The 233507-nt window shown below is 37.1% G+C and overlaps 3 protein-coding genes across 4 annotated transcripts; all 3 read right to left on the bottom strand.

The window, feature by feature from the left end:
• Positions 1 to 3024: 3024 nt before the first annotated feature.
• Positions 3025 to 4404, bottom strand: wol (Dolichyl-phosphate beta-glucosyltransferase wollknaeuel). Its single transcript, XM_089251062.1, has one exon. The coding sequence runs from the start codon at positions 4297 to 4299 to the stop codon at positions 3301 to 3303; it is 999 nt and encodes a 332-aa protein (XP_089107188.1). The 5' UTR covers positions 4300 to 4404; the 3' UTR covers positions 3025 to 3300.
• Positions 4405 to 13962: 9558 nt separating this feature from the next.
• Positions 13963 to 43749, bottom strand: LOC149068577 (uncharacterized). 2 transcript variants are annotated; one of them, XR_016195125.1, is made up of 6 exons: positions 43580 to 43749; positions 29772 to 30034; positions 28278 to 28343; positions 24470 to 24723; positions 15691 to 15830; positions 15284 to 15405 (listed from the first exon to the last, which is right to left on the bottom strand). XR_016195125.1 is itself a non-coding variant. In XM_089250764.1 (5 exons), exons 1-5 carry the CDS (start codon positions 43645 to 43647, stop codon positions 15759 to 15761), a joined length of 723 nt encoding a protein of 240 aa, XP_089106890.1. In that variant the 5' UTR covers positions 43648 to 43749; the 3' UTR covers positions 13963 to 15758. The 2 variants fall into 2 exon arrangements, 1 of the variants encoding a protein (XP_089106890.1); XM_089250764.1 differs by having other exon boundaries at positions 13963 to 15830.
• Positions 43750 to 48834: 5085 nt separating this feature from the next.
• LOC149068576 (uncharacterized) lies at positions 48835 to 182068 on the bottom strand. Its single transcript, XM_089250712.1, has 5 exons — positions 181895 to 182068; positions 147500 to 149260; positions 82919 to 83007; positions 58215 to 58410; positions 48835 to 54753 (listed from the first exon to the last, which is right to left on the bottom strand). Exons 2-5 carry the CDS (start codon positions 148656 to 148658, stop codon positions 54446 to 54448), a joined length of 1752 nt encoding a protein of 583 aa, XP_089106838.1. The 5' UTR covers positions 148659 to 149260; positions 181895 to 182068; the 3' UTR covers positions 48835 to 54445.
• Between the last annotated feature and the right edge of the window lie 51439 nt (positions 182069 to 233507).

The following is a 233507-nucleotide window of genomic DNA, read 5'->3' as shown; positions in this document are numbered from 1 at the left end:
TTTTGTATTGAAATGTGATCTCCATTGTGAAAAACCCCAAATAGCGTTCGAACGGCTACTGTAGCATGAAAATCACTGGCGGTAGATAGACTAAAAGTGAGGACAACCAATAAGGACAGAGAAGCAGCATAAAATAAAGCATTTTATTGTGTTTCACAAATTTTCCACATGACCTTGTGGAGGACTAATTAGGCTGGGATCTCAGCCGAAGAAACGGTGTGACGAATGAAACGAACATTAATGCTCTGGCTCACGGCAAAGTCCTTTTTCCTTGCCTAGCTCCGGGGATTTTCGTGCTACAGGTACCATTCCAACGCTATTTAGTGTTTTTCAGTATGGAGATCGCATTCCAATACAAAAAACTTGGTGTTGCCATTTGATATTTTCGAAATTTTCTCACTGTAACCGTAACTGTTAGAGTGACACTGTTGTTTTCCATATCATTCTTGAGCGCATACCTCAAAATACCTTATGCCAAAATTTCATTCAGTTTCTGTGAATGGTATGATAGTTAGGGGCCCATATGTCGGGATAGTTTTTTTATAATCACCCCGTATATACATTGTGGAGCCATAAGTCTGCCTATGCCTTGAGAGCAAGTGATTGTGTCAGTGAATATCCAAACGGGCATGTGATCATGTGAGTGAACAAAAGAGTATACAAGCACATAAGGGATCAAAAGAGTGACCAAGAGCGCAAAGAACCTGTTTGTAGTGACCTAGAGAGCGAGGGACAAGGCCAGTGACCGACCAAAAGAACCTAGAAAGTGTCTGGGCATGAGAGTGTCCTGGAGATTAAGAACTGGGTCAGTGAGTGACAAAAACAGTGTAAGCATGTAAATGACCAAAAGAGTGAGGGACTATGTCAGTAAGCGAGCAAAAAAGTGAAGTAGAGATCAAGAGACCAGGTTGGTGAGTGACCAAGAAAGTGTGCAAGAATGCAAGTAACCTACAGAGAAATACTATGTCAGTGAGTGACTTAGAGAGCAAAGGATTAGGTCAGTGAGTGACCAAAATAATGATTCAGAGAGTGCAACAGCATAGGAGTTGACCTAGAGATCAGGTTATTGAGCAAAAAAAACATTGTGGAAGCCTGTGAATGACCAACTGAGTCACTTTGCCACCAAGACAGTAAGCAACCAAAACAGTGACCTAGAAAGTGCAAGCAATGCAAGTGACCAAGAAAGTGTGCAAGCATGTGAGTAACCTAGAGAGGAAAGGATTAGTTCAGTGAGCAATGCAAATAAAGACTCTGGGGTGAAACAGCATAGGAGTTAACCTAGAGATCAAGGAGGACCAGGTTATTGAGCGACCAAAACATTGCTTAAGCGTGTGAATGACCAACAGTGACCTAGAATGTGTACAAGCATGTAAGTGACCATAAGTGACATATATGTCTATATTATTTATGTAACAGAAGTTGGTGACATTTTTGTGACTAAAATCTGTTACGATTTTGGGTCAAGTTTTCATTTAACACTTGCATACGTCGGGTCCCATTTGATCCATCGGGACCAAGTTATGTGTATGTATAATATACATATATCACCAATGCTCCCAACACACAGGGTCAGGGTACCGGGGCATTACACATATACCTTGAAAGTTAAAAGGTTTCGTTTCCAGGGGCTCTTGATGGACCTCATTATTTTCTTGCTGATTTAAAATTGAAAAATTTCCAACAGCGGAAGCTCAAGATATATACAGTCTGGGGCCCCCATAAAAATCTGCGAATTCGGTTCCAACCGAATGGTTATTGCGTGGGGGAGCTGGATTTTATTCGTTGGCAAAATGAATATTTGCTGTGGCCCTCACGGGGGATGCCCGATAAGCTTCCGAGTTGGGGACCCCGTTTCATTTTGGGGGCCCTGGGTTTTATTCTTTGGTAAAATGAATACGAATGAAAAATTTTCGGGCACTCCAGTGGGGGATGTCCGACAAGCTTCTAAGTCAGGGACCCCATGTGCGAACTGACAGAGGGAAAGCCAGAGATATATCCAGTCTGGGTCCTCGCTACTGGATGTGGGGGGCCCTGGATTTTATTTGTTGTAAAATTAAAAATTTTGTGGCCCCCCTTAAAGTAGGGATGTCCAAGCCTCCAGGTCAGGGGCCCCATATGAATCTCATATATTTTTATTGTTTAACATTGTAAAATTTGAAACATCGGTAGCCCGAGATAAAGCCAGTCTGGGACCCCACTAAAAGTATGCGAATTGGGTCCCTGGATTGTATTCCAGGGTTGATAAAATGAATACAAATTAAAATTTTTCATGGTACTCGCAGCGAGGATGTAGGACAAGCTTCCAAGTCAGGGGGGGGGGGGCATGTAGAAATTGACAGGATTAATTTTGGTGCCCTAGATGAATCTCATTGTTTTCTGTTGTTTAACATTGTGGAATTTGCAACAGCTGAAGCCCGAGATAAATCCAGTCTGGATCCCCCACTAAAAATCTGCGTATTGGACCCCCACTACTGGATGTGGGCCCTGGATTTTATTTGTTGTAAAATTAATAAAAATATAACATTTTCATGGCCCCTCACAGGAGGGATGTCCGACAAGCCTCCAGGTCGAGCGCCATGAAAAAGTTGACAGGTTCCATTTCGGGTTCCCCTGGTTGAATCTCACTGATTTTTCTTGTTTAACATTATAAAATTTGCAACATTGGTAGCACGACATCAATCCAGTCTATGGTCCCACTAAAATTCAGTGAATTGGAGTTTGGGGACCCCCATGGAGAAGTTTTCTGGGGGTACTTCATGAATTACATGTTTTTTTGCTCTATTATTGTAAAATTCGCTTCTTCAGTAAGCTGGTGCTTTCACATGTCCCTTTCCATAGCACTCTGATGAAGTGGGACGAAATAAAAAAGATATGTTGTGAAGAGGAAAAGGGGGTGGGGGGTTGGGCGGCAGGGCCTCCCTAGTATATTATATTTACGGGACTGCAAATTTGAATCAATAAAATTAGATGAATAGGGATAGTGCAGCAAAACCCATAAGTATGCCTCTGTCCACAACCTAAGGGTTAAACAGTAAAAAAATACTTTATTTATATGGGACACATGTATTATAATGCCTTGCATCTCATCAGCTGAAGAAGTTTAATTTGTTCAAGGAATACACATATTTCAATGTCTTTTTCTTTCAGACACACATGATTCAAGTTGTTCCCAAGAGATATTGTGGAATAATGCGTGCAGAGAAAATAACAAAAACAAAAGGTATACAAAAAGTGTATGTGTGTATACAAGTTACAAATTCATTCCCCATCTACGCCAATTTATAAAAAAGTTCCTAAAAATTATTTAAATTTCTTCTCTTCAACATTTATCTTCCATATTCCCATCTGATATCTAAGCCAGATCAATAGCAGATCTTTCCCCATCTGGATCCAACTCCAAAACGGGACCAACTTTGATCCTTCGATTTCAGTCCAGTTGACGGCAACTTCACTGACTCTCATGCCTAGTTGGCTGGCAATGTAAAGCAATTCGACGTCGAATGCCCATCTCTCGATGTGTAGGGCAGCGAACAACTTGCGGGCAGATTGTCTAGTGAACAGTTTGAAACCACATTGGGTATCTCGAACATCTCTAACACCGAACAGCCACACCAGGGTGTGGAAACCGCGCATCAGGAAAGTGCGAAACGCCGAGCGAGTGGCGATAGCATCTTTCTCGAGGTGTGCCCTGGATCCCACCACGACGCAGTCTTCGGTGGCCCCGTGCTGTTCGAGGATGCCCCTCATCTCCACCTCCAGCTTCTCGATGTCGCCGAACTTGGTGGCACCATCGGCGTCGGCGAACAGCAACCACTTGCCGCGCGCGCTCAACATGCCGAGGCGGACCGCGCCGCCCTTGCCGCGGTTCTCTATCAGCGACAGGACCCGCAACTTGTCGCATCCGAGCCGCTTGGTGTACTCGTGGCCCACGTCGGTGGTGCGGTCGGAGCTGCCGTCGCTAACCAGGATGATCTCGTAGGAATAATCCGGCAGGGACAGGGTTCTGGCCTCCAGGAAGTCCACGCACTCGTCCAACATGCTGGGAAGTCGCTCCTCCTCGTTGTAGGCCGGAATTATCACTGAGAGGTCTATCGACGGATCTTCGTACAGCGACGGGAAAGCGACCGGTGACGGGGCTTCGTCGCCGTCGCACTTCACGTCTAGAAAGTATTTCTCTTCCTCGTGGCGGCCTATCGGAGCCCTCCTCCGGTTGAATTTCACGTATAAATACAAGAATAATAACACGCCCACCATCTGCAGAGAGACGGAGAGGCAAATTTTGGTGTCGGAATCCATCATTTCAAAGTTTGTTTACACCAGAGGTAACCATACGATACAATACAATAATTATACAGGGCTTTCGGCTACTACGACCATGGAGGTAACCATGACGTGGCCGCCATCTTCTACTGCGTCTTCGTTTATACAGAACTTTGTGTGTCTATGGATCCTCTTATGCGTGGACAGTATCAGATTTGCTGACCATATTCAATCTTGGAAAATACGGTAAACACAGGATTACCAGATTCAGAAACAGGAAGAAGGACGCCTGCGCACGCTCTTCTAATTTTTCAACAGATGGTGCCACTATAAAAAAAAAAACAACCCGCTATAGCTCAACTAAACCACTGTCTTTTTACCAAAGCCGCTTGAAAGGTATGCTCTCTTAATGCAGCTTTGCTTTTTACTCTTCTGAATAGAAAAGCAGTACCAAAGCTGGTTAAAGAGTGAAACTAGCACTGCTTTGAGCAGTACCACCTCAAGTGGATTGGGTGAGGGGTCCTCATGATAATGACACCTAATAATAATAATGTGATCGCGTATTCCCAAGGGATCAGCATGATCCGTCCAGGGAATTTGTTAGTGTTAGGTTAGTAAACATCCATGCCCGAACCCAGACCTGCACAGTGAGAAGCTAGTTCCCTAACCACTCGACTGCTCTGAAGACGGCCCTTTGGAAATAGTAACACAACTCTCAAGGGACGTCACAGAGGAGATTCAAGTTCTGCGCATGCGCTTTGAGTAATTTTCCATTCCGTTTCTTGATCCCTTACGTCTTGTCTCCCTCAAGGGCGTCTTAATAGCAGAGCGCGCCCAACCGAGCCAGAAATACCTGCTACCCAATTTGTTGTTAGAAAAAAGTTTGACGACATCTCATGTTCATGAGGCTCTCGGGTGGGCCAATACATTATGGGGGATAATGCACTGCCCTCTCTCCCCCACTTCAGAGTATGACTTTTGCTGTTAGTGAGCAAACAATGGTTATCTCAATAATGATGATGCGATTCTCTTCTTTCAGAGTTATCCAGGAGAAAGATGGGACATAGTAGAATAGCATCTGACCCGCTTGGAGGCAATTTGCGTATTTTTGTATTCTGGGAATTTCGGCGGCAATTGCTAAATGTGTGGGGAAAAACAATCAAGAGATATATGCTCTAGAGTGAAAAAAAAAAAGTATTTTCTAGATAATTCTTTAATAGCAATTATTATGTTCTGGAGTCATTCTAGAAACCTGAAAAGGAGGACAAAAAGACGAATTTTCTAAAACGTAGGACGTTTTGATATGCATCAAAAAAGAAAGTCTGGTAACCCTAGGTACATAGTGTTACTGAACGTGGATAGATATATTGCCAGTCTCCAGCATAAACTGTCAATTACGTATTACCAGAAGAGGACAAAAACATTCAGCAGAAATTGAAGGGCTGTACTAATAATTGCAGTGCACTAAATTGAAATTGTTTTTGTCACTCACAATGCATGCACAAACTCTAGGCATGGCCGACTGGATATCGAGTTGACCATGCTCACACATTCCAGGCCATTTTTTTTATTACTCGCTCTATATCCCATTCTCACATGCTTACACATTATTTTGGTCGATCATTATGCTTGCATAAACCTGGTCCCTCATTCTATGGATTGCTTGCACACTGTTGTGGTCTAGTCACTGACACACTCAAAAGTTTGTTTTTTTTTAGTCATTCACGTGCTTGCAAGCTCTTTAGTTCTGTTTTGGCTGCTCACTAACGTGATACCTTGCTCACATGCTTACAAACTGTGTGGGTCACTGTTTTGCCCACTCACATAGTTGCAAACTCTACAGATCACTTGTTTCATAACTCACTGACCTAGCCACTCTAGAACTCTTTGAAATAACCTTTATAGATGCCCCTGAAGACCTTCACTATCTAGCAGAGGTGGATTCAGGGCCGAAGTGTGCCTTCTAGGGGGGCTCCTTGTATTGTGCAAAATGAGAGTAAATTTTGTTTGTGAGATCCCTTCATTCGGTTTGGGGCCAAGGGTAGTGCCTCAGTTGTTCCAGCATAGCCCTGGATGGTTTTACCACCTGTGAGCTATACAAACTTTGCCGCTCTTCACCCATTCTAATATTTTTCTTGACCATTCTTTTCTCAAATTCTCTGTCCTGAGCTGTCTCTGTAAGCACCCCCCCCCCCCTCCAATACAATTGTGGATCCAGCATTCTGCAGCAGGACCACATAGGCTGAGATGTTTGGTGGGGGTCCCCCCAAGCCAGACTTTTTACGAGCTCCTCTTAGTGAATTTATAGTGTGAAAAATAAAACATATGATGGAAATTTTTGCAAGCATCAACTCCTAAACTTATGGGGGAGCCACATGATATCGAGTATGCACAGTCTTTTTTTTGGGAGGGGGCACATAAGGATTTTCTTCTGAGAAATTTCAAGTTTTATTAAAACCTTACAAAAACATTTTAAATTATTAGAAATTGCAGGGTTCCCATTCAAAAAATTAGAAAAAGTAGTACGTACCCTTACCCTAGACAACCATAATTATACATTAGCATAATAAAAAAAAAACCATCACTTTTTTTTAATTTTTAAAACATTTAAAAAAAACGCACTATTTCAGTATCCTATAAGATTTTTTGACTCGAGCTAAAGCAAAATGATAGAAATGACTTGGTTACAAAAACAATTTGTAACATGTTACAGAGCCTTTGAAAGCAAGTGACCAAGCAAATTGTCAAGAGGTCAGGGTTTAAGCTGGATAAAAAATTCCTTTCACAAAAAAGCGAAAATGAGGGGAAAAGCTTTAGCAAAATGCTACAATAACAATGCTAAGGGGCCATTCAAGTATTACATCAGCAGATTTTTAGCCATTTTTGACCCCTCCACCCCTTGTAGGCAAAATTTCGTCAGCAGCTTAGAATACTTCATACCTTCAAAAAGGGTGGTTGATGATGTCAGCAACCTTCAAGCCCCTCCCGCCTTGTCATCAAAAGTCCACAAATCCGAAATCCCCTCCCCCCGATGCTGACGTAATACTTGAATGACCCCTAATGTAATGATTGATGGTTGGATGTCTACTCGTTGTGTACCTCATGTACGCATTTTTGCGAAAGTGGCGGCTACTTTTTTCGCATTCTGCGATTTTCTTTCACATTTTGCGAAAAATGTGACCGTAGCTTAAACCCTGCAAGAGGTGAGATTTTGCTTCAGGATAACACAATAGTGCACTCTGCCAAAACAACAAAGAATACTCTGCGTGATTTCCACTGGGAAATGGATCATCTGCCTAACAGTCTGGATCTATCGCTGTACTACGTGTTTGGTCCATTAAAGATGGTCCTGAAAGGTCAACGTTTCACCTGCAATCAAGAGTGGTTCCATCATCAGCCTTTGTCCTTCTTCATGGAAGGTATCAAAAAACTTTTACCATGTTGGGACATTTGCCTGAACAATAAGATTGAGATTATCTGTAGGCTCTCTCAAAGCCTCATTACTATGCTTCTCGATATTGCTGTAGTGTTTATTCTCCAATGAAGTATCTGAAATTTTTCAGACACCAGTCTGTTTCACTTGAACGACCCTTATATATTTTAATTTCTCTTTTACAAAAATATTTTTAATACTAAATATTTTTTCTACTGTTTCGAGCCCCCCTCAAGTCAGCAATACTCTGCCCCAATGTGCCTCTGATCAACCCACACTAGAACAGGGCTGGAAAAATTACAAAAAAAAATCTAGGTGCAAGAAAAAACTTTTGACACCAAAATATTGTTTACTAGAAGGAATACATTATATATATATTATGACATCTATATTTACATGGTTCGTACTCTCCTAACGAAAAAAAAATTCAAGGACTATTCAAGCACTTTTCAAGGTAAAACTTAAAAATTCAAGGACTTTTTTTACAAAAGCATATTTTTAACATGAATAGGCGCATATTTAATTTTGATTAAAACTTTCAGAGATTACATTTCTACCTACTTTATTTCACATCATCTGTAATGAATAAAGGAGGCCACATACACATATATATCATACAAAACATATGACACATTGAATAACACAGTTCGTGCCTGTCAATTTCCTCATTGAAACGTAGTTTAGTCTCTAAATATTGCAATTAATTTCCTTTTAAAGACTAAAAAAAAGAACTCTTCTAAAGATAGAAAAAGATTAAATTATTTCTTTCATTAATTCTGAATTTATTTCTTTCATTAATTCTGAATTTATTTATTTCATTAATGCTGGAATAATTTCTTTCATTAATTCTGGAATTTTTTCATCAATTCTGGAATTATTTCTTTCAACAATTCTGGAATAATTTTTCATAACTTTTGGAATAATTGCTTTCATCAATTCTGGATTTGTTTCTTTCGCTAATGCTGAATTCTTTTATTGATTCTAAAATTATTTCATTAATTTTGGAATTATATTTCATTAATTCTGTAATTCTTTCATTAATTCTGTAATTCTTTCATTAATTTTAATTCTTTCTTTCATTAATTCTGTAATTCTTTCTTTCATTAATTCTGTAATTCTTTCTTTCATTAATTTTAATTCTTTCATTAATTCTGGAACTATCTCTTTCATTAATTCTTTCTTTCATTAATTCTGTAATTCTTTCATTAATTTTAATTCTTTCTTTCCGCTGTGGTGGTCGAGTGGTTATAGTGACGGACTCGCGATGCGAGGATCCGGGTTCGAACCCCACAGTGGTGGTCGGCTGAAGTTGGTTTTCTGTGGTTCCCAACTTCAAGGCGCGAATGCGAGCCGATCTCCCTGTTAAAAAGTCTCGCCACAGAGAGCAACAGTCCTACAACGATAAATCATTCAACCATAACACTTCACTCATAGTTAGGAAAAAAAAAAAAAAACTGGTGGCAGATGGCAGCACTACACATAACAAACATTACACAGAAACAAACTTTACGTCAGGTTGCACTACACGTACATTCCCGCATGTACCGATTCGTTGGGGGGTTTCGTGGGGGGGGGTGCATTTGGAGTGTAGCAGTAGTGGGTAGGGCCTCCAAAAAATGGCTCGGGGATCCATGATGTTCTTAAGTCAGCCACCTCGTTGGGCAATTTGCCTGTTGTGGTGTTGTATTTGTATTAATTCTGTAATTCTTTCATTAATTCTGTAATTCTTTCATTAATTCTGGAACTATCTCTTTCATTAATTTTGGAATCATATCATCGATACTGAAATTATTTCTTTCATTTATTGTTTTAAACTCCTTTAAACAACTATGGATGCAATTAGAAAATAACAGAGATGCGCCGACATTCAACGCGTCACGTGATCTTCCAAGTAATTATGTAGACCACTGACGTCATACCAGCGCCGGCACTAGAACGCGGGAGGGGGGGGGGGCAACTGCCCCGGGTGGCAATTTTTAGGTGAACACCGTTATAAAATTATCGAATTCCGAATTGGTGGGGGCGACAAGACAATACAAAAATCCTAGTTATGGCCCTGCGTCATACTCCCTCCAGTAATATAAGCTCAATGGATTTCAGCGCCGATTCACCCATTGAAGTACAGCTTGCATTTGGCGACATTTTTGTCTGGCACACTCAGCAACCAATCTTGATAGAAGGGATTTTTCAGCCACACAAGTAATTAAAAGTACACACACTTGTTACTCATTTTTTGTTTTCTTTCTTTAAAGAACCTTATACAACCTTAGACAGCATGGGCGGAGATACGGGGGGTTGTGAAGTTGACTGATCTAATGTATATATGCATATATGAATTGACATCATCATCGTGTCCCCCCCCCCCCAGACTTCCCAGTCAATCTCCGCCTATAGTTGACAGTAATCAGAGGAAGCTTCGCTCACTTACGGACCGAAAGGCTGAAATTATTTCGGCAAAAATTATGACACTTTTTATTAAGATATTGATTTCTCAAGTCCTCCAGAAAAAATACCTTGTACAAAAGTTTAATGACTTCCAACGACTCCAAATACGTCTACATACGATCACAGGATACATGCTACCATAAAGCCGGGTTTTCCTAGAAATGGGTTGTTGCAATACCTTCTAGAACAGAAGGACTTCTACTTGGTTGGTTGTTGGGGGGTCAGAGTGTGCTGACTGAGCTGAAGAAAAAAACAACGATCGGAAGTTCATTTTGAACTCTAGCTTTTATTCCATAAAAGTTGCAAGGAAAAAAAACAAGATCATTAACGATCATAAAAGAAATAAATAAATAAAACGGCCGACAAATAACAACCGGCAATCTCAGGGAGAAAAAAACAATCCCGACATAGACGCGGAAAAAAACCAGCCTACAGTACAAAGCCGAGCTCCCGTGAGGGTGAGAGCATGCCGTCAGCGATTTACATATTGCGTCGGGCCGAGCGGTTCCACGTGCACAGAGAATAAAAAGGGAAAAAACATTCCAACATAGGTTTATAGGTTTTTGGCGCCGCATGAACCGAACTGTATCATTTTGCGTCGACAGAAACGTTTTACATAATCACACTAGGCGTTTGTGTATTCCTACCGTGGCGCATCAGCTCTCTCACGGACCTGGCATCAACTACTCTGTCATCTGCATGCTCCGGTTTGAAGGGAAGTGAAAGAAAACAAAAATGAAGAGAAGATCGGTGAAACGAGTGGCGCACAACGCATTTGACTCCTCCAGAAACAGTCGGCCAATCACGCCCGACGTAAAACACTGCCGTGTGAGGCTTGTTGCGCTCTCTAGGATCTAGGTTTTCTTATTATTGGTGAGTGGACGGCGTGTCACGCTGGGCGATTCACTTTGCACGCGGCACAAAAAACCTGCTCCTACGAAAACTCGGCTTTATAATAATGGGGAAAAACGTGCTTTAAATCCAATTATCCAGGGTTATTGGCTACTAAGGCTTTTTCCCTGTGCTTTGCACTTTTTTAAGGACATCACTTACGAAGTAAAAAAAAAAAGTGGCGAAAACTATTTGGGAAAACACAAATTTTTCAAGGACTCTCACAGAATTCTTCAAAAAAAATTCTTTTTCAAGGACTCTTATTTATTTTCAAGGCCTTGAAAATGAACTTTTTTTTTTCAAGGACTTTTCAAGGTTTTCAAGGACCGTACGAACCATGATTTATTATGGGCATTTTGCCTGTTGTGGCCTTGCATTTGTATTAAGGTCCAAAATAATACTTCAACTTTTCAGGGCATAATGGCCCTCTTTCATGTTGATGCATATGCTGCTTTAAATTCCAAATATTTTGTGCTGCTCTCAGCCTGCAATTTAGTAACTACACAAAGAAAATTTTAGGTACCAATACCAATTTTTTTGTCATCATAGTGACCTGGCACACACCTAGGATTTATCCAAGCCTGCACTAAAGATGTCTGTAGTATAGTATTGCTTTGATTAACGTTCCAAAATTTCTGAGTTCTGAAATGACAACAGCCACATGTGCTTATCCTCATCACAGTCAATTACCCATGTTTATAACAGATGACGCCAAAATATTGACAAGAGCAACAATTTTTCCAACCGAAAATTACTGCCTACATTTTTCTGTCTGTCCACCGAACCCACTATTTTAGTTCAGGAGATATGTATATATCATGGCTAGTCATGTCATACACGCTGTAGTTGTAAAATGAAAAAAAAAGTCATACAGACTGCTCAACAATTGTTGCTAGCTGTTCGTAATCAAATATATCTCAATTCTCGAACATCTATGTGTCTCTAATGCACATGCGTTCTCAGAATGGACACCTACAGTATGGTGAGCGCTAGACGTCAGTTTCTCTCAGATATCTTTTTAAAAGCAGGGGTGGGGGGAATGGCAGAGCCCCAGGTTTACAATTATAGACAGTATCATTGAACACAGGTTTCGCTGTATAATCTTTGTTTTCCTTAATCACATTGGATAAGGAGGGGCCATTCAAGTACCATGTCAGCATTGATGGGCGGGGGGGGGGGGGGGTTCCGGAGCTGACTTTTGATAGGGGGGGGGGAAGCAGGAACGATTCTTATGTCATCAACCCACACTTTATAAAAACATGAATTATTCTTAATGGCATTTTAACTCAGTGTGCCAAAAATGAGAAAAACCTTTCCCTAGTTTGAAGGCACCTGTACGAGCATTCTCCTATTGATAAGGCCTCTATAGAGCCATGTTAGTGATATCTAAATGATTAGCAGATCCTTCAAGTGTTCTGGAAATGTGTCCCAGTCGCTTACGTGTTCTGGAAATGTGTCTGGGTCCCTCAAGTGTTCTGGAAATGTGTCTGGGTCCCTCAAGTGTTCTAGAAAAAGCACTTCTTCATCTGATCCACTATAACTAGATTGATCAAGTCCTCAAATGTTGTGACCTTAACTTTTGCTAACCACCGTTCAAGATACTTTTTCAACTCGAAATAGAAGTCACACTATGAACTCTGAGTTCTTCCGATGCTCTACAAAAAGTTGTCGAAATCTGTCTGCATGTAGCTTAACTCTCTTCAACAGCAATTTCTTGACATACCGATAGTCCTTGAACTTGTCGTCAGGCTCCCTGGCACAGATCCTAGCCACCTCCTTCGGTAAGCTGTTGATGAGATACAAAATCCACAATTCTTCCGGAATCTGGCGCAATCTCATGTGTCGTTTGAACAGGACCAAAAACAATGAAATTTCATCTGATGATTCAAAATGCAGAACTGATACTTAAAATTCCCAATTTATCACAGTAGGTTGAATAGAAGCTTGATAATTGATTGCTTCTATCTTCAATTTCTCGAGTTCGAACTGCATTTCTGCTCACCAGTTCCTCTTTGGCTTCTTTTTATCAAATTCTTCCTTCAGTATTGCCTTGTTGAATTTTCTTCTACGAGGGTCTGTAGCAGTCCTTTTGTAAAGACCTAGTCATATCCTTTACTGGAAGTAATAAATTTAAGTAAATAAGTTTCTTTAGCTCTATCACATTCATCTTTGGTTTAATAGGTTCGCCCATCTCTTCGGTAAGGTGCCAAAAAGTTTGCCTTTTTTATATTTTGCCAGATAAGCCATTTTCCTCTCTTGATTACCTATTTAGAATACCCATTTAGCTAAACATGCTCATCCGTCTGTTTTAAACATTGGGTGCCAATGTAACAGTCAGTGGGGGAGTATATGGAGCGGTGAACATGGGAAAATTCCTTTATTCTACTTCAATACAGAGCATCTCTACTATAACATGTGAAACTGACAACCCTTCACCATGAAAGTTAAAATCAAACTCTTTAGAATGTCTTTGTCTCTCAATATAGAAACTTAATCCTCACATCTCATGAATACAAGTACTGCTGTACGTCCTTGTCAACAGGTTGCCTGTTACAAAAGCAATATTTTAGGTTTTTGACATGACAGTTTAAACCGCCAGAAACTGTCACGTGACAAAAAACCTGCCAACCCTGGCTTTAGATTGAGAATATCATACCTCATCCATTACAGCTTTTGAAAAATAAAAATCTGCTCTCTATACAGAGAAAAAGGAATCCCCCTTTGTGTGTTATTCAATGGAATGGTCCCATCCTTTTTTTTGCTTTTCTTGTAAAGTTGGGAATTTAGAATGTACAAGGTTTTGATTATAAGGTGATAATATATTTCTGCAAATCTTGTTCTACACATGTATGCATTCCTGTACACAAGATATAGTTCTTGTAAGAATGATATTCTAATGTCTATATATTAACTGACCCCACAACTGATTTTTTCACATGTATTTTTTTTATTATGTATATATAATGCATATATATATATGTACAGATATTAATATTTTCTTGTTAATGTACAGTAATATTGATGTAATAACCAAGGCCGGGATGTTGTTGACCTAAAAAATTCTGAAAAATGACCATAAAAAAATGGCCCAAAAACTCGAAAAATGCCCTATAATTCCTTAAAAACTAAAAGAAAAATTCCCAAGAATGCTGTAAAAATAACAAAATGATTTTTTTAAAAACTGAAATAGAAATTATTGAAAATCATAATCATTCTCAACATTAGGTTTCATCAAAAATTACCAATGAAATTTTTCAAATAAATAATTCATAATTTACGAGTGGGTTAGGAAATCTACAAGAAAAAAAAATAGAAAATTTCTGAAAAGGTAAACTTTCCTCAACATCAACAGATGCTACTGGTGATATGTGGGTGGGTGGGGGGGGGGGGAGAGGAGGAGAAAGGAGGTATGATTCATTCACAGTGCTAATTTTTCTTCAATTTCAAAACTTTTAGACATTCCCATAAAAACATCAAAAAATTTTCAGCAGGCAATAAATCTGCTTCCCCCCCCCCCTGTATTTTTTTAAATTTCGTGATAGCAAATTGGCCTAGCACACTGACTTTACTGATAGTATCAATAAGCTCCATACTTTTCTATAAGACTGAATACTGAAGATTGATCTAATGCACGTCATCAGTTCTTCAATATTCCCAAGGCAAAATAAAGCTTACAAAATCTTACTGCATGCAGCATTCTTACAAATCATAATCATTCAACATGAATTTGCAGATTTCAAAATTTGCTCTGTAGTACTTGCAAGTACCAACTATACCAGTTCCCTTTTGTATGATGAAAATTCCTCTCTCAACATCCCATATACATAGGTGCCAATTTGCATACTTGAAAAATCTGTAGTTTATCACGTGGTGACATACTTCGCATCAAAGGGAACATGTCACACAAATAAAAGGGGGGGGGAGGGGAGAGAACGGATGACCATACGTAAATCCTTTTTTTGCAGTCCTGATTTTTTTAGCAATAATTGGCTACTTAGCTTTCTTTTGGCACCATATTTGGCAACAATTACCAATTTTTCGTACTTGAAATTCTGAGATTTCCCATATTTTTCCTGAGAAAAGGTGGTCAGCCAGCAAGGACTGAAGAATATTTTGTTTAGGGATTTTCCATTCAAACGAAGCACAATTAGGGGACTTTTAGGGAATCTTTCAATGAAGTTATAAAAAAATCAGAAGAATCTGATTTCCGACCGGAAGATTTTAATAAGCCTGAAAAATCAGATGCATTGGCACCAATGCATATATAGGATCAGAATTTCTTGAATTCTCTCACTTTCATTTATTGTTTGGTCAAGCGTGGCCATCTCTTGAAATTTTTACTGAATTTACTTGGAATTGATTCTAAACTTTGTCATCTATAAAAGAAAAGACAAGTTGAGTGATGAAAGTAATGCATATTTTTTCTTTAAAAAAATTTTTACTTTAAAATTTTTTTTTCAAAATGAAAAGAAAAGTGAAAAATATCCTAAAACCCAAAACAATACTTTCAAACTATTGAAAAATGCAAATGTCATCAACATCCGGGCCCTAATAATAACTCTCATATCAGGTAATGGCTAAAATTGACAACTATCTAGTGCCATGAATGGTTTGAAAGAAAGTCCAGAGGTTTACAGTGCTTCAATTCACATTGAACTTACCGCCAACAAAAACTTATGCAGCATTTGATTAGCAAAGCTCCAGTTGTAAAAACCTGGCAGTCCATGAGTCAATAAACCGATGGATTTAAACTGCTTGTATTGTCATTCATTCTTCTCACCAGATCTGCATTTGGAATCGGCTAAGAGAAAAGGGGGGGGGAAAATACATCAAACAACACATTATCACTATATACAGTGAAACCACCCAATCTGCCAAACAAAAGGGGGGGGGGGGTTGGCGAAAGACGAGCTCAAGTAAAACATGAAACACCATAGCAACTCAGTTCATTTTCGAGTTATGGTGGTTAGCAGAAATATAAGTCAAATAGGGAAAAACATAAATTCGTGAAGTTCTTGAAAGACCTACAAGCGAACTAAGCACATATTTGAAAAGAGAAGAAATCCTATAAGGTGACACCATTTCCACCAGAATATCTGGATTTGGTGAGCTACAAGTGTTGAAAGATTGGTGAAGTGCAATATTAAGTTTTCACCAAAACCTGTAACTGCCAATTCTGCAAACAACCTTCTGGCTACAATAGGTCAAATTTACCAAAAACTTTTCCATTCCACCAGTTTTTGAAAGAGCCAACAAAAAACTGCATCAGTGTTCCAGTTCAGGAGAAATTCAGCCCTTTGTTTGCTCATCACTGAAATTGGCATTCATCAACGTAGACATTCGGAATTGGAAGTTACAAATTTTGATGCCAACTTGGTTTTGCACTTCACTAATCACTCAACACTTGTAGCTCACCATCAAATCCAGATAATCTGATGAAAATGATGTCACCTAATAGGATTTTTTCTGCTCTTGCCAAATGTGTGTTTAATTTGCATGTAGGTCTTTAATAAAAATAACCAAAATCAGAGAGAAATGAAGTAAAGCACAATTATTAGTCAAATGTAGAGCTTGACAAATAAAAAAAACCTGATATCCAGATAAAATTACTGTCATCTTATAGGTTTTTTTTTGTAAAATCAAATTATTGCCAAAATCTAACAGCATATTCTGTCTACGGTGACGAACGCCAATTTCAGTGATGCAAACCAGTGATGTTCTCAACCTTTTTCAGGCCATATGGCCCCTGTTGAACAATATTTTCATCTTGTGGTCCCCCAATCTTATTCAGGGCCCCTACTCTCATCCCAGATCCTTTCTACCTATAGAATTTGATCAAAACTAAATTTGTGATGAACATAAATTTTATAAATAAGATAAATTTCTAGAACCCTGGGCCAAGCACAGATCTAGAAAGTGGGTGATCATCCTCCCAAGAGCCGAATTTTATGGGAAAAATAGATCTGTAATATATAGGATGATCTAATGCACCAACTGTACAATCAACCCTCCCCATGCATCAACATGGGTCCGTGCCTACTCTGGGCTAGATTTCAAAGAGCTTCCTTATTGTGAGTGTTTCATGTATGGCCATCTCAACATCATAGCTCCTCGAACAGTGATGTTCGTGGGTCCCATACATAGCTGGAAGTACCCGCTTACATTCGAAATCATGGTACCAGATCTCATCCTGTGCCCCCTCCTCGATATGAGACCCGGATCATTAAGACATGGGCCTGTAGGTTAAGATGGCCCTCGTTCTATGGACAGTTCTGCTGGATTATGAAAGTAGTATTTTCTCCTACCATATTTTAATTGAAATCTCTAATCTTTTATAGCTCCCTATGGCCCCCTTAGAATATCCCAGGGTCACAAGGGGGCCGTATGACCCCAGGTTGAGAGCCCCTGATATAAACAAAGGGCAGAATTTCTTCTGAACTACAGCATAGATAATGGTTTGCTGTAGGCTCTTTTGAAAGCTGGTACAATAGACAAGTTCGTGGTGAATTAGACCAACTGTAGCTATACTCTGTTCGCTCTAACTTGGGTCCTGATGTAAATAAACCACTGTACCAATTTTTGATATCACTCCGCATCCTTCATCTCTATTGGTTCTAATTTTACCCGCCCCTTCATTACGTGTTCCGAACACGTGCGTTTTTTTCTCAAACGTGAGATTGTAAATTCGTTATGAAGAATTTTCCTGGAAATTTTTTTTTCACTGTTCTCCAAATTTTGTTGAAATAAAAACTGTTGATAACACTAATTAAAATAGAAAGAGTATATATCTCCCAAAAAAAAATTTGACAAGGTATTCTGTTGTTATCATGGCACACTCCTCAAGAGCTGGGATGGCAGGGCTCCAGCCCGGACATTGCCTGCGACAATTCTTGTCATTTTTTATATTTTTTTACTAAAAGTTTACTGTATAGAAGGGCTGTTGAAAGGTTGGTCTGAGGGCCCGCCAGGGATCACAGCCGGGGATGAGGGGCCATGGTCGTTAAAAAAGTTTGTGCGAGTTGTTTATTATTTTACGGCAGATAATGAGAAAAAAAAAATCCTCATTTTTTTCTTATTACTTTTTTTCCTTCAGAATTTTACAATTTTATTTCTGAGCTAATTTACACGGTATGATTTTCCTGGACCAGATATGCTACCAATTATAACGTGAAACAAATTATGAACAACTTACCGTTGTGTTGCCGCTTTTTATTTTTCTTGCGGGTCTGTATAATTAAATATTTCATAATAATCCACGGGCTGTAGAAGTTCCAATTTGATGAGAGAGTCATCCACAATATTTACTTCAATCCGTTGTTGATATCCTGTTTCTTGTCAAGAGAATTTCGGTTTTTTTATCCGTGCATAGGTTGCAAGCCATGACCCCAACATCCAGCAGCAGGAGCCCCTGGACTGGGATCTTTAATGGGCTCCCAGGCCAGGCTTTCTCACCGGATCTATAGTGTCAGTTATAATGAGGCTAACTGAATCAAAAATGAGCATTACTCTTTCGAACCAGAGTTTCAAAACGTTACCTTCATGTCTACATGATAATCCTCAGACTTCTTCGGCTCGCCGCATTAGACGAAACCAATATTACTTCCTCCCAACAAGCTGCTCAAGCAGAAGTGAGAATTCCTTTGAAATGCGTACATTCACCACGAACGATAAGTGACCCCCCCCCGACTCCCCCCCCCCATTTAGTGTACGTCAAAGTGTGTGGGTGAGAAAAAAAAATCTTGTTGACAGAAACTTTGTTTATAGGAGTCCAGAGCAGCTGCAAAGAAATGCATTTTCAAATGGCTCTGCCAAACAAGATAGACACGCATATTTCATTTATGTCATCCAATGATAAAAAAGAAAGCTCTTTTTCTTGCAAGACCTCTTGAAGAAGCGTATACAAGTGCATATCAAATCTGTTTGCGAATAGGAATAATAATAATAAAATGAAATTTCCGTTTAAAAAGGGGACGGTAATGTTTGAGTGAGAAAGGCGTATCCTGTCAACACCCACCCTGAAGACATAGCAGCAAAAACGCTTTGACCGATCTTTAAAAAATATTTTTTCCAGCCTTCCAGATAACTTTGCAATAATATGGAATAAATATTAAAAAAAAATAAAAATTATGAGGTATTTTATGGTATGAGGGGCAAACGACAAAGGACTATATTTTTGGCGGTGTTGCACAGTAAGAAAAGGTGAAATGTTCTTCAACCAATCATTTTAGGCATCACACACATGCTTTTATTTACATCAGGACCCAAAATAGAACGAACAGAGTATAGAAGGGTGTTTACAGTATTGGCAGTTACAGAATTTTAAGATAATTGAATTTTGCACTTCAACAATCTTTTAGCGCTTGTAGCTCATCATTAAATCCATATATTCTCATGAAAAATGGTGTCAGCTTATAGGATTTTTTCCTGCTCTTTCCAAATATGTGCTTAGTTTGCATGTAGGCATTTCAGGAACTTTGCAAATTTAGGTTTTTTCTTCTCTCTTCTGAGATTTGATAAATTTTTTTTTATCCACCATAACTCAAAATCGGTGACAGAGTTCAGAGATGCCGCTTACACATTATAGCACATCAAATACACAAAATTTTGGGAAAGGATGCATACTTTCAGAGTTCTGAGGGAAAAAAAGTATGGAGGAGAAAAACCTTCATACTCCAATTTTTTTCTTTTCTACCTCAATATCTACCATGATTGTGTTATGCTGTCGTGACCTTGAAAAGAAGTTCCACCACTTTTAAGTAAAAAGCAAGTGTATATTGGCATAAAATATATAAGCCAGCTGGTAATCATGAATGGCTGACAATCAGTGTTTCTCAGCCTCTTCCCACTCATGGTCCCCTTTAAAATATGTATTTTCTTCTCATGCCCCTTGCCTTAGAGCAGTCTTAATACAAGGGTTCATCTGGGCTTCATAGTAATGAGCTTTGGTGATATGGTTCTCGAAATCCCCGAAGCAGAATGTGCCGAAATCTGCGACGTATGTTGCAGAACAATTTGGAAGAAAAAAGAAAAAGTGCAAAAAACACTATTATATGTATGGGGATTTTTACTGCAGAACATTTCCAGCCAAGGGCTTGTCACAGAACAGTGCTAAACATTCAGCTTTGGGGCTCGAAATAAAGTGTATAAGTACGTAGGCAGGTACAATAGACTCTTTGCTAATCTGGCACATATCGGACCAGGGTGGGCCGGATTACCAAAATCAACAGATTACTGAAGGTTCTCAACAGCTGGCTGATGCGAAGATATATTTAGGAAAGAGAAAATTCAACTGCCCTTGCAGGGGAAATCAAACCCACATCCTCTCACTTGCCAGGTGAGTGCTCCAGACTACAAAAAACAATGAGAATATCTCAACTTTCCTTAGCGCTCATGAGCTATGGCCCAAATTAGGTCACTCATTCATGTACGGTCCCATTCAGTGCACACAGGCTCTTAAAAAAGATTGTTGCCTTTACAGTCTAGTGCAGGGGTCGGCAACATGCGGCTCATTGGATGTGAAGCTGCAGCTCTTTAGTTCCATACGCAAATATTATTTATTTTATCAAAACAAAAAACATTTAAAAATTGTTCTGAATCGATTAACGAGGATTAGGCACCGATTCTATCTCTCAGCCACTTGTACTCGCTTTTCACCGCACCCCTTCCCTGTGACATGCGTCGTCACTGTCGTCAGTCCATCGGAAGCTCTCGAATGACGCCGTCATCGGATGTTTCTATGTAGGTTTTAATTCGCTTTCGACGCAAGACAATTTGGCATCTTCACCAGTGCTTTGGCTGTGACGTATAGTTTGTTTCAAGTAAAAGAGTTAGAAGCGAATTATCTTCTCAAAGTTATGTATGTACATATATATATATAATAATAATTAAAAAATTGAAGTAAAGGTAGGTAACATAATAAGTATTATATTTTTAAAATACATATTATACATATTTTTTGATAAAATGTTTTTTGATAAATTATATTTCATTATGCCCAGCTTCTCATATGTGGGTCTTTAAAATGTGGCAAATTGTAATTTTTGACTCTTCAGACTCAAAAGGTTGCCGACCCCTGGTCTAGTGCGTTCAACCGGCAAGTGAGAGGATGTGGGTTTGATTCCCCGCAATAGGGCAGTTGAATTTTCTTTTTCCTAAATATATCTTGCATCAGCCAGCTGTTAAAAACCGTCCTACTGGAAGTTGATTAAAAAAAGCCCATTTGAATAATATAAATTTCTGGGTACAGACATACAGTGGCAAGTTTTCCTCTTCAAGGTTCATATTTAATTTAGCAAAAAACTTTCCAGACTTTTCCAGTCAAATTTTCAGCGTGTGAGTGGCACAGTGGTAAGATGCTCGGCTTGCGCTATGAAGGTTACCATCAAGGTAAACAGGTTTGAATTAGAGTAAAGAACATCGGAAACAAGTTCTTTACCTACCAAGCCTGGGGTGACCACAGATAGCAGTTTTCATTTCCCACCCAACTTCTCTGGTTGGAAATTGCAGCATGGCAATATATGACAGGAATTGGTGTGCAGTAATCAAATTTTCAAAAATTACGGGTAATTTTTTGATAGAAAATTACCTGTATTATATAATTAACAATAATTACTATCAAAATAGCATCAAAATTGTAGATTGCTGATTATTACATTTTTTTTGTACACACATTTATGCTTTTCAAATATACCTGATGAAAAATAGAACACAACCAAGGAATGCAAGATTTTTCTTTTATGCAGTATCATCTTAATGGCTGGAAATTTCAGAATTTCAAATTACCTTGAAAATTTCTCCAACATCCCTGAATCAATATAGGATGAGTGGAATATCACTAATTTCAATGTATCCACAAGATTTAAGCCTTCATTCACGGTTTTTTTCTTTTGTTTTCACAATTCTTTGCAGGTGGCTGACACTCACGTTATCGCTAGAACCAAAAAAGTTTAGTACAATCTTGGGATTTGTTTACAAAACTTCCATGATTTCAAATGCTTGACGTTGATTTTGAATAGCATGTTGCTCAAATTGAACATTTTACTGCAAAGCCGATACCATGCTTTATATAGGGATAATTTTTTGACTGCAAATTCTCACTGAGGATGCAGTATTTTATATGCTCATTCTAGACTGAAAACACTTTTTTCTACCATTCACCATCTTTGAATAAAAAAAACCCATGTGGAAAATCGTAATATACATATGCTTCATTTGGTGTTGATTACTGAAATCAACATACAAAATTACTACAACAGAGCTTTCCTGATACTTTTAACGCATGGCTTTATGCACAGTTACAATATGTTTTCGGGAACATTTTGTATGTAGTTATGATATAAGGTCACAGCAACACTCTTCCACACAAACTTCTCATTTTTCTCAATCTCATTTCTTTCAAATGAGAAAAAATTCTCATTTTTTTCCTTGGCAGTTTCTTTGCCTTTCATTACAAGATTTATGATTTATTTTCATCACAATTTAAGTTCTTGATTTCCCTTAAAGAGGGAAAAACTCCCCAGCTCCATTGTCAGAAAATATCTGGTTTTAGAACAAAATGGGCTATTTTCCTTGATTTCCCTATTTTATTAAAATTTTTCCCCCCTGAAAATTCCAGGTTTCTGACCCGCACGAACCCTACTTTTATATGCTGTAAGAACATTTACCTAAAAACGTCAGATTATTGGACAGGTCGGATTACAACACAACTGGATTATTAAGTATCTACTATACTTCTAGTCAGCATTAGAACAAATTTCTCAAGGCCCATGATTTTGTTAGGACGGCCTTGCTCCCCCCCCCCCCATTCTCATTCAGGAGAGGCCCTTCTTAACAAAAAAAAAAACCTTTTTCTCAGCAAATTTATAGTGAAGAAATGGTTTTTTTGAAATAAGGTCGATCTCTGGACCGTTCTACACGTGGAAGTTCTGTACTTATCTGAAATTAACATCTTTCTTATTTACTACTTATTCTTGAAAACCATAGCACCAGCTATCATGTAGGCCTCTTATGGATACAAGGGCCCCGGGATATGGCTGGATGAGCCTCCAAATATTTAGATGGCCCTGGTTCTATTGACAGTCTTGCTCAGTTTTAAAGTACTCATGTTTTTGCCCACCATATTTCACTTAAAAACTTTAGTTTTCCACATCTTTCTATATCCCCTCCCTTTCGCACTTGTCATGGCTCCATAGGCGGAGATAGACTTGGAAGTCTGGGGGGGGGGGCAAGGTCATTATTGCTGGGGGGGGGGCAAGATGATGATGATGTCAATTCGTATATACATATATGCATGGCAGATCAGTCAACTCCACCTTTGACGCTGGGCAATGCCGTCCCATGCTCCCCCATATCTCCGCCCATGCACGGCTTCCCTTTTGTTTGATTCCCACCTGTGGGGCCCATTTATTTGTGATTTGACATTACATTACACACATACAATTAGGACACCATTTTTCGGGAAAAGGAACGAGAAATGGATCTTGGACCATGCGATCTGTGCAATTGAACAGGGCCAAGCACTCCAGGAGGGGCACCAAATCTAAGTTGAAAGGACAAGAAAAAAGTTCAGTTGAAAAAAAACCACGTTGTTTGGGATGCCAGAAATAGGTCTAGAAGACACTAGAAGTTTTTTCCTCTCAGCCACCCCATAAAGCAGCGGTTCTCAACCGATGCTCCGTGGCCAATCTAGCAAAATAAAAGAGTAAATTTGAAAAAAATGTATTATGTTTAGATAATAAAAATAAATCAGCAACTTTGATAAATTAACAAAAAAAAGGCCCACCAGTCTAAAGGAAATATATATAGTAGGATAAAAATACAAGAGAAATGAAGATAAAAAATGAAAAGGTAGTGAAAAAGTATCTTTTGAATGACAAAAGTGCTAGTGCTGTTCACTCGTTCTTTCAAATATATATATATACAAAAAAAAAAGGATTATTTTAAGAAAAAGGGGGAAAAAATGAATTTTATGAGAGTGAAATAGAACCTATGCAGTGGGTCGTCATCAGGGGGAATGCCTACACTTTTCGAACCATGCATGGGGTTCACCCAATGACGATCCACTCCATAGGTTCTATTTCACTCTCATAAAATTCAATTTTTTTCCTTTTTTTTTTTTTAAATAAGTCTTTTGTACATACATATCTCTGCCATAGAAATTATTCACCAAAAAGGGCTTCACGAGTCAAAAAAGGTTGAGAACCACTGCTGTAAAGCAACTGTTTTTTTTTCTGGGTGAATTCTTTAGGAATAATCCCCCTCCAAGTCGTCAAAATTCCAAATGCATAAAATTTTTTCGCGAGTCTGGAAGATGGAGTAGAAATTCAGGAGACTTGACATTTATGTCACTGTAAAATGCTAAAAAAATATGATTTAGTTTGAAAAGACTGAAAAAAATTGGTTAATTGAAAAATAAAGTAACAAATACTTCTGCTAACATACCGCCAAAATGCCAGGTGCAGCATTGCAACACATAAATTTTCTCTGATAGTATTTCAACTGTAATACATTGATATTTTCCAGGTAAAAAATTTTTAATTCCAGTTTGTGATTCATTTTGGTCAATTCATCTACCAAGCGCTCACGATGCTCTGCTTCCTTTTGAGCAGCCTCCAGTGCTTGGATTGCTTCAGTTCGGGACATCATATGGATTGCTTCCAAATCTCTAATACCACGTTTCCTTTTCTTTTCGATACCTATCAATTGTATTTAAATAATTAGTGTGAAACATAATACATAATGTATATTTTTTACAGTATAACTTAGGTTCATGAGCATAATCAGTTTCGCAAACATGCTTAGACAGTTGGATCATGTTATATTGAACTCCAAGAGACCGGGCAAATCACCTTGTTATAACAAAATTTCATTATAAAAGAATTCCAGGTTTTCGCATTGTTCCTACGTAAAATTATCTGGGGGGGGGGGGGGGAGAAGAGGGATTAGAAAAGTATTCTTTAAAACAAGATTTTCTATAATGGTATGCATTTAAACAGGATTTGACTGTAATTCAAAACTCATATCGCTCACCAAGGGTCAATACACATTTATCGATGTACTTACAGTCGAATTTACTTTTTGTAACAATACTTGTTACCTGGAGCAGAGTTCTGGTGTTGGGCCTTAAATTCAACACAATCGGTCACATGATTGCAGATCGTGGGCAATCGGTATTGCTGCTGTATTGAATTATGATTTGAATTAACAGCCTAAATACCTTCTTTCACTAGTGGAGAGTCTCAGACTTCCACCAGAGAAATATGACCTTTGTCTTGATCAGGTCCAGATCACAGCATTATTGGGTGGACCTGGCCAGTTTACCCAATGATGTTGGTTGCCATTCTAACATGTAAAATTTTTTTATGCAGTTGACGCTTGTTATAATGACTCCCCCCCCCCTCCATTATAGTAATCATTCCATTACAATGGTGGGAAAAGTCTCAAATGTTTTCATAAAAAGACTGGTATATGTTTTCCTTCTGATATAACAACCTTCCAATATAATACCGGTTTTCCGTGGAATGATAGGGTTGTTATAACGAGCCTTGTCTGTATGTGGTGACTATGCAAATTTTTTTGTTTGAATGCGACGAAACTTTATTCTTTCAGAGACTGTGATTCTGTAATCAGTTGCTCCGAAAATTTCTTAAATTGAGATTGTTTAAAACGGCTCATGATTGAATTTCTCTTATTTATAGGAACCTACTTTGTAACACATAACCTGTCCTTCTAATCTTAATCTTTAGTGCCTCAGCACTAACTTAGTCCCCGGCTGGTCTGGATGTTTTAGTAAATTAATAAGTCCTTGTCTAAGCATCATGCAGATGTTCTTTTCAAATTCATCTTTTTATGATGGTCGGTTGATGCATGGAACTGTCTGTACTCATGGTGACTCGTCTAGATGAGTGGACAAAGTGATATCCTGGGACGTGTGTAGTAACTGATCCAGTGAATTACAGAATCCAACGATCATAGAACTCGCTCTTTCCAAACACTCGATTAACTATAATGGACTAACCACATCATGAAAGTTACGATGGTCTTCCTCCCGCCCACCTGCCTTCATCGAGATCAGTCACTACTTTGCGAAATAAACTATGGTCATCTTCACACTGCCGTTGCTCGCTGGAGTAACTTTGGTTCATGAGCATAGTGATTATGCTCATTTACAAATATATTCAACAGCCACATATTTACTTTTGCCTTCCAACATGTGATTGATTTCCATTTTTGTTCTGCTCATTTTGCTTTTTGGCTAGGAAAGTTACCCACATAATGCAGGGGTTCTCAAACTATGCACTGCCAATCTTTATCAGGGGGCTGGGGAACGGCAGCCCGACAGAGGTTTTCAAAGAGAACCTGAGAAAGTTCTCTGTAAAACTGCTTTGGGGAGTCATAAATAAGCATTGATTAGAGGGAAAGGGAACAGAAATTAGAAAAGTTAGAGAATGGTTCATACTCTATGAAAGTAAAAAAATTCAAGGACTATTCAAGCACTTTTCCAGGCAAAATTTTAAAATTCAAAGACATTTAGACAGTGTTTAATAAAAATCAGGATAAAAAAAATTACTTGGATTTTTTAAATTTATATTCAACATTTACTCATTTTTAATTTCGATTTTGAGCGAGAAATGCAAATTCATTAAAGATATAGCATTTTTTAAAACCATTATAATAATTCCCATTTTAATTTGTAGTCAATGTAAGTTCTAAAGGGGTGGTCTTGCTTTAAAAGCCTTTGTAGTTTAGTATGCAAATGACATTTAAGCAGAAATCATTTCATGTTTGAAACAGTATGGAAATTTGCCTTCGATAAAAAAAAGTCGAAAGCATGTAATTATATATCTATATGACCTATATTTCCTGGGACATTCCCATATTTTCATGTAGTTTTTGGTCATCCCAACTTTTTATGAAAATGCCCCATTATTTTCAACAAAGCCTATTGAAATTTTTATTCTTTGGGAAAATAATTGTAATACTTAATTTTAGTAATCCTATGAAAAAATTGTATTATGATATAATTATGACTTTAAAATTGTCATGTTAACGTTTCTCCCCCCCCCCATAGAATTCATTTAAATCTATCGCTTCAATGCAATGGTACTTCATTTTCTGCCTTTTGTGTTTCTTTGGCTATAATTGGCAAGTCTGTGTACCTTTGGCATAATTTTTGGTGACAATTAGCGATTTTCCAGTATTTTTATCGAGGAAATATGGTCAGCCCACATATATTCAATTGGCATTCATTAATTCAATAGCTTAAAATATTTTGAAGCAATATCTTAAGCACAATACTTGCTGCTAGATTTTAGGCAACTTCTTTTCAAGCGCAGAAATACTTGAAGTACATGTGACCCATATATCCTGTTTTGAACATTGTCTCTCGTAATCATTGTATCACTGTTGCTCAATGCATTTTTGCCCAGTGGAATATGGTTTAGAGGGGGATTTAGTTGAAGGGTGACAAAAATTGATGAAAGAAATTCACACAAAAAAATATTTTCAAGCACTTACAAGCATTTGAAAATAACTTATTTTTTTCAAGGACTGCAATGATTTTTCAAGGACTTTTAAAGACTTGAAAATGAACTTTTTTTTCAAGGACTGCACAAACCCTGTAGACAGTAGTGTGAAGTTAAATATAAAGTAAACTAATCAGCCCCAGGCTCTAGTTGTTCCTGGCAGGTTCAATTTTTTTCTTTTCTAGAGCAAACATGCACTTGGAAAGTTGGTGTTTGAACCTATATGTGAAAAGAATATACAACAGTACTCTGACATTCTTCCATTAGTATTGCTAGCTGTTGGAAAGAGCATTAGAATATCACGTGAGCTGCAAGAACACGAGTTAAAGATTCCATATCACTTAAGAAAAACCGATCATTAACAAGTCAAGACAAAAGGATTCTAGAAGAAAATCATGGTTACCATGCAAAGGAGACTAGTGTTGAAGGCTTGAAATCTGTCACTCAATGCGAACCCCCACCCCCTTTTGTAGATGTTAAACTTTCATAATTCATGACAAAGGAAAGATACAGAAGCAAATTATCAGACAATTTTATAGTTTACTTGGACGAATCGCAATGATCCCTCAGGCACAACAAAAGTGAACCATGTATGTTGTTTGTGTACGTTCGTATATGTGTCGTGCTGTATTTAATTTGTGTTTTTATGTATTGTATGTGCGTGTATGTTAATAAAATTTCAGTTTCAGTTTTCAAATTCCAGTTATATTGAGGATTTCACTTACCTGTGCTGCTAGTGCTTGGCTCATTCACGGCCACCTTAGTTGTTTCCTTCTTGGACTTTCTAAGAACTAAACGATAAAAATTCAAACTCCTTTAAAAAATCCATTATCTATATATATAAAATTGATTTTCTGTCTGTGTGTGTATATTCTCCATAAAAAATCTACAATTTTAGATAGATCGTTGCCAAACTTTGCATATATACCAAATGAAACCTGACTTAAACGACAGGCTTACTTTAAAAGTTTGTCAGACCTGGGCTAATGGGCGAAAAATTGTCGGGCAACATTGGTTTCTTGGCCTCAACAATCACTTTAGGAATGTTTACTTTGGTTACCGTGGTTCCCCAGTAATGCGTTTCAGATTTCTTTACAATGGTTTGTCACTTCTTTAATCCTGTTAGTATATATATATAATAGTTTATGCCTTTATAATGGTTTGCCACTTTTTCAATCCTCTCAGTAATGAGAGCTTTTCGAATAGACGTCAGAATCAGGCAAAGGATGATCTCCATAGAAATCAGTGTTAAAATAGTCGATTTTCCTGTAGAAATGCGGAAAATTCAGTGGGATTTGCCACCACATCAATAATTTTAAAAATTGAATTCTCGATTTTTGAAATATTGAGTTTACTTAGAGATATGAAGCCCAAAAAATGAAATATGAAGTAATTAGCAAGACCTACTTTTGAGCTGGATATCCACGCAATAACATTGATTTCCAACTTTTTATTTATACCTTCTCAAGCATGAATATTAAGTTCCCTGTATTGTCTTTTAATATTCAACTGCATAAATTCATAGTTAAGGTTGTTTTAAAAGTAATGATGGGCCCGTAAAGTACATCAAAAAAATTCCACAGCTTTAATATAAGCATTTTGGAAGCTGAAACAGGCAGATGACTAAGAAGTTCAAGGGGGGAGGGGGAATCGAAATATCTGGCGCCCCTTGAAAAAGTGAAAAAATATTTCCATTTCAACATTTCTTTAAATCTAGATTTATTTATTTCATGAGTCGCGCAGGAAGTCACCATATTGGTTAACGTGGACACAGTTTGTATGTCCCTCAAAGAAACATGGAGATATTACATGATCCAAAAGCCCCATTGTAGAAAACCCGGGCAGCGCCAGGTTTATATATATAGCTATATAAATAACCAATAACATTCAACTTCTATACCTAAAATGGAAAATAATTAGCCTCAGAAACTATTTTAAAATAATAAAGTTGATATTTACACGTGATTGTATTGATAGCGAAAATCATGTTTAAGGTTACTTTATTCACTCTGCTTTATGGATGTATTTGCCACCAAAATAAATACTTTATATAGTTTGATTTAGATGGATTGCACTGATCCCTCGGGCGCAACAAAAGTGGACCATGTATGTTGTTTGTATATGTTTGTATGTGTCGCGCTGTATTTAATTTGTTTTTATGTATTGTATGTGTGTATATATGTTAATAAAATTTCAGTTATACTGCGGATTTCACTTACCAGTGATGCTAGTGCTTGGCTCATTCACGACCTCCTCAGTTGTTTCTTTCTTCAACTTTCTAAGAACAGTCTTCTCCAAATCAGGGAAATCAAATACAGTGGGGACAGCATCCGTTTTTAGCCGGGCACGTTCCAACTTTCGCTGACGAAAGCAATCTTCAGTGAAGTGTTTAGAACAAATTCTGGATCTATCAGTGGCCTTGAAGCCTCTTCTTCGAAGACTTCTTTCCCACACCCGCCTTCTTTTAGCATCTTTTGGAAAACTAAAGAATCAACAAATATGAATCCCTTATAATTTATTTTAAGAAGAAAACAAGAAAAGGTTAACATTCAAAAGTCCTGCCATCGGTAATTTGTTTTCTTCAGATTTCTGAGTGCAGCTAAGATTCAGTAAGCAAGGTTGTGGCAATTTAATTCTTTTTGTTGCCAATAGATTTCCTTGACGTTTTGACTTTAAAAAAAATTTCATTGTAAACAAGAATTCAAGCCAACGTGCTATCATTATTTTTGTGTCATTTTCAATTCTTATTATCACTAGTGTTACAGGCCTTGCCAGGAACATTGTGTTTCAAACCTGTTGGTGCTTGTCTTGAGCTTTACATAAGAAATTTCACTTTCTAAATCAATTTTTGGGTGCTCAGACAGGGAGCAATTTTGATTGGGGGAGTGAAAATTTTTGCCTACAGTGGCGCCTATTCTCCTAAATGACTTTAGATCTTTAACCTTGTATTGTCCGAATTCAGATTCCAACTGATTTTCATTAATTTCTCCTTCTGATTTTTTAGTTGAGATAGCGAGAAATTAAAGAAAAAAAATTTCCTTATGCGTTTTCTTGAATGTTCCCAATTGGGAACATTGGCCAGATGTGACTAAACATATTTTTCGCAGTGAAGCCATCTGTACAGGATGATACAATATTCGTCACCATTTAATAAATTTATTTTAAAAATTAAAGAATACATATACATATAGAATTTTAAAAATGATGGAAATAAATTTCTCTCGAATATACTCAAAAGGCAAGTATATCTGGATTATAATAAAGAACTTATAAACTGAAATGCTGGTCTAAAATTCACAAAAGAATACATACATACAGGTTTAGGTTTATGTATGGATCCCATGGTAAGTTAAAAGATTTAAAAATATAAAGATAAAATATTATTTGCAACTCTCTGGTACCTAAAGGCACAGGCTCCGATGACTGCTTACCCTAGCATATATTTCCATTTTATATGGGAAACCATTGTTTGAGCAAATCATCCAAATTTTAAATCCAAAGCGAATCGGTTTTCCCCACATAAACATTGTAAGAAAATGTACTATGTAGTTGTAATTGTGTTAAGGTGTGGGTGGCTGCAGACACCCATACTTTTGCAGTGTTTTGTTTTTTGTTCTTGTTTTCAGTTAACAACTCTATTGATAATGGAGTTGGTTGGTCCTAACTGCAGGATCATTTACTATTCTTGTGTGATGTCATGACTTGGTCCTGACGACCTTGACCATGACACCAGGGATCGTTCCCTCCGTTTTTCTATGACATCACCTGAAACCAAAGCCTGGGATTGGTTGGCTCTCTTGGCTGCCAGACCTGTTGTGCCATGGTTTTTCCGCTATATAAGGAAGGTGTGCAGCTGCGTTGATAGTTCTCTGTTCACGCACTGTTGCTGGTTACCGTGGCCCGGTGTGTCACAACATCTTACTTGAATGATGACCGTAATACGGTACCATTGATGCTTAGTTTACCATGGAGCAACCCAAACTGAATGTGAAATTTTCATTTACTTCATCATAGATAGCCAACTTATCACCGGGTTGTAAAAAAGAGTTACCCATCAAATGGAAGTTCTTTTTTTTGTCTCTAAATTTATTTCTTGGCATAACAGTGGGGACGATCAGTACTGCTGTGTCTTCTGAAAGTACCCCAGTATTCTTTTTCACTTGGTATTCCGTGATACCCACTTAGCAAAAGCAATCCCAAAAACTTTGCAATTTCTTTCCACTCAATTTTCAAATTCGATCCATGTTGTGCGACATAAGTATTTCTCATCTCAGCCAAGTAACTGAGGTACTCTTGCGATAAAAATTTGAAAAAAACATCAATCTAAAAAACATTAATAGGCTTGCACTCAGCTTAGGAAACTTATGACTGATTGCTTCAGTAGGTTTGCTTCTTATATTTTGGTCAAATGCAGTACTTTTTTCACACTTCTCTCTCTCTCTCGGTTGCATGAATTTCAGTCTTTTGACACTTGACGTTTTCTTATTTTCTGACTCAGTAATCTGATCTTTGGAAGACAATTTTGATGCAGAAGGCATGTTGATAGGATCTGCAAATTCCCCCACAAATGAACTATGTGGTGATTTTAAAACACTTAGATATCCACAAACATCTGCAGGAATGACCGGGCCAAGCATGTTGTCATTAATGTCTTCCTCATCTGTAACCCACTCATTTTCATCAGGGAGTAGCTGGCACATTTCGAATTCCTCATCAGCAAGATGCAATATATCAGAATCAAACTCAGTCAAATAAGCTACTAGTATAACAAAAACGATGGTAAACTGAGAACTGAAAGACCAACATACCAACAAAATCACTCAAAACATAGTGGGAAGGCAGAGGCGGCAAGGTCAGTCACAGAAAAAAAGGGGGTGCTGCATGTAAACATGGGAATGTGAAAAAAATTTGATACTTTTCCTTCCTTTTTTGAGACATGCCAGAGAGGGAAAAAGCAATAAATTGTTTTTTGGAATGCCACTCCTCTGCACTGCACTTAAAATAGTCAGTAGTGGCCAATGTTCCCAATTGGGAACAATCATAAGAAACGTTTCATGGAATTCGAACAAAAAAAATTTTTTTTTGTCTCGTTGAGCATTTCTTATCATTCTTGGCAATATTCTAGAATTAAAAAAAATTTAGATGCATGTATGTTTACAAAAACTATTTTAATAATTAAAACATAAACTTAGATATTTTGCTCTGAAAATGGGTGATTTTAGAATAATAAATTGATATGATAAAAGCTGAACAGCGAATAATTTTTGTCTTTTCGAAATTAAGTTCAGAACTTTATATGTTCAGGGAAAAAAATCAGCTATTTTCGTGAAATAAAATATTTTTTTTTGAATTAATCAAAAGTATGTTACCAATTGGGAACATTGTCTGTTAAAAGGTTAAAAAAAGACTTGATGAAAAAAAAAATTAGTTTTTCATTTGCTTCATTGAAAAATTCCTCAAAATGATAAGTGAGAAAAATAAAAAAATAAATCTCCATTTATATATGTGCCTCTTGCAATTTCACAGTGATTGGGTTTGTACAAGTCATTTGAGAGAAGATAAAGAAAGTGTGTGCAGGTTTTCATTACCATTTTTGTATATTGCTCTCAAGCTCTTCATCTGGAAGCATGTTCAGATCAGACTCTTTTATTAAAGGACAATCTTGCCGTGACTATCCCCTCCTCGCTATTGGTAATTCTTGGTACAGCTCCTAGATATACCTTTCACAAGTGCCTCAGTTCTGAGGATATGGTATTCATGAAATGTTCATTCTGTTCTGACGGGTCACCAAGAGCTTTGATTAAGGTGTCTTCTGAAGAAATTAGGCACAAACATATTGTGGAGAGACCATAGAATCTATGAAGTACTCAAGAACTATTGCCTTTTCCTTTGGTGCCTTAAGGCCTTAAGTAGAGTTTGTGTGCCTAGAAATGCCCTGTTATCTAGGCACCTTGGCCAGAGCTACTAGCTTGTGTATAGAGCAGCGTCAAAAACTAGGAAAAGGTGGAAAACTGCTCTGAGCTTTTGAGCCCTAAAAATCTGAAGATAAAACATAAAAGGGGTTCTGTTTTATCCCAAGATAAAAGGTGGGTGAAATAAAAAACCTATAATCTTGGATCAATAATGCTCTGAAATGCAAAGAATGATAAAGGAAGTTTACAGTCATCTATATTTGCTCGTTGTAGAGTAACAGCCCTACAACAGTACAATTATACATTTAGTACATTCACTACGAGTTGAGGAAAACACTCAGTTTAAAAAATTCATTGCAGATGACAGCACTACACATAACAAGCATTATACAGAAACAAACTTCACGGAAAGTTCACTATACATATACACACATTTCAACATGTGCAAATTCGTTAAGAAGTTCTGCAGAGGAATATGGATGAGGTGCATATCTGGTTTAATAGTAGGCTATGTTATTTTTCAAATTAAATCAATTACTTTTCAATTGTTTAATTATTTTAATTTAAAAATTTAAATTATATTTTATGTTTCGTGTACGTATACAAATGCAAACACAGAAAAACACTGGGAAATTGCTGTAAAAGATGGTAGGGAAAAAATTTAGATTAAAATATACAAAATAACAGTAGAGTAAAATAAAAATATATTCTTTCTCTCCAAAAGCCCCAAAGCAGAATATTTTGCGATGTTCTGCAACGAGCCCTCAGCGGACTGAAAATGTTCTGGGGTAAAAATTCACATATACATAATAGCGTTTTTCTACACACTTTTCTTAAAATTCTTACAGATTGTTCTGCAACAGCACTGGTTGTTCTGTGACGTACATCGCACATTTCGGCATATTCTGCTTTGGGGTCCAAAAGTAATCCAAGATGTGATAGTACAGAAAAATCTTCATACTTCTTTTTAATCATTTTCATCATGTCACTCTTATCGTAAGCACATATACATCAATACTACTCAATCATACATGTAGTTCCAAAACGTTTCTCTTATAGAATTTCTAACAAATTGGTGCATTCCGGAAAGTTATTTTTATATTATGCATGACCACAACGTATATCTATGATGTCATAGTTACGCATGGTTTGTGTTCGAGAACTTTTGTTATGTTTTCTATATTAGAAGCAAAACTGGTATATGCCTGCAGTTTCCTGTTATGCAAATACCATGGTGAAAGCCTGCCTGCTCTCTGCGGGAAAACTTTTCAAACGAAAGATCGCTTAGCATTTGTACCTCTAAATCTGGAAAAAAAACTCACTTATTAACCCCCACTGCGCCGCTGGTAGGGTACAAACCTGGATCATTATAATACGAGTCCATCATGTCCACACAATCACACAGTAGGATGTAACCAAACTATCACATGCTACTACATTGCAGAGGCACACAAGCAAAGGGTGCCATGAATCCAGAAAGGTTTGGGAACCACTGTTTAGGAATTTCAAACGAATTTGTGTGCGCTGGAAGTTTTCATATGTATCTGTAACAGGGTTTAAGCTACAGTAGCATTTTTCGCAAAATGGAAAAAGAAAATCTTAGAATGCAAAAGTGGTTGCCACTTTCGCAAAAATGCGTACAGGAGGTACGAAACGAGTAGACATTCAATCATCAATCATTACATTAGCATTTTGCTAAAGTTTTTCTCCCTATTTTCACTTTTTTTTCGAAAGGAACTTTTTATCTAGCTTAAACCCTGTCTGTAATGTATTTAAGTATGCCTGAGACACGTTCTTAATGCCACTGCTTACCTTCTAAATTGAAGTGAAAGTGGCAGGTGTATGAATCAAAATAATTTCTATGTTTGATTATCTACTGGCTTCCTTTGAAGAAACTTTATAGGGGAGTTCTGCTCGAAGTTGAAAAACATAAGCAGGCATTGTGCACAGTATACGTATACTTAGTTTTAGTGAAATAAATTCATGGGATGTGTTTTATAACAAATTAGAGAAGAATGAAAATATATCGAGTGATGAAAGGTAGATTAGAGCAGGGGTTCTCAAACTTTTCCATCCACGGCACCCTTTACCCTAATCAACGCTTATCCACGGCTCCCCAAAACAATATAACAAAGAATCTCTTTGTAAAACCTTCAGGTTGTTCTGCGGTACCCTCGACAAAGGCTGGCAGCACACAGTTTGAGAACCCCTGGAGTAGGCAGTTCTTGGTTTTTTCCCCAGTTGTTTGATCAGAGGGCCTTTAGGTAAGTGCTGGTAAACTGCACAATGACAAAGTCTATATTAGTAATTATCTTTAGTATTAAGCTCTCGGATAAGTGCTAATTGAAAAACACTTGATAATCTTTTAAGAGTAGACTTAAGAGTAGTACATTTCACTGGCACTTTTTGTTTTTCTGAAATAGTACATGTATGTATCTTCAGTTATTTTTAAACTTCCCACGTGATACATGGGCAATTCCAGGCCTGGTCCAGGTGCCCCAAAGTGCAAAAGGGACTTCATAAAGGTGAGAACGAGTTAAAATTTTGGAGAGTAAACTGTTAGGCAGGCATTTCTAAACAGGTAGGGGGTCCTCAGAAAATTCCCTGTGATGCTCATAAGACGGCCCTGAATAGACCATCAGTGTGTTCTGAGAAATAAAAAAACAAATAACGTCTGGAATTCAGCTTTAAAAAGTGATGAGCATATATAGTGTGTATATATTATTTTATTTCTGAAATATTCACAGATTCTCAAAGTATACGTCACACTCGTGGCTCATTTCCAGCCTTTTCGAGCGTCACAATGCATTGCTGTACTGATGTGTGCTCATTCAGTTCTTTGAAGTGGTTCTTTTTCATATTAGGCCAGGGGTTCTCAAACTGTGTGCTGTGGCACCCTTTTAACTTTTGTCAGAGGCGCCACAGAATGGTGACCTGACAAAGGTTTTTCGAAAATATTTTTTGTTAAACTGCTCTAGAGAGCCAGCAGAGCTCACGGATAAGCATTGAATAGGAGAAAGGGACACCTTAAGAAGAAAATGTTGGGTAAACCCGTGTGCTAGACTATTCTGGGCAGCAGTGGATAAACAATGACGAAGTTGGGGGCATTGGAGCCAAAAGTTTGAGAAATACTGGATTAATTTGAAGGGGAACATGCGTGCTATGAGTTGACAAACACACCGGCTATAACTTTACTAAGGAGTAATTTTACACATTCAGCACACTACTGTATTTACATAATGATGAGACAGTGATTCAAAGAAAAGAGAAACTATACCATGAAAAAAGATAATTTTGAGAAAGTCAGATTTTAACACAATTATGTATTATCAACATATAATATAGTACAATATATTATTGTACAAATATAGATGACTAGGCTAAACTGAAAACACAATAAATTTATTTTGAATTTTTAAATGGAAAAATTTCAAGTTCTTTCTACTAATGCATGTAATTTCAAGTTCTTGCACCTAAAGCAGGAACAGAAAATGGCGCCTTTCCGAATTTGGCTCCCCCAATGACCAAAACCTGGCTACGCCACTGCTCACCACTATAAAATTAGATGATTTTATAACAGTGTTTTTGTTCCCACCTAAAATTTGCTGTATGGAGGTTTTGGCCCCTTAAACGATACAATGTTTTGCTTGCCAAACATCGCTAACGTGGTAAAAATCAGGATGGCCATCAAAGATAGTAATGCAGACAAAGCAATACGAATGCAAAAACAGTTACAAGAATATCCCAAGGAAGATTTCTGCAACAATAAAAGCAGGGTTGTTTGGTTTAACCAAGTGGTTTTTTTCAAAAAATCAAATAAAAGTTGCCTAAATATAATTTTTTTCCTTGAAAAATATCATATTGGTTCATTATTAGCCAAAATGTTTCATTTTTACCACATTTTATATCCTAGGGGTACATTCTGATGGTATATCTTTAAATGACATAAGATTTTATAAGTGGTTTTTTTCAAAAAGTCTCATAAAAGTGGCCAGAATACATATATATATTTTTCATATGAAGTATCTTAGTTATTTAAAGTTATATATAAAAGCCAAAATTTCTCATTCTTACAACATTTTCTAACCTTTGAGACACCAGCTGTCCTTAAAGGACAAAGACTAGTGTACTAGTAGTTATATTACCTCACATACATTTTCATTTTCTTTCCCATAAGAAGTAGCACATCTCCTACTGTATATCTCCCAGTCTTAATATTCAATAGTTGTTTTTTTATACTTTCACATACACACTGTTAAGCCCAGTTAATCAAGGTTCTACTGTATAGTAGTAACAGATTTACAGTGGCGTCGGAGCCGGGGGTGCTCGAGCACCCACGGAAGTTTGTAAAACAGGTCCGAGCACCCACAGAATTGATTCAGAAATCGAAATTTCCTACATAGAACTCAAGACAAGCACCCACAGGTTCGAAACACTTCTGACGCCCCTGCAGATTTATGAAAAATAATCAGTTATATACAGGGTGATTATAATTTAAGATTTGATTCCAAAACTATACAATAAGTACTGATCAGAATGACTTGAAAATTTGCATGGATACTCCTGAAGCAATGGACGTTTCTTTCGCAAAAGAAAAAAAGTGCAAAATGTGCAAGTAGATGATGCTGTACTTGGCCAGCAGTATAAATCTATTTTGTGCAACCACATCATTTCGGCACTTCCACAGCATCAGTGTGTGAATAGAACTGCTATCAAGATGCACATTGCAATACCAGCAAAGCAGCTGCTGAAGACCCATTTTGACAGGATGCACCTTAACCCTTGCAACTTCTGGCTGTGGGGGTACCTCAAAATGTTATAAACAGTGGTCAGATTGCAAACTTCTGGTGAATTGCAATCTCCAGCACATCCCCTATATGTTAGAAGTTCCTTAGGAATATTAACGGGAGGGGGGGGGGCGCATGTTTGGTTTAATAAAGCTGAATTGCAAGCACATCCACATTATGACCATGGCATACTCCGATTCTGTTGTCGAACAAGAATTTTTGTGCTTTCAACCTCATAGCCAGAACACGCGGTGGACAACATATTTAACATTTCTTAAGTAAGTTGTTATTTGTTCAATCACTTCGGTTTTTGTGATGTCTCCATGAATTATGAAATCGTGAAATGCTATAATTAAGGTATCATTCTGCCATGACTGGCTATCGTTTCCATTCTGCGAGCAAATTTCCCACATGTTGGATGATGTGTCATTAATTTTACATTTTTAAGTATTTTTTCCCCTTTATCAAATAAAATTGAATTTTTTCAGGAATATTCATGTCAATTTTCAAGTCATTCTGACAATTGTTCTTTTTTAACAGTGTTTTGAAATCAGAACCTTAGTTATAATCACTCTGTATATCGTAAATCATTGCTAATTAATCTGCATTATTTATGCTTCATTAAATACATTATATTCACCTAATTTTTATTACTTTTTGCAAAATAGCTTCCTAATTAAGTATACTGAAAGTAACTGGAGAAAAACCTTCATATATTATATGATTAATAATAACATTAAAAGAGTTTTCAAACACACAGTAATCCATTGAGTTAAGCAAAAAATAATTAAATGGCAAAAGCTGGTTTTTGTTAAAATGTAACAAATATTTATTGATTAATTATCATGGGAATAGTGTTAATTACATTAATAAACATTTTATTTTAGTTAATTATTACAAGTTTGAATGATTTTTCAGAAATTTCATTGTTTTTAATGTTAATACCATTTAAAACAAAAAAAAAACCAGTTTAAACCAAAAAAACCCAGTCTTTTGGTTTTTTTCCAAAAAAACCGTTTTTTTTACCAACCCTGCATAAAAGGAAGTGTTGGCCACAGAGAATTAAAAGATCCATTACAATTTGGATCGGGAGTAGGCCTACCTGTTCCGGCAAACCTAATAGCAGCTAAACTTTTGGCTATTTTTTTCCCCCAATGGTGCTTGGGTATCTTGGTGCTTTGGCTCTTTCAGAATTTTTCAGTGGCGACCAGAATGCTTTCCAAGCCAACCTGCCGCTACCCTTATCTTTCTAAAGTCTTTTTTGTCACCAGTGTCTTATAGATGAATATTCTTCCATCTCGGTGGTTCTCAACTATTTTTGATTTGCAGAGATCCATTTCTATAAAATATTTCTATGGTGGAGTCCTGTATATAGGCCTATTTTTTTATTCATTCATGAAAGTTACTTTTTATTATTTAAAAACATTTATATATTTCTTAAAATTTGTTTTAATTTTCCTCGAGAGGCTGTTGCCGTTAATTGATTTCTGGTGTTAGTTTTTTTTTTTTAATTTTCAGGTATTTTGTTTATTCAGTTTTGTTTTTCTTGGCAAGTGAAAAAAATCCTGAATCATCGAAAGGCCAGAAACCTGGGTATAATTGGATACTGTCAATTTGGCAGCAACCTCACTTTTGTACTCTTAACTGTGTTTTTAACACTGATGAAAACTGCTTCAGCAGTACATTTTGGATGAGAAACTAAGGTAATTTATAGGTGACAAAAACATTTTTTTTTTGTCTGATCGAAGAATGTTTATTCATGAAAAAAAAAACCCCAGGAAAATTCACAATAACGAGGCTTATGACATTGGTGGTAATATGAATTGAAAATTACACTAAAATACAAAATAATAGCATGCCAATGAAAAATTTTCAATAAACTAAAGCGCTAAGGCAGCTATAATCTTGTAAGCAAGGTTGCAGTCAAATTGAGTTGTTTTCCGTCCTCATCAAATGATTTACCGTGGCACTTTGGCTCATTTTAAACATTTTTCAATTCTTTTTTGTCATCATTTTGGTTAGCTCTCTTGGGTTATCACGCTCTTTACTTAAATATACATCCTTGGCTTGTTATTTTCCTGCATTTTCACATACACGAATATTCCCTCATCCAGAGGTCTCTTCAACCTTTTTCTAGTTGTCAGTATCGTCTGCACTCATAATCAAAAGAAGAGCACTGTTAAAACAAGTTTGATATACGTATGCATGAAATCGGGATGATTTCGATCCTTGAATACAATTTGTACAAGGTGGTTAATTATGATGTTGATCAACTGCTAGCGAGAACAAAATCGGACATGAGCACATTGAGCACTCTGGGTGCTCACCAGCAACAGGTTGAAGATGCCTGCTCTCTAACAAAAAAAACCACTCTAGTTTTTTAACTTATGAAGTGGGGCTCGTACCAGCAAAAGAAAGCCTAGTTTCTTGTGTAAAATTGTTTCTATCAGCCATTGATAAAGTATTCGGCATTGATTTTTGCATCACTTTTTTTTAATATTGCGTGTTTTTTTTTTTTATCAGCCATCTTCAAATTACATATTGTTGAAGTTGTTTGACAAACAAAAAAAAATTCTGCGTCACCATAGGACCAGAACCTATGGTGATAGGACACCCTAAATTTGACAGCAACCTCGCTTATGGAATCTTAGCCAAATTTTTTTAATGCCGATTACAGTTCGAAACTGTTTCAGCGGCACACTTCGGATGAGAAATTATAGTAATCTGATTAAAAAAAGTTTTTTTTGTCTAATTGAGGAATGTTTAATCCTTAAAAAAAATTTGAAAAATTCACGATAACGAGACCTTAGTGACACAAGTCAAAAATAATGCTAAAATAGATAACATGTTGGCTTGAAAAACATTATTGTCACCATTGAAAAGTTTGAAGGAGCGAATTGGCCATGATTCTGTGAGCCAAGTTGGTGAGTTCACCTTGGTTCAGTTCCTTAGAAATTTTTCATTAGCAACCGGATTAGTTCTCAAGTAAACGTGCTATCCTTGATACCATTTATGATTCTTTTTATTTTTGTCACCATCTTATTCCTCTCAATACCGTTAGTTCATCCTTAACTGGCATGTTGGGGTCATCTTGGCCCCAGACATTAATCTTGCTACCCCTTGAGAAAGAAATGCATCTGTACCTTTCAAGATAAGTGTTTACACATGTATGACAAATTTGTTTTCTACTTTTCACCCCTCTATATCACTGATAAAAGTTCTCGCAGGATCAAAATGACCCCACCCCACCACACGCGTAAGGGTTTTTATTGTCTGATGGCTAGAATGTTCAGATTCAAATGGTTTTTCCGAAGAGCAACAGTTTTCTCAATAATAGTTTCAAATTAATCACGGGACATCGGATATCTGAGGTTGAGCATGAAGATAGAGCTGCTAGTGAATTGTATGCAAGATCTGTGTGAACATGTTTTGTTGTTTGCAAGGACCATGTTTCCGATTTCGAATAAGACTAATTTTGGTGCTTGTGATAATATCGTAAATATTTTAATTTGTAAATCTTATTTTCTGAGTATACTTTAATTGTATCTGTTCATTATTCAATCATAAAAATTCAATATATTTTAAAAACATTTGTATCATGTATCCCTCAAGTGTTTTCGAATGCGTCTTAGGCCGGTATTACACTATAAAAGTTTGATAAAATCCCTTTTATAAAACTCAAAAAATTCAACCAATAAAGCTCATAGGTTGCATTCGAACAAATGCAACCGATAATCTTATTGGTTGAACCTTTCAAGTTTTATAAAAGGACTTTCAGGAAACTTTCATAGTGTAATACTGGCCTAAGTAAAAGATAATTTTGAGAAAATAATTAAAGAAATTTGAAAAAAAAAAATTAGTCTTTATTGATAGATGAATCTGGAGTGCCATATGAAAAACCTGAACTTTTTCTGTTGATTTTTTAAATGCATTAATACTTGCTGGGGCCAAAATGGCACCACGATCCCAGTTAAGGGTTAAATATGCACCCGATTCCTTAATTGTTTTTCATGGGCAAATGTTCACTTATCTGAATAGAGGAAACGCTTTGGTTTTCAACAGCAAAAAGCCTAGTTTCTTGGCCAAAATGCACGAAAGTAACCTGCGTATTCAAATGAATGTTTCGTTTCATAGTACCCTGATAACTTTTTTTGGCATGTCACAATAGTGCTACTACTCTGTATTTTTAAGCTGTGTTTCGATTTTGCCGCTTATATGTAGGTCTAAAAAAAGTAATTTTCATCCCAAGTCCGCAGTGAAATCAAGTTACTGTACATATCTCAGAAATTGTGGATCATCTTCGGATGTCCAATTTTGATGGCCGTTATTCTATTGCCGCAATTCCAGGTCTTTGCATTGTTTCTGTCAACTTAACTGGACCCCAAAGCAGAATGTGCAGAAATCTGCGACGTACGTCGCAGAACAATTTGGAAGAATTTTAAGAAAAAGTACGAAAAACACTATTACATGTATGGGATTTTTACCGCAGAAGGAACAGCTTTGGTATAAGGGACATGCAAAATTGGTTTTGTTCTGGTGATAAGTTGCCATTGTAGGCGCACTCTAGTTCGGTGTTGTTCTGCTGGGTTGTCACTGTTCTGAAAAATTCTGCCAGGCGCCGTTAGTTGCTGTAGCGTGTCTTTTCAAACAGCCATTTTGTCATTTGTGCTTGTTCAGAGTGTTTGGATTACATTTTCGTCACTGGTCAGGTTGTATTGGTTTTTTTTCCTTCATTTAAACAATGCCCGGGTTTTATTTAAACCCTGATCGATTTATTATTTAAACAACGGTCCGGGTTTTATTTAAACCCTGATTGATTTATTTTTTAAACAATCCAGAGCTTATTTTTGTTTATACCATTTGTTTTTATTTTTTTTCCTGGCGCATGTAGTCTCTGGCGGCTTTTTCTCGGACCGTCGGACATATTTGGCGTCCGGGAAAAAAAAAAATCGCCAACCTGTCCTTATACCAAAGCTGTTCCGAAATGTGTTCCTTAAAACGAGATTCGACTGTATTAAGAGATTTTCTGTTATCCGTCATAGCCCCGGTGACCGTTAATCGAAGTTTTACTGTATTTAAATGTCGAGGTTTTTTTATTTTTTCTGCGTTTTTTTTGTCAGCCATCTTCAATTTCTACCATGTTGAAGTTGATTGGCAAACACAAAGTAATTCTAGGTCGCCAAATTGAGGTAAAACTTTGGCACATTCGGATATCATATCGTCAATTCGGTAGCTGTAAAAAAAAAACAATGAAAAAAAACGAGTTTTGATGGACTCAAGCACGTTATATTGAAAACCCACGTTAGTTACGTCAATGATTATACGCACATATGAAACGTCACTGGTGATCCTTTGATTTGCTTTTCGGTACAGCCATTTACACAACATGACGCCATTGCAAAAACGTTTACAGAAACAATGACAACGATCAAAGCTTAATACCACTCCAACAACGACTTCTAACGATTTTGAACCGCTTTAGTTTCCTAATCTAGAGCCGCGGTCACGGTCAGTAATGGTGAATGTTGCCAGATCCTTAAAAAATTTCCCAGCCATAATCGTTTCAAAAACAGACTGACCATATTTGCTTGAGCAAAATACGTGTAAGAAAACTTTGAAATATGGGACATAGCCAATTACCGCCAAGAATGATGCAAAAAGTGAGCATAGTTTCCAACTAATGCTAAATTCACAGAAAAGTCGCCAATCGAGGGAAATGAAGCAGGGCCGTCTATTCTACCGTAGAATAGAAACGGCCCTGAATGAAGTGCCTCTTCAAATTGGTAGCGAATCAAATAAAAGTACGACAAATGTGTTATAAATATTCTTATTTGTGGTCGTAATTATCGTACTGTAATTTTTGAGTTGGCCACTGTGGTGGCCGAGTGGTCATAGTGACGGACTCACGTCGCGAGGTCTCGGGTTCCAGGGCCGCAACTAGGGGGAGGGAGCAGGCATCTCGTGCCCCGGGCGCTAGACCCGATGGAGCGCAAATTTCATTCTGAAACCTCTCCTTCAACATTACAAGGGGACGTCAAAATGCGCGCTTGCCCCGGGTGACCAAGCATCTACTTGCGGCAGGGCCGTCTTAAGAGCATCATGGGCCCCCGGGCCAAGTGGTTTTTCTGAGGCCCTACCAGGTGAATTCTAGAAAATTTCAAACAAATCTCATTTTTGTGAGGCCCCTCTTCTCCTGAGGCCCCCGGGCCGTGCCCGGGTGGGCCCATGCGTTAAGACGGCACTGAGTTGCGGCCCTGTCGGGTTCGAACCCCACCGTCGCCACAGTGGTGGTCGGCTGAAGTTGGTTTTCTGTGGTTCCAAACTTCAAGGCGTGAATGTGAGCCGGTCTCGATACAGAGAGCAACATTATGATTTTTATTATGATTCTGAAATATAGATGGAAGCACTGAAAAATCAAACACAACATCACGTACGCTCTCGCAGACTGTTAGGTACACACAGTTACACTTCCGGCACAATCACTAGGTAGTAAATCGCCATAGACGGTGATAGACCTGAGTTGTGCTCGCTTGAAAGAAAGATTTTCTGTGAAAGATAGCAAACATATAAGTGGTCTTGTGAATTGTGATTTTTAATATTTGAAATTATGCTTGTTTGTAAATTGTTTATTGGAGAAAACTTGTATGTGTACATTGTTGTATATTATAGTGTTGGAAAAAATATTAAAAACTTTTTTTCTCTAATTTTTATTTAATTTCTTCCATTGAAAGTTCTTTTGGAGCAGTTAATTCGAGGAAATATTCACTGCAACGAATTTTTGAAGTGAAAGCCTTGACCAAAATGCAAAACATAATATTAGAAATGTCTGTTGCTGTTTTTTTTAAATAGTTCCTCTTTAGCTTTTAAAAAAAGGATTTTTCTTGCACGAAAGTAAGCATTCATTTTTATAAAAAAATTTCCGATGAATAATGCATAATTATTGGCCGAAAAGTGAAAAAGAAGGGAGTGTAAGATCGTGCGGGTGAAATACTTAACAAACATTCATGTTTTCAAAAATTTCCCGGTCTTAGAGGGCTATTGAATTGATAACCAAATCTTGAGAATGGAATAACAATATAATTACATTTTCAGCACTGATGTGGGGAGGGGAGGGACTTAATTAGCTCGAACAAAACACTCGATGCTACGAGTTTTAGTGACGTTTTTCGCTTCGAGATGATGACGAAAACGAAAGTAATGACGAAATTTACGCTTATGGAATTCAGTTTCCCAAAGTTTTTTCCACCATCCATCCCCCTTTTTGAAAACATTTTTTCTTCTTATCGCCCACCAACTCAAGATTAAAAAATTCCATGTTCCATTGTTTCTGCCATTTGTTTGTTGATTGATACGAGTCGAAGACCCCCCCCCCCCCCCCCACACACACACACACTTTTAAGTGTTTTTCTTTTTGGAATCTGAAAACCTGTGGATTACGATATTCACGTTGTGATGTATCGACGATATGATATTCACACACACACAGTTGCGAATGATTTCTGAAATTTATGAGAGGGAGAAGGTCTAGATCAGGGGTGGCCCCTCTCACTGTCCAAGGGCCAACATAATGGTCACCTACAGTGTCTTGGGCAGCACCAGGGACTACACTTTGGTGTATAAGCCGCACCAGTAAAATTATCCAGAAAACTCGCAGATTGCGAGTCGCTAGCTGCCGCGAAATTAAACGAATTTGATCAATGACGGCATTAATCAAAATTTTTTTTGGCGTGAAGGAGGAAGAAAAATTCCATAAAAAACTAAGATTTTTCGCGAGATGAAGAAACTGGCTTTGCAACGTGAAAAAGAAAAAAAAAATTCTCCAAATTTAATTTGGAGTTAAATTTCAGCAGGACAATGCGACACCCCACACGTCTATAATTGCTACAAAGTGGCTCCAGGAACACTCTTCTGACTTTAGACACTTCCGCTGGCCACCTAAATCCCCAGACATGAACATTATTGAACATATCTGGGATGCCTTGCAACGTGCTGTTCAGAAGAGATCTCCATCCCCTCTTAATCCTACGCATTTATGGACAGCCCTGCAGGATTCATGGTGTCAATTACCTCCAGCACTACTTCAGACATTAGTCGAGTCCATGTCACGTCGTGTTGCGGCACTTCTGCGGGCTCGCGGGGGCCCTACACGATATTAGGCAGGTGAACCAGTTTTTTTGGCTCTTCAGTGTATATAGAAAGCGTTCCAAAAAAGCCAGTCGTTGTGGTGACAATGACAACTCAGTGATGGTATCAAGATAAAATGGACTAGCTTCGCATGGATCACGCAGAGCACCTGTAGAACCCGAGGCGAGTAGATGTGATCCAGGGCCTGGCCTAGCCACGGTAGAGGGCTCACTGGAGCCTCCAAGACGAAGGAAGGAGGTATGTGGCCCAGCACTTGGGCTAGCCACAGAGACACGAAAGGCTCAACCGAGCCACAAAGCCGAGAAGCGTAGACATGGTTAGGACCCGACTAGGCCACGGTAAACAACAAAGGGCTCACTACAAAGTCATAGACTTGTGAATATTGTGAATTCTGCTATTCGTAATTTTTGTAACTTTTTGAATTCGCAACTTTTTTATGCTTTTTATTTTAATGCATGTAATACATTTAATAAAGCACCCGATACTTCCCATCCCCTCATCCGGCAATGGCTAAAATTGACAATTGTCGACAGAGCCTGGGCGGTGCACTCGCATCATTACCCGGCGCTTCTGTATGTTTATGAGACTATATACATCGCAAATCTGGTCCCGTGTATTCTTTTAAACTGAGTTGCATTCAGAGACGGATTAAGGTCGGCTGAGGCCCTGAGCGCAAAATAAAATTTTGGTCCCTTAAACCAGAAAAAAATATAAAGTTGGAGTTTTGCGGGGCTTTTTCAAGAAGTCGGGGCCCAGGGAGCATGCCCGGTGAGTCCGCAGTTTAATTCGCCTCTGGTTACTTTCTTGGAATAGAATATCGGTATTTTGGTTTGAGAAAACGGTATTTAGTGTACTTCAACGTGGAATGCCACTAACTTGCTATGCCGAAATTTTACAGATGACTGCTTCTCTGTTTTCGACACAAAAGATCATCGTGTCTGGGCGTGGAACTCTCTTGTTCAACGGTCACAATACGAACTCGATCATCCCATATGACACATTTTTGCTCTTTGGAATTATTGGGGCCTGCGTAGCCTGGCCGATTGTAATTTGGAGGTGTCATTTGAGTTGGCATCCACTTCGAAAAAGTTTCGTCTCTATGAGGAGAACACCAAATATGCATTTTCAGCTATAAATACAGAGGCCACAAAAAGGCAACTCGCTCAACTAGATGGCGGAAAGAATGGCGTAAAAATGCCCATAACAAACTTTTAAGACCAATACGTGTGTACCAAAAACCAGTGTGATGAGAGCATGGCTAATTACTATCGTCACTAAAATAATGAATGCAAATAATCTGTTAATCAGGTCTGCTGGGGAAAATGAAGGCTTAAATAATGATAAGAAAATTAATTTAATGAACAGTAATTTTACAAAATCACCTCGAGGGCAGCATGTGGCCCGCAGACGGTTAGATCGATCTTTAAGTGAGAGAAGGAAAACTGTTTTGGACAATTGCACTGCTCAATCAAAAATCACAAATCATCTGGCAATCAGAAATATGCATTCTCCACTTAATTCGGGATTATTCTCAATACAAAAACTTTGCATAGGAAATTGCAGATCAAAACATTTTATGAGTTTGTAGATGATGGACCTTGACATCCGCTCAAGTCGATATGTTTTTCGATCCCCGTTTACCAAATTTTAATAAGTGATAATTATAATAACTGATTTTAGCTGCTACATTGTTCTGGAATTGGCATCACTGTAGAATTTCTTGACCATGTTCGAAGCCTGATTTACGGAAACAGTTCACGATCATCCGTTATGAAACCGTTTCCCAAATTTGCTTATCATTCTTATGCTACCAAAGAAATATACTTTCATTAACACATTATAATTTGTACTTTCCAATACTTTCCACGCTCTTAATGATGACAAGATTAAAATTTTGAATGTTACACCTTGATTTATAGGTTGAAAAGCATAACATCGGTATTAAGTAGTGCAAATTCCTGCTGAACAATGTTAAAATGGGTAATAAATTATCAAAAAAAAAAAAAAAAAAAAGAGTAGGGAAAAAGAACGGAATTTTCAAATTTTCATTAATCTTCAAAGATTTGTTGTTTAACAACTTGATCGAGAAAAGCAGGCTGTGTGGCTTCTTATAGGAAATTTTCCAAACTAAATTTGCTCATACAAAAATCATGCTTTCTTTCCGCCAACTTCGAATTATCCAAAACATTTGAAAATAAATTCGAATTAAACAAGAAATTTTAACATTACATTAGATAGGAAAGTCAAGGTGAGTTCGTAAAAGTTCGAATTAATCAAGTTCTACTGTATATATGAGAGAAAAAGAAAACAGGCACGAATGCACACACACGCAGGAAGTCTAAATTTGTTGCTAAAAGCCTGTACGTGAAGAGGTTAAAACATAGTGTTCCCGACTGTGTCTAGAAGCAAACGAGAATAAACTAGAACAAAGGAAACTCTTTGTCGATATGAATTTCATTTTATTGAAACATCAAAGGCACTCACACAAAACTCACAACCACAGCAAGAGATCAGAAGGATGGAAGAAATACGAATGATCGATAGGGGGTTTTAAAATGAGACGAATAACCACGAATCAGCGTCGTCTTTGCTTAAGAAAATAAAAAACAAGCTCCATCCATTATGCTGTGAGGGTAATATAGTAAATACACCGCTTGGTAAATGCTGAGAAAAATTTCGTGTCATAATTTTTCGAAGAAATGAAACGTGAGTTTTTTAACGGCACAGAGAAGATGAACATAAAGATGACATGACGCATGAAGACAGACGAAGACATGACGCATGTTTCCTGCCTTCACCATAAGCACAGTGGCGTATTCATAGGAGGGCTTAGATGGAAAAGGCTACAGTCCGAGTGGCAAGTTCAGAAGTGCGGCAAATATGAGTTATGATTGGTCAAGAAAATTAATAGAATTGTGGAGAAGTGCGGCAAAATTTGTATAACCCTCAATAAATCCGCCTTTGCCCAGACATCTACAGGCTAGGCCAATTAGTGACCGAGAAAGGGACCTAGAGTTTGCAAGCACGTGAGTGAGCTAAAGAGTGACTTAGAGCGTGAGCCAGCATGTGAATGAATGATCAAAGGAATGACCGAGAACATGTGTAAACGTGTAAATGATCAAAAGAGTGACCCAGAAAGGAACCATGCCAGTGGGCAACCAAAAGAGAGGGACCTAGCTAGAGCGTGTTCAAGCATGTGAGTGACCAAGACAGTGTGCAAGCATGCGAATGACTAAAAGAGTGGCTTATAGAGTGTGTGAGCATGGGAGTGACCAAAAGTGTGACTCAAAAACACAAATGTACTTGCAGGAGTGGAGGAAGGCCAAGCGGAATATAGCACAGGGTGGCGAATTCGAGGAAAGAGCAGTCAAGAAAATTAGACTAGAATGGAAGAAGGGTGGCAAAACTCGAGCAGCCCACAAAACCATAGATGCGCTTCTGCATAAGGATCATCCTGTGAAGAAATAATCACATGCCCCTCCGCGAATATACTGTATAATTAACGTTTGCTCTAATTTTTCTTGTTTTATTTAGATTTTCATGGACATTTTCACAACTGGAGAGCAGCTGCCTTATTCCATAATCGCAATTGAATCTGTTCATTCCCATTTTCACGGGTGTGATCACATTATCCCTGAGAGCACCTGAACACTTTCTTTCTTTCAACAGCACACCAACAGAGGCGGATTTATGTATGGTTTGGCCATTCGTGTGGTCCACGAATATTGCCGCCCATCTCCCATTCTTATCTCATTTTCGTAACAGCTCATTTCTCGAATTCGCCTCTCCCAGCCCTATATCTACGCATGTATCTCTAAGTGACTCTTTGGCCACTCACATGCTTGTGTTCTCTTTTGGTCGCTCACGTGTTCACACTCTCCAGGTTACGCGCTTGGTCATTCACTAACCTGGTCCCTCGTTCTCGAAGTCACTCTTTCGGTGATTCACATACTTTTACTCTGTTTTGGTAACTCACATGCTCACCTACTCTCTAGGTCCCTCTTTTGGTCCTCACATGTATGCTCAAGTTCTAAATCACTCCCATACTCACACACTTTCTAGGTGGTCACTCTTTTGATCACTCATTGACCTGATCCCTCGCTATCTAGGTAATTCACGTTCTTGTACACTCTTTTGTTCACTCACATGCCTGCAAATTCTGTAGGTTTGGTCACTCACTGACCTAGTCCTTCACTCTCTAGGCAGAGGGGAAATTTATAATTTTACTATTTGCGGGCCTAACAAATTTTGCGACCACTCATTTACAAAATTTGCCGCTTGTTCAACTTGCCGTCTTTGGCAATAGACCGCTATATATAAGCCCACCCTGTAAATGCACCACTGCACTTCATCTCTGATCATATCGCACACAGCAATTTACTACCGATAGATGTTGGGTCGGAAATCTTTCCTCTCTAGAGAAAGTCATGTTATACTTCTGCCCTCGCCATAAGCGCGGCGAGGACTCTCGGCCAAGGTATATTGAGAAGGTGCCATCTATCGGTGGTGTCCGGAGAGATCGAATTAACTGACCTGACGCTAGGCTTCATAGTTGTAGGCGATCTGATAACACCGAGACCAGAGTGATCAAAATTCTTAGATGAATCATTGGTCACTTGGTGCCCGGAATTACTGTTCGCAAAGAAACAAGGTTAATAGTGGGGAAAATTGACCACTCCCTCATAAGAATGCTCCTAAGGCAGGGATCTTAAATCTTTCAGACAGTGAGTCAGATTGAAACTTCCCGCGAAGCCTCCGGGCCACCAGGTGATGGGATTTAGTGGCATGTTAATGGAAGGGGCCAACTGGGCCCTCAGTTAAACAGGGACAAAAATAATTGAAGACTTTTATTTGTTCTAAAATTATTTCTTTTAATAATTATCAATTTCGATTAGTTCTGAAATAACTTTTTTCACTAATCCTGAAAAAGTTATTAATTACTGATTAAATTTTGAGATTGGTTTTAGTCTGATAAAACCAGTTTTATAAATGATTAATTATTTATTTCGGTAATTATGAAATCATTTTCATTCCCATTTTCATTGAAATCATTTCTTTCAATAATTATGCAATTATTCTTTTATTGTTTCAGGAATAATTTATAACAGAAATTACGAAATTATTTGTTTCAAAAATTCAAAAATCATTTTTTTCAGTGGTTCTGAATTTTCATTAATTCTGAGTTTCCATCACAAATTTTTTCCGGAATCATTCCTTTCATTTCTTAAGAATTATTTTTTTTTCCTCGAAGAATTCCAAAATCATTCATTATTTTTAGAATAAATCGTTTCTTTCAATGTTTTCAACCATTTTCTGAAGATGATCGGCGGGCCACGACAAAACTCCAAGGGTCAAATGTGGTCCGCGGGCTATGCGTTGAAGACCCCCCTCCCCTACCCCCGTCTTAGGGTCATAACAATCTGGCTCGACGGTGGTGACGACGGTTGGTCAGCTTATCCAATGCCTTTCCGGTGCCTCCGCACTTATAACAGTAAAGCAAACACTGGTTATGTGTTTCTCAGCAGTTGCCAATCAGAGTACAGTTACTGGGAATCAGAAAACACAAATATGAGAGAGGGGACTCAAAACGCATGAGAAGTAATTTCTAGAGAGAAAGTTACTCCCATATGGTGCGTGTAAGTGATTACCTTCAACAACACAATGCACAGATATTTCCCAAGGATGCCATTTGACGCTAAATAACGCTGAGGATAGTCACTTTTACACGCATCAAGGTGTGGTAGGTGACGAAAATAACGCCCCCTTCTCTCCTCTAAAAATTATTTCTCGTTATTTTTGTGGGTCCCTTCCTTACTTATATATATTTATAAGGTCGAGTTACAATCGTTATCAACATAGATATATTTCCATAAAGATTTTAAAATATTTGCGTAAAACGTATATAATATATTAAAAATTACACTCGAAGGATAACACATGTACAATATATATAATGTCACGGCGAAAGAAATGTAGATAAAAATTTGCGTCACACGGTTACATACGGGGTTTTGTTTTTTGATTCTTTTTTTTTCTTCTTGAATTAAGAGCTCTTCATTCGATAGATGTCTCTGAGCATAGTGTTTGATACGTACTGTACTACATTCGGTGAAAACGAAAGCCATTTTCACGCCAGTATAAAGTACAAAATATCATGGTTTACAACTAGTCACGTGATTCGATGCATCATCGTTTTGAATAGAGCTACAGCTCATTTTAACGAGTCTGAATCCTATTTGCATGGTCTGAGTTGTTTGGAAAATCTCTAGATATGACTCATTTTGCTCTGTATAAACACTAACACGATGAAAATGTGTCAGTTCAGTTTTAAAATTTATTTCATGCAAGAATGAACATTTTCAACAAAAAAAAATCTCATCTTACTGTTGACACTTTCACTGCAAACCGACATTCAAGTTGGCGGAATTGCCGCCAATCTACGTCAACGGGACCCTGATATTCTTTATAGTCACCGCCTGTTCCTGATATATCAGGCTCGGTTGGGTAATTTCTTTCCTCTTGAACAATTTAAATGGGTTATGAACAGAACATCCTGCTTCAGATCTGACAGACTCTGGTCGTCAGATCATTGAAATACTCATCGTCAAGTAGGAAATAGCTCGATATGTGTGGCGATACATAATCGTTCTGCCCCAGATTTCACAGACCCTGGTCGGATCATTTTCCTCCCTTGATGAAATAAGTAAAGGTCAAAAGTCTATGTGTGATATGGTTGACATATGGTGCTCTGCTGCAAATCCGACAGAAACTGATGAGGTTATTTCTTTCCCCAAGCCAAATAAGAAGAGGTCAAAAATCTGTGTGTTGACACATAGTGTCCTGCTGAAGATCTGACAGTCAATCACGAAGTTATTTCGTTCCTTTGTTTCAATAGGAAAATGTAAAAAAAAAATGCATGTGTGGATACATAGTGTCCTGCTGCAGATCTGACAGAACCTACTCTGATAATTCATCTCCCTTGGCCAAATACGTAAAGATTAAAAATCTGTGTGGTGGACACATTATGTCCAGCTGCAGATCTTATAGCAACGATGAGAATAATTTTCCCACTTATCCTTCCTCTTTCCCCCAATGAAGTAGGAAAAAAGAGGAAAATATATGTGTTGGCACATTGTTTCCAGCTGCAGATCTGACAGATTCTTCCAAGTGGGTAAAGGTAAAAAATCATCTTGTTCTGGCATTGCGTCCTCCAGCAGGTCTGACAGAATCTACTCTGGTCACTTCTCTCCTTTGGCCAAATACAGTGATCTCTAACTTATGCGTCGGCACAAGGGAACAAGGGAAAAAAAAGAAGTATGAAGCCAGTTTTTTTTCCCAGGAGGTTTCTACATCGCACGCAGCGTGAAAACGCTGATTGGTCAAAAAACTTCAATTTCCTGTTTCTAACCAATCAAGCTTTTTCACGCTGCACACGGTGCAGAAATTATACTCCTAGGAAAACCCGGCTTAAGCGAGAGATACGTATAGTGAATAGCATTATTTACCTATATCTTTGACCAGGAGTATAGAAAATCGTCTTGTAACTGAGAGAAACGTATAAGTGAGAGATCACTATACATAAAGGTATAAAATCTCTGTGTTGACACTAAAGTCCAGCTCTGAAAGACACTGATTAGGATTATTTCTCTTCCTTGGTATGGTCAAATAGGAAAGGTATAAAATCTATGTGTTGACTCCTCCGTCCTGCTCTAAACCTGCCAAAAACTTTAAAACAGTTCCATTGTCTGAACATCCGATCCGTTTTCAGCAGTCAAAAACGTGATCACGTGGTCCCGAGATAATATTCATATGCAGATTCAGAAAATTTTTGTGTTAATTTTGAACAGTATTCCAAAAGCTAAAAAATTCTCACAATTAGGATTTTTTTTCTCTTCAGTATGAAAATACTCAGTTCTTCCATGATTACGGTTCAGTTACTAAAGAGATTATACACTGAGTTTATAAAAAGAAAAACAACATTTGGGTTTGTAAAGAGTCATTATGGAAGCATGAGATTTTTTCCCCTTCTTTCTTTACATTGGTACATGTTCAGAGTACATGGAGGTTATCGCAAGACTTGGATCTGTTGCAAGCTTTCTTGAGGATCTTCTTGAAAATTCCCTTGGCCTTGCATCCGGCGCATCCGGCGCATTTGGCCGATGGCGTCGACGACAGCCGACCTTTTGCAGAACCGCTGAGGCTTACGGATTCGCGTTTCCTCAGCAATTTCTCCGCAGACGAAAGCTTCAGTCGGATCTGGGACAGACTCCCGACCAGGAGCTCGTCGACGTGGTGGTTGATCCCGGCGGATGTCTCGATGAATTTACAGCTTTCTTCGATTGCAAGGGAACGTCCATCTGGAAAGAAAAAAAGACAGAGTGGTTCAAGGTTATTTTCACTGCATGTGGGATAAATTTAGGGCCACGCTGAGCCTCTGGTCCAATAGTCATTCGCAAAAATTTGCTTCTAATCAAGGAAATAGACCTTTTTGGATATTATATATGCCGAGGTGAAATAGGAAAGACACATCATCTGGTCTCCACCGGGAATCGAAACCAGATCCTCATGAAAACCGGTCAGGTGCACTACCCCCCATATACACCATTTGATTCAAGATCCTACCTTCCTCATTTCACGCACTGTGGCGAGAGACGGCTTTTTTTTCCAGCCGAATACATTATGGTAAATAGAGAAAATAGAGCCTTTCTGGATATTATGGCAGACGTGAACTCGGAAAGAAAAGCTGCATCCCACAGCGCGTGAAATAGGCCCAAATGCGAGCCGATCTTCCCATTAAAAAGTCTCGCCACAGAGAGCAACAGGCCTACAAACTGTACAAGTATTATTCACTCACTTCACTTATGAAATATAGATGGCAGCACTGAAAAATCAAACACAACACTAGATACGCATTCAGACTGTTAGGTACACACACATTTACACTTTCAACACAACTCACTAGTTAGTAAATTGCCCATGGCGATAGACCTGAGTTGTGCTCGGTTTGAAAAAAAAAAGTGCGTGAAATAGAAGGAGAGTCGTATCTCTCGGAACCTCGGTTCGATTCCCGGCGGAGATCAGATGGCTTGTCTTTCCGAGTTCACCTCGGCATAATATTCACGAAAGGTCTGTTTTCTTGATGTATTGGACTGAGGAAAAAGCCATATCTATTTGTTTCCAATGTTTGTCTCCTCCTGCTGTAATATAGCACCAGTGGCATAGGCCACCATGCCTGAGTGGCGCTGAGGTAAGATGCTCCTATACCACCGTGAAAGTTGGTCTCAGGTTCGAACCAGGGGGAAGAATAGAGTGAACAAGAAATTTTCCCTAATGAATTTGAGGCAACTACCGATAGATGTCTCCTTCATTTCCAATCCAACTCGTTAATTGCAGTATAGCAATATGTCCAGAGTTGATATGTGGTGAAGTAATGGCATAGGCTGGTGGCTCCTTTGACTTGGGGTAGGCAGAGGTCTTCGACCTTTTTCTAGCCGCCTAACATTGTTGTATCCATCATCAAAGGAAGAGCCCCCTTACGGCAAATTTGACAAGCGAATGCATGAAAAATCAGGATGACTAATCCTTGAATGCAGTTTGTACAAGGTGTTTAAACGGGACGTTGATTGAGTGTTCGCGAGGAAGAAAGCAGACACAACCTTTGAGCACTCTTGGTGCTTCAGAGAGCACCGTATTGCTTGCGAGCAACAGGTTGAAAATGCCTATTGTAGGGGCTTCTCTTCGACCAGCTCACCAACGGTGGAACGGCGACACTATTCATTCATGACCATCCTTGGGACGTATTGGGCCCGGCTGGGCACGAGTGTGGCCTCTTCATAACATAGATCTTTGGTTGGGTACTCATCCGCCATCTTTGAGAAAAAGTGAGAGATCAGTATTATCGCTATAGCTCATTGTTCAGCGAGGTTTAAAGAAAGAAGAAGAAAACTATGCCAACAGCGATTAATCCTAACATGACAATTCAACTCAAATCGAGCCGAAACGTCACGTACGAACCCATTTTGTGAAATTTTCAATAAGTGGAATTCTTTACTGATGATGATGCTAATAGCGGTGTTGGCGAAACGTTGAGCAAATATTCAAACTTATGAGGACTCTCTTAAAATTTACGGAAAATTCACCCCGAAGTAATTTACCGATAATAGATAATAAAATTCACGATCGGAAGAATCACCGCTTTGAAAATTCATCGACAACAGTCCGTCACCAGTGAGAGGGTGACAGAGTGATTGAGCAAGTGAGTAAATGTGTGAGTGACCGAATGAGCTATTGAATAAGTCAGTGAGTGAGTGAACGAATGAGCTAGCGAATACGTTAGTAAGTGAGCAACCGTATGAGTAACCGAGTGAGTCAACATATGAGTGACTCACTCACTTATTCATCCACTCACTTACTTATTCATCCACTAACTTGCTTAGTCACCAACTCATTCCTTACTCAATTGCTCATTTATCCACTAACTTGTTAAATCATCCACTGAATTGCTAATTCATCCACTAACTTGTTAAATCATCCACTGAATTGCTAATTTATCCACTCACTTTCTCAGTCAATAACTTCTTCACCTATTGCTCACTCACTTGCTTATTCATCAACTCACTTGCTTATTCATTCATTTGCTAATTCATCAACTCACTTGCTTATTCATTCATTTGCTAATTCATCCACTCACTTTCTTAATCAGCAACTCCTTCACTTATTCACTTGCTCACTCACTTTCTTAATCAGCAACTCCTTCACTTATTCACTTGCTCACTCACTTGCTTATTCATCCATTCACTTTCTCAGTCACTAACTGCTTGACTTGTTCATTTGCTCGCCAACTAACCCCGACTCACTTGATCAATCACTTACTTGCTCACCCACCTGCTCATTCACTCACTAACTCTGTTACTTTGTCGATGAATTGCTTGGCAGTGATTTTCCTAGCGTCAAATTTCCCTTTCAGTAAATTGCGTGGCAATGAGAGAGAGAGAGAGAGAATTTCCCGCACACGCCCTCTCTTATATAGCCCAAATAACTATTCATCACCTCACCCCCATCTCCTTGAAAATGTATGATGGCTCAAAATTTTTAAGCCAAACTCAACGCAACAATTTGCTTCTCTCTGATGGTCGTTACAGAATTTTCTCGCCAGAGTGACCTTTAAGTGGATGTTTCCGTTGAACAGATGATCCTTTGATGTCGGAGACGAAGCAATCAGCGTTAATCGTTTCTAATTGATCTCGCGACGGTGCCTCTGCTTTCGCAGTGCACGTCCGGTATCCTATCCTATCAGTAGGTATTTAGCCGATATCAGTGTGCATTCCGCGCGTCGAGTGCCATGGAGTACTTCCACCATAATTTCCTACCGTTTCCGGATAATGATGATGTCCAATTACGATGGGAGTCTCTCGACTTCTCAGAGCATTTAACCGGTAATCATTATTTGGATTTGATAATTTTGTCACACTACGTTTTATTATGCTCGGGCAGGATTAGTTATATCCCGTCTAACAGATATGAAGTCTATTTGGAACGGTTATGCTTCCATATCTCGCACCGGGATTCGAACCATACCCATCCGGTTACTATAGAATAATAACTCCCTTACCGATGTAATTGGAATGGACTTGATTAATTAATCCTAACCTTAAAGTCGATCAGAAGTTTTCTATTTTGCAATTAACTCTACTGTGATATTGAGAACGTTTTATGAAATGAAAACAGGACCGGACGTTTCATCTGTAACTATGGAAGGGATTCTCAGCGGATATCAGTAAACATAACATATGAATTAAAATATATGAAATAGATTTACCATCAGGAGTGAGCATCCTGAGCCTGGCCAAGTCCATCTTGTTTCCGACGAGTATCAGGGCTTTCCTATCGATCTGAGAATCGAACTTGCGTATGAATCGGATTATTTCCTTGGCCATCTGAAGCGATCTCTTGTGCGTCACCGAGTACACGACCAGGTATGCGTCGGGCTCGTAGAGACTCGTAAAGTTGCAGTTCTGCCCATGCAAAAGGATAAAAATAATCAAATGTATAAGTAGTGAATATAAGAAATATTGTGTGTGTGTATTTTCATAATAATGTTTAGAATTGTGGATCCCAACGTGGGTCCGACGCCCCCCCAAAAGTAGGGCTGTAATAAGAGGCTTTAATTTGAGGTTTGAGGGGAGCATATATATCTAAATGGAAATTTTGTGTTTTTAACATTCAAAAAGGCATTTTAAAATTTATAGAAATTCATTGAAACAACATTGAAGGTCTTTTTTTCTACATTTTTGATGGCAGCATGGGCCTCATAACTTCTCCTTCCCAACTTGTCTTTCTTTAGGGGGCCATTAGAATTTCACATAATGCTTAGGTGAGGCCGGACGAAAAAAAAGTTGGGAACCACTGGATTAGAGCTTACCACGACACGAGGATTTTATGAGTAAGGACAGTTCGTAGTTTTGCACATGTGCAGCGTCTATTAACATTCCTTTATGGACAAACAGACGCCATTTTGAATCACGTCGGCAATGAGTAAATGATGAAGCCGTTTAGAGAAAGCCAAAAAAGAAGAAAAAGTTTATCATAAATCACTCTGAAAAGCGCCGTCACGATCGCCGATGATATTGTCCGTATGTTAGATATCATTATTCACACGTTTTCCCCGCGAACGCCCGTGAAAAGTCTCTCATTTTTACGAGCCTTGCCCTCACCATTACATTCAGATAATGCCCTCTCACATAAAATCAAAAATGTGTTGTTTTTTTATGATTTGCACATCATAAAGAAAATTGAAGTAATAATTTACGAGTCCACAAGCCTGCACAATGTGCCGTTAATGGTAGTGTCAATGAAAATGGTCTCGCGGATCCCTTACAGAACACTCATGGACTACAGTTTGGAAAACACTGTTGTGGAGTGTAGAACCGTGAACAAAGAAGCTTCCCTAGCATTTCTAGCAATTAAATTGATATAAGAAAAGATTGTGTGTGTCCGCAGATGGATCGATCCCTCAACACTCCGTACACACTTCTTTAAGAGACGATGTTTCTTTTTTTGTTTTTTTACAAGCGATCGATCAGTGATTTCATTGATTGCCGTATCGTCACCGTCTCTCGTAAGATACGCGAAATATATCGCAACGTTCCATTATTAAAGATCTTCATGGAGAGGGCATTGAACGGACGTCTTTGTATAATATACACACGTATCTCCGTCAGGTGCAAGTCACGCGACGTTTTTCCCAGACAACAACGTCTTCCCCGTGATAACGACGTTTACGCCATTTAAATAATAAATCGAAACATCGGTTGATAAATTATATGCACGAGTTAGAAACGCATTTCAAATATAGAATCGAGTAGTTGGGACCTGAGATAAATTCCATGTAATGTGCAAGGTGTCCCATAAATTCGTAAATAGAAAGTCTGATACCGGCCAAAATGACCGGAGGTTGATTTTCACTACAAACACTACATTATTCTTGTAAATTTTATTATGTTTAAATGTACTCATATGCGTGTGTAGGCAATCAATAAAATATGAATTACAAGATGTTTTTCCTTAAAAATTATGTAATGAAATTTTATTTCAAAATCCGAAAAAATACTCGTAGCATAACCAATGGAAAAATTATTGATATTCTAAACATTACAACTGCAGTTGCATTCGTACATCATACTTTTCACATTTATCAATACCTATGTTACACTACAAATGCAATTTCCGCTTTTTTGTAAAGGTTTCTTTAGATCCACTGAAAATATAGCGCTTGTTATGTTATTGCATGGCGGGATCTGATATCGTTGTCTTTTTTTTATTTGCAAAAAACAAACACAAAATACGTGTGAAAGACAGAACAAAAAACCTCATAGAAAAGACAAGACATGAACACAATAATCATATTGGCCCCAAGGGACATAACGTCCTTCCAGGCAGTATTTATGAATTAAATTATTATATTTCGCCGCCATTTTCCAAGTACCGTATGTTATGTTAATAAATGTTATGTGATAAGATATGAATATTTCAAAAATTTATGCACTGTAAAAATTTGAATTATCAGATCTGAAATTGCTGAATATTACGATATTTCTTGTATAAATAATGAGTCTATGGAATAAATAATCTTTTCGTTTCAGAATACTATTCATATACACACACACATACACATATAAATATGTATATGCTCATAGAAATACATACATGTGTATTCGTTTTTTTTACCACGACAACGAGAAAAATGTTTTTGTTTCAGCCGTGATTAAATTATCCCAATATTTCCCATTGATGTCATTATTTATATATATTGTGTGCATTCTACGGAAACAATCTTAAAATATATTTTCATAATTTTGTACGCTTTTTGCATACATAAAAGCGTCATATTTATTGCTACGATTGTGAGCTGTCGGCTGAAATGAATTCACTATTTTTTGAAGCAGGAAACGAGAAACATTTTTGAAAAAGGTGTTTGTCTTTGTGGAACATCAAATTCATGTGTGTTTGGTTCTTTTTCTTTTTTTTTATTTGACAATAACACTACAAGTACAATCTGATACTAAAACAGAAAAAATACTAGTACAAAAAGACAAAAACATAAACAAAAAACACATATAAATGCATAGATTCGGAACATTCACTCTGACCCCAAGGGACTAAGGTGTCCTTCCAGTAGGTCTACAAAAAGTATTTTAGGGGCAATGCAACAGAAACTCTTTTGAAATATTGTTTTATTGACTTCGGTCGTGGCACTTGATAAATATTCCTATATCGGGTAGATGATCGCTTTTCATGGTTAGCCTCATATTATTTGCTGTTACGAATTTTATAATTCTATATATAGATTTGCCTTATGTTTAGTGTGTGACATTCTGTTATACTGTTGTTAGAGTTAGCACTTGTTATGATCTAATTTTATTGTAAGTGCTATTTAATCTTGCCGAAGTTGTTTTCCGCTTTAACCAATTATTGTTTTTGAACATAAAATTTATGTCTGTAAATGTATAGCTGTCTAATGTCCAATGTATGACAATTTATATTGTTATCGTATGTATAAAATGTTTGTATTATTAGTGTTTTTGCTTTGTTGTATGTGTTACTTAATTTCGTAATAATGATTAGGTAAGTTTGGTTAGGTAAAAGGTTTTTCCCTGATACCGTGAAGATTGTTGTTATTACCAAATTTTTGCTTTCTCATCAAATAAGGCCCTTCAGGCTTTCTAGCTAATTTCAACAAAATAAACTCCGGTTTTATACAGGGACCTCCCAAAAATTATACACGTGATTCCTTGTGAAAAATTACTATGGGAAAGGGTTTTCAGTTTTTTCATCTGACCAATCATTATGGAGTTATAACGCATTAAAAATGGATGACGTCAAATTCACCGAATGTTCGACGTTTTTAAGGTGATACCTAGTGTTATAACCTGGAAAATAATTAAGAAAGCTAAAGCTGTGCAAACCAGTTCTTTTTCTCTTCTTGCCCTTTCCCACAAAAAAATTTTACTTTAACAGTGAAGGAAAAAAAAAATTACTGCACTTTGGCAAAAAAATTTTGATTTTGAGAAATTAAAAAAAAAAGATTTCGTTTGGTTAACACAGCAAATCTGGTGATAAATTTGTCAATATAGTGGGGCGAAGGTAACACGTAATAACAAGGTTAACAACATTCTACACCAGTAGTTCTCAATCTTTTGTCACCCGTGGCTCCTTTGATCAATTCATGGTTCATTTGCGGCTCCCCAGAAAAGCAGATATTTCAACTTACGAAAAAAACACTTCAACGCATAAATAAACACAAGCACCAAAATCTCTTTTTTTATATAAGTTTTACACAAGGAATTATGTGTGTAATTATTGGGTGGTCAATAGTATCTATCGTGTATATTTTTATACAAATCGACCAGGCATTTATTGATGCTAAGTAGAATGTTTTAGAAAATGCGCACCGAAATACTCGCACGGATCGCTTTTGAGCCCTCTCATCAACACCTTTTCGCCATCTATCATCACATTTTGCTTCGTTGTGAATTTCAACGGTGTCAGAAAAGTTTTCCTCACTTTGAGAATATATATTTCAAAATGTCAATATACAAGGACTTTGTAGAGAATATTTTCCTTTTTCTCACTCTAGAAAACACTCAATATATAACGTCTTTATGTGTTTTCAACCGCGCTTCTTATAAAGGGATCCTTATTTTGAACTTCACGCGAAATTTCTTTTCGATCTTTTATTATTACACTTACTAAGGTAATGTTATTCCGTTTCAGTTTTTCAGCAAGTATTGGTGAAGTAAAAAAGTCACCATCACAAGTGGTCACATTTCTACTAGCTTTTAGACAAGATACAGTGATTCACACAATACCACATTTTTGGCCAAACTAGTATTTTTATTTCATCATCAGTCGGTTTCAATTACACCAGTGGTTCTTAACCTTTTTCCACCCCGCAACCCCAGTGCAACTTGATTCCCCCTTCATGCACCCTCCCCTGGAAAATGTGGTGTTGATTCGTTAAAAAATTTTGTTTCTTCTACAGATTAAATTTATTATGCACTAATTAATTGTTAAAAAAATTCTAAACTTGAAAGATAATTGCAAAATTAATTTGTTCAAAAAAAAAAAATACACGGGGAAATTATAGCCAGCAATAAAATTAAAATTACTTGTCAATTTTCAGTAAATAGTTCACTGTTACTTAAGAACTAGTGAATAAGACGAAACGGAAACATCTGTATTAAAGAAAATTTTGTGTCACGTTCCGACAAAGTATTTGCTTGTGCTTAAAATGAGAGTGTCTGTAACATTACTGGTCAAACTGACCATCGGTCATGGTTCTTCTAGGTATAACTAAAAATGTCTCAGTCGATTTCTTTTTTCAAATCAATGATATTTGGACCGTTTAATGTTTCGGTATTCTCAGAAAAAGTCGTGGAATTTTTCAGCAATCTAAACAATCTGGTTCATTGTGAAAATCGAGCGAGAAGATAGAAAAACGCCAAAAATGACCGACGGAGCTCTTCTAGTATTAAAAATTCGTAAAAATGTAAGGAATTGGTATATTTGCATGCTGTTTGCGAAAAGTTATTCTCCCGAAAGTTTTTTTTCCCTTCTTTTTTTACACAAAAGTTCAACTTTTTGTCGATAGATGACACTGCACGAAAGCGAAGCACATAATTGAGAAGCTAAACATTCCTTCAATTTCTTCTGTGTCCTGAACGTTCGTAAAGTTACAGCCGGCGATTTGTGGCTGAATAAAACGACTTCACCAGTAGTGCTATTTCCACCAATGTCAACATCGTAATGAAATCTTATTGCGCCAGCACCAATAAAATTTAAAAATGAGCTGTTATCCGTACATCATGAATTTTATAGGACTTTGATTTGCACATTTCCAGTTTCCCCTGCTTTCATGCAGTGTCCTCTATGGACAAAAATTGCAACTAATTTTTTTCTGTATCAAAAAAACAAAAACCCCGCCCTTTGTGAGAATAACTTCTCCGCGAACCGCTATGAATTTTAAAACTATTAACTGATTTATGGGACATCTTGTATATCTTTTTCATCTTGCATAGAGTTTTTCTCATTGACGAGCGGCTTAGGTTTTCTGAACATTGTTCAGTGGTGGTCAAAAAGCGAATAGAATGCTTGGTCTCATTTTCAAAAAGGTCTCTTCGCGTTCTCCTAAAGTCATTCTTCCGCTTTTTCGAGGCTTAGTTCGTCCTGGACTGGAGTATGCTGTAAGGTTTTGGAGATCATACCTACAGAGGGACATAGACTTGGTTGAAGGGGTGCAGGGAAGAGCTACGCGTGTCCTTATTGGCACACGGGGCTTGAGTTATGAAGAGAGACTTCATTTTTTGAATATGTTTACATTGGATGAACGCAGGTGTCGAGGAGATATGATCGAAGTGTTCAAAAATTTCAATGGGATGGATAGGATGGACCATGAACTTTTGGTACACCGCCAATCGGCTGCTTTTACTAGGGGACACCAGTATCGATTGGGGAGGGGCAATGCAAGGCTATGGTATCGCAGGGAATTTTTCTGTAATAGGATTGTTAATATATGGAATAGCTTACCCCCGGAGATAGTAAATTGTGACACAATTAACACGTTTAAAAAGAAATACGATAAACATGTTGGGGTAAATCGAGAAGCTATCCATGCTTAGAATAAGACAACCATAAGTATTCTTTATGGGCATTGTATACTATTTTATCATTTGTATATATTGTTTATAATTTTTGTTAATTGCATTTTTAATTGGGTTGCTGTATTTTTGAAATATATGACATCCATATTTTTATGGGCATCTTTTCTCATCCACCTCGTTGGGCATTTTGCCTGTTGTGGCGTTAGAAGGAGTTTTCGGAATTGTTTTTTAAAATTCCTTTTAATTTGTTTTAGTCGCCGGGCTGACTAATGTTGATGAGATAAAGGGCATTAATAAACTGAAAACTAAAAAAGCGTCTGGTTCTGATAAAATTTCTAATCTTGCTCTTAAAAATCTATATACACTGCTGGCCACCGTAAATGCAACACCCTGAAGGAGACATGCAAATAATATGAAATTTACACCATGCATTAGCGGAGGTGAGATATGCAAATGATTAGAATTTCAGCGCAGACGCACATCACGCGCGCCTGTGGCGCCACTTCAAAGCGCTATTTAAGGCTTGGAGATTTCGACGATTTGAAGTACGGCAATTGTGTTTTTCTTGTGGTTTTTTCAAAAAAACGATCAATTATGCCTCGTAGAAAACAGCGATCATCTTTTGATCAAGTATCCGAGTTCGACAGAGGAAGGATAGTGGCCTACCGAGATTGTGGATTATCTTTCAGGGAAATCGGTAGACGTGTTGGACGAAACCAAACAACTGTAATGCGGATATGTGATCGTTGGATGCAGGAGGGTACGACGGACCGACGTGTTCGATCGCATCCACCTCAGTGCACCACTTCACGTGATGACAGGCGTATTGTGCGTATGGCAGTGACGGATCGCTCAGCCACATCACGAACCATAGCACAGCACATTCAGTCTGTACCGCATCATCCAGTGTCTGCGCGTACCATTCGACGCCGTTTACAGCAGAGTGGTCTGTCCGCAAGACGTCCATTGCTTCGTCTACCCTTGACGCAGAACCACAGACGTCTCCGCCGCCAATGGTGCGATGAAAGAAGGATGTGGACGGCACAATGGAATGAAATTGTCTTTACTGACGAGTCACGCTTCTGTCTGCAACACCACGATCGTCGGATTCGAGTCTGGAGACACCGTGGAGAGAGGATGCTGAACAGCTGCGTTATGCACCGCCACACTGGTCCTGCACCGGGTATTATGGTATGGGGCGGTATTGGATATCACTCTCGCACTCCTCTAGTACGCATTGCCGGTACTTTAAAAAGCCAGCGCTACATCTCCGAGGTGTTGGAGCCAGTTGTCCTTCCTTACGTTCAGGGCTTGCCCACAGCCATATTTCAACAGGATAATGCGCGACCACACGTGGCACGCATTGTCCAAAGGTTCTTCGTCAATCGCCAGATTGAATTGCTTCCCTGGCCAGCTCGCTCTCCGGATCTTTCGCCGATAGAAAACATGTGGTCCATGGTTGCTCAACGATTGACCCAGATTACATCCCCAGCTGCCACACCAGATCAACTTTGGCAACGCGTGGAAGCTGCTTGGTCTGCTGTACCCCAAGAACACATCCAAAGTCTCTTTGAATCAATGCCGAGGCGTGTGGCAGCGGTGATCTCCAACAATGGCGGCTACTCTGGCTGCTGATTTTGGCAGGAACCACACTTCACAGAAGTCTATAAATTTAATCATTTGATGCTTGGTCAACATGTTATCCACAAAATAAATATTGCTGCGATATCTCTTGTCTTTCTTGGTGTTGCAATTTGGGTGGCCAGCAGTGTATATCGCCATCTATATTATTTCATCTCTAACTAATATTTTTATTGCATGCTTCTAATCAACTACTTTCCTATGCCTGAAAACTGTCAATCGTTAAACCTATATCCACAAGCCCGGTACTGATTCTCTTTTCTCTCAAAATTTCAGACCTATCAGCTTGCTTAATAACATCTCTAAAATTTGTGAACGCCTCTACTCTTGTTTCGTCTTGAACTCTTCCTGTCCTCACACAACGTTCTTCGGGCCGAGCAGTACGGGTTCAGGATGGGTCATTCGTGCGTGACTCAGCTTCACAGAGTCACTAAATTCGTCACGACCGCCTTTAACTACAAAGAATATGTATGTGCACTATGCCTGGACATCGGCAAAGCATTCGACAAAACGAATCATACCACGCTCATTGCTAAATTAATCGATGTAAAAACCTACCCGATCATTTTATCATTTCTTCAACGTTACCTCTCAAACAGAAAGTTTCAATTAAGGAACGGCAGCTGCCTCTCTTGAGTCAGACTGATAAGAGCTTCGTTTCCACAGGGATCTGTCTTGTGGCCGCTGCTATTCACTCTATATATTGATGATTTTCCTGCTTCCCCCCCCCCCCCAGCGTGGTATGCTGGGACTGTTTGAACAAACCACGTAAAAGGAGCCAAATGCCTCAAAAATCTTCAAGAGTCAGTTAAAGATGTCGAGGAGTGGTGTGAGGAAAATGAGGAAAATGACATCAAGCTAAATCATCAAAAATGTAAATAAATTTTGTTCACTAGAAGATATAAATTCCCAAGGAACTCAATATACACTGGAAACTCTGTGTCAAGGAGAAACGACACTTAAATATCTTGGGTGCAAGTGCATATTGGATAAGTCTCTTTCCTTTGCTCCATAAGTAACCTATGTAAGAAATAAGGCATCACAAACTGTAGGAATGTTTTCACGAATCACGTTTCCTCAAGCAAGACTTTCACTACAGAACAAGATCATCTTGTTTAAGGCCATCATCAGACCCATTTTGATATATGCTCCCCAGTGTGGGCAGCATATGATCAGAAAATATCTGGATGTATCATTAATCCTGGACTTCAAAGAACTCGCAAGCGCGCATTTCGAAAGGCTTAGCTCATCGGAACATCCTCACTTACGTGAGATCGTCGAATATGACCATAGAGTTTCCACAATGCATCCCAGACCCAGGGCCGTCTTAAGTGCATCATCATGGGCCTCCGGGCCAAGTGATTTTTCTGAGACCTTACCTGGCAAATTCTCGAAAATTTCAACCACATTTCATTTTTATGAGGCCCCTTTTCTCTTGTGGCCCCCGGGCTGTGCCGAGGTGGGCCCATGCGTTAATACGGCACAGCCCAGACCTATTGATGGGTTAGATGTCACCTGAACAATGGACTAGCTTTGAACTTAGAAAAAATTATGTTCTATATATTTACCATCTCAGCATTCTGAGGTCATTCAAGTATTACGTCGGGGTGGGGGGGGGGGTTTGGACGTTGCTTACGTCATCAACCACCCTTTTTGAAGATATGAAATATTCTAAGCTGTTGACGAAATTTTGCTGACAAGGGGGGGAGGGGGGTCAGTGTTTTGCTGACTTTTACTGACGGGGGGGGGGGAAGGGGGGGTCAAAAATGGCTAAGAATCTGCTTACGTAATACTTGAATGGCCCCTCTGTTGAAATATGGTAACCCGCATTTATTTGAATATGTAATCGCATTTATTCCCATGTATACTCATGTTAACAGCATATATTCGCATCATTCTCATTTATTCCTTCTCGTAAACTTATAAGATTCAACATTTATTTTGATTTTGTGGGCATTTGTGGATTGTGATCAAAGTTGTATATTACAATTATTATAATTTTGTTATTTTTGGAAATTAAGTTTTTTTTTATATTAATTACGTTAACGGCATGTTATTAGTTAGTCTTGCTTGTATAGTTATGAATGTATACGTAAAGTATTGCAAGGTCTGTGCAATTTAGTAACAACCCAGAAGAAGGTTGACTACTGAGGGGTGTTCACAGACAGAGCAGCCATGAAAAGTGTATAATTATTGTACCATTTAATGAATGAACGATATTTAAAAAAAAATTACTCATGCTCTGTAAACATAAATCTCTGATTAGCATCTCTCAATTATGTCACATAATCCGGGGGGGGGGGGGGGTTGGGTAACATAACATCAGCTACTTTTTTCCTCCTTTAATGACAAATGTTGCTTCAGAATATAGTGAATATTTCTCGTGATGAGTGCTCTGAATTGAAAGATCTGTAAATTACCCACTTGGATTGACATTAAAATTTATTTCTCTAAACATACACTCCCTACACTACTGACACGCAAGCACAAACTTATCTTTTCCTTCATATGCCAATCCCAGGCAATTTGTAGGTCGGAAGACAGCCTGTAAAGGCTAGGAACCAACGAAAAAATGCAATTCTAGTCTGGTCTTTTTTAAATTCCATTTTTATGACCAGAATGACTAGATTAACTCTGTAAGAAAGTGATACGTCATCTGGAGCGAGTCTCCCTCTCTCGAGACTAAAGCCATGATGAATATGACATCCAAGAATTTTGCAGATCCTGCAAGATATTTGCCATCTTCGGCCGAAGCGTCTTAATTTTGTCTTAATGAGATGTGACACTCAACCGCCGTGGCTCCAACTGGAAGTGAAACGGCTTTTGGAGATAATGATCGTAGGGAATTGGTTTTTCCTGTGGCTTTCCTAACTTCTCCCACTCCCTCTCTCGGGACATGAATGAAATATGGTCCTTTTGACGTCTTCAAAATAAATTACCTGACATACATCAGGATGGAAGTAAAAAGAAAAAAAACTGAGCGTTAACGTCTGAAAAATCGGTCACATTTCAGACGCTTGTATCTCGGAAAGAACATGACGCAAACAAAAGATGATGGTGTCTATACAGTCAACGCTCGTTATAACGACCCCCTTCGTTCCGGACGTTATATCGAATCCATAATTATTCTTGGAGGTCATTCAAGTATTACGTAAGCAGATTTTTAGCCATTTTTGACCCCCCCTCCCTTGTCAGCAAAATTTCGTCAGCAGCTTAGCAGAATATTTCATATCTTCAAAAAGGGTGATTGATGACGTAAGCAACCTTCAAACCCCCCCACCCCTGTTTTCAAAAGTCAGCAAATCCGAACCCCCCCCCCCCACGATGCTGGCGTAATACTTGAATGACCCCCTTGCCGCAAATTACTGGCGAACCGTTGATCTCAGAGGTATACTTCCAATTAGGAAAAAGGTATTCAAATACGTGTAGAACTCGGCTACGTCATTCGTGTTGTAAGGGGTTGCATGGTTATTAAAATTAAAAAAATCTGAATTTTTATACGGTCCCACTATCTTCTAATTCTAGGGTCGCCAGACGTCCTTCTTCTTGATGTCATTTCAAGCGTCCCCTTACGTTTAGAACAGATTCGCTCTTTTTTGCCCCTTCTCAGGTTTCCGCAAAAAATTATCTTTGTTTTTCTGAGAAAGAGGAACTTTCCCGCCCCCCCAAAACATACACCCAGTGGCCAAAAAATTAGGAGGATACTGCTACTCACCACTAATATCTTGTGGGACTCCTCTCTGGCTTTGATGACAGCAGATTTCCTTCTTGGCATGGACTCTACAAGTTGCTGAAACCGTTGAGGAAGAATATTAGATCATGCTAACGAAATGGCAGCTTTTAATTCCCCCACATTAGAAGGTGGTGTTTCTAAGTTTTTAACAGACCTTTCAACCTCGTCCCACAAATGCTTAATTGGGTTGAAATCGTGTGACTGAGGGAGCCATTGAAGCAATTGAAACTCTGAATCATGTTTCTCAAACCAATCTTAGATAATTCCAGCCCCGTGGGGAGGATGCATAGTCCTGATGGAAATAGCCACCATCATCATCATCAGGAAACATTATGACCATAAACGGGTGCACGTGATCAGCAACGTGGTGGAGGTAGGCGCTGGCATTCACGGATGGAATATTCACTCCATATTCATTTCCAATATTCACTCCATATTCATTTCCAATATTCACTCCATATTCATTTCCAATATTCACTCCATATTCATTTCCAATATTCACTCCATATTCATTTCCAATATTCACTCCATATTCATTTCCAATATTCACTCCATATTCATTTCCAATATTCACTCCATATTCATTTCCAATATTCAATTCCATATTCACTCCAATGGAAATAAGGGACAAAGAGTATACCAGCAAAATTCTCTCCAGACCGTGATACCGTCGCCACCGGCCTGAACAGTTGTCACGTGGTATGCCGGATCCATGGCTTCGTGCTGTTTGCGCCACATACGGATCCCGCCATCAACGTCATGGAGAAGAAATCTTGAATCGTTAGACAACCTTCTTCCACTCATCAAGTGTCCAATTTCGGCACTCTCTAATCCATAAAAGCCATTTTCTTCGGTTTTGCAGTGAAATCAAAGGGGGCTCCTGTTGGTCACCGGCTACTGAAATCAATTCCTTTTAAGGTCTGTCTTGTAAAGCGAACGGATGCGCTTTGCGATGATCCTGAGATGTATTGGGCTGCGATTTATTGCGTTGTAGCTCTTCTGTGGCTGTACACAATGCGTGTCAGTGACCTGCGGCCTCTTTCAAGTGATTTCCGCTCACTATTCCGCTCGAAGTTTTTTTGGCTTAGCTGCCATTCTTTTCGAAGACTCGAGATATTATTGTACAAGAAAAGTAGGTTAGCGGCTTCAGAGTTGTTGGAACCGCCTCTTCAGGCACCCACAATCATGCCACGTTCAAAGTCACTCAAATCTCTTGTTTTCCCCATGAACAGGTAATTGCAACGTTAACTGGCGCTTCTGACCAGGAGAAAGCTTTTCATCAGCAAATCCGCTTTATTACGTCAGCGCACGGGCGAGTCGAAATTTGAGTGAGGGGTATTCTTAATTTTTTGGCCACTGAGCGTATATCTCTTCAATGATATGACTTGTTTGTGTGAGTGTATGTTTGTCCCCCCCCCTTCCCCACGTTTTCACATCTTTACCAATTACCGTCGAAATTCCCAGAATACAAGAAACCCCAAGAGTTTCCTCAAGCAAGGCGGATGCTATTCTAACCACGGCCCATCTTCCTCTTGGATAACATAAAAAAGACAGTCCGAAAAACAGCTCTGGAAGAAGAAAACTGCAACACCCATTTTGAGAATACTATTGTTTGCTCACCAAAGCTAATGCCCTGTCCTGAAGTGGAGAGGATGGGGAGGTGTTTAGGGTCGAGTTTAACAAGTGGTGTCACCTGTTGTGAAAGTTGGGAAAAGTGACATTAAGGGATGCGTGCGAAGGCGTCCCCCTTTCTCTGTTTTCGAATCTGGTAACCCTGTTCAACTCCCAAATAAAAAGTTTTCCCCTTGTCTTTCCTGAGGCCAATGAAAAAATTCCGTTTTCAAGTGCAATATTTGCCGACGTAGTTCAATTAAAAAAATCCGAGAAATGTTGGGAAAGAACAGCACAAACTTACGGACAGAGCTTCTTTCCCTCATTTATGCTGTTCTTTCGAAACTTTCCTCCAGATTTTAAATTCAAATATCTCTGCGATTACACAACCCCTTTCAACATGAATGACGTATGCTGAGTTCTAAACGTTATTCGAATACCTTTTCTGATTGGAAGTATAATTCTAGGACCAACGGTTTGCCAAGTAAAATTCGGCAACGAGGTATTTATGGTAAGTATGTCTACGGCCGAAACCTGCATTTATTTTATACCCCATGCAGCGAAATTCTCCCCATTCAGAAATTATGTAAAATGGTTCAAATGAAATTTAGAATAAGATAATAAATCAACAAAGTGGAAGTCGAAGTGTAAGAAAATAAACCGGAATGATGAGTAAAGAGGGCCGGGAAGGGCGGGGGGGGGAGAATGGGAGAATCAAAACCAACACAAGATCTGGTCGACTCGCATGAGAGTGCAATGCGCCTTGTTGTGGTTCGCTCCATTTGCAGTGATGACACTAGTTAGTTACTGGGTTTTCAACAGAAGTGAAAATGCTTTATCTCTTTGAACCATCTATGCTCCATACCTTTTCTTCTAAAGTAGTTTTACCTTTTTTAGGTAAAGGTAAAACCCACTCACACACTGACTGATTTTTAACATCTCTTCGTAAGAAAGCCCATGATTAGGGGGTCGAGCTTGAGTTCTGTTGTTTTATTGGGTTTAATGAAATTTACTGGTCGTTATATTGGATAAATATCAAAATGCTGAAATAGGAGTATATTTTGAACCTATTGCATTGTTCGTTATATTGGAACGATCATTATAAAGGATGGTCGTTATAACGGGCGTCGAATGTAGGTGGTAAGTACTAGTTCAAGACCATTTAACACACGGGCCTCTCATTCATCTGAATACGCTTCAAGTTTGAGTACCAGTACCTGGTCTAGTCTGCCACCATGAAAGCTACCATCAGGTCAGCTAAGTTCGATTCCGGAAAAAACATAGACAAAAAGTTCTTTCCGTATCGAACCTGAGGCAATCACCGATAGATAGCACCTTCAATTATAATCAAACTCAATCGGTAGTAAATTGCTGTATGGCAATATGACTGGAATTGGTGTGCGTTAAAGCGGTAGTAGTACCTTAACCTACGAAAAATTATCAAAAAGAAATCACTCAAGTGGCCCGTAACAGGTTTTTAAATCACTTTAGTGGCCTCCAGTCTGCAATGGTCGAGCGCATCCCTAATTTCAAATCAAACACAACTCCGGTCTATGGTCAAAGTGACGATTAAATATTTTTGCATCAGGAAGGGCGGGGGAGGGGAGATCGGTTTGCATTCCCACCCAAATTAGTCACACTTTTTTCTCACCATATTTCATTTAAAAGCTTTATCTCTTCGCACCTAAATTTTTTTTCACAGCTCTCTTCGACCTCCATCACATCCACCCTAAGGGGTGTGTGGTCGTACCGGGTCCCACTCTCACGGTAAATTATTAGAGACTTTCACAAATTCTTAACATATTTTTCTCATTAATTCTGAATTTTCATCTCAATTCTGGAATTTTTTTTCTTCCATTTATTTTTAATTTTCATTAATTCTGGAAATATTTCATTATTGAATTTTGAATTTTCATCAACTCTAGAATGTTTTTATTCCATTTATTCTGAATTTGCGTTAATTCTGGAATTATCTTTTTCATTAATTCTGGAATTATTTTTTTCATTAATTCTGGAATTATTTTTTTCATTAATTCTGGAATTATTTTCTTCATTAATTCTGGAATTATTTTTTTCATTAATTCTGGAATTTTTTTTTCATTAATTCTGGAATTATTTTCTTCATTAATTCTGGAAATATTTCATTATTTAATTCTGAATTTTCATCTGTGTGCACAAGAATTATTTCTCTTCAGTTATGTTTAATTCATCAAGTCTAGAATCTTCATTAGTTTCGGGAAATGTTTTCTCTCATTAACTTAAAATTACATTCAGTGCTAAACTTTCATCAATTTTTGTGCAAATTTACATGTAATTGTGAGTTCAAAAATTTTCCTCATCATGTCTGTATACTCTGGAATAATGGATGCTGATTCCCCTTCCCCACAAAATACATAAAATCGGAGCAAAGGGGGAGGGGTCCTGAACATTTTTGGTCAGAAATTATTGAGATGGCCCCACTATTATCTTCGCACCGGGTCCCGCTTTTGTAAAGGGTGGCCCTGGCTCTTTACCAGTTGCCATGGCTCCCCTTCCACTTGATTTTCATCCGTGGGCCCCCCTAGAATATCCCTGGATCACAAGGGAGTGGGGGCATATGATGTCAGGTTGAGAACCACTGCTCTAGATTCACCCAGTGTCACTACTAAAGAATATTTCAACACAACTCATGCCTGCCAAAGAAAAACTGGTTGGGCACGGTCTTCGAGGAAATATAAATTTCATATACCACCATCAATTTTTTTACTATATTCTGTGAGAGGACTTCTCTTTCGTAAGAACGCATGAATGGGAAATTTCAAGACATTGCGGCGTGTCGCGAGAGTGAGTGAAATTTCAAATGAAATTTTCACTCTGTCAAGGACATGACACAAACCACCTTTTTTTACTGTTGCTATCACCAGACACTGTCGCATTTCCTTTTATTCCGGAGTGATATTCCAACTCCGGGAATCTAAAATGGCGGGATTGCTAAGAGAAGAATTTCAAGACAAAATGGAAAATTCTGAATTCCTTTTATAGCATAAGGAAAAACATCTCTATTTGATTTTTTAAAACACACCTAAGAAGAAATTTCAAAAAAAGTAATTGCTGAAATTCTGCAGGAAAAGATAGAAATATGGTGTTACGGAAATTATGTAAATAGTCATTATTCATTTATTTTAGCATTTTTCGCCTGTTAATAGACATTAATGCTTTTCTTAGTAAATCTCGCCAAATTGACGACAAACTTGAGGAATCTAGCTGCAGCTCCGATGGTTTGGCGATGGCATGATGCCCAGAGAAAGGAGCAGATCTCGCGAGAATACGAGAGAACTTTCCAGAACCTATCTTTTACGTATATAACAGCGCCGCCAAAACGGAACTATGGGTAGTTCGTCGAGTTTTTACAATACGAGATTTCTTGTATGTGAGAGGAAGTCGTTCCCTGTTTAGCTGTCTGTAAATTAAATCTATGTTGACGTTGAAAATGATTCGTGGTTTGCCATCTTGAGTGCTTGTGAGAGACATTACCCGGAACAATAATAACCGTTATTATGGGCCAAAAAATGTACATTAGTGTGCAGCATCAATATAAACAATTTTTGGTTTTGTAACCATACACTTATTTTCATGCTGAAAACCGGTTTAGAACAAAAAAGCTGATTGTATTTGAAGAATTAAAACAGTTTTGCATCTATTGTATAGATGGCAGCAGTGTCCCAGCTAAACGATTGTTTCTCTCTCTTCTCTCATTGAAATTCTACTACAAACATTAAACTTACCGACTGGTAAAAAGTTATGTGTACAGCTTTAAAATAAACATATTTTGGTAACAATATGCTTTTCATTTTGACGCTACACCGAATTCAGACGAACAACCAATTTTACTTCCAGAATTGTGAGAATGGTTTTGTATTTATTTGATAGGTGGCAGCAGGCAGCCTAACGCTTTTCAATCGAGTATAATAATAGAACATATTACTACACTGGAAACTATAAACTTTATTGTTACACTGGAAATACTGCTGCCATCTACAAGAGAAATAAAAAAATATGCACAACTAAATATCCTATTCTCCGTTAGTTTTAACTGCACAGGGTGTCCTGTAAGTGCTAATGCGGCCTTTATCTCATCAACCGCCAGTCACAGAGGTATGATATAAGTTTAAAAAAACATGCTCAAAATTCGTTCAAAAATTACCCTGCATCGTTTTGAGAGTGAGAATAGTGTGTAACGCAGCCGCTATGGTGGTCGAGTGGTCATAGTGACGGACTCGCATCGCGAGGACCCGGGTTCGAATCCCACCGTCGCCATAGTGGTGGTCGGCTGAAGTTGGTTTTCTGTGGTTCCCAACTTCGAGGCGCGAATGCGACCGATCTGAAAAATCCCACGCAACACAGATAAGCACTCAAACTATTAGATACTTACACTTCCGGCACAACTCACAAGGTAGTAAATTGCCCATCGCGATAGATCTGAGTCATGGTACGTGTGTGTGTTATATTTTGTGTGATTCAATCTGGCTAGTGCAGAGTAGTAGCAATTTAGGTTATATTGAGTATCGAACACTCGATTTGAAACAAAGAAAGTGTGTCACGCAATAAAAAATCTAAATTTTTAAACGGTCCCTTTGCACTCTTCCTTCCGATTAGAAAGTTGTTTTGCCCTGTCTTTTCTGAGCCCAACAAAAAGATGTCAAAAGTTTTAACTGCAATGCAATAATAATAATAATAGCTGCAATATTTACTGAGATATTGTAATTCAAAAATCTGAAAAATGTTGGGAAATAACAAAGTAATCGTAAACGCTCCTTTCCTCTCATCCATTCTGTCCTTTACCAACTTTTCTCCAATTTTTAAAATTCAAATATCTCAGCAAATATTGCAGTTAAAAACATGATTTTTTTTGTTAGGTTCAGAAAAGACCGGGCAACAACTTTCTAATTGTGGAAATAAGAGGACAAGGGGACCGTAAAAAATTTAGATTTTTTTTTATTTTGTGACACATTGTATTCTCACTCTCCAAACTAGAACATTTTGAGCATTTTTCAAATTATAACCATACCTCCACGAGAAACGGTTGATGAGATAAAGGCCTCTTCAGCACTTACAGGACACCCTGTATTTATATTCGACACACCCCCAAACAACGTATAAAACAAATAAAATACGCAAAAATGTTTTCGTGCAGCTCTTTTTCAACGTTACAATCCAGTTTCAAATCCCTCGACGTACATCTTAAGTTTCTACAAAGAAGGAGGAAAAAAATACCCGGGATTAACGCGGGAAATGAAAAATCCGGAAAGAAATCTTTCTCTTTAGCTCAATGGATTAAACAGACTTCGCATGAGAAATTGTTAACGGCTAAAAACACGTTTTTTGTTATGAATAAAATATGAATTTTTAAGGGAGGAAGGAAAGACTTTTCAAACGGAGCATCCATTTTATACGTCTTAAAAGCGTCCAAATAAATATTAAAAAAAAATATATGCGATGATAAAACTCTGAAATTTGTGAATGATAATTGCGGTGGTTTTTTTCAGGCGTCAACAGGGTGTTAAAAAATAATTTAATATTTAAGTGGCGATAAATACACCCGAACCCTTAACGAACAGGCTTCCGGCAACAAATTTGGATGGTTCGTATTTGAAATACGGCGATAAATCTAAAAAAAACTGGTTTTCTTGTTCGCATATTAGAAATAGGGGAGGGGAGAGATTAGTGACAGTAGATTTTTTTAGCTCCTCCCACAACTTCTGTATCTCACCTTTCTCTTTTTCTCTCTCTTTACCCCTCTCTCTCTCTCTCTTATAAATATACAGGACGATTACCTGATACCGTTGATTTTGGAGGCATACTTCCAATTAGAAAAGAACTCAGTCATTAATGTTATACGAGGAGTTGTATAGTTATCGATGTACCGATTTTGAATTCACTAAACAGTCGTCGGAGACCGTGGTCCACCTGAGAGGTGAGCAGAGGCCCACTGGGTTACCCTGATGGAATGGTCTGGGGGATCAGATGCTTGGAGGGGCGTTGCCCATGCAGGTGTCTTAGGCTCCTGAGTGTGATGGAGGCCTTTTTAAGCTTCAACCCCAACCCACCCCCTCGGGGGTAGCAGGCAGTAAGTCATCCTTTGACAGGCCTGGGTTGAAGTCGGATGTAGCTGTAACTGTATAGTTATCGAAATAAAAAAAATGAACTTTTTATATGGACACCCTGTCCTCATTCATTGTCCTCAGAAACCCAATTATAAAGTTGTTGTCCTGTCTCTTCTGAAGTCAACAAATACTTCTACATTTCAAAGTGCAGTATTCACTGAGACATTTGAATTCAAACATTGGAGAAAAATTGGGAAAGAACAGCAAAAAAACTAACAGACAACGCTTTTTCCCCCTCATTTATGCTTTTCTTCCAAACTTTCCTCCGATATTTGAAATCAAATTTCTCAGTGAGTATTGCACTTGGAAACATGAAAGTTATTTCGTTGGTCTCAAGGAAAAAGGCAGGGCAGCAACTTTCTAACTGGGGTTTTCAGGACAGGTTGTCCGCATAAATTCTTTTTTTATCTTGATAGCTACAACCCCTTGCAACACGAATGATATATTTATATCTGAGTTCTACACGTTATTTGGATAATTTTTCTAATTCGGTGTATGCCTCCAGGATGAATGGTTCGCAAATGAAATGCGCCAAGCGGAATATGTGGGATGAAAGTCACTAAATACGAGTATAGAAAGAACGTGGAGGGGACAAAACAACTTCAATAAAGCTTTGCGATGATGAGAAAAGAGATTAAAAAACGGAGAGCTGGAATGAATTTCTATTCGCGTTTAAGCGAGATAAATCGTCTCTGATCTTTAGGGGCTTAAAGAAGTATTTTTTGTCTACAATTCCTCGTAGATAGCAAAAAGTTGAGAAGCAAACATATTAATGACACATTTCCAGCACTAATTTGGGTGTACACTATACATTTTTCTGAGAAATTAATTTAATGAGTGGGAAAGATCTCGCGCAATCCTGGATGTGGGAGCCCTGGTCAGGATGCGGTTTATTTTTTCCGTTATTTTTTTTTATGGCTGCGTCGGACATGTGTTCGAAAAAAATACATGCCGGTCGAAATTTCAACATTTTCCGGGCAATAGATTTGTCCAGCCCCGTTTACACGGAAAATGAAAAATCCGGTTTCTTTCACTCTGCAATAGGTAAAAATCGCAAAGGTTTATGGGGAAGGGGTATGCAGCTCAAAAATCCCCATAGAAGAGGGTGTAACTGTTTCCTCCTCTTTCCCGCTACGAGGAAAAAAACTGTAAAGCCAGATCAACAAATGCGACCGCAATATTGCGCATGTAAACGGGCCTATAGTGCCATATAGATACACAACACGATTGCAGATGTCTGTACATGCGCTAATAGAAGTGATATCGCAAACAAGTCCTCAGTTGAAAAATAGCCCTCGTATATAGATCTAATTCCAGCATAAGGAACATCTCTCCACTGAAGATATATAACGGATATATCGATAGAAAGACAATATCGATGGCCATTTTCCTCTCGCGTGGTTGGGTATCGCTGACAGTTATCTCAGCTTAGAGAGAGTGAAAAGTTTTCAGTGCGTGTTGGGCTATTAAAAGCTGACGGAGCGTCATTTATCTCGGTTGATGAACGGCTCGATGGGCGATGGTTCAATGACTCTATCTACGAGAAGTTTAATGAGCTGCATTATCACCATCATCATCATGCAACACATAATCTTCCTCGGCAACAGTAAATGCATCAATCAAGCTTTTGGCAAATTGACAAGGTGCCCAAATGTGTGCATTCCTTTATTTCCTTTGCGTCATACGAATAATAAACCCGTGCCTTGAGGCGAATTGTTTCGTGAATCAAAAGAATGATTTTTTGGGCTGGCCTAAAAAAATAGACGGGAATCTCAATAAAACGCCATCATCTGGCGCACGAATTCTGAAATGGCGCGTACCGTGGCATTCATGCTTCTACGTGTGCCACAAGAGACGTTGGAGTTGTATTAGGCATTTCGCTTCAAAATATAAAAGACAGATGTCACACCAGTTGAGCACGAAACATAAATCGGACAACATAAACACGTTAGGGCTACGCATACACTCAGAACATTCCGACATGCAGCAGTTCGCTATAAAATTCCGCAGAGGAATATCTACAAGGTGCATGTACGGTTAAGTAGTAGCGATCAGTATGTGTTCACTGGTTCCCAACTTCGAGGCGCGATTGCGAGCTGATCTCTTCTTCTGAAAGTTTCAGCACGGAGAGCAACACAGGCCCACAACGATACAAATATTCAGTCACTACACTTCACACATAATAGTTTGAAAATAGAGGGCAGACGGCAGCACTATAACAAGCATATGATCACAACAGATAACTTACACGCAAAATTCTGACATGCGCTCATTCGTTAGAAGTTCCATAGAGGAATGTGGACTAGGTGAATGTGTGGTTTAGTAGAAGTAGGTTCATACAAACAATAGATCTCGCTATCGGGCAGAGTTACCGTGAGGTATCTAAAATTACAGAAAAACCCGGCTCACGACAAATCTCCTTTATGTCAACCCATCCCCGACTTACGACCTTTCAAACTGCGAATGAAAATGTTTTACTGACTTGGATGAATCTGCAGTTCACGTTGGCGATATTTGGTGAAAATTTTTCGAGTTTACTCATACGAGATCTGATAAGAATCTCTTGCACTTTTTAGTTTATCAGCATTAATAAATTTATTGGCGATACATATTTTGTGGAAACAATTATATAAGGGAATTGCAGAATCAATACTTTCAGTAATAGTATGTTATATATAATTCACAAGTTAATTTCTTCTGACCTTATCTAAAAGAATGCCCTCACACACCCCATGCGCGTGTAAACAAAAACCCTGCGCGTATGCATGGTGCTTCAAAAGCGAGAAGAAACTTCTAAAAGGTATAAATAAACATATTTTGATGAAATAAGGACAGACACGCATCATGATGTAACGTCGGGTTTCATTTGGAGAAGACAGTATAATAATTATTTAAATATTATGTTCGCCAAATGGCACTACATCCGCATATACCATTTTCAATCGGGGGTCATTCAAGTATTACGTCCGCATCGAGGGAGTTTCGGATTTGCTGACTTTTGATGACGGGGGGGGGGGGGGGGGTTTGAAGGTTGCTTACTTCCTAAATCCTAAATATGACATAGCTTACGTCATCAACCACCCCTTTTTGAAGATAGGAAATATTATAAGCTGCTGACGGGGGGGGGGGGGGGGGGTCAGTGTTTTGCTGACAAGGGGGAGGGGTCAAAAATGGCTGAAAATATGAAAATCTGCTTACGTAATACTTGAATGGCCCCTCGGGTACAAATTTCAAGGGGTGAAAGATTTTGTTAGATTATCCGAAAATTATGTTGAATTTAGCGCCATCTGGTGAACATGAACACAACAAGTTTTTTAAGTTTCAAAAATAACTCAACGTTATAACATACAGGGGTGGCATGAAATTCGAGTTCATTTGAATGAAAAAAGAACGGGAAGCGATGGAAATGCACCCTTGGTTGTTGCATTGTGCTGGGTAAATTTTCATCAGACGGAATGTCAAAATTAGTTAGCAATTCTTGCAACAGATGGCACTGCAGACTGGGGAAAAAATCAAAATACGATATTTTTAAGTCATTTATTATTTAAGTATTATTTAAGTATTTATTATTTAAGTCATTATTATTTGCACTCAAAAAAGTTCCGAAAAATAAAGTCCTGGAGATTCTCCACACACCTGTGTCGTCCAAGCACACGAGCGGGAATATGAAACCCGTGCAAATGCGTCAGCCAGAATTTATTACATACTGTACCATATTCCCACACTGCACGCCATCTGTCAACAAACCTTCTAACTAATTTTGAGAAGTAAATTTAATTCAGGCCATTCCGACTCAAAGTTTGTGTGTGTGTGTGTGTGCATCGGTTTTTTCATGAATTTTGTTCTATGTGCAACCACACCAGGTCGTTGCAACAAATGGCGGATTTTTCGCACATATCGTATTTCAGTTTTTCAGGCTGCTACGCCGAAGAACGTTGCTACAACTAATTTCGAAATTTCGTCTGAGACTGAAAATTTATTGTTTGCCCCCCCCCCCCCTCAACTGTACCCAACGTGGCAAACAATGCATTTCTATCGCTCTTCCTGTTATGTTATTATTTTCAAGTCAAGAATTTTGCATTCATTCATTCACTAAAATGGAATTAAGATGAAAAACTTTGCATTCATCCGCAAAAATATTTTAAAAGTACTTCTCAGATCAAATGAAAAATTGAACGAAAATTAAATAAAAATTTTCCATTCGTCTACTAAAAAAACCAATTAAATACACAGTTTTTCATTCATTCTCGCTAGAAAAACCAGATAAAAATTTTTGCATTTCACTCGTGAAAACGAACGAACTGACGACACAAATTTTATTTATAGTTTAATTACGAGGTCAAGTGTTAAGTACTGTATTTAGTAGAAACTTCTCTAGAAATCCTCAGAAAAATTACGACCTATTTTCCCGTTCAAAAATGTAAACGATCAATCGCGGAAAAGTGGTAAAGAATAAAATCTTTGCATTTATATTCACAAAAAATTGCAAAAATTTTGCATTTATCGCATCTATTTCGTAAATACGAAAATTACGTATTTCTAGTTATGGGATAGGATAATTTAATAAACCAAGCACGACCAGGCTCTGCTGCATTTGCAATTTTAGCTCAGTGCCCCGGAGGGCGTTGTCGTGCCGGAAAAAACTCCGGCCGGAAAAGCAAAGGGAACAGGAAAAAAAAAAAGAGGAAAAAATTAGAAAAATAAAAACATAAAAAATGGTAAGAAAAAAAAGGAAAAATTTTACACATTTACAACAGTTAAAATGATAACTGCTGTACAGAGTGGCTCCCCTCGAAGAGTACTCGGGGTACTCAGGACATGCGCACAACAGTAGTGCCGTTGAATATACAGGGTGTCCGCTCTTATCGTTGTCCAATGGCTATTTCCTGAACCGTTGATTTTAGAGACAACTTTCAGCTGGAAAAAGAAAAACTGTTTTAAATGATGTCGCTCATCATCTTAATTGCTAGTCTAATTTAAAAAAATATTAATAAACAAATTACAAAATAATTTTACTTATTTGAACGGCATTTAAAATTATGGGCGACTTCTTTCGAGATATTTTTTCTAATTGAAAGTTGTCGCTAAAACCAACGGTTTAGGAAATAGTCATTGGGCAACGATAAGAGTGCACACCCTGTATATGCATATGCGAACGATGGCATAAGACAGCATATATATAAAGCATATGTTTGTACAATATAGAAGTAATAGTTTATCATTAACTGGAACTTACGACGTCGTCCAGATAGGTATGCTCCATGAAAGTAAGCTCCGATTCCTCACCGTTGAGAACCACGGTCACGGTCTTCTCATTGTCTTCATCTACGAGAAAAAATAAAATGTCATAAATACTATATTCGTATAGAACTGTGGCGATTTCGAATACAACCGACATTAAATGAACAGGGTGATATAAAAGCCAGTTAACATTTCAGAGTTCAATAATTTACGGAATAGTGTACGTAGAGAAACAACAACTCACACTCAGCGGGCTGGTAGCGTTAAACACATAGTTAGAAGAATTGATGGCAGATGGCAGCACTACACATAACAAGCATTACATAGAAACAGCTTGCCGTCAGGTTCACAACACGGACATGCACATTACAACATGCACCAATGCGTTAGAAGTTCCATAGAGGAATATGGACGAGGTACGTGTGTGGTTTAAGTAGTGTTAAACCTTGAACCTTGGGGCGAAGAAGAACACCTTCTAGCCTCCTACATGGTCTTGCACAGAATGATGTCGATAACGTAGCGGAAAAAAAATTAAGTTTGGTTAAAATAAAGTACCGGAATGCGCAAAAAACTTAAAAAAAAATAGCATTATCGGAGAAGTCCCGATAACTTTGTCAATTTTTTCCTCTGCTATGATATTGGATCGTCCCGTTCTTTGCAAAAGTGATGACAATACCCGGATGAAAACATTATCCGTGATTTTAATGACCGACGTTGACGGTAATATATATATATATATATATATATATATATATATATATATATATATATATATATATATATATATATATATATATATATATATATATATATATATATATATTAATAAAGCCCCATGTCTTTTCCAACATTTGTGTCAATTTTTGTCTCCTTACGTACATTATTCAGTGAACTATTGAACTTTCAAATGTTAACTGGCTTTTTGGATCACCTAGCGTTTTTATCAATTAATTCACGAAAATAATTTTTGTACATATCAAATCATCACAGTATTTTGTACATATTCATTTAATATTATCAATTATGTATCGATAAACTCGATCACAGTATCGATGGGATTGCTAGCGAATTCGCAGATGACGTGAAGGCGAGGCTTTTTTAATGGGGAAGGGGGATCGGTTCATTTCAGAAATATGAATGGCAGCGCCTTTCCGATACATACTATTACATAAATTATTAGATTTCACGAAAAACCACGCCAAAACTACAGAAAGACTTTAGTCGATCGCGGCGCAAAGCATAAATTATTTTCTATTGCAGTTCAGTGGTTCCCAACCGGGTTGCCGTATGACTCTCTTGCGGTCCTGGTATATTTGCAGGAGGGGGGGGGGTGTCACGAGTTAAAATGAATTTGAAAGAGAAGCCGTATCAGGTAATTAAAAGGGAGCCTCAGAAACCTCTGAAAAAGAATCCATTTATTTGAAAATATAACGGAAAAAGTTTGATTAAAGTCTGCATAAAAATCTGGTGGAAATTCCCCCTTCCCCTCCCTGGGGGTGCAGGGTGGCGAATATCTAGTCCGGGGTTCCGGACATTGCTTCATCTGTAAATAATTTTGCACACTATAAATTTACTCAGATACCAATTTATTAATCAGAAAAGGTCTCACTCCAGGAGGGGGCCATGGTTGAAACAGGAGGTGGGGGGGCAACCTAAAAAATGGTCCAAAAGGGATGCGAAAAAAGGGTTAAGATACACTGATACATATACGGCAGATTATGGTCAAGATAACTTATAATTTCGTATTGGAAACGATAATAATATTTATTACACACACACATAAGATCATATTTATGATTATTCGGTCGTAAACCGGGTAATAAAAGTATCGGATAATTTAGGAAAAAAAGTCGTAAAATGCAATTTTTGTTTACGAGTCTGATCTTATATGATAATTCATGCAGATATCGTACAGTAAAAATAATTAAATAAACGTAAATATTAGGTAACATTCTTGAACACGGTAAATTATTGAAATTAATCGGATAAAATATGAAATCGCACCGTATTTATATACTATTTGTCTGATAAAAAACAGAATAATTATTAGTAGTTTTTTACTAATGATAATTATTCAAATATTCGAATAGGAGAACGCTTTAGGCATTTTGGTATGAATATTTCATTTATGCTCATTTAATCAGTGTGAAGATAAAAATTCGTTAATTAATGGATAGGGAATACGTTCTTTTATTTAAAGAAGTCGTTGAATTTCTAATAAGTTTATGTACATCGTGAATAAAAATCAGAACAATATTTTATTATTATTAAATTTTTCTCCGATTAAAATTAGTTTTTTTTGGTATTTTTATCGGAATAATTTGTATTCATGCATTTTTAAACCATTTAATCACATTTGTAACACATTAATTTTCGTTGTCTAAGTGTTCTGAATAAGTTAGACAGTCGAGAGGCCGATTAGTGCTGGCTTGGCTTTTAAAGGAATTTCATCTTTTTTTTCGCCAAATCGAGCCCTTTTCGTCGTAAATGACGACAACTAAAGTTACGCACGTGACGTCATTTTGATCGGAAAAAACAGGTGAAGAACCCCCGGGTGAAATTTTTTTGGAATTCTTTTTCCAAAAGAAATTAGAGGAGTAGGGTTTTCTGCAATTACGTTAAAAATTCGGGAGACATGAGAACTTTTCGTCTTGCAGATAGAGTCGAAATTTGAAGGTAAAGCTAGGGAAAAAGTTTGGAGCTGGCGTAGAAATTTGGAGTGAGCGATAGAGTGGAAATTCGGAGGTAGGGATAAAGTAGAAATTTGGTGTTAGAGATAGATTAGAAATTTGGGGGGGAGGTAGAAATAGATTAGAAATTTAGAGCAAGAGCCTCTGCGAGTGAAATTTTTTTTCCAGTTGATCAAAAACTCTAGGCCATAATAATTACTTTAGTGCAAACACCTTTGTTGTATCAATAGACCTTTTAATAATTTTTAAATTTTTTTGTGGACTTTTCGCCCGCTCTGTATATTTCAAGATAACATCAAGCACTGGCAGTCTGAACACGTGCTGATGGCAACACAGCACTAGATGCACGCACGCACTGTTAGGCTTCCAATGCAACTCACCACTTCGGTAACAAAGTAATATTTTCCCTTCATTGGCCATAGACCGCAGTTGCGATCAGTTACGAAAGAAAGAAACGATGACCACGATTTATATTTCATTGTCACGGAATTTAAAAAGCTTATTTTTTCGGGGTGGGATGTAATGACGTTTCAAAACTCTGGTGAGGGTGGCAACGATCTTTTCACGAGTTTCCCGATAGTCATTATGCGGCAACGTCGAGATCAAAGATATAATAACACGTTCGAATCAACGAGCGATAAATACGCAGTCCCAAAATTCAAACAATGGGCCCATGAAAACCAAAAAGATTAACAATTAAAATTGACACCTAATAGTAAATAAATTAGTTGATCAGTGCCAGTAGTGATCAGATAAGCAATTTATTCAATCACTGTACATTAGCCGAGCTATTGATGTTAATACTACAGTACTACTTAATAGCGTACGTGAAACCTCGTACACATTCCTCTGCGGAATTCTTAACGAATCGGCACATGTCGGAACGTGTTATGTGAGTGTATGTATACGTACGACCTTAACGTATTTATATAAAAACAAATGCCACCACAAGCAAATTGCCCAACGAAGTGGTTGAAAAAAAAAATGTCCATAAAAAATATGTGAATGTTTAATATAACCAAAATACAGTAACCCAACATAAAAGCATCACGAAAGAGAAAAAGAATAATTAATAATATACAGGGTGCATAGCAAACAGAGGGTATGGCATTTTACTGGCGAACCGTTGACATAGGCGGCGATAGACTAGAAAGTCTGGGGGGGGGCATGATTGCGTATATATATTAATTCATATATATACAAATACAAATACAACGCCACAACAGGCAAATTGCCCAACGAGGTGGCTGACTTAAGAACATCATGGATCCGAGTCATTTTTTGGAGGCCCTACCTACTACTACTACACCACACCCCTTCCCCGCGGAACCCCCCAACGAATCGGTACATGCGGGAATGTGCGTGTACGTGTAGTGAAACCTGACGTGAAGTTATGTTGTTTCTCTGTAATGCTTGTTATGTGTAGTGCTGCCATCTGCCACCAGTTTTTCTAACTATGAGTGAAGTGCTATGATTGAATGATTTACCGTTGTAGGACTGTTGCTCTCTGTGGCGAGACTTTTTAACGGGGAGATCGGCTCGCATTTGCGCCTTGAAGTTGGGAACCACAGGAAACCAACTTCAGCCGACCACCACTGTGGGGTTCGAACCCGGATCCTCGCATCACGAGTCCGGCACTATAACCACTCGACCACCACAGCGGCAATACATCACTGCGGGGGGGGGGGGTTGCCTCCCATGCCCCCCCCCCGTATCTTCGGCCATGACCGTTGATTCTAGAGGTATACTTCCAATTAGAAAAAGTTTTCAAATAACGTGTGGTACTCAGATATGTCATTCATGTTGCATGGGCATCTGTATAGCATGTTAAAATAAAAATGTTTATTTTTAATACGGACACACTGTGCTCAAGAATCCAATTATAAAGTTGTTGCCCTGTCTACCCCTGATGACAAAAAAAAAAAAAAATTAGAAAAATCCACGTTTCTAAGTGCAATGTCCTCTGAGATATTCGAATTTGAAGAAAAAAGAGGGAATGTTGGGGGAATATCAGTGTTAAACACGGGTAACCATTTTACCCGCATTTAACACTGTTTCCCCCTAACTTTCCTCTGCTTTCGAATTCAAATATCTCGGTGAACATTGCACTTGGAACGGTAAGATAAGTCCCATTTTTTTCCATATTCATTTCTCGCGTTAGTTTTCGTCCGACATAATGACCTGCAATTACGACAATTCCATCCACTACAAAGTATGAAATCAGCTCCATTTCGCCACTATTTTGCAAAGAAAAGAAAAAAAATGCATGTTTTTTATTTGCCAAAATTATTTTTTTGGCTCTTGATATCAGAGAATCCGGTACATAAATGCGTGCACACACATGAAATTGCAATTATTACTTATACAATTTCATTAGTATTTTCTAAACACGAATGCATTTTTACTGCAATTTACTAAATTATAACCAAAATGAATATAATTTTTTATTCCGTCCAAATATGAGTTCTCTTGAGAAGGTAATCTTCTTTTCAAATGTCCGATATGATGTCTTTTCGATATACCGTCCATTTTCTATGGAACAAAGGGGGTCGTTATAACGGATGTCATCTGCAATATTTGCGTTTTAATCATGTAAGCAGTTGTAGAGTTGAAATACATCATGTTAGAAAATAAGAATAAAATTCAAAAATAATTACACGCACGCTCCTACGTACCGATTCCTACAATACCAAGCGTGAAGGTCAAAAACAATTTTCACAAACGGAAAACATGGGTTTAACATTTCTTGGTAGAAAAGGATTTGGGAAGAGCTGGGTTCGGACTTTGTATTGGATTAAGTGGCGAGGTTAAGATTAAGTGGTCTTTATAGGTCGCTATATCAGATGAAAAATAACATGAGATGAACATTAAAAAATTTTACTTATACCACTCGTTATATTATAAAGATCACAATAACGTACGGTCATTATAATGAGTGTCGACTGTACGCAGAACCTATTACCATCCGTTCGTCAGACAACTAACCGATCGGTGGGAGAGACAGTGGAGTAATGCATAGGATAAAATTTTGAAATCGGTCTTAATAAGAGGTGGCCCCTTAACTTCCTTTGTTGGTTGCCTTATGGAATGCACTATTTGATCCCATTCAATCAAGCTTGGTTAGGTAGGTTTTAGGAGAGGTTTTCCCGTCCCTCCTATATTAGGGGAGGGGTAATGTCTTAAATTGTAAAAAAGTCCACAAAGCCTGGGCCATGTGGGAGAGACAGTGGAGTAATGCATAGGAGAAAATTTTGAAATCGGTCCTAATAAGAGGTGGCCCCTTAAATAGAGGTTTTCCCGTCCCTCCTATATTAGGGGAGGGGCAATGTCTTAAATTGTAAAAAAGTCCACAAAGCCTGGGCCATGTTCGGTTTGGCAGTAAAGAGACGTTTCCTATTGAAGTAAGTATTGGTACAAAGAATCGGTTGAAGTTGTTTCTACAGCGCAATCATTCTATGTGCAGTAAAACAAACCTTCGGATATCAGTGAACCACCAGCATACTGTACGTACTTAGCTAGCCACTGCCAAAAATCGGAGCAAAGTTGAGAAAGAGCAGCATAAACAGAAAGACAAGCTCGTTATACTGTTCTTTCCCAATTTTGCTTCGATTTTTGAATTCAAATATTTCAGTCAATACCACATTTAGAAACGTAGATTTTGTTTTGTTGGCCTCAGGAGGGACAGAACAGAACAACTTTCTGATTGGGTTTTTGAGCACACGGGGACTGTGTAAAAAGTTGATTCTCCTGTTTTTTCTTATGTATACGACACCACGAGCAAGTTTTGAGGTATTAAGTAACTTTCTTACTTTCAAACCGAGCACAACTCAGGCCTATCGCCATCGGCAATTTACTACCCAGTGAGTTGTACCGGAAGTGTGAGTGCGTGTACCTAACAGTCTGAGTACGCATCTAGTGTTGTGTCTGGTTCCTCGGTGCTGCCATTATGTTTCTGAGGCGTAGTGAGTGAAGTGTAATGATTGACTATTTGTACCGTTGTCGGCCTGTTGCTCCCTTTGGTGAGACTTTTTAACGCGGAGATCAGCTCGCATTCGCACCTCGAGGTTGGGAACCACGGAATACTAACTTCAGCCGATTTTAAGTAGCTGCACGTCATTTGAAAAGATTCTTTTAATTGAAAGTATATTTTCAAGTCAACGGTTGCAGAGACATCTACCGTGCAAACAATTTGGGACAGCCTGTATGTAGGGCCGAAACTGATTCAGACACGAGCATAAGAGTAATCGTGAAAGTATAGCGGTTTTAATGCATTTCACACTGCTTATTGTGATTGCATCGGGGTTTCTGATAACAATAACTGAATGATAACTATATCCGAAAAGTCCCGCTTGTAAGTATGGTGACCATATATCCTATTTGTTCGAAAGTGGCATGTGGTAATCGGGTGTTGGTAAAATGGGACAACTCTTTTTTTTTTCTTTCCCACGCGATTGATTACAAAATCTTCAATCTCGTTCCATTTCTAAAATTCCTTTCTAAAACGAGACTTTTTTCCCCTTCGAAGTAAAATCCTGCAGTTTTGTTACTAAGCCATTGCGAGGCGTTAGGATTGAACTATCTAATGTGTATCATGAATTAATAATTTTTTTTCAATGTGTGCATACGTATATGTTTCATGCATCCCCCTCGAGAGTCTCTCGGGAAAAGAAATTTGAATCTGGTCAACTGAAAGAAATTGACCAAGAACTCAAGGAAAGCTTTTTTTTTCGTCAGACATTTGCCTTCGCTGTAGGAAGGCCATCGCGAAAGCAGCGGCACATGTATATTGATCACAGCGAATACTACGGAAATGTTTGTCAACAAGAGAGGGGAGGGGAAAGCACTTTTTAGACTCCTACATAGCCTTGCAGCCTGATAACGATAACTTGCAGGGAAAAAAATTAAGTTTGGTTTAACCTTGACTTCAGAATGCACAAAATAAAGTTTCGACGAAAAAAAGATAACTCTTTATCCGAAGTCCCGATAACTATAACCGAATTCTTCACCTGTTATGATATTGGTCTGTTCCGTTTTTTGGAAAAATGACAATAGTATCCAATAGATAACATTATCCGTGTTTCTAATAAGCGGCGTCGACTATATTGCAGAAAACATGTGACGTGCAAGCGGAAGTAATTTAACGTTGACTATATGTACTTTAAGTGCATATTTCAAGCGACATTCAAATGGAAAATTCCAACGGAAAAAGATTCTTTTCCTCGTAGGAATCCTAGGATTCACTTGTAACATAAAAATCTCGTTTAAGTTCAACGTCGATGATTTTTTTTCGTTTTGGAGCTTTGAAATGTATGCGTGTGCAGTAGGTACAAGTACTTGAAGTCCTCATTCGTGCAAAAATTGAATCATGCGAAACGACTCGTTCGAGATCCTCATTCGCGTCGCGCCTTCTCTTTGCGAATATTTCTACTTTCTTCAACCAAATGACAATTTCAGTGAAGTGGAAAAACCAGGTAATATCTATAAAATACCAGATATTCTTCCCTTCATCTATGAAAATCCCTCCAGGGGAGGTGAATGAATTTCAACGAACACGTTTGTCAGGTACGTATCTAAAAATTGTATATACACCTGAGAATATTTTAGTGTTATTATCATGCAAAGTGCGGACGGAGTGTTTCCAAAAGGAACTGTTGACTTTAAAATTGGAGTTTGGTTCGAAATTTATCAAAAGCCTAGTTTGGCTATGATAGTCTCTTTCTCTCCCCCCATAAATTGATAATTGGGGGAAAATGTAAAAATCAATCAAATGAAAAAAAAAACACTTTGAAGAGCAAAATTTACGCTTTCTTATTACTATACAGAAATAAATTTACTTCGTAACGTTTCGATAGACATTCACCGAGTTTTCGGTGATTGAAATTTTTTCGGAAACTTTTTTTTTTTTCAAAGCCTGAAATGAACGGAAAATAAATGGGGAAAATAACAAAAATCTAGAATTCGAATCAATGATATCCCGGCAAATATTTACCCAAATAATTCCGAGTTAAATGTTTTTTTGGGAATACAAATACGAATACCACAACAGGCCAAATGCCCAACGAGGTGGCTGAGAAAAAGATGCCCATAAAGACATATGGATGTCACATTTAAAAAAAATACAACAATGCAATCATAAAAACTAAAAACTATATGTACATGATAAAATATCATGCAATGTCCGTAAAAAATATTTATGGTTGTCTTATTCTAAGTATGAATAGAGCTTCTCGATTTACCCCCAAATACAGGGTGTCTCATAAATTCGTAAGTACTTTAGGGGGACACATGGTGTTGAAATGAAAATATCTTATTACTGTATATTTCTTGTTGAAAAGGTTTTAATGACATTTCAGTATCAATATAATAACAATTCTAGGTCTGTTAGTTTGAAAAATATGTATTTTAAGAAGTTTGGCACCTTGTTTAGACACCAAGAGGTGCCAAATTGGAACGGTCATTTTTTGTGTACCCTGCTTCCCAAATTTCACTGAAAAACATCAATTTTATTTTATTTTGATATGTAGGCATATATCAATAATTTTTAGCATGCGTTTTGTATTATGAGGAAAATTTTTTCTTCTTTTTCGACTTTTTTTTTTTTCGCCAAAATTATCATGAAAATAAAATCACACAGTAAAATGGATGCTACTAATCATTGATATACGCCTATAGAGCAAAAGGAAATGCTTTTCAATCAAATTCGAGAGGCAGGGTACACCAAAAGTGACCGTTCCTCCAGTTTGGTGCCTTTTGGTGTTTAAATAAGGCGCTAAGTTTGTTGAAATACATATTTTTTAAACTAAGACCTGAAATTGTTATTATATTGATACTGAAATGTCATCAAAGCATTTTTAGCGAGAAATATACAGTAATAAGAAATTTTCATTTGAACGTCATGCGGTCTCCTTAACCTTGGGCGCATGTCACGAATCCTAGCAATTTTTCAAACGAACTGCATTGCAGGTTCTCTGAGCAGAAATCAGCCAAAAAAAGAAGATACGATTATATTAATGCGCCGTACTAAGGAAAAGAGATGTTAAGTTAGATTTTTTTCCCGTGTGTGGATTCAAATTATTGAATTCCAATTATTGGCGCTATTCTATATTGAATTTTCCCTTTTCCCCATGGACCATATAGTGTGTATACCAAGTTTCATGCTATACGTCATCCAGAACGGACGCTACATAAGTCGGAGTAGTGTCAGTATGATGACGGGTGCTACATTGGTCTGAGTAGTGTCAGTATGATGACGGGTGCTACATTGGTCTGAGTAGTGTCAGTATACTGAAACTACTGAGACCTATATACCGCCCGCCTTATACGCATACCAAGTTCGGATATTATGCGTCCACCAGTCGGCTTACTGACACTACTCAGACCTATACCGGTTATGGTAGACGTATTCCATTCGAATTTGGTATATATTCTATATGAACGATGGAAAAAAAGGAAAATGCTGTGAAAAAGCGTCATTTTTCTACCTGGCGGCCGAAAATTGAACTATTTTTTTTCGATTTTTATTTGATCGATTCTATTTTATTGATCACATCTCTCTCCTATGGTCTCATTAAGGTGTCCTGAAAATTTTTCTGTGCTCGGTTAAGCGGTTTCTGAGAAAAACTACTCAGAGGACGGGAACTTTACATATACCTAATATACTCGTTTATAAGCCGACCCCAAAACATCCGTGCATTTCAGAAAAAAAATCTTATATTTTCATGCAAAAAATGAATAGCTTACGGAAATTTGCAACAGAAAATGATTCAAACTTTTTAATCCGTTTCTTCTGAGCCTCCAAGCTCATCGTAATCCATCAGGTCCTCATAGGGGTGCAGCATCTTCGTTTTTATCTTCATCTGGGATGTCATCGCCATTGCCGCTTTCAAAGAGGATAGATATCATCTTCAGTTCCGTCCATCGCATTGCGGATGCATCAGTTTTTGAAGAATCGGATGATAATTTCGATGGAAACAGAATTCCACGCCTCAAGTACCCATTGGCACACTAAGCCAATGTCAGGTTTCTACAAGGCACCACTTTTTGTAGTTTTTTTATCATCGGAACTCATCCATTCGATCCACAAATTTCTCAAATAGTCTTTGAAAGGCTTGTTGATGCTCACATAAGGCTTTACAATCGACGTTAGCCCACCTGGTATCAAAGCCAATGATGTTTCCGATTTCTTTGCCTCGGCTTTGACATTATCGGTTCGCTGTGGGGTTTGAACATATCCCATACCAATAATGTCGGTTTCTTGAACACTGCTACAAAAATGACTACTGATTGCGGGGGGGTCGATATTTTCCCATCAAAAACTGACCCGAGTATAAGCCGACCCCCCCCCCCCCGTCACTTGATGAACGAATTTTTCCACAAAAAGACTCGGCTTATTCACGAGTATATACAGTAATTGCTTTGTGCATTTCTAATGAATCACTATTTTACTGGGGTTTTTTTTCTGGCATATAATCGGGAGATGGCCATTTCTATCTAAGTTGAGCCGCATTTGTAACTTCCCTCCGTTCGCGAGTTTTTTCAGAGCGCGAAAAGAACTTTCCCACACACACACACACACCCAGTATTACAATTCATAACTCAATCATCGAAGCTGGAAATTATTGCTGGAAAAGAAATACATTCAATGTCCCACTGATTCGTATCTCGGCAGTGATTCGTTCGGATGCGTGTGTGTGTGTGCACCCGCCGATGTTTTGACATCTTCGGATCCGATGTTTGTGATAATGGGAGCATGTTATTGAATATTTTCGTCCAAGGAAACGCAAGACGTTAACTGATCCCGTGTTTATGAAGTCCATTCCGGCTCTTCCTGATTTCCAATATGATATGATCTTATACGATACACACAGAGATTGCCATCAGATCAATGGATGTTATTCGAGGAATTTCATTTCCTTACGGTGATGACTGTCCACATATCGGGTGCGTCCACATATCGCGATGCCTTTCTCCTCGGTATCATTGAACTTTAACACTGAAAATACTGGAATTTCCATCCCTCCAGGAATTACCGAGCTGTCATGTAAAAATTCAATATTCAGATTCAGCTGTAAATGCTGATTTATTTTAGGATTAAAGAAATAACCTGCGGTAGCCTTTCTTGAAGTATTGTCGTATGTGGGGTTTCTGGGGACACATGGTCCCCAACTCCGCGGAGAAATACCGTATTATGTTTATATTTTTCAAATTCATATTGCGTATTGTTTATTGATTTCATAATTTCGGAATGTGAGTTGTGCTACACGACTACTAAGTGAACCCTCTCCCCCTCCTATTAAGGAATTCCGATTGGGCAAAACAATTAAGGGTTACTGGGAATGCCAGGCATATCGTATATAAGAGATTCAATAGACTCTATTGAATAGCGCATACGGGGAGGGGGGTTGCATTGTTTTACATGTTCGTGAATTATTGAGGGCATGCTTCACAAAAATGCTTGAGCTCTCAAGTGACCCGAATACAATGGGTTCTGCCATCTATGCCCCCCTCCACTCTACATTCACATTTCAGATGAGGCAGTCACCAACGACGCTTGGGTACTATGCATAATCACCGGTAAAAATGATAAATTCAGGGGAATTCAACTTTCCGAAATGCTTGGTAACTATGCATAATACCGCATTTATCACATTTACCGTAATATATGCATAACATTGCTTTTTTTCAACGCTCACGAAGAATGATGTATCGGTAAGAAAGTGTTTGCTTAAAAATAATTATAGTGTATTACTTTAGAAGAATACAAAAAAGATTAACCTTTTTCTGTTCTATGTCAAGTACACCTCGGCATAATTCGAATCGGGAAAAACGATACATGTCACAACGGCCCCTTACGATAATAGGAAAGTCCCCCTGTGAAATCGGCTTCTTCGCGGAACTTTTTAGCTATACAAAAAAAAAAAACTGCAAAAGGACAAACTTCAAGGTACTTCATTGCGTGGGAGGCGCTAAAAAATACGAACTGCACCAAAGAAGCACCGAAAGACTTCTGGACCTCAAAGGGTTAACAACTTTCAGAGAGGATTTTTTAGTGAATTACCAAAGATTTTTGTAACCTTTTCTCAAGCCAGGAACCTAGACATCGGGTTAAAAGATAAAGAATTTCATCCTCGTTAGATGGAGCTAGTTTTTTTAAATTTTTGATGGGCACTTTAAAAAAAAATTAATTTAAGAGTTATTTATTTAAGACTTAAGCTTCATTTGCTTACCACGTGCTGTTGTTTTCTGTTCTTTTTAGTTAAATTTCGAATTCCAAGTGAAAAAAATGGCCATTTTTGACCCCGTTTCTCTTGTTTTTACTGATGTTCACGCATGCTTCATTTCCCTTTAGAGCAAAGTTTTCTTCTTATTAGTAAGCAGTACTAGAGATCACTTGCATGAGATTTTCTTTTTTTTTGTAAATGATTACTGTATCACTAAAATATATAAAATACCGCAAATTGGGGTTATTTTAAGGACAAGCTTTTTCTACTCTGGAAGCCATATTAGTAATATCTCTTGTCTGATTTTCATCCCAATACTGGCCTTTAAATATTGTACAGCAGGAGTTTTACAATAAAAAATTATAATTTTTTTAAATTTGTTTCTTGAAAAAGTTAGCTTTCTTCTAGTTTTTCTCCCAGCAAAGTTATTTTTGTTCTTTTAAATTTTAAGAAGTAGAAATTTTATTTTTACTCAGCTTTCAACAATTAAGGCAACTGACTATGTGCGGGGCACTATTTTTAAAAGAGCGTGATTTTTGCAAACATGCGTGGCTTTAATCATAATACTGTATACAACAAGGAAATTTCTGAAATATTTTCTACTACTTTTTGTGATATTTTATGTAACGTGTTCTCATAATTAGCTTATTTTCAGCAGTTACGCCAGACATTGTACACTGAAAACTACAGCATTTATTCAAATAGTTTTGGTACTGTATGTTGCTGTGCAATGCCTATGCAATGAACTAAAATTTTGAAGGTACAAAAAATATTCTCTGAGATATGGCAGTTTTTGTGTAACAATACGCGAATCTTCACCAAAAAATTCAATTTTTTTTCAAACAGCTGTCAAATATTAAATTTTGAACATATAGCCGAGATCCTAGTTTATTATGCAGCTAATGTTACCTGGAACGCTGTTGAAAAAATTCATGAGAGTATCTTGCATAATTTTTTGGAAATTTAGTTTCGTGTAGAATAAAGTAACGAAAAAATGAATTTTCAAAAAACACGTATGAAATCTATTTGTTGCCTTTGAAACCCTTGTCCTAGATCATTTTAATCATCGATAACTTTGTTTTTACTTATCGCGTGTATAAGAGTGAAACGGTTTTTGATTCTAATGAAGAACATTCTGTCAATTAAATTTATAAAACTTTTTTCGGCAATTTCCGAAAAATTCGTCATTTGAACGTAGTCAGTAGCCTTAAGTTAAAAATGTAATGAACATATATATAAATAAATATCAAATAATATATAGTCATGTTTTAGACCACTTTTTTTTAAATACAGCTGATGGGAAGTTGTAAAAGATTGAAAATTCTTCACTTATTTACAACGCTTTGTTGAAACACAAAACGTTGTGTGTGTGTGAAAACTTTGTACATAGGTGAAAATTGTACAAATATTAAAAAATTAAGATTAAAGAAACTGATATTTTCTAGATTTTACACTAAGGTCAACTCGGGAAGAAAAGTCACGTGGTTTCTACAGGGACTTGAACCCAGGCCCTCGTGCATTCCGGGAATACCGGGTTCCGTGCATACCATCTACACCACTGGAGACACTACCCTGCCCTCTTTATTTCACGCACTGTCGCGTGAGGAGCTGAAGTAGAGGCATAGTAGCCTTTTTTTCCGAGTTCACCTCGGCATAAAACCCAGAAAAGACATCTGATTCCTTAACCTATTTCTTCATGTCGACTAAAAACAAAAATCACCTTCAATTTTTTTCATCAATATTATAGCAGGGTAACAAAGTTTGGCCACTTGCAATATTTCCCTGCCTTCGGAATACAATTAACTTCGAATTCCGAGTCAGGCATTTTAATTATTTTGCCAGGGTAAAATTTCCTACCAAATTTTCTATTTCTGGACTTACCAAAATTCAGACAGCTGTGTCCTAATGTCAACCCGTCAAATGTAATTGGTTTACATTGTATCACGTAAAACATTAATTAATATACAGAAATATAATTCAAATAGTAATTCAATTGCTATAAAATTGTGAATTGAATAATTACTTACTGTTTCACCTGCCGTAAGCTCTTCACTAATCAATGTTTCAAGAGGTTTCACAAAGTTATTATCTAATTTTATAGTATCAAAGTTGTTTCATTAATTAGAAGAAACAAAGCACGAAAAATCAGCAGCATCTCTCAGAATATATTTATGCACCTCAGCGTATTTTACTAATTGTTGTAGATACGTAATTCTAAATGAAGAACGTGACGATAGCTCGAAAGCTCAGCCCGCCACATAATTTCGAACATGGAAATAATACTTGTCTCAAAGTTACCACAGTTTACGGTATATATTAAAAAAAAAACATGTTTGCTTTTTTGAGGAAGGTACTTAGTTTTTAAACGCATATTTTCTCAGTTTTAGTACAGATTTTTTAATTTCTAGACTTTTCGGGGAATTTTTTAGTGCATTTTTGGGGTTTTAGCGCGTATATTAGTATTTTTCAGTGCGTATTTGCATATTTTTAGACCATATTTTGCCAGTTTTTTTAGTGCATATAATCTGGTCTCTAACCGTGACCAATACCACGAGCTCCGACTATCAAACCAAATTTGAAGTCTTCTAAATCGAAAAAAATTTCAATACGATTCCACAAAGGCTTTCCGCTTTTGACGAAAACAATCAATGGTGACACGTGTGACGTTTTCATGGGATTGTCTGTGTTCCTATTTTTTTTCCTAGTTTAAATACAATTTCTAGAGTCTATAACATTGAAAACATAAAGAACATGATTACACATACACATCTGAAACACGAATTTTAAAAGAATCTCAAACCCTTTACATAAAGTATCAAACTCAAATAAACAAAAAAGAAGAAAAAACACAGAATAATATGCAAATTAAACACAACGAGAAACAGATGTTTTGAGTCGCGTCCATGAATCCAATGCAATTCAAAGAAGGAATTTCAAGAACTCAAACGGCTTGAATTTACATTTAAATAAGTTTCGGAACTATTGAAAAATATTATTATTAACAGACAGACCATACCACGTGAAAGAGAGAGAAAAAAACAGAACAAAATATTTGTGAGAGGGAGAAAAAGAAATCTTTTATAGAAATGAAATCTCATTTCGAAAATCTTCCCCCTTTTTTTAAGGAAATGTTCAAAGAAATTCCATATTCGAGGAGAAATAAGTAAATTAAGGTTTCGAAATCCAAATTCTAGGGAAAATGTTTTTGTCTCGACAATATCTTTTCATACACAAATTTTTTGACACCATTGAAGATATCCATTGCATTATTCAACAAAGGATTTTCCGTGGATATTATTTTCATTCCATATATATTGTATGAAGAAGGGAAAGCGAAAATAACGAAACTAATTAGCTGGACAGAAGAAGGGGCGTTGCTACTGTCTGCTGTCAGTTGGTGCCCGTGAGTGATATAGAGAATTTTACCAACGACTTGAGATTAACAATCTGCAAGAGCAAAGGTCAATCCTGCCCCCAATTTGAAAAATATCTTTCCAGACCGAGAACACGGTATTTGTATAAATAAGAAAATTCAGGATTATAACACTTTCACTTCTAAATGTGAAAGGCAGATGATGAAGACTTGGTTAAAGTTTCATAAACGGGCCCCGAGTGTTATAGAATGAAAGCTTGCACAAAAGAGAAGGCTTCTTTTTCTTTTACCATTCGTCAGAAAAAGACGATTACTCAGTTTTTTACATCTCCCAGTGTAATTCAGAAGAATTACAACTTGCCTTTCACACTTCTAACGATGCCTAATATGATAAAGAAAAAATTCAAATGTATGAAATGCAAAAACCGAGAAGTACAACTTCTTATAAAACAGCACCGACAAAAACGATGTGAATTGATTGAACAGCATTTCGGTGCGAAGTGGGATGAGGATGTTTTCTTTGATGACAAGCAATTTATATGGACTCGGCGGTTTTAAATATTGATGACCTATGCAATGGCAGAGCCATATTTTGGAAACATATGCATATCAAGACAGTTTCAGCAGAATTTATATTTTCTGAGGCACCACTCATAATTTTCCGACAGTTTTTGTTCGAACAGAATAATGCTCCTGCACATGTTTCAAAGCCTGAAAGGTGTTTGTTTGAAGCCAATTCAGGTGGAAGTTCTAGAGTGGTCATCGAGAAGTCATTTTCTTATTCCTGCAGAGCACTTGCGTTGCATTCTAACTCATGAAGAAAGAGTATAGAAATGACACGCAGTACACGAAAGCAAACACAATCTCTTATTGCAGTGATCAAACAATTTTGGAACACGGTTATACAACTAGTTATTTACAGAGCCATATAACCAGAGCTGTCTCATGAAGCGATGGAGGATGGAGTCGGTACCAGCTGACGTCACGCGTGACGTCATTTCCCTGCAGAACCGAGTATGCCCGCTTTGCTACCTTGTTCATTACGGTAGTTTGCACAATCGCTGTACTGTCCATTTTAATGTGATTTTTTCCCAAAATTACCTTTTCTATTATTTTCATTAATATCTGTTTATTTATAGGCCTGCTTCGTTCAGCCAATTAAACATTTAAAATAAGAAGTTTTGCATTTGCTTATGAGGTAACTTACACTAAGAATATGTTTTCAGATCCATTTCAGTTGAATCACGTACGTCAGTTAATTTTTTGTTGGGTTGATTGAAAGCCAACTCGAGACAGATAATTTCAATTATCTTCTGAACTTTCTAACAATTTTAGTTCTCTTTTTGTTTTCATTTAAATTAGGTGTAGCTTTCTTAAAAGCCATGGACTTCGTTATTACCAATACAACAACAACATAAAACATGGGAAGCAAATATATAAGAGTGCTTACAGTTTACTCGATCGAGCCTCTCACATTTGGACACCCATATTTTGCAAGTCTCTGGGTCTTTAGGGAAAGTACGATAAGTGATGACATTCCCCGAATGATAAAGATTATAAAGAAAACAGGTATTTTCCTTAATTGAACAAAATTTACGCACATAAAATTTTCAATTAGTCCTCATTTTTTTTCCAGGTATTGACCTTGGAAATTTTTTCAGTGCATATTTTATAATACTATAATTTAAACAGTTTTTTTTTTCTGGAGCGCAGTGCAGCACTCATCAAAATTACTTTGAGAGGAAAATTTTTCTCTTCACTTGTAAATATCGTTCTAAAATTTTCGTACATTTACATCCACATGTTTTCGAGGTATGATGATTTTTGGGATGCCCTTAAACTTTTTCTTCGACCACCTTAATAATTGAAAGTATGTCTGCGAAGTCAACGGTTGCAGCGATAACCGCTGTGCAAACAGTTCTGGACAGTCTGTATTATTTGAAAAATTTCAATGTCTCGTTTATTTATTTTAGAGTATGCAGTACAGACACTGTCCCACAAAATACGTATGTACATTATAACCTTATTGACAAGCTTAGGAGGGGGAGAAAAGTATTCAGATGGTGACGATACTTAACGTTGACGTAGATGGATAGTTTTCGAACTTAATGTCCTAGGTCCATAATAAGGAACAAAGAAAGTGAAAATGACGTGAGATCATTCACTCTCGCATCCAAAACGTCTTAATCCTCAACCACGGTCATTCATGAACACATTATTTAACATTGTCCTTTTTTTGGAGACCCTTGTTTTCTGACCTGACCTGAATAAAACACTAGCAGTGGAATTTTTGGTTTTGATTGTCGTACCTAAATTTTAAATTGACTGCTATTTACATTGCAAACTCAATAAAAATATTTTAAATTTTTTAATGAACAATGGTTAATTAATAATAAATAATTTCAATTGAACAAAAGAATTTCCCAAGTAGTTTTCCTTTCATATTTCATTCATGTTATAATTTTTATGCAATGTTTTTTAAAATTTAAATAATAGAATTTTTGCGTATAATGGGTGTATTGAAATGCCTCATCAATTAAAATTATAAAAAACATTCAGTGATCACTCATGAGAAAAATAAAAGCACCTATTAACGATCACGTGATCGACACGTAGAAACGCATCACAACAAATTAGAGATCTGCTACCGTGAGAAAATTAATTGCATTAGCATATGTAGTTGTTGATGTTGGTGTCACGCTAGCCTACGATGACGCGACGTCGTTCATATATCATCAATTCAATCAATAAACGACGTGATTGAGGTTGGTTACAGCAGACACTGTTAAATCGCGAAGAAAGACCACGAAATACAAGTGTTTTCTATGCCTCAAAATGAGATTAGAAACAAGTTTACTATATGAATGTAGAAAAGGCGTAAAATAAGTTGGCCTGTTGAGATCACTCTGAAATTATAAATTTTTACTGTGCATAGCTTAAATATTCTGTAATACAAAAACTGACGCAAAATTGAATCGAGACAGACGGTGTTTCATAACAGTCTGGTGTAGGTTCAATTCCGTAAAAATGTATCACATTTTCATTCAATAATCAATTCCAGGGGTGCGTGAAAGCGTTTTTGGGGGAGCGAGATGAAGGGAAAAAAATTGTAACATGCTGATTGATTGTTCAGAAACATTGAATTAATGTGAAAAATTTAATTTTTCAATTCAAAAACATGAATCATACCTACATTTTGACTCCATTTTTTTTCCACCATTCATTCATCCGAATTTCACGCAACAAATTGCTTGAAATTCGGATGTTTCCAACTTGAAGGGGATTTAAAAGGCACATTCATATATGCAATTTCCGGATGATTTTGCAAATTTGTTTTTCAATATTACCAGATCAATTTATTTCCGATCTTGATTCTATTAATGATGGTAATTTAAATATAAAACATTCATTCAAAAATTCGAGCCAGCGCACCTACTCCAATAGATTTTTGAAAATTCTGATTTATGACAATTTCTGCATGCTCACTCGGAACCATTTCCAAAACTATGGAAAAAAAGAAAGCTTTGCTAACACTTCCTACCATTCGCTACCATCTACCTGTGCAAAACGGGGTTTGCATCACTTTTGTTGATGAAAACAAAAACCATGAATCGCTTGAATGTAATTGATAATATACTGGTAGCCCCTTCTCAAGGAAAAAACCCAAATTTAAATACTACTATGAAAAAGAAAACAATGTCAAATTAGTCACTCAAAATCGACACGTAGAGCAATTTTAATTTTGTTGCGTTGATACCTGTGCCATTTTCAGTTGAATAAATTAGTTTTGCATTTATCCTTCAAGTTCAGAATTTTTAAAATATTAATTATTGAATAATTAATGCAATTAGTTAAAATAAACTGAAATTTTAACAAAAGAAAAACAAAACAGCACATTATTCAAGGGGGTACGGAAGCTAAATCAGATTACTTACTCTAAGGGGGGCAAGATAGAAAAAAAGGTTAAGAACCACTACTCTAAATGTATCGTATTCCAATTACTGCTAGCGTATGATTAACCACTTTACGATCAAAGACGTGATATCGCGTCCAAATATCTGTGGAATGAAACTCAAACAAGCTTTCTGTTTTCTTTCCTCTCTCCTCATCATCGCGAGGCTTTGTTGTAACTCTGCGAAGAGTTGTTCTTTCAACTTTCATTTTATTTCTATACAATTGAAGCGACTATTTTCCCCACATATGTGATATATCCTTCTACTGTATACATATAAGAGCAAAAGATAACAGGTTGGGTGAGGGTGAAAAGAGAAATCTACTTCGTATACCTACTCTCTCTCTCTTATCTGCACTTATCTATTATACTGTTTTACTTCTTATATTTATCTTAATTCTTATATTTATCGCTCATCGTTAAATAGAGATCATCCTAATTTCTTGTCAATACCTTGTAAGCGAAGGGGCTAAACAGGAATTATGATTAGCAAGCTTTCTGCAGCGCAGCGTTTCTCAACCTATGGTGGTCCTCAGGAAGACTTGGTAATTTAATTGCAATCAATTGAAGTTGTATGTAACTGATATTAGTTAATAATTATTCAGTTGTATGTAACTGATATTAGTTAATAATTATTCAGTTGTATGTAACTGATATTAGTTAATAATTATTCAGTTGTATGTAACTGATATTAGTAGTATCATTATGGGTTAGAACAAAATATTAGGCCTTCATAATTAGGTTGACCATATTCGATTTAGAAGAAAAAACAGGAAATTATGATTTTAAATACACAATATCACTAATTGAAATAAAAAAATGTAGTTTTCGACAAAATTAGAATGACTGCACTAGTGAATAAAAATGTATTTCACAAGAGAAAAAAAATTCAACGTTGATCCTGAAGAGTGACCCTACTTTATATTAAAAAAATGTGAGGAAATGGTTTTTAAATACGGCAGAATACGGGACATCGCAAAAAAGTTGCCGTAAGGTAGGAAAATCAATAATGTATTGCTAAAACTGCGGAAATGCACCAATGGGTGGGGAGGGGGAATTCCATAGGAAATAGCGATGAATTGCCATGTAAGTCGGGAAAAAATCGTTGAACATGACAGACATGCTATAGCTGCAATTATCATGATATAATTTATGAATTATGAAATTTATCTTCGTTCACCATTTCAGTATAGATCACAAATTGAAACAAACTGTTTTGTGACCAAAAATTATTTGTGTGTAACATCTTTTTGTAGACGCTTGTTATTATATAAAAATTACAGACCCGATAAAAAGCCACCGCCTCCCTCTGATTTAGAGCCAACCCCGGTTATCACCAGAAATTTTAGTTGCTAAATCTGCCGCACACATGAGATTTACAGCAGGTTGAATTACGATACCATATGACGTCGAACTAATTAGAATTCTACGGGGCGGATGGTCTCTTGAGTTTCAGAAAGTCAATCAGATCAAATGGGTCAAGTTTAAGAAAAATAAGGGGTCAACAAGCTCAATCTTATTTAAAAATTTTTAAACTCAATTTTAGACGATTAAAATTAAATTTAATTGACGTGAATTCAACTATTTGTCAAACCTAGAAGTTTCACTTCTATCACGTGAGATTCTCACGCAGATTATATATTTTTTAAATTTTTAAATACATTCTTTGGTGGTGAACTATAAAGTGGGTTAATTTTAATTTTTATAGATTACTTTTATATAGACAATATTCGTGAAACACCTGGTATATACAAAAAAAAACATTAAAAAGGAAATGGTAATCTCACTTAGGTATAACATCATACTTACAATAAATAACAATTTTTATATTATAATTTATTACGAAGCGAGTTATCAATTTTCCCTCCGATAAATCCCATTATCTCTAGAAAATAAAATCTTACAATACATGACGAATAAGAATGAGTACGCACCCATGTACGCGGGATTTTCTTTTGCGAAGAAATTCTGCATAAATCGCCGATTTCGGTTTCGTTGAAAAGCGTCGAGATCGGATTTAATCTTTCAGAAAGAAATGTCCCAAAATGAATTATAAATTTTTAATCCGTTTAAACTGAATGAATACGTTTGCGAAACAAAAAGGAGAGGATCATTCAATTTACTCGAATGTTTTCCTCGCATTTTGTCGTCCGAAAAAATATTCCACGCTGTCATGCAAATCGTGGTCGAATGCGAGCAACAAATCGCATTACCATAAAATCGATACTAACATGCCCAGAAGATCGTATTCGGAATTATTTTATAAATATTCATGAGAATTAAAGCCTTTTTTGTTTAACGAATATCACTGAAAAAAAGCAAATCGTTATAATAACTAGGTTTCCAGAACATAATTTTGAATTCTATGTACATTGCGTAATCTCGTTATCAGGGTGCGGTGCATAGGAAAGTACCAATATCCTAGGATAACTCATGAACCCTTGATCATTTAAAGCATAGTTTCCCAACCTTTTTTGTCCCATTGCCCCCTTCTTCAGAATTTTTTTCTATCATCGCCCCCAACGCAATCTAACCCATAGGATCCTATGTTATAACCATAGTTTCTACCGCCCCCCCCCGGTACATTCTATCGCCCACGTTGGGAATCACTGCTATAGTCATACTTCCATGCAATTGACAGAAACGTCATTCATATCGCCAGGGGTTGTATAGTTACCAAAGTATAAAAATTAACTTTTTAATTTGGTCACCCTGTCCTAAAAACATAATTAGAGAAAGCTGTTGCTCGGCGTCTTCTGAGTACGAAGTGTGAGTATGTGTACTGTGTACTTAAAAGTCTAAGTGCGTAGTATTAGTGTTTTATCTGATTTTTCAGTGCTGCCATCTATAATTCATAAGTGAAATTAATGAAGTGTAACAATTGAATATTTGTACCGTTATAGGCCTGCTGCTCTTTGTGGCGAGAATTTTTAACGGGGAGATCATATCGCATTCGCGATTCGAAGCTGGGAACTACAGGAATTCACAGTATCTCCGGTGGGGTTTGAACCGGGTTCTCGCGATAGGAGTTCGTCTCTGTGACCCACAGCCGATCACCACAACGGTGCATGAGATGCAAACTGTTAGACACACACACTCACACACTTCTCGTAAAACTCATTCACCCCTGATTAGGAGTTACACGGAAATAAATTGCTCAATGGCGTCAAACCGGAGTTGTGCTCTGTTTAGGTCTTGCATGCTCTACTATGTGACGACCATCACTGGCATGTCCGATGGAACTGAAACAAATTTGTGCAAGCAGAAACGAGTTGTATTTGTGTATACGCATATCCCTAAAATATTTATGCTGTTAGAGATAAGCTTGTTCTGTTATACTGGTGCTGCCATCTGTATTCCACATTGGAAAGGGAAATTCACTAATTCTTAATTTCTCATGTTATGTAAGTGTTTACAAATTCTGCATAACTTCTGAGACACCCTATATTTTCTTTTGATTTAAACTAGTTGTTAATGCAATTAGGAAATTTTTTTTAAAACTAAATTAATTAAAACGTTAATAACTAACAAAAATCAAGAAAATAATTTTATTCCTTTTTTCTCATATTTCTTTTGTCTGTACATGTTGCGGTAAAAGTTCGAAGACTGATAAAAACTGGTAAGACCTAGCTTACCAAGGCGATTTGGTAAAAAGCCCGAAATACGCTTGCAAACTTTTTCCATTTCGGACTTTTACCAGGTCAAAGCCAGTTTTTAATGAATCAATTAACTGCCATGTCCCTGACACTCATTAGTTATTTAATAATTATGAGCAATAAAGTAAAACGTTTATTTTGTCATGACGCTGTTCTGATCCGCCAATCCGCGCAGCAAGCGCATTATGACCCCGCACCAATCCGGGAATGTCGAGATGCTAATTATCGGCCTTGAGTACAAGTGAATCTAAACTTGGCTACGAGGTAGTATTTCATAATGACAACATATATTGTAGTGACTTAATTAAGGTCAGGAAATAGCTCATGGTGGCTAATTAATTATAATTACTAATTAATTAAGCGGCAGGAACTAATAAATTCATGATGGTCAATTGATTTATTATAAATGGGCTTTTACTGTTCAATATAAACTTTAAATCGATTAATTAAATAATTAATTACTCGGAGCCAGAAACTATAATTTATATTTGTGGTTAATCAATCTATTAGTTAATTATTAATTAATTTCATTCATTAAATAATGTAATTAATTGTAAAAGTTCTAAATGAAAACATTTACAAGTGTTTTTATTGTAACCTGTGCCTTGGTGAGACCTAGATCTTACCGGTGTCCGGGCTTTTACCATGACATACACATTCCGCTGCATGTCACAGACTGTCACACAAGTTTCAACGAAATAGAAATGTGTTTGGTGACAGGAAAGAACTAAAATTTCTGAATAAAATGGAATTTTCAGATGAAATAAAAGGAATAAAACAGAGAAAAAAGGGGATTTATATATATGTATTTCCATTATATTTATTTTCTTCGAATGGGGCGTGGCTGGAATTTGTGTGAGAGAAAGAAAAAAGATGGCGGATGCGTCGTCACAACTGACACGACACTTGACGTATAACACCAGGAAGCGATGGTGTCGGCGTCTTCCCAATGCGACCGAAATAGATTGACACCCAGTTTCGCTTTTCCTCGAAAACTTCACGGAAGTGCTGCGCGTGAAGCATTTAATATGTAAGAGAAGCGATTAGTGTTTCGACCTCGTGCTTGGAAGTATCGCACGATATTTAAGTTATTTTACAAAAGAAAAAAAAATCGCATACTTTAATACTTCGATGGAATCCGAACGACGGAGGGCCGTCTTAAGAGCACCACGGGCCACCGGGACGAGTGATTTTTCTGAGACCTAACCAGGCAGATTTTACACGCATACTCCTCGAAAATTTCACCTATATCTCATTTTTGTGAGGTCTGCGTGGGTGGAGCCACGCGTTAAGACGGCACTGCCCTTTAGTACGAAATACAGCTCATTTTTCGTGGTGAAACTTCTATGAAGCGATGTCTCATCATTTTATTTTTAACATAATTCGTATCATTGTTTAATAAAGATCCTTGGTGAGAAAAGACACAAACGACACCTCAGGTTTTTTTAAAAATTGAAATTAAATTAACGCATAAGGACAATACATTTAACACACATACAAACACTTATGACATTCTAATATGTAATTGATACCCACGAGATCACTCGATCCACCCAGTATAAAGTGTAAATCTCACTTTAGTAAATTTGTATTATTTAATATTGTATACAATAAAAATATTTGTAATCTTCGAGACATATATTTGAGAATATGTTGTAAACTTATATTGTAAAAGATGTAACTTTTGAAAATTGTGACAATGTAAACATACACTGTGGCAAAAAACTAGGCGAAAACGAGGAGAAACTAGTTTTTATTCCCTTTATAAGGTGAATACGTCTTTTAAATCATCTGACGGTACTTATTCCCTTCTCGTAATTTCTGATAGGAATTATTTTACAATTAATGAAAGAATAATCGAATAATTATTGAAAGAAACTATTTCAAAATACATTGAGAAGGAAAATAATTTTTCAGAATTATCGAAATTAATAAGAAAGAGTCATTTAAAATCCTTCAAAGTGATTTCAGAGAGATTGAAATTAATCTCATAAATAATCAATTTAATAAATAATTAATCAAAAACTTTTTCAGAATCGGTAAAAATAAATTATTTCAAAACTAATAAAAAATTGATAATTAATAAAAGAAATAAGTTATCAATTATTTATTTTTGTCCCCTGTTTAACTCGGAAGGGGGGGGGGGCTATTGGCTCTTTCTATTAAGATGTCAATGAATTTCTTGAGTTAATGACTCACGGGCTTTGAGGGAAGTTTCAATTTGGCCCGCCGTATCTGAAAGGCCGAAGACCCCTGGTTTAGGGTGTTGGCCGACTCCAGTTGGCTGGAGTCAGTACAATCTGACGTCATGCGTGACGTCACTGCTGAAACAGAACCGAGTGACCCCACTTTGCTACCCAGTTAATCACTATAGTTTAAAATCACTGTTAGGCATTGCAAAGTGATCAACGCCGTAAAAAACTATAAATGGTGTTAGAAAACGGCACCTGTACACCATAAACACCGGCGCTAGACGAAGACAAACAAACATTTGGAAACAACGAATGCAGATAACATTAGTGAAGCAAAAAGTCCCCCACAGAGGGGTTAGCGCACCAACCCCTTGGTGAGACATTCTTTTTTTGTCTGCGCCGTGCACCGGCGTTTATGGTGTTACAGGTTCCGTTGTGACGCCATTTATGTTTTTTTACTGCGCCGTTCATTCTGCAATGCATAAAAAAGAGTGCCACTATTTTGAATTTTTCAACATTTTGTTGCCGTGACGATAACCGCGAAAAACTTGAAACACCTACATTTCGAATTTCGTTCACATTCGTTGATTTCTGCGGCCACTAGGGGCTCATTTTATCGGGAAAGCTATTTTATGGCCGCCCTGTAGTTGCTTATACGGTAAGAGCTGTCTTCCGAAGAGTGAAAAAATACAATTACAAATACAACGCCACAACAGGCGTTGTCAACTTCGTTGCTAAAACAATATTTTGAATGCTGTTATGAGAAACTGCGACAGTATCTCTTCTTTGTTTTGCTTAGAATTCTGGAATTCATTCACATTTCTCTGTGAATAAGACAATCAAAAATCTCCAGTTTCATTGTTTTGTGTATTTTGCTTAAAAAATGCAAAATAACAAAAAAAACTTGTTTGTGTTTCGTTGAAATCGTGAGTTTTAACTTAAGGGAATTTCCATTCTTTACCTCTTCATTTTTAACGGTTTTTAATGGCTTCAAAAGAGTTCTATAATGACTTTCTTTTTTGTTTTTCAATTTAAGACTTGAGGTATGCGTAATGGTACCTAACTCAAATGGTCCCAGTAAAGATGCCGACTCAAATTAATTAATTAACTAATTCATTTTTCCCCTTTTTTTCCCTTCCCAAAGGGCATTTTGCCCAAATCAATCAAAAGAAAAACCTTTTTCAATGGTTAGTTTTGGCTCAGGTTTGAGGAGGATGAGAAAATATCGTTTTCATAAAAGCGGATAGGAATGGAAAGTAAAAGATATTTCTCATGTGAAATAGTTTCTTTCCTCAGTTTCTATTAAAACATGGTTTTCCAAAAGGGAATTAAATTTGGAGAATTTTTTCTTCTTTTTAACGTTGCAAAGCCAGTTTCTTCATGTCGCGAAAAATCGTAGTTTTTGATGGAATTTTTCTTCCTCCTTCACGCCAAAAAAAAAAAAAGAAATTCTAATTCTGGGAACGCGATTTCATTTCCATTTTGATTAATGCCGTCATTGAACAAATTCGTTTAATTTTGCGACAGCTAGCGACTCGCATATCGACAAACTTATCGTATGACCACGCTGTATATCTAGTGTTAGGCAACGTTGCTCCAAAGAAACTGCTCGAAAACCTTGAGAAAGTTTTCTACGAAAATATTACCCATGGGGCCTGGAAAACCACGATAATCACTGATGTCATCCTCAGTGAAATTTCCTGAGGAGAGGGAGAAGGACGGTCAAGGCAGTCCTTCTCCTTCACTCGAAAACGCGAAGAAAAGAGACCACCGGAAAGAAGTCGTCCTCGTTAATCTCATAATGGCATCCCTTGTTTGTTCGACGGTCTATTCGCGCTACAGCGACTCCATTATCCCAAGTAAATCGAGCGCAGCCCTTGTTGATTCTGGGTGGTAAATGCCACCACAACGAACGAGGTCGCTAATTACTCACCTAATTACCGAGTTGATCTTTACAAATACCAACGAAAAATCACGCCAAAGGTCTCCTTCTCCTTTGTTCTCTCTGGCTTTTTTGTTATCTAATCCTGTCTTGTCTTAGACTTGGGGGGGGGGATCTGGAAGAAAACAAACCTATAAACCAAAACCATCGCGTACCAGGAGAGTGAAAAGCTTCTAAATTCGAATTGGAACCGTTTATTTCTGGAATCCGGCGGTTGCACTTACTTCGAGGGGGGAAAACGTGGTTTATTCGCCCAGCGCGAAATGCCTACGTTAGCAGTAATTACCCCACATGGGCCAGTAGGGGAGAGTAAAGGCAGAAAATAGGCCTTCTCTTGTTTGTGTATCAACAAAGAGGTTAACGACACCTTGACGTTTTTTTACGACAATCCGAGATGTTTCCTCTCTCTCTCGCGCTCACAACGTTGGAAATTTCTGGAAAAACACACACATAAAAAAAAATAATTGTGTTGTTTCACGAAGCACGTGTTTGGCTCATTTCCCGGGAAAGGTCGAATCAAACAGCTCATAAAAAAAGCTATAGTTTTAGGCCTGGATTCTTGTGTGAAATATCACACACCTGGAAGAATACTGTCACAACTCGAAAATTCACGAAATTGAGTTGATTTCCATATTCAAAACAATAATTTTTCTCTATACAAGTCGGTAATAGTGACATTCCTATAGCAAGAGCCGCTCTTAGGGATGTGCGACAGGTGCGGTCGCATCGGGCCTCCCTCACTTACGGCGACAGAAGTGGAAAAATATACATTAAAAAAATCAAAACTACATTTTATTCTCATAGTAAACAAGATGCCTGAGCTTCAACTGAAAATTTTGGGATTTTCTCTCTCATTAACCTTGGATTTTCATCAACTCTTTTTTTTCATTAATTCTGAGATTTTTACTCATGAATTCTGGATTTTCATTAATTCTGGATTTTCATTAATTCTGGATGTTCATTAATTCTGGATGTTCATTAATTCTGAGATTTTTACTCATGAATTCTGGATTTTCATTAATTCTGGATGTTCATTAATTCTTGATTTTCATTAATTCTTGATTTTCATTAATTCTTGATTTTCATCAATTCTGAGATATTTTCCTTTCATTAATTCTAGATTTTTCTTTCATTAATTCTAGATTTTTCTTTCATTAATTCTAGATTTTTCTTTCATTAATTCTAGATTTTTCTTTCATTAATTCTAGATTTTTCTTTCATTAATTCTAGATTTTTCTTTCATTAATTCTAGATTTTTCTTTCATTAATTCTAGATTTTTCTTTCATTAATTCTAGATTTTTCTTTCATTAATTCTAGATTTTTCTTTCATTAATTCTAGATTTTTCTTTCATTAATTCTAGATTTTTCTTTCATTAATTCTAGATTTTTCTTTCATTAATTCTAGATTTTTCTTTCATTAATTCTAGATTTTTCTTTCATTAATTCTAGATTTTTCTTTCATTAATTCTAGATTTTTCTTTCATTAATTCTAGATTTTTCTTTCATTAATTCTAGATTTTTCTTTGAATAATTCTAGAACTTTCTTTCATCAATTCTTGATTTTCATCAATTCTGAGATATTTTTCTTTCATTAATTCTGGGATTTTTGCTCTTATTAGTTCTGAATTTTCATTTTTGAGTAGGTATTTTTCAGTAACCAGTATATTCTGTGATAATGTATGAATGCCCCCTTCCACACAAAATGTATAAAATCGGAGCTAAGGAGCCCCAAAATTATTTTCGCACCGGGCCCCGCTTTGGATAAGGGCATCCCTGCCCGTAGCTACAAAGCTGGCCTTTAAGCAGCAGAAATTTCGTTCTTGTAGGCAGCCGTTTTCATTAAAAAAGGGGTTTATTTTCGTTATCCTACAATTTAAAGTTTTCCTTTTGAGGTGTGACAGTATCCTTCTAGGTGTGCGATATGTGCTTGAAATTTATTCAAAACTCTATTTTGTTACCATAAGACTACTTAGGACCTTTTGCCTGTGTAACCATTGTGGCCCAATCACCAATCCGATGTCTATTCGACATAGCTGAGCTTCACATAGGCGCATTGAGGCCTGCCACGCTACTAAGTGGCACGAAAGCATGGCACCGTCGGTCATATGCAACCAGCGAGCGCGCGCTTATTGGTAACATTTACTCGAATGCAACCAATAAGCTCGAAAGTGTCACGCTTTCCAGCTACTTAGTATCATGTATATTCCAGGCCTAATTTGTTTGAAATCGTTGCTTAGCTCTCCGGTTTCTTCGTTTCTCTTTGCTCTCCACCTCAGTATTTGTTCAGCCAATTAAAATTTGGGAAGAAAACAGATTGAGAAAGATATATTTCTCACAGCCCACAACATGTAATTCCGGTGCGTCATCATGTGGCATAGTAATGGACTCGCATCGCGAAGACCCGTGTTCGATTCCCGGCGACTACACTGCACAGTGGTGGTTGGCTGAAGTTAGTTTTCTCTGAGTCCCAACTTGCAGACGCGTATGAGAGCCGATCTCTCCGTTAAAAAGTCTCACCGCAGAGAGCATGGGGCTTGCAACGGTACAAATTTTCAATCATCACGCTTCACCAAAAATTTTAAACGCAGATGTGTGGGGGCAGCACTAAAACTTCGCATTGGACACTAGGTACCCACTCAGACTGTTAGGTACACGTACACAATTTCGGCGTAATTCACTCGGTAGTAAATTGATCATGTGGTGCGATGGACCGGAATTGTTTAGGTTTGAAAGGATGAAAGAAAGATCACGGCACATCAACGAAAGAGACTTTCTAGACATTACTCCGATGAAAACTTCGGAAAGAAAAGTTTGCTGTCTCCACCAGGAATCAACCCCCTTTTCACTTGCAATTCATGCTAACACTCTAACCAATATACAAGGTGGTTATAAATAAACTGACACTACTCAGACGTATGTAGCACTCATTCTGATGGAGGTATTTTGATGAAACATTATACATATATAGGATGTATGAGCCATGGGAAAAAGAAAAATTTAATATAAAAAAAGCTTAGTTTTTGACCATAAGGTGAAAAAATTGCGCTTTTTCATTACATTTATTTTCTTCCCAAGGTCCAAATAACGTATATATACTAAGTTTCAATGAAATACATTCACCACGACGGGCGCTACGTAGATCGGAGTAGTGTCAGTATAATTAAATTTTGGTGAACGTTGGTGCACAGATTTCATTGAAAGTTAGTGTATTTGTTAATTGGACCATGGGGGAAAAATAACTGCGATGAAAAGTGCCATTTTTTTCACCTGGTGGTCAAAAGTTTAACTATCCCCCGCGTGGTCCATATATCCTACGTACCAAGTTTCATTTAAATACCTCCATCAGAATGGACGCTACATACGTCTGAGTGGTGTCAGTTTATTTATAACCACCTTGTACCATAGGTAATACAGCTTTCCTTTCCTTGTGAGTTTCATTTCAATAAATAACGGAGTCATATTCACTTTATAAAACAAGTGAGCTCCGTAGAAGGATATACCAAAAAATCTTTAAACAGCTCCCCTGTAAAATTTTCCATTTCGCACAAAATGCCCTTCACTATAGCATACCCTAAATTAATAAAACAATGTGAATTTCTTCTTCAATTTTTGATCCGAATGCAGATGGGAAAATGTGCTTAAGTTTATATAAAAAAGGGGAACTTAAAAAAGGAAATTGAGAATTATCTGTGTCTATGTGTTAATGATGCGGAATCGATTTAGAATTCCCCTAAATTGAAGTTAAAAATAAAAAGAGCAGGAGTTTGGGAGAAGTTCGATGACCGACGGGAAAAAAATTGACTCCGATACATTGCAACGGGAAAAAGAACTTTGCAATTTTTCAGATTTTTAAAGATTAACTAACTGAAAACTTTTCGAGTTAATGATTAAGTTTCTCTTTCTCTATCTTTCTTTATACCCTTAAGGCTGGACTTGCACTGGTCTGAAAAGTTTCATAAAATATCTTTTTGCTCGAATGTAACCGATACGCTAATTGGTTTAATTTTCCAAGATTTATAAAATATTTTTATAAAACTTTTATAGTGTATAGTGGTTTGAAAGAAACATTTAATTTTTAGCAACTGATCTTCATTGTAGTGCCCAGATGAAGCGATTTCCTGTGATTTTTCCGATTACAAGGCGTGAATGCCCCATCAAAGTAGTATCGGCTGACCCATTACATGATTTACTTTGCATTCATTGGCTGGCAATTTAGAAAACGGATGGCAGCCCCTCACCGAACACATCACAATTTGGAAAGCTACATCTACTGAGTATTCCGACGTAATTCACTGCTTCGGGGGGCACTTCATAATCTCTGCGACATCATTCCACGTTTTTCTAGCTATGTGGTCATCTGAGCCCGAATTCGATCCGTATTGGTTGTCGGCTGAAGTTGCTTTTCTGCGGTTTTTCAACTTCGAGATGTGAATGCAAGCCGGTCTTCCATTTGAAAAAGTTTCCCTGCCGAGAGCAGGCAGACTTACAACACGATATACTTACATAACATGAAAATTCAAGCATTTGCCATCTTCATTCCAAAATGCGGAAGACAAATAAAGGGCAGCACCAGCAAGAAAACGAAACAAGCGCAACCCTAACAACATCCATACGTTAGAGGTCGCACATACAACTCATAACACACATTCCGGCATGTTCCGGCTGGCTAGAAATTCCGCAAAGGAATTTGTATTAGGTGCATGTACGGTGAAAGATATCGCTTACAATCGCGCAGTAAACACTATGCACTATAAACACCTTCCTTCAAAACGTTTGACTCGACAGAGGAGAGAAAAACTACCAAATTTGTGCAAAAAAGTGTTGATTTTGGTTACATGATTTTCAAATACATTTCATTTGGCTAGTACTTTATAAATCAAGTGAAATATTTGTTAATATAGCCGGCGAAAGTAATACGTAATAACAAGGTCCTAACGTCACTCCACACGAAGGGCAAAGGAGCCAATCGCGAGAGAACTTGGCTTCTAACGGGATTTAATATTTCAGTTCACTTTTTCAAGAAGCGGAAACCCGCTGCTAGGGAACACATTTACTTTCGTTGGATGTTTGGCGCGTAACTGACCGTTACAAAAATGACACGTCACAAAACCTCAAAACTTTGGAAATATTTGCGCGATATTAAAACGAAAACCACTTTTGTTTATTAGTTTTTCACAAGGAATCACGTGTGTAATTATTGCGCGATCGATAGTACCTACCCTGTATATAAAAATATAACAATACAGTTAAATAATCTCATTCTCAGATTTCATTGCGGAAACATCTTGGCTAACAGCTCGTTCCGCTTTTCCTTAGAAAACCATATTATAAATAAAAACACAAAAATTAGAACATCTCAAAGACCAAATATCCGAGTAGGAATTAATTAATTCAAAGAATTTTCTACCGAAACGCAGCAACGCGAGTGATGGTCTGTAATCCGAGAATCAGATTTACAATGACAAGTTAATGCAGTCCCTCGAGAAATCAGGGCGGATAAGTGTATATTAATTATATTGTAATTACCACCAAATGACATAAAATCGAATGTCACCGAAGCGGCTTCATTAAAGTATTGTGTTCATTTATTTATATTGAACGGAATCTCAGAAATTTCTGTTTCCATTTTTTTAGTGCCCATACCCTACTGTACACTGGTACGGTACTCATGTGATAAGGGTAGTATACTACAACTCATGTAAGATAGTGATAACTCGACAAAGGAATAGTTCGGCTTACGAATTTTTCAGGTAACGAAGATTTTTTTTCGAGCTATTTCTACCTCGGCTAAGGGATACGGATTCAGCTAACGAACATTAATTAGCTTGTAAGTTTTTGTTTACCCTCTACGGTTCACCTTCATAAAAACGTATTAAAATTAAAAAAAAAGTACGGATGTAAAATATAGCGTGTTAGCATATCGTTAAGTGAAACAAGTGGATTTTTGTGAGAAAAGAGTGGATTTTTTTATTACCTAAAATCATTAATGAATAGTAAAATATACAGTTTGCCTTGATTTTAATGTTACTTATACAGATAAAATCTTGCTCGGGAAAGTTGAATAGTTTTTATCTTACATTTCATTTCAAATCCCCTCAATTTATAGAGATTTTTAGAAAAACTCTGAACACGCAAAATTTCAACAGCTTTCAAAAAATGACAAGAACAAGGAATCAATTCTTTTCTTGATGAAAAGATGAAAACGTATTGTACTTAAATAGCCGTATTTTGTACTGAAATGACTGAAGAATATATTTTCTAAATTTAAAAAAAAAAAATATGTATAATGTTTTTTTTTACCATTTATTTGCCATGCATATTCAAATGTACACGGGGCCATAGAGGGTTAAAACACGTCAAGTTCTGAACAATTGTTCAAGTTTGCTACCCGGGAAATCAACAAGACTCATGGAAACAATAAGACTTAGAAAGACGGCCTCTCTTTTGTTAAAACAATGTATACGGTAAACTGGCTGTGCGAGAAGATATTGATGTTTAAGAAAGAAAAATTCATCTCTGCCCCTACGGAGACTCGAGTCTTAGTCTCTTGTATGCCGGACAAGGGCTCTACCTCTAAGCTGTGAAAGCAGGTACAACATTCCCTCCTTGGAGCGTATATATCTGCTGAATGGGTCCGTGCGATGAACGGCGGCAACATTCTGCCAATAGCTCTCACGCAAATGACATCGAAGCCACCAGATAGTGACGTATATGTAGAGAAAGATAACCTCTCCTTTGTTAATAAAATAATATACGGTAAACTGGCTGTGTGAGGAGATATTGATATTCAGGAAAGGAAAATTTTCTTTCTTAAACATCAATACCTCCCCACATAGCCAGTTTACCTTATATATTGCAACCACACTGACTTTAAAGACTTTCTCTCGAAAACGTTGCTTAGTTGAATGATAAGGGGAATAGTCATGTACTTGTACCAAGTGAAACGAAAGCAAATAATGAACCATTTCCATTAAAAAAATTCCTGTTAGTTATGTGTAACTCTCTCTCTCGCTTTCCTGTGTATCATCGTCAAATTCGAAAATGACATGGCCATAGGATGTAATGTTTCAGTATCAAATGACACTACCAAAATAGTATATCTTCTATCGCCGGCGAAAATTTTTCTACAGAAATGTACTTTTAAATTTAAGTTTTTTGAGTCGCATCTAATAAAAAAAGAAACACATTTCGACCAATGACAGCATTAGTCAAACTGGAAACGGAATCGCGTTCCCAGAATTTCATTAGAAATTTTTTTTTTTTTTGCGTGAAGGAAGAAATAAAAAATTCCATAAAAAACGAAGATTTTTCACGAGATCAAGAAACTGGCTTTGCGACGTCAAAATTTTTTCTTTTTTCTCTTTCAAATTTATTCCATTCCGGAAAACCATGTATTTATAGAAACCAAAAGAAAAGGAAGAAAATATTTTACATGAGAAATATTTTTTACTTTCCATTCCTATCCGCTTAAATAAAAACAGTATTTTCTTAAGAAATGGAAACCCCCTTAAGCCTTAAAGCTCACGATTTCCACGAGGCACAAACGAGATTTTGTTTTTCCTCATTTTGCACTTTTTAAGCAAAATACGCAAAAGAAAACAATGAAACCAGAGACTTTTGATTGTCTTATTCGCAGGAATATGAATGAATTCCGAAATTCTAAGCAAAACAAAGAAGATATTGTCGCAGTTTTTCTTATTAACAGCATTCAAAATATTGCTTTAAGCAACGATGTTGAATGATTAGATCTTCGCGCCGTACTCCGTTCTCCGGTATACGCTGCTTATTCGAATCACAGGTAATGCTATCATTCGGGTTCTATTATTACTTTGGCAAAGTACGGAACGGATCAATATCTTCGCACGGGGGAAAAAATTCGTTTATTGTTATCGGGAATCTGGGTAATGTTTTTTCAACCGCTAGTCTGCGGATCGGTGTCTATCCGTGGAAATTTCCTACCGATCCACGAAAACTTCCACCCAATTCATTTGTCTACCGCACAATTTTAAATTCAATTCAATATTGTACGTCTCTATATTAGTTTTTATTTCTTTGTTTAGCCATCGCATAGGATGCGAACTATTCGAATTTATTTGAATAATTCATTCCTCCTATTCATTTGTTTTCTGGTCCACAAATTATTTCTATTTGTATTTATTTGTTGTTATTATCTGTTATTATTTATCTGTTTCTTGCCGATTCGCAAATTATTTCTCCTAATAATTTTTCTTCCTGTTTACGTTTTGTTGTTCAGCAAATTACTTCTCCTGTTTATTTTTCTTCCTGTTCATTGTTTTTGCTGGTCCACAAATTTATTTGTCCCATTTATCTATTTTTGGCCGGTCCGCAAATCATTTTTCATATATATTTTTTCGCCTGTCGATTTGTTGCAGGTTCGCGAATTTATTTCAACTATTTTCACCAGTCCGCAATTGTAGAAAGGTTCAAGAACACAGCTCTATACCAAAGTTTTCCAAAAATTTCAGCTCATGCGGAACCAGAACACGGATGTTTCTCCTTAATACTCTAGTTGAAACACCAATAGTGATTTCCATCGCTTCTGTTTCTGAGGAACGCTGGGTATCCACGCAACACCAGTGAGAAATCTGTGTTCTAGACCAGGGAAATAATCCCAGAAATTTTTAAATTTTGCAAAACATCTGAAGATATACAAATGCAAAAGAAAAATAAGTTCACGTTTTTTAAATTTAAATAATTTTTTTTCGGAAACTGAGAGATCCCTTCAAAAAAAATTGGGCCAATCTGATTCGACGCATCCATATACTGGATGCCTGGCAACCCAAGATTTGTATCTTGATATCAGCACGGGCTAGGAAAAGATCAGTCACCGCTGCTATAAACCACTCGAGGGTCTTGTTAATGAATGAGAGGGGATCCCAAGCATTTTCAAAATAAAAACATGATGAGAAATATCGGTGAGATAGACTCACTGTTAACTATTGCAACCCATAACAAAGCTTTGCTTAAACCTTGCTCCAAATAAACTCTTCATTACCTGCGCTAATTAGCGTATTTACGCGGGGGCTTACCGGCTATAGCTCAGGGTGGCGAGCTCTGAGGGGTGAAGAGAGTGGCCAAGAAAAATTGTACTATGGGAGAAGGGCGGCAAAATTTGCGCAACCCTAAATAAATTCACTTCTGCCGAGAGAGTAAGGATCAGTAAGTGGCCTAGAGCGTGTGCAAGCATTTGAATGTCGGAAAGACTCATCTGAGCTCTTTCAAGCATGTGAATGACCAAAAAAAATGACCTAGAAACGTGTGAATGATCAAAAGAGTGACCTATAAAGCAAAGAACCACGTCAGTGAGTGACCGAAAGAGTGACCTAGAGCGTGTGCAAGTATGTGAATGACCAAAACAGTGTACAAATACAAATACAAATACAACGCCACAACAGGCAAATTGCCCAACGAGGTGGCTGACTTAATGGATCCCCGAGCCCCTACCTACTACTGCTACACCACACATGCAACCCCCCCTACCCCGCGGAACCCCCCTACGAATCGGTGCATGCGGGAATGTGCGTGTACGTGTAGTGCAACCTGACGTAAAGTTTGTTTCTGTGTAATGCTTGTCATGTGTAGTGCTGTCATCTGCCCCCAGTTTTACTAACTATGAGTGAAGTGTTATGGTTGAATGATTTACCGTTGTAGGACTGTTGCTCTCTGTGGCGAGACTTTTTTAACGGGGAGATCGGCTCGCATTTGCGCCTTGAAGTTGGGAACCACAGAAAACCAACTTCAGCCGACCACCACTGTGGGGTTCGAACCCGGATCCTCGCATCACGAGTCCGGCACTATAACCACTCGACCACCACAGCGGCCACCATAGAAGCACGTGAGTGGCCAAAACAGTGTGCAAGCATGTGAGTAACTAAACCAGTGTGTAAGCACGTGAGTAACTAAACGAGTGTGTAAGCACGTGAGTAACTAAACGAGGGTGTAAGCACGTGAGTAACTAAACGAGTGTGTAAGCACGTGAGTGACCAAACAGTGTAAAAACAGTGTGAAGCATGCAATTGACCAAAACAGCCTGAAAACAGTGTGAAGCATGCAAGTGACCAAAACAGCCTGAAAACAGTGTGAAGCATGCAAGTGACCAAAACAGCCTGAAAACAGTGTGCAAGCAAGCGTACAAGCACGTGACTGACTAAAACAGTGAGCAAACACGAGTAACCAAAACGGTGTGCAAGCATGTGAGTGATCAAAACAATGCGCAATCATGTGAATGACAAAGCGAGTGACTTAGAGAGTGTGTGAGCATGGGAGTGACCAGAAGAACGACTTAAAGACAGGCGTATATGCAGAGTGCGGGAGGGGAAGCGGGTTATAGCACTGGGTGGCGAATTCGAGGAAAGGATAGTCCGGAAAATTAGACTACAAATGGAAGAAGGGCGGCCTGCAGCCCATAGGCGGAGAAAACCATAAATGCTCCCTGCCTGCACCTTTTACATAATTTGCATAATATAATGTTAATTATGGATTCATTTAAATCAGCAATAAATTAAATTTTTTATTTCAAGTTATAATCCGATTGATACAATCGAAAAATAAAACTCAGTTTCATAAAAGCTATCGATCGATGCCCTTTTATCGAAATTTCAATCCGACAAGTTTTCATTTTCACAAGAAAAAAAAAACGTTCCCGGTATTTCATTTGAATAATTCTATAGATAAAGAAAATTCCTGGAATATTTCCTAGATCTTGCCGTGAAGGGAAAACGTACCAAGAGCATAATCGATTAACAACAAAGAAATTCGCATTTATAACTATTACGGACGACGGAGGCGTAAATTCAATTTATAATTACTTGATAGGGGGAAAAAAATGCACTTTCAGCCACTTTGCTTTTTTTTTGCAAGAATTAACTGCATTTACTCGTAAAAGTGTCTTTTCCGTACAAAATATAGATTTTTGCTCCTCTTCGTGGAAAATACTATATTTCAAAAGTAAATTTTAATTCGAGCTTATCTACACGGAAAAGCATATAATAAATTCTCTCGCATCCGCGCGAATCCCCCGTTTATGTTTTCTCTGAATTTTCTCGAGAATTTCTCATTAATGTATCCAAAAAATTCTTGCAGCGGATGATATTTTACATCTGTTTATCTAAATTATTGCAAGCATAATTAAATATTTAAAAAAAGTGCGTGTTTTCAAGCTGCAATTAAATTTTGTAGATGTAATACTAACGAGTAAATATGATTCAGTTTTTTTTTGTTTTGGGGTGATTATTGCAGAAAAAAAATTTACTAATTAAATATATTTGAATTTTTATTATTATTATTAAATTATTAAAGAGAAATTAAATTTTTCGCGAAAAATGATTATCAATACGAAAAATTTAATTTTCATGAATTTTTTATTATGGTCAGATGAATATTTTTGTAAATAATTTTTTTTAAATATAATATTATCAACAGATGTAAATACTCGCATGAATTGCTGTTTGATTTGTTCCAATCTAAATTTTTAATCGCTGGTAATTTTTAAGAGACGTGTGATAAAGAAAAAAATTAATCTGTACCTCAGAACTGTACTATCGTATGTCCATTTAAGTGATTTTGCTGCACTAAGAGAAAACAATAATTATTATTGGATGATGATTTCTTTTTTGCTCGGCTAAGATACGTGAAATCAATAGGTTTTCTGGATATTATGCCGAAGTAAACAGAAAAAAGTGTCATTCCCGGTGGAGAGAATTGACATGCTTTTCCTGTGGGCCATTCAAGTATTACACCAACAGGTTTTTAGTCATTTTTGACCCCCTTCCCCTCCTTATCAGCAAAAGTCAGCAAAATACTCCCCCTCCCCACCCTTGTCAGCAAAATTTCGTCAGCAGCTTAGAATGTCTCATCTTCAAAAAGGGTGGTTGATGACGTATATATAAGCAACCTTTAAACCCCCCCCCCCCGACATCAGAAGTCAGCAAATCTGAAACCCCTTTCCCCCGATGTTGACGTAGTACTTGAATGACCCCTGTTCACTTCGGCCTAATATCCAGAAAGTCTATTGATTTTAATAATTGTTGCCGGTATTTCATTTGAATTGTTGCTATTAGCATATTTGTATTTGAAATAACATATCAACACAACAATTTAATTAATAAGAGTGAATTTTTTAATTAGCTAAAATGGTTGATTAGGGGTTAAGTATACAGTTTTGCCTTGTTTATAAACAGATAACAAGACTACTAATTAGAATAGCTTTTACCTTGAATTTTATTTTCAATTCCCCTCAATTTACTGTGATTTTATAAATCTCTGAACACGTAAAATTTCAGATGCTCTCAAAAAAGACACCAAGGAATGAACTATTTTTATATAAAAAAGTATTGTGCTGATAATAGCTGTATTTTTTATTGAAATGACCATAAAAGGCGTACTTTCTACAATATCAAAAAAGTTGAGAAAAGAAGTGGTACAATAGATTTTTTGACCATGTATTTAATACGAATAAGGTCCACAACAATGAGTTGGCTGGAAAAAGATGCACATGAAAATTATGGATGTCAAATATAACCAAAATACAGCAACCCAATATAAAAATGATTATTCTGTGTTAAACAAAAACATACATCGCGAAAGAAACTAATAATTAATACTATATAAAAACTAATAATAATACACTGCCCCAAAAATTATGGTAGCTATTGCCATGTATATTCAAATATATACGGGAACACAGAGACAAAACATGTCTAGTAAGAGAATTAAACATGCTTTGAAACAACATAAAAAATTTAATGTACTTTTTTTTAAATTTCATATGCTTCAGAAGTGTTCTTCCTATGGGAAGAATTTCCTGCTGGTCCGCGAAAAATTTCACCAAATTCTTGAAACTACAAGAGAAGGAAACTGCATTGTTGAGGAGCGAAAAATCTTTGAAATTTCTATTCATGTGAAAAGAGTTGTTCAGCCGTGTTAATTAACAAAAACTAAGCAGAGGAATCAAATGGAAGTTGTTGCAGCGCTTTATTTTATAAACAGCACTTCATTTCAGAAACAGAGCGGATGTCCAACTACTAAGAAATGGAGCCGTGAACCTCAATTTGTACATCGGGGTAGCGCGTAGATGAGCTTATGACATATCATACCAATCTCCATCATCTCACTTCTAATTAATTGCACTAGTGCATTAAACACACTCCTGGTATGAAAAAAAAATAGAGATGATGTCAATCTAAGAGCTAGCTTGCACTATCAAATGATGGCGAAAGTTGAGAAGCGGCACTTTCGGCTGTAAATTTATTTCAACCCTAAAAGTTAACAACCATCTCTTCGGGAACTAAATTAAAATCATGGGACAATGAAAATGCAGATATTGATGCAATATGAATAAAATTGCTAATGCCAATGATAAATTATGTTGCCTAAAACATTGATGAGTTACAATTTCATTCATTTTCCCATTCCGATATTTTTATACAGAAAAGAAATTCGCATAAATATTGCATGAAACAAGGAAATTTTGCGATGGGAACGCTGCTGCCACCTATTGATTGAGGATTAAATAATTTTCTTTTAATTTGCAAAGTCCACTGTTGGTTTTCTACCAGTGTGCAGCATGAAAATGAACAATATGTGGTATGATACCAAAATTTTTTTATTTATTTTCAATGCTGCATACCGATGTAAATTTTATACGTCATATATGCAGTCCACGCTCGTTATTACGACTTCCATCGTTCCGTCGAAAATGGGCGTTATATTGGAAGTTTGTTATATCGAAAGGAAAAACATAGGTTATTCGATATAAAGAAGCATTCGGGCTCTATCTTAGAGATCGTTGTAATGGAAAGGTCGCTATAACAATTTAACGGTTGTTATAACGAGCGTCGGATGTATAATATCAGTTACTTAATTTTTATCCGTGCCGCAAAAATTATTCTGTGCTAAACATAAAAACATAGTTACCGGTATTATGGCGCATAAAATTTACATACCAATATGTAGCATAAAAAAATGAATAAATATATATATGGTAGCATACTATGTACTTTTTTCTTTTCATGCAGCACGCCTGTTTAAAACAAGCAACCAATTTTACTTGAAAGAATTATAACAAATAGTTTTCTTTTTGTTTGATAAGTGGCAGCAGGTGCCGTAAATAAACTGTGTTTCTCGGATGATAAAATATAATATTTTAGAAGGTGCATATATTTTCCTTCTATTATTATTATTTCGAAAATTATTTGTTTCGTTTATACCGGTCCACAATCTCACCGATTCGCGAGTAGAAAAGTTTAAGAAAAATGCAGAAGATTCAGTGATTTTTTTTATACTTAAAAAATGCGAAATGCCTTTAGATTTCAAGTATTTTCTCAAAGAATTTTGTATATCTTTATAAACATGTATATTTCTGATGGTTTATATAACTTTAGCATTTTCATATGCAAGTAATAAAATATTTTCTAAACTTTTTTTTATAAAGATTTTGTTTATTTCTAAACATTTCGTTGCCGGAATTTTGAATTTTTTTAAAATTTTCCAAAGATTTTTATACTCTTAAAAAAAATTTGTGTATGATTTTCTGAAGACTTTATATATTTATCCTCTTCACACCTGAGGCATAACTGACTGCTAGAAAGATTTTTTGTTTGGTTTGCGTTTTTTGTATGCCAAAAAATTTCCTTAAAAAGAAAAAAAAATTAATGTGGATTGCCATATATCTTTACTAGAAGAATTTGAGTTACATTTGCATTTGAGTTTGTTATATGTGTACCTCAGGACTTAACTTGAAAAAAGAATAACTAAAAACCTTTTGATAACATTGAAAATAAGGTACATATATATATGTACCTCTGGAGTGAACAGGTTATAAATATTTCGTATGTTTACGAAGACTATTCTTAAACATTCTGAATACCATTCGATTTTGTGCAGTCTGAAGATTTTGGTGATGCTCTAAACGTTTTGCATTATTTCGTATAACTTAAAGATTTTATGCAAGATACACAGAAAGCTGGATGTTGTGAAGATATTTATTTTTTGGGATGTTGATGTTTTTAAGGAAGGAACAACTCATCTCCGCCTCTACCGGAAGTCGGACCCGGGTCCCTCGTTTGCCGGGGACGAGCGCTCTCACCACTTACTACTACTAAAATAAATATGCACTTTGTCCACATTCCTCTGCGGAACGTCTAGCGAATTGGTACATGTTGGAATGTGTGTGTACGTATAGTGAACCTTCCGTGAAGTTTGTTTCTGTTTAATGCTTGTTATTAGCAGTGCTGCCATCTGCAATCAATTTTTGCAATCAAAACTATGAGTTTTTTCTCAATTCATAGTGAGAGTGAAGTGTAATGAATGAATAATTATACCGTCGTAGGCCTGTTGCTCTCTGCGGCGAGACTTTTCAAAGAGGAAGATCGGCTCGCATTCGAACCTCCAAGTTAGGAACCGCATAAAACCAACTTCAGCCGACCACCACTGCGGCGGCGGTGGGGTTTGAACGCGGATGCGAGTTCGTCACTATGGCCACTCAACCACCACAGCGGTTGCTCTCACCACTAAGCTACAGAGGAGATAGAGATTTTCCTTCATTGGAGTGTATATATGCTGAACGGGACCGTGCAATGGACAGTCTGACACGATCAGCTAATAGCTCATAGACGACAGGCGACCAGATGGCTACATATACTCTAAATGACATGATGTTGCTCTCCACTTGTTAATTCGAGGTATACAGAAAGCTGGATGTTGTGAAGATATGTATTTTGTGAGATGTTGAATGTTTTAAGGAAGGAAAAACATTAACATCATCATTAACAAGTGGAGAGTGACATCATATCATATACAGCATTAAAGATTTTAAATTGTTTTGCTGTTTTAAAGATTTTTGTATTATTCGGTGTATTTGAGATTTTTAATGTTTCTTTTAATATATCTAAAATTTAAAAATTTGTATAGTATATACAGTATTAGGATTATAGAAAATAGACTTCTAAGAATATTTCATAGCATTTTTCATATATTTCTACGATTTTGATGGCTTCCATAATTTTGGGGATTTTGAATTTTTCTTAAAAAATGGAAAGATTTTAAATAAAAACTTCAATGTATTTTCAAATATTTTTGTAGCTATGTAATTTTTTGTTTATTTTTTTTTAATATTTCGAATATTTTTCTGATAAAAAAATTCCTTTTTTTAGATCTTTTTGTATGTTTATAAACATTTCGAAGAGTTTATACTCAAATCTCTCATCCACTGAAATGATATAAAAAAAAAATGACGAGATACCGTAAATTTTTGAACTTGTGACATTTCTATTTCTGAAATCGCGTCAACATACGAAAGTTCCAGTTTCAAGTAAATTCAAAGAAAAAAGTGGAGCGGAAAACGATTACGGATATCTCTGAAATCGGTTTCAGAATAAAAGAAATATCCTCGGATCCCCGCGTGGGAAGCTCCGCAGACTAAAATTAAGTTTCTGTCAAAACCATATCCTTTCCTTCCTTCGCAAAAATGCTAAAATAAATAAAACATAAAAATGAGGAAGGAAAGGTACTTTCGGTGCAACTCGGGCATCAATAAAATTTACTAGGGCTAAAAAAAAAAAGCGTGGTGTGAGGAAAACGTGAAATGATACAGATGGGGCCAAAAAAAAGTGTTTGGAGATAGTGCAGAGACCATCTCGTTGAAGTTTTATCTATAAATAGATACCGACCTCTTTGCTTTCATCTAGGGAAAATGGACTCTCAAGAAACACTGAGCTTTCTCGAAACATGGTTAGCATCTTGTGTCAAAAACGTTTATTTCTATGGCAGTGTCATTTGAAAAACTGTATATTTAATTAGTTTATTTCAGAGCACATTTAGTTCAGTTAATGTAGACACCTAATTAGACCGAGACTCGCAGCTAAGCCTGTTTTGGAAGCAGTAAATACTTGAATAAAATATGCAAAATATTTTATAATATTCGATGTTTTTAAAAAATAAAGGGTATCTCGTATATAGTTTAAAAAATTAATAAAAAGCTGAAAGAATCGGTATATTTTTTTGAATGCGGTTTAAGAAAAAGTTTTTTTAACGAAGGAAAATTAATTATAGGCGGACAAAAGATTCGTTCAAATCTTTGTCAATAGGAGGCACTGCACGAAACGAATCACGGAATTCCGGACCAGAACCTTTTTTTCAATCTCTTCTATGTCCGAAACATACATTCGCAAACCTTCAGCCAGCTAATAGTGATTCAGTTAGAGAAAACTTCACCAATGGTGCTTTATTCACAAATGTCAAATTCATAATGAAAATCTTACGTAAGCGCCAGTAACAGGAAATTCTGAAATGAGCTGTCAATACCGTACACCATGCCCTTTATAGGACTCTGATTTGCCAATTTCCTGTGATTTAATTTGAAGCAGCGTCCAATATATCGAGAAAAAAAATTGAACTTAATTTTTTTCTTGTACCAAAAAAAAAAAATCTTTTCCGTGCGAATAACATTTTCGCAGACCGCGTTCAAATATTAGCTATTCCTTCAAATTTTTGTGAATTTGTGAACTATTTTTAAACTATTTACGAACTAATGGGACAACCTGCATTTCAAAATCTTCCAGAAATCCAAACCCCCCCCCCCTCCCTAAAAGTATACAAAAAGTTTTTGAAAATGAAACGAAATTAAACTTTTGAAAATCCTAGAATTACAATGTTCAGAAAATTCTGCGAAATTCTCAGAAGTATAAAAAACACGGTCGACGCTCGTTATAACAACCCCATTTTATAGCCGACCATTCCATTACAACGACAAGTAAGATAAGTCCCAAATATTTTTATAGAACGACTATTGTGTTTGAGTTTCGATATAACGACCCTCGCTATATAACAACCGTTTTTGACGGGACGAAGGGGTCATTATATCGAGCGTCGATTGTATTTTAAAATATAAACTTAAATACACCACAACTTTAAAAAAAATTCACATTTTTCGAGGTATAAACATTTTGTGAATGTGTACAAAATTCTGTGGTGTTTTAAATTTTGAATTTTATTCGGTCATTTTTTTACTATTAATAATCTTGTCTTCATAAATTTTTAACATAACTATTGCTACGATATTTTTCCTAAAAATATACTCTCAGAGTATTTTATTATACTTCACAATCTTCCAAAATTAAAAAAACCTCTCCTCTTAAAGTATACAAAAACTTGGAAAAATACGACAAAATCCAACTTTTGAAAATTCTAAAATTAAAATCTGTACAGAAAGAAATTCTGCGATATATTACTAGAAGTATACAAAATATTTGAAAATACCCAAATTATAAAATACACAAAGCCTTTAAAAACATTCACAAAATTCTCCAAAATGTACGAAAGTTTCGAATAAACAATATCCAGTTACGTTGAAAATTTTGAATTTTCATTGGTACTTTTTTGGGTATTGATAATCTTTTAAATATAAAAAAAAATTATATATCCAAAGCCTTTACGCAATTCCAAAAAAAAAAATCCCTCAAAAGTCTGAAAATGCCACGAAATTTTAAAAATTCCACTTTTCTAAAAATATGAAAAATCTATAAAGAAGTTTGTGTGAGAGATATTCGGTATTTTATTATCATTTTTTTTCCAATCGTACCATTGCACTTTATTGTGCTGGGAAATTAGCCTTAAGTTATTTTGTGCGAAATATTTTGTCACTCCAATCATATATGTACTGCTGCTGCACTTAAGGGCACCGAGAAATCAGCCATGAGGTGCCACTTCGATATTTGAGATTTCAGTCTTATGCCCCAATATGATTCTCATACACTGAGTGATTCTCATACACCTGAAAGTTTTAGGCAAATGTGAGCTAACACGTCATGCTGTTTTGCAATTTCGGGAGTGTAAATATAATACAGTCGACGCTCGTTATAACACCCTATCGTTATTGCGATCATCCCATTACAATGACCGGTAGGATAAGTCCCAAACGCTTTCATTTAAAGAATTATTCCATATGTTTACCTTTCGATGTTACGACTACAGATGGGACGAACATTCGGCTGCTATTCGACCCTTTGCCGAATATTCGATTTGACCGAATAATGCTTAGGTATTCGGCCGAATATCTCTGCAAGTCTAAGCACATACACAAATTTTAAAAAATCATATTAATTGAAATTTTTCTCATAATTAATAATTTACTGATTATATTTTATTGTATGGTGCATACCTATCCCTTTCTGTGCAAGAGGTTATGTCGGGGTGAATTTCTAAGGGATAAGTAGAACATGGAACCGAAAATCTTATTGCAATTAGGTGGAAGTGAGCATGAATTGCACAAATTCAATAACTGAAGGATGTACCTAGACAGACAAAAAACGTATTGAGCTACTAAAAAGGGCAAAAAACATCTAGCTTGGAGAAAAATAAGTCCTAAATTTCATGATGCATTAATACTTGAGTAAATTATAGTTAACATGTTCTTAATTAGATGTAAAATTGTAACAAGTGCTAAAAAGAAATTGGTTAAGTAAGTGCAATGATATCTCTGATAACGAACGCCTCAGCTAACGAATTTTCCATATAACGAAGATTTTTTCGTGATTTTTTTGCTTCGGATAACGAATACAAATTCAGCTAACGAACATTTTCGGAGATATGAATGCACGCACTGACATAAAATAGCTGCCTCGTGAGCTGAATTTCCACACCAATAACCATCATCAGAATTACGGTCACTAGGGCATGATTTACTCATGTCCACCTCGGAATCTTTTTTTAGATGTACCTCTTCCTGAAATTCTTTGAACCATTTCATATGAAATGAAAGATTCTGCCAAAATAGAAAATGCATTGAAAGAAAAAGTAGCCGATTTTTTTAGAGCATGCGTTCTTTCAGTGCAAGACTCTTAGCATCAAACTGAGCATTCTGGGAGATTATCTCCTCCATCTGCATGTATCAGACGCAGAAATGGGCTGACCAAATCACAAATGAATGGGGACACGTATGAACTCGATTGGGTTGTGTCAACACGAGCTTTGTATTTATAGCAGACTAAAGCTGGTGATGACTGTGTACATACTGGAAAATAAAAAGATCATCATTCAGCATCTCTCAACTTTCTGTAGATTCTCATTTACACAATTTTGAAGCTGCTCATTTTATCCCTCAATCAGTTTCTGCCTTTTTTTTATAGCATTCTTCGGTGTATCAAAAGAATTATCTTAAAATTTCGGGCAGAAGCTGGAATGAATCAAATGATTTCCCACAGAAACCTATGAGAAATCACGTTTAAGGTAACAAACGTGGTTCTTGAACGAATTATCTTCCTTAGCTGAGGTATCTTGCTATAATATTAAAATACAATATATCATCGTTAAATTTGATTGCCAGTATCATGGCAATAAAAAAATCTTTCAGTTACCAGTATTTTAATATTCATTTAAGTAATAAATTGCATAATTAAAATTCAATATCAATCGTTTGAAATTACCAATCATTTTATTCTCAATTAAACATGGCAAAATTTTATATATAATTTTGATGAATTTGAAGAAAATTTATATTCGGCCAAAACATTAGCCCAATATTCGATATATTCCGCCAAATTACTATTCTTCCCATCCCTATAACGATCACTTAAATGAAACGTCCGTCTTTGACGGAACGATAGGGGCCGTTATAACGAGTGTCGGCTGTACTTGAATTCACACATGTTTTCAGGAGACTGACAAAAAATTGAAAAAGAAAAACTTTTTTTGTTCAACCCTGTATCATAAGAAGCTGCAAGTGATTTATAACTTCCACCGAATATTTCACTTGTTTCGTGCAATAATTGTATGCCTTTCCGTGAAAATAGCACGTATATTCACAAAAATATAGACGTTTCTTATAAAAATTCCAATTTTCATCGCATAGCGTTGCACGTGTAGAATTTTAAATCGATTTCTACGAAATGTTGAGAAACTTTGACACTATACATGAGCCACATCGTGAAAAAATTTGAAATATAACAATTTGGTATGCGATGAGATATAAGCATTTTGAGTAAATGATTTTCCATTACGCATGCGCGGAAAATATCAATATCATTTTTTTCCATAATTAGGTTTCCAGATATATAGTGCAACTAATATGAAAATTCTAGTTGAATGTCACAAAAATTCAGAAAGATGTCGGTGATACTATGAACTGTAATTTAAGTTACTTGCTAAAAGTAACTGGATGATAAGGCATTTTCCACAAAGACCGCAAAGACGTGTGTCTGATGCTATGTAAGAGAAATGCTTGAGCATAACACGGTGTATGATGTCAACATGGAAAAACTGAAAGAAATAATCAAATGACCGAAAATAATCGAAATACCAATTTTTGGAAAATCCCTTATCATCCAGCTACTTTTAGCAATTAACGTGGATTACAGCTGACTATATTGTCGACATCTTTGTGAATTTTCGTGACATTCAACTGGAATTTTCGTACAAGTTGCAATACATATCTGGCAACCAAATTATGAAAAAAATAAAGTTAATATTTCCTGTGCATGTGTAATTAAAAACCATTTACTTGCTTAATGCTTACTCAAATGATTAAATCTCATCGAATACTGAATTCGTATATTTTATATTTGATCACAATACGAGAGAGAGAGAGAGAGTCATGTGCTATTTCAAAATATTTTCTGTAAGTTTGGTAAAAATTGGTTGAAAATTCCTCATATTATAATGCGAAAAAATTCAAAATATAAAAAACATTTATATCTTCATGAATATAATTTTACATCTTCTTGCATACAATTATTGCACAAAGCAATTAAAATATTCTGTGAAAGTTATAAATCATTTGTAGCTTTCTATGATGCAGGATTGAACAAATGTTTTTTTCTTTTTCAATTTTCGTCATTTCCCTGAAAACATTCGTTACCGAATCTGCACTGTAAAGTGTGATTTCAAGTACAGTCGACGCTCGTTATAACGACCCCAATTTTATAGCGACCATTCCATTACAACGATCGGTAGGGTAAGTACCAAAGGTTTCCATAGAACGACTATCATATATGTTTTAGGTTCGATATAGCGACCCTCCCAATATAACGTCCGTTTTCGTCGAGACGAAGGGGGTCGTTATATCGAGCGTCGACTGTGGTCACTAAGAGTACGTGCTACGGCATTTTCGAATGCCATGCTCTTATAATATACGAATAAATTTTTTTTTCTGCCAATTAAGATTTGAGCCCAGATTTGGTCCAAAATATTTATTCCAATAATAATTTATTATATTTCCATAAAGAGATCTTATATTTTTCATGATCCGTGCACTAAACAACTAGAATGGAATCTAAAAATTTGAAAAGGGAGTGTCAAATAACTTTAAAAAATCGATGACTACCTAACCTTGCAAAATGTTTACAAAAAAATTTCAAAATTTTCTATTTGAATAATTCTTTAGAAGTATTACAAAAAAAAAATTGATTGAAAAATACTAATTTCTTTCTAAGGATTTTTATTAACAATCAGCTGATCACGTACCAAAAAAAATTAAAATATCAAAGGAAAGAAATATTAATTAAGTAAAATTAATTAAAAGTGGAAAGTAATGAATCAAAAGAGAAAGGAATTTTTGAGAAAAATTTGAACATTATTGTCAGTGGGTGATAATTGGCTCGATGGAAAGAAAAAAATGGGAAAATCTAAAGTGAAAATTACATTTAATGATTATGTTGCGGTTGTTGTACATAATAACCGGTTTTTATGTATAATCACCGAGTATTTTGGTAGGATTGATAAATTTTCATGAATTAATCACTTTTAGCGGCGATTATACATAGCACCCAAGCGTCGTTGGTAAATTTAATAAGTACTAAAAAAATTATCGCTTTTACCGGTGATTATGCATAATACCCAAGCATCGCGTCGTTGGTAAACATAGAAAAATTAGAAAATTAGAAAACTAGAAAATTTAAAATAGAAAACTAGAAAATTCCCACAAAATGTCCCATTTTAACTTGAGTGATCTGAAAATATAACGCTGTTCACTTAAGTTAATTGGAACTGTGCCGCGGGTCACTCAAGTGATCCGCAAATGTTTCGTTGGTCCTTTAAATGATCTGGAACTGTGCCGCGGGCCACTCAACTGAACTGGAACTGCTCCGCGGATCACTCAAGTGATTTGTGAACATGTCGCTGGTACCTAAAGTGATTTGGAAATGTGCCGCGGGTCACTCAACTGAACTGGAACTGCGCCGCAAGTCACTCAAGCGATCAGCGAATGTGCCACTCAGTTCATTTCTATAAAATTAGGGTTTAAGTCACTGTTCACATCAGATGAATCCAAGGGACACGGTTGTCCCGCGGGCCATTTTTAGAGCATTTATGCTCTATGTAGTGGCTGTTGGCGTCCTTCGACCAATATGTGACCAAACTGATCGGAAGATAGGAAAGAAAGATGGTTCCCTTCACTTAGGGTCGAGGCTGGGAAAGGTCCTGGTCGTTCTCTTCGACCAGCCTTCCAATACCTTACAGCCTCCAATATTTGACGATCATTACCAATGATTGAATGGCCACGCTACTCGTACATGGCCAGACCATCCTCGAAACGTAATGGGCCAGGTTCGACGTGGGTGTGGCCCTATCTCAAGATGTTATTAGACAGTTTTTCGAAAATGCTCAGCTTAATGATGATGCTGATGTCCCACATCTTTCAGAACTAACAGTAAATCAGAAAATTCAATTTGCCATCACATTTATTAACTTTAAAACTTTTTTTTTTTCCAATTTAGTGCAGGGTCGTGAGAATGAATTCAAGGTTCAACCTGAATAGACGGTGATGCGAACGAAATTGAACGTATATGATATGCTCTCACGGGCTGGAAGTGATCCAGAGCGACACGCACGAAAATAGAGATCTAAGGGGGGGAGAGAGATGATGATCATCATCATCATCTTCGGCTGGAAAAAGAACGAGATGAAAGATGATGATGACGATGAGAATGTTTTTCAATGATTTTCTTGTTATTCTTTTTTGTTTTTGTGGCCACGAATGAAAGATGTCGTTTTTGTGACAGGTTACGCTGTGAACAGATCACCTTATGAGATAACCTCGCTGTAACTCTTGGCTTCTCTCTATACTTTTGTTCTCTTTCACTTTCAACTTAATGATTTAATGTGAGTCACTGGGTACACACATTTCATGCTTGCGGAATGATCAAATGAAGAGTACGAGGGTATCCCGTATGTGGCACAGCTCAAAAATTACCAATCGGTTTTTTCATGTACCGTTCGAGTAATAAAAAATATTGGATGTGATAGAATGTGAAAAAAAACTACTTGAGAAAGGATTCCTTTGTAAGAATCTGTACGAGGGGCACGAGTAAGTTGGACGTCCAAGTCACTCTCTCAGCTTCAACTTGGTCATCGTCTTCGGTGACCTCTTCCTAACCAGATCATGACCCGTCGCTCTGTCTCAATGAAGAGATTTCGGCAGGAGCTCGAAGACGACCTGGGCCATGCTGGAAGCTTGCGTGCATGTGTTGTGAACCTAACGTGAAGTTGGTTTATGTGTAATGCTTGTTCTGCGTAGTGCTCCCATCTGCCATCAATTTTTTTTAACTATGAGTGAAGTGTAATGATTGAATAATTGTATCGTTGTAGGCCAGTTGTTCTCTGCGGCGAGACTTTTCAATGGGGAGATCGGCTTGCATTCGCTCCTCGAGTTGGAGTCCGAGTCCTTGCGATGACCACTCAACCATCACAGCGGCAAATAGTGTCTTCAGTGACCAAGGACCGCTATTGATTTTATTCTTTGGTCGTCGTGAAAATTCAATCTCAAGGCTTTTTTAGTCTTTTTTTTTATTTCCCAACTGCAAACATATAATACACAAATACTCACTTGTTATACTACAAACACTTTGTGACCACAAGGGACTGAAAAGTCCTTCCAGGAGGCCTAAAGGAATTGGTTTATTGAATATCTTTTAGCAACAGCGCTAATACATTTATTAGATATGTTTTACTGTATTTTTTTGTATGTATTTCTGAATCAAAGTTCAGTATTAAATTACTTATTGTGAAGCTCAGTAGAAACATATCACGCGTCATTTCTTTTTTATTATTGTTGCACTCTGAGCAATCATCATCTTTGACGTTCAAATACTGCTGCTTCTTGGCCATATGAGAAATTCGCTCTCAGATTCTTCGATGACTCTGCTGATAGGATTCTTTGGTGAGATCGCAGAAATTCAGTCTCGTTTCTTGTTTGATCATCTACTTCGATGACCAAGGAGGAATTCTGCTGATTGATGTCCCCTGGACATCGCAGAAATTCACCCTCAATAGCTTCAGTGTGGTCATCTTCTTCGGCGACTAAGAACCGCTGATGCTAAGGTTCCTTAAGTCATCGCAGAAATTTATTCTTACACAGCTTGAGTTTACAAATCTTCTATTACTAAGATCAGATGTGATAAATTGTTTTTTCGGACATCGCAGAACTTTACTCTCAAGAGGACACTCACCGTCTTAATAAATAAGGAAATCAGGTAAAATGAACTCAAACAATGCTCTTCAGGCCTCAAGAAAAAGTACAGGGAGTCCATAACTTCGTGAATAGTTTGAATATTCATAAAAAGTGAGGGAATTGATCATTTTAATGTGGTTTTGCGAAAAAGTAATTCTCACGAAGTGGTATTTTTTTCTTTTTTTTTGGTAGAGGAAAAAAATTCAGTTCAAATTTGTATTGATTGAGGTGGTGCACGAAAGCAAATCCCTAGAAATATGCAAATCAGAATCCTATAAAATGCAGGGTTTACGATTAACGTCTCATTTCTGAATTTTCATGTTACAAGCGCGTGCGTAAGATTTTCATTGCTATGTCGACATCGGTGGGTAACATTGGTGGTCGACATTGGTGAATTTGTTTCAGCTCAGCCACGAATCGCTGGCTGAAGCTTTATATAAGAACGTTTCGAATCCTGAAGTGACTTAAGCACTCAGGTCCATCTCTTTCTGATTTGCTTTTTCGTGCAGAACCCTCTATCGACAAAATTTTAACTTTTTTTCCCAATAAAAAAACCCACTTCGTGAAGTAAAATTTTTCTCAAACCGCATTCAAATATACCGATTCCTTTAATTTTATGAATTTTTAAATTCGTCGTAACGAATTTATGGGACACTCTGTATCACAACTGGCACGTGCATTACATACTTTCGTCACCTTCTCACTTGGCCACCTCTCACGCACACGCTTCTTATTCATTAAAAATTTCATCACCTTTCTTGTTAATGAATAAAATTTTATTAATTAATGAAAAATTAAGCAAACGAATGTCTCAAGGAAAAAAAAAACTCTAGCGTAATATTTATATTCCACTCAAATGTTCCGAAATTTGAGAGGGAAAAAATGTCTCATAATAACTATTAAAATTTTTTAATGTATTACTTTTTTTTAATAGAGTCTTTTAATGAAAGGTTGGAAATGAAAGGTTGGCAAAAAAAGAAATTAATTTGTTCTTTAACGAGAACAATTGTCGCGAGGAATTTGAAACGTCTTCTTGATACAAAGAAAAGAATTTATTCCGTGATTTTCTTCTTTTGTAAATTTCTAAGTTGAAGTAATGAGTGAAAGTTTCGAGATTCTTGGATGATGAAATCGAACATTAAAAAAATATATAAAAGTCTCTCATTAAAGAGTTAATGAATGGTTTTTATGTGTTTTTTTTTCCTCTTCAGATTCTCTCTGAATCCGAGATCTCTTCTCTGTTGTGGATGAAATTTCCAGTGCTGTGATGACAATAGCGTCTTCAATGGTCGTTGATTTTTATTCGTCTTATAGAAGAAAATTGTTATATGCTAACTTTTCAGTATTCGTATTACATGTTTTGTTTGATGTTATTCCGGGAGAATGAAGTTATTTCGACATGTGACCGAATTGAACTTGGAAAAAAAAGTGTGTCCCAAAAAATCTTAAATAGTTTAATATCCATAAAATTTGAAGGAATCGGTATATTTGAATGTTGTTTGCGAAAAATGTTATCCTCAAGAAAAGGTGTTTTTTTGCCACAGAAAAACAATTTATTTTAAATTTTTGTCAATAGAGGACACTGCACGAATACATTCCTCCGAGGAATTTCTAATGAATTGGAACATATTCGGAATGCGCCATGTATGTGTTGTGTACCCTTAACATGAAGTTTGTTTCTTTGGGAACACTTTTTATGTGTGCAAGAAGTGCTGCCATCTGTCTCCCGAATTCGGGGAAACAACGTGGTGGATTATTTCTCCTGTTTCTATATTAAGAGTAAGCTTTAAATTTTGTAAACTTGACTTTCTCTTTTTGGAGACACTTTTTTTACCGACTCGCATTCACGCCTTGAAGTTGAAAAACAAGTGAATCAACTTCAGCTAAACACAGAAAACCAACTTCAGCCGACCACCGCTATGACGTCACTGGGAGTTCGAACCCGGATCTTCTCGCTGCAGGTCCACGGGGACTGCTTACCCGACCGCAAAGCAGGAATTGTTTGAGACTGGCATCTAAAGAACGACGAGGCTCAATGACGGAAGCTCACGAAAAGCATCATCTTGATTTTATACCCCCTTTTTTCAAGGGCAGTGGTTGGTTTAGTGATGCAGAGGAGAGTCAAGTACCCACACCAAATGGAAACAGACGAATGTAACGCCTCCTCCTCTTTCAAAGGAAAAACAATTTTCGTTACTTTTCTCATGGTATGTTCCTAATTTCCTCACCAGTGTATTTTCTTTCCTCACGCTGCTTTAACTTATCACGGGAGCCGTTGCGTCAATTGATTACATCAAAGAGCAAATGAATTCTAACGAGTAGATGGGGCCACGGGGGAGAGTGTTTGACTTCTACGTATAAGGCTTCCTCTAATCCCAATAATAAGGGGTAATGAATACTCGTGATTGGGAGACAGAATCGATCGAGTAGACATGACGTTGTTGTTTCTTAGTTGGTACCTCGAATAAAGTCCCAGTATTTTTTTTCAAATTACTAGTCACGGTCCTGTTAGTGTTATACCACTACAACAACTACTGTTATTGTTATAACCCACCGGTGCATGGTAAACGTAAATGGAAATGGGATGAACTGTCTCTCGAAGACACGAGGGAGATCTTTTCTTTTGCGCGACGTGATTGGGTTTTGTTGCTTAAGTCGTCTATCTGAAGGAAAAGACGGATTGTTATTTATTATACACCAGAGGCTCTACCGTGATTGATGTCCATTCTTCCGCAACAATTCAATTAGATCTCGCTCACAGACAATGTCCTCCAGATAGGAAACGGCGCCCGAATTACTCGCGCCATTTTATTATTATCTTTTTTTTTGATGATGAAATAACTTACAACACACACACATAACTAACATTACACAAACGATGTTAGTATTAATCGGAATAATTCCATATGATTATTGATTGATCCATCATCTTGAATGGTGATCTGGCAACAGAGATTAAAGCGAGGTCCCTGGGAGCTCTGGATTCTGTTAACAATGAACAGCTGCCATTGAGAACCAAATTATAGGCTTAACAAGATCTTTTTGATACTTTGGATACATTCAACACTCAACAAAGAGTTTCTTCATTATGTCTTTTAAAAAGCCATTCTATAAATAATCCTTTGCACCGCCATCTCGTGGTATAAAAAAGAATGTGAATATTAAATGGCTTTCACTAGGAGCCACTTAAGGATGCGGCCCGTTTCTTCCCGATCAAAAACTCTTCAATTCCGTTCTCTCTGTCTCAGATTGGCTTTTCCCTGTAAATGTTCTCGAAATAAGTCCTTTGAATGAATCCATTGTTTGTTGGTGACACAATTCCGAGCAAGAATTTAATGGCAATGCGATAACTGGTCCCATTATATAATTAAAAGCCTCCTTGGCACTAATAGCCCACCTCGTAGAGAATATACACATAACAAAACAAAATTCTTCACAGGTATATCAAAAAGAAAGACCCAGTTTAAATAATGGACACCATTGTTCAAAAAATAGCATTATGTGTTACTTTAATATTGTGTATATTCTTGATGGTTTTCTTTTCTTTTTTTTAGTTTAGATACAGTGAATTTTAATATGAAAATTATTTTTACTTAAAAAAATATTCGTTTTCAGACAATTTTTTAGAAAAAGTGTCTTACTATATATAGTACAGCTCCTTTAAAAATCGTGCCGGGACCTCTTAAGCGGCATTTGACGAGATTATCTCGCCTACTTGAAAGCCTCTTATTTTAGCATTGACAAGACCCGATATTTCGTACAATATGTCTGCCGAAACGTCATGCTACTGCGCGTTTTACAGAGAATAAAAGTCTCGGTCTCCATAGTGTGTAGGTTTATACTCTTGCCTGTAGTGCAAGAGGACCAGGTTTGATTCCCGATGGGTACTACCAATTGTTTTTTCCGAAGTGTGTCTTGTTTGTTTTCCTTCAAGTTTGCATTAAGTTTAGTTCTATACGCGGGGGAAAAGAGCACAGTAGAAATTACCTCAATAGTTCACTATTAAAAAAAATGCTTCCCTGGTACAAACGTGGTGATATGCCATTTAAAGACCAGCTGCGATCTAAGCACCTTTTAACGAGTAGAACGGAAGAAAACATTCCAATTCCTAAATAAGATAATGTCTGACTTCCTGATAAGATAATGTCTGACTTTCTGATAAGATAATGTCTGACTTTCTGATAAGATAATGTCTGACTTTCTGATAAGATAATGTCTGACTTTCTGATAAGATAATGTCTGACTTTCTGATAAGATAATGTCTGACTTTCTGATAAGATAATGTCTGACTTCAAGACAATGTAAACTTCCTGATAAGATAATGTCTGATTGTTGTCGAATATACAATTAGAAGCATTGACCGGAATTTTCTGAAGCTCATGTCAACGAAGTTTTTTTTGTTTCACTTGAACAGAACTTGAACGACGAAGCCCAATGATAGACCGTCACGAAAAAAAAAATACACTGACCATCTGTGTGAGCCCTTACTTAACGACGTCGGCTGCGTATAGACGTGGAAAATAGTGTATTTATGTGCAAGCTGCTATTACCCTTATTTGTGTATTCGAGTTGAGAGATTTCCCCTATTTCTGTATCAGTTGTTAGAATCTCTATATCCATGTATTAGGTGTTAATTTTCCCTATTCTGTGTTGTGCAAATTACCATAGTTCCATGTGTAGGTATTAATTTCCCTTATCTTTGTGTTGGATGCGTTAATACCTCGTCCTACAGGTGCTAATCCTCCTACTTTTGTGTTAGGTATTAATTTCTTTCCATTTCTGCATTAGATGTTAATTACTCCTATTTCTGTGCTAAGTATTGATTTTCATTATCTCTTTGTTAGTTATGTTACTTTGTTAGTAATGCTTTCCCCTATAACAAAATAATAATAATAATTCCAAGGAGGAGGGGAAAAACTATCGTTTTCTGTTATTTATACTGCAATTAATAATATTATACCATAATCCGTCTTACAGGTGCAAAGTCTATAGGTGCATTTCTCCTACTTCTGCGTAAGGTGTTCTTTTCTCCAATTTCTGAATTGGGCGTTGATGTGTCCCTATTTTTGTGTTAAATATTAACACAATCAACGCTCGCTTTTACGAACCTCCAATTTACGAACTGCATGTTTTTACGAACTGATCTTTTAGTCCCAAACGTTATACTATTCTTTAAAACGCCCTTCCCATTTACGAAGTGTCGATTTTACAGACAATTTTTTGCATCCGTACAGGTTCGTATGAACGAGCGTCGATTGTATCCCCTATACAAATACAACGCCACAACAGGCAAAATGCTCAACGAGGTGGCTGAGAAAAAGATGCCCATATAAATATATGGATGTCATATATTTCAAAAATACAGCAACCAAACAAATTAAAAATGAAATTAATAAAAATTATAAACAATATATTCGGTTTATAATTTTTATTAATTTTCTTAACTGTTCCTAGTTCTGTGTCAGTTGTTAGTACCAACAATCTCTTAGAAGCTTTAAACTTTGTTCGATTAAATAAAACACCCCCAAGAATTTCTCTAGACCTTTTCTTAGACGTGTCGCGAATGTTCGTCGTGTTGTTTATCGATTAAAGTGTCTGGGAAATTGAGTTTGTCGAAATGAAACATGAAGTTTGCGGTTTGTATATTAACATTTTCATGGGCTGCGACAACATCAAGGATATCGAAAAGAACGTCCACATACAAAAAGGAATACCCAGGAAATCATATTTACTGCAACGTCTGAACTCATTAAAGATTTCTTTGAGGTTTTGTAATAGCAAAAGACGTGCATATTTGACGCATTTTGATTTTTTTTTCGATGTAATAATATATGTTTATCTTTTATTTTTACTGTTCAACTCTTCTTTTGTATATATATATATATATAACCAATCTTTAAAGTCTCTATTGATACGTACAGATATAATAAAAATCTGTAAAAGAGTCACCTTCTGAGCGACTCTCTTAACCCTTTAAGCGATTTTTAAAATTTTTCTGATCTGCATTAAAACTGCCACATTGGAAATCACCAAACCTTCTAGAAATTGCCACCTATTTTTAAGAAGTTTTTTTTTTCGATTGCGAGCTGATAAATGTTTTCCCCTATAACAAAATAATAATAATAAAAACAAAGAAGAGGGATTTCTCTTCCTTGGAAGAGGGACTTCTTCGAGGAAGGAACAGATTTCTGTTATTTATACTGCAATCAATAATATATTATTCTACCTTGAAGGAAAAACGAAAACACATTGTCTCTCTCCTCTTCTGTTATCAAACTTTGAACAAAAGCTGACTACACTCACTGACTGTCATTTAACAGGACGGAGGGAGGAAAAAAACATGTTATCAGGAGAAGAAAAATTACATCTTTATTTGGATTTGCCGTTTTGAGAGTTTTAAGAACTCGAGATATTTCGTGATATCCGCTGTAAAGGAATAAAATCGGACAACCCGGGCCCCAATTTTGTTTTGCCCTTTTAGGCATTTTTAAAAAGTCCTTGAAGGGTTGAACGCTGAATAGAACTGTCAGTTTCGGAACTTATTAGACTTCTGACACCGTTGCCCACCAGAAGAGACCTGTAAATTATGTCCATTGCATGTTACCTTTTCGATCCCTATTTCCCGCAAATGAGTTCTATATTTTAATCAGTGTTGCTAGTCGTACCGTGTGAATGCGAGTTTTGAAAGAAATGTCCCAGCGTCCTGAAGAGTGTTTTCGAGACGTTTATGCTCCCCTTTATTTCAATTTTTAGAGAAAGAATTAACGAAATACAATTTGGAATCACAAATAAATTGATTGGAGTTCGTTAGAGCTCGTGTTAACGAATTTTGACCTTTTCTCCCACATTTTTTTTAGTGATTTTTCACCAAAAAGCATCGATTTCACGCAAACATTTTTTTTTTTCAAGTAAAGGATTCATAAAACGGAAGCAGTGTATGTGTGTGTTTGTGTGTGAGAGAGAGAGAGAGAGAGAGCTCACACTCACACCACACAAGCCACAAAAATATAGTTACCGGTATTATATGGTGCATAAAATTTACGCCGGTGTGAAGCTTCTTCACTCAGAAATAACAGATGAAATTTCAAGGCAAACATAAAAGTATAGTAAAGTAAAAATTTACATCGGTGTGGGACAATAAAACAAGCAATACATAATATCATATGAAATGTTCCTCGTTTTGATGCTACACACCGGTTTTAAACACACGGTCAGTTTTAATTTCAGAATTATTGGAGATATCTTTGTTTTTATTTCATAGGTGGCAGCACGAATCCTACGTTTTTTCTCTCATCCATAATACAGCATAAAATGTAAGTTTTTATTTTGTTACACGCTTTATTTTTCTTCCCAAATCTGGTACAGGGTAATTTTTGAACGCCTTTTTGAGTACTTTTTTAATTGTAACTACACCTCTACGACGGACGGTACCAAAACCGATTTAAAACCTCCCAACAAGAAAAAAAAATATTTTGACATTTCGGCACCCTTGTAAATAAATCAGCATGAGATCGGAATATAGGCTGTCCCAAATTGTTTGCACAGCGGATATCTCTGCAACCGTTGAATTTAGAAACACACTTTCAACTACAAAAAATTTTCAAAAATGGCGAATGGCTACTCAAAATGTCTTAAATTTCCAAAAATGCCGTGAACATAAAAAAGAGGAAAATTAACTTTATATGTAAACCCCGTGCGCTGAAATTTTCAATTAGTGAATTATAAATGGTCTGTGAAAAGTTATTTTTAAAAAAAATTGCATATTTTTAAATGCAATGCGATATTTGACTCAGCATTTATCGCGAATGTTTGAAGGTTGTCAAATCACGGAACGTAAATAAAATTCATTCAAAGTTGTAAAAATTCTGTAATTGTAAGAAAATTTTAATTGTTATTTATGACGAATAAAAAAATAAAATGGTGTTCATTTTATTTGTGTATATTCCCTAAAAATGTCAATTTTTATGCCAATGGAAACTTGTCAACACAGTGATAAGTCGCTAAAATGCATAGGGATTTTATAAATTTAAGAGAAAAAAATATTGCGCATTTAAAAATTCGAATTTTTTTTTTGCAAATGACTTTTTAGAGCGGGATCTACTTTTCAGTAATTGGAAGCTTCAGCGCAAGTGGACTGTATAAAATGTTAATTTTCTATTTTTTATGTATAAGACCCCTCAAATAAATATTGAGATTATAAGTAACTGTTTGTAATATTTGAAAAACTGTTATAATCGAAAATATGTTTCTAAAGTCAACTGTTGTAGAGAGATATCTGCTGCGCAAACAATTTGGAACAGGCTGCATATAAATGATTTAAAATAGAAATACACAAAAGAGCTTATAAGTTCGAAATTTCATCAAAGAGTTCATCGTTTTAGACAAAAATCCTCTTTTGTCTGAAACGTGAATTACATTCCTTAAATATATTTTAATGAAATGCAATAGGAGCCGCGAACTCATGGCGAGAATTGTTAGAGCTGAATCACGAACAAAAAAATATATATATTTACATTTGACTATGTCAGCAAACAAATTTTGAAAATTTTGTTACATCAATAATATCAAGTGCCGAAAACAATTTTTCCCCCGACTTTCTTTAGATAAAAACAACTTTCTTTAGATAAAAACAAAACGTCTTTTGAAAAAATTTTCTCAATAAATTTCAACCTAACTAATCCTGTTTATGTAATAACAGAATAAAAACAAACAGAATACTTATAAAAAAAATTCCTTAAGTAATTTCAAAAATGGAGATGAATGGAATTTCCGATATAAGGAGAGAAGAGAAAAAAGTGAAAAAAAAACAACTTTTTCTAGAAAAATTTCTATTTTTTGGAGATGCACGAGGTGGGATCGATTATTTTAATGTTTCCGCTCTTCAAGAATTCTTATTTTGTCAATTAAAAGCGTGAAAACGTTTAAACATTTAATAGCATAACATCATTTTTGAATTACTTTCGATGTTATATATCAGGGGTGAACAACCTCATCTGTCCGCGGACCATATATGCGGTGTTTCCGTCACTCGCGGGGCCAGAAACTTGCATATTGTATATAGGTTTGCATTATAAGAGGCACTCCCGTAAATTCGACCGACCCAACTTTCTTGCCCCTTTTTTTGCCTTATTTTCAACAAGGCTTACATGAATGTTTGAAATCAAGAATTAACATTATTTTCACGATATAAATTATATTTATTAATAATAATGCTAAGTCATAATTATCATGTCATATAAATATATTCATCTCATGTTTGTCAAACATATATAAGGGTTTTCTTGTTTTTGATTAACTTTCCAAAATTCATCTGGGCAAGGCCCGGTGGCTTCATACCCACAGGTAGCCCACACATGGTGAAATCTGGTGCTATGATGTTTGAGTATATGCAAATATGTAAGCTATAACTTCCAACTTCGGGACCGAGATCCCAAAACCATCACTTTGCCCGGTGGCCGAAGATTTTGAGATGGCCCTGCATTGGAACAGCACAAGAGGGAAACTCACCCTGAAGCAACCTTTCGGACATCGCGGGACAAATTAAAATATTCCATGAATCGCAAAAGAGAAATAATACTGCGGTATCTAGATTCACTTAGTGGTGTCATAACGGGTGGGCCCTGTGAAACCCAGGGCTCTGAGTCAAACAGGAACCCTATAACATCGAAAAATTTATTTATTCTGAGAAAAAGTAGGAATTAAATATAATTTTCATTGATTCTAAACTTTTTTCCTTAAATAATTCAATGATGAAAATTGACAGGGAGAGGGAGATTGAGAGGGAGAGAAAATTGCAATATATATATATATATATATATATATATATATATATATATATATACAATCTTTTCCAATAATAATTTCGTTGTCATTAGTTCTGAATTTTTTCCAAAAAATTTCAGAAAAATTACTTCTTTCACCAATTCTACAAAACCTTGTTTTATGGAGGCATTTTTTCTGCATTTCAATAAATTCTGTAACTTTTTCAGCCCGTGGCCCCCCCGGACCATATTTCTTTTCGCGTGCCCCCCTCCCCGTCTTATCCAGGGTCCTACCGTCATCCAAGATTGAGATCATTTCTGTTTATCGAATTGAATCGAATGAAACTCAATTCATAATGAACAAAAATTTTAAAATAAAGATCGAACTCTGGGAACCCTGTGCGAGGCAGGAATCCAGAGAATGCCGGTGATGATTGCTTTTAAGGGCCTAATAATATATGAAAAACAGGTCTGTTTGAAATATAACGAAGGATCCAGCGGACCTACACAATAAATCAACCCTCCCAACACATTTATCTTAGGCTAGAGTTGAGTAAGCTTCCTTGTTATTTTAGGGAATGATGCATGGCCGTCTCGACATCATGGGTCCTTAGGCACAGTGTTGTTTTGGGGGCGGGTCATGCTTAGCTCTAAGTGACAGCTTACATATTAACACACATTTACATTTGAAATAATAGTACCAGGTCTCATCGTGTAGGTCCCCTTTGGATATGAGGCCCTAGGTCTTGCCCACAGGAGCCCATTGGTTGAGATTGCTCTGGTTCTATGAACAGATCTGCTGGATTCTGGAAGTAGTCACATTTTTCATCCACAATATTTCTCTTCGGGGAAATTGTACATTCCCTTCCATAGTGTATGATTTCTTCACAGATCTGTGTGACCCCCCTTCACTACTTGTCGTGGCTCCCCTTTTCATTCTATTTTCACCCGTGGCCCCTTCCCTTAGAATATCCCAGGTAAGGGGGCCCATATGGCTCCAGGTTGAGAACCACTGATGCAGACGATACGTCAAATTCCACTGGACCTTTCTTAGCACGGAACTCTCTTCTCATAATAACAACGACAGTGGAAGCATTTTAATTATTCCTGCCATCATAGGCGGATACGTGGGGAGGGCTCAGGAGGCGACCGCGCCCCTTTCACGTTCCGGAAAAATTTGTATTATTAGCATAGGCGGAAGGGTTGAGGTGGAAAATCCTCCTCCCCGTTCATTATACAACCGCAACCCTCGTTTGAAGAGCCTGCATCCGCGTGTACCTACCACCTGTGAAAGATTTTATGAAAATGAATCGGATTGTAAAGCACTTACCGATAGAGCTGTCGTAGGCGCAGATGTACTCGGAAGTCATGAACTGCCTGGTCAATGAACTTTTTCCGACGTCCGGGGCTCCTATCACGAGCACCCTGTACCTGACAGGTTTCGGACCCGGTATTTCATTAGCACTGGCACCTTCCACAGTCTGTTGAACTTCGAGTGTCTGCTGTTTCGGTTCCTGACAAACGATGCCGTTCTCGACGGCGTTGTTCGCAGCTGCACTAGCTGCTGCTGCTGCTGCTGCTGCCAACCTGCTGGAATCGTCACTGGCCAGTCGCTGGACAGGCGAGTGTCCACTACTCAGCGAGGCGACGCTGTGGGCAGACCTCGACTTGGATCTGAAGGAATCGCCTCTGTTGATGACGCCCTTATGGGTAACGGAGAAGTTCCTGAGTCGCAGTATGTCGGACTCGTCACCCGGTAAAGGTAGGGATTGGTTGGAAGCCAGACGCTGGGGGTCAAGATCCGACGGTAGGGTCAAATCGTTGGGTATACTGGATATTCTATGGCGGAACCTCTGGTTAGGATCAACGCTGTGAGGACGCCTCGCTGTCCTCATCGACTGCGAGCGGCTGACGCTGGACGAAGGTGGACCGATGGCCCCTCCATTGAACAAGGAGGTCCCGGGTTCCCTCAGCTTCTGGTTACTGCCGTTGCGACGCATCCTCGTCACCGAGGGACTTCTCGCAGCTGGCGACGACGGTGTCACCGACGGTTGGTGGTGGTGGTGCTGCTGCTGCTGAGAGTGATGGTGCTGGTGGTGCTGATGATGAGGCGCCTGTTGGTGTCTCGAGCGGCGGCTCGATCTTGTGCTAGTCGAACGCTGGTCGCAGATGACGACCACCTCGGGTGATATGACTTCCTTCACCGACGCTTCGTCTTCTTCTAACACTCCGGCTTCGACGACGACGGGCCCGACTTCTCGCACTTGTAATACTTCATCTTCGTCATCGCCGTCGCCCTCTACAGTGAGGATTATACCTGGCATCTGGCCCGATCTTGGCGACAGGGGAGGCTGAGGACCGAAACCGGAATAAGCCGCCGCTTCTTCAAACACATTATCGCTGGATTCGAGCATTTGTCTTCTGAGAAAAGTCGTTGTTGATTGAGCCCGGGGCTCGACATCTGCCAGGGTAGACTCTTCTGCCAACATTATGGGGTGATAATAGCTCTTTCTCTCTCTCTCTCTACCTATCTATCTGTATCTCCTTCTAATCACTTTTCTATGTCTTTTCGAAGCCAGAAGACATATTTGTATGTTATTTCCCAGCACTTTATATGTCTTGTAATTACTTACACAATGAACGTAAAGAAGTATTACAATTATATGACAATCTATGAGATTTTTCTCCCCCGAAATGCTTATGACATCCACAGAAATCTCTTATTATATCAAATTTAAAAAAAAAAGAAATCAAAACATCATCTAATTTCGCAAAATCCCTGTCAATATTACCAACTTTTATTCCGAAATTCTTCAATGAAGACTGTATATTTGATCTATTATAATAACCAAATAAACCGCGTAATATTGATATCCTAATGAAATATCGAAATTTCACTTCTCTGAAATCACACCAAAAATTTTCCTTGGAATAATTCTAATCAAATTCCTTCAAGAGATTTCTCCGAACATTGCATTCCTATTAAATTCCATGTCCTCATTGTAAGATATTTAGCACCGATTTATTCCTCCGAGGTTTCCAGTCAATTTCCATGAAACGAATGAACTCTTGATTCTTTTATCGTGTTTACCTGGAAGGGAAATAAATAAATGAATAAATTTATATACAACTTGAATACAACGATTTGAGTCTCTAGAGAAAATACATTGGAAATATACGATGTTCATTGAAAAATTTATGCATCTTATCTCGGAAATTAATAGCGGAAGTTATCCGTTATTTTATTGTTTTCTTATTCTAAATAAAAATGATGGAGGTGAGAGATTTCGAAGTAAACAACTCTAACACGATGCTGTATCAAAAAAAGAAAAATTGTATCGAATAATGTTGACGTTTTATGTAAAGGCATACGGTGTTTGCATCTCTACAATGTTTATCTCTCGCTCGTTCGAAAAATTTCTCTTTAAACTCGTATTTAATTTATAAAATTTACGTTCTCTCTCTCTCTCTCTCGAGGCTTTTAAAAATTAGGAAAGAAAGCTCTCAAAAGAGATACATAAGAAGCGTCTAATGGGATTTAGAGCTCATTTTATAGACCAGAGGTTGTCAAACTGTGAAACGTACTTTTCCCGTACTTAGAGGAGCGAGAATTTCAGAATTTTCAAAACTGTTCGTTATAGCAAACGTTTTCACGTTTTATTAGTGAAAGTGTACGATAAAAGGGTATATAGTTTTCATCTAGATTATACATGCTCAACCTATGGCCAGCGGGCTAAATGTGGCCTTCGGACTCATTTGATGTGGTCCGTGACTTCGAACCAAATTTTGTAAAAATGAACTAAGTGGGACATTTAAAGATCACTTAAGTCTTATGTGATCCGTGTCACATTTACAGACTACTTGAGTGGTACGCGACGTGTTTTCAAATTAATGAAGGCACCCGCACTCTCCTAAAGGTTTAACACAGTCTTGGTCTAGATTTTGGAGGCTCAGTGGAGGCACTACTACTACTACTACACCAGACACACATGCACCTCGTCCATATTCCTCTGCGGAACTTCTAACGAATCGGTACATGTTGGAATGTGTGTGTACGTACAGTGAACCTTCCGTGAAGTTTGTGTCTGTGTAATGCTTGTTATGTGTAATGCTGTCATCTGCAATCAATTTTTTAAACCATGAGTTTTTCTCAGCTCATAGTGAGTGATGTGTTATGATTGAATTACATTTGCACTGTGCGTAGGTCTGTTGCTCTCTGTGGCGAGACTTTTTAAAGGGGAGATTGACTCGCATTCGCGCCTTGAAGTTGGGAACCACAGAAAACCAACTTCAGCTGACCACCACTGTGGCGACGGTAGGGTTCGAACTCGGGACCTCGCGACGCGAGTCCGTCACTATGATCACTCGATCACCAGAGTCGCTGGAGGCACTACTGCATGAAAAATAGTATTTTTCCGACATCAATTAGTACGTTATTTACGCAATATGACCGCTAAAATCTTCACTTTTTTTGTTCATAATAATGTATTGAGTTCATTCGGTTTTAATGAACACGGATTATTGTTGATTTTCTCGTAATTTAAAAAAAATATATTTATTATGAATGCCTGATAATGATAACTTTTATTATTTGATTGATTTTTAAATTAAATTGTGTACTTGGTGTGTATAATAAATTATTCCTTAATATTCCTAAGTGTCTAACTATACCTTCCAGTAGAGATGTGAGGATTCATCTACGTATTATAAAAATCTAAATTTTAATTTTTAAGAAAAATTATTGTTTTTGTATTATTTATAAAATGGCTTCTGTTTTAAAGAAGCTTGTGCAACAAAAATAAATAAAAAATTCTTTTTGATATTTTTAAATACTTTGAACTTTTCTGTGTTTGTTTTAAAAATTTTGTTCCATTTGCAATGGAAGTATTTTTAATACTTTTTTACTCACGGTTCTGACATTCATTGATTAACTTTTTTTAAGCGGCATAGCAGAAATCATTCGACCCCTTCAAAATGGCATCTATTTTTTTAATTAAGTAGGTTTTCCTCTCGATTTTCAGCAGAGGCAAAATAAATGGTGTTGGGAAAAGTGTTCTATTGAAAAATCAACTATAGAACATATCTAATCTTGCCAATGCTAAAATAAGAGGCCGCTAAGAGAGCGATATACCTCGTCAATGCCGCTTAAAGGGTTAGAGATAGTTTGCCTTTGGAACGCTCTTTCATGAAAACTTTGACCGCGATAAAACATTTATCGTGTTTTATTATCCACCTCGGGAGGAGGGGGTTGAGGAGAATTAACTTTTTTAACAGAAATTCTTCTAATGTTTTGAAACTTTTCATGTATTATGACTCAAGTTTCGCATGTTTAACAAATGGATTTTCGAATGAAGTAATTTCAAAAGTGATTTAATGTCATAAAATATGAGTAAATTTCCGCGATTTTTTTAAAACATTACATGGAGCTGAACTTCATATTTACAAAATAGCCACTAACGAAAATCGGAAAATTTCTTGTCAAATTATATAAAATGTGCACAAAATGTAAGGAAAAAGTAATATTGCCTAAAATCTCAACAGAAGTTTTGAATGTTTTTTGAAGATAAGTAATTATTCCCATGGGAAACAAATTTTGTGCACTAATAAGTTAAATGACATACTGGTAATATGCTAATAGTTCGTAAAATTAGATTAACGAGAGGAATGACGAAAAAATTTTACTCATCTTAATATTCTTACTTTGAAAAAGGTACTTTCTGGATATTAAGGGGCCTCGTACCGTGAAAAACTATGCTCTAGTACAAATGTCGGTAAAAACACTTGAAAGGCCTACTAATGCTTCTATTTCAGCGCCTCACGACACAGTGCGTGAAATAAGGAAGGCAGGGTCGTGTCTCCAGTGGGGTAAATATTAGCCTGCTTCCCCAATATGCAAGAAGCTTGGGTTCGAGTCCCGGTGGAGACCATATGACTTTTCTTTCCGAGTTCACCGCGGCATAAAATCCAAGAAATATTTGTTTCCTTGTTAAAAATACTATCTAGTCATTCATTTATTTCAAATATTTTACTCATGTTCTTGATTGTATGTGCCTATGTTAGTATAACATAGCACATTATCCTATGCATATTATCCTATGTTAGTATAAAGTATTACATACCTTTGGATGCTTAGTTTTTTGTAAATTTTCAAAAAAGAACATGCATTAAAAACCGCTTGTGCGCGTGCATGATAAAATATCATGATATCAATGTATTTGAATACAATTGATTCAAAATATACAAAGGAAACTATTCAGTTCATGAAATGAAACAAAAGTTTCGGATTTCATTGACTCAATGTTATTTTAAATCAAGTTTTGCAATTGAAGGAAAAACTTAATTTTGAAAATTTCAAAATTTTTTGGAAATTTGCAAATTTTTTAAAACTTAATCCCGAGATAAGAAACAGTTTTCTCACCATTAGTGTCCAAAGCTGTGGGAAAAAAAAAACGTACTTTTTGGTTTAAATTTTGATATTCTGAAAAAAAAAAATGATGGTTTTTAATGTGGTTTATGTTTTCAATTCATACTAAAAATTTAAAAATTACTAATAAAATTTTTGAAATGCATTTATTTTTAATTGTATGGTTTTAGTGCCAATTATTCTTAATCTACCAGACTCATATTGCTTAAGATATTTTTTTTGAAGTTGTTGCATAATGACATTAAATGCCGTCGATTTTTAAACGATATCAATTTTCATGTACCCAACTATAGTGCTTCGCATAAGCACTCATTTTTTTACTATTTTTTCCGAACTAAAATTTTAAATCAACAGTCTGTGTTCTTAAATTTAATTAAAATAGTTAATAGTTAATTTAAATATCAAACATCATATAAAATTTATTTTATAGTTTGGTTTTTTTTTTGTTTGCAATTTTCTTTCCATTCATGTTTCTATCATGTTTGTGTGATCTCTCCCTCTATATTGTACTTTTTACATTTGCTTATTTTTGTGTAATCTAATTTTTTAAACTTCGTAAATTTAGAATTGATATAACATTTTTCTACATATCTCAACTTATAATGTTCTTAACCCATTCACGCCGGTTGGCAAGAAAACTTGTTATTCCAAATTTTAATTTTTTCGTTGCCAATAAATAGTGGGAATGGTTTTACTCAGTTTTTGTTTTCTTTCTAAAAATCAAAGTCGTCTTTAATGGGTTAATTAAATAAATAAGGTATATCAAAATGCTTAAAATAATTTACATTGTCAAAAAAAATCAATTACGTGTTCTTTTCAACTATATTCTGCACATTAAACGAGTGAACGGATGGAATATACATATAGATACAGAATATACAATAGTTGTATTTTCAGCCGAACTTTGCTGGGATTCATATGCAGTATTGCTCTGCATCACTGAATGCTATACATATATCAATATTTTGAAATGTTTATACTACGGTGAATGTGTGATAAAATCAGTTATTATACGTAACAACCGGTTATTATACATACTTACCAATCGTCTTGGTAAGTTTGATAAGTTTATCACTTTTACCGGTGACTATCCATAATACCTAAGCGTCAATGGTGAATTTGATAAATACTGAAAACATTACTTTTACCAACGGTTGCGCATAACAACCAGGTGTCGTTGGTAAATTTGATAAGTACTTGAAATTTATCGCCTTTACCTGTGATTATGCATAGTACCCTGGTGTAATTGGTGAATTTGATAAATATGAAAAAATTCCAAATACATATAGTATGCGTGATGAGTACAGTCGGACCTCGATATAATGATAAAAAAATTTACGATCGTACCCCGATATAATGATACAATACATGTGTATGAATTTTCATATGTAGTATATCATATAGTACGATTTATAATGTTTACCAATGACGCGACACTGGAGGTATAATGCATGATCGCCGGTAAAAGAGATAAATTTAGGGAAATTTATCAAACTTATACGACAATGCTCGGTGATGATGTGTAATAACCCGGTAATGTACAGGCCTAATATAACCGGATTTATCATATATACGTGTTACGTGTGAATATGAATAAATTTGATTTGATCTACATATTATTCGTATTTTTATTTTCGGAATCGAATCCAGAATAGCATCCAAAAGCTTTCAACAGATTTCGGTGGAAAACATCTCGAGGAAGAGACCAAAAATAACGGAGGAGAAAGGTTAATGTTACGCATCTGAAAAGTTGAATTTAAAGCTGAAACAGGCTCTGCACAAATATTGATAGGATTTGTTTTCACTTTTTCCCATAAGCAATTTTGCAGCGTCTCATGCGCTACATACATATGAAAACACGAAGCAATCGCATCGCGTTCATTGTCCCGCTTGAATTCCGGTCGGTGTTTACCAATTTTTAGTGTGCCGCAGACCAATCTGAAGATCGACTGGTTGCAGAACTTATCATAATATGTCGCGTATAGGCGAAGAAAAAAAAATGTTCAGATGATTTACGACGTTGACGACGATCACAGGAGGAATAATTCCGGAAGGAATTCTTTTATCTGGATATTTCGTCCGATCTTTTCGTCCAGGTGTGATGTATTATTGCTCGATACTGTAGGTATTGAGCGCACACACAAAAGGTAATTTAGCTGGGTATGACGCTATCGTGATGATTTACGAAGATACAATTGTGCCCGATTGAATTTCTGAACCGCAATGACTATACCAAAGTATCACTAATACCACACAGAAAATACTCGTAAACACTTCTTTGAAAATATTTTGATGAATCAGTGCATTCTAAGAGATACTAACCCCCGGCTTGGCAAATATAATTCGCAATACGGGGTTTCCCGGAGGGATCATTTATTTTCTCCAGAAAAAAAAAGTAAACTTTACATCCTACTCAACGGAGCACCATTAACCTCTCGCGAGCAGCAATTTAGTGCCAACGGGGCTCATAATAATTATTTTACATTCTTGCATTGTGAATGAAAACATTTATATGCTTAAGGACATACGTGTATATACATATCAGTGCATGCTGAATAAGAAAAAGTTGCAAATATGTACAGGGTTCCCATAAATTCGTAGTTTTTTTTAAACTATGAAAAGTCATAAAAGTTGAAGGCATTGGTACATTTGAATGGGGAAATTTTTTTTTAAACCGAAGAAAATTTTAGTTTGCATTTTTGTCGATAGGGGGTGCTGCATGAAAGAAAATCACGGAATTCTGGATCTGAACCTTTGTTCAATCCCTCCTGTATCCAAAACGTTCGTGAAGCTTCAGTCGATGATTCGGGGATGAGGTGAAACAACTTCACCATACTGCTTTTTCCTGAAATGTCACATCACAATAAAAACTTTATGCAAGCGCTAGCAACTGGAAAATTCATGGCGCCTGAGTGGTGCAGTGGTAAGATATTCGTCTATTACCATGAAGGCTATTGCCAGTTTCGCGTGTGCGATGCCGGGGAAGAAAAAACACAGGTAGCAAGTTATTTCCATACCGAGCCTGAAGCGGCGACCAATAGATGGCGTCATCTAATCCGACCCAACTCGATCGGTAGTAAATTGCTGTATAATGATATGCCAATTAAAGCCAAAAAGTATTGCCAAAGACAAGTAAAGTCGCCAATAAAATTTGTCAAAGGCAAAATAAAATCGCCCATTAAAGCCAAAAGTATTGCCGAAGGCAAGTAAAATCGAAAATTACAGCCAAAAAAATTGTCAGAGGCAAGTAAAATCCCCAGTTACAGCCAAAAAAAGATGGTCAAATGCAAGTAAAGTTGGCAGTTGCAGAAAAAAAAAATTCAAAGGCATTAATTTATATAGACAAACGATGTCACTCTCCGCTGTTCATACGAAGTAGGAAGGAAAATGTCTGTCCTCTGTAGTTCAGTGGTTAGAACACTCGCCCGGACAATGAGAGATTGGTGGTTAGATTCTCTACAAATACAAATACAACGCCACACCAGGCAAAATGCCCAACGAGGTGGCTGAGAAGAAGATGCCCATAACAAATATGGATGTCATATATTTCAAAAATGAAAATTTATTAAAGGAATGTGAATTTTCTTTCCGAACTACATCTCGATCTCCGCTTGGTTATCCAGGTTTTCGTACTTCATTAATTTATGTCATGAAAATAATCTTGATTCTTTTTTCAAAAATTCAAGTGTCTCGTTAAAAATAAGAGAAAAAGAAATGGGACCATTTATGAAAAGTTGAGACAACGAGAAAATCACTGGACGATTCCGTGAAATTACGGGTCATATGGTCAACTACTACATATAAATTTTTGGACCCGCGAGCGGCAGAATTATTGCATATATATTGCCCGAGGACTGAAAAGGTTGCGCACCCATGCTGTGTATCCATATTAGGAAAAATGCACACATACGCGTATTATTCGTATTTTTCTTATTGGAATCGAATCTGGAATAAGCATGCAAATGCTTTTAAGAGATTTCGGTGGAAAAATATTCCGAGGAAGAGAGAAAAGATAATGTTTGGCATCGGAAAACCCAACCTTCAGTTGAATTTAAAGCTAAAACAGGCTTTGCATAAATATTCATACAATTGGTTTTCCCCTTTTCCATAAGCTATTTCGAAGCGTCTCATGCGCTGCACACAGGGACGGGCTTAAGTATTTTGCGGTACGGTGTAAAAACAGCTTTGCGGTCCTCTAAAACGGGGTTTCCCATATCCATCAGTACGCACGAACACCCTGGTACATGCCTGGTTCACATTGGCACCCGAAAACCAATATCGAACGACTATGTTTCATGGTCATGGAAAAAAAAAACCATTCGACGGTAAATTTGGACGACAGTGCCCGTTGCCCAGGAAGAAATTGCAAGTGTGTCTGTTCCCAGACCATGGCACCCAAATTTTGGAACAGGGCCGATTGGATGAGATCTTTCGCGTGCCCACAGGTCAGACTTTACACGGGCCTTTCTTTAGGGAATTTATAGCGGGGGAAAACAAAATTATGAAATTGTCCTGTTACCTTCAAACTGGAAAAGTATGAAAGCTGTTGGGGGCTAAAGAACCGATTATATCTACTCCAGGGCCGCAACCAGATACTCTTCCAGGCGTTCAAGCATGGTACGTTCCTCGTGTAATTTTGAATACTTTCAAAAGAATTTAGAGCCCCCACAGGTCCAACGCCCGGGGCACTAGATCCACCAGCATCCTCTTGGCTTAAGGGGGGGGGGGGCGTTCTATGAAAAACTGTAGGCCAGATGGTTCGATATCTGGATTTTAGAGGTTTAGACAGAATTTTAAGCTATTTGCTTTGTGTTAATGTTTAGTTAAACGCTAAGAACGGTAAATTCAAAACGTAATCAAAGTATTTTATCCTATTGTGTGGCTCCTAAAATTTAGCGGCACAGTGCTACCGCACCCTTCACACCTGCCTAAATCCGGCCTTGGCTGCGTACATATGAACACAAAGCAATCGCATCGTGTCCATTGTCCCGCTTGAATCCCGGTGGTTGTTTATCAGTTTTTATTTTGCCGCAGACTAGCCTGAAAATCGACTGGTTGTGGAACTTATCATAATATGCTGCCTATAGGCGAAAAAAAAGGAATGGTCGCGGATGATTTACGATGTTGACGATGATCTCAGGAGAAATATTTCCGGAAGGAATTCTTTTATCTGGATATTTCGTCCAGATGTGATGTATCGTTGCTCTATACTGTGGGTATTGAGCACACACAAAGGGAGATATAACTGGATATGACGCCATCAAGATGATTTACGAAGATAAAATCTTTCCCGATTGAATTTCTGAACCGCAATGACTATAACTGATACGAAACGGAAAATAAACCTCGTATAAACACTCCTTTGAAAATATTTCGACAAATCAGCGCATGTTAAATAAATGAAGAAAAGCGTTGCATATGTACTGGGTCTCCCAAAAATTCATAGTTTAAAAATTCATAAAAATTGAAGGAATTGATAGATTTTTAATATTTAGTTTGTAAAAAAGTATTTTTCCATTAAAGGGGATTTTTTTTTTTGGTACAGAAGAAAAATAAATTTAGTCCAAATTTTTATAGATAGGGGCGCTGCACGAAAGCAAATAACAGGTTTCTGGATCTGAACTTTGTTGAATCTCTTCTGTGATGAAATACAAATAATAATTTCAGAAAAGTGAAAAAAATAATTTCAGATTGAGTAAAATAATTTGTGAATTATTCGAAAAGTGAAATGAACAATAAAATTACTGTAAAAAATCATTTCAAATTCAGTGAAAAAAATATTTTAAAATAAGTGAAAAAATATTAATTTGAGAAACAGTGAAAAAGACAATCAGAATCCAAAAACGACTGCAATAATTTAGAAGAACCTTGCTTTTCCTGTCATTTCAGAAACAGTGGAAAAATTATTAATGAGTTATACAGTCGAATCCCAATATAACGAATTCCAAGAGACAAAAAAATCCCTTCGTTATAACGAAATATCGTTACAAAGGAATTCCAAGTGTTTTCATCGTTCCTATACAAACTTATCTGCGGGAATTAGAAAAGTGTTCGTTAAAACGAGATTTTCGCTGTAATGGTATTCGTTAAAACGGGATTCAACTGTATTAGAAAGAATTATTTCAGAATAAATTAAAGAAACCCATTTCAGAATCGATGAAACGAATAATTTCAAAATTAGTGAAAAAAAAAATCGTTTTGGAATGATTTACAAAAAATGGTTTTAAAATAAGTGAAAAAAAGTAATTTCAGAAATAGTGGAAAAAAACTTCACAATTAGTGAAAATCCAAAATTAAGGAACACCGTCAATAATTTAGTTTTAACCCTGTTTTTTGGGAGTCCTGAATGAACTCCGGCTCCGTCAAGACATCACTGTATACATCACATATAATGAAGCTTATTTTTTTCATTTTTTTCAAAACTTCAGAAGACTTTTTTTTTTCAAAAGTCAGACGAACCCCGAATGGGTGAAATGGTGATCTTCGGAGATTCCATTTCCGTTTTCTTACCCAGATAAGAACCTCCAGAAATGAAAATTCCGTATCATTTACATTGCGCATCAAGTTAGGAAAATATCTTGGTATAAAACATCCACTATCTTCAAAGTAAACGGAAGTTATACCAATAACAAGATGGCAGGATCGCAACACTCGGAATATTTGCATATTCCAAGAAGGTAAATGGCTTGGAAAGAAAAAAGGAAATGCTTTTATACAGTTTTTCTTCTCTCTCGCATCCGGGTAGCTTTGATGTCGTCTCGTGGATGTTATGAATACATTAACACAAAAAAATAGGGGTTTTTTTCCATTTGCTTTTTACTGTACGTGTTTTCGAGTTGGGGCCATTTAAGTGCGATAAAACATTTATGTTTTAACTGTTCATCAACAAGGAAATTGCTTGTCGTTTCAAGTGACTACTACTTCTACTACTATTACATCGTACATGCACCTCATACTCATTCCTTTGAGGGATTTCTAACGAATCGGTATGTGCCTAAATAAGTGTTGCGATTACAAGGTGTCTCATAAATTCGCAAATTAATTTAAAAATTTATAAAAATTGAAGGAATTTGTATATTTGAAAGTTATTTTCACGAAGAGTGTTTATTTTGACGAAGAAAAACTATTTGGAATTTTTGCCGATAGAGGGCGCTACACGTACGTTCATTTTACATGTTCGCCATTGCTGTGCGTTGAGAGACAGCTGATAGCTTGAAAACCACAGCGGAAAAAAAACTTCAGCCGACCACTACGGTGCAACCATCACGAATCACCACTTTACGATCAAGGACGTAATATTGTGGTCAAATGCCAGTGGAATAAATTCAAAAATGTTCTCGCTGTTTTTTCTTCTCTCCTCATCACCGCGAAGCTTTGTTGGAACCCTACGAAAAAAAAGATAGTTCTTTTTGCCTCCGTGATGTATCCTTCTACTATATCCAGTCAAACCTCGTTAGTGCGTCACCCGGTTAGCACGTCACTCCGCTTACAAGATCACTTTTTGGAAGTCCCAATTATCCTCATGGTGGAATTGGCACAGCTATTACTTACTCCGTTTAACGATTCACTCCACTTATCAAGTCATATTTTTGCTCTCCCAAGAGTGACTCATTAACAAGGTTTGACTGTATATCTAAAAGCGGAAGAGATCACATAGGTGAGGGTGAAAAGAGAAATCCACTTCGTACCTACCCTATTATCTGTAAGTATTGCAGACAAGAGAGGGAGAGACAAGATATATATATAAGTATATCTCTCTTTTATACTTATGTATAATACTGTTTTCCTTTCATTTGGGCTTTTTTTTTTCTCACTTTTCTACTTTTTTCTTCCTTCTTTTTTCTAACACGTTATTAGGATAGGACAAGGGTATAATATTTATCACCGATTCCTTAAACAAAGATAATCCGAGTTTCTTGCCAATCGCTTGTAAGCTAAGCGGTTAAATTCGTAACTTCATCCCCAAACGACAGCACAGTCACTAGCAACACGTACTAAGCGCACAATACTAGATGCACTCTTGAGCCGGATCCACACCAGCAGATTCCCGCGCAGCGCAAAAACCAGTTCCGAGGTGTGACTAGCAGAGCGCGAGCAATTTAAATATTCGGTTTTGTGTAGCCACAACACAAAACTGGCTTTTGTGCCGCGTAATTCTGCAGAGTTCTGCTGGTGTGTGGATACTTACTTCTTCACTCAGCAACCAAATTCTACAACTGATCGCATTCAGAAGTAAAACGACAATAAATTTAACAGTATGGTGATAATAGACAGGCAAGTTAAGAACAACAACGACAAACAAAAAAATCTCATAAATGAGATTGAATAAACATCGGACACGATTGAATAGAATTTTTAAGCGTTTGAAACATACATGCTCAACCAGTGGCCCTCATAGTCATTTGATGTGGCCCGCGACCTCAAACCTAATTTTGTAAAAACGAAATAAGCGGCACATTTTCGGATCACTTGAGTGACACGCGGTGCTTTTCTAAATCATTTGAATGAGCCGCGGCACATTTACAAAGCACGTGAGTGACCCGCAGCACGTTCTCAAACGAATGAAATGTCCCACATTGTTCTAAAGGTTGAGTACCCTTTCTTGTTAGCATCTGTAAATTACTTGAAATTCGAATAATTCTCGATTTTATGGGAAATTATTCCATGTTTTGACTTAAATCTGGTAAAATATCGTAGGAATTAGCAATATAAAATTCGGTGAAAATATAAAGCACTTGAAAACATCAAGAAATTTCTCGTCGCGGGTGGAATATTATATTAAGTGTGCACGGAAATATAAACGTGCTGCGGAAAATGATATATTCTGTTATATTCTCTCGACAACAGGCGTTGAAACTGGGCTTTAACGCAATTTTCTCTCTCGCAAAAAAAGGAAAAATAATGAAAAATAATAATTCCGATGGACACGTTCGTCCCTGGAAAGCGAAAAAGACAAAAAAAATGGCATATTTTCACGTCTTTTAACTAGATTAGGTGAACCTCATACGCGCGCCAATATTAATATTTACTTCTAGGAAAATTCTTTCATCATTTTTTCCTCACGCACGAGAGAACGGGGGGAAATAATTTACAATTTATTTTAGAAAATTCTTCTTCCCGTAGTTATAAATGTTATTTCATAGATATTTCTCTAAAAAGCAAGGATGCTCATCCTCTTGGAAAGTGCGGGCCACTTTATTGCTTCGAAAACGTGTAGCGGGCCACATCAGTGACCTGTGAATGTGTTGCGGGCCACTTAAGTAGTTTGTGAATGTGTTGCGAGTAACTTAAGTGGTCTGGGAATGTGTTTCTGATCTCTGAAATGGTCTGGGGAAGTGCCACTGGTGACATATGTGATCTATAAATGTGATGCAAGTTGCTTAAGGGATTTAAGAATGTGTTGCGGGTAAATTAAGTGATCTGGAAATAAGCCGTGGGCCACTCAAGTTAGGTAAGAAGGCGCCGCGAGCCCCCTGAGTGATTTAGAACAGTGAGCCAGGTCACTTAATTGATTAGTAAATGTACCGCAGGTCCCTTAAGTGATCTGAGAATACCTATGTAGGCTGAATGTCAACATAGGGAAATTTTATTGCTTAAAAAAATTTGAATTCAGTAAATTTTGGTGTGTAAAAACATTAGTAATTATGTTCAAAATTTACTTAGTTGATTTGAGTATAGTAGGCTTAAGTTAAAAATAGTAAATTTTAGCGCATACAAATCTCAATATAGTGAAATTTAGGCATAGAAACTTCAATGTAATGAATTTTTATCACACAAATTTCGATACAGTTTCTTGTACAGGGTGTCCCATAAATGGGTAAATAGTTTAAAAATTGATAAACACACACACATTGAAGGAATCTGTATATTTTTATTTTTTTAAGTACAGAAAAAAATTTTCGTTCAAATTTTTGTCGATAGGCAGCGTTTCGTGAAAGCAAATTACTGGAAATATATGAAAATCTGAGTACAATAAAATTCAGGGATATGAACGATAAACAGCCTATTTCTGAATTTTCCTGTTACTGGCGCTTACATAAGGTTTTTATTGTGATATTGACATCGGGGTGGATCAAGCACTATTTGTGAAGTTGTTTCACCTCAGTCCCGAATCTGAGCAAAACTGAGATCTATCGCCATGGGCACTTTACTACCTAGTGAGTGTTACCGGAAGTGCAAGTTTGTGTACTTTACAGTTTGAGCGGGTATCTAGTATTGTGTCTGATTTTTCAGTGCTGCCATCTGTATTTCAGAAGGGAAGTGAGTAAAGTGTAATGATTGAATTGATCACCGGCGAACGTTTCGAGTACAAAAGAGATTAAACTATTTTTTTCCATGAAATTCATTGATTTACTTTGCGTAGAGCGCCCTCTAACAACAAAAATTTTAAATATTTTTTCTGCACCAAAAAAAAGATCCCGTTTTGTGAGAAAACTTTTTCCCGAAAATCGCATTCAATTTACCAATTCCTTCTATTTTATGAATTTTTGTTACTATCTATATATGAATTCAGTGTGGCCAGCCAGCCTATAGTTCATTCTTGTGCCACAAATTGCATTTTGTGCCCACAATTTCACTATTGTAAATTTTCGTGATTTCAGTATAACAAATTTTGGGGGAAACAAAAATTTCAGTATAGTAATTTGAGTATAGCAACTATAATGCAATAAATTTTAGAGTACAAAAACGAATCACTTAAATGACCTCGCGGCACAGTTCCACAGCACTCAACTGGCCACAGTACGTTTTCAGATAACTTAAATGACCTGTGGCAAATTCTTAGATCACTTAAAAACAGTTCCGGTGCAAATAAGTGACATTTACAGAACACTTCCGGATCACTCAGTAACCCGTGGCACATATCCAGACCAATTAAGTGACCCATAGCACATTCCTAGATTACTTGAGTTAGCTGCAGCATATTTAAAGATCAATTGAGTGATCCGTAGTGGACACATCCAGGGCACCCGCGGCATTTACTGATCATAGAAGCTACCCGCGGCACAGTTTCAGATTATCCAGGTGGCCTGCGGTAAAATTCCAGATAACTTAAGTGGCCTGTGGCACATTTACAGATCACTTGAGCGATCTTTGGAAGAGTTCCAAATCACTTAACTGACCTGTCGTACAGTTCTAAGCCACTAAAGTGGCCCGCTACAAAGTTTTGGATAGCTCAATCACCCCACGGCATATAGGTTTAGATTACTAATACAGTTCCAGATCACTTAAGTGATCCGTGGCATAGTTCCACCATAGGTGGAGATACGGGGGAGGGGCACATCCCCCCAGCTTTCATTGTCATATCCCCTCCACTTTTCATGTCTATCTACGCTTAAGAGTTCCATACCCTTTAAGTGACCCGCGGCACATTTACGTATCACATAGGTAATCTACTTCACCACACACCAACGCCGGTCACATCGCTGTACGCAATTTACTACCATTTAGGAGTTCCTCCCGGGTCGAACCTGACGCGGAGGTAGACGATCATCTTACCATCATGCCACTCGGTGCGTGTATATTGTTGTGTCTGATTTTTCATCGCTGCCATCTGTATTTCAGAAGTGAAGTGTAATTATTGGATATTTGTACCACATTGCTGGCCTGTTGCTCTCTGTGGCGAGACTTTTTTTAACGGAGAGATCGACTCCCATCCGCGCCTCGAAGTTGAGAACCACAGGAAACCAACTTCAGCCGACCACCACTGTGGTGACGGCGGAGTTCGAACCCAGTTCTTCGCAATGCAAGTCGCGTCACTTTGACAAGTCGATCACCACAGCGGCAACATATGTAACCTGTGGCGCTGTTCCAGCTTGCTATTAAGTGGCCCTCGACACGTTGTCAAGTCAACGAAAAGCGGTCCGCACTCTTCTAAATGTTGAAATTTAATACATACAACGATCTTAGATGGGCGGACACGCAAAACTATTTTTGGTGGCAGTGTATTTTCATTGAACAAATATTATACAACATTTACGGTCGGCCTTTGGCACGATTGGGATTGTCCCGTTTGAATTAAAGTCGAGTCTTTATTGGGAGGAGGACGCGAAATGAGAATTTTGAGCCTCGAAGCGTTCCCTCTACGAGTAAATACCTCCGTGTAATCCTCGAGATTCCGTCTCGAATGTTCTCGACCGAATGTTCGAGAACACAAACTACGATATTTCCTCCGATATTAAAACATTCTCTTTTAATTCTCGAAGCTTCACGAAAAGTCATTCCAATAACCTCCGAGAATATTCTTATTTCGAGTCGCGTGTGTGCGTTCACTCGTGTGATTTCGGAATGGCGACACCGAAGAACATGAAAAACATGGCACGTACATGACACGTAAATGAATAAAAATTGACATTGTCTGAGACGAATTGCTCGATGGCGCGTGTGTCAAGTCAAAATGTTACGGGAGAAATACTGAATTTAAACTAGGGGTGCTCAAAATGCCCTGGTATTAGCCTTATTCGTTGGTGATTTTTTTTTTAGTTCATTTTTATTCACTGCAATCTGCGATAGTTTCATTTCCTGTCATTGGTGAGTTTTCTGTGAATTTAGCAATAATTGGCAGCTTTGTTTACTTTTGGCATCATTTTTGGTGTCGATTGGCAATGCCTCGTATTTCAAATCAAATTTATGCTTATTTTCACACATACTGAAAGATTTGAAATTAATTTTTGTAAAACTGGTAAGATGCCTGTACGGATGATTGATTGTACGAGGAAAGATTGTTATTTCTTCGAGAAGTGCTGGCATCTACCTTCCGAATTCAGGGGCATAAATACGGAAGGTTATTTTTCCCGAATTTTGAATATTGTAGGCCTGATAAGCTCTTCGTTTTTCAGTGGAAGATCCGTGTGCAATCGCATCTCGGAGTTGCAAACATCCCCCCCCCCCCATTCAACCTACCACCAGTGTGCATGTGCCCCCCGGGTAATGAGCAAGCGACACAGCCTGGTCTTGCTCGGTGAAATCTGTGAATCGTCTCTGGCAATTAACTGCTGTGTGTTATCTTCTTGCAGGGATAGGCTATGCCGAAGGATTTCATCACCGACAGACGTTCCTCTTCCGCAATCAAATGTTTCCTTTGATTTTTTTCCCCTTCAATGAAATCTCATCAAGTGATTCGTTAATTATAAAGCAATTCTGTGTCGCGGACATTCCTTGAGGCAACGTCACAAAATTGAACCGTTTTTTCTCGCTGTTGGAGTCCAAGACCTTAATTACAGCTTGAGTTTTGAAGCTGAGAGATGCGTGTTGTATCCTGAAACAAAATCAATTACAGCAAATTTGCATTCCGGGAAAATCCTGACTTTAACATTCCTCGATACGCAGCAGGAGTGTAAAGTCCGTGGGTCAGATATGCGGTATTCCTGCCATTCGCGTCCAGAAACTTGCATATAAAGAATAGTCATATGACCCGGACATTCCGTAATCTCGGCCACCCCCCACCCTTTTTTTTATAATATATATATATAATGTCCCGTTTTTTTTCCACTATTTTCAACGAGGTTTTGCAAGAATATTTGAATTCAATAATTAAGTTTATTATCATGATTTATGAATTATATTGATATAATTATCATAATAATTTGACTCCATCATAGTTAACTATGATCATATATTCATCTCGCATACTTGTCAAAAATATACTCTTTTTTGGTAAATTAACTTGCCTTTAATAATTGTTTTGGCTAGAATTGGCTACTTCACTTGTCTTTGATAGTTCTTTTGGTTAAAGTTGACTTCACCGGCTTTTGACAATTTTTGGGCTGTAATTGATAACTTTGCTAGTATTTGACAATTTTTTGGCTGTTATTGGCAAATTTACGTGCCGGCAATTTTTTTCGCAGTTATTGGCAAATTTACGTGCGGGCAATTCTTTTCGCAGTTATTGGCAAATTTTTTTTGTTTTCTACATATATTCGGCTACAATTAACGTTTCTTGCATTTGAAGAGGGGCGACTCGTAATAAAGGCGCTCCCCCTCCCCCCACGAGAATTTCTAAGCATAAGTTTGATGCCGTAAGTTATCTGAATGTTCATTCGATTTCTCAAAACTGATATACATACCGGGGGTTTTATTACTGCTTGATTGAAAAAATATTCCGAAGCGAAATGTGTGGTTTCCATTACCACTTGTAGCAAGAGATTCAATTAAACAAAAAGTTCAGTTTATTTTTTCGGCGTGAGGAGCAGCGCCTTGGTCCTCAGAGGTCTGTTAGTAAGGAACCATTCAAGTATTACGTAAGAAGATTTTCAGCCATTTTGGACCCGCCCCCCCTGTCAGCAAAAGTCAGCAAAAAGCAGCTTAGAATATTTCATATCTTCAAAAAGGGGTGGTTGATGATGTAAGCAACCTTCAACCCCCCCCCCCCCCGTCATCAAAAGTCAGCAAATCCGAAATCCCCTCTCCCCTCCCCCCTCGATGCTGACGTAATACTTGAATGACCCCTAAGGATGTAGCAATGGAGAGGGAAAGAGAAGACGCACGCAGTTTGTTATGCCTTCCCCCGGCGCGTTAGATCCCCCCCCCCAGTGACAGTAACTAGAGATAGGAAACTTTTGTGGCGTCATCTGTCCATTACAACTGTAACTATTTTGTCATTAAGATACGCGCATGCAATGCATGTTATACAAACAAAAAAAAAAACGTCGGTTTTAGACAAACATTTCACAAAGGTTTTTTGCAAAAAAACAAAACAAAAATTATTTTCTTTGGTTTACGTAACTTGTTTTTCTTCTTTGTTTAAGCCAGCGGTTCTCAACCGGTGGTTCGCGGCAGCTCGAGAAAAACACAAAAAAACAGTAAATTCGGAAAAAATAATTATAAGTATTTTTGAATAATAGTAATAAATCACTAACTTTGATGAATGAATGAAAAATACAAATACAAATACAAATACAAATACAACGCCACAACAGGCAAAATGCCCAACGAGGTGGCTGATAAAAAGATGCCCATAAAAATATGGATGTCATATGTTTCAAAAATACAGCAACCCAATTAAAAATGCAATTAACACAAATTACAAACAATATATACACATGATAAAATATTATACAATGCCCATAAAGAATACTTATGGTTGTCTTATTCTAAGAATGGATAGCTTCTCGATTTACCCCAACATGTTTATCGTATTTCTTTTTAAACGTGTCAATTGTGTTACAATTTACTACCTCCGGGGGTAAGCTATTCCATTTATTAACAACCCTATTGGAGAAAAATTCCCTGCGACACCATAACCTTGCATTGTCCCTCACCAATCGATACTGGTGTCCCCTTGTAAAGGCAGTCGATTGGCGGTGTACTAAAAGTTCATGGTCCATCCTATCCATCCCATTGAAAATTTTGAACACTTCGATCATATCTCCTCGACACCTGCGTTCATCCAATGTAAACATATTCAAAAAATGAAGTCTTTCTTCATAACTCAAGCCCTGTGTGCCAATAAGGACACGCGTAGCTCTTCTCTGCACCCCTTCAACCAAGTCTATGTCCCTCTGTAGGTATGGTCTCCAAAACCTTACAGCATACTCCAGTCCAGGACGAACTAAGCCTCGAAAAAGCGGAAGAATGACTTTAGGAGAACGCGAAGAGACCTTTTTGAAAATGAGACCAAGCATTCTATTCGATTTTTTGACAACCGCTGAACAATGTTCAGAAAACTTAAGTCGCTCGTCAATGAGAATTCCCAAATCGGTGACTCTAGTTGCATCCGGGATAGTGACACCATTCAACTCGTAAGAGAACCGTGGGTTGTTCGAACCAAAATGAGCGACCATGCACTTATCTACGCTAAACGTCATGCTCCATTCATTTGCCCATGCTGCAATCTTGTTTAAGTTGGTCTGGAGCAACTCCCTATCGCTTTCATTTCCGATTACCCCCATTAGCTTCACATCATCTGCGAATTTGCTAGTAATTCCATCGATACCCTGATCGAGTTTGTCGATAAAAAGTGAAAAAAGTATGGGGCCAAGGACACTTCCCTGAGGAACTCCACTTGTGACGTCTGTCCAACCAGAGAATTCCCCGTTCACCATAACTCGTTGCGACCTATCTCTTAACCACGATTCTATCCAATTCAGCAAGTTGCCCCCTATTCCAATCTCGTGTAAACGCTTCAAGAGTTTGCCATGTTGGACCCGATCGAATGCCTTCTGGAAATCAAGGTAAACAACGTCGACATTTTTGCTCTTACCCAAAGCCTTAGTCACGTAATCATAGAAGCAAAGGAGGTTAGTTACACATGACTTCCCCTTCCTGAACCCATGCTGATTATCCGACAATACATTATTCTCGTCTATCCACTTCACAAACTGCCTTTTGATGATAATTTCCAAAATTTTCGAGAGGGAGCTCGTCAAACTCACTGGACGATAATTAGACACCACTTCTCTACTACCCTTCTTAAATATCGGAACAACGTTAGCCAGTTTCCAATCTCTCGGGACGATACCCTCAGCAACACTACTCCTGTATATCTGTGCGACTGGCCCCAACAATTCATTAGCACCTTCCCTGAGAACCCTGGGATAGATATCATCTGGTCCTGGTGCTTTGCTTGCACATACATTTCTTAGAAGATTTAGGACCTCCACGTCTTCCACTTGAATATCGTTGAGCGTTTTATTACCCCATGCAACACCCGTATATCGAATATCATTATCTCCATTAAAAACCGACGCGAAAAAGTCATTGAAAGCACTACACATGCCTACATTGCTCTCTACTTTTGAGCCTCCTATCGAGAGGGGGCCAACTGTCCCCTTACATCCATTATTGACGTATCGAAAAAATGATTTTGGGTCAGAGCCAATGTTATCTGCCAACCTAGATTCAACTTGCTTTTTACTATCCCTTATCGCTTTCTTCAACAGTCTTCTTTTATCAGTAAACAATGATAGGTCACCACGTCCACTTTTATACTCTCTGAATGCTCTTTTCTTTTCAAGATAAAGGTTCCGCACGCTATCCGTGAACCATAGAGGGTGTGATGTACAAACACGCTTTTTTCGAACAAAGGGTATGACGTCGTGCAAAACAGAGGACAGCTTCGTACTAAATTCTTCCCATTGACTTACCACCCCTACTGATTCCAACCGGTCTTTGAAAAGTTCCGCTAACCTTCTTCGCAAAACATCAAAGTTAGTTCTCCGAAAACAAGGAACCAGTCTTTTGTTATCAACCTTACCCGAGGAAAAGTTACAGTGAAATCTGACGATACGATGATCACTGGAAGAAAACTCTTCCCCCACCGAAACATGTTCAACTAGATCCTCAGAACTAGTAAGAACTAAATCCAAAATAGCAGTACCCCTAGTGGCTTCTGATACATGCTGATACAAAAATAAACCTATACGGGGCTCCTCCATAGAAATTATATACCAGAAAGGGCTCCGCGAGTCAAAAAAGATTGAGAACCTCTGTTTTAAGCTAATGATGAGCTAACTACGTCCCGCGGGACAGATGCGGCCGTTCTATCCGGCCTGCAGGAGATTTCAAAATAATAGTATAGACATTTTCTCAATTCCAATGTTTTAAAAAACTCATTCAAGGGGTTGTTCCATATTTTGCATGAAGAAAATTGATACCGTAAGTTATATTCGTACCTATTTAGTGTTTGGGGATTCCCAGCTGGAATCGCAGGCGATGTGTCTACTGCATGGCACCGGCCTATGTTAAATATTATTGTTGTGATTATCACACTCGGAATAAACGCGGAGGTGTCATTGCGAGGAGAGTCCGGGAGTGGCGACCGTGGGTATAGTACCCTGACTGGAACGCTCACCGGGCCTTCCCATAGTCCGGTTCTTCCAGTATATTCTTACGCCCCCCCCCCTTTGGGTAAACAGCTTATATCTCCCATGGAGATAGAGCGGGAGTATGTTTGGTGATGGTGGTGCATGTAGAAAATACATTCGACTACGAGCCACCACTTCATTTGACATTGGTTTTTTGCGACTGGAATTGTCAACCTTTACATAATTTTTTGGCGATAATTGGCGATATCGCTTATCAGAATCCTCATTTCCCGTATTTTTATGAAGGAAATATGGTCAGCCTATGTATTTCTCGTGTTCTCTGTTCATTGATACCATTTTTTTTTTCTACGGAACGGTTTACACAGGCCGGATGGAAACTCTTGGCGGGCGGCGTTTGGCTCGCGGGCCAGAGGTTGTGCACCCACGATATACAGGGTGTCCCATAAATTCGTAAATGGTTTAGAAATTCATGAAATTGAAAGAATTGGTATATTTGAATAAGTTTTGTGAAAAAGTTTTTCTCACGAAGGGATTTTTTTTTTGGTACCGGGGAAAATTCAAAATTTTGTCGATAGATGGCGCTACAAATAATTCCGAGTGGAGTGATTGAACCCGAACTTTTCTTCAATTTCTTCAATCGTTTCTGTGTCCGAAACGTTTGTAAAGCTTCATCTCTGTCGAATCGCGGCTGAGGTAAAACATCGTCACCAATAGTGTTTTGTCCACGAATATCAATATTAAAATGAAAATCTTATGTAAGCAGCAGAAACACTGGAAAATTTAGAATACAGTCGAACCTCGTTAGTGTGTCACCCGGTTAACACGTCACTCCGCTTAACGGGTCACTTTTTGGAAGTCCCAATTGTCCTCGGACAGGAATTGGCACAGCTATGGCTTACTCCGTTTAACGAGTCACTCCGCTTACTAAGTCATATTTTTGCTCTCCCAATAGTGACTCATTAACGAGGTTTGACTGTACTATCATATGCTAATCATACACCCTATATGCTGGAGAAACCGCGAGACACCCAGTCTCTGTCGGAAGTAGCACCCTATATGCTGATCATACATCCTGTATTTATAGGAGTCTGATTTACATTCGTGCAGCATCCTGTCGTCGAAAATTTGAACTATTTTACCCCTGAACCAAAACCTTTTTTCTTCTGCAGCTTGTTCGCAAACCGCATTCAAATATATCAATTCCTTCAATTTTTATGAATTTTTAAACAATTTACAAATTTATAGGACACCTTGTTACAATTTTCTGCACCAAAATGTAAACCAAACCAATTTTTCGTCTTAAAACGTGCCAACCTTTTCACGTTGCCAGAAAAATATATATATATCGTCACCATAATGGCACCACAAATCTGACTTAAATGTTACCCGGATAACGATAACCGACCGTGCCAATGTTATCGGAAAATATGTTCACGCAAATCCTCGCACATACCCAATTTCAATGATTAGTTTCTTCGGGTTATGTTAGAAGGGGAGCGAATATTCGCGTCTGGATTGATATTGAGCATGATCCGAGACGGAACTACCCCGGATGTAAATCCACTATTTGTAGATACAAGACCCCGGAAATTGAATCAACCGGGGTAGGGGCCCCGGAGGGGAAATGCGAGGATTATAAGGGTTCACATAATTGAGTTCCGTCGTACATACCTGTTAATGCTGTAATGTACATGCTTGCAGTTGGGCGTTCGTGCAGGATATTTGACGTGCTTCGGGCTAATCCAATGCGATTGCGTATCAATGGACCGAATTCACGTTTCAAGAGATTCATTTCTGAACACTGATATTGTTTTGACACTTCAAGTGAATGCTTTCAGCTGACTTTTTGATGTTCGCGCATCCATAAAGGAAATACTTTTTGATCGCAGTGTAGAAAATGAAATCCAAAGATCGTCACTCAGAATACAAAAAAATCGAAACACCATAAGCCGTTTCAAGGCTAATATATAGCCCCCTTCTTCAGTGGAAAATAATCTGATATGGGGCTGACCTCTAGCTAGAATAAAAGCGCGTGGTCGGATGGGCTGACCCGTAATGATGATGATGATAATTGATACTTCACGATTGTTAGACGGAGTGTATCGATGATGATGGACGGGGGTAATTTTAAGAATTAAGTCCAAATATTTTGCACCCCATTTCCACCACTCCATATTTCTCTAATATTTGGGCTCAAGCCTTAAAATTGCCACCCCCCCCCCCCCGTCAAACCTATAGACTCTGTCTGGTAATCGTAATCGTATCGATCATCTCATCACGTTCCCTTCCTCTGCCATCATCATCAGAAGCGTATTTACAGGGGGTGGGAGGTTTGCCCAGGCCGGTAAATTTGGGAAATAAGTGTGGTCAAGAAAATTAATAGAAAGATGGCAAAACTTGTACAATCCACTACTTCACCAACTCTGGCCATATCGCTATATTGTAATTTACTGCCATTAACGAGATGGGTTGGAAATGAAGGCGCTGTCGGTCGGTGGTCGCCTCAAGTTCCTTAGGGGAAATACCTTATGTATATCCTTCCTCGGTTTTGAACCCGGGACCGAGACTAACTTCACGGTGGTAGATGAGTATCTTACCACCACATCATTCGATCGCTGTACAACCCACTGGCGTCATTAATCCACCTCCGCCTAGAGAACAAGGAACTAAGTGAGTGACAAAACAAAGGCCAATGGAATTTTCAAGTATGTGAGTGATCGACAGGGGAAAAAAAATCAGATCCATGAGGACCAAAAGAGTTACCTACAGAGTTTGCAATCATGTGAGTGATCAAAAAAGTGACAGAAATCAAATGACTGGGCCAGTGAGTGACTATCACTACATACACAATGCTGTAGCTACACGAAATAATTCCGAAACTACTCATCTATCCCGATTGAAACGGTAGTAAATTGCCTCAATGGCCATAGACGAGAGAACTAAAGGTGATTTGCAGGCATATGTGAGTGGCATAGAGAGTTTGCAAGCATATGAGTGATCTAAAGAGACCTAGAAAATAGGAGATCAGGTCATTGAGCGACAAAAAGAGTGATACTCCATAAATCCACCTCTGATCAGCATCGCGAATCAGCTTCTTATCCAACCACGTACTTTTATTCTAGCGAGCAGTATGCCCTATATCAGACCATTTTTCACTAAAGAAATAGCCTTGAAACGGCTGATTGTGGTTTCAATTTCTTGTATAATGAATGAGAGTCGTTGGATTTCATTTTCTTCACGAATTTACTCGTCGTGCCCGCAATTTCGCCTCTCGTATATACTATCATGTAATAAGCAATATCTTTGTATTAAATAAAGCTGATGCGTCGATATATCTGCCCAAGTCACGTTTCCACATCTGGAAGGGGAAGATCTCGTCAGATTTTTACTACGTGACCAGGAAAAGCAAAAACGTGCTCCGAAAATTGAATTGTGGTTTATGCGGTTTTAAAGCGTATTAACTACTCATTACGTGCGCTGCGATCCTCTTTCGCTCATTCATGAATAATTTGTGACACACGGATTTTTCTCGTCCGGAAATATTTCGCGGATATTACCTGCCACTTTTTTCTCTCGCTTATTTTATTTGGCAATTACTTTGTACGTGTTAATTTTTGTGCAATTGAAATACAGGGTGGGCGGGAGGTCCCGGACACATTTTAAAAACTAATAACAAAACCAATCAATAAACATAGAAAGGTGCGGTTTGCGCTAAAATACAAATACAAATACAACGCCACAACAGGAAAAATGCCCAACGAGGTGGCTGATAAAAAGATGCCCATAAAAATATGGATGTCATATATTTCAAAAATACAGCAACCCAATTAAAAATGCAATTAACACAAATTATAAACAATATATACACACGATAAAATATTATACAACGCCTATAAAGAATACTTATGGTTGTCTTATTCTAAGAATGGGTAGCTTCTCGAATGGAAAATACTTATCATGGCTTATAGCAGGGGGTTGCACAACCTTTTCAGTCCGCGGGCCGAACGTGAGATATTGCTATCGTTCACGGGCCAGAGACTGGTATGGGTGCGGTGACCATAGGACCCGTATTTTACGGGATGTTCCCGTACTTTTTGCTGTCCTGACCTCTTTATAAAACGTGTCGTTTATTTTCGTATTTTTGACGTACTTAACTTGAATTTTTATTCTTCACTAAAATCAAGGATTGAGATATGATAAATATCACTCTAATCATCACAATTAATTATAAATTATTGCACTCAATATCCTAGCTATTTGCGAATTGGTTTCCCGTCCTAAACTTTTGTACAGCAGTATGCATTTGGAACGGTTGCTGATGTTAAATGGGGAGTTTGTTTTCACAGGGGAAAATTTCCACATTTGATTAAAAAAAAATTTACAATATAAGAATATTTTTTTCTTAAGTAGACCGATATACAAAAGTAGAAAATAACCCAACAGGTAGCATAAATAAGTTGCATAAAAAATATTTAAATATTATTTCTTGGTTATTATTGAATTGAATTTCTATTTGAATTTTGGAAATGTTCCGTTTTGAAAGAAAATAGTGGAAATGTTAGCTTTCGATCAAATATGGAACGTGTTAAGTCTGAAAAAACTGGAAATTTCTACGTCCCTACGCGCCCCCCCCCCCCGTTGATTTCGGAAATTTTCATCAGCCAAGTAAGCCTTCTCTCTCGTGAATAATATAATTACACGATCACTCTACAGTAGAACCTTCCATAACGGACACTCCCGTTAGCAAACACTTCCGCCAACGGGCACTTTTTTGAATTACGTTGATGGGACTCAATGTAATACCCATTTACGGACACCTCTCGTAGTGGACAAAATTTTCGGTCCCATGGTTGTCCGTTAGCGAGAGGTTCTACTGTAGAATACGACTTTAAAAGTATTTCTGATAAACGTGCCGTTTTGAAAAAATTGCCCTTAACCCTTTAAGTAGTTTTTGAAAAAATATATTTTTTTTTCCCGATTCGCATTATAACTACCACATTGGAAATCACTAAACCTTCTAGAAATTGCCACCTATTTTTGAGAGGAATGTTTATTTTCTTGGTCTCGTGAACTGATAAATGTGTTCCCCCACAACACAAAAAAATAATAAGAAAAAAAAACTACGTTTTCTATTATTTATGCTGCACGCAATAATCCTATACTATCTAGAAGGGAAAAGAAAATACCGGCTCTCTTCCCTTTTGTTATCAGACTTCGAACAAAAGCTGACTCCGCCCATTGGCGATTGATTGACAGGATGGGGGGATATAATCAGGAGAAGAAAACTTGCAACGGTATCTGGGCTCGGTGTTGTCTGTTGTCGTTGTGAGAGAGTTTAAAGAACCCGAGATATTTTGGGATTGCCGCTGTAACGCAACAATAGTCGCCGCTGTAATACTACGACCGCTTTGTTACGTTCCCTTTTGAATGGGAAATACCGAAGTGAATGATCAAGGTGGATATGTTCCCCCCTTTTGGTAGAAACGACCAACTTTTGACATTGCGATTTAGAGCAAAAATATTCGCGTTTGAACACACCCTGATGCATAATCCTACAAGAGCATATCCCAAAGGTTAAGAAAGCATTGAAAAGTGCATTTCCAAAAAAAAAAAAAGGTTTCCATTTTGAAAATAAGCTCCTAAAATGTTGAACAATGTTTCTTTCAAAGTAAAAAGAAAATAGATAATAATTGTATGTGCGCGATACTTTGGTATCTGTGTTGAAGCAAAAAAGATCAAGATCAATCACCAACAACGACGGTGCCGTTCTGGGCAACAAGCCACAATAAAGAAAGAGAAAGGCTAGGGATGCCTAAGATCAAGGGCACGCATATTTAGCGCCAGTTATGAGTCGCGGCTAAAAACAAGATGCCATAATTTCGAGCAAAACAAGAATAATAAACAATAATAATAATAAACAACTTCGAGGGACCTTGAAACTCGCTGGAAAATGAATAGGACACGATGTTGTTCAAGCTGAAATTCTAAGAACCGACTGTAATGCGCTTTAGATCAGGGAAGCACGCGGGCCTGCAATATCGTGTTTCTGCAGCTCGCGGACCAGAAACTTTCTGCATATTATGTATACAGGGTGATTATAATTAAAGTTCCCGTACTCTGAGTAGTTTTTATAAAAACTATAATCCTCCAAATTTTCAGAAGAGAGATTTATGCGATGAAAAATAGTTGAATTTTTTTTTTGACCACCAGGTGAATAAGTGGCACTTTTTATTGAATTTTCCTTTTTTAAAAGGTGCATGTAGCGTATATATACCATGTTTTGATGTATTACCTCCACCAGGACGGGCGCTTCATGTAAGTAGTATCAGTATACCGATGGGGGCGCTGCATAGGTCTGAGCAGTATACTAAAACTACTCAAACCTATATTGCGCTCAGTCTGGTGGACGTATTCCATTGAAACTTGGCGTAGACGCTATACACTATGAACCATGGAAAAAAAAAAGAAAATTCAATAAAAAAGTGTCATTTATTCACCTAGTGGTCAAAAATTGAACTATTTTTTTATTACATAAAAATATCTCTTCTGAAAATGTACTCGGATGATTATAGCTTTTATAAAAACTACTCAGAGTACGGGAACTTTAATTATAATCATACTGTATGTATCGGATTGCCACCTGACCCGTATTTTACGGGAATTTCCCTAATATTGGCCTTCCCAATTTCTTTTACTCAAAATATGTATTGAGGGACCCGGGTTCGACTCCCGGTAGAGGCAGAGATGAGTTTTTTCCTTCCTTAAAAAATTAACATCTCAAATAATAAATATCTTCACAACATCCAGTCTTCCGTACATCTTGTATTAACAAGTGGAGAGCGACATTCATGTCATAAAATATGTATTGTTTTTCCTCTTATTTTCAACGTTTACTTGAATTTTTGAAATCAAAGAATGAAGATTATTTGCATGATTTATTAAATTATATTCTATATATATATTAATTATGACTACCATAATTGATTATTGTTGTATAAATATGTTCATCTCACATATGAATGATGTCAAATACATCATATACACATCTTTAATAAATTACATTTTCACCCTCTGTGACTTGCTGTAGTCTCTAATCCCGCTATTGAAATTTTTCAGCATTTTTAGCAATAGGTTGCAGCTTTACAACCTTTGACCTTTTTTTAGGCTGTAACTGGGCAACTTTACTTACCTTTCACATTTTTTTTGCTGCAATTAGCTACTTTACGAACCTCTTTGACAATTTTTTCGGCCTTAATTTGCAACTGCCTTTGAAAATTTCTTTTGAGTGTAAATGACCGTTTTACTTGCCTTTGGCAGTTCTTTTGGCTATAATTAAGCAACTTTACTTGCGTTCGACAATTTTTGACTATATTTGATAATTTTACTTGGCATTGAAAAATTATTTTCGGCTGTAATTGGCAAAACTACTTAAATTTGACAATGCAACAGATGATAAATGGCAAGATCCCATATGGATCCCTATGTCCAGTATTTTTATGAAAGAAATATGTTCAGCCTCGGTATTTATCGTATAGTACGTGAATTCATACATTTCAAGTGGAACACTTTTCGCGGGACGGATGAAATCCCTTGGCTGGGCCGCATTTGGCCCGCTGGCTGGAGTTTATGCACCCCCCCCCCCTGGTTTTGATATTCCTCTGGTCGAACGAGTGATCTCATTATAAATTAACTCGCAATTCTCTCGCATGTTCCACATGGATACATTTGTGTAATTTAAGTTTGTAGAGGCTTAAGTCTAAGGAGTAGAATCCACACCCACATCGTTACGCACCCGCTGAAAAACTGATTTCGAGCTGTGGTGCGGGCTATTTTTTGATGGTCGATCTTGAGTAGCCATCAATCCGAAACCGGTTTTGCGCAGTTCAGAATCACGTAGCGCGGTGGATGTAAACCCGGCTTGGGGATTCAATGGAGGATGTTTCACGACCCCTGAAGTCGAATTTTCAAAAATGACTTCAAAAAATATTTCATTCAATTACAAATTAAATGCAAAAAAGAAAAAAAATCGTGTCAATCGGTTAATTTGTTTTTTGTCGTAAGGGGTCATTCAAGTATTACGTCAGCATCGAGGAGGGAGGAGGGGGTTTCGGATTTGCTGACTTTTAATGACAAGGGGGGGGGGAGGTTTAAAGTTTGCTTACGTCATCAACCACCCTTTTTTTGAAGATATGAAATATTCTAAGCTGCTGACGAAATTTTGCTGACAGGGGGGAGGGGGAATCAGCGTTTTGCTGACTTTTGCTGACAAGGGGGTCAAAAATGACTGAAAATCTGCTTATGTAATACTTGAATGGCCCTTAATAAAAGAAAGAAAGAATGTGTGAATTATAATGTAAACATATACAAGAAAAAACAATTTGGACGCGATTTTCTCAGATTGCAGTTTCTGAGCTCATCCGTAAGATTTAAAGAAAACTACTTCCCCAAAAATTCCGAAATTTTGCAGAAATGTTTATTCTACACGTGTTAGTAAAATGAACGTCGGATTTAGCAATTGGCTAATGGGAAATATTTTGAATTTCGAAATTTATGTATTTTTTCAAACTTTAAAAATTTAGAAAATTCTGACGAATGATCAGATATCCAAGTTCGAGGTCCATTTTACTAACACATATCGAAGAAACACTTGTGGAAAATTTCAAAATTTTTGGTCATTTGTTTTTTTTTTTAAATCTTAGGGATGAGCTCAAAAACTGCAATTTCAGAAAATCGCGTTCAAAATGTTTTTTCTTGTATACGTTTACACTGAATGAATGAACGCCAGGGTCTCTGCCACTGGACTTATCCCGTTGCCGAGATCTCTCCCAGCCCAGCTTCGTGGCAGAGTCTGAAACAAAGTGAGTGCACCTAACAGTCTGAGTGTGTAGCTAGTGCTGTGTATGATATTTCAGTGCTGCCATCTGTACTTCAAATTGTGAGTGAAGTATAATGATTGAATATTTGTAACGTTGTAGGCCTGTTGCTTTCTGTGGCGAGACTTTTTAACATGGAGATCGGCTCGCATTCGCGCCTTGAAGTTGGGAACCACAGAAAACCAACTTCAGCAGACCACCACTTTGGCGCCGGTGGGGGTATACACTGTAATTCATTGTTAGTTTCTTTTATTATAAAAAAACATATTAACCATTTGATACGAAATTTTTAGTATCTTATTTGCAATTGGATGAAATATTTTTTGAAGCCATTTTTGAAAATTCGACTTCAGTGGTCGTGACACCCCTTGTGTTCATATATCTCTTCCCCTTTTTCACACATTGCAGTCATTTCATGCATTTTTATAGTTTAATCCCGGCCTTCATTATAAAAATTTTAGAAAAGTTCTTTTATGAAACATGAAAATTGCAACCAATAAGCGTATCGGTTACATTCGAATTTTTCTTTCATTTCAAGTTTTATAAAAGAACTTTTGTCAAACTTTAATGACTAACACTCCTTTATTGTCACATTATTGGCACATTACAATTGGCTATTACGACAGTACTGACGTCACACTTTTGCTCGAAGATAGCTGATAAGGCCGATATTGCACTATAAGTTTTATAAAAATTCTTTCATAAAACTTGGAAAATGCAAACAATAAACTTATTGGTTGTATTTGCTCAAATTCAACCAATAAGCTTATTGGTTGAATTGGTTGAATTTTTCAAGTTTTATCAAAGAACTTTTACACAACTATTATAGTGTAAAGCCCCGGCCTGAGCCAGCCTAGTATTCCAAAGAGCTTTAGCCTAGCTACTAGCAAGATAATGCATTTCCTTCCGGAAAGATTCTGTATAAATTCTCGTTATACTTATAAATTAATAGTTTTTTTATCTTGTTAAACTCAACAGACAGCACGATCAATGCAACCAAGAAGACTTGGTATCAACTGGAGAATGATACAGGGCGATTATAAATTCACTGGACAAACACACTGGTTTAACACACCTAAATAAGCATTTTTGATTGCAGAATGTGCGGTCCAATCGCAATAGCAAAGGCGGTAGTGTGTGTTTTTAGAGAGTGCACAACAGCACTTCTCCAAAAGCAAATATAATTTTTCTGCTGCAATAAGTGCAATCAAACCCGAGGGTGCAGGGTGTTGTAATGTTGTAGACCTGCACATGGTGCAACCTGGATAACGCAAATTCTGCCACAAGTCATTATACCGCCTAGTCATTGTTTGGCGCAGCATAAACTTGATGGTACTTGAGCCGATAAAAAACAAACTCCAATCCAATCCGAAGGCACATATCCACCCTGGAATGGTTGATAGCACATATCGCAGCAAATCCGTCGTAAAAATATATTTTTTTTGTTGTTGAAGTGTTGTTAAGCACTCCCCTAAAAACACCCTCTACCGCCTTTGCTATTGCGATTCGACAGCGCATTCTATGATAAAAAATGATTTGCTTAATGGTCTTATATCCCCTTTTAAAGTTTGTCCCATGAATTTAGAATTACCCTGTATATCACAAAGCATCCATAAATAAACTTATTACTACCGTATTTTTTACCCTATTCACCACAGCACTTTTCAAAAGCTTTTGAAGCTTATAACACTTACACTACGATAATTTTTGTTTCTAAAAACATAAGCTTCAAGAAATTGATAATTAATATTATTTTATAACATTCAAATTGGTTCTGAGTATTACCAAGGATTTTCTAACCATTAATTTGTCTGTAGAAATAGGAGAAATTCACATTTTCCTCATTTTACTTATGATAATAATATCAATTTTATACATCTTTTCTCCGTTTCGGAAAATTAATACCTCACATCTCATTGCAAAAACTTGAATTTTCGGAAAATTAAATTTTAAAAATTTGAAGATATCTTTTTTCAATATTTTTCAATTTTAAAAAAATAATTTTAATTAGTTTTAATTATAAGCAAAAAATTTTAAAAAATTGTAATAATATTTATTGATGATTTTTTTATAGTAATTATAAATTTTCTTCCCCTTAGCATAAATATTTTATCATTGCATAGTTAATTTTTTTTAATTATTGGTTTTACTGATTAAAAAAGTTAAACTTAAATTTTTCATTTGAAATTTTAAAAAAATAATATGCATTCAATATCGCAAAAAAATACAAACAAATAATAATGAAATTTTTCATTTATAAAATTTCAAGAAAAATCTTTGAAGCTTATAGCGTGGTACGCTTCGTGAAAACTATTTGAAAAATTCTTTTATAAAAACATTTAATGACACTAAATTTTCTTACCTTTTACATAAATACTTTATCGTTGCATAATTAATTTCTTGTAATTAACAAAACAAAATTATTTCATAATTTTCAGATTTCTGTCTATTGGATTTGACATTGTTAATTGAAAGAATTAAGCTAAATTCAATTTGAAATTTAAAAAAATAATAAACTGATGTAATATTGCACTAAACAAATTTAAAAGAGTCATAATAGAATTTTTCATTCATAAATTTTAGAAAAATCTTTGAAATTTGTGTCCTAAACAATAATTTTAAAAATTCTTTCGTAATGATATTTAATGACAATTAAATCTTCTTACCTTTTGCATAAATATTTTGTCATTGCAGAAATAATGTTTTTTGACTTATTGTGGGTGGAATCCACTAAATTCCTTTGAAATAAGAGGGGAAAAGACCGGCGTTCGTTGATCCTAGTGTTGGTGTTTTTATTCCGATGTTGCTTTCGGAGAAGTGTCAAAAAAGCGTTGCTGCCGCCACGAGGAGGAATGGGCAGAGTGATGCGCCCTGGGAAAAATCCGAGTGACGTCATCTTCCGAATCAAGTCACGTGATTTCGCTCACCCCTTTTGTGTCTCCTCCCCCTTCTTGCTTCATATTTGCCTAAATAAACCCTTTCCCTAAATAGCTAAGAAATATGAATATTAAGGATTACGTTCCGATTCATTTTCAGTTCGAATCTATTTCATTCGGGATTATAAGAAAATTCCAATCCGCTGAGTAGAAAGAACAGCACTTCCCGAAAAACACTATTAGGAAAAATACTGAGGAAAAATGAAAAGTATTTACTTTTTAGAAATTTTTAAATATTTTTTTTGTAATTTTTTTTTTTGTAATTGTTTTAATTTTGCTTAAAATGTTTAAGTTTCCTTAACGCTTTATCTACTGACGTTACTTTAAAGTGCAGTCAAACTTTATAACGACATCGAAAGACTGCACAAAATTTTTTTATTATAACCGAACTGTCGTTACAGCCGAGGATGACGTTTACAAGTCCTTTTTTTTACGAAAAGTTTCATCAAAGACAATAAAATTTTTTGTATGAAGTTTATTTTTTTTATTTTTAGGGTGACCAATTTGATCGAAAAGCAATACGGAAATTGGGATAATTAATACGGGACATTACCGATTCTCGCCAAATATTGCCAAATGAAGACGAAATTACAAAATATTCTTTAAAAATAACCCTTGCGGGGGAAAAAATCTCATTGGAATCATCTCAAATGGAATTCGCTAAATCTCATTTAATTTCAAAAAGGATAAACGTTTGAAATTTCATATAGTCTTTATATGAAATTCTCTGCGGCGAATCATATTCAGTAGGCCGGGGTTGGATATCTTATGTAACCTTTGAACACCCCTTATTGGACATTTGACTCCCGTAGGGATCTAATTTCGAAAATCCTTTCTTACTGTGTCTTTACATGATAAAATGAAACTATCGACCAAATTTCATATTTATAGCTTCAGTAGTTTCGACTCAACATATAGCCTTTAAACCCCTCTTAAGGGTCGAATTTTGAAAAACTTCCTTCTTGGTGAGTCCTTACATCATAAAATGAAACTACTGGCCAAATTTCTTATTTATAGTTTCAGCGGTTTCGGCTCGGTGATGATGAATTAGTCAGGGCATGTTATTTTATATGTATAAATAATCTGAAAAAACAACATTTAACCGTTCATTCCCCTGAAATTAAGTGCTTTTTAGCGAACTCCAATCTAATCAATGTGTGTGCTCGTAAATGGTGGTCAGGGTAGTCTTCACTTTCGAACACATGGTATATATATGTGAACCTCCTAATACTCTATTGTGGACATTTCTACTGGTCCAAGAGAGTTCTAAAAGTTCAAGATTTTCTCTGAAGAAATTTTTTTGTTCACGTCTTGAATTATTGCTATTCCCTTCCGCCAATCTACTAGAAGAAAACGGCCAAACTGTTATTTCATATTCACAATAAAATTTGCTCTTCTTCAAGAAATTGTTAACTAGTGTCTTAGTCATATTTTAATATTCAATCTAATTTCTCGAAAAATTAATTTACACTTTTTTTAAAACGAGGATCTTACCTTTTTCCTATAAAGGGAGAGCCATTTGTGCCTCTTCCCATTTCTATGAATCGAGCTTCGCGGGAAAGAAAACAATGCTGAATTATTCGAGAAGCGCCCCGAGAAATGATGGCTAGACAAAAGAATATGCAAATTAGGTAAGCAATGCGAGGAAATTAGAGTAACCTTATAGTTGTTTTCCCAATTTCTTCGTAATCATAAGAGAAAAAAAAATTACTAAAACATATTGGGAATTTTCGAATGAGTTTTCAAGGTATCATTTCATTTCGTCATATCTGATAAAAATGTCGAAAAATTCTTTTTTTAAAATCGCCATTTCTCACCTGGCTCTATCATTTCTTCCACCACTGTACAATAACTTGATGTACATCATTCTATACAAATTAATAATACGTAATCGTACTGAAATTTCAATTCCTCAAGAGACTATACGACGGTACATAATTGAAAAGAATCTTCGAGAACACAAAATAGCCTCAAACATTCCGTCAGATCAGACGACGATATTGAATCGGATGAAACGAGAACTCATTCTCAATCACTCACCATTTCCAACAGGACATAATTAATTGATAACGTCAAAATTCGTTGACGAAGAACCATAAAAATTTTAATGAATTCCTATAAACGTATCGCGCTTCGGCAGAATCTTCCAGAAAATTCCAAACGCAAACTACGAGTCGTGAAAGAGCTTCTCGTTTGATTGAAAGAACGTTCTCTCTGTTGATGAGAGAAGAAAATGTGTAATGAATATTTCTGGATGGGAAAACGATGGCTGATTGCTGAGATCTTATCATTTGTATCGCTGTGGAATATTTTTCTTTCGTTAGAGGAACCCTTTTACTAGGAAATCTGATTCTAACAAACATGTCGGATGTGCGAGAACACCATCCGGAAACAAATTTTCAGTTCTCACGGGAGAAACGCCAAGAGAGTTTCATTCGCATGACATGAGTTCTCGCATCTGGACGTCTTCCGTCGGTTCCGAAAACGTATATTTGACAGTAATTTGCCATCATGAACGTACGAGACGAAGAAACTTAAACAACTACATATTAAGCACGTCTTAAGGGGTCTCATACCTTTCAACACGGTCAAAAACTATGCTCTAATAGAAATATCATTAAAAGTACTATTTAACCATCGATTAAAATCGAACTTTATTTACACATGTTCTTGATTGCACGTGCTATCCTATGCCGGTATGAAGTTTTACATTTTTAAGATACTTAATTTTTTGTAAATTTTCAAAAAAATGCATTAAAAACAGCTTGCGTGCATTGTCATATAATGACATCAATGTAATTGAATACAAATTGATTCAAAATATATCAAGGGAACTGTTCAGCTCCTGAAGTGAAGCAAAAGGTTCAGATTTCATTAACTGAATCTTATGCAAAATTTAAATTAAAAATTTAATTTTCAAAAAACTTTATTCAAAAAAAATATGGTATTTTGAAGGAGGTTTGAATGATTTCTAATTACCGCTTAGAGGATTGAATAAGACTGAGTCAATGAAATCTCAACCTTTTGCTTCATTTCATGAACTGAACAGTTTCCTTTACATACAGGGTACCCGTTATTAAAAGGCCCCATTTTAAAGTAGCCTATAGGCGAAACCAGTCATCAGAAAATTGTGAAATTTTGTGGAGGACTTCATGAAATGATGGGAATCTGTTTCGGGGGGGGGGGGGGTTAGTTGCAAATTTCGCCACCCGAGGACGTTTCACTTTGAATACCTGTAGTAAACATATGAATTTATGTGATGTCACGCAGCAGCTGTTATAAAACCTAGAAACATTCGTGGAGATCTTGTTTCTCAATGTGTTTGCTGCTCAGAATGACGTTAAGTTTACGAGATCGCGCATTTATTGGTTGAATTTTATTACCAAAACAGCAATTACGCAGCAATTGCTCTACGGAAATATCAAACTTGAAAGAGGATTCGAAAAGGTCCAATGAATGTTAAAAACTTCGGAGTATGACAAAGAAATTTGAAACCACAGGATCGTTGGCTGTTCGCCCTGGAAGAGGAAAAAAATCCGTTTCTATAGACGCAGTACAGAAGGTTTCACTTCAAATGGAAGTTGACAGAGCTTAAAATTCTCGTGATAGTACCTAGTGCCAGACGTAGATCACAGGCGTTGGATAGGCCACGTTCAACTGTTCATAAGATCATGCGGAATATCCTCCGATATTATCCGTACAAACTTTCACTTGTGCAGCGGTTGCTTCACACTTAGATTATGATGTTATAGTTGTTATGATTGTAATGTATATTTTGTAATGTATGCTTTTTTATGAATAAATTGCCAGAGGTATCCAGTCCGTGTGGACAATGAGCCGATATTGCCATATGGCGATGTGGCCTGGGTATCTTTCGGTTTGACGAATGAACGCCAGGGTCTCTGCCACCGGACTTATCCCGTTGCCGAGATCTCTTCCAGCCCAGCTTCGTGGCAGAGTCTAGAACAAAGTGTGAGTGCACCTAACAGTCTGAGTGTGTAGCTAGTGTTGTGTATGATATTTCAGTGCTGCCATCTATACTTCAAATTGTGAGTGAAGTGCAATGATTGAATATTTGTAACGTTGTAGGCCTGTTGCTCTCTCTGGCGAGACTTTTTAACGGGGAGATCGGCTCGCATTCGCGCCTTGAAGTTGGGAACCACAGAAAACCAACTTCAACCGACCACCACTGTGGGGTTCGAACCCGGATCCTCGCATCGCGAGTCCGTCACTATAACCACTCGACCACTACAGCGGCCTTTCGGTTTGACGGTTGCTTCCACATGATTATGAGGCTCGACTCCGTTTCTCACTGCAGTTTTGTAGCTCGCGTTGAGGTCGATTCAGATTGGCCTCGGAATATCCTCTGGACAGACGAAGCGCATTTTCACTTGGATGATGCAGTCAATACTCACAACTGCCGAATTTGGGAACCAGAAAATCCGCACGCTATTTTCTTTTGTGTTGACCAAAAGTGACGGTCATCCACACACCAAACGTGTGGATTTACTGCATTATTTATTCGCGGTCCCTACTTCTACGAGGAGTTATGTTCTACAGATCCAGTTCAACAGTTAGATCACCAGAAAGCGATATGCATTGCGGTTACAGAACGAAATTGTTCCGGCTCTGCAAGCATGTCCCTGCCTTGCAGACACAATCTTTTTTTTTGCAAGACGGAGCTCCTCCATACATTGCAGTGTGTGTTAAGAATGTTCTTAAAACACATTTTACAGAAAAACGTGTCATCAGCCGGCACCTCCCTGATCTATGGCCTCCTCCATCCCCGGATCTTAATCCACCTGATTTTTGACTTTTGGGGCATTAGGAACGTCATCGTGGCAATCCAAGAACTTTACCTAACCTTAGGCAGTTCAACATTTCCCCACACACACTTCGGTCAGTTGTGGAACATGCCATGTTGCGATTTCGCATAGTGTCTGAAAATGATGGTCATCACGTGGAACATATTTTGTTGCAGTAACAATTGCAAAAGTGTTTAACAATTTTTTAAATTGTAAACGTTTGCCTAAAGGTGTCATTTCTTAATCAAACGCCCTCTGGTGGCGACATGTGCAACTTTTTCCCTCTGAAGCAAATTCCCATTCCCATCACTTCATGAAGTCCTCCACAAAATTTCATTTTCTGATGACTAGTTTCACCCGTAGGCTACTTTAAAATAGGGTATTTTAAAGTAGCGCCCTGTATGCATACAAGATGTAAATACTGTGTAAATACAGGACGCCCTGTATTTTGAATTAACTTTTACACTCAATTACCTTGATGTCGTGGTATTTTATCATGCTCGCAAGCTGTTTTTAATGCATTTTTTTTTAAATTTACAAAAAAATTAACCATCCTAGGTATGTAAAACTTTATATAGCACATATATAATCAAGAACATGTGAAAAAACTTTGAAATAAATCAATGGTTATATATATTTTTATATATATGTAGTATTTTTAATGATATTCTATTAGAGAGAGAGAGCGCCTGTGTGTGTGTGTGTGTGTGTGTGTGTGTGTGTATAGCTTTTCATGTTAAAAGAGCCTAGAATAAACTAAATTGGTCCCTTAGTTCAGGACAAATTTAGTCGTTTACAAAGGTTTTTAACAGCTGGCTGATGCGAAGATTATATTTAGGAAAGAGAAAATTCAACTGCCCTTGCGGGGAATCGAACCCACGTTCTTTCACTTTCCGGGTGAACTCACTAGACTACAGAGGCAACCCGAATATCTCAATCTTTTCTTGGAGCTCGTGTGCACTGAACAGGATCATACATGGACGGTCGGACAATTCAGGCCAAAGCTCTAGTGGTTTAGGACGTGCATTCGATTCCCCGTAAAGGCAGTTCAATTGTCTCTCTACAAAATATATCTTTGTGTCAGCCAGCTGTTAATAACCTTCGTATGAATAGCGGAGAGTGACATCATCCTCGGATTTAGTCGTTTGTTTGCAATACATCACTTAAATCTGCGTAATTTTAGTAGGTTTTGGCGGCAATTCGATTTTTCTCTTCACTAATCTCTCAGCACTTGTAGCTCGCCATTGAATACGGATATCCTGTAGATAGAGGTAGGGTCAGCTTATAGGATTTTTCGTTCAAAATCAAATTGTCGCCAAAATCACACCAATTCCGAATTTTCGTCGAATATCTACTTCAACAAACGCCGATTTCAGTATGTATTGCAAACAAAAGACTAAATTTATCCTGATACAGAAAACCGATATGGTTTATTGTAAGCTCTTTTTCGCGTGGAAGCTGGCGGAGTGGACAAGTTTTCGACGAATTTGACCGATTGTAGCTAGAAGGGTGTTTGCAGAAGTGGCAATTAAAAAGTTTGGCAAAAAATTCAATTTTGAACTTTGCCCTTCTTTTTGGTGCTTTAGCTCGCCATTAAAACCAGATACAGTAAAACCTCGGTAAGTTGTCACTCTGATAAGTCGCCACTCCGGTTCATTCGTCATTTTTGTTCGGTCTCGTCTATCTTCCATAGATGTTATTAAACCCTCGATTCATCGTCACTAATTTCGGTTAACTCGTCACTATGGAAAAGGTTGAGAGAGAGGAACAGATGATTTCTATGACTTCCTTTGAAGAAAAAGCTTGATAACAACACTGCCATATGTTCGAAAGTCACCATAAAAGCGTTATTTCCAAAACGGAAGATCTTAAACAAAGAAAGTGACACCGTGGAAGTTCATTTTTCGACTAAAAAGGCAAAAGTTCTTGAAGCGTTAGGGTTTGTTCACGTTGGACCTAATTCTTGCATGCCCCCCCTCCATCAATTTAGGACTTCAAATTTAAATAAAAGATATCTTTGTTGATAAACCAGATATTTTTTCCCCAGTTGAGAAAGCTCTCTAATGTCTGTTTTGATCTCCCCAGGGACACCCCCCAAGTCAAAATTTGGCCCTGTGTTCAAGATTACTACATATTTGTACTATGAGAACTACTGATAATAAAATTAAATCACTGAAACTTAAATGTGTCATGTACATATAAAATTAATGTGCATCAAGTTGTGTTGTAGAGAAATGTCAACTATCTAACATTTGCTCACCACGCTGGGCTATGTCCACGCTGGGCTCATGCATCCCAGCGTGGACATTGACGCAAATCAGGTCGTGCTGAATGCATTAAGCTGGCTCCTGGAACAGTAAAGATCTATACAGACGGCTCGAAGTCTTCTGACGGTACAGGGTGCGCTTATGTAGTTATAAAAGAAGATGGATCCATCGAGGAACAATGGAGCAGGCGGCTCGCAAAAGAAAACTGTTTTTCAAGCTGAAATATATGCGATTCTGAATGCCGTTTCAAGGGCACACGCCTTATCGAAACCAGTGCTGATCCTCTCAGACAGCGCTTCGGGCCTGTTATCAATCAAAAACCCACGTTCTGTGCATCATAATGTACGGGAGATTCGCCGAATTTTATGCGCCAACACGAGAATCCGATTGGCCTGGGTTAAAGCCCACGCAGGCCTCTTTGGCAATGAAATAGCCGACAAACTTGCCAAGGAGGCCACAAAACTTCCGTCTCAAGGCGACCACCTTTGGCCAAGGAGTTTGGTCCATCGGGTGCTTAAAGAGGACGTGTTGCAGGAGTGGCAGACCAATTGGAATACATGTGCAGCAAAGGACGCATACAAGATACAACGACGAGTTCAATGGCGTTTGAACGTATGGCCTAGAGAGAAAACAATCGCTATCACCGAGCATGGCCCTTTTCCGGTGTATCTTCTGCGTTTTAAACGTTCTAGTAACAGCATATGCATCTGCGGTTCAAATGGTTCCCTATGGCACTATATAACCACGTGTCCCCAGACAAGAGACTTCCACTTTGGCCAACTGCCAGAGTCCAGAATGCTTGCTTGGAAAATGAGAATTCTAGACAGCCCTCTGAACTTTCAACGTTTGCAGAGGTTGATTCGATTCCTGGACCGCAACCTACATCTACTCCACAATAAGACACGAGCTGCGGGATCAAGGGGACGCAATTCGCGCTCGGAGGACCCGTCTTACGAGCCAGCCAACAAGAGAGGTAACACGGTTACCTATTAAAAAGTATAATTTACGGCCAAGAAGACATGCATCGGTTGTTTCACCGACATCTAATAATCGATGCAATTTACGCCCAAGAAGACAAGTGTCAACAGTTTCATCCTTTTCCGGCAGGTGTGAATGAAATGGAGATGCCGGACATATAGACGTCAATTTATATCTTATTACAGCTTGATTGCTGAGATTGTTATATTCTAGATTGGATAAACTCACTTCCAGATTCTATCACATACAAGACAAAAATTATTCTTTGATTATTTATATAAGGACTATTAAGATTACGGACTGATTATCTGTGTATGATGCTATATGATCACAATTTGTACGATTATTTATTGTATATATGTATATCATTGTTATTTTCACATAAATGAATAAATTTCCGGATACACCCATCCCCCGGGAAAGCTTCGATATCTCTCTGAGATGGGAAGCGGGGTGTGTCCGGTCCTTGAATGTTCAATGTATTTCGATGAAATTGGTGTCACCTGATAGCATTTTTTTCTGCTCTTTCCAAATGTGTGCTTAGTTTGCGCATCATAATTTCAAACAACTATGGTCCAAAATAACGCCATTTTCTAGATTAATCATCTTAACTACTATATTCAAGTTATTCAAACATTTTTTTTTTTTGCTGGTATTGCCTGTAGAAAGATCAAGCATTAATATTAAACATTATTTTATTCCTTATGTAGCTCAAATGATGGATTTTTTAAAAATTAAATTTTGGACCATAGTTGTGTTATGAAGTTCCAAAACTTGTCTATCATATACATATTTCGCGTTATAAATCGCTTACGAACCAGTAAAAAAAAAGGTTTCATAGAAAAATCACGCCGAGCCAAAACCGCTGAAGCTCATTATGAAATTTGGTTAGAAGTTTCGCTTCATGACTATGAGGGAGTTTTTCGAAATTCCACCACTAAGTGGGGTTCAATAGGGAGAGGGGGTCGTATTAATTTGGTGAGTATTTTTGTATTGTAATGTAGAGATTCACTGAGAATGGATATTCCAAAATTCAGGCCCCTTAGGGAGGGGGTTTCAAAGGTTATATGGGTCAAACAGTACTGTTTTATTCAACTGATAACGACCATTCACCAGCAAGTTCGATAAACACAGATTTATTGATATAATTCGAAATTGGTTTATCAGTAACGACTTACAAATAAATGTAACAAAAACTAAGTTTGTGTACTTCTCTCTTCTCTGCCCAATATAAACTTAACCATAATCTGATATTCCACAATAATAATTGCCAAAATATTTCAACTTGTAACTGCCAGAGTCTCGAACAGGTTTCCTCGATTAAATACCTAGGTATTCATATAGATCATAACCTCAGATGGAAAACTCATGTAAAATATTTGCAAAATAAACTTCGTTACGTAATTTACAAACTATATTACCTAAAACCATATATAGATCACTCGTTCATGTTAACACTTTATTACTCATTATTTCATTCCCTTCTATTATATGGTTTGGCTATCTGGGGTGGCGAGTTCGTTCCAAATCTTACACCAATAATGAAACTCCAAAAAAAGAGCAATAAGACTCATCACAAGTGACTCCTTCAAAACAACTTTTTCACAGTCTTGGAATCCGTCCCCTACGTCAACTTTATTTCTACAAATCTACTATAATGATTATTTTTAAACGACAATTTGCTTTACCTTTGAACAGTTCCAGTTTCTCAAATAGATTGAACAATATATACTCTCTTATCCAAAAAACTGTTCTGAAGAGGGATTTTACTTACCTCATTCCGAAATTTTGCTACTCTTTACCGCCTGATATCCTTAATATTACTAACTTATTACCTTTCAAAAGACACACGAAACAATATCTTTTTTCAATCAGTGACATCGAGAGTTTCTTTTGATTTGCTTTATGCTCCTCAATCAGTTAAATTACGCATTGCAACATTACACTGATTTTGTTATTTGTACTTATCTCAAAATCATGCACAATGTGTATTTTATATAATTGCACTCCTTGCTGTTGCCAAAAATACTACAAATTATGCGAAAGTTTTGTTTTGACATTTGATTTTTTTTTTTTTTGAAACCCCCTTTTCGTAAAACTGTGTGTGTTTTTCTAATATTTCGTTTTTCCATTTTAGTTTGTTGATGTTGTTTACTAATAAGCAAATGTGTTCCTTATTATTCATTATAAACTTGCAATGTATCATCCAGTATGGGTCTCTAGACGCCTTCGCTTATTATTTTTTTTGTCTCATTTGGTATTTATGCAAGAAATTAAAACAATAAACAATCTTGTGACAATCATCACTGAACTGAAATCGCTGAAGCCATAAATATGAAATTTAGTCAATATTATATTTTATAATGTAGATACCCACTAAGACGGGATTTCTGAAAATTCTTCCCCCAAGGGGGTCATTAGGGGTTCAAAGTGTTACATGGGGGAATCATCGACGAGTATAATTTTCAGATTACCAAATCTCCACGCGAGCGATACTGCGGGTAACAGCTTGTGATTCATGAAAATGTGTTTGGGCCATAGTTTTGGCCTAGAACCATAGTTGTGTGAAATTACGGTATAGGTCTTTCAGAAACTTCACAAATTAGGGGTTTTTTAGACTTGACGCATTTTTTTCCACAATCGATTGTCCACCATAACTAGAAAACGATTTCATTTGAGATAGGACAAGGTTGGTGGGATATTTCCATGATCCACTTGGGTTCGTCTATCACACTCCCCCCCCCCGCCCCCACCTTTCGTTTGGCAGAATAGGTCGGATTCACCCTGTACATGATCCCGTCATCTAAGAATTCAAAAGGAAAGCGCACGCGTCTCGCAAAACAAGAATTCTGATTTCGAGCGATGCGAATGCGTTAAGGGGTCTCCTAACTTTTGACATGGTAGAAAACTTTCTTAGGCCTAACACTATAAAAGTTTCATAAAATCCCTCTTATAAAACATAAAAAATCCAACCAATAAAGCTCATAGGTTACATTCGACTAAATGTAACCGGTGATATGCAGAAATATTATTAAAAAAATGCTTAGGCCGGTGTTACACTATAATAGTTTTCTAAAAGTCCTTTTATAAAAACTTGAAAAATTCAACCGATAAGCTTATTAGTTGCCTTTTCTCGAATGTAACCTTTGAGCTTTATATTGGTTGGATTTTTTGAGCTTTATAAAAGGAATTTTATCAAACTTTTATAAGTGTAATACCATTATCTTTGCTCATCGAAAAAATTCGGATTTTTTTCCAAATGCAAACATCATATTTCAGCTTTCTTCCCTTTGTTTTCATTAAAGATAATACATCCAAAATCATGAACAAAACCGCATAGAGGAATATAGGCAATGAACCATAAAGCATACATGCTTACTCACCCGATGACCCAAGGACCAATTGTGGCCCTCGAAGTTATTTGATGTGGGCCCGCGACCGCAAACCCAGTTTTGTAAGAATGTGCTCGAGTGGCGTGGTGGTAAGATGCTCGTCTACCATCGTGAAGGTTGTTGTCAGGGTCCCGGGTTCGAACCCAAGGGAGGATATCGATAAGATATTTTCCCTAACGAACTCGAGGCGACCACCGATAGACAGCGCCTTCACTTCCAATCCATCTTACTAATGGCAGTAAATTGCAGTATAGCGATATGGCCAGAGTTGGTGTTTGGTGAAGTAGTTTTGTAAGAATGAAATAAGTGGCGAATTTCCAGATCACTTAAGTGGCTATTGGCACATTTACAGACCACATGAGCGTCCCTCGGCATATTTCCCCAAGGTACGTTTGCAGAACAATTCAGTGCCTTTCCGCACTTCAAAATAATTGGCAATTTTCACGTTCCTAGATCACTTGATTGACCCACGGCACATTTCCATATCACTTTAGTAACCCGTGCCACCCTTTTAGAGACCCATGGCAAAATTTATAATTAACTTTATTGACCCATGGCACGTTAACGAATCATTTCAGTGACCCGTGGCACATTTACAGATTCTCTTAGTGACCTGCGGTACATTAAAATGTCACTCTGGTGACCTTGTGATTCATTTATAGATCATTCAAGTGGCCCGAGTCATGTTTGGAAACCAAAGAAGTGGGCCGCACTCTCCTAAAGGTTGAGCCGCCATATTACCAACTTTTACCTATACATCAATAAGAAATTTATTTCATTTGAAACTCCGTAGAGCCTCATTTGGTAGTAATCAGATAATTAATATGGCACTATTAGGGAGTGAATTATATTGTCGAGAGACTGCACAAAACATCGATTTTGTTAGTTCATGTTTACAGACCAAAAGCCAAAAGAGAGAAAATAAGAAAGTAAGAAGTTGTTCCGGATGTGCCAAAAAAAATCGGTCTAATGGATGCTTGGTCTGTAGCCCGTCGTCCATCCGCCAAAGCAAGCAAGCATATGTTTCTTCTCGGAAGATCCAAATAAACGTTAACACTATGTCTAATACGTACGTCATGAGAGCATCCGCGTCACGAGAAAAGCCAAAAATATCCGAGAGGCCACTCTTTCTGTTGGCAGTTTATAAACGTGGGTTTGCCTTGTTTACTTTGAGTAGTGACAGTCTCCTCGTGTTCGGGCCCATGTGGCAATAACAGAGCTTTTTAAGAGAGCGTTTGTAATTTTCCGAACCGAAAAACACAAACGATGGGCCGCGTATGTGTGTGTGTTTTCTATTCGCGGTCTCGAAGAGATTTACTCTTAACAACTACAAGCGTTTCAAATCTGAACTTGGCCCTGATGGTGAAAAAGTCCGCGAGAACGATACATTCATTATACACAGGGTGTTCCCATAAATTCGTAAATACAGTAAAACCTCTCTTTTACGGACACCAAAGGGACAAAAATCCGTCCGTAGAAGAGGGTGTGATTGTTAATCAGGGGTTTGAAATGCATACTTTTATCCGTTAAGAGGGGGTTTTACTGTATTTGAATGCGGTTTGCAAAAAAATTATTCTAACGAAGGGGATTTCTTTTTTTCGTACAGAAAAAAATTAGTTCAATCTGTATTTAATTTTTAATGATAGAGGGCGCTGTGTCGAAGCAAATATGCAAATCAGAGTCGCATAAAACACCGGTTGTATGATTAGCGGCATATTTAAGAATTTTCTTGTGTTTCTGGTACTTACATAAAGTTTCGTTGCGATAATAGCATTGGTGGAGCAAGCACTTCTGGTGAAGTTGTTGTACCTTAGCCATGAACCGTCGGCCAAAGCTTTACGAACGTTCCGCATACAGAAGAGATTGAAAAAGATTCAAGTCCAGAAAACTCTGTGATATGCGTACACAGTCAAACCTCGTTAGTGCGTCACCTGGTTAACACGTCACTCCGCTTACCGGATCACTTTTTTGAAGTCCCAATTATCCTCATGCAGGAATTGGAACAGCTACGGCTTACTCCGTTTAACGAGTCACTCCGCTTATCAAGTCTTATTTTTGCTCTCCCAAGAGTGACTCATTAACGAGGTTTGACTGTAGTGTTGTGCATGCATTTTAGTGCTGCCATTTATTTATCAAACTATGAATGACACACAGGGTGCCCATAAATTCGTGGACACTTTAAAATTCTTAAAACTGAATTAATTGGTAATGCAGTTCGTATAAAAGTTATTCTCACGAAGACGGTTTTTTTTTGGTACAGAAAAAATTAGTTCGAATGTCTGTCGATAGAAGTCGATGCAAGAAAGCAAATCACTGTAAATATGCAAATAAGAGTCATAAAATGCAGGGTGTACGATTAACAGATCATTTCTGAATTTTCCTGTTACTGGCGCTGACATATAAGGTATATAAAATATTTTTCATTGTGATGTTGACGTTGGTGCATAAAGTACTATTTGTGAAGTAGTTTTACCTCAGCCACAAAATGCCGGCTGAAGTTTCACGAACGTTTCGGACACCGAAGAGATTGATGAAAGACTCAGGTCCAATCACTACAGCCGGAGTAACCTTTTCGCAAACACCGCATTCAAATTAATAGCAATTCCTTCAATCCTGATGCTTAAACTGTCACTTTCAGTGAAGATTTGGTGATGACTGTCATTAGGGGACCGACAGAAAGCTGAATAAAAAGAAATATTTTGATCAATTAAATTCTTTATCACGAAGAACTGCAAAAAAAACATTTTAACTTTCACATGTTTCAAATATTTTTCTTGCTTTGTGCAATATTCGTATGCATTTTCATGAAAATATCACTTATATTCACGAAGATAATGAATGTTTCTCCTAGAAATTCTAATTTTCATCGCATGTGTTTTGTTTTCGAAGTTCCGAACCAATTACAATGAAACTCCTAAAAAATTTTACAAAAAGCAGGAAATACACTGTAGCGGAATTCGAAATGAAACAATTGAATATTCGATGAGATATAGGAAAACGCGCACAGAAAATATCAATTTTATTTCTTCATAGTTTTGTTGTTAGATACAGTGTCCCATAAATTCTGAATAGTTTAAAAATTCGTACAAATTGAAAGAATTAATATATTTGAATGCAGTTCGTAAAAAAGTTATTCCTCATGAAGGGGATTATTATTATTACTATTTGGTACATAAAACAGTTAATTTAAATTTCTGTCGATAGAAAGTCGATGCACGAAACCAAATCACTGGAAATACGCAAAGAAGAGTCATAAAATGCAGGGTGCACGATTAACAGCTAATTTCTGAGTTTTCTTATCACTGGCGCTTCCATAAGGTTTTCACTCTAATACTGACATTCGTGGATAAAGCCCTATTGTTGAAGTAGTATTGTTGAAGACCTCATCCACGAATCACCGGCAGAAGCTTCACGAACGTTTCGGACACAGAATGGGTTGAAGTTTTTTTGTTCTTTGCTTTAGTGCAGAGCTCTCTATCGACGAAAGTTTGAACCCGAGTTTTTTCCGTAACAAAAAAGTTTTATGCAATCCGCATTCAAATATGCAGTTTCTTGGATTTTTATGAATTTTTAAACTATTAACAAATTTATGGGACACCATTTATTGGAATTTTTTATCAGTTGCTTTATACAAAAAGTAATTTATGATAAAAATTTTAGTTTCGACTGTGTATGCTCAAGTAGATTTAGAACAAGGACTGAATTTCGGCTGATTCGATGTACTACGTTGGCCATTGGATCGACTAGTCGCAACGGTTTTTGCTCTCTGAAATAGTGTTATTCGAATCGTCAGTATAATGACGTGTGTTTTCGCCTAAGAGTTGCGAGTTTTTGCGTATCGACATGGATCAACGGTCTTCATATTTCAACGGACATCGGTTGTTTTCCAAGTTTCCGAAACTTTTTCCCGTGGTTTGTTTTGGTCGTACGGTCTTGCCCAGGGTAAAAACCTGGCCCTGACCATAGATGTGGCTCGTCAGGGGTAAGTTCTAGACTTTTTCGACTGCGTCATGCCACTCTGCTGTATCTATAGAAATCCCGTTGACAGGGCCCAAATTTTGGGGCTTCGAAGGCTTGCGGAAAATGCTCACGATGACAAAGGGAGAGATCTCGAAACCTTTGCGGGAAGTTTCTTTCCCTGGATTCGAGCTCAATATGATGCAGGCAATGATGATCTTGTTGATGACTGTGAAGTGATTAGAGAGTTATTGGATGTAGTTTCAGTGTATGTCGAGTATCTGGTAGAGCCATCGAATGGAGATATATGCCGTAAACTAGTAATTGAAGCTGTCAGATTTTTTAACAATTTGGATGGTTTTGATTGTATACATAAACTGGCTAGTGCTTTCAAAAAAAGCTTTCGCTTTGAAACAGATGGTAAAGTGCCAGTAATTAGTAAAAAAGTTAGGCCTACACATAAAGCAAAATGTGTTAAGGAAGGTCAAAATTTTTTAGATGAAAATAGTGTTTCCTTTGAACCAAATTCAAATAGTGATACTAATGGTTGCCATTTGGTATGTCATGCTCAAACCTCAGTATTTACTAACGGTTGTACCTCTGTGGAGGATACTAAATCTTTGGATAAACATGATAATTCTTCTGTTAATGACACCGATAAATATAGTGATGCTAAGGATTGTCATGTAGTGTGTAATGCTCATATATCAGAAGGTGTAATTAGTGATGGTAACACCTTAAATGTCACAACATTTTTTGATGAAAATAGTGTTCCGAATGGTGATAATTCTGACAAATATAGTGGCACAAATGATTATAATTTAATGTGGGATGCTCGAACTTTAGAAGATGTTCCTAATAATAGTGTCACTCTGAATGACAAAAAAATTTTGGATGTAAATTGTGTCTTTACTACTAATGGTACTGATATGTATGGTTGCTCTACTGATTGTCTCTCAAAGTGTAATGCTGAAACCAATGAAATTATTCTTAATGGTGGTATCACTTTGCACGATAAAACTGATGTTGTTAATGATTCTGTGCTTTCTAATAAATATTTGTTGAAATGTAATGCTTGTGCACATGATAAACGTGATACTGCGCACACTAATGTTCTAAAGCACTGCGTTCCTAACGTTGGAGGTGCTGATCATGCTAAAATTCATAAAACTTTTTCTCACATTGTTTGTAACTCCCAGACTGAATGTAACGTTCTTTTGGAAGGGAAAACTCGTGTTGATAGTACACAACTGTCAGCTGACTCAGGAATTAGTGGCTATAGCAAAGCCCCAAATGAGTCTGCTACTTCAAACTGTTTCTTGAGCGAGAATACGTGCGCTAATGACAGGTTAGCTACTGTGAAAAGGGGTGACCACTCTGTCATGGACGTTCTCAATGTATCTAATGACCTTAATGCTTCTGATTCCCTGAGCAGTGATTGTGGTTTGGACTGTTTAACCTATGGTATTAGAATTTCTAATGTTTATGCTCCTTTGAGTACTTCTGATCCCATGAATGCTACAGAGAACGATGATGACATGATGGGCACTCCAAAAAATTCTGATGCTAATGTCAATAATATCATAAGTGATGTTGAGTATAAATCTGACTCGTTATCGGAGATGCAAAATAGTGTGTTAAAAAATAAAACGAGTATAACTAGAAAAAATAAGAAATCTAGGAAGAAAGCGAAAAATAATTATTGTGATAAAAATCTAGATAATGAATCTGTTATTGATTTTATGAACAGTGAAGATGTAAACGCTGACCTTGTTGGTGATAATGCGACAGTCAAAGCAAATAAAAAGAAAAAAGGGAAGAGTAAAAAGAAAAAGATCCCTACTCATGATGCTGCGGTCCCTGGTACTAGTGGACTTTCTACAGCTGAGCTAAAAGCAGCAGAGAGGAAAGGACAGATGGAACTTAAAAATTCTAAAAAAGATGACAATAAGAATAAACTGACAAGCTCAACCCAGCTCTCTCGGGTTAAGTCTTCCAAAAAACAGGTTGTGTCTGCGACCCATCAGCTTGACAAAGATAGAACAGAGCTTGCTACCAAGGCTGCGCTCATCAACAAACCTGGTCCTCAAAGACCCCCTACGGATACTGGTGTTCCTGCGGATGTAGCTAAAGAGGATGGGGAACTTTCTGACGAATCAGAGCATGACAGTGACCACAACAATGATTACTTCACGCAAGTGAACCACAGAAGAAAGAAATCGGGTATTCCCCAAATAGTTATCACCAAATGGGGTGAAAACTGGATTAATGACTTCAAAAGAATTAGGGGGATGTGCGAATTCCCTCCGGTAGCCAAACCAACATCGAGAAATATATTATTAAATGTCTTTTCTGAAAAAGATCATAGAACGGCTACTAAGTATTTAAATGAAAAGAATCTGGAATACCACACATACCAACTAGACAGTGAGAGATCTCTAAAATTCGTCATCAGAGGCCTTCCGGCGAACACCAGCTTTGTGTATTATTAAATCATGATAAACAAGGGTTTTGAGATCAAAAAAATCTCCAATATGAGAAATTATTCCACTGGACGTATTCTACCACTGTTCTTGATAGAAGACGCTTCTACAAAGACGCTCGACGGAAACTACGTTCGGCTGCATCTATATCATTCCTTGTTGTAGATGGAGCTATAATTACTGACAGTGAATCTAAGGCTGATATATTTGCGGACATATTTTCAGACGCTTACTTGTTACCGTTCGCGACAGAAGTTCATTTTGATGGCGGCCTTATGCAAGACCATTCCCAATTCATCGATATGTTTGATGCTAGAGGTATCGCTTCTTTAATAGATGCACTGCCTTCTCGCTCTTCTACTGGGCCTGATGGTATCCCCGGTAGCTTCTACAGGGCCTTACGAGACGAGGCATCTTATTTCTTGAGTGCAGTGTTCCAGTATTTTTATGACTTTGGTATGATACCCAATTCCTGGAGGAATGCCATAGTTCGTCCTATTTTCAAAAATAAAGGCAAATGTTCTGATCCTCAAAACTATCGCCCGGTATCATTGACTGATATTTCTTCTAAAATATTCGAAAGATGTCTGGTCCAAAAACTTCTTACATTTGCTATCAATTCAGGGTTTATACCATCTAATCAATTTGGTTTTGTTCCTGGTCGATCACTATTAATCCAACAACTAATTTGCCACGACTATTGGACAAATGCTGTTGAAGAAAAAACCGAAATTGATATATTGTTTATTGATTTTCACAAAGCATTCGATAAAATAGACCGCTTTCTTCTAATCACAAAGCTATTGAACTTGGGTGTGCCAGAAAAGATGTGCCGAATACTGCAGTCATATCTGGGCTCTAGAACTTTTCAGGTTCGTGTTGAAGATTGCCTCTCTGGGAAAAAATGCGTATCTAGCGGTGTAGTTCAGGGCTCTGTGTTGGGTCCACTGTTGTTTGTACTATTCACGTATGACATTGCTTTTTACACTCATCCAATTCCACTAGTACAATTTGCTGATGATGTTAAACTGTTTTTTCCCACGTCTGAACACACAGAGCTTAATTCTGCCTGCCAACGTCTCCACAACTGGACTGTGGTCAATCGTCTTCCAATTTCCGTTAACAAAAGTGGTGTCATGCACATAGGGGGATACAGAATGAGTCCAAGCTACTCGATGGGTGGCGAAGAGCTCCAGAGGTTCACTTCCTACACTGACTTGGGGATCACCATTTGCAATACCAGAAATTTCGACTTACATTATTCGAATATAGTGTGTAAAGCGAGACGCGCTTCTTATGTCCTACGGAAGGCGTATGGAAAATGTGATAATGCTACACTCATGCACACATTTACCGTTTTTATACGCCCAATCCTGGAGTATTGTTCGCAAATATGGTCTCCGTACAAAGTGAAGGATATAAAATTCATCGAAAAGGTCCAGAAGTCATTTACCAAACAGTTTTGCGGTCTGCGTCATCGCCCATACGAGGAAAGGCTGAGATGTCTCGGCGTCCACTCTTTAGAATGGCGTCGCCTTGAAGCCGACTTAAAGCTGTGCTTCAAACTTGTACACAACTTAGTATATACGGGTCAGTCAACTCCATTTTTTGAAATCAATCCCAGACCATCACTGAGAAGACATTCATTACAAATAAAAATTCCAACTGCCAGGAACAATGCTAAATTTTATAACTTCCGATGCCGAGTTGGAAGAGTATGGAACAAATTACCACCAGATCTCGTATGTTCATCTACATATCACAGATTCTGTCACTCTCTCAACGCTTCTGATCTTTCAACATTTTTAATGTGCTATGCATTTTAGTTCATGTCGGGTTTTATTGGTGCATATATGCTTGTTTTATTTATATAACTTTTTTTTTCCATCAGTTCTATTGATTATTTCACTTTGGAATTACATGTGATGATTTTTTATTTACTTTTCTTTGTTTTTTTTAAATATATATATATATACATGTATTTTATTCTGATTTATATATTGAATTTTATTGTGTAAACATGTTTATTTTATTGTTGTTTTGTGTTCGGGGATTTTTTATTTTTTTTTATTTATTTTTTTTTTTTATTGGCGTCATCTTTTATGCATTTTTCTCTTTGTATATATTCGTGTGTATGAATGTGTACTGATGTTCCCTGCCGTCTCTTTCCAATTTTATTGATTGTTTGAATAGTGCACCTGTGGAGTTAGAGCCTACTGGCCTTGCACAGGTTTGTATATAATAAATAAATAAATAAATAAGTACCTATCAGCAGCAAAGAAATTGCCAACTTAGTTGATATTCAAGACGTACCAATTGAAATAGACCGTTACAGAGGTAATAAATTCCCTCTACAATGTAGAAATTGTTTATTATTCGGACATTCATCATACTACTGTTTTAATTCACCAAACTGTGCTTTTTGTGCCCTTGGACACAGCACCAGAGATTGCCCCTCAAAAGGGAATCAATCTAAAATGAAATGTATTATGTGTGGTGGTCCACACACTGGAACTTTCACAGGCTGTCCACAAAGACCTTCCAGTAGAAGTGACGGGGCAAGAACTTTTCTTCCCAAGCTACCTCCCAGCTTAATGAACTTTCCCTCTTTGGAAAAAAGTTCTAACAAGTCTGAAACAAGTCAACCCCTTCACATCTTCAGTCCTTCGTCCACAAGTGGGCTACCGTCTAGACCTCGAATAAATCCTTGGAGCATAGGGGCTAACAATAATGACAAGCAGCCGACTCAAGACCAAGAACCCCCTGTGGAAATAACGAGGAAAGGATTACACATTTTGGGGCAAGGCAAGCCACAGCTTTCCATGGAAGAATTATCAGCGGAGCTGCACAACAAATTTTTAGAGGCAGAGCGTGAAAAACTTACTAAATTCAAAGCCAGCGAAACAGGAATGAGATATAAAGAAGTCTTAGAAGATTTCATGACCCATCATGCTGTACAGGACAAACTTGAACTGGAGTTGGAAGTGACGAATCAAGATAAGGGTGTGTCTTCAACAAACCTCTCCCTTCTACGGCCTTCACTTTTCCGGAACTATTATGACAACAAATGTGATCAAACCTACATCATAGTCGAAAGTATAGAAGAGAATATAGACAGAGACTTACCAAATAATGACAACTCACAAAATAAAGTTTTAGTCCATCCAACAGCAGCAAGTCATTCCCCTGCTCAAAATATTGAACAATTCCTGAACCTCTTAGAACCGTTCTTGAGGGAACTGGGACTATCCAGGGACAAAATTGAATTCATACTGCAATTTTTGATAACTATAATCTCACACTCCAACAATTAGCACGCCAAGACTTGCCAGCAGCAAACCGCTGCGTATTATGGCATGGAATGCCACAAGTCTGAGAAATGACCTTAGAGAGTTTGGGCAGGCACTCTACGACATGGAAATTGATGTAGCCCTCATATGCGAAACATGGCTGAAGCCTTCACACACCACTAACATATTTAACTACACCTGCCTCAGAAAAGATAGACTAAACGAAAGAGGAGGTGGAATAGCAGTCTTCATCAAAAATGATATACCATTTAAAGAACTTGATACACCAGACTCCGACTCCATGGAAAAACTGGCAGTTACCATCTTTATTAACAGGCATCCGATATCTCTATGTGCGATATACAAGCCACCTAGAAACAGACTTGACCTGAATCTACTTAACTTTCTGATCAACACCAACAATCCAATTCTACTGGCTGGGGACTGGAATTGCAAAAGTCCTGCCTTCTGCAGTAACAGATCAAATTCCTGTGGTAGAATTCTGGAAAGATGGTGTAGAAACAAATGCCTACAAATACACTCCAGTTCCACACCAACCCATCACCCTGGAGGGCGGGGTTCACCGGATGTACTTGACTATGGTCTTTCTAAAAACTTTCGGAATAATGTTGACTTAGAATCGTTCACTGGCCTCAATTCAACACATAATCCAATCATATTCACGATTGATCTAACAAGGCCTCAAGATGTTCCTTTCTGCCTTGCCACTGACTGGAATAAATTCAGGGATCTGCTAGATGTTGACGAAGTTCTCGAGATTCGGCATGCAAACAAAGAGGAAGTTGATGCAGCAACGGTCATCTTTTCGGACAGTATTAAAGCCGCATTACACAATTCAACTAGAAAAATCAAATATCCGGGAAACAAATTTGGAATCTCTCTTGAGCTAAAGGAAAAAATTAGACTCAAAAATAAAATAAGAAAATCCTGGCAAAGATTTCGTCGCCCTTTGGATAAAGTTGCACTCAATCGACTGGAAAAGGAAATCAGGAAAGAAATCAAAGGATTCGTCAACGAGCGCTTTTCGAACTTCGTTGAAGAGGCCACTGCGAGTGAAGGTTCCCTTTGGAAAGTTTGGAAGATCTGTAAAAAGAAAACCAAGAAAATTACCAAAATTCAAAACGAACGAGGTGAATTGGTTTTCACTGATGCTGAGATAGCGGAAGTGCTTGCCGAAACTTATGAGGGTCAATTCAAACCTAACACGAATCAACCGATTGGCACTCAGCGGGAACACTTGCATAAAATTGAGGAATTTCTCAACAGACCACGTCATCAGAGTCTTAGTGGGTTTCAAGATTCAGAGCTAACAACTATGGAAGAGGTTAGAAAACTTATTAACAAGCTCTCGATCAAGAAAGCCTCTGGACTGGATGAAATCTCCAATCTTGCTCTCAAAAATCTGCCCCTATCTGCCCTTATGACTCTCACCAATATTTTTAATAGCTTGTTAAAAACTTGTCACTTCCCGAAGATATGGAAGCTTTCAGTAATCAAACCTATCCACAAATCTGGCTCTAACCCTCTCATAGCCAAAAATTTCCGACCGATCAGCCTTCTGAGCAATATATCTAAGCTGTTTGAACGTATTCTTCTTATACGATTCAATAACTATCTCGAATCTTCTAATTTTCTTCGTCCTGAGCAGCATGGATTCAGAAGAAACCACTCCTGTGTCACACAGCTGCATCGAGTCGTAGAATTCGCAATACAAGCCTTCAACCACAAGGATTTCACTTGCGCAATGTGCTTGGACATTAGCAAGGCATTTGACAAAACGAATCACGTAACTCTGTTGGCCAAGCTTGTTGAATACGGTTTTCCTGACCACTACGTGTTGTTCTTCAACAGCTATCTTAAAGACAGGCATTTTCTGGTAAAAAATGGAAATGCTTGTTCTTCTGTTCGTCCAATAAGAGCCTCGGTTCCCCAAGGATCAGTTCTTGGACCTCAGCTCTTCTCCATCTACATCAATGACTTCCCTGCCCCCCAAATGGGCATACTGGGACTCTTTGCGGATGATGCAATTATTATCACCAACAACAGAAAATCTGATAAATGCAGAGAAAATCTTCAGGAGACTCTAGAGGAGGTTGAAGACTGGTGTGAGGATAATGCTGTCGAGCTTAATCATGCCAAGTTTCAGTTCATCTGGTTAACAAGAAGAACCAAATTCACTAGAGCACCAATCTACCTGGGCAGAGAAGCCATAAGACCTGTGAAGGAAGTGAAATATTTGGGATGTATTCTAAACCAATCATTATCCTTCGTTCCGCAAATAAATCACGTAAGAACTAGGGCTACCCAAACCATGGGAATGATGTCACGCATTACATTTCCAAGTGCAAGACTAACTCTTAAAAACAAAGTGATATTGTTTAAATCAATCATTAGACCTATCATGACCTACGCCGCCCCAGTATGGGCTCATGTTTCAAAAACCAACATGCAGCGTCTGCAAAGTCAACAGAATAAAATACTGAGAACTCTTGTGCGTGCACCAAAGTACATCAGAGGGGCTGACATTAGAAAAGACCTGAAGATTCCAACCATCCTCAGCTACATCCAACAAATCTCAGAGGATCACTTTGAAAGGATGAGGAACTCAGAATACGAGCATCTGAGAGAACTGGTCGATTACAACCCACGTGAAAGACTAAAATTTTTTAGACCTCAAAACGTGCTGCACGTGCCATGGTCGGTGCGTTAGGGTCTGAACTACTGAGCTGTATAATCTTTGTCGATCTATCATAATATTTTTGTACTTTTAATTTGCTATCGAAATAATCGATCAACTCTATTGCATAGAGTGGCATTGTTGTTTGATGTACAGGACTGATCTTGCACTGCACCAAATTGTATAATTTCGGCTAACACACTTGTTTTTCTATGACTTCTTTTGTATGTTAGATTTATTTTTTATTATTATTTTCTCATTAGTGCATTATGTAGCGTTTTGGTGAATTGTACATAAGTAATTTCATTTTTGTGTCCATTATAATATACATTTATCGCATAATGTATATATGTGTGTGTATATGTGTATGTATATGTGTGTATGTATGTGTATATGTATATATATATGTATGTGTATGTATATATGTATATATATTTTTTTTTTTTACTACTATTGATTTTACTGATCAACTGCTCTATTGCATAGAGTGGCATTTTGGTGAAGTTTGGCTGATCTTTGTGTATTTTACTATTCTGATGGTAGCATTTATCGGACTGTATGTATTTTTTCTTTTTTCTCTATTAACTTACAAGCACTTCACATCTACACAAACACGCACAAACTTGTCTATAACCCTCTTCATAGCTAGCAAGAGCAGTCTGTAAGTCGCCAGGCAGCCCCTTTGGGCTGGGCAGCGACGAGAAAATTAAATTCTGTCTGTCTGTCTGTATGCTCAAGTAGATTTCTTGTACATTCATATAATACTGGTGACTTATTCTCAAAATAATCAAAAATATCAAAATTTTATATTTATGGGAAATCAAACATAAAGTTGTTTCGAGCAAGTACCTAAAATAGTAGCTCATTAAATTGCCGACATCTTTTTGAATTTTCGTAACATTCAGATGTAATTTTCATATAAGTTGCCCTGTGTGTATTAAATTATATTGCTCCAGATAATGTCTCTCGCAAGCACTCGAGATGGCAAAGCATGAAGCAAATCGAAGGACAACACAGGTTTATTTCTCAGAACAGCCAATGTAAACGTATTCACAAACAGCGATTTAACGAAACACGCTAAACAGAGCGACCGACAAATAAGATCTCGTCTCTTCCAGAAAACTCAACAAATTTCTCCTAACGACGCGAGTAATTCGAAACTTGCGAGCAAGGGGAGCCACTACTATAAATCTTTGCTAACTTTTCCGACTCAACTCTGCCTCTTTTGAGGGAACGGAAGTAAGGTGCTTTGCATCAGTCCGGGGTTGTGAGCGGTTCTATTTATCTATATGCATACGTTTTTGAAAATCGTTTTCTTACAATGTTGAATGAGCATTGCTCACATCTCATCGAATATATTCAATCGTCTCATTTTAAATTCCAGTGTAGTGTGTTTAATTTTATGCCAAATTCTCTGCAAGTTTAGTAAAAATTGATTGAAACTGCGTGCGTGTGTGTGTGATAAGCAAACACTCATATTTTCGTGAATGTATACGTGCTTTTTTCACAAAAATGTATTCGGATATTGCACAAAGCTAGTTGGAGAAATACCACATGAAAGTTACAAATTGTTTCAGTTTTTCATGATAAAGTGTAGATCGAAAACATTTTTCTCTTATTCATTCTTCTGTTGGTCCCCTAAAAACACTCGTCACCAAACCATCATTGGAAAAAGGTAGTGTGCCACAATCGACTGACGGTTTTCAAAATGGGAAAGCGAGAAAACAGTGACAGATAAAGTCATTTAAGAGCCCGATCGGCGTGGTGGTGAGGTGCGCGTCTACCACAGTTAAGGTTGCCGTCACGGTCCCATGTTCAAACCCGAGTGAGGATATATATAACCTATTTTTCTAACAAGCTTGAGGCGACCACCAACGGACATCGCCTTCATTTCCAATCCATCTGATTAATGACAGTAAATTGCAATATAGCGATATGGCTAGAATTGGTGTTTAGTGAAGTAGATAAAGTCATTATTTGCGGAATATTAATGTGTAAAGTCAGGAATTTCAGATATGTTATTCATGTTGCAAGGGATTGTATAGTTATTAAAATAAGAAAAAAACAGTTTTTTTATAAGGACACCCTGTGCCCAAAAACCCAATTAGAAAGATGTTGCCCTGTCTCTTCTGATGCCAACAAAAAAAATTTCCACGTTTCTAAGTACAATATTTGCTGAGGAATATGAGGAATGTGAATTCAAAAATCGAAGGAAAGTTGGAAAGAACAACAAAAACTTTCGCAAATTTTCTCAGATTAAATTATTTTCTTTGTATCAAGAGGAGGGGGGGGCAAAAACTTTCTAATTGGATTTTTGGGCACAGGGAATATACATAAAAGTTAATTCTTTTATTTCAATAACTATACAACCCCTTGCAATATGAATGATGTATAGCTGAAATTCCTGACTGCACATCTATATTCCGCAAGAATGATTTTAATATCTGTCACCATTGTCTTCCTATCCCAGTTTGAAAACCGTCAGTCGATTGTGAGACACTATGTATAAGTTCAGGCATCATGTTAAGTGCATTTCATGCCTTCTGGGGTTATTGTAAATAAATACCGTATATACTCGTGTATAAGCAGACCTTCCCACTTCAGCACCACCTAAACCGCAATAAATTGAAAACCCGTGTACAAGAAGACCCCAAAAAATCCGTGCATTTCAGAGAAAAAAAATTCTTATATTTTCATGCAAAATGAATAGCTCTCTTACGGAAATTTACAATAGAAAATGATTCAAACTTTTTAATCCGTTTTTTCTAAGTCTCCAAGCTCATGGTAATCCATCAGATCATCATAGGGGGTGCGGCACCTTCGTTTTTATCTTCATCTGGGCTATCATCGTCCTTTCAAAGAGGATGTCATCTTCAGTTCCGTCCATCGCATTGCTGATGCAACACTTTTTGAAGGATCGGATGATAATTTTGGTGGAAACAGAATTCCACGCCTCATGTACCCATTGGCACACTAGGCCGATGTCAGGTTTCTTCAAGGCCCCACTTTTTGTAGTTTCTTTATCATCGGAACTCATCCGTTCGATGCACAAATTCCTGAAATAGTCTTTGAAAGGCTTGTTGATGCTCACATAAGGCTTTACAATCGACGTTAGCCCACCTGGTATCAAAGCCAATGATGTTTTCGAATTCCTTGCCTCGTCTTTGACATTATCGGGGGTTTGAACATATCCCATACCAATATTGCCGGCTTCTCGAATACTGCTACAAAAATGACTACTGATTGCGGGGGGGGGGGGGGGGGGTCGATATTTTCTCATCAAAAACTGACCCGAGTATAAGCCGACCCCCCACTTGATGAACGAATTTTTCCACAAATAAACTCGGCTTATACATGAGTATATACGGTAAATAAATAAATGTTCATACATGCCCAAGGTTATTTTGATTAAATTAACAATTTACCAATTTAAATTTGAATGTTAAGATAGGGTTGGTAGTGATGAGAGGGGGTATGGGGTACAACTGAAAGATGCCCCGGTTCACTGCAAAAGCAAATTTTTTGCAAACTCAACTAACAAATCGACATAATGGAGCAAAACTAATTCAGAATTAAAATTTCATAATAATTTAATTATTCATTCAGAAATGGTATATGTATAGGGTCCCCTTCACAAATCATACAACTGCATGATATATTGTAGCTCCAAAAATAGAAGCCAATGGTGAGCAAGTGTCTCTAGGGAAATTCCCTTAATAAGGGAACACAGAAATCGAGCGGTTAACAAAACGAATGAATGCGAAAATAAGTTTACGGACACTCTTGTGGGTCGAGTCCTAATCTACAGGTTGGCCGTATTTGGCAAGATCTGAGGCGGATGTGGAAGTTGAAGAAGACCAGATGTGGGCCCTTTGACTGGCCGCTTCGCCAGAAGATGACCAAGAGCTGGAACTTGAACCAGATCATCGCGTCAAAATGACCCAGACGAAGAAATAGCCGGAGATGACCAGGCGTCATCTCCGGTGTTCGAACAGATTGTTTTTTTCCCTACTTTCATCTGTTTTTTTTCACTGATCCCACCCCCCCCCCCAATGCGTCTTTTATGATTCACTTCATAACTCCTGTCCCATCTCCTTTTCTAAAGCCGGTCTCCCGAATCTCCCAAAAGAACTAAAACCCCACTCTACTGGCCCCGATGGGATCCCCAATCATATCCTAAAATTCTGTACCGATGAAATTTGCAACTATCTCCTCATTATTTTCAACGTCTCACTGATCACTTTTAATCTACCCTGACTGAAAAATTAATAGGATAATTCCCATCCATAAAACTGGTTTACTGTCCCACCCTCTCAATTTCAGACCTATCGCAATCACCTCCTCTTGCAACAAGCTGTTTGAACACATAATTGCCAAGAATATCCGTACCCAACTCGATTCGATTAACTTTTTCTTTCCTAACCAACATGGATTTAGATAATCGTTATCTGTATCTACCCAATTAACACTTTTCATACATGACTTAACAGACTCCATTGACAAAACCTTCAATCTAATATCATTTTCCTAGATTTTTCCAAAGCATTTGACAAGGGTGCCCCATAATAAACTTCTACTAAAACTTTCAAACCTTGGTCTAAATGTTTAACTGCTGAAATGGATGGAGGCCTTCCTTATTAACCGTAGCCAGTTTGTCGCTTACAAGGGCCAGAACTCCCCATTCCTTCATGTCAAATCTGGCACACCCCAGGGCTCGGTCCTCTCACCGTTATTATTTCTAATTTGCACAAATGATCTACCCGACTCCATAAACTGCCGCATCAGACTCTTCGCTGATGACTGTGTCATCTATAAAACAGTGTTCAATCTTTCCGACCAAGAATCTCTCCAACACAACCTTAACATTATTTCCGAATGGTGCTCAACCTAGGAATTCCCCTCAATTTTTCAAAATCTATTTTTATGAAAGTCACCCGTAAAGAATTCTCCGCAATTTCCCTTATTCAATAAACAACTCTTTGATCTCTGACGTTTCCCATTAAAAATACCTGAATTATGATCTCTTCCGATCTCCGCTGGAACCTTCACGTTGATTATATCTTTAATAAATGTCTCCAAACACTCTTTTTCCTTCGCCGTAACCTGAAAACTCCACCCGTCATGTCCGTCACTTGTGCTACCAGGCATATATTCTCCCTGCTCTCTCCTATGCCTGTGAAGCCTGGGATCCCCACACCCAAGCCAACATTGACAAATTAGAATCTATCCAAAATAAGTCCACTCGTTTCATTTTTAACTGTTGGTCTGTCTCCATATCGCCAACTCAATATCCAACCGCTTTCCTCTCTTCGACTTATTTCTCGTTTAACTTTTCTTTACAAAATCCTCCATGGGTTTTTTAATATTGACACTTCTAATATTCAATCAAACCTTCACATTTCTCTGTTAGATTCAATCATTCCCAAAAATTACAGCTCATCTTTGCCCCTTCAGATTGTCACAAATTGAGCTTCTTTCCAAGAACTATTATCGACTGGAACAACCTACCATCAAATGTTGTAGATTGTACTACGATTTCCGAATTCTCTTTATCCATCAATCGTCACTTTCGTCACATATAACTTCCGCATCCTCTTGAATAGGCCTCGGCCAATCAATATTGAATAAATAAATTTATTTAAGTTAGCGCCCTCTATATGGGTTTTAACAGAGGAGAAAATTAAATAAAATAACACAATCCACTGAAAACAATCAAGACATCTAAGTATTAATTTTAAATATACTTTCTAAAATTTCCAAATGTTTATTTAAGATAAATATTATGTATATAGCGGTTAATATATATTTGCAGTTGTCGCGTGAATCGTATTCGATTAAGTGGGGAAAAGTATTTCAAATCACAAAAAAAAACGTCATTGATGAAAAAAAAATTTTGTTTTGAACTGAAATTACAGAAGAGCAAATGGAGCCAAATTTCAAAATGTGCGAAGAATTTTTTTTACGAGGTTCAAAGCGCACTTTTTGAGACCAAAACCATGCGGTGACTTGAAGCGATAAATAAGTCGTTCGCAGTTGCCAGTATTCGCAAGACTCACCCCATTGTTCAGAAAGTACGGGAACTTCGTCCATTAGCAGCGATCTCCAGCTAGTGATTTGGGGCCATTCAAGTATTACGTCAGCAGCCATTTTTGACCCCCCGTCAGCAGCTTAGGGACTCTCCTTTCTCGAGATATTTCATATTTCCAGAAAGGGTATTTGATGACGTAAGCAACCTTCAAACCCCCCTTGTCATCAAAAGCCAGCAAATCCGAAACCTCTGATGCTGACGTAATACTTGAATTTAATCACCCATCGTTGTTTTTAAGCAACCATTTTAAGTCTGCCTCTTTTGAGGTAATGGAAGTAAGGTGCTCTGCATCAGTCCGGGATTGTGAGCGGTTCTATCTATCTGTCTAATACTTGAATGACCCCTTTCCGGCTACAACAGCACACGAGATAAGTTCCCAATTCCTGTAGGATCACACCGCTTTTGGCGCAGTACGTTTGTTAGTTTTTTCGCGCCATTCATTCCGTTTCTTTCCTCCTCTCTCTCGGTATCTCTCTCTCTCTCTCTATGCATATATATATATATATATATATATATATCCCGCGTGAACACGGAAGCTGAAATTTTATAATTGCCGTTCATGGGTAGTGATCGATTGAATATAATTATTCATTTATTTACAAGAACACCTTCTCGAAATTTGTGTCAGAGGCGCCTTTGTTTCTATGTAGCCAAATGGTGTTGTCATCTTTCGCGTGTTATCCGGCCATAACTTGTTGCAGCAGCACCAGGATTAAAACATCTGAAACTCTGCTTGGCGAGTTTTAATATTAGATTTCGGATCAAAGCACTGAAATGTGGAAGGGTTAACATAAAACTCGTTGGGAGAGATATTCCGGCTTTCCTTTAACTAATTAACTTCGAGAACTTTCCACATGAAAGCAATTTTCGTAGATATAATTGTTACCACAACCTCTTTGTTAATGCAGTAAATGCCTCGCGGAAACGAACGCCCTCGAAAATCGACATTTGCTAAACAAAAGTCCTTTTATACTAAGGGTTCTTTCTTGGCTTCACCATTTTCCCATTCCAGAGAAACGGATACAATAACGTCTGAAGGGTAAATTAGAATGACTCCTAGGTACGGTAGGGTAATCAGAATTTTCTCTGATGGAATTACTGGCAGAATTCGATTTCCATTTCTGGCTTCTTATTAGACTCCAGCAATTAATAGGAAATATGTTCGTGTTAATAGGAAAATAGTGTTTCTCGGAGTTGACTGGAAAGTCATTTTTCGGGTTTCTTCTTACTAAATTTCCGGACCGGAATGAAAATAGTCCGGGTCTAGAGAATACTCTCACCCCCCCCCCCCTTCCCCCTAATGAAGTTACCTTCTACCGTATTTCACTATTCACGGCATCCATTAACTGTTATTTGGTTTTCGAAAACGCAGCAAGAAGAGCTTCAAGGCAAAATATAGTCTCTGGGAGCTCTTTGAAAAGTTACTTTGAACACCATTAGTACGTAAACAGGTAGGAAAACAAAAATAAAATATCCTCTTTGTTATTACTTCGGAAATGCCAAAAGGTACTTTTGCTTATTTTCGAAAAATAAATACAAGGAAAATTAAGAGCATCCGAGAGGAAAGAGTTTCACAGTTCATGAAATACTCAAGTTAGAAAGCCGAAATATTCAGTATCGCTGTTATTTGCATTTCACTCTTCTACGAGGTGTTCCTTGAACATATTGATTGCAAAAAAAAAAATTGCGTCGAGTATATTGAATGCGTCTTAAAAAATTTCAAATTACTTTTTCCCTCTTCATTTCACAAAATTAGAACATCCCGAAATTTGTTTGCAAAACACTGCAACATCTGACTTGATCGAATACGCGTTGTACGTCTTTTCTGGTTATCGGGAACATCCCTTACCAGACGCGAGGCACGGTGCGAAAATAAGAGACGTCTTAACGATTACAGCATTTAAAAATGCATGCAAAATATACAGGAATGATGAAAAATATCTATACAATATATATATAGGAAAATAGTGTTCAGATATATGTATATACACACACGCACACACACACACACAATTAAATGTAAATTAACAAAAAAAAATTAGCCGAAATTTCGAACTGGAGAAAAATTTAAATTGATGAAAGAAATAATTTTCCAAAACCACTCAAAATTAGGACCGAATGAAGGAAATTGTCTGAGAACTAATGAAAATTCAGAAACCATGAATCGAAAATAAGAAAAATCATTGACAGAGACAATTTCCCATCACCCATGAAAGTTCAGAACAAATGAAATATACGCTTTTAGAATTGGTTAAAATCCAGAAATGACAGAAATTCAGAATAAATAAAAGAAACAATTCCAGAATTGATGGAAATTCGAAATTCATGAAAGAATTCATTTCTTTCTAGATGAAAATTCTCATAATAAAGTGTTCCAACTCTGCCCCGAAACTGTGCTTGGAGAGATCTCTGCAACGGGGTAAGTCCTGCTGCAGAGTTCTGGTGTTCATTCATTCAGGATGAAAATGCAGAATTTATGAAATTATAATTGCCGTGAGTAAGGGTCCTATGCGACCGCCTCTCTCGCACACCCGTAAGGGCGGCTCTGCTTTTTATGCATCTATGCATAACTAGAATAGTTCACAATCTTTGCATTACAGGTAGAAAAACGGGACATTTCTGCTAACGGAGAATTGCATGTGCATTTGCTCGGACAGTGTGAGAAAATGCGTGCTGAAATCGTATTGTATTGTGACCATCTTTGGCTTTGACCATGGATTTTATGCGTCAAAACATTGAACTGATATGTCTCCGGTGCAGATCTGGATTCGATCTGATCTTTTCTGACTCTTTTTGTCGATTTGGTCCAGTTTTTGTTCCTTCCAAGCTAGAACCCTGAGTGTCAGATCCCTGTTCCCGATTGTCAGTTCTTTTACGGAACCTCTACAGATCCAACTTTGTCTGGCGTCTTTTACTCGTCCTCGTTGGGGTACTTGCCCGTCTTATCCAAGTCATTGGTCAATGACCGCCCTACGGTCAAAGACGCATTTATAGTTTTGCCGTTCGTGGGCTACACGAATTTTGCCGCCCTTCTCCTATTTTAGTCCAATTTTCTTGACTTCTCTTTAACCGAATTCACCACCCTGTGCTATAACCCTGTTGTCTCCCCCCCCCCCTTAGTAACAATATTGTCATTAACAATATTGTTAAAAATATTATTTATCTATTGATTAATTTTTACCACATATATTTGATTTTGTATTCTATCCTATGCCAGGTACAAAGATTTTACGTATCTCTAATGCTTATTTACTTCACAAATTTTCAAATAAATGCATTAAAAACAGCTTACGTGCATCATAAAATTGCATGAGATCAATGAAATTGAACAAAAATTGATTCAAAATTAATGAAACTGCTCAGTTTATGAAATAACGATTATTTTGGATCCATTCGTAAATACTTGAGTTATAAAAAAATTATTTTTTAATTTAAAATTTAATTTTGAATAAGACCAAGTCGATAAAATCGCAATCTTTTGCATAATTTTAGGAACTGAACACTTTCCTTTATTTTGAATCATTTTTTATGAAACTGTATTGAGTAATATTGCACCTGATCACGTGTTTGCCGAATGACACTAGAGTGGAGAGATTTTTAAATTCATTCACGGCCTCTATTGGCGTTCAAAATACAATCGGCTCTCAGTTTACGAATTTAAATCGTTCCTGTCAGTTCTTAAACCAAATTTTTCTGCGAGTTATTGTTTTTTGAAAAGACAAATTTAAAAAATTAAAAAGTTTAATTTTTTTTCCGTAGAAATCAATATAAATTGGATTAATTCGTTGCCGGGGAACTCCGAAGACTTCTAGTGTAAAATTTTACTACAGGGCTTTACGCTCAAGTGCATAACGTGAAACTAACCGAAATCAAACGAAACGATGAATCTCTGCGCTAATTATACGAAGTACAGATGACCGGATACAAAGCGAAGATAATTGGAAAGAACAGTCACATGCCCTTTGTGGGGGAATTGACCCACCAACCACACACTTTCCGGGCGCGTGCTCTACTATTAAGATACAGAGGACAGACATTCTCTTTCCTAAGAACACCGTGTTCTTTTGCGCATAACGGGACTGCGTAATAGACTGCCTCCCAACTCAACAACAGCTCGCAACGAAATTCAAATTTCCAATTTATTCATTTTCAACATATAGAGATTAACCATTAGTTTGAGGAACATATTGATCATCCAGAGGCTGTGATGCCTGTACGGATGATTGGATATTTACATGATAATGGATGAATAAAATATATATAAAACATACGTGAACAGAAACATTTAAAAAAAAAAGACATATACAACATAGACGAGGCAAAATTATCCATTTCAAATAAAAAAAACCGTAAAGATAAAAAATCAACAACGAAAAAACATACACACACACAAACACAAAAAAGACAAAGCTCTTAATGCATGACGAAAAATGTAAAATAAACAAAACAGTAAATAAAAATTGTATGACAGAAAATAAAACTCACACAAACATAGACAACGCAAACAAGAATAATATTTTAATTGAAAAATACACATAATTAAAATGGCAAAACTAAAGTGAATAAATTTTATTTTGCTCCTCCTAAAGGTCAAAATAAGAGTCTACATCGTCTATTTAAATTAATAATTTGAATAATGATTTTTTAAATGTCGCGTGTGTGAGTATATACAAATATACAAATACAAATACAACGCCACAACAGGCAAAATGCCCAACGAGGTGGCTGATAAAAAGATGCCCATAAAAATATGGATGTCATATGTTTCAAAAATACAGCAACCCCATTAAAAATGCAATTAACACAAATTATAAACAATATATACACATGATAAAATATTATACAATGCCCATAAAGAATACTTATGGTTGTCTTATTCTAAGAATGGATAGCTTCTCGATTTACCCCAACATGTTTATCGTATTACTTTTTAAACGTGTCAATTGTGTTACAATTTACTACCTCCGGGGGTAAGCTATTCCATTTATTAACAACCCTATTAGAGAAAAATTCCCTGCGACACCATAACCTTGCATTGTCCCTCACCAATCGATACTGGTGTCCCCTTGTAAAAGCAGTTGATTGGCGGTGTACTAAAAGTTCATGGTCCATCCTATCCATCCCATTGAAAATTTTGAACACTTCGATCATATCTCCTCGACACCTGCGTTCATCCAATGTAAACATATTCAAAAAATGAAGTCTCTCTTCATAACTCAAGCCCTGTGTGCCAATAAGGACACGCGTAGCTCCTCTCTGCACCCCCTCAATCAAGTCCATGTCCCTCTGTAGGCACGGTCTCCAAAACCTTACCGCATACTCCAGTCCAGGACGAACTAAGCCTCGAAAAAGCGGAAGAATGACTCTAGGAGAACGCGAAGAGACCTTTTTGAAAATGAGACCAAGCATTCTATTCGCTTTTTTGACAACCGCTGAACAATGTTCAGAAAACTTAAGTCGCTCGTCAATGAGAATTCCCAAATCGGTGACTCTAGTTGCATCCGGGATAGTGACACCATTCAACTCGTAAGAGAACCGTGGGTTGTTCGAACCAAAATGAGCGACCATGCACTTATCTACGCTAAACGTCATGCTCCATTCATTTGCCCATGCTGCAATCTTGTTTAAGTTGGTCTGGAGCAACTCCCTATCGCTTTCATTCCCGATTACCCCCATTAGCTTCACATCATCTGCGAATTTGCTAGTAATTCCATCGATACCCTGATCGAGTTTGTCGATAAAAAGTGAAAAAAGTATGGGGCCAAGGACACTTCCCTGAGGAACTCCACTTGTGACGTCTGTCCAACCAGAGAATTCCCCGTTCACCATAACTCGTTGCGACCTATCTCTTAACCACGATTCTATCCAATTCAGCAAGTTGCCCCCTATTCCAATCTCGTGTAAACGCTTCAAGAGTTTGCCATGTTGTACCCGATCGAATGCCTTCTGGAAATCAAGGTAAACAACGTCGACATTTTTGCTCTTACCCAAAGCCTTAGTCACGTAATCATAGAAGCAAAGGAGGTTAGTTACACATGACTTCCCCTTCCTGAACCCATGCTGATTATCCGACAATACATTATTCTCGTCTATCCACTTCACAAACTGCCTTTTGATGATAATTTCCAAAATTTTCTAGAGGGAGCTCGTCAAACTCACTGGACGATAATTAGACACCACTTCTCTACTACCCTTCTTAAATATCGGAACAACGTTAGCCAGTTTCCAATCTCTCGGGACGATACCCTCAGCAACACTACTCCTGTATATCTGTGCGACTGGCCCCAACAATTCATTAGCACCTTCCCTGAGAACCCTGGGATAGATATCATCTGGCCCTGGTGCTTTGCTTGCACATACATTTCTTAGAAGATTTAGGACCTCCACGTCTTCTACTTGAATATCGTTGAGGGTTTTATTACCCCATGCAACACCCGTATATCGAATATCATTATCTCCATTAAAAACCGACGCGAAAAAGTCATTGAAAGCACTACACATGCGGGGATGTAAGGGGACCAACTGTCCCCTTACATCCATTATTGACGTATCGAAAAAATGATTTTGGGTCAGAGCCAATGTTATCTGCCAACCTAGATTCAACTTCCTTTTCGCTATCCCTTATCGCTTTCTTCAACAGTCTTCTTTTATCAGTAAACAATGATAGGTCACCACGTCCACTTTTATACTCTCTGAATGCTCTTTTCTTTTCAAGATAAAGGTTCCGCACGCTATCCGTGAACCATAGAGGGTGTGATGTACAAACACGCTTTTTTCGAACAAAGGGTATGACGTCGTGCAAAACAGAGGACAGCTTCGTACTAAATTCTTCCCATTGACTTACCACCCCTACTGATTCCAACCGGTCTTTGAAAACTTCCGCTAACCTTCCTCTCAAAACATCAAAGTTAGTTCTCCGAAAACAAGGAACCAGTCTTTTGTTATCAACCTTACCCGAGGAAAAGTTACAGTGAAATCTGACGATACGATGATCACTGGAAGAAAACTCTTCCCCCACCGAAACATGTTCAACTAGATCCTCAGAACTAGTAAGAACTAAATCCAAAATAGCAGTACCCCTTGTGGCTTCTGATACATGCTGATACAAAATACATACATATAAAAATAAATACATATTTTGTATTTCTAGTGGTAGCGAATTATAAAATTTCGGAGCTAAAATAATAAAAATGTTTACGAAAAAAATCTCTTTCCTAAAAGTAGGAATACGGTAAATCATATGAGGTCTTCGCTCGGATACATTACCTTTTAAGCTGCTTAAGTTTTTATTATGGTATAAGAAAAGAATAATACGAAAAAGAGCATCATGGCGCGAAGGAAGTAGATTAGAATTTCTAAAAATTATAGAAGAATGAGACTGAACCCGACTCAAAATTTTGAAAACTCTTTTTTGGATTGAAAATAAAGGCAATAAAGTTTGATAATAAAAATTATATAAAACAAAAGAAAGTTTTTTAAGTAATTCATGAACCTGAGATTTCCATTTTAAATTGCTGTCTCTACATTTAAAACCAAGTATTTAATACTATTTACTTCTTGAAAGGAATCGCAATGACGATGAGGTTCAAAATCACAAGCGAGGGTGTGAAATTTAAAATTAAGATGCAAATCAGATTACATAAGATTGAAATTAACGTATTTTGCTCTCTGTAAATTTAATTTTGAATCATTAGCATATTAATATTATGACTTGAGACTGTGAAGATCATCTCATGAATACATTAGTACAGAATCATCGGCATAAGTGATCTCTCATGGTACCGTCAAATTCTAAATTACAAAAATCAATGAAAATCAGAAAAAGCAAAGGGCCCAATATAGGTCCTTGTGGACTCCTCTATTTATATGGACATAATTACTCAAATTATCCTGTATTTTGCTCTTTGTTCTCTATTAGACAAATATGAAGTGAACCAATTCAAAATATGACCCCGAATACCAGATGAATTGAGTTTTTGAATGAGAATATAATGGTTCACATTGTCAAAAGCCTTGGAAATATATATAAATATTACAACAGTAAATTTTCTCCTGTTAATGTCATTATAAATAAATTCGAAAAGCACCTCGTCCTCCTATAAAACCAAATTTGTTTTTAGAAAAAAAAAATTTATAATACAAAAAATTAATTTATAATACAAAAAATTAAATATTCTAATTGGAAGAATATTTTCATTAAGTTTAGAAAAAAAACGGTACAATTGAGATAGGACTATAATTCAGCAGAGAATTTTTTGTCGAGTCCCCAGATGGCGGCATAGAGCGATACGCGATGAACCTCTCCGTTAATGTCTAAAGGTGTTAATATAGTGCGTCCGTATTTCAGATTATGGAAACCCAATCGGAGACGATGATTGCCTACGGATTGCCCCAAACGAATATGACGTAGGGTAGGTAGGCTGAAGAGAGAAAACGGTACAAGGTTGGCATAATTACTAAAATATTAAGGTTTCAGTGTTTGGCAAGAGAAACCCATGGAAGCCACTGCGATACTGCTTATGATAAGAATGGAGTGATTTGGCGTATATTCTAGTTGGTGGTGACAGCTTTTTCTTTTTTTAGCGTGTTTGAGGGAAGAGGCTTATCGTCAGTTTGCTCTACACGTGGTTTTCGATTAAATTTCGAGGAGAATTATTTATTATTTATTATTATTATTATTAATTATTTTGAGAAAGGAAATTTTACAAGTTATGGTGTACGAATGCTCAGTACCTAAGTGCAAAGGTAACTATGGAAAAAAATGGCCCTAAGGTGTCAGTATTTTGTTTTCTGAAAGACAATGAAACTCGGAAGAAATGGATCGTGACAAGGGATTCCAATATTACGAAAAGAATTCCAGAGAGTATTCCTATTTGTTCTCTTTAAATTTTTACTTGTTACAATGATTTTCTCAATAAAGCAAAGACAGTGAAATCTCGCTACAACGATACTCGATAACACGATAAATACCTCTACAACGACATTTTTTTCTTGGTACCCAGAGTATTGTTTTATAGAGGTATCGCTTAATCTTTTATTGGCCGAATTAAGATTTGAATTGATTTTCTTAATTTTCTGTTATTTTCCATTTTGAAGCTTTAGTTAGGTATATATTAACCATAAAATTCATTGGAAAAATTTCGAGATTTGCTCTTATCCATTGAAACAACGTTGAAATTGAAAATAAAAAATTAAATTTTACTCGTTTTTAAAAAATAGAAGTGCTTTTAAATAAAAAAAAAAATATATATATATATATATATATATATATATATATATATATTTTTTTTTTTTTTTTTTTTTTTTTTTAAATAACAAAACCTGATGTTCCAATCCATTTGGGAACATTGGCCGTTAAAAAGTTAAATTCTTAGGAGTCCAGTGTCAATTTTTTTTCAATCTTTTTATAATGAGAAGTTATTATGTATGTGCGCGCTCCCCCCCCCCCCAAGTTCAGCTTGAATTTAAAATTTCTTAGGATGTATGATGGACAATGCTAAATAAATGTGGATAACCTTTTCAGGTTTGCGAGCTACATTTCACTGAGAAGGACGTCAGACGTGCAACTGAATTCTACTGAGAGAAAACTGGAAAGAAGAGCATAATTCCGTTGGAACAATTGCGACTTGAGAAAAGTGAAGTGTCATCATTATATTTCCGGATTGTCCAACGTATTTATCAATATTATCATCTTCAAAAGAAAATCCAGAAGCAAAGCGAACGACAATAGCAAATTTGCAGTTAAAAAGCGTCATATTTGAAATCATCATCATTATGATAAGTGCAAGATTGAAACTTTTGCTGATTTGATTCAAAAAGGAACTTCGATTGATTTTCCTAGTGAATTTAAACAAGTGAGTGCTTCAGAAAATTTTTCATATACTAGAGTAACAATTGTTGATAATGTTCCACGGTATGTTATTGCTGCGATGGATAGAAATCTTTGCATGAATGTGTTTAAAGACAAGTTATGTATTAAAAAGATTGATGCATTTCACTTTCCTACATCCATAAAAAGTGTGCAAGAAATATCGAACATACTCTTTGCTTTAGATAAGTATTGTAAAAAAAGTGTATGATGAGAAGCAAAATTTGCTACAAGTAATTCATGAGTCATTGATAGAACTAGAAAGCTTATCTAAGCCAAACGAAAAATCAAAAACTTAGATCCATTAATTAGTTCTTTCATATTAAAGAACGGTCCTCAATCACAAAAATCAGGACCGATATAGTTCAGATCAATTGATCCTTTTCTTTCTGATCGCATCGATTTTCCCTCATTCTTATAATTTTCTGCGAAATAGTGATGTTTTGATTTTGCCACATCCCACGACCTTGAAGAAGTTGTTTTTACTACTCATAATTTGGACCACAATTATTTCATTTGCTGTAAAACTTGAAAACTCTTATATATATATATTGTAAATAAAGTGTATTTTTTTACCTTTGAGAGCATTTGAGTTATTTCCCTACATTTTGAAATAAATTTTCAGGAAAATATATATACTATTATCATTACTTTATTATTTTTATTCAGAGAATAATTTTGGATCTGAAGTTTCTTTTTTTTTAAATATGGGTAAATCATACATATATAAATGCAAACATAAACAGGTTGCCCAATGTTTTTATACTCATTTCTGTCCCAAATAGTCCCAAAAAAATGCGAATAGGCTATGCTCTAGATACATACATACATGTATCTAGAGCATATCCTATTCACATTTTTTGGGACTATACAAAGAAATTTTATTTGTGAAAGAGCCCTCAATTCAATTTTTTTTTTCCTTTTAATAAATTTATTTTCAAGAAATATTATCATTATTATAATATGCTTTGTGTATCGTGCAACAATGAGTTTTTAAAGGATGATATGGCCTAGATGAAAGGTAAAGCATTATACTCCTACTATCTCTGGAGAAATGAAGTTCACTGCTGGTGAGACAACTTGCAGCCCCCCCCCCTAACCAGTCGCCTACGTTCGTGACGTCACGGATGCACGTACTAATAAGGCTTTAAGCTATCTCGTAGGTATTGGCAGAACCGGGTCATGTCTAGTTTCGTTAATAGCATCCGTTTATCTCCGGGTCGAAGCCCTTGATATTTCGGCCTGCAAAGCAATCTGGCCACGATTTCTTCCAAACCGAATTAATGGGTTTGTAATTCACTTGCTCCTGCCAAGCTTCATCAATAAGAACTAAGAGCAATGTAGTTTATCAAATGTTTCCAGAGAAGTCAGTGAGTGTTAGTTCTGAGTCAGAGATAATTGCAAAACATGTCTTAAAAAGTTCTTTGTCTTCTTAAAGTTTGACCTGCTCATCCCTGGGCTGGATAAGAGGAGTCATATTTGTAGAAAGAGAACTTGGCAACAAAAACCTGCATGTGACCGGACGAAAATTCAGAATTTATGGAAGAAATCGTTTTGTAATGGATGAAAATTCAGAATTTATGAAAGGCATCACTATTACCGTAATTGACGGGTCTGTCGGAACGCGTACCCCTGAGGGTGGCTCTGGTGAGTAACTGACTGTATCAACGTCACTGACACGTCACAATACTTCAAAACGTTCTAACAAGGAAAGGGTCCAAAGGTGTCATCCTCAAAAAGCTTCGAAATTTCTACTCATTAAAATATGCACAAAAATATGAAAATATCCGGTGGAAATATTATGCGTCACTCAAAAAAATGTGTAAATATTAATATTTGAACTCAGATAGACGTCAGAAATGAATTTTAAAATTCCGCAACCCCTTTTTCACTCTACATTTTTTTTTACTTTTTATTTATTTGGAACATCAAGTAACTCACTATATAATAAGGAGTATTTTCACTATCTTCCAATTCTTTTCCTTGCCACTGATAAAGGAACTTCATACAGTTGCGAAACGCGTCTGGCAGTGGTTCCTTTTTTCCAATTTCGGGTCTACACACGCTGTTTTTTTCCTAGTATATTAATAATAGGATAGTCTTATCTGCTTTTGAGGAAAGGGGGGAAAGAAGTTTTTTATATAGATATCGCCGAAAGAAGCACTAAAGGTGATAAGTAGCCAACTGTTGTCATTTTTAATAATTTTTTGTGGCTTTAATAATTGCATTCCACAGCTAATTTTTTATTTTTATATGTTTCTGGGTGAGATATGAATGTACTTTAATTTTTTCATAACTTTTTGAGGATGACATCTTTGGACCCTTTCTTTGTAAGTTACGTTAACCTCTTTACCATCACGGACGTGTGTGTTCCCCCGGCCCGTTCTCCTCAGTTTTTTCTTCCTCCTAGTTCACCACGGCATTCCCCCCCCCCCTCCAATTTACCGCCTTTGTAGAGATGTATGAATATTTATCTCTATTAGTGATTTGTAAAGGAACGAGTGAGCAGCACTTTTGCCATTCAAAAACTTTTTTATCATTCTATACTCTTGTGATTTAGTGATTCCCCCCATGGACCATGGACGAGGGGTACACGTATTGTTTAGTAGTAATCCCCCACACACACACACATATATACTGTACAAGATTCATCGAAAGACTGGTTATTTGTGGAGATGAAGATTACAAGGAAAAAAATTCATCACTGCCCCTACGGGGACTCGAACCCCGGTCTCTCGCTTGCCGGACGAGTGCTCTACCATCTAAGCTATGGAAGCAGATAGAGCATTTCAACCTTGGAGTGTATATATATGTTGAAAGGCACCGTACATGGACGGCGTCAACAATCAACTAATAGCTCGTGAATGACAAAGGCCAACCATATGGCCATATGCATATAGAGCGAGAGACCGGGGTTCGAGTCCCCGTGGGGGCAGTGATGAATTTTCTTCCTTGTAATCTTCATCTCCACAAATAACCAGTCTTTCGATGAATCTTGTATTGACAAGTGGAGTGGACGTTTCTATATACATATATAATGTGTCTTTCTCAGAACTAATCCTTCTATTATATACTGTACATGAAAGAAAAAGAACAAGTAAAAACCTACAAAACAAGTTTGTAGGTGAGGGCGAAAAAGCAAGGAGGCACTGTACTATTACTTCCTTATCTAATCATCTACTCTCTGTACTGTCCTTCCCAACCCGCCCTTGTTTCTTCTTTTCCTTTCTTCCTTTTTTTAACGTGTGAACCAGGCAACCACATTTATCGCCTGTACATCTAATACAGGTCATTCAGATTTATCGCCAGCTTCTTGTACGGGAAGTGGTTATAACGTTAAAGTTACCCTAGAAATATTCGTCCGATCCTTAAAAAAAAAATCCGCAGTGACTAGCTCCTTTTTTTTAAGTAAAAAAATAAATTAAGGGTGAGAAAAACCGATTATTGAAACTCCATTAATCAACTCTTCAGTCATATTCTAGGATTAACAAGTGGTCTCTATTCTTCTTATCTCTCCTCTTTTTTTATCGAACTCAAGAATATATCGATCTAATTTTCAGTTAATTCATCTTCTCCATTGTATTGATCCTTCAATATGAAACAGCTGGTTCTTTCTCTCTCTCACTTTCTGTCTCTCCTTTTGTGTCTGAAGAATATGTGAGTAGAGAGCTGCCATTATAATACTCACGTTGAGAAAGAGAAAAAAAAATTTCATTAAAATTACAGTAAACCCCCCCCCCCCGCCCTCAGATGTGATTACCTCTCTTTTATGGTCAAATAATTCATTTCCCCTTATATAATAGAAGTATGCATTTCAAATCCCTGATCAACGGTCACCCCTCTTTTACTAAACATTGCCCAAAGCAGATTGGGGTCCATTATGACCTCGACGTTTGACGTGAACAGGCGTATTTTTTTTGTGCTGAGCAACAGGGAGTTAAGATCCGCTAACCAACCAAAGTGGGATCAGCGTGATAGTGGTCAAATGCACACAACAAGTTCCGGCATGTAAGGATTCGTTAGATATTCCGCAAAGGAATGTGTACGAGGTGCATGTGCGGTGAAGTACGGTTAAGTGATAGAGAGATGCTACAGACGAACTTGAATATGCGTCAACAAAGGCTAATGATTGGAGCATGATCTTCAGTGTTCACAAGTACATGGTCGCTTCTTTTGGATCGAACAGCCCACGTTTCTCTTACGAGTTAAATAGTGTCACTATCCTGGATGCAACTAGGGTAACCGATTTGGGAAATCTCATTGACATGCGGCTTAGGATTTCTCACCATTGTTCGGCGGTGGTAAAAAAAAAAGCTAATAAAAAGCTCTGTTTGATTTTCAAGAAGGTCTCTTTGCGTTCTGTTAAAGTGATTCTTCCACTTTTCCGAAGCTTAGTTCGTCCTGGACTGGAGTATGTCGTAAGGTTTTGGAGACAATACCTACAGAGGGACATAGACTTGGTTGAACGGGTGCAAAGAAGAGCTACGCGTGCTCTTGTTGGCACACAGATCTTGAGCTAAGAAGAGAGACGATTTGTTGAATATGTTTGCATTGGATAAACGCAGGTGTCTCTCCGGGGAAATATGTTCGAAGTGTTCAAAATTTTCAACGGGATGGATAGGATGAACCATGAGTTATTAGCACTCCAGGTTGTAGTAATTAATGATTCCAGGCTGTGGTGTCGCGGAGAGTTTTTTTTCTAATAGATTTGCCAATAAATGGAATAGCTTACCTCCGGAGGTCTTGAATTCTAACACGATTGACACGTTTAAAAAGGAAATACGATAAATATGTTATAGGATAAATCGAGAAGCTGTCCACATACTTGGAATGAGGCATCCATAATCTTTTTATGGGCAGTGTATTTATATGGTATTAATTATTAGTTTTTTTTTCATAATATGTGCTTTTATATTGGGTTGCTGTATTTTGGTTATATTTTACATCTATTTTGTTATGAGCATCTTTTTCCAGCAACCTCTTTATGCAATTTGCCTGTTGTGGCATTTGTATTTGTATAAGTAGTAAGTGGTTACGGTTAAGTAGCGGTTTCCTCAATGCAATTTTGTGATCGAAAATGACAAGATTATTTCGATTAACGAATTATTTCGTTGATGATGTCTTCATGAATATATTCGCGTTACATTATAAAAGTCATCCGACTTCGGTTATTAAATGTCGGAAGAAAGAGCGCATGAGCTCCTCTTTTTCAATCACGAAAATTTCACGGAGCCATGAATTTAATGAGAATCATGATTTGGCGCCCAGCACCTGTCATCGCGCACCGTCTCGTGCAGCCTTTTCATCAGCTCCCCAAGAGCAAACTTCTTATTAACAAACAAACCACCGAAGCAGATAATGACCGCCATTTTACGGAAAAAGATTTTTCCCGATCGATCTTCGAGATGCGGGCCAGGTATGTTCTCAACGCTAAAAATTAAAAAAGGGCAAGTAATAAGTAACTAATAATTAACCGGCCCTCATGGAAAGCCAGTGATGGGTTAATAACTTGTGTTTGTGGATGGATGCGATCCTTTCAGAATCCAACAGGTGATGCTACTGCAACATCTGCTTGTTGCTTTGAATAGTTTGAGTTCCTGTTTGACGGAACTCCCAGAAATGAAAGCGAATTAGTCTTAAAAATTCGATCACTATTCGTCTTTGGTCTGACAAAAGACACACAGCCAGTCAGAAGTATTTTCGTTCTTTTTTTTGTCTTGTTTATAGTGCCATCTATTAAAAATCAATTGTGGTATATTATAAAATGTCATCCAAGTCCCTAACACCATTATTTTACGGGCAAATATCCCGGTGAAAAGCCGATTTAAATAATGTTTTTCGAACCCCTGCTTAACGATCACCCTTAGATACGGTGACGGACACCGTTTTCATCATTTTTTTCATTCGACTAAAACCTCTCCACGGACACAAATAGTTACAATTTTGGTTCAAATTATGCTTCCTTGGTGGCAGTGCAAATTCAAATATTTGGTCCACTTTTTGGCTTGAAGTTTTTCAATGTTTGGCAACTCTGATGGATGTTTTTTTGGTTGTGCTCGCATATTTTACATGATTTCACGCTGTTTAACCCTTTAAACGGCAATGACGAGATATGTCGTCCCCATAAAATAATAATAATAACGGGATCATCACGTATTCCCAAGAGATCTTTACGATCTATCCAGGGAATTTGTTAGTGTGTCAGTAGACATTCATGCCCTGACCGGGATTCGAAGCCTCTTATTTTAGAAGGCTTCGACAAGCCCAGATATTTTGTAAAAATAACTTCTCAATGGAAAACTTTTCCCTACCCATTAGTTTGCAGCTGTTGAAAATCGGAAGAACATAATACTTAAAAATCTACTTAATTACAAAAGATATGACATTTTGAGGGGGAGGGGGGTAGTGTTTTTCTAATTGCCGATTAAAGGGTTAAAAGGACCAGCTCTTATAGAAGAGAAAAAACGTTGATGTTACATCATCGTATATGTACAGTGAAAAACGTAAAATAGGAGTTCGTGCAAATGAAGTCAATGTCGGGAGGACACAGATATGACCCATTTTGGAGCAAAAAGAACATTGGCAAGAAGAATGGCTGAAAAATGGAAATCAACTAAGGAAAAACAAATTTCCGAAGACAGAGAAGGGCTTGCCGTACACTACTATTTGTGTACTATTGGTTTGTTCCACCAAGAAGCAAGAATTTACCTTTTTATGACCCGATTCTACAAATAAATGATCGGGAAACTGCAGAAGAACTCCGACTCATCAACTTATAATAACTGCCCTCGATTCTTCTGCAGATTTTTTACTCTTTAGATACGAAGATAACCGCCACCAAATGTTGTTTGAAACCGAATATGTATCAATGAGAGCACATTACTTCTTCTTCTAAACCGAGCAAAAACCCGGTCTGTCTCCCATTTTGTTGACGATTGACTACCGTTTTATACATAACTCCTACCAGGGATAACTGAGATTTATAAAGCATGTGTGTACTCAACAGTCAGAGTCCGTATCTAGTATTATTATTTATCGGCCCTCATGGGAAGCCAGAGATGAATTAATGACTGTGTTTGTGGATAGATGCGATCCTTTTTTACCATCTGCTTGTTGCTTTGAATAGTTTGATTTCCTGTTTGACGGAACTCAAGAAATAAAAATGAATTATTCTTAAAAATTTCATTTTTACTCGTCTCTGATCTGATCTGATACCGTCTTAAATTTGTCAGAAATACCTCCCTTTTTTTGGTGGTGTTTCTTGTGTCCTCTATTAAAGAATTGTAAAAATTGAACGAAATTAAAATATTTGAATGTGGTTTGCGAAAAAGTTATTCTCACGGAGGGGAATTTTATTTTTACGGGAAATAAAATTAGTTCAGGTTTTGACGGTGGATGACGCTGCAAAAATCAAATCACTGGAAGATGCAAATTAGAGTTCTATAAAATGCAGGGTGTACCATTGACAGCTCACTTATAAATTTTCCAGTTACTGACGCTTCCTTAAGATTTTCGTTGTGATATTGACATTGGTGGATAAAGTACTATTGGTGAATTAAGTTTCACCTCAGTCACGAATCACCGGCTGAAGCTTTACCGAACCAGCTTATATCCCCTCCTAGGGGGACAGAGCGGGGGCCATGGTTGGTCTGGAGGCTGAAGCTTTACGATAGTTCCAGAAGCAGAAGGGATTGAAGAAAGGATCAGGTTCAGAATTCTATGATTTACTTTCGTACAGTGCCCTCTATCGACAAAACTTCTGAACTAATTTTTTTCCCCTACGAAACTAATTTCCCACTTCGTGAGAATAACTTTTTTTTTGCAGACAGCATTCTCTCTCTCTCGAATATACTCCGTTAATTCTCATGAATTTTTAAACTATTTACGAATTTATGGAACACCCTTTTTAACTGTGTTTAGTAAAAAGATATATATATGGAGGAAAAATCACTATACAGAAGTATAGAATGAACGGGGAAAGAAAAAAACAATTTCCGTTCACACAGGCGGGTGACAATGAAGCACTGCGATGATGAGGGGGAAAAATAACAAAAACGGGGAGAGCTGGAATGAATTTCTTCCATATGTGTTTGGACGAGATATCTCGTCTCCGGTCGTTCAGGGGAATTAAAAATCAATGTATAATCAATCAATTACTATATTATGAAATGTTATCTGAGCTCCTAATATTTATATAATATTATTGGTGCGTGGGGGCTTATTGTCGTCTTTACTTCTTCAGATTTCTAGCATTCTTTACACGAGCGAAGCGTAAAGATAGCTGAAATAAAACATTGTTTCGAAAAAAACGGGATGTCATTGAGAGCACATGATTTTTTCTTCTAAACCGAGCACAATATACCGGTATCATCGTCATTGTGGATTGTTTATACTGTCGTTTTATTTATTTCAGGAATAACTAAGTTGTGCCGTATGAATGTATACCTAACAGTCTGCCTACGCATCTACTATTATGCGTGAATTTATTGCTGCCATCTATATTTCAAATTGTAAGTAATGATTGAACATTTGTACCGTTGTAGCTTATATCGTCTTTATGGCGAGACTTTTATAACTGGTAATAGGCTCACATTTATGACTCGAAGTTGAAACCACTAAAAACTTATAGGTGCCTATAGAGCCGCCATAAGCTCCATTAAACTGAACTCCGAACAGATAGGCTTATTGCTTAAGATTCTTGATTCCTCCCATTTGATTATAATCTCGATTGTCCAACAGCTGGACACACTTATATCACATCTACAAAAATTCCTTATTCGCACACACACAAGGAGAATCCAAATCTATGATGATGCTTCCAAATCGTATTAGTGCATTCATAGAGAATTCTGGTAATTTTTTTAACGTTTGCTGTTCGTCATCAGGGTATTTCGAGTCGAGGGAGCAGTTCTGTGAGGTAGAAATTCTTCCTGCAAAGAGAGGACGTTTAGTGCTTCCAAAACCAATTTAAACAGTTCTTGTCAGATCTTTTTCTTGAGCCGAGAAACAGGTCTGCTGAACAAAATCTTTCTCCTGTCTCCGTGTTTCCCGAAGTGGGTGATATCGCCTCTTAGAAGAGCACTAGGATGGAAGAGAGTTGCGTGTATGACACAGAGAAAGAAAGCATGGAATTTAAAGTAAAAAGTATAATGTTAATTCAAGTTCACTCGGCAGTACAGATACTGTAGAATCTGTAATAAAATACTGTAACAAATTCCAAGGAAAAGAAACCTATGATTTGAATACCGTTGCTAGTTGATGCGAAGTACCGAGCACTAAGCTCTCGTCTTGGTTTCTCTACTTAGGTAGAGATATTGATCAATCAATGGCAAAATGGTTGCTTAAAAACAACAACCAGCACATTTTTTTTAAAATTATATATTACCCTTTATATATAAAATATTCTCACTAATACAAATCAATATCGATAGATGATTTCAATAATTAAATCTCTAAATTTTTTATACCTTTGTACCTAAATTTTAAATTGACTGCTATACTTGTTACAAACTCAATAAAAATGTTTGAAAAATTTTAATAAATAATGATTAATTAATCATTAATTTTAATTTAATGAATTTTTTTTTTCAAAAAAATTTTTCCTTCCATACTTCATGTTATCATTTTTATGGGTTTTTTTTTTAAAAAGTTAGATAATAGAGTTTTGGTATATAATGGTTTAAACTTAACCCTTTAACTGCACAAATAGGTGGATATGTTCCTCTTTCTCTGCGCAAGCAAAAAAATATCCCTTTTCTTCAGCAAGTTTAGAATTAATTTATTTTACGTTTGTCAAAAATAGATGACGCTCAAACTTAGATGATGCATAGCTCCAATAGAATGAAAAAGGCGAATACATTGCAAGCAAACCTCTCAGAGAATAGGAAAATAGTAAAACTAGAACGTACATCTTTACGACATCCGTACGTCTTTTTAAGGATTCCATGGGAAGGAAGCAATTCATACCATCAGTAGATGATTGAGCAGGGCACAACGGCCATCATCTCTAAAAGTGATGGGAGCAGTTTAACCCCTAAACAATCAGGGACGATATATCTCGAATTGTGTAAATGGAAGAATTACATTCAAGCTCTCTCTCTCTCTTTCTATCTCTTCTTTCTCCCCATTCTTTGGAACTCTTCATTGCTAACCCTGTAAAAGATTTTTTCTTTCTTTTATGATCATTTTCTTCTTTTCTTCCTCGCTACGGTTTGACGATAAAAAATGGTATAATATACATAGGGATAAGGAAGCTGGAAGGGGGGGAAAGAACTCTCATCTATTGTCTTTCATTTTCAATGTGTAAACAATGATACCAGCTTTTAAAATTTACCTCTGCTAAGGCGACTGGAATACCGGGCAGACTGGTGAACTGGAAAAACCACGAGACACCCCCAGGCTCTGTCGCAAGAGACTTCGGTACCCGGGGGAACCCGAATATTTCTAGCAAACTCAGAATACATTGAGATGTCGGAGATTACATGTAGTGTATCGTTATGAAAATTATGTAAATCTAAAAATCCGAAGGAAATTTCTGGCTACAGGCCTGCGTTGAAGAACATAATGAAGTCATACAACATAAGTCTAGAAAATAAAAGGTTCTTAACCGTTCTCTTTCGGATTTCCTATTGATCAAAACTGAATAATACAAATACAACGCGTTGTATTTGTTGTTCGCTCGCAGCATTTCAAATACTAATCATTTTAAAGAGTAGTTTTTGAAACACACACATACGCAGTGGAAACGTTGCAGGTACATCACGCGAATGGAAACATTTCCCAACGTGATAAATAATTCAGAAGTTTTCGAGAAAACTGCGAGAAGAAAAGTAAAAAAGAATCTAGAAATATTTTTCCCTCTTCATTTTTGCTTTTGTGAAGAGAATTTTTCAATTAAGTTAACATCATCGGATTTTGCAATTAAATTGTGGCAACGCTAAATTACATCGTGAAATGTTTTCGCTGAGGCTTATATCTAGACAAGATGTGTAAGTCTCTGTCTCCAGTTCAAAAACATTAACATATTCCACCGCGTGTTTACTTTAAATTAACTTTCAAAAAGGGATTTTATTCTTTCGGTCCATCAAAGGAATTTTAATCGCCTAGCATTAATTTAGAACGAAATGTCACTTTTCGTTTAGTTTTTCCCGACATTTTGGAAGAATAAAATAATGAATAATATAAGATGATATAATGCGTATGAGAGGAATTATTGTGCAATTATTAAATTATACGCATATTTGATAATTTGTTTCGTCTCGTGCCATTATTAACCCCTTTATGATCATGGACGGAATATTTCGCCCAAACGCTAGTGGAATAAATAAATCAATTCTCTGTGTTTTCTTTCTTGTCTACTTAACTCCGCGATGCTTTATTATAACCCTATGAACCAATGTTGTTTTTTTCCTCTCCGTTTTTTATATATTTCTGTTAGTGATTTATCCCCGCATATAATATATCTTTCTACTATGCACATGTAAAAGCGAAAGAGAACACATCTATGGTGATGGTGAA

The sequence above is a fragment of the Pholcus phalangioides genome, unplaced genomic scaffold (genome assembly GCF_987345545.1).
Source record: "Pholcus phalangioides strain wild (caught in Gottingen) unplaced genomic scaffold, Ppha-v1.0 ptg000024l_1, whole genome shotgun sequence".
Lineage (NCBI taxonomy): Eukaryota > Metazoa > Arthropoda > Arachnida > Araneae > Pholcidae > Pholcus > Pholcus phalangioides.
Note: the sequence above shows the minus strand (reverse complement) of the source record. Positions and strands in the feature narration are given on the sequence as shown.

What these genes read in the sequence shown, in the direction of transcription:
- LOC149068576 (XM_089250712.1), bottom strand. Translation starts at nt 148,658, where the DNA reads ATGTTGGCAGAAGAGTCTACCCTGGCAGATGTCGAGCCCCGGGCTCAA. An exon ending in ATACCTATCTGGACGACGTC is followed by an intron (nt 58,411 to 82,918) that starts GTAAGTTCCAGT and finishes TTGCATGGGCAG; the next exon opens with AACTGCAACTTTACGAGTCT. An exon ending in CAGGATGCTCACTCCTGATG is followed by an intron (nt 54,754 to 58,214) that starts GTAAATCTATTT and finishes TTTTCTTTCCAG; the next exon opens with ATGGACGTTCCCTTGCAATC.
- wol (XM_089251062.1), bottom strand. Translation starts at nt 4,299, where the DNA reads ATGATGGATTCCGACACCAAAATTTGCCTCTCCGTCTCTCTGCAGATG.
- LOC149068577 (XM_089250764.1), bottom strand. Translation starts at nt 43,647, where the DNA reads ATGGCGTCATGTTGTGTAAATGGCTGTACCGAAAAGCAAATCAAAGGA. An exon ending in GCCAAGCACTAGCATCACTG is followed by an intron (nt 28,344 to 29,771) that starts GTAAGTGAAATC and finishes TTTATCGTTTAG; the next exon opens with TTCTTAGAAAGTCCAAGAAG. An exon ending in CTGCACCTGGCATTTTGGCG is followed by an intron (nt 15,831 to 24,469) that starts GTATGTTAGCAG and finishes CTTTTCTCTTAG; the next exon opens with CCGATTCCAAATGCAGATCT.